The following is a 255,720-nucleotide window of genomic DNA, read 5'->3' on the forward strand; positions in this document are numbered from 1 at the left end:
TGCATGCATGTGTATGCACGCGTTTGATTGGGGGGAGGGGCAGAGAGAGAGGGAGAAAGAGAGAATCCCAAGCAGGCTCCACACTGTCAGCCCAGAGCCCAATACAGGGCTCGAACCCATTAACCGTGAGATCATGACCTGAGCTGAAATCAAGAGTGGAAGGCTTAACTGACCAAGCCACCCAGGCATCTCCTTTCTTCTTCTTTTTCAAGATTGTTTTGGCTATTTGGGGTCCCTGGAGATTCCATATGAATTTTAGGGTGGATTTTTAAATTTCTGCATAAAATGCTCCTGAATTTTGATGGAAATTGCATTAAATCTGTAGATTGCTTTGATGAGTGTTGATACTTTAATAATTTAAAATCTTCTAATCCATCAAAATGGGATGATTTTCCATTCATTTGTGTCTTTAATTCTTTCAACAATGTTTTATAATTTTCACTGTACAAGTCTTTAATCTCTTTGGCTAATTCCTAAGTATTTTATTCTTTCTGATGCTATTGTAAATGGAATTGTTTTCTTAATTTCCTGTTCGTATTGTTCATTAGTAGTGTATAGAAACTCATTGGATTTTGTATGTTGATTTTGTATCCTGAAACTTTGCTGACTTTGTTTATTTTAACAGATTTTTTGTATGTATGGAACCTTGTTTTTTCAAAAATTTTAATGTTTATTTATTTTTGAAAGAGAGAGAGAGAGAGAGAGAGAGAGCAGGGGAGGTGCAGAGAGAGAGGGAGACACAATCCAAAGCAGGCTTCAGGCTCTGAACTGTCAGCACAGAGGCCAACACAGAGCTCAAACTCATGGAATATGAGATCATGACGCGAGCCAAAGTTGGACACTTAACCAACTAAGCCACCCAGGTGCCCCGTGTGTGTGGAATCTTTATGATTTTCTATGTATAAGACCATGCCATCTGTGAACAGAGATGATTTCACTTCTTCCTTTCCTAATTTCTTTAGCTAGGATTCCACTATGTTAAATAGAAGTGACAAAAGTGGGCATCCTTGTGTTGATCCTGATCTTAGAGGGTAAGTTTTCAGTCTCACTATTGAGTATGATGTTATGTTCATTGGTTTTTAAGATAAGAGAAATAGCATGGTTGTATACAGATGGGAATAATTCAGGAGAGAGGGAAAACTTGATGATACAGGAGAAAGAATGGAGTCTTGCTGAAGGAACGTCCTTGAATAAGTAAAAAAAGGACTGGTACCTATTTCACGAGTAGAAGGGTTGGCCTTAGGGTAAGTACACAAACAGTCAACTTCTAGTCCCAGGCTGGGAGGCAGAGTATCTAGACAAAGATGCTCTGGCGGTAACAGGAGACTGTGGAACTTCTATAAAATTGAAGCTGTAATACAGATCTTCCTATGGCAGACACCTCATAGTTCAGGATTGAAGGAGCCCCTCCTGCCTCATCATCCTGATCACAACATCCTGTGTTATTTTCTTCACAGCTTTAACCTCAACTGGAAATCATCTTTATTCATATCTTGTTTGTTTGTTGAGTAGTAGTATGTTGGAAACTCCATGAGAGAAGCAATTGTGTCAGTCTTGTTTATTTCTGAAACTCTAGTCCCTAAAAACAGTGACTGGCACATAGACACTCCATTAATCTTCACTAAAAAGTTGATTAAATGAACAGGAAGAGTGAGCTGAGGGCTTTAATGTTTCCATGAGCTAAGTGAGAAAAAAAAACTGATCAGCGTTTTTCTTCAATAAGGTCAAATAAAAACTTTTGCCTAGGGGCGCCTGGGTGGCGCAGTCGGTTAAGCGTCCGACTTCAGCCAGGTCACGATCTCGCGGTCCATGAGTTCGAGCCCCGCGTCAGGCTCTGGGCTGATGGCTCAGAGCCTGGAGCCTGTTTCCGATTCTGTGTCTCCCTCTCTCTCTGCCCCTCCCCCGTTCATGCTCTGTCTCTCTCTGTCCCAAAAATAAATAAACGTTGAAAAAAAACTTTTGCCTAACTGAGGTTGGAGACCGGAAAATATGTGTCAGAGTTCCAGTCACAAGGCACGTGGTATTTTTTGATCTGATAGTGTACAGCAGCCTAGGAGTAGGATTTAGTTATTCAAAATTGGGGGTGGGTAGAAGTTCTTGTTCAAAATGGTGAGGTGGGTAGATCCTGAATTCATCTTCTCCCACTGATACGCTGAATCTACAGCTGTACATGAAACAGTTTCTTCTGAAAATAAATAAACAACAACTTAAAAACTGGCAGAGAAAAATTTGAAGTGCTTTCGCAGGGCAGCCCAAGTGAGACCCAAGGATTGAGCAAGTTGCATTGATGAGGGTGTGGCTGAAAAATGCGCCCTAGACAGAGAAGGAAGTAACAAGGAGTAAGAGATGGATTATAACAAGCAAGGGATCCACTTCTACATACACGATGAGGTTGGATATCCGGTGTGGTGTGGTGAATTTTTGCTGCAAGAGTAGGACTGAGGTCATAGGACTTCCATTTCTGAGCCAAAATCAGTCTCTCTGTAGCTTCCTCTTTTGTTCCTGTGCCCTTATCTGGAAACAAACAGACATCAATTCTTTTCCTCATACCCTGAGTCAAGAGTTTCCACTCTTTTCCCTGGAGTATTGTTTTCTCTAACACCCGAGAAACGCCTTATTCTCCAAATCAGAAGTGACTCTTTGTGAGCCACATTGATTTACCTACACTGGAAGAAATTGGAATGCTGACCTGGATCTTTGAGGATATAAAAAATCTCTAGTGTTTTTTTAGGAATGGTATTGTGTATGATAAGTATGATATTGTAGTTATGTTTAAGAAAGAGTGCTTGAGGGACACCTGGTTGGCTCAGCAGGTTGAGTGTCCAACTTTGGCTCGGTCATGATCTCGTGATTTGTTAGTTCAAGCCCCATGTTGGGCTCTGTGCTGACAGCTCAGAGACTGGAGCCTGCTTCAGTTTCTGTGTCTCCCTCTCTCTCTGCCCCTCCCACACTTGGGCTCTCTCTCTCTCTCAAAAATAAATAAACATTAAAAAAAAGAAAAAAGAAAGAGTGCTTGACTTGGATCCCCTGGGTAGCTCAGTTGGCTGACCGCCTGACTCTTGATTTCGGCTCAGGTCATATCACACTGGTGAGATCAAGCCCCACATCAGATCCTGTGCTGACAGCGTGGAACCCGCTTGGATTCTCTCTCTCCTCTCTCTCTACCCCTCCTCCCGTTCGTGTGTGCTCTCTCTCTCTCTCTCTCAAAATAAATAAATAAATAAACTTAAAAAAAATTCATATATTTTATGATCATGTATATTAAAAAATCCTGTGGATTCACTAAAATATAATAGAACTAATCAAATTCAGTGAAGTTGTAAGATACAAGATCAATATGTAAAAATCTATTGTAGGGGCAACTGGGTGGCTCAGTCATTAAGCATTTGACTTCAGTTCAGGTCATGATTTCACGGCTGGTGAGTTCAAGCCCCGCATTGGGGTCTGTGCTGACAGCTCAGAATCTGGGGACTGCTTCCTATTCTGTGTCTCCTTCTCTCTTTGCTCCTCCCCTGCTCGTGCTCTCTCTCTCTCTCTCAAAAATAAATATTAAGAAAATAAAAAAATCAGTTGTATATCTATACACTTGCAATGAACATCCTGAAAATGAAATTTTAAAAAATTTCATTTACAATAGCATCAAAAAGAATACAATACTTAGGAGTAAATATAACAAAAGAAGAGCAAACGTATAACTCCTAAAACTACAAAATACTGTTGAAAGAAATTAAAGAAGATACCTTATTCATGAATCTTAATATTGTTAAGATGTCACTTCTCCCTTAATTGACCCACAGATTCAATGAAAGTCTTATAAGAATCCAAGCTGAATTTTTGTAGAAATTGACAAGGTGATTCCAAAGTTCATATGGAATTTCCAAAGATGATGTAGACAAAACAATCTTGTAAGAGAAGAACAAATTTGGAGGGCTCACACTTCCTGATTTCAAAACCCATTGTGAAGCAAAAGTAATGAAGACACTGTGGTACTGGCATAAAAACAAACACAGAGATCAATGGGTGAGAAGTGAGAGTCCAGAAATAAACCCATGTTTCTATGGATAGCTGATTTTGACAAGGATGTCAAGAACATTCAATGAAGAAAGACTAGTCTTTTTTTTTTTATTTTTTAATGTTTATTTATTTTTGAGAGATAAAGACAGAGTGCAAGTGGGGGAGAGGCAGAGAGAGAGGGAGACACAGAATCTGAAGCAGGCTCAAGTCTCTGAGCTGTCAGCACAGAGCCCAACATGGGGCTTGAACCCACGAACCACGAGATCATGACCGAGCCAAAGTTGGACACTCAACCTACTGAGCCATCTGAAACAGGCTCCAGGCACTGAGCTGTCAGCACAGAGCCCCACGTGGGGCTCGAACTCAGGACCAGCGAGATTATGACCTAGGCCAAAGTTGGATGCTCAACCAACTGAGCCACCCAGGTGCCCCGAAAGACTAGTCTTTTAAACAAATGACAATGGGGGGGCGCCTGGGTGGCACAGTCGGTTAAGCGTCCGACTTCAGCCAGGTCACGATCTCGCGGTCCGGGAGTTCGAGCCCCGCGTCAGGCTCTGGGCTGATGGCTCAGAGCCTGGAGCCTGTTTCTGATTCTGTGTCTCCCTCTCTCTCTGCCCCTCTCCCGTTCATGCTCTGTCTCTCTCTGTCCCAAAAATAAATAAACGTTGAAAAAAAATTTTTTTTTAAAAAATAAACAAATGACAATGGGACACCTGGATGTCCAGATACAGATGAATGAATTTGTATCCTTAACTCATACCGCATACAAAAATTAACTCAAAATGGATCAATTACCCAAATGTAAGAACTAAAACTATAAAGCTCTTAGAAGAAAGCACAGAAATTATTCCTCGTGACCTCTGATCTGGCAATGAATTCTTAGATATGATACCAAAAGCAAGAACAACAAAAGAAAATAATAAATTAACTGAATTTAATCAAAATTAAAAACTTTTCTGCATCAAAAAAACATTATCAAAAAGTTGAAAAGACAGCCTACAAAATAGGATAAAATATTTGCAAATTATATATTTGATAATGGTCTAGGATCCAGGATATATATACAGCTCCTATAACTCAGCAACAAAAAGGCAAACAATTCAAGTAAAAAATGGGGAAAGACTTAAATAGCCAGTTCTCCAAAGAAAATATGCACATGCCTGACAAATACATGAAAAGATGTTCAACATCATTATTCATGATGAATTGCAAAAAACCAAACAACAATTAAAACCTGGGCAAAGAATTTAAATAGATATTTCTCTAAAGAAGTATACAAATGGCCAAACAAGCCTGTGAAAAGATTCTCAAAATCATTGGTCTTTAAGGAGATGCAAATCAAAACCATAATGAGGTACCACTTCACACCCACTAGTATGGCTTTAATAAAAAGAAAAAAGAAATACAACGATTGGTGAGAATGTGGATAAATAAGAATGCTTAAATGTTGTTGGTGCAAATGTCATATGGTGCACCCACCGTGCTGAGCATCTTTTCTTGTACTTTTCGGGCATGTGTATATTTTCTTTGGAGAACTGGCTATTTAAATCTTTCCCCATTTTTTACTTGAATTGTTTGCCTTTTTATTGCTGAGTTATAGGAGCTGTATATATATCCTGGATCCTAGACCATTATCAAATATATAATTTGCAAATATTTTATCTTATTTTGTAGGCTGTCTTTTCAACTTTTTGATAATGGTTTTTTGATGCAGAAAAGTTTTTTTTTTTATTTTTTAATGTTTTTATTTATTTTTGACAGAGAGACAGAGACAGAGCACAAGTAGGGGAGGGGCAGAGAGAGAGGGAGACAGGATCTGAGGCAGGCTCCAGGCTCTGAGCTGTCCGCACAGGGCCCGAGCCTGATGCAGGGCTAGAACTCACGAACCACGAGATCATGACCTGAGATGAAGTCTGATGCTTTACCGACTGAGCCATCCAGGCGCCCCAATGCAGAAAAGTTTTTAATTTTGATTAAATTCATTTTTTTCTTTTGTTTTTCTTGCTTTTGGTATCATATCTAAGAATTCATTGCCACATCCACATGATTTTTATTACAGCATATTGTTATAACTGTTCCATTTTGTTATTAGTAGTCGTTAATCTCTTACTGTGCCTAATTTATACATTAAACTTCACCATATTTACGTGTAGGAAAAAACACTATATATAGGGTTCAGAACTATTTATGGTTTCAGGCATCTACTGGGGGTCTTGGACTATATCCTCCATAAATAAGAATGGGGAGACTACTGTATTCATGTTTTTATTGTTCTATCTGTTCCATAAATGCTATACTAAATGTGAATAATCAAACAGGTGTGATCCTTTGCTAGAAGGGATCCTTGGTGAAAAACCATTGAGTGGCTGGTCATATAATAAAGAATATATCCAGTCTTTTCCAGTCTTTTTTTTTTTTTTTTTAAATTTTCCAGTCCTTTTTTTTTTTTTTTTTTTTTTAATGTTTATTCATTTTTGAGAGAGAGAGACAGAACGTGAGCAGGGGAGGGGCAGAAAGAGAGGAAGATACAGAACTCAAAGGCTCCAGCCTCTGCACTGTCAGCACAGAGCCCGCTATGGGGCTCAAACTCAGAAACCATGAGATCATGACCTGAGCTGAAGATGGACCTTAACCAGCTGAGCCACCCAGGCACCTCAGGAGTATAGTGGGTCTTTGTCTCCAGTTGCAGGAGAAGAGCTCCAAAAACCTTTGGAATTTTTTGAAGGATAAGAATCTCTCTGTCATGCTAATGAGGTGACTTCTGGCTGGATTCCTAGATAGCTTCAGGGTGGAGGAAACTGCGCACCAGAAAATTCAGCCATGTAATTGGCTGGAGTTGAGTTCAGTCATATAGCCTATGATTTAATCAAACATGCCTACACAATGAAATCTCAATTAAAAAACCCAAACCAAACCAAACCAAAACAAAACAAACCCTCTGAACAGTGAGGCTCAGGGAGCTTCCTGGTTGGTGAACACACTGATGTGCTGGGAGGGTGGCACACCCTGACTCCACAGGGACAGGAGCTCCTTTGCTCAGAACTCTTCCAGACCTTGCCCTATGTACCTCTTCATCTGATTGTTCATGTGTATCTTTTATAATAAAAAGGTAATCATAAGTAGAGCACTTTGTTGAGTTCTGTGAGCATTCTAGTGAATTACTGAGCCTGAAGGGTGGTCAGTCATCAGAACCCCAAATCTGGGGCACCTAGGTGGCTCAGTCAGTTAAGTGTCCAATGCTTGATTTCAGCTCAGGGCATGATCTTACGGTTCTTGATGAGGACCTTGTATTTTAACTTGTGGGAGCTGCTGCTAATTCCAGGTAGTTAGTGTCAAAATTGGATTGAAATATAGGACCCCAGCTGGTGTCAGAAAATTTGTTGCAGATACAATAAGGATAATGCCTTCCTTAGTTCTATAAGTCATTCCAGCAAAGAATGGAACCTGCAGGAAGAGTGGGAACACCTGAAAATGTAGCTAACTTGTCAGAGGGAAGAAGGACTGGGGACCCCAAGCTTATGACTAGTGTCTGTAGTAAAGGCAATCTTATAGAAATTGTGCTCTTAGTTGTGAAGTTTGGGCAAACTCTGCATATTTGCTGACAGAAGTCATTTCATCTCTGTGTGGAACATCATTCAGTCATAGGAAGGTTAGTAACGATGCATGCTACAGCATGGATGAACCTTGAAAACATTACACTAAGTGAAAGAAGTCAGTCACTAAAAGAACACACACAGTGTGATTCCATTTTTTTATTTTAACATTTTTTAAGATTTTATTTTTTTAATGTTTATTTTGAGAGAGAGAGAGAAAGCATGAGTGCATGTGCGAGCGGGGGTGGGGGGGACAAAGAGAGAGGGAGAGAGAGGATCCCAAGCAGGCTCCTCACTGTGGGCACAGAGCCCACCGCGGAACTCAAACCCACGAATCCGATTTTGGCTCAGGTCATGATTTCACAGTTGGTGAGTTTGAGCCCATGTCGGGCTCTGTGCTGACAGCTCAGAGCCTGGAACCTCCTTCAGATTTTGTGTCTCCCTCTCTCTCTGTCCCTCCCCTGCTCACACTCTGTCTCCCTCTCTCAGAAATAAATAAACATTAAAATGGGGTGTGGTGATAGTTACACATTATCTGCAAACATACTAAGGTATGTTTGAAATAAACACTTTAAATGGGTGAATTGTATGGTATATGAACTATATCTTAACAAAGCTGTCATTTAAAAAAAGGTAGTTATCTCATAAATATATGCTGAAAAAGCTATAGATGAAATAGACGGTGTCTAGGATTTGCTTCAAAAGAATCCATAGGGGATGGGAAGGGGAAAGGAAGAAATAAGACTGGTCATAAGTTGGTAATTGCCGAAGCTGGGTGCTTGGAGGCTCATCATACTTTCTCTCTGCAGGTTTATGTGTTTGATCCTTTTCAAAAGAGGGGAAAAAAAAAAAGAAGAATCCCATGCAACATTCTGATTCACTCAGAAAAGAGGGGACTATCACCTCCTTTGATGAGTTGTTATTTAGAGGCCCTACCCAGAGCCTGCAGATCAGGGAGATGAATTATTGAGGGGAATCTGAGAGGCATAGAAGCCATGGAGTGTGGAGAGGTAGCAAGCGCAGAGGCTGGTTTGGGCCAGGGCAGCTCAGTGCCCCCAGCCCTCATGGACAACCCCCAGGCCAGGCTGACTGTGGTGGTAGAAGTTGAGAGTGGAAGAGAATCAGGTGAGAAGAAGGCCTTACACATTCACTCTTGGAAGTAACGCAGCCTGGGGGACCCTCCTGGGAGAGGGGAAGCCAAGGCCATTTTACAGCCTTAGCTGCTGCAGATGCTTTTTGAGGACACTCCGCCTCTCAGGGGGTCTGATCCTGTGCTCAGTACTCTGGGTTAGGAAACTGAGGCCAAAGTTGAGGGCAGGACTTAGGCACGGGAGTTAATATACAGTCCATCCTTCTCAGGCCCTGAGGACACATGTTGCCCCACACTGCTTCTGGAGGGGCCCCAGAGCATCTGCCTGCTTCAGCCGGAGACTCTAGACACTCAGGTAGAAATGGGACGGGGTGCGGGTGAGGCCCTGGAAGATGGGAGTGACAATGCTGAGCCCAGTCTTCCCCTGCAGGAACAATGCATCACCTTTGACAGAGTCCTGGGCTCTGATGCTGCTCAGGTAGGGGGTGTTGTAGGGAAACGGGAGGAGGATGGGAATCCTCAGGCGTCTGGATCCTGGAGTGCTAAGGGTTTCCCAAGCCCATTGCTCAGGCAGGCTGGGTCAGGGCACCTGTGACTGGGGGATATGCCTGTGTCCCCTGCAGGAGGCTGAGCAGGAGCTGCTAGCACGAGTCCAGTCCACACTAGGCTTGGTGGCCCGAGGGTACAGTGTGTCCCTACTGCTTCGGGGTCGGGAAACAGAGACACCTCGGCTTGTACCTCAGGTGAGTCCTGGAGGAGCTACCAAGCATAGGTCTCATGAGGCTCAGGTGTTGTTTCCTCCAGGAGACCTTTGAGAAACTTCCCTTCCCCTCCCTAGCGGATTGGGCCCATAGGGTAAGGGTCAAGATGGGGTGGTGTGCAAACATGAAATATCCAGCAAGGTCTAATATTCACAGTTTTTCATAATACCGATAATAAACTTGAAAGTTTTGTTTTCAGGGCTTCGTCAAAATGCCCCCAAGTCAAAATAGCTGCCTCAGAACTTCATCATAGGCAGGCCCCTGTTTTAGGAAACAGCAGGTCTCATTGAAAATGTCTACTCATTTGACTGGCTCGCTGTGAACCGTGAGGGCTGGGGCTGTTTCTGTCTTGGACACTGTGTCCCTGTGTCCGAAGCACGTAGCATAGAACCGGGCATAGACTTCACCGTCACGAAACTGTTGAAGGACAGATTTATCCTTTCTCCGTCCCTACTGAACCCCTTTCTCCACTTTAGCTGTTGCAGATGCTGTTTGAGGAAACTCTGCCCCACAGGGGCGCTGTTCCTGGGGTTAGCACCCTTAGCCTGGTGCAGGTGAGACCCTGCATGGAGGGGAGCCCTGGGAACCAATGGTGGTGCTGTGGAAAGGGCCTGAGGCTCGCAGGCAGCCAGAAGAGACTGAGTCTAGCCTCATCTGCACTGACCAGTGTGGGCTTGCCTCTCTGAGGTCTCCTATTTCCTGCCTGAAATGGCTGAATGTTGGTGCCCTCGTTGACTCAAGGAGCCCCAGCGGGAGGATCTTGTGAGACGAGGTCTGGGAAAGGCTGTTTGTAACTGGTGTTGTGCTTGTGTGATTGCAGCTCAGCCCCAGTGGAAGGACTCAGGACCTGCTCTCTCCAGGGAGAGAGAACCTATCGGTGTTAGACGTGTCCCCTTTGGGCTTGTAAGTCTCCAGGGGCCAATGGGATCTGAGGGTGCTTGTCTTAAGGCAGGGCTGAAACCCCCAAACCCAGCCGTGGGAAGTTTCTCCCCACTGCCATGCAGAAGGGAAGCTCTGCACTTGGGGTTGTGCTCATCACACCCGCTCATCATCTTCCCTGCAGCTCGTATCCCCAGCCCTCTCACTCTTCTTACCCTATCCATCTACACCTCTTCCACTCAGTCATTACCATCTGGGTGATGTGAGCATCTCGTTGAGCAGAACTGGGCAGCTGACAGGAGAAAAAAGATGATGAAGATGAGAGGCTTTCAGGGGATATACTGAGCTTGGAACCTTGGGGATGGTTCTTACAGGCTCTTGGGACCCCAATGGACTCCCCATGCAGAGGTTCTGGGGGGCTGGACAGAACCCCAGAACCTCTTAGGAGGTGCTTAGGAGTTGAGCTTGTCTCCCCATCCTCCAGGGTGGTAGAAAATGCCAGTGAGGTGGAGGTGTCCGACTCAAGAGCTGCCTCAGACCTGTACTTACAAGCTGCAGGGGATGAAGGCAGGTGAGGACAGGCGGGCACCTGTCACCCCCAACCCCTATCCCTTAGGCATTTGATCTCATCCTACCCTGTCCTCCACAGGGCCTGCTCTCTGCTCACTGTCACCATGTCCTGCCTAGGGCCTGACCCTCCCGAGGGGCCTGGGACCCGGGGTATGTGGCGAGGGGCCTTGAGGATCCTGCAGCTCCCCAGAGACCTGTAAGTCTGATGGAATCTTCTGACTGCTTTAGGGAACAGGGTGGGGGTATGGCTGAAGTATGGATGCAGAGACCCAGGGCAGCCTCAGAGTCTCATTTCCTCACCTCTGACATGGTGAAGGACTCCCTCCTTTAACATTTCTTTTTTTTTTTTTTAATTTTTTTTTAATGTTTATTTTTGACAGAGAGAGAGAGAGACAGAGCATGAGCTGGGGAGGGGCAGAGAGAGATAGGGAGACACAGAATCTGAAGCAGGCTCCAGGCCTGTGCTGTCAGCACGGAGCCCGACGTGGGGCTCAAACTCACAGACCATGAGATCATGACCTTTGCTGAAGTCGGACGCTCAACCAGCTGAGCCACCCAGGTGCCCCATCCTTTAGCATTTCTTATAAGGCAGGTCTACCAGCAATGAACTCCCTCAGCTTTTACTAATCTGGGAATACCTTAATTTCTCACACGTTCCTGAAGGATAGTTTTGCCAGATATGGAATTCTTAGTTGACACACTTTATTTTCCCAGCATTATTTTTAGAGAGAGAAAGAGAGCAAGCAGGGGAGAGGGGCAGAGTGACAGAGACAGAGATGGAGGTGGGGAGAGAGGGAAGGAGAATCCCAAGCAGCCTCCACACTGATGTGGGGCTCCATCCCACGACCCTGCAATCATGACCTGAGCTGAAAGCAAGAGTTGGATGCTCAGCCGACTGAGCCACCCAGACACCCCTTTCAGCACTTTAAATATGTCATCTCACTGCATTCTGGTCTCCATAATTTCTTTCTTCCTTTTTTTTTTTTTTTTTTAAGATTTTATTTTTAAGTAATCTCTACATACAACATGGGGCTGGAACTCACAACCTGGAGATCAAGAGTTACATGCTGTACTGACTGAGTCAGCCAGGCACTAATGGCTTCCACAATTCCTGATGAGAAACTGGTTTTCATTCTTTTTTTTTTTTTTTTTAATTTTTTTTTCAACGTTTTTTATTTATTTTTGGGACAGAGAGAGACAGAGCATGAACGGGGGAGGGGCAGAGAGAGAGGGAGACACAGAATCGGAAACAGGCTCCAGGCTCTGAGCCATCAGCCCAGAGCCCGACGCGGGGCTCGAACCCACGGACCGCGAGATCGTGACCTGGCTGAAGTTGGACGCTTAACCGACTGCGCCACCCAGGCGCCCCTGGTTTTCATTCTTATGGAGGATCACTCGTACCATCACAAGTTGCTTCTCTTATTCTGTTTTCAAGATTCTCTCTTTGGCTTTTGGTGGTTTGATTATAATGTGTCCTGGCATGAATCTCTTTGAGTTTATCCTTCTTGAAATTTGTTGAGCTTCTTGGATGTATAGATTCATGTCTTTCATAAATTTGGGGAATTTTTGAGCACTATTTCTTCAAATATTCCTTCTGCCCCCTTTTCCCTGTCTTCTCCCTCTGACAGTCCCATTCTGCATGTATTTATACACTTCATGTATCCACTGGCCCCTTGGGCTCATTTTCCTTCATTCTTTTTTCTTTTTGCATAATTTTTTTGACCTATTTTCAACTTTGCTGAGATTCTTTCTTGTGCCCACTCAAATCTGTTCTCTAGGGAATTTATGATTTCAGTTACTATACTTTTCAGCTCCAGAATTTCTACTTGGTTCCTGTTTTTTTTATTTTATTTTATTTTATTTTATTTTATTTTATTTTATTTTATTTTATTATTTTATTTTATTTTATTTTATTTTATTTTATTTTATTTTAATTTATTTTATTTTATTTTATTTTATTTTATTTTTATTTTAAAGTAAGCTCTACACCCAGTGTGGGGCACAAACTCACAACCCCAAGATCAAGAGTCGCATGCTCCACTTACTAAGCCAGCCAGACACCCCTCTTTTTGGTTCCTTTTTATAATTTCTGTGCTTCTATTCGTATTTTTTATTCATTGAGACATCATTTTCTTGATTTCCTTTACTTTTCTGAGCATATTTAAGATAGTTGGATTAAAGTCTTTAGGGAATCCAATGTCTGTGCTTCCTCAAGGACAGTTTCTATTAATTTTTTTTTCCCCTGTGGGTGGGCCATGCATCTTTATTTGCATGCCAGATATTTTTTTGGTTGGAAACTGCCCAATTTGAGAATTTTTATTTTTGTAAAGATTATATTCTTCATTATGTTGGTCTCTTACATCTCCATTTCTTTTCCTTAGGCTCTGACATTTTGGATATGATAATGGGGGAACTCTGAAAAAGAGATTCCCCATCCCCTCTAGGGTTTGCATTGTTGCTTGCTGTGGGCTGCAACTGTTTGCTTAGTTACTTTCCAAACAATTTTTGCAAAGGCTGGATTCTTTGTTGCCACTGAAGTCTCCATTCTGTCATCTCAGTGGTTAGCTAGTGACCTCACATAGAATTCCTTACTCTACTGGGACAAAAACATTTTTTATTAAAGGAATAAAAACAGAAAGAAAAAAAAAATTAAAAAAATCTCCAGCTTTCCATAGATTCGCTCTGTGTTGGGTCAGTCCTTCTATGCTTCTCACCATTCCACTTACATCTCTGCCTTAGCCTTACTTTCTGCTTACAATGAGCTTAAAAAAACAGAGATGAAAACTTGCCATCTTCTCAGGTCTTTTCTAAGCCTGCATCCTGCTCTGGGCATGTGTGTGGCTTTCTAGATTCCTTGGTGCATGGGGGAATTTTCCTTATCCCCCCTCCCCCCACCCCCCCGCAATGCAATCTGACTCCCCAACTTTTCTTCCCAGTCTTTCCATGCATCTGTTGTTTGCCCCAACTGTTATTTTTGCTTGTTCTTTCATCTTTTCAATGTTTTGAGGGACTATCATCTAGGATAGCTGCTCTGCCCTGAGAGAGTTCCAAGGTAAGGGAAACAAAAGGAAGCCCTTTTTGTCAGTCCTCTGGGGGAAACCCTAGACAGTGAAAACAACAAACACAGTTCCTTGGGAACAAAATCTGCTCTGCTCCCTCCAGAGCCAAGCACCCCACCACCAGAAACATGGACTGTTGTCTTCAAGACAACCTCTGTGCTGGGGAGGAGGTTGGGGCTAGGTTAAATTAAAACACCACAAAGATCTCAACATATTTAAGTTGCTTTCTCCTGGGTAAGCATTCACTGGGTTGTAGTAAACCTTTCACTGTCCCCCAGAGTTCCTGTAAGGTTGATCCTGACCATTTTTTCCACATGTTGCTGAAAAAGGACAGATCCCCAGACTTCCATACTCTGCCATTTTTGTGGATGTCACTTTGCTTTGCCATTTTAAATTGGGTGATTAGGGGCACGTGGCTGGCTCAGTTGGCAGGGCATGTGACTCTTAAAGAAAAAAATTTTTTTTAACATTTATTTATTTTTGAGAGACAGAGCAGGAGGAGGAGAGGGAGACACAGAATCTGAAGCAGGCTCCAGGCTCTGAGCTGTCAGCACAAACCCTGACGCGGGGCTCAAACTCACAAACCATGAGATCATGACTTGAGCTGAAGTCGGATGCTTAACCAACTGAGCCACCCTGGTACCCCAGGGCATATGACTCTTGATCTCAGGATCGTGAGTTCAAGCCCCACATTGGATGTGTTGCCTACTTAAAAAAATAAATAAATAAAAAATAAATTGGGTGATTAGTCTTCTATCACTGAGATGTAAGAGCTCTTTAAATATTCTGGATAGGGGCGCCCGGGTGGCTCAGTTGGTTCTCACAGTTCATGAGTTTGAGTCCCTTACCAGGTGAGCTCAAGCCCTGCTTCAGGCTCTGCACAGTGCAGAGCCTGCATGGGATTCTCTCTCTCTCTCCCTCTCTCTGCCCCTCAATCTCATGCCCTCTCTCTCTCTCTAAAAAATAAAAATAAACAAATAAAAATAGCATAAATACATACATACATACATAAGTGTATGTTCTGGATACAAGTCCCTTATCAGATAGACAAATTAAATTTTGCACTATGAGAATATATTATTTGTGTAATTAAATAATAAAATTTTAAAAAGGGTCTATGCAAGGTTGCAAATCTGCCTGGTGGTGCACCAAAGTTCTGGAAATAGTCAGCCTTTCCATCAGATGTAATTTGGGTCAATTTCTTTCCCCATTCACCAGTGGACACCTCTTTTCTTCCTCTCTCCTTCTGGCAGAGATTGCCCCCTGCTGCAGGTGTTGGCTGGTAAGGTTATTGGTGAGGAGGTAGAGGGCTCTCTGCCCTGGATCGTGTCATGGCTCCTGGAAGGAAACAACTACACTGGTCTTCTTCTTCGCCTGGACCCTCAAGGTGGCCTGGGGAAGGGTGTGGGGTTCTTTGGGAAGCTCTGACATCTAACTTATGCCTGACCACCCCTCTCACCAAAACAGCTGCAGCCCCAACCCCAGTCCAGAGATAGCCTCACCTCTGGGAGGGTCAAGATTCAGAAAGGTCCCAGTATGGCTAGGTTGCCAAAGTCTGGAAAGGCAGGGCTGATAGTAAAAGCAACCCCTCGCCCTTCAGAGGCTTTCAACAGTTAACCAAGAATTTTCACACTAATACATTTTATTCTTACCACAACCCCATGAGACACATCTAACTTAGGGAGGGAGGCCTAATTTATAAATGAGGAAAGGGAGGATCAGAGAAGGGAGAGAACTTGTCTATTTTCATACACTCATTAAAAATCAGGCCTCTCTGAAATGATATGATGTCAGAGACTTAGGGGAGGTCAAGTGGAGGGTATAGATCAAACAAGAATGGCTGTGAGTTGACAATTACTGAAGCTGGGTGATAAGTAGATTGAATTTCCTATACTTTGTACATGTTTGAAATTTTCTACAAAAGTGAAAAGAAAGAAAAAGTCTGGCTCTCTGTATCCAAAATTAGTAAGCACACATTAATTTGGCTAACATAGTCCCAGACCACACACTGTGCCAGGCCCTGTGGAGTAAGGAAGAAAAATTAGGCCAGTTCATGCCCTTAAGGATAAAGCAGTGAAGGACAAAAGTATGTTTATCCATAGGCAGTTTGGTATCCTGATTAAAGGCACAGGCTTTAATGTCAGACAGAATTGGGCTTAAGTTTTAGCTCTGCCACTCACCAGGGAGTTGCTTGACCTCTCTAAGCTTCATTTGGTTCATCTGGAAAATGTGGGGGTAGGCAGAAAAAATTAGAGTTGCTGCTTCATTGGAGTGTTGTGTGGATAAAAAGAGGTGATCCACAAAAACTCTTAGCATAGTGCCAAGCCCATGTAAAAGCCTGATAGGTGTTAGCTATTTTTTGTAAGTAGTATTAATAAAAATTACAAGTATTACAGGCAGTGTGCTTTGGAGTCCAGAAGGAGTGATTCACTCCGAGTCTCCCCTTATTAGGTGGCTCCCTGAGCTTACTCAGAGCTGCTCTGTTGGGGGCCTCGGGAAGGAGGATGCAGGTGAAACAGGTGAGGCCCACCCAGTGGGATGCAGTAGAAGAGGCACGTGCCCGCCGGGCAAACCTGAAGAGCCTGCGTTCAGGCCTCCTTGGGGACACCCTCACAGAAAGTGGGCTCAGCCAGCTGGGCAGGGCACTGCGAGAGTTGCGGGTAAGCAAGGTGAGGCCTGGAGGTGCCGAAGAGAGTAGCGGTTGGAGCCTACCTTAAACCCTCTCTCCATAGGTGGTAAAAGCCTGGAGCCAGTGCCCAGGAAGCCAGATGCTCAAAGGGGTCAAAGCTGAGGCTGTGGGGCTCCCAGAACTACAGGTATGTTTTCTGGCTCAACCTCTTAGGAGCCCCATTGATGTCTGCCTTCTCTCCTATTTACAGAGCACTATGAGGAGTCCCTTTCTTTGTTCACTAATTTATTGATTTCCAAACATTTTAGTGACTTCTCAGTGTGTCAGGCATAGTGCCACGTAGGCCCTGGGAAACCCCTGTCCTCATGGAATTTGCAATCTTCTGGAGAGAAGCAATTATAACACCATGATCAGTGCTTTGAAGGCCTTATCAACACAGGGTTCAGTGGGGCATCTAAACACTTCACAGGGGATGTTGATTTCTGAAGGAGGTAGCCAGCAAAGATGAGTGAAGAACAAACATTCCAGGCACAGAAACTAACAGGTCAAGTCTTGGAAGTAAGCAGGGGCTTGATCTCTTTGGGGGACTGCAAGCAGGTCATTTTGCTGTAGGATATTTTGAGGAAGAGTCAAGAGAGAATGATTGAAGAGATAAGTAGGGGCCCGGTCATAAAGGGTTTTGCAAATTTATTGAGATGTTTGGACTTTGTCTTGAAGGTCAAGGAGAAGCCATAAAATTACTTTAAGCAGGGAAAACAGTATTGCTCACATTTTTCAGGTCAGCAAACTGAGGCTCAGAGAAGGGATCTGAGTGTCTCAGGGTCGCTGAGATAATCAAAGACAGCAGAGGTACAAACACCCAAGTCCTTAGGTTCAAGACGGTGCTTTTGCATCCGTTTAGAATGCATGGCCTCTCCTGTGCAGAAGGGGGTGCTGTCTTCCAGGATTTGCCAAAGGGTGGCTGGAATGCTGCTTCTGTCCACCTTCTCCTGGTCCTACCCTTTTCATACTTACAACTTGTTTTTACAGCCCTGAGCTTCGGGACTTAGGCATGTAAGCTCCCATTTATTGAGCAGCATCTGCTACTGCTTAGCGCTTTGGGTGTCTTATTTCATGCTCTCTACAACTTTTTTTTAAAAAGGTTTTATTTATTTTTGAGAAGGGGAGGGAAGGGGCAGAAAGAGAGGGAGACACAAATTCTGAAGCAGGCTCCAAGCTCTGAGCTGTTAGCACAGAACGCAACGCAGGGCTCGAACCCAAGAACCATGAGATCATGACCTGAGCCAAAGTCAGACGCTTAACTGACTGAGCCACCCAGGTGCCCCTCTACACCTTTTTTTTTTTTTTTTTTTTAACGTTTATTTGTTTTTGAGACAGAGAGACAGAGCATCAACGGGGGAGGGTCAGAGAGAGGGAGACACAGAATTTGAAACAAGCTCCAGGCTCTGAGCTGTCAGCACAGAGCCCGACGCGGGGCTTGAACTCACGGACCGTGAGATCATGACCTGAGCCGAAGTCGGCCGCTTAACTGACTGAGCCACCCAGGCGCCCCTCTCTACAACTTTTTAAAAATGTTTTTTTGTTTATTTTATTTGTTTTGAGAAAGAGAGAGAGAGAGAGAGAGAGAGCAAGCAGGGGAGGGACAGAGAAAGAGGGGGAAAGAGGATCTGAAGCAGGCTCTGTGCTGATAGCCGATGCAAGGTTTGAACTCACAAACCGTGAGATCATGACCTGAAATGAAGTTGGATGCTCAACCAACTGAGCCACCCAGGCACCTCTATAACTTTTATTAGCTCCATTTTACAGGTGAGGAAATGGATTCAAAAGATTAGACACCTGCCTGAGGTTATACAGCTGAGGAAAGGAGGGCCTGAGACTCTGATCTGTCTGATTTCAAAGTCCTGAGCTTAACACGTGCTATCCTAGGAGGAAGGGGATGGAATTCCCATTCTTAATATATTCTCAGCAGGTGATAGATTCAACAGCAAGCCACAGCCCAGGCTTCCAGGGAGAGCCCAAAGGTGGGTTTGGAGCTTGGGGTGGAGCTGGGTGCCCTCCACCTTTGTTGGGCTTAATTGCATTTTCCTCCAGTAGTAGGAGTAACAGCATCTCTAGGACCTGGGCTCCACCAAAAGCATCCTCCTAGGGACTCTGAGGAACAGGTAATACCTCATGTACCCCAGAATAGCTGGAAGCTCTTGGGGGCCTGAAGAGTTGCAGAGCACAGCTAACATGTCTACCACTTCTGTGCCCCAACATCAGGGACAAATATGGAGCTTCTGACAAAGAGAGGACCTGACAGGCTATGATTCCTAAGAGAGGGGCATGGGAAGGCTGTTTTCCTACTGGGTCACATTAGGAGTATAGGATCCTTAAGGCCTCCATGGCACCTATAGGCAGAGCCAATACCTTTCTCCCATGGCCCCAAGTCTCTGTCCAGGCTATAGGCTCTTACAGGACAGTTAGGTCCCAGACGTAGTTGTAGGAACAGCCCTGGTGGTGGGGTTCTGTTGGAAAGTTGGGCACCGTATCCCGAGGCTGTGGCACACACAGACTTCTGGCTGAGCCTAGACTAATGCAATGTAGGCCTGGCACGCCCCAGATGTGGCCCTGCAGTTCTTCTTGGCCCAGGCACAGAGGAAGAGACTTCAAGAACAGCACCAGATATGGATCCAAGAGGAACTGAAGCGTTTGGAACAGGAGGAGGAAGAGGTGGAAGGTGACCAAGTCAAAGGCCTGGTGGCCGGAAAGGAGGTGAGGAGGGTCAAGTAGGGGACTTGAGGCTTCTTCTAATTGGTTCAGGCATTGTGTTGGGGGCTGGAATCCAGCCTCAGTCACAACAGACTGGGCCATACCCTCTCTCATGGTCCTTATAGCTTTATGGGGGACAGATGTAGCAGTTTTCAGGGCTAAGTGCAGTGATGCAGGGAGCTAGGGGCTTGTGGGGACAAAGAAGAGTGCCTGACTCAGGCAGGAGAGGAGCAAAGATGGCATCTAGGCTGAGACTTGAAAAACAAATCAGCCAGAGGAATTCACTAGACTGAACTCCATGTGGGAAGTTCATACGCATCACATAGAGGCACTGAATAAATATACTTGTTTGCCCAAATTAGGAAACAAAACTTGTGAGCGTGAGGGGATGGGAGGATACGTTCTGAGGACTATGGTTTATGAGCAAAGGTCCAGAGGGAAGCAATGGCAAAGTACAGTCTGGGTACTGCAAATTGTCCATCTGGGGGGCCCCAGCAGGTACATGGTCAGAGATGAGGCTAAAGAGACCAGTGTGTGCCATGCCTCTGAATTTGGACTTTACCCTAAGAATGATAGTGAACCACTGAAGGGCATGTGTCATCTCAGTTCTGTCCCTCACTAGCCATGCAAATTTGGGCAGGTTAGGTCACTTCTCTGATTCACAGTTTCCAAATCTAACTACCAGATTTGGAAAACTAAAATGGCAACTACTTTCCTCCCCTGGGTTTCATTGGCTAAAATGAATGAACACACATGAAGTGTTTAGGAACAAAGCCTGGCACACAGGTGGCACTGAACAAAGAATATGTATTATCACTGAAGGCCTTCGAGAGGCAGAGATGGCACCGGGAGCAGACACTATGGAGACTCCAGCTGGAGGCCCTTCAGGCAGAGCGGGACACTGCAGAGCAGGACCTCATGGCCCTCTATGACGTGCACGTGCAGGCTGCCCGGGCTCGGACGTGCCATACACTGCAGGTCAGTGGGGACAGAAGGCAGGCCTTGAAATGGTTCCAAGGCTGACTGACAAGCATCTCTGAATCTGGGCACAGGTATTTCGAGCCTGGCGAGAGCTGTGGGAGGAGCAGACCATGACCACAGAGCATCACCACCGCAGCCTGCTGGCTGGTATCCTGCAAGACATGCTCCAACTGGCCACACAGAACCAGGAGCTTCAAGCCCAGAACCAGCAGCTTCAGCAGGATATAGGCTAGGCTGGGGCCAGTCGTGCTGGATGGCTGCCCTGGGAAGAAGTCTGGTGATCAGTAGTCTTTCAGGGGCAGCTTCTTCTCTCTTCATTCTTCACTGTCCCAGAAGGGAGAGGGAGCTGGGATAACTACGCTAACCTTCACTATGGATAATGAACGATACCACTAACCAGGTCTCGTTGTGTCAGTCCCTGCTAGGTACCTAATATCCACCTCTTCATTTTAGCCTTTTTCACTACCCTATGTAGTAGGTGCCACTTGACCCCCATTTCAGAGGTAAGGCAACTAAAGCTAGGAGAGGTTAAGTAACTGCCCAAGGACAAGTCCGCTAAGTCACAGAGCCAGAATTCAAATTCAAGCCTGTTAGAACTATAGTTCTACACTGCACATGTGGTGGTTCACAAACTGAAGTGTGCAGCAGAATCACTTAGCTTATTAAAGAAAAAAGATTCCCAAACCCTACTCTCCCAGATTCTTCAGTAGGTCTGCAGTGTGTGTGTGTGCGTGTGTATGTGCGTAAGCTTACTAGGTATGCTCCCATGGGAGCAGGGCCTGATGTTCCTCTGGCCATGAGAAGAGATGGCAGGAAGCAGTATCAGTGAGGGAACCAGAGGAAGTAAGAATCAAAACCATATTGAATCCATGAGTTCTCTAGCCTAAAACTTGGTTTGTCCTGCCAGGTCCAGCCAGGACCTTCTATTCCCAAGAGTCCCTCCAAATTCTCCAGGGCCCAGGTTTGTGCTTTAGAGAAATTTGAAAAGTTGTGACAGAACAGTCTCCACTCCATGGAGCCCTCAAAGGAAATAATGCTCCTAGCCAGAGATAGAAGTCTTTTCTCCTAGTCTATCAGTTACTCGAGGATTAAGGGCACTAGGACAACAAAATTATGTTACAGAGAATCTACGCAGCAGACACAGGACAATCATAGCCAATTGCAGGAACCACCTGCACCCCAGAATACTTTATTAAGACCTTATTGCTTACAGTTAGAAACACTGATTGAACTACATCAAATTTCCCTGTGCCTGGTTCCAGGTCACTCTGTGTAGAGCTTCCCTAATCTGTGTAGATTACTACACTCTGTGTAGAGCTGGGACAGTGCTAGGCAGGGGCAGGACCCAGAGTGAGAAAAATGGTACCTCCTAGGAGTTGTAGAGGGGACAGTGGGCTTTGAGAGGGCCCTTGGGGTGAGCAGAGAGGTCAGGAGTGTAGCCTTAAGCCAGGGCCCAGGGGCAACATTCCCTGAGATGAGTCAAGCTCCAGCCCTCTCTGGGGTCTCCAGAAAAAGGCTGGGTGGGTGTGGAGAGCAGCACTGTGGAGGGAGCAGGGGGCAATGTCCCCAGGTACCACTGGAGCTAGGGGAGTTTGAAAGAGTAGCCTGGATGACGGGTGTATAATCTGTGGCAATTAGGCTTTCCTGCATTACAGTGGGTGGGGATATCTCTTATGGGGGAGTCATGTACCACAGCTGGGCTGGAGTAGCCAGTACCAGGCCTGGGGGCAATGGGTCTGCTGGGTTGACCACAGGAGGCTAGGAAAGCCAACTGTTGCCCAAACCCACTCAAAGCAACTGTATTCATGCAGGATGAGGTGGAGAGCCTCCTCCACTGGGGATGGGGTCACTTCTAAGGCCTAGGTATTGATGCTCTCCCATTTCCTCATTCTAGAAAAACTTCAGGGCAAACCCAGTCTTCAAGTTTCCTGGGGTAACCCTTCATCCACCCACCTCCAGAGACTAACCTGGCTACTCCCACTTCCCCAGCTTTTGTCACAAGGCACTTGTTACAGGGCTGGCTGGTGAAGAAGGGTAGGGAGGCCTCGGAGGTGGCTCTGATGGTGGCGCCCAATCTATAGAGTCAGGAGTCCGGGTGGAGATGGTCAGTGACTAGCGGCTGCCATAGTACAGACGCACAGCCAGGCCAATGAGCAGCGTGGCCAGGAAGAAGGCAGCTGTGAGCTGCAGCCGCAGCAAGGCTGCTGAGAGCACGGCATTGACCACCAGGGAGCAGGACACAACAAAGAGCCGTGTGATGCTGCTGCCATGCTTCATGACAGCTGACATGAGCAGTCCATTTAGTGCCTGGCTCAGTACCACAAGCGCTGCCCAACCAGAGAAACCCTCCAGGAGGCCTGGGCCAGGGCCACCACCTGCGTGCAGACCTAGGTTCAGGAGCACACCAAAAGTGTAGAGGAAGAGGTTCTGAAGTGCTAGGGGCAGCCGCTGTCGCTTCATGAGCAGCTCTGTGTACACGGACGACAGGCCCGAGATGAGGCAGTACAAGATGAGAAGCAGCAGTCCCAGTGGAGTGATATGCAGGGACATGCGGCCAGCAGCAGCTGCTGGAGGGGGCCCAGGAAGGGTGCTTCCAGGGTCTTGGAGGCCACCAGCTGCATAGCAGGCCCCTGCTGCCATCAGCAGCAGCAGTGCCAAGCCCTGGCGTGCAGAGAGGCGGTGCCGGAGACAGAGGCAGTAGAACAGGGCCGTGCTTCCAATCTTGAGATTGCTCAGCACCTGATAGGTGCTGGGGTCCATGTAACGTTGAAGATAGATCACCAGGTTGTTGTTAGCGCCATAGAGAAGGGCTGATAGCGCAAAGGGGGCAGCCTGGCGCCATGGAGGAGCCCCTTGGGGCCATGCTTGCCAGCCCACCAAGAGGGAGAAGGCGCACAACAGTAGCTTGGTCAGCTCAGTCAGCAGCACAGCTGAGGAGGGCCGGAAGGGCACTCTGCCGTTCACATGGCACAGTGCCAGTAATGGGGCATGGGCACCATACATGGCAGTGGACAGGAGTAGCATCAGGGTCCAGCGGGCCTGCCTGGGACGGCCCAGGCCTGGCATACCCCCGTCCTCTACACTCATGCCCAGCCCAGACCCTGGGTGGCCTGTGTAGCTAGCCAGGGGACAGCGGGAATTATAACAAGTTTGGGAAAAATCAGAATGGAGCCGGCTCGCAGGAGGGAAGAGCCGTGGTACATTGCTAGAGAGAATACTGAAAATCAGAGTCAGCTGCAAACTCCACAGTCAGGGCTGGAATAGGAAGGGGCCGGTGGCCCTAAAAGCCACAGTCTTGGGGCCAGTCTCATGGGGTTAAGGAGGGGCGTCCAGATTATTGGCTGATAAGCCACTGTTCACCTTTTGCAAGAAGGAGAGCAAGGATGAAGACTGTGGAAAAGTTGAAGTCAGCAAAAGGGTGATAGCTGGGGAAGCCAGATATGGTGTCTGTGGTTGAAAGGCCTCTACCTGCAGGTTCAAGATGCTCATCCTTCCTCCCCCATGGGATCCAGAGCTAGTCGGGCCCCTTGCGCAATGACCGAAGATAGTCCCTCAACGTCTTCTCCACATTGGGCACAGCATATGCCTGAGCTGCGTAGATGCCAGTGCAGGTACCCACAGCAAAGCCCAATACTGCTGATGCCCTCAGTTTGGCCACCACATAGCCGGCTAAGAAGCCCTTGAGGAATGGGGAGGACAAGAGCGAGCCATCCTGTGGAGAAAAATGAAGGAAACTCAGCCAGGGTCTCCATTCTCTACCCAAGAGCTACTGGCCTTAGATCATCCCACGACCTCTGCCTTACTCTGGAAAGCTGCAGTATTCTCTCCAAAGATTTTCTCAAGATTCTGGAGGCAGAAAAAGAACCTAGAAGTCCTGATCACACAATCTCAGAATGCTGGGGTTAGAAGGCTCCAACCACAGAACCCTACCACCACAAAGCTAAAGAGGTGTCCCTGAGGAATCTGACCCCTGCCTGCTTCTCCAACCTCACTTCCTAGCATGCTCCCCCATTACTGGAGCCAAATTAAACTACTTTCATCCCCCCTGTTCATCATGCTACTTCCCACCATAAGAGCTTTGTATATGTTATTCCATCTGCCTGAAATGATCTCTCCTCCCCTCTTTACCTAGTTACCTTCTATTTAAGATACCAGTGCAAATATCATTTTCTTACAGAAACTTTCCTTGGGGTCACAGAAAACAGGCCATCAATAACCATTTGCTGAGTAAGTCTCTATCACCCATTCAAAAGCATATTGGGCAATGAAGCCCAAGGCCAGGGGGGAAGAGGGGGAAGGAGTGGTGGGCAGGTGCAGCTTTACCTGGCCCACACCACTGTTGACTTCGTCTTCCACACGCTGCTGCAGGCGTTCCAACTGGTTCTTGAGAAATGCCAGGTCCTTAAGCTTAGGCAGAGAATCCTAGAACAAGAAAGAATCCAACAAGTTAACCCAGCCCAATTCTCTGCTGAGGTCTGTCAGAGGCTGGGTGTTTTTTTTTTTTTTTAAAAAAAAACTTCCTGAGATGATGGTGGTAAAGGAAGAAAGGCACTGACAAGTAAAGAATTCACATGGGGACCGGGGAGGGGGGTGACAGATGGGATATGCATCTATAACAACCCTTACAGAATTTCATAAAGTAAGCAGTGTGTAGGGAGACAAGAGGAACAGCTAGGAGACATTCAATTAGATTTACCAGGCAAGCTCTACTGACTGGGCTATTAATAGCAACATGTCTGTCTTGTCTACCGGGTCCTCAGGCCTCACACAGGGACTGGTAAGTAGTTAATAAATATGAGGATGAATGTCGCTGAACTTCCAGACCAGTGGTGAGTAACAGCCTGAGACAGTTCCCTGGACGTTGTAGGGTAAATCTGATTTCTGCTTGGGCTTCTGTCAAACCGAATGTGTGACTGGATGCGCTGGCTGGAGTTGGGGTGGGTGGCTGTCTGCAGGAGTGGGTGAATACACTGGGTGGCTTAGATCGCATAGAAGTATGAAATTCAATGTATGCCCAAGGGAATCTGAATGAGAATGTGAGTGTCCGTGTGGCTTGGAATCATCATGTCCATAGGAGGGAAATTTCGGGGGCCAGGGAATGCAAGAGAGTGAAAAGTGTGTCAGAGTGAATGTGTTTGAATGTCTGCTGGTAATTATGGATAACGAGGGTCCCGAGAGAGGACACCTGGGAGATGCCCGGCTTTGCTTGCCTCGTGTGGTGCTCCGCTACTCCACTTCCCAATGTTGAGTCAGTCGAAAACAGTAAAAGCTCGCCTAGAGGAAATAAGGGCATCCCCACGCAAGAGAGGCTCCAGTGTCGCCTCTCCCAAGGACTAAAACGGTGTGAAGACCACCCCACACTGAAGATAATCCTTACATTCACTCACCTTGTCATCCGCCATCTTCCCCGCCGAACTTGTTGCGCAGGCGCGGCCCCGCCTCCCTCATGCAAAGTACTACAGCCATCTTTACTGAGGGCGGAGGCACTTCCGGGGCATTTTTGGAAAGGGTGGAGGAGGTGCTTTCCTGGCCGCAGAGCCCTGGAGGTCTCTTGCTCTCAGGTACTGGCACGTGACTCCTCCGTCACGACCCTAACTGCGTGTCCGCGCGCGCACACGACCTGGGCGCAATGATCTCACTCCTTCGCGTGTGCGCGCTGCGCAAGTTCTTGTAACAAGTCGTCCATTCCTCGATGAGCTCATAGTTGCGCGGTGATGTCACTGGGGGCGTTGGCGTCGTGCGCCTTCCCCGGCTCCACGCACGGGAACGCACACTCGGGGATCCAGACGTCTGTTTACACGCGCCACCCCTCGGCGGGCGGCGCTGCTCAGGCCCGTCCTTTCCCGCCCCTGGGACCCGGCTCCAACCCCACCCCGTATCTGTGCGGCGCCTGTTGGCCTGGTCAGCGCAGGGAGGCTGGGCTTGCGCGCGCCGCAGCTTCGGAGGTCGAGCTGGGCTGAGATTGCCGGCCGGCAGAGGCCGGCGGGGACGCGGTCGGGGCTATGCTGGGCAAGGATTACATGCTGGCCATCATTCTGGTCAACTGTGATGGTGTGCACGGGGTCCCGATGGGAGGATCGGGAGCTGAGGGGTAACGAGGGAGTTGACGGGGTATGTTTCGGGGTGAGGACCACGGGACAAATGAATCCTGGATTTTTGTGCTGCAAAAGACCTCCTGTACCTCCAGCCTAAGGATTGCCACCTTTGAGATGGAAGGAGGGTTCTGACCGTGTAATTCTGAATCCACTAATACGCCTTTCCAATCCCGTGTTTCCTCTCCCCGTTTGGTGTCTTGTAGATGACTTGTGGGGGGACCAGAATCTTGAGGGAGAGCCAGGCCTGCCCCCTGGCTGGAGGAAGATACGCGATGCTGCAGGTACTTACTATTGGCACGTACCCAGTGGCAGCACCCAGTGGCAGCGCCCAACCTGGGAGACAGGAGATGCAGAGGACCTAGGCACGGTAGGTGGAGTGTGTTGGAGGGGGTCTGAACCCATGTGCGGATCTAAGCCTGCTGCTATACCGACCTAGCCCCCTCTCTACAGAGGACGGAAGGGATTTGGGGACTTCGGCCCCCCAAGGGGAGATCCTTCTCCAGCCTGGAGAGCTCACTGGACCGGAGGTAACAGGGATAGGCCAGGCAGAATGAAAGGCTTGGGGTTTCATGGCACTCAGAGATGCAACTGGACCCACATTCTGCTTTCAAGCCCAGGTTCTTGGCTCTTTCCCATTTCTTGAGTCTCAATAGTTTGAATTTTGTCCCTAGTTCTGTGCTCTGTATTTTGCTACATGTTTTTCCCTATTCTGGGTACTGACAAATCATGTTCTACATCTTGGCCCTTTCCGGAGGGGGGAGGGTTCCTGACTTGTGTTCTAGAGTCTCTTGTCTCAATTTGGGGTTCTGGTCCACATTTTGTATCCTGTTCCTTAGTTGTAACTTTTGTTCTATGTCCAGTATCCTGAATTTTTGCTCAGATTTTAAGCCACACTCTATGTTACATTTAATTAATATGTACTGGGCCCTCTCCCACTCTGGTTTTATACCTCAAGTATAAAACACACTGTGTTCTGCACACTGTGTTCTGGGTCTTATCCCACATCTCATGCCCATCAAGTAGTTGGAGCCTCACCACTGTCCCTTCTGTAGGAGGTGTGGTCACCTTATGAGCTCTGTTCTGTTCCAGGAACTCTTTGTCCTGGTACGGTGAGGAATCCTACATCCAGAGCATGGAGCCAGGAGCTAAGGTAGTGTCTTGGGGCCTGAGAGCCAGCCCAGGGAATGGTGGTGGCGGTGGTGGATTGTTCCCAGGGAAAGGTCAGGAGTGGTATTGGGCTGAGAAGAGGTGATCAAAGGTGAAGGGAGCAGGTACCAGAAGGTTTATATGTGTGGAACCTGTGATACCTCCCATCCTATTCCACCTTCTATTCCACTTCCACGTCTGCCTCTACTCACTCAGGATCTTCCTGTCCTTTCCCCCAACCCATCAGTGCTTTGCAGTCCGCTCCCTGGGTTGGGTAGAAGTACCCGAAGAGGATCTGGTACCAGGGAAGAGCAGTATTGCAGTCAATAACTGCATCCAGCAACTGGCCCAGACTCATAGCCGTAGCCGCAGCCAGCCCCCAGATGGTGCCTGGGGTGAGGTGAGCTGGCTGGCCCTTCAAGGGATTCAGCCCAGGGCCCAGCAGAGGTAGTTGTCGCCAAATTGCCTGTTCTCCATGGCAACCACCTTCATCTGAGCTCCAGACTGACCTTTCTTTGGCAGGGCCAGAACATGCTGATGATCCTGAAGAAGGATGCCATGAGCCTGGTGAATCCTCTGGACCATAGTCTGATACACTGCCAGCCTCTGGTGCACATCCGTGTGTGGGGTGTGGGCAGCTCCAAGGGCCGGTGAGGACCCCTACATCCCCCCAAGTGAGAGTTGCTCCTCCCTCCCTCCTGCAGGCTGTGATCCCCACTGATGCTGATCCTCTGTACTTGAACCCCTGGACACAGATCCTCTGACATGGACCCAAGCTCTGCCTCCCCTGCCTGGTCCAGCCCTGGTTGGGGAGGGTGGGCCCAGCTCAGCAGGGACGGATAGGGGAGAGCCTGAGAGACTGGGCTGATTCTCTCCTGTGCTCCCACATGCTTCCGGAACAGTGACAGGTGAGCGACAACCTGGTGCTTTGAGCCCCAACCCTGATCTCCCTGTTCCCTCCCCACCGTATCCCTTGCCTGACTTTCCAGTCTGCTGCTGGCACTACAGGCCCCTGTGCCTACCCAGCCTCTACCCTACCCTGGTCACTGCCCCTGCCCCAGCCCCATCTCTGCCCCTGCCAGGGACTTCGCTTTTGTGGCTGGTGACAAAGACAGTTGTATGCTCAAGTGCCATGTGTTTCGCTGTGACGTCCCTGCCAAGGCCATTGCCAGTGCCCTGCATGGGCTCTGTGCCCAGGTAAGGGCCAAGAGTGGGGCAGGAAATGTGGGTAAGGAGCTGGGTCTGAAACTTCCAAGGTGGTTGGGTCAGGGAGGTATTGGCTTCCTTACTTCAGTTCCCCTTTCGCTGTATCTCATGCTAGTTGCATTGTGTTTCAGATCTTGTCAGAGCGAGTAGGTGTCAGTGAGGATTCTCCTTGCTCCCTAGACCCCATCTCCCCTGAGGACCTGCCACGGCAAGGTATGGGGAGGGAGGTGCTGCACTGCAGCAACAGGCTACTTTGGTGAAAGTTGGCGTTGTTTAGTCCTGGTTGTTTAGTACTTCTTGGAGATGTGGGACTTCTGATGTGTGCAGGCATCCTAAGCTCTGAATTGGAAGAGCAAGCTTTATGGTTTTCCTTCTACTAGCTCCAGTTCTCTGAAGGGCGGAGAAAGGGGTCATTGAGAGAATGCCCAGGCCCACTTGCTATGTGTATGTTTCAGTGGAGCTGCTGGATGCGGTGAGCCAGGCTGCTCAGAAGTATGAGGCACTGTACATGGGGACCCTGCCAGTCACCAAAGCCATGGGTGAGGACTGAGCTGGCTGAGGGGGTAGGCCGTATGAGGTGAGGGAGAGGGGGTAGGGAACGATCTACCACCATTTCTCAGAGTACACCCATGGCCCCTGTCTGGCCTAGAATGTGCCACCCTTCCCAACTCAGGATTCTAAGCCCAGCCCCAGCTATTCTAATGCCATCTCTCTGAATCCCAAGTCAGTGAGATGGAGTAGACTCTCCCTGCAGATCCCTTCTTTCTTTATGTCTGGGAGACACCATGGTGAGCATGTCCCCCCAGGCATGGACGTGCTGAATGAGGCCATTGGTACTCTCACCAACCGGGGGGACCAGGATGCCTGGGTCCCTGCCATCCTCAGCGTGTCTGACTCTCTCATGACTGCACATCCCATTCAGGTACCAGAAGAAGGTGAAGTTGGGGGCTGTGGAGGGGTGGGAGGGATGCTGAAGGGTAATTGCTTGCTGTTGGGAAAGGTCAGTGAGTCCAGCCAGTGCCTGGTCCTCTACTGACTAGGCCTGGTGTGGGCAGGCAGAAGCTGGTGCAGAGGAGGAACCACTATGGCAGTGCCCTGTGCGCCTTGTGACCTTTATTGGTGTTGGCCGTGACCCACACACCTTTGGCCTCATCGCTGACCTGGGCCATCAGAGCTTTCAGTGTGCAGCCTTCTGGTGCCAGCCCCATGCAGGGGGGCTTTCCGAAGCTGTGCAGGCTGCTTGCATGGTGAGTCAGGGGCAGAAACGGGTGAGTGGGTTTGCCCTGCAGCTGCTGTACTGGTGATGGGCTCAGGACTGGCAGTTTCTCCAGAAATCACAAACCAGTGATCCCAGGGCTGACCATGGTAAACTACCCTTTTATTTTGCCCACAGGCTGTCTTTAATAAGTTTAAATTAGTTGCCAATAGTTAGAACCAGGACATTTCATGTAATAATTGTTCTGGTACTGGGTCCACACATATAAATTTCAACATTCAGCTCTAATCATGTAGGGGCTGATCCTGGTAGGGTGGGCACTGTTTTTCCTGTTTGTCTCATTTAGGTTATTTCCTGGCATCTGTGGGCATTCAAGTGTGGGATGCCTGCACTTTATGAGTTCAGCTCACTCTTCAATAAATACAAGTGCCTACAGGGTACCAGGAAGCATACTTTGACTTTGACTGATATAGATGAAACAGTCTTTGCCCTCACAGAACACTTAGGTTAGACCAGAGACAGACCAGAAGGGGGTTGTATGCCACAGGATGTTGGGGCTGGCCGCTTAAGGGGCTCAGGAAGGCTACCTGAAAGAGGTGATAGAAAGCTGACAGTTGAAGGTCTTAGGAGGAAGTTAGGCGAAGGGGAGTGGGACAGGTGTGCCAGATACAAGGAACCCCAGCTGTGAAGATGAGAGCAGTAGTTGTGGGTCAGGATATTTCAAAGAATCTAGTATATCTGGAGTGCAAAGGGCAGAGGAGGAAAGAGAGATGGGGGCAGGAAGAACAGTAGACACCATGTCATGGAAGAACTTAGAGAATGTGGTGATGAGTTTATTTTGTCTCCAGTCACTTTGAGCCATCGAAGGGTTTTAAGCAATGAATTCACGCTTGTGGATTAAGACACCACCTAAGGTACATATGGATAAAAGATTCAGAAGACATGAGAAGAAATAGGACCATTTAGCACCCCCATTGAGTTCAAATGAAAGAAGACTGGAGCAGTTGGTGGGAATGAAGTTTGGGTTGTAGACCTTCTCCTTGACTAGGGAATCCACTTTGCCAGGAGGCAGTCTGCTCCCGTGAAAGCTGGAGAGGAGTCAGCATAATGGTAGGTATGGTTAAGAGCACAGGCTGGTCAGTGAGAAATAGGGATATGAATCCGAATTCTATCATTATTTTTGCCTAGCTGACGTTGGCATTCTCTTTGAACTTAAATTTTCTCATTTGCAAAATAGTAATAACACCTGATCAACAACTTTGGATTAAGTTAGAGTATAAAAATATTTAGCATAGTGTCCAGCCTTCCTTAAATGCTCTGTAAATGTGAAGTTTTGTGTTTGTTACTGAACTACCTGGGAATGCTGTAAGGGCTCAAGATGGGGCTGACTACCAGCCTCATACTGGACTGAAGCCTTGGCCAGTTCCCTGTTCTGCAGAGGCTTTCAGGGAGTCCAGGGGCAGAAAGGAGCTGGATCTTCACATTCCCCTTTTCCCTAGGTTCAGTACCAGAAGTGTCTTGTGGCCTCTGCAGCTCGAGGCAAGGCCTGGGGTGCCCAGGCCCGGGCCCGCCTGCGGCTCAAGCGGACCAGCTCCGTGGACTCCCCAGGAGGTCCCCTGCCCCTCCCCCTGCTCAAAGGAGGGGTTGGGGGTGCAGGGGCAGCCCCTCGAAAACGGGGTGTCTTCTCTTTTCTTGATGCCTTCCGTCTGAAACCCTCTCTGCTCCATATGCCCTAAGTGAATCCAGGAGGACTGGGTAAGGAGGCTCTGGGTCCATGCCCAGCTCTATACCCCTTAATTTTCCAGGGGCCTGTAGCCTCTCTTTCCTTGAAACCTTGTCTGCCTGCCCTCTGGCTCTTGCCCACCCTCTGTTTATTGCCCAATTTATTGAATATTTATAGGGATGATTGAGAGGCCCTGCACCACAACCTAGGCCCCTGGCTGTCCTTTCCTTGGGTCCCTGTGTTCCTTGCCCCTGTCCAGCCCTGGACAGTTGGCTCTACCTCAGCAACACTTTATAGCAAAATCAATACAAATAAAAATCCCTCAGTGACCTCACTGGGTGTGAGTATATTGGGCCTGGGACAGGGTTGGGGGTTAACCCGTATGAGGTGAGTGTCTGTGTCTGCTTGGTGTTGGTGGTTGCCTGTAATCACATGAGGGCATGGGTGTGACGGAAATCTGATTTCATTCATTCAACAAATGTATTTTCTAAGGTATTCTGTGTGCTAGGCACTAAGTGAGTCAGTGGGATATAATAAAATACGGGTTCCACCTTCTGAGACTCAGAAAGGGAGACGAACAAGAGTTAAATAAGATAGAAGATAATATGTGGTACACCTAGGAAATCTCAGGGTTGTGGGAGCACCGCTGGGTTAATCTGGCATTACTAGGCTTCCTGAAGAGTTGACGTCTGTGTCCTGAAGGAAAATGAATACCTTTACCGAGCCTACAAAGTAGAAATGTGCAGGGCAGTGGACAAAGGTGAGGTGCTAGAATGCCACCTAGCTAGATCACACAGGGACATTTGTGGGGCAGGAGCTTCTGGTGGTTTAAATTTGCTCCTGAGAGCAACTGTGACACAGAGATTGAACCTATGGGGGAATAGGGCTCCTAGAGACGCCTCTCGGAAAACAGCCCCCTTTGGTGCCTTGCGATCAGGGCCCCGATGCCTTATTAGCTGGAGATTTCGAGTTCCTTAGGGAGCTGGCGCAGTGTTCCCACACGGGCTCCCGGCATTTCTGAACTACAGTTCAACCTGGAGTGCTCCTGGCAACCCGCTGGCCCGGGGGACGCCCCACTCCGGCCCGGTGTGCGGCCGCCCCGGAAGTGACGCGCTGCGCTGCTGACCTTGCGGAAGTGGAGATGGCGGAGCTGTACGTGAAGCCGGGTGAGCGCGGCCGGCGGGCTAGGGGCGCTGGGTTGTCCCCCCCTGCCCAGGACTGGGGCAGCTACTGCACGGGGGGCGGGCCCTCCATCTCCCCCGGGCTCGCGTCATACGTCCCCTCATCTCCGCAGGCAACAAGGAGCGCGGCTGGAACGACCCGCCGCAGTTCTCCTACGGGCTGCAGACCCTGGCTGGTGGTCTCAAGCGCACGCCGCTCACCAAGAGGGTCGCCGCCTCCCAGGATGGCTCCCCCAGAGGTGCGTGGGGGCCCTTTGCGCGCAGACCAGCCGAGAATGGGCGGAACCAGGGATAAGCTTGGCCCGAGGGCCCATTTTGCTCTTCTGAGGTCTCCCTGAGAGCTTGAGCTCGGTGATGAGGCACAGGGCAGGCCCTTTTCCGAGTCCGTTCTTTACTGCCTAGGTCAATAAATAGTAAGTTTCAAAAAAAAAAAAATCTCTTTGCTTTCACCCTAGGGGGATCTCATCCGGACCTACAGCTTTTAATATAGTTTTTATGGTTTTCAAATTTCCAACCTGTAGCTCTTCATGGAATACCATAGTGGTATAACCATTTGTCTTGTTCTGCATCGTCACTTGGTTATATAAGCATCCAGACTTAACGTGTTATTCATTCATTTAATCAGTGTTATCTACTGAGCATCTATGAGCCAAGCACTGCCTGAGGGCGAACAAGACAAAAAAAGGTTTCAGTTTTCATGGAGGCTACGCTTTGGCTTTGGAGATAGACAGATTTCACACACTGGAAACAGCTAGTGCAAAGGCTTTGAGAACAAGTTTGGCAAATTCAGAGACTGAAGGAATACCTAGTGGGTAGAGCACAATGGGCTAGATAAATTAAAATCTGAGAAGTAATTAAAATCTGAGTAGACACCAGACAGTGGGTTTTGTAAACCAGAAAAAGGAGTTTGTATTTTAATCTGTGTAAAGCTGGAAGCCGTTGAAAAGTTTAAATCCGAGGGGGGCCGCCTTTACTTCTGAGCATTTCCCATGCCAACAGGTGGGGCTATGGCCCTGAGATGTAGCTCTTTCAGTACCCCTATGTTATTCACACTCATAGCACTGCAGAGGAAGGACACAAACCAGGGTTTCTTCAACCTTGGCACGACTGACATTTTGGGTCAGATAATTCTTTGTGGTGAGGGACCACCCTGTACTTTCTAGGATGTTTTGTAGCATCCCTGGTTTCTACCCATTAGATGCCAGTAGCACTCACCCTGTGGTGACAGCCAAAAATGCCTCCAGACACTTGCCCTGAGGACAAAATCTCCCCAGGTTAAGAAACACTGACTGATGTACATCTTAAAAAAAAAAAAAAAAAAAAAAAAGGAAAGAAAGAAAAAAGAAAAAGACCACTCTGCTGTGTGGAAAACTGGTTTTAGGGAAGAAGTGGAAAGAAAAGTGGCTATTATGGAAACATGGGCAAGATTTAATTTGGACAAAAGTGGGAGTATAGAGAAGGTAGGAATTGGATGGATATGGCATATGTTACTGAGGAAATCAGTAACATATAGGATATATGGATATAGGTGAGAGAAAGAGGAATCAATATAACTTAAGTTTTTTGCTTGAGGAACTGGCTGGTATTGTTCATAGATATGGGAAGGTGTAGGGTGGGGGGAATAGGGATTTTGGGGGAAGAGGGAAAGAAAGCTTTGTCTTAGTCATGTTAAATTTGGGCTGCTACTGTGAGGAGAGGTCTAGGCCAGAATTACAGAAATGAAACACAATCATATGGATGGTGTTTGATTTCATGGGCTTGAATAAGGTCACTTAAAAAGAATGTGTGGATAGAGGCCTAAAGAGGATCCAACACAGCCCCAAAGCTCTCTAGCATTTCAGGGTTGAGTAGAGAAGAAATTACTAAAGGGGCTTGAAAAATAGCCAGAGAAAAGAAGTAGGAAGACAACTGAAATTTAATCTGGGAGATAGAGTAAAATTTTGACTCAACCATGATGGATGACGATGAGAGGTCAGGTAGGATAGAGAAAAGGGACCACAGGATTTGTCAAACTAGATTGGACACTGGTGACCTGATAGAAGCAGTCTTTGGAATGATGAAAGTAGAAACCCAGCTGGAACAGGCTGAGGAGGGAATGTGGGAAAAAAAGCAGACAGAACAACTATAGACTAGAGCTCATTCAAGAAATTCTGCTGTGAGGCAGAGAGAAATGAGACTGTGTCCAAGGACAGAATGAGAGGTAAGGGAGGATTGTTGTTTCTAAGATGGTGAACACTAGAGCATGTCTGTATGCCAATGGGCTGATTCTGTAGTGGGAGGAGTGGTGGTGCAGGAAAACAGAATAACTGCAGGAGGGAAGCCTAGAGAAGGCACGATGCCGGCATCAATACAGCTGGAAAGATGGCCTCTGAGAGGAGCAGGAAACCTTCAAACGTTCATCTTTCAGAGGAGGAAGGAAAGTGGCCACAGGTACAGGTTAGTAGAACTGGTGGTGAGAAGATGAGAGTTGCTGTTTAACGACCTCTCTTTTCTCAGGGAAGTATGAGGCAGTGTTGGAAGTAGACTGCAGGGAAAGGAAAGGGGGAGAAGGTAGACAAATTGAGAGGGAAAATGTGAAAATGGTTGTGGTGAAGAATGGAAAAACAAGGCAAAGGATAGGAATTCCAGTGTTGGGTACCTTTTGAAATCTGTACCCATGGATTTCAAGTGTAACTCTCAAAAGCTCGGTTCTGTTTTTCCTTCCAGCAAGTGCAGGCAAGTTGGCTTTACCAGGAAAGTGGGACAATGGGAGGGGATAAGTGAGGGGAGAGTGTTTATAAGGGAGTGATTTTAATGTACCATGAAATCTAATTGATGGGGCTGGAAGGATAGGGGAGGTGGTCAGATTTTGGAGATGGCAGTGTTGTGAACAAGACAGAGAGGTGTGAGACGCTAAGGAAGGGGTGGGGAAAATCATCATTGGAGGTGAGGAGCTCAAGAAACCAAGAGGTCAAATATTAGATGAGTTAATCATCCACATAGATGTTGATGCCTAGAATTGATTTTTCTCTTCTAATTTTCTTTTTCCACAGTGCTTTCCACCATCCAATTACTAAAGGCAGAAACCAAGAGTCATCCTTGATGCCTCTCCCTCTCACTCCCAATCCATAAAGTCCTGTCGCTGCCTCCTAAATTAATCTAAAGCCACTTCATTTCCCCTCATCTGCTCTTTCCCTCTGGTCCATGGCAGCCTTCTCTTTACTGGTCTACTCCGTTAACCTCTCAACCATTGTACATGCCTCCATTCTTGACCTATTCTCATCCATCTTTCTTGGACCATACAGAGTGATTGTCTTAAGAAACAAGACTAGTCACATCACCCCCTGTGATTTATAAACCTGCAGTGGCTTCCCATTACCATTAGCCCTCAAGACCAAACTCCTCCAAAGCCCTGTAGGGTCTGGACCCTTGCTTGCTTTTCCAGAGATTGCACATACTACTTTCTTCAGTGTTACTAATTTCCAGGCATCCAGGGCTGGTTTGTGTAACTTGAACAAATCAGGACTTTTCCTGCCTGTTAGACACTGCCCTTATCTCTGCCTGGTTCACTGTTCCTTCAACTCTTCCTGGATGCATGTACCTCATCCATTAGTTCTTAACTTTGTGAGGACTTTGTTACACAGAAATCTAGCACCTGCACCTATATTATGTACACTGCAACCCTGTAAAGTAAATGCTACTACCAGGATATCCCCATTTTACAGAAGAGGAATACAAGCTTAGGGGTTAAAGGTAACTTGCTAAATGCCACATAGTGGATGAGCAAGGACAAATTTAGAAGGCACCTCACAAGGCCTTCCTTGAACACTCAGTCTAAGTAGTTCCCTCTAGTATTCTTCTTTTATTACATCATGTTTTCTTTGTAGCATGCAGATTAGGAATTTGTGTGTGTGTGTGTGTGCGTGCATGCGTGTGCTTTCCTTTCTCTAGAATTTCTGCTCTGAGGTTAGGAACCTAATCTGTCTGGTTTAGTACTCTGCCTCTCGTGCTTTGCACATTGCCTCATGGTAGACTTCATAAATACACATTTTTGAATGAATGAGTTGTCCCAGAGAGTAGCCTTCTAGAAGAGATGAAGTTATAGTTGAGCTTCTTACCTGTTTTAGCTATGTTTGCTTGATTCCACTTTCCCTTTTCAGTCCCCACCTCACAGACTTCTACGGGGCTCCCCCCAATGGGGCCTACACCTCCTGTGAGTAAGGCTCCCAGGCCCCCACCTGTGGGGAGTTGTCCTGCCTCCAGTGTGGAGCCAGCAAATTTCTCAGTCACCGAATCTGAAACTCTACTGGAAGACGTGCTCAAACCTTTGGAAGAGGCATTGGAGGATTGCCGCGGTCACACAAAGGTAATAAGCCTTGACACACTAGTGGGTGATAGAAGGACTGCCATCGACAGCCAGATGCAGTGTGGCTCCCAAGGGTAGACCCTCTAATCGTATCAGCATTGGCTTTTACCCAGTTCTGAGTTATGGACTCCTTTCAGAATCTGCTAAGGACTTACCAGAAAAATGAACACAGAATTTCAGGTGGGTTCACAGGATTTCCAAAGAACAGTTAGTAGAAGAGGCTGATAGGAACAAGAATTAAATTCATCTCCCATTAGTGATGATAACTTGATTTTCCTACCTCTAGGCCATTCAGAGGAGACCCTGCTGATTCTGTGCTCAGGGAGGGAGAGGGAAACCCTCTTTTTGGATCTATGGTATTTTCTTTGTTCTCTGGAGGCAAGGGATCTGAGGAGTCTAAAAGGAAAGTAACATAGTAAGTTTTACTTCTTTGGTGCTTAGTTTTCTTATTTGTAAAGTTGTACTACAGAATGAGTTTCTGAGGATCTGAGAAACTCCGGAAATTTAAAAATTCTAGCCATACATGCATTTCTCTTGGGAGGAGATCCCTAAGTTTTATGAGAATCTCAATGGGGCTTCTAACCAGATTAAGTGTGAAGTTCCCCGGGGCCTGAGAAAGCAGGTGCTTCCTATCTGGTGTTGCCTTTCCCCTGCCCCTGTTGGGCTGGCAGCACCGACTTGGAGGGGGCTTCTGTCTCTCAGAAGCAGGTATGTGATGACATCAGCCGACGCCTGGCTCTACTGCAGGAACAGTGGGCTGGAGGGAAGCTGTCAGTACCTGTGAAGAAGAGGATGGCTCTGCTGGTGCAAGGTATGGGTAGGTCACTTGGTATGGCCTAGAGAACCCCCAATTTGTTGTGGATGGCTGAGCTGGAATAGATGCTGAGGTTCTGACTAATTGGGAGGAGAGGAGTGGGAGCTAGTTCTTTTGCCCCAAGCTGCTTGTTTAGCCCTTTTCTTTCCTCAGAGCTTTCAGGTCACCAGTGGGAAGCAGCAGATGACATCCACCGCTCACTCATGGTTGACCATGTGACTGAGGTCAGTCAGTGGATGGTGGGAGTTAAAAGATTAATTGCGGAAAAGAGGAATCTGTCTTCAGAAGAAGAGGCCAATGAAGAAAAATCTACAGACACAGCTGAGGAGAACCACATGGTACCAGGTGTCTAAGAGGTTCCATAATCTTATGGGATCCCTAGACTCACATCATTTCCTATGCCTTGGCAGAGAGGCCTGCTCTCTCTTGGCTCCCTTTTAACCACTTGGGAGACTGCCCCCTTGGGATCCGTGGCCTGATGCACCCACCTCTAGGGGAAGAGGTGCCACCTGGGCCACAGGGAAGTCACTTGTTACCCATAACATACATTTCAATAAAAACATCTCCGTAGTGGGCCAGGGTAGGAGAGATGAGCCCTTTTTGTGCCAAACTGGTCCCCTATGGTGTCCTTGACTGCCCTGCTCCTTGTATACGCTGCGGACCTCTGTTCTTCCTTCTTTCATCATGAATGGCCCTGCTAGGCATGATCACTTGCTGCCTGCCATTTCCCCCCAAAATAGACTGAAACACACATTCCTTGCTGGGCTGAGTATCCCTTTTTGGATGACTTCATTTCAGTATGAGAACAGAGGCTCCATAGCAGGGGAGATTTTTCCCTCAAGGAAAGGAGACTGCCTTATTTGTACTCTGTCACCCTTGAGATAGACAGTGCTGCAGAGATTAGAACGTAGCTGCATACAATGAAGGAGAAAAAGAGCAGATTGCTGAGGTAGGGGATCATGGACTGTGACTTTTGGGGCCTCAATTTGGGCTTGAAAGTATCTTCTAACCCTCTGAGGACAATAGAGCCATGTGAAGGGGCTACAGAGGTTCAAATCATGCTGGGAAGGGAAGATAGAGGTTTTCAGTGTTGTAATAGGGGGCTGATCTTCAGAGGTGGGAGGCAGAAAAGTCATGGGGAGTGACTGGAGAAGGTGAAACCCTGGGGTAGTGCCTCTTTTTTCCCCGCTTTGGAATAGATAGGGAGAGACTGCTGGAGAGGCCCAATTACAGGAAGGCTGCTTCCTGGAAAGGCTGGAACAGCCCTTGGCTGGGGTCAGGCAATTGCTGTTGGGCGGCTCCTGTAGCCTGCCCCCATTGCCTGTGTCAGGCTCTGGAAGTGGGCCCAGTGACAGCTGGGAAGGGGCTGCTGATACTAACCAGGTCTGCTGGGGCGCTCAGCTGTGTGGCTGACATGGCAAGGACAGTGATGAGGAGAACACTGGAGTCAAGGCATTTCTTTGAATGTTTACTAAGCAGTCAGACAGTGACATACTCCATCCCTCAGTCCCAGCCTCAGTCCCTGATGACGGAGGGCTGGGAGGAGTACCTACAGACCAAAGGGAAAGTAGAGCTAAGGGCTTGGCAAGTTGCCCACTCCTATCCCTGGTCTAGCTGCTTCAGAATTAAGGGAGGCCTGAAACCAACAAGTCACTCCCTTCCAAATTAGATGAGGCCAACTGATGTTTGGAATACCCCAGGAAGAGGTGATGGCAGCAGCGGCATGAGGGATTCCTCTAACTCCACACGGGATCGTCTGCACTGGATCAGATGTCCATTTCAAATTGTGCATCATCTGGAGAAAGAGAAGACAGTCGGAATGGTTGCTGGGCTACAAGCTCAGCATCAGTCCAGAAGCCCCTCTCAGCATTAACCTCCCACTCTACTTCACAGGGGCATCTGGACCCCAGGCATTTCTTAATTTTAGGCCCTGCTTTCCTTACCGGGTATCTCTTCCTCTGTCTCCTTCTGCTCCTTCAGCTCCTCCAGCTTGGAGGGTGGGGCTATTGGAGGAGTTGTGACCCCGGGAATCTGAGGGAGGCAGCAGGGGGGTGTCCGGGCAATGGGTGAGTTCTTGCACTCCAGCAGGAACTTTCGGTCGTAGATGATCCTGGTGCCTGTTGAGGGGTAGGGACTAGATAAGAGGCCAGAGCTTGGGTATGGAGCTATTTGGGGTGCCACACACAAGCCTTTTAGGAAACTGGGAGTCATATTACCCCATGTATTAAAGGGCTAGTACTCTGCAGCCTAGCCAGGATCTTAGCTGACTAGCCTTCACAGCACTTTAAGACTTCCAGGCCTAACCAAGATGTGGTTAAGTGCCATAAGGCAAGTGGGATGCCCAGGGGCTTTTGGTTTAGGATAGGTTCAGGTCACAGTTCTAAGAGAAGCACAAAACCTGGGAGACTTCAGGTGGTTCAGGCTGTTCCTGTCTGGCTCTGCTGGCTCTGGAAATTCTGGGCTTCGGTGGGGGTGGGGGCCTCATCCCTTCACGCAGTTGGATCAGGAAGCCAAATAACAATGTAAAAAGGCGTTTCACCCCTGCTACCACCTGGGTTCTGATACGTGCAGGGAAAGGCTGTGTTCCTCTGGACAGCTGCTTTCCCCATGAGACACAGGGACATACTGTTCTTATCCTGACCCCTCCCAAGTCCTATCAGGCCCTGTCCCAGCCTAGAGGAACTTGGCCCCAATTCAGTCCTCAAAGGGCCTTACCCTGTTCTTGCCCCTCCCACCCCTCAGCCTCCACGTGGCAGGAAACCCTGGGTCGGGAGCCCAGCAGCTCAAGATCCCAGGCAGCCAGCCCGAAGATCCTGGCCCCAACTGCCTGAGCCCAGTTGAGCCCGGCTGTAGCTGCTTTGCAAGACCTGGTGCTTCCTGCTGAGGCCACGCTCAGCTGGGGCTTCGGCTCCTACTCCCCGGCGGCAAAGTTGGGAGGGGCGGGTGAGCAAGGCACAGAGTCACCCGGAAGCTAGGCTCAAGGCCCTGTTGCATCACTTTGAGGTTTCAGGGTACTGGGCTTCAGTTTCAAACATCTCTCAGCCCCTGCGGAAGCTACAACCTGCAGAGGGGCCTGCGAATGGAGTCCAAGACCTGCACCTCCGGCCCTCCCTCGAGTCGCACGCACGCGCTGGCCTGCCCAAAGCCCCCGGACCCCCCAGCCCGGCCCGCTGACCTCCTGGGGTAGTGGCGTATAGCGTGCCCCCAGGCGTGATGCTGTAGCAGTCGGGCAGCCGGTCCCTGCCCCCGGGAATCGGGCAGCTCGTGGATGTGGACATAGCGAACGGGACAAGCAGGTAGGCAATCGGCTCGTGCAGAGGACGCGGAGTGCAGCTAAGTCTGAAGCGGACTCAGCGGACCACGTGCGGCCTCAGCAACAACACTAGGACGACGTCACGCCCGGGGCGGGCCACCAGCCGTCACTCAATCCGAGGGTCCCGCCCCAACCGGGAAAGCGCAAACCCGACGCGGAGAAAGCTGGAGAGCCTCAAACCCCAGGCACAAACCTTCATTTCCTCCCAGCGCATCATTGGCGGGCCTGACGCTGCTGTAGCCACTCAGCTGTTTACTATTTACAGTTTGAGCTGGGCGCCGGGACCAGTGAGGTATGGCACACATTACTGCCACGTGTTAATTCATCCATTCCTCTCAACAGTTTTAGACAGCAAATCACTATTATTAGCCACATTTTACAGGTGAGGAAACTAAAGCCCAGAGTGGTTAAGTCCCTGGTTCCGAGTCCTATCTTGTGGGAGGGGGAGCTGGGTTTCAGACCTGAGCGTATCTGATTCCAGAGCCTGTGTCCTTCACAGCTGGTCACTGCCTCCCATCAGTCAACTACGGTATATAGGGTCAAAAGTGGCCCCATGGCCTGGTGCACAGCAAGAAGGGAAAGGTCAGGGAGGGAGAGTGGGCTTTTTGGAAGAAGTGATACCTGGACTGATTAAAGGATGAGTAACTGTCGGGCGACAGGAGAGGCCTGTCCTTTCATCTCGCTGCCACAGCTAACCTCAGGAAACTAAAAAAGGGCGGGGGGCTGGTGAGAAGAGCTTTGTCTTTAGCCCTCTGGAAAGGAAGATCAGAGAGGCTGGCCTTAGAAGATTTTTTGATGTAGGCACAGTGATATGAAAGGAGGCAGGAGAGAGGTGGTGGAAGAGTAAGTACTAAGCCTAGTACCTGCATATACTAAAAATCTTGATTTGGGGCACCTTAGTTGGTTGAGCGTCTGACTTTCGCTCAGGTCATGATCTCATGGTTAGTGAGTTGCAGCCCCACATTGGGCTCTGTGCTAATAATGTGGAGCCTGCTTTGAATTCTGTCTGCCCCTCCCCTGCTAGCACACACTCTCTCAAAATTAAATAAACACCACAGAAAATCTTGATTTGATCCACTTCTCTTCTGACTTCCTCAAAATCAGCATTACCACCTACCCCATTAAGTATGGACCACAGGACTTCCTGCATATGTCAGTATTAATGTTACTTCAGTTCTGGCTTCATCTGATTTTCCCTTAGCTCTGATTTTTACACTCATTAAAAAAAAGTTGTATTTCAGGGGTGGCTGCTGGCTGGGTGGCACAGTCAGTTAAGCATCGGACTTCAGCTCAGGTCATGATCTCAAGGTTCCTGAGTTTGAGGCCCTCGTTGGGCTCTGTGCTAACAGCTTAGAGCCTGGAGCCTGCTTCAGGTTCTGTCTCCCTCTCTCTCTGCCTCTCCCCTGCTTGTGCTCTGTCTCTGTCTCTCTCAAATATAAATAAACATTAAACATTTTTTAAGTTGTATTTTAATAACTCAGTGCTTCTCAAATTTTAATGTGCACCTAAGATTCTGGGTTTTTAATAAGATTCCAGGTGATGCGGTCCCTTAGGTCTGTAGGTCCTTAGAGTAACACTTCAGGTAGCAAGGATATGTATATTTTATTGTTTCCAAAATGTTTTCGAGTTTCTTACAAAGTGGTGTATGCCTAAAAGAAGTGTCTTGACAGTGCCGGAGGGTAAGGCTTGGGAGCAGATTGTGGGAAGCCGTCTATCAAAACTCACCTTCTAAGTTGAGTGAGGTAAGTCTGGTTGGGGGAGAGAGGGATGGGCTGGAGGACAGTGAGACTGAAGGTGAAGATTCTAGCCTAGTGAAATGGAGTGGGCAGAAGAGCAGTGGCTGTAAGGATGGAGAGAAATGGACAGGAGGGGGGAAGATAAGATGATTGATTAAGGATGGAGTGAGGGTGAGGGAGCTAAGCTAGGATAATTACCAATCTTCTGACTTGAGAGCCTTGGTAGTATAACAGGGAAAACATGAGATGCCTATCTTACATTGGGGAATGCATATTCTGTGTGGAATGCTGAGCTGGAACAGCACAGTAAGGAGCTAGATATATGGGTCTGAAGCTCAGGGGGAGAAATCTGGGCTAGTGATTCACATCTGGGTGGAGTGAAATCCAAGAGTGTGGGATAAGATCACCTGGACAGAAGATACAGCCTACAAAGAGGCCTGATCTCATCAACAACATTTATTTAAGGGGTAGTAGAGGAAGGGGATTCACCAAAAGAGACTGACAAAGACCAGTGCAAGGAGGAGACCTAGAAGAGAAGTGTAAAATGTTTTCAAGAAGGATCAGTGTGGAAGTGAGGTCACCGTTCTGTTAATTTCTACTACAAAGCAATAGCAACAGCTAATACTACTGTAATACTACTGCTAGGAGCTTAATTTTGAGGTGCTGTGTGCTTTAAGGGCTGGGGAACTAGAGACAGGTTGTTGGCTTGAAAAAGAAAGTCAGATATATCATGCATGCAGAGTCTCAACACTGACTTCCCATTAGAATATGGGAGTTTAAAACTAACAAGCAGGGGCGCCTGGGTGGCTCAGTCAGTTGGGCATCTGACTTCAGCTCAGGTCATGATCTCACAGTTCGTGGGTTTGAGCCCCGCGTCGGGCTCTGTGCTGACAGCTCAGAGCCTGGAGCCTGTTTCGGATTCTGTGTCTCCCTCTTTCTCTGCCCCTCCCCTGTTCATGCTCTGTCTGTCTCAAGAATAAATAAACATTAAAAAAACAAAAAAACAACAAAAAACCCAAAACAAAACAAAAAAATAAAACTAACAAGCAAAAAAGCCCTGCGCCCAGGCTCCAAGATGTGATTAAGCCTATAAGGGAGTATCAGGTCCCTGCTACCAGACAAAGTACTTTGGACTTATACCAATACCATGAGGATAAAACAGGAGGTAAAACATAATCACAAAATAGGTTGGCAATCTGATGGTAAGACTCATGATCCTGTTTTTCAAATCTGGTCTTGGAGCCCAGCCTTCTGTTCTTTATTGGAAGTGGTCTTAATACATATAAGTCTGGGTACTTAAAACCATCTTTCTCTCATTTATTTGCTACAGGAGAAAGTAAAGGTGAAGAATCTGCCCGATGGCAAATGGTGACAAATGTTTAAGGATGAACAGAAAACAGTGTTATTAGAGCCCCTCACCCCAGGACAGGGTCCACTGGGAAGACGTCACAACCAGCAACACTTCTTGGTAGAAGAGATCTAGGACTAGTTAGAGAACAACATGTTCAGAAGCTGTTTTCCTACAGGCTTATTTGCCACTTCCTGGGTTTATAGTGTGGTCCAAAGGTCTTAAACAGTGGGACAGAACCAGGTTTACTAACTCTTCCTTTTGGTTTGGCTTGAAACTATAATATGACTAGCCTTTCCCCTTCTAGAAGCTTTGAGGATGAGAGGAGGATTTGGCCAGAACCTACAAGAACAGATGAAAATTGTAGTTCTGAGTCCTGAGATTTCTTACCTCTGGTTGGGAGAGGCCACCATTGGCTGTCCAACTCTCTTCTTCGTTCTGGTTAGCTGAGGTGATAGGATTTCCCCTTTGAGAGCAGGGACTGAAGGAAGCAGACTGGCCTATAAAAGGGCAAGTCAGCACACTGTAGCCACAATAGGTTTAAAGGGTCTTAAAACATCAATGATTTTATTGGTGGTCGAATTTTATTACATTAAATACTACTTGCAATAAGTGGGTCCAGAAACCTTGATGATATAGTTTTATTCCTTGAAAGAGCTGTTATTCTCATTCTGATGGGGTTTGATCTATGCCTCAGCAGGACATTTCTTAATGATTTGAAGTCTCACTATGAATGTGCAAGGTTTTCTTCTGCCTCTGTTAAAATCTCAAAATCAGTACTGTTCCCCACAATAGCAGGCTTCTGATTCCATGTGAGAACCAGTGGTAGTGGCTCTCAAACCTCAGTAATGTAAACATTCTATTCGTTTCCAGTATTCCCATACCATATATCCATTTCACAAGAAAAAGAAGTGTTAGCACTGAGAGACATTTTTGAGTTCATTTACGTTCAATTTTATTTTTAGATGAGGAAAGTGAAGCCCAGAAATGAAAAAGGACTTGCCTAAGGTCATAGAGCTTCAAGCGGCAGAAATGAAAACAGAATTTAGGCCTCTCTTATTCCACTGCACCCATGCTGCCTCCCCCCAAATCCCTTGTATATTTTGAAAGTAATTAAATTCTTACCTGAGCTAGGTTTAATCCAAGGTTCAGGTTGGTAAAATAGCAGTAAAGTAATGCCAGGAAGAGGCAAGACAGAGGAAGAAGAGATTATAGCAGGCAAAATGGGTTGGGGAGGAGGGATCCAAATAGAAAAGAACGCAGTGCTGGTAGGAGGGCAGGGAGGAGGGTATCCTGAGTAACTACTACCAACTGCACAGCTCCTGTTTCTTCCTAATCCTCCTAGGGGTTTCTCATAATTGTCCCCTCTACTCATGGATTATAGTTCCTGACCTGAGATAAAATTTCTTATCCTGTTATACTCAAGGTGCAGAAGACAGGGTTAAGGGCTCTCCCAGATAATTCAAATGTATTGTAGATTGTTAAGATAGGAAAAACATTTTTGTCCCACTGAATAATTTACTTAATATTATCTGTCACTAGTATATGTTTCACGAAGAGTAGTTTCATTCATTTTACTATTAGGTGATTTTTGTTGTTGTTGTTAGTGGTAAACACAAATAGCAAGGTGTACAGGTGACCCAAGGGGTCTTTTGTCACCCTCAAGGTAAAGGCATCTCTTGAAAATACTTGATTTGGTTATCAAGCACTAAAAAAGCAGTAACTTCAACATGTGTGATACTTTTCAAATCCATTCAAAATAGAAAATAAGAAATGAGCTTAAAGACTCATATGTAAGATGATATGGAAAACGAAAGAATCAGGTATGTCTAACACAGAACTTGGTGTGTCCCATTTAGTGGTGGCTTTAGGAGCCAGGGAGGTAAGATTAAGAACTCCTGTTGGTATGAAAGTTGAAAAGTGCTGCTTGTATGGTTCTGCTGCTAGTTATTTTAATTTAATTTTTTACATATTCTTCTTTGCCTTGACACATGTTTTGACTTCTCTATTGGCCTTACATTTTTTTGTTTTGTTTTGTTTTCTGGATTGCCTATCCATAAGACCAGGACACTCTACTATATTAAAACATGAATAAGTTGATGACTGTTCTTTTCAGAGGCTTGTTTTTCCTTCTCTATTGCATCAGATTCTTGGCATAGCCTATAGTTTGGCCAAAGCAATCCATTCTAGTGTTCCTGTGTTTAGCTTGTTAAACATATTGGCTCTTCATACTTGGGGCTGTGGAACTAAGTCCAGAATTAGTTACATATTTATAAACATTACTCTGCTGATTCAACAATACAAAATTACAGGAGGTATTCCTACCCACTCCTATGTCCCAACCCAAATAAAACATAAAACACTATAACAAAATAATCTTTAGATAAAAATCAGGAAGCACAAAAGGAACCTGAAGTTGATGATTTGGGTGTCCCTACGTTTGTTCAGTGTCACCTGATTGCAATCCTATTGTTCTTATTGACACTTGTGATCCATAAAGAGCTAAACTTCGCAAAGGCCTATCTGCTAAAGTCAGGTAAGACACACTGCAGGGGCTTAAAACTTTCCCACTTACAAAATGATAGGGAAGAGAACGAGAAAACAAGGAATGTTTAACACAGAACAGGTAACTAATCTTCAAAATGCTTTTTCAAGGCAGTCTAAAAATGATCTCCAAGCATAAAATGTGAGATGCCTGTTAGAAATAGAGTATTAACAACTTGGTTCAATAGGATTGTGGATTGGGTAATACCTGCATGACCACTGAAAGGATCACACCCCACTTCTAAACACTGTTCATCTTTTTATTGAATATTCTGGTAAATATTTCACATTAATACAGGCTACATTAAGTAGAGCCACTATATGACAAGAAATTTACTCAACTTTTTCCTTTTAAGTATGTAAACAATTGTACATGTATTTACCACCCTAAAAGGTTGAAACATGTAATCATCTAATTCTCTTCTGCATACAAGTAGCATTCAGTATGTTTAGCCAAAGCACTAAGTTCAAAATGGCTAAACTAACCAGAGAACATAATCAGGTGGATAGGAAATCACTTTGTTCTTATACAATGGGCAATCAAATTTCCATTGCTAAGCCTCAGAGAGAATTTCTTAGTTAGGCACATTAAAAAAAAAAAAAAAAAATCCCCAGGGTTCTTCCAAGGTCATAGGTTTCTCAAACAAGGCTAAAGAGTAAGACCTTCTAACTTAGTTGACATATTTGAGATGCATGTTTCCAATATGAGGAGCCCACGTGCCAGGCCAAATCTGAAAAGGGGGAGGAAAAATTGGAATTTCTAATTAGGAATCTTTAGACATTTACAAAATGAATATATAAATGCAATGGCAATTCACTGTTTGTGCCTAGGAAGAATACACATACATGAGATAAAATGTTTAGTAGCATCATATAGATATCAAAAATCTTAATTCAGATGAAGGTGGTTGGATGTCATTTTGATATTTAGAATTTGTAATACCCAAAGAATTAAAAGAATGACATGTCAAAATAAAAGAGCTTTAAGTCCATTTTACCTGCTGGGCATCAGTGCATTCAGTTGAATTTTGAATAACTTTTATCATAGGGTTCCAAGCAGGATCTGGGTTGTGAAGTCCATTAAACAAGGGTCCTCCGGGAACATCAGCAAGCTGAGGATGAGAGGGTATTATGGTGCCTCCATACATGGAAATTGGCAGACCCTATGATAGCAGAAAGAAAGGTTTAATCCTGAAGTGATTATAAAGGATGATTCCATAATACCAGCTTAGTTCTTTCTAATTTCCCTTCCTCCACAGAACTACAGAGGATCCTTTAAATACAGCATCATATGGTATTGAGAAATCAAAAGTGATAACCTGAAACAGCAACACTTTTCAACAATAAGAAAAAAACCCAACCGATGAAATCCAATAGCAAATCATCAGGAAATTTCCCAACTTTGATGAACACAGATAATACCCTCAACTTTTCTGTATTTTAGTTTCACCAATGAGCTTGTGCTAAGAAGACGAGGGAAACCCTACTTGGTTGCCTACAGCCACAGTCTGGCTTTAGGGCAGTCAGAAAGTTCTGATAGCAGACAACAGGGCATTGGGGAGCTCACAGCCAACTTTGTAGAGGGGCAGAGGCCTCTCTCAAAGCTGTGGCAGCAAAACCCAAAGCTGAGAAGTCTAAATGTCTCAGGTTTTTTGAGAGGAGGGAAGCATCCTCAGCATAGTTTGAGGACAAACTACTGTAGCCAACATAACTTACTTTTGAAATTGGGCAAAAGATCTGGCTAAGTCATGGAAACAAACTCATTACACCCAAAGGGAGAATTATTTCAGTATAAACTATTCCTTAACATTGGCTGGCAAAGTGTTAAACACGTTACAATGATGTTTGTTGACTCACTTTAGAAAAATCCAGAAAACTGCTTGCCATAGGTTGATGAAAAATGTTAGAGGGGGCTACCATTCCAGAATCATCTCTCTCCATTGGTTGATGCTGGGAGAATGTGCTTGGGTCTGACAACTGTTGATGCATTGGATGGTTTCCTATCACAGACTGTGACCAACCTGATAAGCCTTCTGGAAAGAAGAATTGAGGACAGGGTTTGATATTTATTTAGGTAAAATGACAAAATATTACTACTTAATCTTTTTTTCACACTAAATTTTATCGAACTCATTCCTATGAGAAGCTCAGTGCATGTTCATGACAATCTTCGCAAGCCAAAAAAACCAGTTCCTGGAAAACTGGGTGAAGTCCTTTGAATACCCCAAATACTCTACCTAGTCCTTCAAAAGAGTAAATACTCTCCAAAAGAACTCAAATTATTATCCCATTCTATATTGGAAAGCTTAAGAGGGAAAGGAAATATGCATTGAATCTTTTATGTCTAATCTATACTTATTATTATTATACATATTATATTATTATGTATAAAGGAAACTAACATTCCAAACTCTGAAACTGAATTCTTCAAAGGTATATACACCCCTACTGATCATTAAGTGTAGGAACTAAGCTGTTTTGTTTTAAGGAACTAAGTTATCAGGGCAAAATCCCACAACTTACTTGAGCTATCCCTCCAGACAGAGGGCAAGGTAACTATACCTGACATAGCGTTGACACCAAATGACCAGATTCCACTGTGTCCAACAGGAGCGACAAAACTGGTCCCCACAGGGGCTTGTGCGACAGACCCTCCTTGCCGAATCCGGGCTAGTCTCTCTGTTCCAATGGGGGGTGGTATCTTTCGATCTTGACTGGCACTGCCTCCTTTTGGTTGGCCCAATGTAGGTGGGGCAGAGGTGGCTGAAAGAGGTGAAGATGATCCCGAAGAAACAGATGGAATAGGAGAGTCACCTGGTGGCAAAATATTTCTCTATTGTTTTATTACATTAAAAACTAATTATAAGAATATGAGAAACCTTGTTGGAAAGATCACAACACGGGTTCTGTAAAGAAAAATTTCATTTTAGAAGATCATTCAAATGAAAATATGTAAGTTGTATGAATATTTTGTTACTTCTGTGTATAATGAGTATAAACAAATAGTCTAAAATTTTTTTTCCAGATTGATGAAAAAGCTAGAAGGAAGGCCTAGAATAGGAATAGGAGTAATTCTTATTGTAGTTCTAAATAATCTTCTCAAAACATATATTGTACAATTATGTAAAACATAATTTTAAACGAACTCAAATGTGGCAATGTTTGTATAGTAACTAGCATATTGTCTGGAAAAAAGCTGGTGGCCCTCTATACTTGGCTGTTTTCTTTTGTGTCTTTCCACAACCCTTTTTACTCCATAAGGAAGAAAGGTTAATGTTAGCAAATGTCTTGGATTCAATTCATGACTTGGTTTCTTACTGGGATTCTCAGGTCATGGTGGTAATTTTCCTTGTCAAAAGGGCCAATACTCATTGACTATGTCATGATGCTCATTAAAAAATTGAATCCTGTTCAAGTACCGTTAGAACTTCATCTGTTCTGAATGTTGCAATAACTAAGAATAAAGGAATACTGTCCTTTATAAATGGCACTATCATATGGTTTCTAAAATATAAAAATAAACTAAGAAATCATACCAAACTGAATAGATACATGAATTGACTTCTTTGCAGACTTAAGAAATTATTTTGCAATACTATCCTCAAAGGGTCCTTCCTTTTATAAAACTACTTGTACTTCTTCTCTTGATTCTTGACTCTTCTCAAGTTTTTATCCCACAAATGACTGATAATTTTTGACATGACTGCAGTACAAACCTTTGGTATCTGCATACCATCATACCATTGACTTTAGTTTACTAAACTTTAGTTTACTGAAGTTACTATGCAGAGTTCCCTGAGACAAATGGTTAATAACTTATTCAAGACTCTTTGGGAAGAGTTTCTCCAGGATTCCTACATGAGTTTGAGGCGCTTGTCCAAGGATGGGGAGAAAAATGTTGTCTGTTGAAACTTGGAGTCCCAACAGGAGCAGGCCCTTGCAGGAAAACCCGAGTTCCTGGTATGCCGGAAAAACTCGTCAGGGGAGCAGAAGAGGAAGATGGGGAGCTGCCGGATGGGTCAATGGATGGTAAGCCTGAAATAAAACAGGTCCAGACATCAAATCAGCCAAGGCTTTAACATGGAAAGCCCTAACTTTACTTAATTCCTTTTTAAAAAAGAAGAAAGCATACAGTTTACTTTTGTAGATCACAGCAAAATAATCCATTTATGTGACACTGTATTATGGCCCAAACCCATTTTTTTCTTGCAGTCCAGAAGAATATCACTAAACAGCACTAAATATAGAAGAGTGCAATGTTTTTGTTGTTGTTTTGAGAGTGCACAGGAGCAGCAGGGGGTGGGGAGGAGGCACACAGAGAGAGAGAGCGAGAGAGCGAGAGCGAACCCTCTGGGGATTCTCTTTCCCTCTCTCTCTGCCTCTCCCCTGCTTGAGCGCTCTCACTCAAAATAAATAAATAAACATTGGGGGGCGCCTGGGTGGCGCAGTCGGTTAAGCGTCCGACTTCAGCCAGGTCACGATCTCGCGGTCCGTGAGTTCGAGCCCCGCGTCAGGCTCTGGGCTGATGGCTCAAAGCCTGGAGCCTGTTTCCGATTCTGTGTCTCCCTCTCTCTCTGCCCCTCCCCCGTTCATGCTCTGTCTCTCTCTGTCCCAAAAATAAATAAACGTTGAAAAAAAAATTTAAAAAAAAAATAAATAAATAAACATTGGAAAAAAAAAAAATAATGGCAATCACCTGGGGGCTCCTGGGTGGCTCAGTTGGTTAAGTGTTGGGCTCTTGATTTCTGCTCAAGTCATGATCTCAAAGTTGTGAGATTGAGCCCTTGTGTTGGACTCTGCGCTGTCAGCGCAGAGCCTGCTTGGGATTTTCTCTCTCCCTCCCTCTCTGCCCCTCCCCTGCTCATTCACTCTCTCAAAATAAATAAACATTAAAAAAAAAAAAGCAATCACCTGGAATAATGTTCTGGATAAATCTCAAAGCTTTCACTAGAGGGGACATGCAACGAGAGCATGCTGTGACTAAGTGGTGCCCATCAGTAACTTCTGCTTTTCCTTTTGTCGAAAATCTAAAAGTACAGCTGTTCATCTACATAAATACAGTTGTCTCCTATGGAAGATGAATAACACAATCTACCAATGTTTCCTTCCTAATGAGGAAAAGCATACTATTAAAGATAAGTATTCCATCTGATACAAAAAATCAACAGTTGCAAACTATATCAAAGTTTCTATCTAGTTTGTGTAAATCTGAATTCAGCAGTCTTCTCAAATGCCACTGCTGTTTCTAGAGAATGCATCGGGGAAAGGGAACAGGTGTGTGCAAAAGGATTATACGTACTCATTTCAGGAAAAAATAGTTAAAATCAACATGAAAAACTGTCAAACTTCTCTCAAGCAGTTCTTCATCCATTTAAAGTATATGGTTCAAAGGCTTTTAGCAGATTCACAGAGTTGTACAACCATCACCGCAATCAATTTTAGAACAGTTTTGTCTTCCCTAAAAGAAACTCTGCACCCATTACCTGTAACTCCCCATTGTCCTTTACTCCATATCCCCACCTCTAAGCAACCACAGTAGATTTACCTATTCTGGAAATTTCATATAAATAGAATTATACAGTATGTGATCTTTTTGTGACTGCCTTTCTTTCACTTAGCATCAGGTATTCAATGTTCATCAATGCTGTAGCATCCATCAGTACTTCATTTCTCTTTACTGCTGACTAATAATCCCATTATATCAATACACTACATTTTGTTTCATATTTATCAGTTGATGGACTGTGGGCAATTTCCACTTTTGGGTTATTATGCTGCTATGAACATTTGTGTACCAGTTTTTTTGTGTAGATATAGGTTTTCTGTTGGGGAGACCTAAGAGTGGAATTACTGGATCGTATGGTACCCTTGTGTAACTTTATGAGGAATTGTCAAAAACTGTTTTTTTCAAGTTGCTATGTTACTTTGAATTTCCACTGGCAATATTTGAGGTTTCCAATTTCTCCACATCCTTCTCTATTTTCTCCAGTATTACTATTTCTTACCTGTGAAACAACCAGGAGAGTAAACTATATCCATGAAAGAAGAGAAACAAAAGAAGCCATACAGGCAGTTAAGATATAAGGCCAAGCTGGGGCGCCTGGGTGGTTCAGTCGGTTAAGCGTCCGACCTCTGATCAGGTCATGATCTCACAGTTCGTGGGTTCCAGCCCTGCACTCGGCTCTGTGCTGACAGCTCTGAGCCTGGAGCCTGCTTCGGATTCTGTGTCTCCCTCTCTCTGCCCCTCCCTGCTCATGCTCTGTCTCTCTCAGTCTCTCAGAAATAAATAAAAAAAAGTAAATACATAATATATGTATATGTATATGTACATATATATAGCCAGGCTTACCAATCCTGGACCCCAGAGGGAAGGTCCAGGATTAATGCTTGCTTTCTAAAAAAATGATTATTTTTTTATTAGCAATAAATAATTTTGATGTTTTAGATCTAAATAATTAAGGTTCCCAAACCTTGTTTTCTACCAAACTAGATAGCAGATATCCTTGATTTTTTTCTTTTTTCTAGAATTTCATAATCTGTACATCTTCTGGGAGGCAGCATGTGGAATGCAAAGAGCTCAAACATGAGAATATGAGAGTTCTGAAGTCAAACTGGCTAAGGCATTCAGAATTCACATGTCAGTGCCAGTCAAGTCAAAGATAAATGCTTTCTACACTGATTGCCTGAGCACTGGCAATGAGTTCTTTCACCCTGTGTGTGGCCTTTGAAAATCTTTTAGTTTCCTCCAAACAAAAAGTGAAAACAAATATCTATTTATAGAAAAAAATAAAAAATTAAGAAAAAAAATCCTAGAGAACATTTGGACCACAGTCGATCTTATGTAGGCTTATATATTTACTTGAAAGATGATATAGGGGCGCTTGGGTGGTTCAGTCAGTTAAGCGTCCGGCTTCAGCTCAGGTCATGATCCCACGGTTTGTGGGTTTGAGCCCTGCATCAGGCTCTGTACTGACAGCTCAGAGCCTGGAGCCTGCTTTGGATTTTGTCTCTGTCTCTTTCTCAAAAGTGAATAACATAGAAAGAAAGGAAGGAAGGAAGGAAGGAAGGAAGGAAGGAAGGAAGGAAGGGAGAAAGAAAGGAAGAAAGAAAGGAAGAAAGAAAGAAAGAAAGAAAGAAAGAAAGAAAGAAAAGAAAAGAAAGAAAGAAAGAAAGAAAGAAAGAAAGAAAGAAAGAAAGAAAGAAAGAAAGAAAGAAAAAGGAAGGAAGGAAGAGAGGGAGGGAGGGAAGGAAGGAAAGAAGGAAGGATGATATAACAGCTGTTTTCCTGAAAAGACAAGTAAATAAAAGCATACCTGAAATGAAAATTAAGGTCACACCATATCCATAAACTTCCATATTTAAACACCATAGGTCAGTTTGTAATAAACAAAAAGGAAGGCTGGGTTATGAAAGACGGTTTTCTCACTGGAAGGAAAATGCTACGAGGCAACAGAGCCTCTTACACCATTCTATGTCAGTTACAATTTCTAATTTGTTTTTCAGAATAGTGCACATTAGACTCAAATTTGGCTCTTTGACTCTGGAAAAAAGACTGGTTTTCTAAATATATCCAAGTCAATACTAGACTCATATCTATATCTTTCTTATAACGCCTCAGCAGCTAATTTGTAATTTCAAAAAACCAAAGAGCTGAATCTAAGTTGGTCTTTTTACATTAAGAGCCCACAAATGACTGGATCTCTAATAATAATATTAACATTGAGCCTGAGCACCCAAGACTGAAATATTGTAGAATATTTCAAAGAATAATGTAGGTTATGGACTGGTACCTAAACGCTTCTGTAACACAAACTTTTTAAATCTGAGAAATGCAAACATTCATGATGATTTTAAAAACGTCTATAAATTTGAAATCCTTGAAGTATCCTGAGTCCCTTTTTATTAATATCATTATACCAATTCTTAGAAAATGGACTGACACAAGGTATAACCTCCTTGCTATGAGGGACAGAAACATCAGATAGACCATATAAGGCAGCTCATTGTATGTGAGTGATTATCTACAGCTATGTTGCTGCCCCCTCAAACAGCAATCATTAAAGGGTCTTTAGTATTTATGACATAGTCTTTTTTCTTTCTTTCTTTTTTAATTTTTTAAATGTATTTTTGAGAGAGAGAGAGAGAGAGACAGCGTGAGAAGGGGAGGCACAGGGGCAGAGAGAGAAGAGACACAGAACTGGAAGGAGGCTCCAGGCTCCATGCTATCAGCACAAAGCCCAACACAGGGCTCAAACTCACAAACTGGGAGATCACAACCCGAGCGGAAGTCGGAGGCTTAACCAAATGAGCCACCCAGGCGCCCCGACACAGACTCATTTCTTTAAGATCATGTGATACGATGTACAAAATAAGTGCTTTATTATCTTGAAGGATTCAATTACACTTAAGAGCCCCATACTGAACTGCAGTAATAGTTATAATAACTTACCAACTGGACTAGTAGAAACTCGCTGGGAAGGTGGTCTGAAGCCAGGTGCCTTGGAGTTGTCAGGGTGCACGTTTTCCAAGTGTCCAAGTACAGAGTTACCCAGGAATGCTGACTGAACAGTGAAAGAGGCATCTGCAGCAACTCGTGAGGACAGCGGACCATCTCCCCAACCCTGGTTAGCAGGCACCTGACTGCTATCAAAAAGACTACTGAAATGATTGAAAAGTGTGGCCGGGCCGAATGTAGGTGGCAAAGATTTATTTGCTGGGTTAATGTGCATCTGAGAGCCATTCATAATGTTCATGGCTGAAGAAAGCTGCACTGCAGCCGGTGGGCCTTGAGGTGGTGTCAAAGGAACTGGATTTGTAACAAAAATAGACTGGGGATCCTGGTGTATAGTTGCATTTGGTACCACTGAGTAAAAAGAACCTCTGGGCTGCATTCGATGAGAAACTCGAGGTGCTGGTACAGCTAACTGAGGTAAGTTATTGGTGTCCTGATTATCAGCAGCAACCAATCTGGGTGATGCCAAAGTCAATGGAGCAGGTTCTGAGTTGGATGCGAAAGGCATGGACATAGGACTTAAGTCAGATCCACTGGGTGGCTGTGCCTCCTCCTGTGTGTTAGTGGAGGGAGGAGCGGGGCTACTGGATGGGTGAGTTTCTGGAGCTCCTGGGGTGTTGCTGGCAGAGCTACTGCAACTATTTGCAGTTGAAGATGGGGTGCACAGGTTGGCCATGGGCTGCTCCTGTGTGGACGCTTTCTCTTTGGGGGGTGGCATGGCAGGGAAAGACTCCATCTTTTGTGAAGAAAGCTGTGTTTGAGGAGTACTTGCAGGCAGAAAGGTGGTGGGAACCTGCCCGCTGGGGATAGGTGCAGAGGAAACAGAAGGCAGGGAACTACAAGTGCTCGTCACAGAAGAGATCACTGTTGCCGGAGGGCTCGTTTTAGGCACACAGGCAAACAACTGCTTTCTGACCGATGAAGGAGTCCGGGTATTAGTCACACACAGCTGCTGGCTGGCAGCAACTACGGAAGAGACAGTGATAGGACAACTGGCAGTAGCTAGCCCCGCAGACTCTGAGGGTAAGACAGTCCCGTTCTGGTTCGGTAGACGGCCTGAATTATTATGCTTTGGAGAGCTGTTTGTGTTGCCAGGATTCACAGGTCTCACTGGGAATGGTCCCCAAGTGTTGGGAGAGGGTGAAAAGGTTCCTCCAAATTGGGCCATGGGTAAGCGAGGATGCCGAATCTGTTGCATAGTCTGAGCAGCCAGCAGGGCAAAATGAGGGTGGGGATAAGCCAAGGGTAGAGAAACTGGGAAAGAAGAACGTACGTTTGTTGGAACGTTCTTGTTAAGTTTATTAGTGGGCTGGAAAGTAGATAATGTTGTCGCCTGTGACGTAACAAGAGCTGGAGCACCCAAAGGAAATGCGTTTTTACTGGAAGCTGATGTGGTGCCTACTCCAGATGAGAAGTTTGCATGGATGGACTTGGTGCTGGCAGGTGTTCTGATATGATTTTTAGGAATCAAGTCTTCCAGTTCCTTAGCAGGATCTTGAATAAGTGCATTGATAAGCTGAACCGCATACCTTGTTGATTCCGTACCACCCCTGGGGAGAAAACCAACAAAACATAAAAACAGGATCAAAGAGATAAAAACAGAGGTACTTTTAACCTTAAAATTCTTGATTGTGCCATGCGTAACACAAGTATGCTTCTAAAAACATTTAATTTCCATACAGAACTACTAATATACATTTTCCACAATTACCTTATTGTGATCATTCTCTCGCCATTCTTATCTTTTTGTTTATCCACATCAATATGGGCTCCAGTAACATCTTGTATTGCAGTGATGTTGCATCCTCCTCTTCCCATTATCCTGGAAACCACGGAAGCTGGAACAGACAATTTCTTTGACCTATAAAATGAAGACTTATGAGCTTATGAAACAAAATATGAGCTTATGAAAACAAACGTCTTTACTTAAAAAGATGTCTCAGCTAGTATGTTCATGTAGAATAATATGTCTCAAACCTTAAAGGGGAAATTACTATAAATTTTCGTTTTAGAAACTGACTCCCTCTCATATTGAATTTAACTTAGTGAAAGTAAATATTACTTTGTCATTTAAAACAAAATTATATTTTAAATAACTCATGATCTAAGCATTCCAATCCGCTGAAAACATCACACATCAACTAAACGGCAATGACCATATGGACTGACTTTTTCTAAACGAAAACAATGCATAACATACTATTAAACTTCATACCAAGTAAGAGAGACCAGCTTATCAATATCAGTAATTTATACTTAGCAATAACAAGTATAAATGCAGTTCAGGTTTGAACTACATAAAAAGCAACCCACAAGTGGAGCCTGGGACTTGACTTCCACTTACATGTGAGCTGAGCGAGCCGAGAGATGACCAGAGGCTGATCTTGGGATCTAATAAGATGGCCTGGCCTGGCTGTCCCTAAGGACTATCAAAGAAACCCAGTGTTTGCTGGCAGAAGCACTTTTTAAGTAAAGCAGAACCAGATGAGAGCGACACCCATTATTTTCAAGTGCTCAGTGCTGGACCCCAGGATTCCCCTTTTCAAGGAGGGACCTTCAAACTTGAATTATTCCATCTAGAAGAGTATCAGAGGCAGCCCTTAAAATACTCTTCATGCTCAAAATTTATTATCTTAATGCTGGGAAGAATATATTTGGGTATTTTGAAAGCTAGAGCATAGACTAGGCTACATGCTGTAACATTTAAATCGATCTGATCATCAGGTATCACTTCTCCTATTTTGCCAAGACTTCTTTCTGTTTGCATTTAATGGACACAAACTTCAAAAGCAATACAGAATAAAAGCCCAGACATTTCAGTCCTTTGGTGACTTAATATGATTTGATATACATTAGCATTTCTGTATCTTGTCCTGATTCCCTGTTGTAAAGTATGAACAGAGGCTAAAAGTATCATCTGGATTGTATAAAACATTTGAAAGCTGTGGCCTGTCTGCTTTTATTCATTTCTCCCATCCTAGCTTAAATATAAACACTGTGACTGAAGGTGCAGTAAAACCTTGGATTGTGAGTAACTTGTTCTGCAAGTGTTCTACAAGATGAGCAAACATTTCTTTCTTTCTTTCTTTCTTTCTTTCTTTCTTTCTTTCTTTCTTTCTTTTCTTTCTTTTTTAATGTTTATTTATTTTTGAGAGAGACAGAGACAGAATGCGAGTGGGAGTGGGTTAGGGGCAGAGAGAGAGGGAGACACAGAATCTGAAGCAGGCTCCAGGCTCTGAGCTGTGAGCACAGAGCCCGATGAGGGGCTCAAACTCATGAGCTGTGAGATCATGACCTGAGCTGAAGTCAGACGCTCAACCAACTGAGTCATGCAGGTGCCCCTAGATGAGCGAAGATTTCTAATAAATTTTAACTTGATAAACAAGCCATGTCCTGCAATATGAGTAGTATGTGATACCAAATATCACATGATCACAACTGAGCCAATGGTTCTTGAAATTCGCTTTGATATACACAGGCTTTAGATGACAAGCATGTTTCTGGGATGAATTATGCTCTCAAACCAAGGTTTTACTGTACTTTTCTTTCTTCTTTTCTTTTTCTTTTTTGAGGGTGAAGGTAGTTTTATTTTAATTTTATGGGCTCTTTTTCCCCCTTATCGGGATAGCAACTGCACTAGTTAATAGCAGCTAGCCAGTTCTTTAGGATATGTGGTTCTCTAGTGAAGTCTAACTTTATTTAAACACTGTATACCGATAAATTTGATTGTTTGAACCAAAATGGGATAATTAAACAAACCTTGTAGTCCTCACTAATAACATTGTGATTTTCCTGTCAAATGTAGAATCTTCCCTGTAAGAAGCTTGTGACCATTTTGTATGGTATATCTGGAAACATCTGTAGATATTATGTTTTAATAAAACATAACATCTGTAGATGTTATGTTTTAATAAAACATTTTTTGTTATTGTAAAGCCAACATTTTTTTGTGTCATATAAAATATATATGCAAAATTTACATATGGCTTCTCATTTTACTTTAGCCTACTCTGGATTTAGTGTGGCACAAATAATAACCACATTCAAATGATTCACTAATTAACTGGGTAACTACCTCATTAGATAGAACTTACATGGTCTATGAAAGTTAAAAAGATAAGACTAATTCTACTTACCTTCGTACAACTTCTTTCCACCCTTCTTCTCTTTTCTGTCCCCTTTTGGGGCTAGTCAGATTCAGCTTTATGTTAGGAGAACTTAATGGCAATGGCACTGACTTATAGCTTGTTGATAAGGAATTAGTATTTGTTTCACTTTCAAGTCTGAGAAGAAAGAATTATCAAGTCCAATAAAACACATTTTAAGATAGAAACTCAAGAGACTATTCATTTATACACAAAGTTACATTGAAATATTTGAATTAAAATTTGGCACATCAAATTATCAACAATTTGGAAAGGCAGAAATAGGACAAAGAGTTCATCATCTACTTTAGTATTTAAATGGACTCAGAAGCTCAAAGTTGGACTACAATCAATAAAAATGACACAGTTAAAATAAAATCAAGGTATGCTAACTTTTTCAGCTTCAAAATTGAATCATAAACATCTCTAAAAATCTCACTTCATAACGTGCACATGATTAGGATATTAGTGAATTTCAGGTTTGAATACTGCAGTCAGGCAATGTGGTAGCCTTACGTTGTGTAATGTAATTTGTGCTAAAAAATGTACTTTAAATTCTTGCGCCAGGCACGAGAAAGGAAAGGTGGATGGAGAGTGAACAAATCAGAAAAATTTACCGTGTTTGAGTTTTGGAAGTGGCATTACTTGTCTTTTCTTCTTGGGAATGGAGAAGAAGTGATGGGTATCTCCTATCACTGGAGGAATTCACATCCATGGTGAAATTGAACTCTTGGCTTTTACCGCCGCTGCTACTCTCACTGTTGCAGTCTGTGCTGTCCAAGTTGTCGGAGTCACTATTCCCACCTGTACCACCACCTCTGGGTTCTCCGTTTATTTTATTTTTATCAGCTTTCTGCTGTGCCAAGGGTATGTGTTGTTCTGGTAATATTAAATGTGCAGTGGGAGGGGTCTCCTTCGTTTTGTTCTTCTTATTTTTCCGATTGGTGCTGGGGGTCGTCACCACATTGGCCCTTTTTTTCCCAAACACGTTTGTAAATGTTGCAGATGTTGCAGAGATTCCAATGGTGGTGGTGGTGGTTGCACTAGGAGGGTCTATGGGAACTTCTTGCTCCACTGAAATTAGCAAAAGGATAAAAATCACACTGAGAGCACAGAACTCAGAACAAGTTGTGACAAGATATACATAATAATTCAGAGTAATTCGCTTCCTTAAGTCCTATTTTCCTTTCATGAGTATTCACTAGTAAATAAAGAAATCTTTATTGTTGTTAGAACAAAAATACTATATCATATTTTGATGTGTAACTTGGTATAAAACATTCACACTATAACATTCTTTTTTTTTTTTTAAGTTTTTATTTATTTATTTAAGTAATCTCTACACACAACGTGGGGCTCGAAGTGATAGCCCTGAGATCAAGAGTTGCATGCTCTTCCGACTGAGTGAGCCAGGTGCCTCTTATACCATAACATTCTTTTTTTTTAAATATGAAATTTATTGTCAAATTGGTTTCCATGCAACACCCAGTGCTCATCCCAACAGGTGCCCTCCTCAATGCCCATCACCCACCCTCCCCGCCCTCCCACCCCCCCATCAACCCTCAGTTTGTTCTCAGTTTTTAAGAGTCTCTTATGTTTTGGCCCCCTCCTTCTCTAACCTCTTTGTTTTTTTTCCTTCCCCTCCCCCATGTGTTCCTGTTAAGTTTCTCAGGATCCACATAAGAGTGAACACATATGGTATCTGTCTTTCTCTGTAGGACTTATTTCACTTAGCATAACGCTCTCCAGTTCCATACATGTACCATAACATTCTTAGGATCTGAGGTGTTAGTCTCATGAGTTAACCAAAACTCACAATACAGTTTGAATTCAGGGAAATTTTTAGTCTGACTACTGTAGATAATGCTGCTGTAAACACTGGGGTGCATGGATCTCTTTGAATTAGTAGCTAGAGAGTATTATGCTAAGTCACGGAAACACGAATACCATATGATTTCACTTATATGTGGAGTTTAAGAAACAAAACAAATGAGCATAGGGAAAAAAAGAGAGGCAAACCAAGAAACAGACTCTTAACTATAGAGAACAAACTGATGGTTACCAGAGGGGAGGTCGATGAGGGGAGGTGGTGGGGGGATGTGTTAAATGGGTGATGGGGATTAAAAAGTGCACTTGTTGTGATGAGCCCCAGGTAATGTGTGGACGTGTTCAATCACTAAATTGTATATCTGGAACTAATATTACATTGTATATTAACAAACGGGAATTTAATTAAAAATTTTAAATTCAGGGAAATTTTCACATAGTATTTTAGAATTAGAATTCAAATAGAGAACAATTATTTGCATATTACAAACACTACTAGAATGTACAAAAAACAACTCTGAGAATAATGAACCTGTATAGCTTTGGGCCCAAGTCTTAGCTCAAAATTTATTGAGGAACTGGATCTCTCCCCAGTTTCCAAATGGAGGAGGAAAGGGTAGGGAAGAACCTGAACAGAAGCTGGCAAATCTCTTTACTGTATTACATGTAGGACATACATGATGTTTTACAAAGGGACTTAAATTATAACTGAAACTTCAAATTACATGCTTGCCTTTACCCTTTCTGTGTCTATCACTTTACAATGTAAATTATTTAGAAATATTTACTATGAAAGCCAGTTGTCAATTCCAGATTAAAATAATGAATATCTAACTAGAATTAATTAGAGTAAAAAGTACTCAAAATGAAGTTGATGAACAGAATTTTATCATTAATTTGAAAAAGTCGTTTCTTACCATCTTCATCATTCTCCTCTTCATCTTCATCCTCTGGTAGTTCTGAATTCTCCTTAGGTTTGTTTTCCTCATCTTCTTCCTGTTTCCTTTTCTGCTCCTCTTTTTTCTTTTTTCTCTTTTCTTTCCTTTTTTCTCTTTTAGCTGCAAGAGCCTGCTTTCTGCTCTCCTCTCTTGACTGAAAATTAAGTGCAGGTGTATCATTTCACCAATAATACAAATATTTAAAATAAGGAATGGGTGGGGAACCCGGGTGGCTCCAACTGTTGATTTCAGCTCAGGTCATGATCTCATAGTTTGTGGTTTGAGCCCCTGTGTCTGGGCTCATGCTGAAAGCACAGGGCCTGCTTGGGATTCTCTGTCTCCCCCTCTCTCTGCCCCTCCCTGGTTCATGCTCTTTCTCTCTCTCTCTCTCTCAAAATAAAGAAATGAACAGTAAAAAAATAAAATAAAATAAAGAATGGGTATTTTTGCTTATGACACGAGGCTTCCCATGGATACCAGTGTTAAAACACATTTATAAAAGCACCAAAAGAAAAATATAGATAAGCTAGACGTCATCAAAGTTAAAAGTTTTTGTGCTTCAAAGGACCCATCAACAGAGTAGAAATACAACCCATAAAATGGGAAAATTTTTTTTTTGCAAATCATACATCTGGTAAGGGATTTGTATCAAGAATAAAGAACTCTTATGACACAGTAATAAAAAGACAAATATAACTCAATTCAAAAATACACAAAGGACCTGAACATTTTCCTAAAGAACATATGAGTAGCCAAAGCATATGAAGACAGTTGCTCAATATCTACTAGACATCAAGGAAAAGCAAATCAAAATCACAATAAGATACCCACTCCATACCCACTAGATGGCTATACTCAAAAAGACAGATAATACCAAATAGCGGTGAGGGTATGGAGACATTAAAACCTTCAAACACTTGCTGGTAGGAACATAAAATGGTGCAGCTGCTTTGGAAGACAATCTGGCAGCTCCTCAAATAGAATTACCACATGCTCTAGCAATGCCATTCCTAGATATACATATATACCCAAGAGAAATGAAAACACATTAATACAGAAACTTGAACACTGTGCTTGCTTTGGTAGCACATACACTAAAAACCCTCTAACAATACAAAGATGAGCATGGCCCCTGCGCAAGGATAGCATGCAAACTCATGAAGTGATCCATATTTAAAAAACAGAAAGAAAGAAAGAAAGAAAGAAAGAAAGAAAGAGAAAAACTTACATACCTATGTAGTAGAAACAACCTGAATATCCATCACCTAATGAATGGATGTATGGGTGTGTATGTGTGCACGTGTGTGTGTGAGAGAGAGACAGACAGAGAGGGAGAGAGTGGGAGGGAATGAGAGAGAGTGTGCTAGAGAGAGACAGAGAGATGGGATATTATTTAGGAATAAAAAGAAATTAAGTATTGATATATGTGACAACATGGTTGAACCTTGAAAACATTATGAAGTGAAAGAAGCCAGTCTCAGAGGAACAGATACTGCATGATTCCATTTGTGAATAATGTCCAGAATAGGCAAATCCATAAAGACAAAAAGCAGATTAGTGGTTACCTAGGATGGAGATTGAATAAAGTGAGTGACACTTAAAGGGTGTAGGGTTTCTTTCCAGGACAGTAAAAATATTCTAAAACTGGCTGTGGTGAAGAATGCACAACTCTGAATATGCTAAAAGCCACTGAATTATATACTTTATTTATTTTAAAATATTTTTTCTATTTTAGTTTTTGAAGTAATCTTTGCACCCAACAGGGGGCGTGAATTTACGACCTCAAGATCTAGAGTTGTATGCCTACTGACTGAGCTAGCCAGGCACATTTCAATCGTACACTTTGTTTATTTATTTACTTATTTATTTATATATTAATGTTTATTTATTTGTTTTTGAGAGACAGAGAGAGAGAGAGAGAGAGAGAGAGAGGGAAAGAGAGAGAGAGAGCAGAGGAGGCGCAGGAAAAGAGGGACACAGAGAATCCCAAGCAGCCTCTGCGCTGTCAGCACAGAGCCGGATGCGGGGCTCAAACTCACGAGCTGTGAGATCATGACCTGAGCCGAAAACCGAGTTGGGACACTTAACTGATTGAGCCACCCAGGCACCCCTCAATTGTATACTTTAAATGGGTGAATTGTATGATAGATGAATTGAATGTACATGTATGCAGTATCTGTTTATTTGACTAAAATTCCGCTATCATGATCTTTATAAAATTCTAAAACATTTCCCTTTAAAAATATTAACCAGAATCTATTGTAAAAATTATTTTTCTACCTTATAGAATTTTTTAAGCCACATACAGAATTCTGATCACTTTTAGATTTTGCTGTGATTAGTACTATAAAATGTCTTTTTTTTCGGAAAGGAAAACATGGTAGTAAGTTGCCTAGCATCATGATGAGAGTTTGAAACACATCAAGTTATTCGTTCTTCTATGGTAATCAGGTAAAGCATTTTCCTCAAAATATAATTTATCATTTTGAGGCATAAATTGATTGCTCTTTGATTTACCTAAATGAGAGGTTGGCAAACTATGGCCTCAATACCAAATCCAGTCTGCTATGTTTGATGGCCTAAAATCTAAGACTGACTTTGATATTTTAAACGGTTGAAACAAATAAAAAGACTATTTCATGACACTTGAAAATTATACAAAATTCAAATTCCAGTGTTCATAAATAAAGTTCTATTGGAACAAAGCCATGCTTGTTCATTTACCTATTGCCTATGGCTGCTTTTGTGCTCTGATGGCAGAGATGAGGACGTATGACAGACACCATATGGCCTGCAAAACCTAAAATATTTACTATTCGACATTTTATAGAAAAAGTTTGCCAATCCCCTACGTAAATGAGAAACGAGTGAAAGAAGACATTGCACATTTAGCTAAATATGGAATTTTATCACTCTGTTGGCATAAGAATAAACTGGCTACCTATTGAGGGAACTGCTGACCATATCCCTGAGAAGTTACACAAAAATCAAAATTATAGACATGAAAACTACCTTAGTAATTAATCATCTAACTATGAACTTCACTTTATTTTAAAATGAATATAACTTTTTTTCCCTTCTGATCTTACCTGTAATCAACTTTATCATGGAGGTGCTAAATTTTAATTTTCTAATGACAAGACTTTAAGGTTTACACGTTTCCCCCTATTATCAGCAATGAATGTCCTTGTAAGTTCACATCTTCGAGCATTTGTCTAATTATTTACCTGAGGCTAAATTTCTGCAAGTGGAATAGCTGAATAAGGGTAACCACCCTTTTATTTGTGAAAGCATTTCCATTAATAGTCATAGCAATTTATACCATACAACAAAAATCATTCGCTAGAGTGCTAATCTATCCACACCTTTGCCATCAGTAGCTATTACCAAATCTTTTAAGTTTTTTTTTAAGGTGTATTCATTTTTCAGAGACAGACAGAGGCAAAGCGTGAGGGGGGGGGGGGCGCAGAGAGAGAGGGAGACATAGAATCTGAAACAGGCTCCAGGCTCGAGCTGTCAGCACAGAGCCCGACGCGGGGCTCGAACTCACAAACCACGAGATCATGACCTGAGCTGAAGTCAGACGCTTAAACGACTGAGCCACCCAGGCGTCCCTCAACAATTTCTTTTTTTTTTTTTCTTTTTAAAAATTTACATCCAAATTAGTTAGCATATAGTGCAACAATGATTTCAGGAGTAGATTCCTTAGTGCTCCTCACACATTTAGCCCATCCTCCCTCCCACACCCCCTCAACAATTTCTAATAAGAAAAATTATTTTTCTTACTCACCTTTTCCAGATCAAGCTCTTTCAAAAGAATACTTGCATTCTTATTTGCTTCTGCAGCCTGTTGGTCTTTAGCCTTCACAATTGTCTCAACACACTGGTGACATTTTTTTAAGAGTTCCTACAGTGGAAAATGGAATAATATAAATATAGGAACACAGAAACAGGCCAAATAAAACTTAAGTTGATAAGCACACTGAAGTCCAGGGCATAAAGCCCAAACAACTGAAATTCATTGAGCCAAATATAAGCAATCCTTTGAGTGTAGTCGTGTATCAATCTTTCATGAAAAAAAAAAAAAAAAAGCACTATTTCTTAAAGTTTGTATTCTTAGAGAACTTTCTAATCAAGGTAACAGTCTAGTTATAAATTTTAGCTGCATTCACTGTAATTATAGTCCATAACAGGAAGGAATCCTCAAAATAATTTATCAAAATTATTATATCCATTCTTCATTTGCAAATAGAGAAACTAAAGCACAGACAGATGAGGTGATCGGTGTCACAGAGGACAAAACAAAGGTTGCTAATTGCACACTTTGGCATCTAATTCCACAAAGAACACAAATGTGTTTCAATGATCTAGTGAACCTACCTTATCTGTAATTGTTGCTATGTATCGCATGCATTCAATATCAGAAGGGAACTGATTGACTTCCTTCACCAAATACTGAACAACTTTCACATGACCCTGTGAGAAGTACAACAAAAAATGCACAGAAGAATTCCTTGAAAATTTGCTCATATGCTTAAAAACCTAAGAGTAAAAGGTATAAAGATACTTCCAGATCATTTACTAAACTTAAAAATGAAATTATGAAAATAAAAACAACATGCCCAGGTATTTCTCCTAAATTTAACCTAGCATCTCCCATTGAAAATAGAAAAACTTTTGTAGAAAACAAGTGTTTCCTAGAATAAATGTATTAATAAAAATTGGCAGTGTGAAATGAACCTTTATTTAAAAAGGAAATAGGTTCGGGGCACCTGGGTGGCGCAGTCGGTTAAGCGTCCGACTTCAGCCAGGTCACGATCTCGCGGTCCGTGAGTTCGAGCCCCGCGTCAGGCTCTGGGCTGATGGCTCAGAGCCTGGAGCCTGTTTCCGATTCTGTGTCTCCCTCTCTCTCTGCCCCTCCCCCATTCATGCTCTGTCTCTCTCTGTCCCAAAAATAAATAAACGTTGAAAAAAAAAAAATTTAAAAAGGAAATAGGTCCTAAAACAGAGAGATGTTCTACTTTGCAAAATATTATTTTGGGTCCATCTTAGTTAAACAAGGTAGATTCTCACAATTATCTGAGACCCAGGACTTGAATCTAGAGAAAATGTTTTCTAAATGCTATGATCAGAGGTGAATGATCTATAATTAATTCTAAGTATCATCTACCTCAATATAACCAAACTTGCATAGTTTTCCTTCCTACCAAGTTCTAAAACATCTTCCAGAATTAGTCTGATGGCGACAAAAATCAGAAAAGTCGTTGTCTCTAGGGCAGGAAATTCACTGAGAATGGGCATGATGGAACTTTCTAGGATTACAGAAGTATTTTATGAATTTATGGGGTGTGGGTTACCCAGATGTATACAGTTATCAAAACTCATTAAACTATGCACCTTTGGTGTGCATATTTCACTATATGTAAATGATGCCTCAATTAAAAGGAAAGGGCAAAAACTTAAAGAATTAAGTCTAGAAAATATTTTAATATTAAAAAAATATATAATTTATTATCAATTTGGTTTCCATACAACACCCAGTGCTCATCCCAACAAGTGCCCTCCCCAGTGCCCATTACCCACTTTCCCCTCTCCCCCACCCTTAAGATTTTTTTTAGAAGATTTTATTTTTTAAGTAATCTCTACACCAAACATGGAGCTCAAACATATAATCCTAGATTCAAGAGTCGCATGTTCCACTGACAGAACCAGCCAGGCGCCTCTAAGATTTTTTTTGTAAGGCCTAAAACTTACACCATTCTCATTCAATAGCTATTTAGTGACTGCCTAATATGTGTTGGGCACTATGCTAAACAATGTGCATAAAGAGTGATATTCATAAAGCTTGGTCTTCCTGGATCTTCCAGTCTAACTGGTGAGATAAGCTTTAAAAAAGTAAATACATATTTGAATGCATAATTACAAATTGGTATAAGGAAAATAATAGCGTACTATAAAAAAGAGCAAGAGGACCTTTTCAGACTGAGTGCTAGAGTAGGACTCTCTAAGTAGTGACATATAAAATGGGAGCTGGGGCACCTGGGTGGCTCAGTCAGTTAAGCTTCCAACCCTTGATTTGGTGGCTCAGGTCATGATCTCACGGTTTGTGAGATTGAGCCCCTCAGTGGGCTCTGCACTGACACCACGGAGTCTGCTCGGGATTCATTCTCTCTCTCTCTCTCTCTCTCTCTGCCCTTCCCCCATTTGCACTCATGCACATGTACTCTCTCTCTCTCTCAAAATAAATGAATCAGCTTTAAAAAGTAAAATAAAATAAAATAATAAAATAAAATAAAATAAAATAAAATAAAATAAAATAGGAGCTAAAAGATGAGCAGAAGTGAGCCAGTGAAGAGCAAGGGAGAGAAAACTCATAGCAAAGGCCCTCTGGCAGTTAAAAATATAGTGCATTCTAGGCCAGCAGCTAAAGTGTAGTGAGCAAAGGTGAAGGGTAGCATAAATGACTGGTATGGGGATGTGGGCATGAACCACATCCTGCAGGGCTTTGTAAGCCATGGTAAGTGGTTTATACTTTATCATAATTGTAGTGGGAAAGCTTTTAAAAATATAGCAGACAAGCAAGCTTTAACATACATACGAGACACGGTAAGTTTTTATGAAAGAGACCATTCCTTTTTGTTCCTTTTTAGGTAGAGAAGACATTCACCCGCATACTTAAATCTCGTGTTTTGCGTACAACACGACAAAACTAGTCAAGATGCCAAGTGCTTTACAAACAAAGTTGCTTATGGTGAGCTACCACGTAGCTCTTAGATTTGGCCACAAAGAGAGTGGAAAGATAGCAGTGATTTATGTATGGAAATGCAGTCTATTCTCCAAGAGCAATTCATTTTTCTCACATGGTTTCAACTTAGAATTAGTTAAAAATGATTGCATTTAGCTTTCTTCCCCCACATTAAATTACCTTGCGAAACGCTGACATAAGAGGTGTGATCTTCCGGTTATCTGCTGCATCCACATCGGCACCTGCTTGCACTAGCAATTGCACCACATCAAAGTGACCACCATTGGAGGCCAGCCAAAGTGGTGTGTTTCCCTTCTTGTTTCGAACATCAATATGGGCTCCCCTATAAAGTCAAAGAATGTTAGTATAGTTTGTATCCTATGAGAAGAGGGTGACTTTCTATTTCCTCTATTTGTCTTTTATCTTCTATAAAATAGCATACAAATAATCCATTCTTTAAAATGCCAATAAAATAAAAACAATCTGATTAATTGTAAAGGTGCTGAAAAGTAAAAAGGATCACAAAAACTTCTATATGTAAATATAAAATTTACCCACCTATTAATCAGGAGCTCACAAAATTTGTAGTGACCTTTGTCTGCGGCTATTGTGAGAGCAGTATCTCTTGAGGAAGGCACAGGGGGGGCATTGACATCTGCTCCTTTATCAAGGAGAACTCTTCCAACCTCTGCATATCCTCCAGAAGCAGCTTCCATCAAGGGGGTAAGACCAGTCTGTTTAAACCAAAAATTTATGCAAGCAAATGAATACAATTATCTTAACAGACTAAAACAACTGACTTATAAGTGGATTCTATTTCTGATTTTCTCTCATAAAAGAACTAAGCAGTATTCAGCCTTCAATTTCACTAAACAACAAGTGAAAATTGTTGAATTGAGTTAGACATGCTGGAATGAACTCACTCATCCCAACTCATAAAAAAACAATTTCGCAACTTCTATACTGTTATAAATTTATACATGAGACAGTAACTTCTCTGCACAATGAATACAGATAATGAAAAATGAATAAAAAGAAAATTAAATAAGGCACATCACTGTTCAATGGGAAAATTCTGTTTAATGTTTTTTTTAATTTTTTTATTTTTGAGAAAGACAGAATGTGAGTGGGGGAGGGGCAGAGAGAGAGAGGGAGACACAGAATTTGAACCAGGCTCCAGACTCTGAGCTGTCGGCACAGGGCCTGACGCAGGGTTCTAACTCATGAACTGTGAGATCATGACCTAAGCCAAAGTCGGACACTTAACTGTCTGAGCCACCCAGGCACCCTGGGAAAATTTTGTTTAAAATATCTAACTGAGAATGTTAGTTTGCTAAATAACTCTGGATAAATTCCTTTAATCCTATTCAAACTTGGGAAAAGTAGATTAAAATAGCACTGCTTAAATTTTATGCATAGGTGTCTTTTGCTCATTAGTTTTCAAAATATTTGCCAAGAGACATTTCCTACTGGTATCATTTCCAAAGTAATACGGGTTTCTCTAGGACATCTAATAGATAATTGGGCCACACTAAGTATGCATAATACAAAAAGATAAACTGGATAGCAGGAAAGGCTCATTTTTCTTTGTGCTATGAAAAATTTAAGGAAAACTACACTCCCTAATTTCATAGATTAAAAAAATGTAAATGTTGCATTAAATTTTAAGAAACATAACTAATGCAGTTCAGAGAGAAAATATGAGAATTTCATTCAGATCTTTCAAATATGAAATGACTAAAAATTTGGCCATTCATTGTGTGATTATAATGAATTCTATATAAGCTACGCTTTTCTAGGGTTGTAAGTTCCTAATAATTCCAAGCATAACAATTAAAAACGCCAAGATACTAACTCCTTTCTAAATGCCAAACACTCATGAAATTGTCAGAATCTGTCACGATCAGATTAGATTTTAGCTGTCTTAATTTTATAATCCACGCAGTTCTTTAAAAATCTACATTAAAGGACTCTATATGGGACACCTGGCTGGCTTAGTTGATAGAAAATACAACTCTTGATCTCAGGGTCGTGGGTTCAAGCCTAATGTTGGGAGTAGAACTTACTTAAGAAATTAAAAAAAAAGCACTCTACAAAATAATCTTAACACAAAATCTTATTACAGTCAAAAGTGCAAACTCGAAGATTCATAGAGAGCTACTCAAGTTTGAGGTTGGAAAATGTGCCGATTCTACTTTCTTCATTGTTCTTAACAAAAGTCACAAATGATGATATTGTGTCACTGACCACTGTATATAGCACAGTTCCCTGGTCCTGCTTTGGGCTGTCAGTTTTAACTTACAACAATTTAAAATAGCACATTCAATTTGAGTTGAAAAGCGATGTGTTTTTTTTAAGACTTTATTTTTAAGTAATCTCTACGCCCAATGTGGGGCTTGAACTCAGAGCTCCAAAATCAAGAGTCCCACACTACACCAACTGAGCCAGTCCAGTGCCCCAAAATGCCACACTTTTTACACTAGAAATACACTAGAAGTAGTTGACAAGTTATAAAGTTCTTACCTTTGCCCTATGTTCAACATTGGCTTTTCGGTCCAGAAGCAAACTCACGACTTCTGCCCGGCCTTGAAAACAGGCCAAAGTAAGAGCCGTGTTCCGATTGGTCTCTATTTGGGCATTAATGTCTGAACCCATATCAAGCAGCAGTTTCACTGCAGGAACATGTCCATTCATGGCAGCCAACATCAGGGGAGAAATACCCAGTTTACTCCCAGTCCTAAAGGGAGAAATGTGCTTAGAAAATTAGGTAATATGTTGCCTATTGCGTTTTAAAAAGCATAGAGAATATAAAAGATGAAAATGATTCAGTAAAAAGAAAGGTTTCTAACACCAGTGTAAATTTTATTTGTGTAGACTACTAATTAGGAATAGGAAAATCTAACTATTTATTTATTTATAGATTAATATTATTTATTGTTTATTTATTTTGAGAGAGTGACAGCATGGGGGGAGGGCAGAGAGAGAGAGAGAGAGAGAGAGAGAGGGAGAGAGAGAGAGTGTGTGTGAGAGAGAAGGAGAGAGAGAATCCCAAGCAGGATCCATGCTATCAGCATAGAACCCAATGCAGGGCTCAAACTCATGAACCATGATATCATGACCTGAGCTGAGATCAAGAGTCAGATGCTTTAACTGACTGAACCACCCAGGCACCCCGGAAAATTACACAATGTAAAAGATAATCCCTATTTAGAGGTTATAAATTTCCAACTACACATAATGAAGTACTTTCCGAGATGACACCTCTCTAAAAATAGCCATGTTAGCATTTTGAAGTAAGCTGTGATTACTTATAAGCACATTACAGGAATAATTGTTGGTCTTGTAACTTTAATACAATCTTTAAAAAAAATTTTCACTTTTAGTTAAAGTATACTTGATTTTAATACTATCTTAATTAAAAGTGGTATCTGTCCAGATATATAGAGGAAGACATTTAACCCCAATGTAGTAATGTACTAATCATGAATAATAAAATGAAGATACATACCTTGAATTAATCTCCGCCCCAGCATTAAGTAGAATCTTAATGATATTAACATATCCTCCAGATGCAGCTAGACTCAATGGTGTATAATCAGACACGTTCCTGTGTTCTTTATTTGCACCTCGAGCCAGCAGCAAGTCTACCACCTACAAAGTAAAATATAAAAAAACAAGTGTTCAACTTATAATGAAGGAAGCACAGAGAAATGGAACCTGTAACTTCCTTGCCTGAATATCTGGCATTTTAATTATGCCCTAGCTATTCAAGTATCAGCAACTGGAGAAATGGATTAAACTTCGTATCAGGAATTTGGAGCTTTGAAATCCCAATTATATTACAATAACAAGATATTACTCTCTCTTTTTTTGTTTTTAAAATGTTACTCTTCCTACTCGTCAATTGTTGAGTGACGAATTTGCATTTCATATGTGTTAGGGTTATGGTTCATTCAGCCCCCAATAAATGTAAGGATAAACAGAAATTTTTTTGCCTAAATGGCAAGAAACAGATTCTATGAAAGGTGATTCACTACTCCCATTAAACTTAGTATATGGAACATGTCAAAACACAGGCAAGTTTTATTCATGTAGCTAAATTACTTAGTATATGCATATTTAAAATATGAGCATAATGGTTACAAAGCGAAAATTAACATTAACACACCTCCTGACGTCCACCAGAACATGCTAATGAAAGTGGAGTATCCTTAGTTCGTTCAGATTGTGCTTCTATATCGCCACCTTTATCCAAAAGGATTTCAACAACTCCAACATGCCCTGCTGTTGCTGCCAGAATCAGTGGTGTGAAACCTAAAGGAGAAATAAAAATGTCAAATTTGTGTTTTTTGCTTATTGAACCACTGTTTTCAATTTTCTATTAAAATTTTTTTTAAGTTTATTTATTTATTTGAGAGAGAGAGAGAGTGAGTAGGGGAGGGGCAGAGAGAGAGGGAAAGAGAGAAAATCCCAAGCAGGCTCCTGGCTGTTAGTGCAGAGCCCAATGCAGGGTTTGAACTCATGAACAGTGAGATCACGACATGAGCCAAAACCAAGAGTCGGACACTTAACCAACTGAGCCACCCAGGGGCCCCTCAGTTTTCTATTATTTTAATAGAATAAGGTCATTAAGGTAGATAATTATAGCCATTTAACAAACTGCTCTAAGCTCTCATTTGTTAGTGACAAAAATCCCAAAATACCTGATAAAAACGAAATGCTAAGTCAAACAAAACTACTAAAGTTTATACTCATAATGAGCTCTGGATGTTATACTTTTGGATTAAGAAGAAAGGCAACCATGGGGTGCCTGGGTGGCTCAGTCGGTTGAGCGTCCGACTTCGGCTCAGGTCATGATCTCACGGTTTGTGAGTTTGAGCCCCGCGTCGGGCTCTGTGCTGACAGCTCAGAGCCGGGAGCTGCTTCAGATTCTGTGTCTCCCCCTCCCTCTACCCCTCCCCCGCTTGTGCTCTGTCTCTCTCTCTCAAAAATAAATAAACATTAAAAAAAAAATTACAAAAAAAAAAAAAGGCAACCACAACTTGCTGTATTTCACTCATGATATATAGTCTTAATTTAAAAAAATTTTTGAGAATAATTTGGCTCTGTAAATGAACAAATCTGGATATTCCTAATTGAAATATGCATATCCACCTTTTAAAAATTTATTTATTTTCAGAGAGAGTGAGTGCACGCACGTGCACGCGCACACACACACACGTGCAAGAGCAGGAGAGGCAGAGAGAAAGACGGAGAGAGAGACAATCCCAAGCAGGCTTCACACTGTCAGACCAGAGTCCGATGCAGGACTCGAACCCACAAACCATGAGATCATGACCTAAGCTGAAATCAAGAGTCAGACACTTAACAGACTGAGCTGCTGCCCAGGTACCCCTGCTTCTCCATCTTTTCACTGAGATAGTTTCGGAACTACTTATTGATAATAAAAAAGTAATTGTTTTTGGGGCACCTGGGTGGCTCAGTCACCTAAACGTCCAACTTTGGCTCAGGTCATGTTCTCAAGGTTTGTGAGTCTGGGACCCATATCAGGCTCGCTAATATCAGCCATGAGGCCTGCTTCAGATCTTCTTTCCCTCTCTCTCTCTCTCTGCCCCTCCCCTGCTCGCTCCCATTCTCTCTCTCAAAAATAAATATTAAAAAAATAACAATTATCTTCTAAACAGGCAGACACACACAAAAACACACACGAAAAAACTCTTAGGCTTTACTTCTGACTGACATGTCTTACCTTTTTTGTCTCTGTGCTCAATTTTAGCATCTCGTGCAATGAGTACAGACACAAGTTCTTCGTGGCCACCTGCACAAGCTAATGTCAATGCTGTGTCATGATTGCTCTCAGTCTAAAAGGAAAAAAGGTTGGTTTTTGTTTACAATGGGATTATCAATTGAAGAGCAAATAATTCTTATTTGTACAATGAATGTACAATAATTTTCTTTTCCAAAGAAAATCAGAATTTGCAAAATAAGTTTAAATAAAGCAATCTACTCACATGTGCATCAATGTCAACTGAAGGATACACAGGGGGCATAGACTGGGAAGCCACATTGCTTGGAGACTGTGAACAGGGTTCAGGTGTAAGACATTCTGTGGTCTGAGAGGAACTGTTTGAACCAGTGGGCACTCTGCTACTCACAGCTGAAAAACAATATTCACATTGCTGAATGCTACTTGAAAGAATGAAGTCATTTGTATACAGAAAAACACAAAAAACAGAAAATTTTATAGCAGGAATATAATGTAGTAGTCAAATCACAAGCTTTGGAGTCAAACGGACCTATACTTAAATCCTAGTTCCACCACTTTCTGATTTCGGGCAAGTAATTTAACCTCGGAGAGTCTCAATTTTCCTGATATGTAAAATGAGGATGATAATAATAGTACCTGCCTTGAAATATTGTCGGAAACACCACTTGAGATGATGCAGGTAAAGTACTTATTAGCATGGTGCCCATTATTTAGTGAATATACAACAAATGATAGCCTTTTATGCTGTCAATAGGGAAAAAGTAGTTTCCAATAAATAATAAATTTTGTATCTTAGTTTGTAAAAGGTAATTAGATAAAAACATCCTAAAGACAATACAAAAAAAGGGGGGGGGGGGGAGAATACATTAAAATATTTCTCACATAAATAGCAGAGAATATGTTTTAAAATTCAATATTTACTTTGAAAATTTGCTAAAATGCATCAATGTCTGAAAATAAAACTATTCTTAAAATGAACATTGGAACTTTTATTAGAGATATCAGTCTGGTGTTTGAAAACTGAGTTAACTTACATTCTATCTTTATGTCTCTGCATATTGCTTATGTTTCTTAAGAGAGTGTTAACCCCACAGAGGGAGAAATGGGACCTATTCAGAGGGATGTTATGAGTTGTCTGCTAGGTAAGGAACAAAAAACATTTAAAACACACAGTGTTTGGCACATGTTAAGTGCTCAATAAATGTAACTATCAGATATTTTATAGGACTTTCAGTACTATTGTTCACTGTATTGAAAAATATAAACATTACTACTCACTTAAGAAAATACTCAGAAAAAAACATATAACCATTAATAATATGAAAAAAAACAAAACAAAAAACAAAGCTTCAGTGATAACAATAACCTTCTCTTACCTAGACCAAAAATCAAAAACACAGGTCTCCACAGAAAATGTAATCATTTCACATGCTGGAGAATGTTTACTCTCTAGAATTTTGATATGACTGGATCCTAATCAAGGATACCATTCACAACAAAAAATGACTTAGTATACTACTTCTTAAATAACTTGCAAACTTAAGATGTTCAGATATATTTCTACAAGAGCTGTCCCGCTCTTCTCCCCACCAATATATATATAAAATTGTCTTGGCCATATGAATTTCTATAGCTTCTATCATGGTTACGAATAGGAATAATTATTATGTATTTTTGTTTCACATATAAGAATGTGCACAATGGAAACAAAGTTTAATAAAAAAAATTTTTGTCATCAATGAATTAAAAGCAGATAGTATTTTGCTATACCTCCTCAAAACAGCAGATACGTTTGGAAAACAGCTCTAGAAAATAAGACACTAAAGAGTAATATGTAGCTTCTCTGTAATAATAAGCTTTTAACAGTAGTCTCATAATTATCCACATATACCTTACTAACATAACTACTTTTTTTTATCATTATTAATGTTGTCTATCCATGTTATCTCCTTTTGTTATTATGAAAAACAGATACTTAAATTTTTTAAATAACTGATTAGAGCACTATGTCAGATGTGATACAAAAAAGACTTCTTCACAGAGATGGTTTTTAAAAAATACTTTTGTGCATTTAACAGCTCTATTACCAAAAATGTGTTGTTGTATCAACTATCATACATTTTTGTACAATATTATCCTAGAAACATTTTTTCCTCTTTGCAATAATGACAATCAGAAACATTCCACAAAAGTGACTTTAATAGGATTAATTACATACGAAAAGTAATGAAAACTAGAAAGTAGCAAGATTTAAAAAGGTACATGTGGAATAAAGGTTTTATTAACATAAAATTACACCAGGACTATTACATTTTCATAAACCCTAAAACGTTTCCTACCTCTGAATGAAATGTCTCTGAAAATGACTAATACAGATTGCTGCCACAAAAGTCACTATACAATTCAAATTAAACTTATGCACTATCCTAAAATGGGGTGATAGAAGAACTAACTGCAATATTCTACTTAATTCTTTATGAAATTTAACATGGTTTTTTAGGCAATATGGAAGATAATAATAAACTTTACTATATAAAAATCTCAGATACTACGGGTACATAAACTATGCTGTGAGAGTTTAGAAAATTAAATTACCATAATCTGTTTTATATAATAGTAACTTTAGTAAATATATACAAATAAATAAAAGCCTATAAGTAAAATATTAACATTAGAAGAAATTATTTAAAGATATTTTATTGCAAATTCTCTCAAAAATAAGAGGATTTCCTAAGTACCTTTTTATTCTTAAGATTATACTATAAGATTACTTAAAGCAATATACTTTTGAACGAGAATTTGTTTTAAGAGAACCTATTAAGGTGCCAACAACACTAACAATGCGCTAGCCACAAAACTATATAAAACTTACATATATATAAAATCTTTATATAAAAATAAGGGAAACTGTTCATTTTTTTAGAAGTCCAAGGGAATAACAAATATCTTTAAGATAAATCCAGAACTTCAAGATGAATCAGATGCATGCATATTACACTTAAGGTTTTTAAACATGGCTGAACTGAGTTTAAATCTTGGCACCTAGTAGTAACTTAATATCCATATGTCTTAGTTTTTCAACAGAAAAACAGATGTGGGAAAAGGACCTATTTTATAAGATTATTATAAATAGCCATGAGATAATGTATATAAAGCATTGAGCACAGAGCTTAGTACATGGTAAGTGCTCAATAAATGTGAATAAATTGATATTACTTGATTTTTAATTGATCTTTATAAATTAATGATAAAATTTTTACTAGATGTCTCTAGAAATGCTCAATTGTCAAAGCTATTTTGAATTTTAGATTTCTAAATCTTAGTTCTATACGTTTGAACTGAGAATCACTTGTCATTATGATAACTTCTAAAAGCCCAACACTTATTTTTACAAGGAAAGGACCTGAAGAACCATGCTCCCAATCAAGAGTTTACATACATTCTGTCTGGGACTATATCAAGTATGACACATATAAGACTATACACTAAAATACTAAGTCAATCAAGTCACCGTCTTACTAAATTACTTATCTAACCAACTCATTTACATGAAAATATTTTGCCATACAAGCAATAAAGAAAAAAATACTCCTATATTTAAAGAGCAAAATTTATTGCTATTATTTAATGGATATTCTCTAAAGTAAAACTGTAAGATATACAGTATTCTCTCCTTTATTAAATACAAGGGATGAGAACTAGATTTAATTTGGGTAAAAATAATTACATCTTTGGCCTGATCTATAATTATTATTAATATATTAATATAGCATGCAATCGTAGAATTAGGTATTCACCTAATCCACCCTTGTCTGATTTCTTTCACCTTCAATAAAGAAAATTAAAAGAAACCGGGACTTAATAACTTTTTTTAACTTTAAGTGAGAAAGTTTGTCATATTGAAAAAGGAAATTTAATTGTTGCTATATATTTTAAAACAGATAACCTTCATAAAAATGGAAAATTTTTATATGAAGATAACTTTTGTATTTATTGGTTGATTTATATGTGAAAGCTTGTTAATAAAAGAATATCGTACAAAATGATAGGCTAACTATCACTAGACTAATGTCTAACAGAAATTAAATTTTCATAGTTTATATTAACATGTATAAATAAAAGGTGTTTCTAAACAAATATTTTGAACTTTATAAAAGACCATTTCAATTTAACAAATAGTTGAATGAAATAAAATTTCACCTCCCATACAAGAACCACCCATAAATACTACCATAAAGTTAATATCTTCAAGTTCCTTTTAGAGCTGTTTCTACATTATTAAAAAAAAAAAAAAAAAGACAGGTTCTAAGTTACAACAAAGCTAGATTGAGCAGTAATGTGGGTTTCATAACTGCAAACTGAGTATGTAATTACAAACATTATAATGCTACTTATAGAATCCTAAGTCTTAAAAATTTTATTCCCATATGATTGGTTTCATTATTATTATTCATATTTGTACTTGACACTCAAATATCTGCTTATATTAGATTAGAAATTAGAACTATAAATGAACTCTTAAGAGTTTATTCATAATTTATAACAATTCTCAATACTAACGACATAAAGTTCATTTGAGTTAAGCGACTGTTGGCTGCAGGTATAAAAAACCCAAATTAAAGAATAAAGAATCCAACTTCTTAAAACCTTTCCCAGCATTTTTATTCTCTTTCTAGGAAACTTCTTCTGCACAGTGATACTAATTACGTATCAGAGGAAACTCATAGGCAGTATCACAGTTCTATAACCATTACAAGTCATATACAAGCCCAATATAATTCCTGATTTAAGTAAGCTTATTCCACATTTTTAAAGATTCAGCAAAGATTAGGAAGGCTAAAAGCTCACAAAAGAAGAAAGGAAACTGGGATAGCATAATTGGGATGGGAAGAGGGGAGGAGAATATGACAAGAGGAAACAGACAACAGTAAGGAAAAAAATGTTGCAATCAAGAGACAGAGGACTGGCCTGCCTTTGAATATCACTCCAGCTACATCTTAGTTCTTGGTCTTCATCCACTGTCAACAGCCATTCTGGCTGCATTTCTGAACTGGGCTCTCATGGAGGTGATACATTCACCAGCCATCTTTAGGAAGGTAAATGATTAATTGCACTGTTTTCCCACTGCTGCAAGGACAATGAAAGGGAAAGTAAACTTGTGCACCTCATTTCAAATCTAGTTGTAATTTTCCACACAACAATAAACAGAAACATATACTTTAAGGTTATCAGGCCTTTCTTTTTCTCTTTTCCTGTGTGTATGTGTGGTGTCTTTGTCTGTGTGCTTTCATCAGGATAGTAAATATGAAAATCCCAATCTCCAAATCATCATCCAGTTGATGATAACTTCAGGGTAATTTGAATCTTCTGACCACAGATACAAGAACATGGAATGCGTAGTTTTCTCTGAACATCCCTTTTAATTACAAATATTAAAGTGATCTAATATAATTATAAATAAAGAGAAAGCCATGTAATTTAGAATTACGATTTCCACATATGAAAATCAATAGCAGGAAAATTTAACGTATAATCTTACGTGAATATCTCTAAGGTCTACAAAGAAATTCTATTTAGAGGTCTCCTACCCAAGATACAACAAAGGGTATGTTTTTGCTTATTTGTTTAAAGCAGTCTCTACACCCATCATGGGGCTTAAACTCACAATCTGGAAAGCAAGCGTTGCATGCTCTACCAACTGAGTCACCCAGGTGCCCCCACAGGGTGGTTTCTTTCTTTCTTTTTTTTTTTTTTTTTAAATTTCATTTAATTTTTTAATGATTTTTTCCCCTCACAGGGTGGTTTTGATACCAAAGTTCTAAAATAAAAGATCATGTCAATTTTATTTCTGTGCCTTTGCAAATAACGAAAAAGAAGAGGGGAAAACACACTTTTGTGCATTAGTGCTGTCTGGCTTAGTTAAATTCACTTCCAAAACACCTCTAGGAATAAGTAATTTTGCAAAGATAGGTCTAAAATGGAAAAGTACCAGGTTGGTGTCTTTGAAGGGTCGTGTAAAGAAGTTGAGCACACAGATTAAAGAGAAATTATTACAGATATATTTCTTAACCCACCTGCTATCAGGTCATCAAGAGTGTCGGTAAGCGTCTGGGCTGGAGTTGCAACCATTAGTCCATCTGGTTCTTGAACTAACAGCCCCTGATCATGTCCAGTAATAGCAATCTGAGGCTGTCCTATAAGCTGATGATTACCTGATACTTTCTGAAGTTCAAGAGAACTTGTCCCATTAGAACCTAAGTCACCGGAAAAGTTACACTGTGGAGATGATAAAGGCTGGACTGGGACAAAATCAATTTGTGCTGCCGATGGTGGAGACTGGTGCTCATCATCAACATCGTTATCTTTAAATAAGAGTGTGTCAACCTGAGGTAACTCTGCAAAGTGATCCTCTGGGAGACTACCATCTCCTTCCCCTTCTGGGAAGACTCCGCTATGAGAGCACTGCTGCTGTGGAGATACTGTGTCTTTCTGACCTTTGGTTTCCAAGTATTCTTTGGTAAATTGCTGCTGTGTTTTCATCTGCAACTGCCTTTCCACTTTCTGCAGTTCCTTCAGTATTTTCTTCTTCTTCTGGACTTGCTCTTCTCTGTTCTTTTTAAGTTCTTCTATCTTATCTTTGTTCAGAGGTTCACCTTGAATTAACTCCAGTGACTTAAGCTGTGCTTTTTCAATAGCACTAATTCTTTGTCCCAGTTCATTCAGCTTGCCTTCAGTCTCCTCTACTATGCACTCCAAAGGCTGGTATGGGTGAAAAGGTGGCAGTACGTCCTGATCTGCTACCTGCAGGGAACTGGACTTCTGCTTGGATGTACCTAAGCACATGAAAAATGTTTGAAAAAGTGCCATGCTAAAAAAAAAAAAAAATCAGCTCCCCCTCCCACACACACGGACCTCCCTCCCAAAACCCTTTTAACTAAGGCTGTAAAATGAATGTTCAAAGACTCACACCGGTGGGAGGCAGATTAAAGACTAGACTCCTCTATTTCACATAGCACATGCTGGGATGTTGCCAATTCAAAAAATGGGAATTTTTTAATTAAAAAATCGAATCTTTAGGATAGGAGGATTCTGGAAATTAAAACAGGTCCGGGAAAAAGGAAATCAAAGAGGAAAAATCTTGAAATTTTGCTTAGTAGATTGGACTTTTAAAGAATGTCAAATCTAAAATAGTGTCAAAAGAGCGTTGAGGATATCATCAGTATTAGCTTAACTTTTCAATTGTTTCTTCACAATATTAACTGTGCAAGTAAAGGTTACTACAGGAAACTGTAACTTATAAATCAAAGTAGTGAAAAGTATTTTTCAAGTGGCCAAAACCTTTGTCTTGTTACATTAAAATACAGCATGAAATCAGTTTTTTCAGGACCTATCCTAAAATTTTCCACTAATAAGTCTTTAGCATTTCTTTACCTGAAAACTATATTAAACTTAAGTCACAAAGGACAATTATTCTGAGTTTAAATAAACTCTTCATGTAAAAGTCTACGAGAGAAACTGAGTATTACCTAGGAGAAACCAGGCTTCTCATATAGGATTTCTCATACTGACAGTATATGTTAAAAATGAAGTAAATGTGTGTTATTTTAAGATTTTGAATTGCACTTAAGTTACTCCCCTCATTACAAAATAATTATCAATATTAACAATCCTAACATTGGGACATAAAATGGAAAAAAATATATACAGTAACTACTCTGAGGCATACTCAAGGCTTAATTCTCCTGTTTAGGAAGAATTGGGACTATTCAGCAATAGAAAGGAACAAACTACTGATACATTCCATAAGGGGGATGAACCTTGAAAACATTACACTAAGTGAAAGGAGACAGTCACAAAAGATCACATATTATGCAATTCCATTTATATCAAATCTATAAAGAAAAAGGCAAATCTATAGAGACAGAAAGAAAAGTAGTGGTTGCTTGGGGTTATAGTAGTGAGAAGGAAGATTGATTACAAACTGGCATGAAAGGTCTCAGAATGATAGAGATTAAAACTAGATGGTGGTGATGGTTACAAAATTCTATAAATTTACTAAAACTCGCTGCACTGTACACTTAAAACGAAGGACCTTTAACGTATGTAAATTAAACAACAATAGAGCCGCTTTTAAAAAAGATCTGGGTAAAAAATAGTTTACTGTTTTGAATTGCAGTCAACATATGAATAATATAAGTAACTTAAGGTTTTTAAAAATAAGATCATCCAATGTATTCACAATGATTCTTAAGTCCAAAGGAAAAAGTCATCACCCATTTGATGTTAAAATACTCTGAATTACAAGAGGGTAATGAAACCACTAGGGAAAAAAATTAGAGCGTCAACTGTTTTTTGGTTTTTTTCTTCTAGAGTCGGAGATCTCAAAACTGCATATACCTCAAGCATCTTCAACATGTTATTAATGAAAAAGTCTAACAGTTTTCCCCCTAGATATTGACTTTAACAGGGTCAGGATACCACAGTTTTGAAATTATGGCAATCATTTTAAGAGAATTATTCTTTGAAAGCAACCCTCATCAAAATGTATTGCCCATATTTAATTTTATCTGAACTAAGAGATGGGTAAAGACTTTAATCTTCCTGAGCAAAAGCTGTTATATTTGTGAGATAATTTAATAACTACTATAAGATCTTACAGGAATTCATGGTTTGGTTTATCTGTTCCAAGTACCTAATAACAATCAACAGGTAAGAAAAAGGAGATTTACTGCCACAAACAGCAATGTAGACATCTGCTAGTCCAGCAAAGAAATTTTCAATCGTGTAATAAATGCAATAACATCAGCAATTTAGTAGCTCTGCAAAGAATGAATATTCCTTTAAATGCTCATTAATTTTATTTACAACACGCTAGTATACTTACTAACAGGAATACGCCCTATCTTTTTTTTTTTTCAAGTTTATTCATTTATTACTGAGACAGAGACAGTTCAAATGGGGGAGGGGCAGAGAGAGAGAGAGAGAGAGTCCCAAGCAGGCTCTGTGCTGTCGGCACAGAGCCCAACGCTGGGCTTGAATTCATGAAACTATGAAATCATGACCTGAGCCAAAACTGAGAGTCAGACACTTAACGGACTGAGCCACCCAGGCACCCCAAGCCCTATCTTGTTAACAAATAAAATCCAAGAAGTTTAGAGTACAAGATTACTAAAAGTAACTTATGTAACTGAATATAAAGACTATAAGCTGAGGACATATGTAGCAGGAAGAACACGATGGTAGAAAATAATGGACAAAAAACAGTTCTTCCAAAAATAGCCAATGGCTGAGTATCTGTAATCATGGAGTTAGTGGGATTGCATAGCTACACATTAGAGCACTAATTCAAGCTATAAATCAAGAATAAAACAAGGTGGTGAAGCACAAATAATGTCACCTAATTATTCCTAGAAGTTAAAGCAACACCTTCTGTGTTTGGGAAAAGAAGAGAATGTGACAAGCATCCTTCTAGCAACAAAAATTTTAGTAGGTAGGAAGGCAGTTGTGTAAGATGCCAGAAAATAAGAGTTCCACCTCTTTAAAACATCTCCCACTGTCACGTACAAATAAATTAAATCTATTCACTGGCAGCAGTGAGAGACATCATAAAGTACTATTTAGGAATATAGGTAAACCAACATCTAACTCTTTGGTCTGGTGTTTATCCTACTTCCTCAGCTTTCCCTTTTGTACCATCAATAAAACTAAGAGTCTGTAATAAGAAACCATAACACAGAGACGGTTTCAAACATAGCCTTTCTTTTATGCGCAGTAAGGGAATGAGGTAGACATATATTTGACAAAAATTTAGTTTACTACTGAAATGAGCTTAATTCCATCAGTTATTTTCATGTATAAAATAGTATAGTGTGCAATAAAAAATAATGGCCAAAGGGAAAATTATAGGACATACAGATGGGTCTGGATTTGGTTTCATATTTCCTTACTTGATTTTGTCTAAGGACATTTAAGCGCTGTTCCACAATTCCCTTGCTTTCTTACATTACTACACAGCATCTTACTAGAATGAAATAGCACTCCCAACTGGGTCTTAAATGGAAAAAAAGGTTGATGAAATACAGTTGAAAATAACACAATACATCAAGTGTAGTAGAGTATATATTATCTAATGGAATTTATATTTGGGTAAACAGATGTATATTGTGTTCTGAGTTTCAATATAAAATATTTCCTGTTATGGTCACAGTCAAAATGTGTCAAAAATGAAAGCCACTGGCCTAGAAAAGACTTATTTTGCCTTTATGCCTAAATTTCTATCTCAGAATTTCCCAAAGTAACAGGGCATGCTATACAGCTTTAATACAGTAAGGATAACCAAGCATGTCCAAAGACAGAGCATCTGTGTAACATCCTAAAAGATTAGTTCAACTTTCTGCCTTTTACTGTAAACAGCTATATGTTAAAAGATTAAATTCAGGCATATGTAAATCCATATAAGCATGATTACATGGAAATCTGCTAAACTAGAGAACATTAGGAGTAAAATTTCCAGAGGAACACTCAATTTCATTCACTGTACATATAATTTCTATATGATTTTACTGATTTGATATAAAAATAAGAACTTCTCATGTTACCTACTCTAATAAACAATTCTGGGATATAAAGCAGCATGTTAATTTCTTAGTTTATGTTCAAATTTTTTTCGATCTTGTCTGAACCACTCTAGTATACTACTTCTTAATTTTTTACACATCCTCTTTAATTACAATGTCTCTCTTCTTAAAAAAATTCTTAATTTTCTTTTGTCTTCAGAATAATCTAAATTCTTAGCCTGGCACCATTAATTTATTCAACAAATATATGAGCATCTAGTATAAGCAAGGCATAGTGAGCCATACAAAGATGAGCAACATAAACCCTGCCCTTGAGGAGCTTACAGTCTAAAAGGGGAGATAAAGATGTACAAATCCAAATGTAAGAATTAAGTCAAGGGTTGGAAGGCATGGAAATGGGAAGGAGAGTGTATAATATGGGAACCCTTATGCATTACTAGTGGGAGTGTAAACTTCTATAGCCATCCCGGAGAGCAAATTTGTGGCACTTTGTCAGATAAACATTATGCATTCCTCAGACAGGTAATTCTGCTCCTGATTATATCCCAAAGAAATTCTCACACAGACCCACAAGGGGACTGTACCATGACTTTCATCACAGCATTGTCTGTGGTGGTGGGGAATGAGAGGCTATTTGGTATACCCATCACTGGAAAAGGAGAAGTAAAACAAGAAAAATATACAGGGTGAAGCACTGTGTTGCCAGTAGAAATAATCTAGAGGTGGATACACATCGATAGATCTTTAAAACAGTGCTGAGTGAGAAAAGTAAAAAACAAAACACGACCTATAGCACAATACCAGTCATGTAAATCAAAAATACACACAAAGTAGTAAACATTTTATAAGAACAAAAGAACTCACATCAAACACAGTAGAGTCATTGCCTACAAGGGAAGTAAGGGAATGGGAAGACGGAGAAAAGAGAATAAATAAAACAAAAGAGGATCCATGACAATAAAGCAGCAGGAATGGAGTATGATTAACTCAACCTTCTTTCTATACTTTGAAGTCCAAGGGGAGGGGAAGAGGCAGGAGTGACCAGAGTCTGAAGGAAGATCCCATGAAGTGTTGTTGGACTCCAGAGAAAAGCAATTACTCCTCAAGAGGCCCTGAGGTACACACAAAGATGTGTTTTGTTTATCCTAACATCATTTTAGTGTTTTGCAACAAATCAGTTCTAAGATGTACAACCTGCAGAAGATAACTATGAGTCCTACCTTTTAGAATTCCTGGAGAACCAGTTACAACAAATAAGTTGGATGCAAGAGTGGCTTTAAGTAACAAATTTATTTACAAAACTGATTTGGAAGGGCAAAAGGTTGATATTATTTACATATCCTTTCCCAACTGAACGTTCAAAACTATAGTTAGTAAAGCTAAATAATGCTAGAAAACGGAGCATACCACTATCACCTGGTTTCACATTTTGTTTATAGAGGTGATCTTGAGGCCTCTGTCAGATACCACCTAGAATGCTGATTCCTTTGAAAACCGACCATGGATAAGTGAGATTAGTTGCCTAAAAAAGGAGAATATGGGTCAAGATGGATGGAGCCTAGGCAAACGAAGCACATGGATCATGAAAGAAAAGAATATCTGAATAGGATATATAAAAATACCTGGGTAAGTCTTTTTTTTTTTTTTTAATGTTTATTTTGAGAGACAGAGAAAGAGAGAGACAGAGACAGAGCATGAGGGAGGAAGGAACAGAGAGAGGGGGAAGCACAGAATCCTAAGCAGGCTCCAGGTTCTGAGCTGTCAGCACAGAGCCTGACGCGGGGCTCAAACTCATGAACTGTGAGATCTTGACCTGAGCAGAAGTTGGACACTTGACTCACTGAGTCACCCAGGTGCCCCAAAATACCTGGTTAAGTTTTAAGGGCATGATATGTTCTAGAAGGATACAGATATGAATAATAAAAAGACATGAAATGTTCTAAGAACTTAAAAAATGATTGCTAGGAAAGGAAGAGAGTCCTAAAGAGTAAGAACTCTTCCTCCATCCCTAATCAAGCATGCAACACAGAGATAGTCTAAGGACTTAGAAGAAACAAAAACACGAGCAGTGAACAGAGATTTCACCACTCAAAGAAATTTCTTTAGAGAAATAACAGAGTTTTGAGGAGAAAAAGACACTTTGAGGAGAAAAGTAATAATATTTCTTCCATAACTTAAGATAACGTTTTCCTATCTATCTGGATACTTCAGTATGTACGTTTACAACACCAACTAATTTTTCCTAATTCATAGTGATATAATACTCTACGATGCACATGATTTATATTAAAATAACATCTTAATACAGTGGATTATCACAGTTGGCTCTACGTAAAGAACTACTAGGTTGGCAATGCCACTGGCAGTTGACAACATCAAGTACCCAAGGGTCTAAATACAAGTGTTAATTTTTTCCTTCTCTAATAATTTAGTAAAATGAAAGATCATTAAAAAATTAGTTCATTTTTATGCTATTCAGTAAGTAATAAAACATCAGAGTGAAGAAAATAAGTAGATACTCAGTAAAGAAGGTCTTTCAGTAATTAAAAAATATGATTACTCACTTGAGCATCAACTTAAAGAAACCTTACCCAAACGTTTCTGTTGCCTTACATATTAAACCTGAATTTAAAATGTTTTACTTCTTCTCTGTTGACACTTTATGTCCTTCTTAGCTTATTTCTTGATTCTTTTGTTCTTCTGTGTTATTAATGTATTTTTTAATCATTTCTTATTTAGTACTGAATTTCTTTAGCCAAAGTTACTATAGTCTTCTACAATGTATAGCCAAACAAAAAATTATAAAAACAGAGACATTTAGGTTTAAGTATTTTACTAAAGGCTGTCAGTCAGGATACTCAGATTCCTTAACAAGTACATGCTTAATTTGTTTTTTATTTGTTAAGATTAAAAAAAGCAGTCTTAAAAAAAAATAGCAGTCTTATTTTTTGAAGAGTTTGAATAGCTAAGTGTCCAATAGAAAACTCCACAACTACCTTAAGTCAGAGAGATTGCAGATATTTGCTCTCTGAAATTAATAGTTTAGAAATGAACTAATCCTTGATCATGGCCCTCAATACTCTAAATTACTAAAATTGACATAATTTAAAAGTAGCTTCTGTTTGCTGCTATAATAGTCACCTCTAACCAACTTTTCTCAAATCATAGTATTAGAGGTACTAACATATACTTACACACTTCACTGTAATTTCAAAAATCTAAAGATTGGTTATTATATATTGAATGAAATACGCTCATAAATTTGTTTTTACATAGTTTTTAATACCTTACATATTACCTACTTTATTTCAGAGATATGACAACTACACGATTATCAAGTGAAGGTACTTTCTATCTACAAGTGAAGACAGCAGGAAAATATGAGAGCTCATAAACTTAAGTCCATTAAATAATATATGCTCCTTCTTAATATTCACTTGGATATCATTTATATACTTTTTGATAGTTATTTGTCCAGGTTCACATGACAGATGTAAGCCCACCATATTCAGCATTACATGAAAGAAACTACATATAATTCTTAAACTTCTAACTCCCAGAGTTGAAAAGTGCTACTAAGACTTAACTAGACAGCAAACATACATTTTCATTCCTCATATTTTACTGTTGTTCAACAAAAGAATTGTCAAATGCAAAATGAATGCCTGATAAATTTTTGCTACTGTAATATAATCAACAGCCTGATATGCTTTTAAAGTATTTTCACCTGTGCAAGATGAAAACTCCAACTAGCAGTAGGTTAGCAAGAAAATTAGAAATCATTTTTCTTAGTATTTATGTTCTTTCATTTATAAATAATCTGTAAGACTACTAGCATTTGTCAGAAATCCCTAATTCAATTAATCCTGGGTACAGAGTTACGGTGTACCATTAAAGTACTTTTGTGAATTCATTAATTAGGTGATGAAATACCCATTTTAAGGAAAATAATTCAATAACTAACCTTTTTGTACTCCTAAAAGGGCAGGAGAGTTCTCCTGTGACGTTCTATCAGGTTCCTGGGGAGGTACAACCATGGCAAGTGTATGCATTGGTACACGTGGAACCTAAAAAATTAACTCAGAAAAAATACCATCTCAGACCAAAGAATAAAAAGGAGGCCCTTAAATGAAATGGAAATTTAGATTTTATTTATATGCCACCAAGCAAGCCTCACCAAAGAATAATTTCGAGAATAGTGAATAGTGAATTGGACAAGCTCCGGCAATCTATAAGCCGTGAATGATTTAAGCTAAAGAGAATTAGTATTACTCTCTTGTTAGAGAGAAAGCCTTATTGGGGCCTTGTTGGTTCTGATTATAGTTAAGAGTACAAGTCACATATTAACTGGCCAATTTACCCTTGTTCAAATTCTGTATGGGTCAAAAAAAAGAAAAGCCAACATAGTTGCCAAATTGTGGTATTTTAGCAGTTCTCAGGGTAACATTGTGGAAAAAAACTTAAGATTTCACTGAACTTTGTATACTTAGTACACTCTACAGTCTCTCCATATTTTTAGGTAGGCTTATAAATTACTTTAATGAATTTCTGATGCATATATCCTAGTTAACTATACCCTGGTTGACAAAAGTAGCTATCTCTACAATAATTAATACTGTATTGGGAGGTACTCAGGAAGAAGTTATCTCTTGGTTCAAGATTATGCTTAAGGTATTTATTAAAAACAACCCTACAGTATGATGACAACTTGGAAAATTTGTATTTATATTTGGTATTAAGTGTTTTGTAAAAAGGATTTTTTTTTCAGTAAGATAATAAGAAATTTTCATGTACTTTTGAAGAAAATAAACCTTAAAGATTTGGGATCATGTTTATCTCAATAAGTAATAGAAAAGAGAAACAAATCCATTTTGCTTAAAACTAATTTTATTTTGGGGTGCCTGGGTGACTCAATCAGTTGAGTGTCCACCTCTTGATTTTGGCTCAGGTCATGTTACCAGGGTTATGTGATCAAGCCTCACATCAGGTTCCTTACTGGCATGAAACCTGCCTAAGATTCTCTCTCTCCCTCTGTCCCTCTCCCCAGCTCACATTCTTTTTCTAAAATTAAAAAAAAAAAAAAAATTGTTTTAAACCTAATTTTATTTATTTATTTATTTAATTTTTAAGTTTATTTATTTAAGTAATCTCTATACCCAACGTGGGGCTTGAACTAACCACCCTGAGATCAAGAGTTGTGTGCTCTTCTGACTAAGCCAGCCAGGCACCCCTAAAAGTAATTTTAAACAAAAACTCCCAATCGATTTAAAGACCCTATATTTATAAATCAACTCTGTTCTACTTTACCTGAGATTGATCTTGAGAAGGTGAGGTGAGCTGAGACACATCTGTAGTAGGAACTGACAGAACATTGTTCGGATAATCCAACAGATAAGAAACAACATTTGTATGGCCACCTTTTGCAGCTTCAATGAGCATTGTAGAGCCATCCTGAGAAAAATTGATGCTATTAGTTAATTATCTGCAAATTTCTGCTTATGACTGCTATAGACATTTAGTTTCTTGGCAACCTGCCTACAACCAACATTCATTTATAAACAGTAATGAATATTAAGCACCGAGATGAGGCAAGCATAGTTTCATTATCTTTTAATAAAAACTATTTATTTACTTATTTTTAAGTAGAATACCTTGAGTCGATGAGTAGGGTCAGCTCCATGAGCCAACAGTAGCTCAACAACTGCCAGATGACCTCCTGCACAAGCCAGTGACACTACCGTATGGTCATTATTGGCTGTAGCCCTATTCACATTGGCACCTTCAAAGAAAATCAACAGCAAAATTAGAGAAAGCTGGAATCAAGTCAAGTTTGCAGATAATAATATCACTTTAGAGTTTTTTTGAAGTATGACATAAATTAAAAAAAAAGCAAACAAATCCTAAGTGTACAGTTGAAAAATTTTTACAAAGTGAACACACCTGTGTAACCAGCACCCAGATAAAGAAACAGAACGCTATCCACATACCAGAAGTCCCACACCTTGTGCCCTCTTTCAGTCACTACCCACCCCTCCAATGGTACTACTATCCTGACTGCCAAACTGGTATTAGTTTTTGAACTTTATATGAATGAAATCATACAGTGTACTCTTTTGTGTCTGGCTTCTTTTGCCCAATTTAATTAATTTTCTTTTTTTTTTTAACATTTATTTATTTTTGAGACAGAGAGAGACAGAGCATGAACGGGGGAGGGGCAGAGAGAGAGGGAGACACAGAATCGGAAGCAGGCTCCAGGCTCCGAGCCATCAGCCCAGAGCCCGACACGGGGCTCGAACTCACGGACCGTGAGATCGTGACCTGAGCTGAAGTCGGATGCTCAACCGACTGAGCCACCCAGGCGCCCCTGCCCAATTTAATATTTGTGAGATTCATCCACAATGTTGCACGTAGCTGTAGTTGGTTTATTCAATATCACTTTTAAAATGGAAAATCTAGAAGACTAAGATTAATAAATATATACAGGTTAATGAAAGCCTCAAATATTATGTCACTCTCAAAATGTTTCAAAGACACTTTTTACGTACTTGTAGAACGTGGCAATATAGCCAGGTCTCAAAGTAGAGAAAACAGATTATTTAAAAATAATATTTAAGAGACATATAATTCTTCATATTGTATAATTTAATAGTCAGAAGGACCTGGATATGGAGAGAAGACAATATCCAAAAATGTTATCTGAAAGGCTATTTAGTAAGTTGTTCAGAAGCGTTGTTCAACATGACCTGAAGAAAGTCTAAATGCAAAATCTTTTCTTAGACACAGAATCTGAAGCGGGCTCCAGGCTCTGAGCTGTCAGCACAGAGCCTGACACAGGGCTCGGACTCACGAACTGTGAGATCATGACCTGAGCCAAAGTTGGACACTTAACCGACTGAGCCACTCAGGTGCCCCACTGCTAGAATTAATTTATTTAATTTTCAGAAATATCCAGTTGAACCTAATCCTAACTCACATAAAAGTACCTTTTGGGAAGGGCAAGACACACCAATAAACATTCTTACATTAGCAATGTGAAATTAGTTTTAAGGTTGTTAATAATAATAAATTTAGATGGTAGGATTGGTTAGCAGCTACTATAACCTAGAAAGGCTATAATCAATGTGTTCTTCCTCCTGACAAGCCTAATTACATGCTTAGCAGAGTTGTCACAGGGTATGATTAGATAACTTCCTCAGTAAAGGCGCATGCGAGAATTCCAAAGGTTACCCATTTGTTTATTATTACTTCAGTATGTTTGAGGTAAATTGCTTTTACAGACTATGTTATAACATTGCGTAAAGATATGCTTTATTTGATAACAAAAATGTGACATTAAGAAAATAAACCTAGGGGAGCCTGGGTGGCTCAGTCAGTTAAGCAACTGACTTCAGCTCAGGTCATGCTCTTGAAGTTCACGAGTTCCAGCCCCACATTGGGCTCTGTGCTGACAGCTCAGACCGTGAAGCCTGCTTCGGATTCTGTGTCTCCCTTTCTGCCCCTCCCCAGCTCGTGCTCTATCTCTCTTTCTCTCTTTCTCAGAAATAAATAAACCTTAAAAACATTTTTTTTAAATAAAAAGAAAAGATGGGGCGCCTGGGTGGCTCAGTCAGTTAAGCATCTGACTTTGGCTCAGGTCATGATCTCACGGTTTATGGGTTCGAGCCCTGCATCGGGCTGTGTGCTGACAGCTCAGAGACTGAAGCCTGCTTCGGATTCTGTGTCTCCCTCTCTCTCTGCCCATCTCCCGCTTGTGCTCTGTCTCTTTGTCTCTCAAAAATAAATAAATGTAAAAAAAATTTTTTTTAATAAATAAAAAGAAAACAAACCTAGTTGTATCCAATTAAAGAAGAAAAGTATATTTAAAATGATAAAATTTTATACTGCTTTCTAAATAACACAAAATGTCCCAAGTTTTGCTGGAATGTAGATATCAAATTTTTATTTTTATCTAAAATTTTTATTTCACAAAATATAACATCACCTGAGCAGACCTTCCTTGAATTTTAGCATCCTACCCCAGGATCTTTCATCAGATGCCAGAGTACCTCTAACACTATACACAGAGTTAGGCTGAACCAAATGAAATGGCTGATATTACCATTTTTGATATATAAAACGACAGTTTTATATGGTTCAACCTAACATGGCTTTAGCAGTGTTTCACTTTTTCATAATAAACAGTCTTGAACTACCTTTTCACTCATCATTTGAACTTCTTTGCTTGAATATATTTTAATAATATAATCTCTAGAGGAATATAAAATTAATAAATAACAGCCTTGCATACTTGGTTAATTCAAGTGTATGGTAAACAATAGTAGTGGCCTTTCTTCCACCCCTCCCCACCCAACCTTCCAGCAAAACTTCCTTATCATTAAGTGTTGAACAATACTCTACTAAATATAGCTAGATATTTTATATTTGGCTTTTCCAACTTTTGGGAGCAATAATATGCTACTTGGTTGATGAACTTCAAACTCAAATTTAATAAAGAAAAATCCCAATAAGTACCTCATGAACTCTACACTTACTAAATAAAAAACAGCAAGAAAAGGTGATAATACGAGGTTCCTGCTTGGCTCAGTCGGTTAAGCGTCCGGCTCTTGATTTCGGCTCAGCTCATGATCTCACAGTTGTGGGTTCAAGCCCCGCACCAGGCTCTGCACTGACAGCGCGGAGCTTGCTTGGGTTTTTCTCTTTCTCCCTCTCTCTCTCTGCCCCTCCCCACTTGTGCATTCTCTCTCTCAAAAAATAAACTTAAAAAAGTATTTTCTAAAAAGACTAGAATACAATGCTTGTACTGTAGGAAAAGTCGCTTTCACATAAATAAAAATAAATAAATAAACAAACAAACAGTTAAGGATTTTTTTCCCCAGAAATCACAGCTTCTTACAAATGATGACTTATATTTTCCTTACCTTTGCTAATAAGAAACTGCACAGTGCACAAATGACCAGCTCTTGCAGCTTTCATCAAAGGTGTTCTTCCACCTTCAGATTCATGTTCCTATTAAAGAAACAAAAAATAACCCATCAGTGCCAATTCATTAACCATCTATTTTAAACACTTAGTACAAATGACATGATAAATAAGAGATTTAATACTTACTCAATGTAGCCACTTATACTACCCATTTCAATTCCTACAAAATGTAGGATTAATTTCAGTCCACACTAGATGGTGTAACTTTTTTAAGGGCAAGTTCAGTTTTGCATACCGAACAGCATTTAAAGATAATACTTATGTTCAGTTTGATCCTCAAAGAGAAATAGCTGCATTTTTCTAAGCATAAGGCTAAAAAGATGTTTTCCTAACTATTCATATGAATTATGAAAAAGCAACCTTAGTCATTACAGGTGAGCAGGAAGATTGTGATCCTAAGAGATTAGAAACCAATAAGAACTCTATCAAAGGGCAGAAACCAGTCCCTAAAGTAAAACACTATGGTATTTCAAGAAAAAAGGGAAAAGAAAAATATACCAATGAGCAGACATTTTTTTAGAAATTAAATATGTAAGTAGTGAAAGGCAAAAACAACAGTTTTATAATAGCAGAAAGATTGCTGTTCCTTTTAGGAAGTTTGCCAGCAAGAGAAGTGAACGATAAAACAGCTTCCAACCATCCAAATATCAAATGCCACCAAAAGGAGCTTGCTTATATTATGTAGTAAGTAGTCCTGTTGGAAGAACTGTAAACTCTTACTATATTCATCTCAGTATGAAAATGTAGCTGATAAACTGCTTCCATGAAAAGTTCACTCACCTATCCCCTCTTTCATTATCTATGCAAGCATTAACTTCTGTTGTTCTGGTCCTCTTTTGCTACTAAGAAAAACTTGATAAAGAACAGTAATTATCTCAAGCTTTACTTCAGCTCTATTCTAGTTAACTCAGAATCCTTTAGCTACCACACAGTCAACTTAAAAATAGTGTGCTCTGGAGCGCCTTAGGTGGTTCATTCGGTTAAACATCCAATCCAATTCTTGATTTCAGTGCAGGTCATGATCTCACACTTGTGAGATGAAGCCCCTCTTCGGGCGCTGTGCTGAGCATGGAGCCAGCTTGGGATTCTCTCTACCTCTGTCTCTGCCCCTCCCCTACTCGCATGTGCACACATGCTCTCTCTCTCAAAATAAATGAACCAAAAAACTTAGTGTGCTTTGCCAATAGGATGCAATTTAGTCAGTTTATATAACTATACCTAATCTACAACATGGGCAAACTAACAACGAGAAATAAGTAGATTGTCAACCTAATGGAAACTTCAAACTGGTCTGCAGTGATGGAAATTACAGTCTAAAAGAGATTTTAATATTTTTATCTTGATAGTGTAGAATCTCTCAGCCTCTTATAAAAATTAATGTTTCGACTTCTTGATTGTTATGTACAGATAAACCCATTTTAAGTTGAAAATATCTTAAATTGAAAATGCACTTAGGGGTTCCTGGGTGGCTCAGTTGGTTAAGCATCTGACTTCGGCTCAGTTCATGATCTCACAGTTTGTGAGTTCGAGTCCTGCATCGGATGAGCACGAGCCCTGTATCGGGTGAGCACGAGTCCCACTTTGGGTGAGCCCTGCTTCTCTCTCTCTCTCTCTGCCCCTCGTGAGATTCTCTCTGCCACTCACTCACTTGCGTCCTCTAAATAAATAAATAAATAAACAAATAAATAAATAAATAAATAAGAAAATGCATTTAACACACCTAACCTATTAAACATTATAGCTTAGCTAAGCCTACCTTAAACATGCTCAGAACATTTGTGTTAGCCCACAGTTGGAAAAAATCACCAAGAACAAAGCCTTCTTCATCATAAAGTACTTAATATCTCATGCAACTTATTGAATACTGTACTGAAAGTGAAAATGGTTCTATGCATAGAACAGAATGGTTGTGAGTGCATTGGTTGTTTATCCCTGAGATCCTTGACACCACGTGGCTCACTGGAGCTGCTGCTCACTGCTGCTTCCCAGCATTTTAAGAGTATCTTACCAAATAATGCCAGCCCAGAAATAGGTCAAAATTCAAAATTCGAATGCTTTCTACTGAATGCATACTGCTTATTGCATATTGCAATATTGCAATTGCATATTGCTTTTGCATCATTGTAAAGTCGAAAAATCCTAGGTGAACCATTATAAATCGGGGACCATCTGTATGGACGTAGCTATATGAACCGCTCCTTCATCTTTCAATCATATATTAGTTTGTATAACTATTTGGCTAACATGTCTCTGCCACTAAATTGTAAGCTCCATGAGCATAGTAATCACATCCATTTTTGCTTACCATTATATACCTAATGTCTAAAACAATGACGTGTTTCAATAAGGTTTACCGAGAAGGAACCTAAGTGTAACTGACCTCTCAAATCTTCCCTTTCATAGTACTGAGGTTTGAAGTTTTAATTTTCTACTAGGTAAATAAGAGAAAGAAAAGTTAATTTGACAAGAAATTAAGAGTAGTAGCTAAACTCAGAGTAAGACATTCATTATCTGCATTTGATAATACATTGTTACTAGAACATGGGTGGGCAATAATAACATCACTTTTCCTTTTTTTTTTTCTTTCTTTCTTATCTCTTAAGCCTAGCAATGACACCCATCAGCATAACAAGGTCCTGTGAATAATGGCAAAGACAAAAGATTTTGAAAGCCCTCCTTTAAAATAAACTTTTAAAATAACTGTTAGGTCTGCATATATCAAACATTACTACAGCTGTTAAAGGATAAGAAATCACAAAAGTACAGTCCCAAGATCCTCACCCCAAGTCAAATTCCAAAATTCAACATACTAACCAAATTTCTGAAATGAAAGGTGTGAAAAGATGCCTGTTTTATTTTCCTCCCTATAAATATATATACATGCACTTTTTGGTTTTGAGAAACATTATTATGTTTGAGAAAATGGTTGATAAAACAATGCCCCAACTTTATAAGGCATTATAATATTTCACATCTAAAATCAATACTGTAAATCCCACAACATATATCATTTGCCCCAAAACATCTGACCGTTAAATCTTTCTTTTAAAATAGGAATGGGGCAGGGAGCACCTCAGTGGTTCAATCGGTTAAGCATCCGATTCTTGATTTCAGCTTAGGTCATGATCTCAGAGTTTGAGAGTTCTAGCCCCCCATTGGGCTGTGTGCTGACAGTGGGGAGCCTGCCTTGGGTTCTCTCTCTCTGTCACTACCCTACTCATGCCCTCTCTCAAAAGATAAACTTTATTTTAAGATAAACTTAAAATAATAATAATAATAAAAATAGAATAGGAATCGGGGTATCTGGGTAGCTCAGCCGGTTAAGCATCCTACTCTTGATTTTGGCTCAAGTCATGTTCTCCGTTTCCTGTGTGGGCTCTGTGCTGACAGCATGGAGCCTACTTGAAATTCTCCCTCTTTCTCTGCCCCTCCCCCACTCACACTCTGCTTCTCTCAAAATAAATAAACTTAAAAAAAAGTCTTTGTCCCCCTCCAAAATAGGAATCAAAGTAATATATACTACTTACTTATGAATGTTGGGTTTGTTAGCACAGCCAATATTTGTTCAAGATCAATCAAACTTTAACATATAAATTATGATTATTTTTCCTTCATAAACACAGAAAATTATTTTCCAAGGTTATAAACTTAATATTGACATTGTAATATTGCTTCTTTCTCTGTTTTGGGGAATAGCTAGAATAATAGAGTTCATTTGTTCCTTGAACATTTGGTAAAACTCACCTATAAATCCATCTGGTTTCTTACCTTCATTGGATTAGATTTTAAACTACTGAATTCAATGTGTAACACTTACTGTTCTATTGAGGTTTCCTGTTCGTGAGTCAATTTTGATAATTTACATACTCACAGAAAAAAATCAGTACTTATCTCATGTCAGCATTCAAACTTATTCACTGTTCATATGACTGACTGCCTTATACATTTTAAAGATCTCTAATGTATCATATAGTTATAACTACCTTTAAATTTCTATCATTTACCTGTGCCTTTCCCCCTTAAAAAAAAATAGTCTGCCTTATTTTATCTATTTCAGTAGTTGTGTTTTGTTGTTAAATCAGCTTTTAATTTTGCTTTTTTTCCCCTATTTTTCCTTTTTTATCCCTATTTTTTGTTGTTTTCTATTCTATAAATTTTGCTTTTATCTTTATTCCTTTCTTGTTTATCCTGTTGTTTTTTTATTAGCCTCATTTACTTTCATTTTATATAATATAAAAAATTTCCTTCTAAGGACCACTTTAGCTGTATCCTCTTACCTAAGTTTTGATGTGTAGTTTTTGTGATAACTTCTTTGTAATTTTTACTATGATTATAACTGTGATTGTCTCCTACCCATGCACTATGTAAAAGTATCTTTCTTCATTTTACAGGTGTATGGGATTTTAAAAAAGTTTTTATTGTTGATTTGTAATTTTAAAGCAATAGAGACCAAAGAAATGTAGCCCATATGACTAGTAAGTTTGTTTTAAAGACTTTTTGTGGCATATAACATGGACAATTTTTATACGTGTTCCATGTGTTGTTAAAGAATATATATAGCATATATAGTGGAAACAATGTTAGCTCTTTATTTACAAGACCAAATTTGGGGCACCTGGGTGGCTCAGTCAGTTGAGTGTTTGAATCTTAGTTTGGCTCAGGTTATGATCCCAGGGTCATGAGATCAAGCCCCATGTCAGGCTCTACACTGAGTGTGGAGCCTACTTAAAACTCTCTCTCTCTCCCTCTCTCTCAATCTCTCTCTCTCTCCAGCTGCTCCTCTTCCACCCTCTCACTCTAATTAAAAAAAAAAAAAAAAACTTAAAAAAAAGAAAACTTGAGTTTTCTATTCTTAACAATTGTTTTGTCTATTTGATCAGTTTCATGCAGAAGTGTATGGAAAAAATCCTATCACCACAAATGTAGACTTATTTTTCTTGTAACTTTGTAATTTTCTCTTTTACTTAGAGAGAAGATCGTTAATTACTGATTAGTAACTGATTGTTATGATCAGTTGGGAGCATTTATCTCTAAAAATGCTTTTTACTTAAAATTCTACTTCATCTGGTATTAATACTGCCTTACATACTTTTTCCATCACTTTGTCTACCTTTCTCTATCACTGTCTTCAGATTTATCCCCCGAAAACAGAATTTGCTAGATTTTGGTATTATTCATCTAATTCAAAATCTCTGCCTTTAACAGCTGTGTCCAATAGGTTTACGTTTGTTCTGATTACTGATATGTTTTTAAAAAAAAAAAAAAAGTCAAGTTTTTCAGTACCTGATCCTCTTCTCTTGAACACAGGGGCTCTAGTGTGGCCTTTCCACCTTCTAACACATCCTTCTGAATTTCATGCTATTGCTGCCTAGAATTTTAGTATTACTTTGGTTTTAAGCATAAAAATTTGGGTTTTGTATTTATAAATTTTTATTTATAATATGTTTCACTAATTTCTTTGCTTACCGTAGCTTCTTGCATCCCACGCCTTCCTCCAGGATATATTTCTCTCCTTATTGATGTACATATCTTTTAGTAGTTCTTTTGGCAAGGATCTGAGGTGATAAGCTCTTTTATTCTTTGTAGATCTTAAAATAAGCTTATTTTTCCTTCTCTGGAATAGTGGCTGAATACAGAACTCTATTTTTTTTTCTTGGTATGTGGAGGATATTACTTCCCATTGTCTTCTGTGATTATTACTGTTGATGAGAGTCTGCTGTCAAAGTTTGATCGTTGTTCCTTTGAAGTAACGCATTTTTTTTTCCTCTAGTAGCTTTTAAGATACTGTTCTTTATCTTTCAAATTCTACAGCTTCATTTGTTCTGCTTAGTGATTAATTTTTCAACCAAGGATTCATGTCTAACTTCAATTCCAGAAGATTCTCTACCATTAGCTCTTCAAACATTGCCTCTGCTTTGTTTGCATCTCTATCCTCTCATTCAGGAACTTCAAAGAGATGTGTGGTAGAGCGTCTCAATCTACCCTTGCTCTCAGTTTCTCTTTCATATTTCCCATTTCTTTATCTTTATGCTATATCTTGTTATTTCTTGTTTTGTCATCTGATTCACTCATTTTTTTTATTCAGCATGTCCAATATACTACTTAACATATGTTGAATTTTTATTTCCACAACTTTCTCCCCAAAGTTTAAATTTTTTATTTCATACCTGTTAATTCATAATTACTGGCTTTCATTTCATTTTCTCACATTGTTTTATGGCTATTGGTTATAGCTTAAAATAAGCATGTTCAAAGTCTTTTCTTTCAATTGCCTGGGCTTGTATTCTGCTGCTTTGCTAACTTTTTGTTTGTTTGCATTTTGACTATCTCTTGATGTAGATTTGGTCTTGAACGCCGTAATTTTTTTGTTTGTAAAGCTCATTTTGCGTGGGAGTTGTTTCTTTTATGTCCATCCATAGGTTTATCCCTTCTCATCAGATGGTTTGAAACTTGCCTGAATCTGGTCCTTAAAGTCCATCTCAAAAGTAGATCTTTCATTGGCAACTTAAATTTCCAGTCTTATGGAGTAATTTCAGTTCTGCTCACTAAATCAAAAACCAGTGGCCTCCCAGTTCTTATTTAGAGTGTTATGTTTGCATCTTCATTCTACCAAGAACAAGTAGATAATTTCTAATCGCAACCAATGGCAGTTGCTTGGAGGGTTTATTTTTTTTTCCATCTTTGTTCATAGGTAGGGCAATAAGGTCCAGTTCCTTGCTTCAATCTAGCAGAGTAGATCTGCTGGCCTCTCTGTCTATTATGCATTCGGTCCCTGTGTCCCTACAGAAACTGAAATGCCAGTCCCCAACCCCTCCCACCCCGTTTTGTTTTGGTTTTTTTACTCTTAATTCTCCTCGGGCCTACAGCTTCAGCTGTGGGGCCATGATCCATTTCTAGTCCAGACTCCAGACTTTTAAAATCTTGTTTCTAATATAGCTACATATTTTTAGTCTAATATAGCTCCCATATTTTACTTGTATCTATGGACTTGAAAACGACAGAGAGCAGAGAGGTTTCAAAACAGACCAACACTGACTTTACCTTCTTGACTGGAAGTCATTTGTACCTATATTTAAACAAGCTTGAAATAGCTGAAAAGGACTCATTAAACACACAATAACCTAGACAGAGAGAACTTGGCCTTTAAAAAAATGTATTAGGAGTTTTGTGTATTTCACAAATAGTTTTAGACCAAGAAAAAAATAGGTAAAAGTTTTCCAGCTTTCAACAGTTAAACTAAAAAAATATGTATACGTTATTCTTTAATAAAAAGTTAATAGTTAAAAAGTGGGAGGTCATATTTAAAGTTAATTAAGGTAGCTAATCACTCATGGTTGAAATATACTGATAAATGAATAATTAGAACTGATAAGTCCCCTAAAATCTTATCCGTGAAAAATACACTGCAAAGTTCTGGTTCTGATGAATAAGCACTAGGAGAAAAAAGGCGTAGTTTTTTTTTGTTTTTTGTTTTTTTTTTTTCCCATTTGGGCTTAGATAACAAAATTTAATTGAAAATAAACTTTATTATTTTTGTAAATAAGTGATTTCCTTTAAACTCACAGCCATGGATATCCAAGGTATACATCTAAGGATTGTAATTATATCACAGAGGCAGCACTTCTTGGAGTTGGAGGAGGACATTGTGAAGGGAAGGACCAGAATCACAGGGAAGTGAGGGAGACTGTTTTATACCATATATGTACTAGAGGATTCTGATGGACTTCCCTGGGGGGTATGTTCTTTCAATCCACCACTGTTATTTTAATTATTACCTGAGTGATGTGCTGTTACTTATCTTATTCATATCCCTCAGGAGAACATGAAATGCAAAAAAGATTGAGGCACTAGTCTAGGGCTTGTGTTTAGCTCAGTTTCTAAAAATCACAAATAACAAAGAGAAAAACCAAACTTCTCAGTTTGGATGGAGGAAGAAGGATGGATTATAAAGCCAAGATGGAAAAGGAACAGAACTCAGCAGTGATACAGAATAATCTATGGACTCTAGCAATGTCTCAAAGTGTGGAATATGGAAAACTTGTCATCAGAATCTCCTGGGATATCATTTATAATGTAGATTCCCCATTTCGGATCTGCTAACTTTCAACTTCTAAAAGGGGGGCCACAAACCTCATTTTAAAAAAAGCATCTCAAGTTTTGAGACTTACAGCCAGAGAGAGAGACTTATAATCAGATTTCCTATAATAAATCTAGGGAGAAAGAAATACTTCATCTGAAATAACACTTAGCTTTACATTCTTGATCGGAGCCTAAGATAGTATACAACTAAAATTCGTATTTTCACATAATATTCTGTGAAATATATTTACTTTTTTCAAAATAGAATGAATATAACAACTTCGTACTCAATAAGCCAATAATGAAGATGTTTAATAAACATTGTGACTAAGAGCAGCTTGATACTAGGAAGTTTATTTTAGAAGGTCTAAGCTAATTGTGATACAATCACAATTTATTCTGAATTTTAAAATTAAGCACTGCTCCTTAGTTTAAACAAATCTCTCTGCATTAAAATGGATACTAAATTTGCTTAAAATCATCAGTACAAATTTAACACATTTTCTCAAAAGAAAAGTTTGCTTACACATTCACCTTCTTAAAAACCAATTTCAGAATGATATTACAGGGGACAATTTTATGAAAATAATTTTAACTTTATAGAAATTAACGGCACGAATAATAGAGTCAATGTTTCACTAAACTAATTTTTTTGTTTGTTTGAGGATTATATAAAAAACAGTCTAACATATCTCCCTGCATCTATCTGAGTTTTGAATTTTTGATGAAAAAAGTTGAAAGCAAAGGATTTGGTAACTGAGACTTTCTCTCTGGAGTATGTTAAATGTCCCAGTAAGGAAGAATGCAAAAGAAGTATCTGAATAAGAAAATCTATTTTCACCTAAGATTTCTTAGGAATACCACATAAAAAGAATACTAAGGAAGCAAACTACTAGTAACATAAAACTCTTTTTATTGGAACTTCATAATCTTTTTCAATTGAAGAGGATTTCTTTTGTCACCCAGCAAGGTCCTGGAACTTCTTGGCTGGAATTCAGATATCCAGAGTTCTGGTTACCTATAACATCTATTCTTTATGTAGTAGCTTACAAGCATCAAAGGCCTCCCTCACCTGATGCTTGGCCGGATCTATGCCCTCCAAAATAGTCTTCATGTCCTCCTGCTTGTCCTGTGAAAGGAAAAAGAAGAACTCACGGATCTTATTCCAAAAATGAAAATCACATTTGGCCATGAAGACCTTGTGACTGGTATTGCAGGTGCTGGGTTTTGTAAACTCAGGATCTTCAACTAAAAGGAGTCTCATCTATAGAGACCATAATCTCAGAAGCCGACTATGATTTTATTTTAAGGGTATGATGTGGTTCTCTACAAAATAACTTTAATATAAACTTTAACACATGTAGATATAATTCTGCTGAATTTCTTGAACTCGTGCCTTTGTCCTCAAATACAACTAGAGCCACAGAATCAACAGCAGTGTCTTAGTATCTAACCAAGGAGAATAATTAAATCAAATGATTTGGGAATATCAAAAGTTGGGAGAAAAAGTAAGGAAAATACTAGAAGATCATTAAATAGTTATATAGCTTTCTCTCCAATGATAAATGCACTTGGTGCTCACACTTTTCAACTAAAACAGGAACCTCCAAAGGACTTGAGAGATGGAACAGACCTATTTTCTCTCGATCTAGACTCATGACAGAGAGAAAGTACTTGAAGGTAAGACAGGGATACAATAGAAGAAAGTGTAATAAGCCTTGCAGTCAACAACCAGGGTTAACTAAGTCTCCAAATAAAAGAAACATGGCCTAAAGAAAGCTTTACTTCTTAAGTCACCTCTGCCTCTTACTTGGGTGGTAGGCTTACCTAAGGGGATGTATGCTCCTATGGTAGAGATGTGGTGAGAAAGTATGCTGAGACAACTACAGGACTTGAAGAAGCTGACTCTTAAGGCTCACTTTCTCTCCCTCCCCCACTGTCATATGATTTCCAACAAATAGCAAGCCTCACTCAAATATAAATAATAAGTACAAAGTATCCAACAGAGAACCTATTGAGAAATTCTCACAAAAATGCAAACAATAAAATTTTAGCCAAATAATCCCTATACTTCCAAATAAAGAGAACCTGAACTCTTAAAAAACTTGAACAAAATGATACAGCAGCAAGAGATTTAAAAGTAATAATGAAATAATGAAACCATGAAAACCACATAAAAGCACAAGAAAAAAAGTGACCCGGAGGATGGGCTTAAGAAAGAAACAACGCAAAAGAAAAGAAGAAAGAAATGAATTGGCCACAAAGATAATAAGAACAAGAAAGATCCATTATACAAATAATAAATATCCCAGAAGAAAACAGAATAGAAAAAGGAGCATAGAAGGATATAACAGAAGAAAACTGAAGGAGGGGGAAGAGGGGAAGACCTGAGGGAATGACCCAAAATCTTCAGACAGAAAGCACTCACTAATTTCCAGGAAAAAACTACTATAAAATAATAAACACCAAGACATATTCTGATGAAGTCACAGAGGTTTAAAAGTATAATGAAAGACTCTTATGATAATCCAGGCAGAAGAAAGTTTACTTACATATAATAGGGAATATTCTAGCAAGCTTTGGCAATATTCAGTACCAGAAGAGAGAATAGAGGGCTTAAAATTTTGAGGAGAAAAAAGAAGCAATTCAATAATTTGCTATATGGCTATATTCATTTATAAATACAACATACAGTAGTCTTAAAAATGCAAGTACCTGTAAACTCCTTTTTTGAGGGGGAAGAGAGTAATTTCAAATCAAAGTACCAGTATCAGCTAGCCAAAAGGTGAGTCAAGATTAGGAACTCAGGAATTAAGAAGCTACATGCTATGAAAAAGTAGTAAGGCAAACACTAAATCCTCTAAACATACAGTTAAAGTTAAACAACTATGAGAAACTGGGTCATAAAATGGATTGTAAATATAAATGTTATAAAACTATGACAATGCAAAAATAAAATAACTCATGCAAATCCTATGGTAGAAGATACATTATTTTCCTCTTTTAGAATGGAGTCAAGTGGTGCCTGGGTGGCTCAGTCAGTTAAGCATCCGACTCTTGATTTCAGCTCAGGTCATGATTTCACAGCTCACGAGTTCAAGCCCCAAGTCAGGCTCCATGCTGATAGCATGGGATTCTTTCTCCCTCTCTCTCTGCACCTGCCCCGATCTCTCTCTCTCTCTCTCTCTTTTTCTCAAAATAAATACATAAACTTAAAAAAAAAAAAAAGAGGGGCGCCTGGGTGGCGCAGTCGGTTAAGCGTCCGACTTCAGCCAGGTCACGATCTTGCGGTCCGTGAGTTCGAGCCCCGCGTCAGGCTCTGGGCTGATGGCTCAGAGCCTGGAGCCTGTTTCCGATTCTGTGTCTCCCTCTCTCTCTGCCCCTCGCCCGTTCATGCTCTGTCTCTCTCTGTCCCAAAAATAAATAAACGTTGAAAAAAAAAATTAAAAAAAAAAAAAAAAAAAGAAAAATGGAGTCAATATTGTCTGAATATTTGAGTTTTTAAAAAAATCATTTTGTTAAAGAAATTAACAAACTATTTCAAAACTTGCATTTGTAAATGATGTCTGAATAGTTTTTCAGAAAGTAACTTTATACCAGGCTTCAACAGTTCACAAAAGCTTTGGGAGCAATTAATGAGCAGCTCATAGGGCTACTTGGAACACAAAAAGATTTTTTTAGATAAAATAAACATGGGGGTTATGATCAGAGATTAGAAAATTAAACCATCAAGCAAGCAAGCAAGCAAGAAAGAAAGAAAAGAAAAGGGAAGAAGAAAAGAAAGGGGAAGGGAAGAAAGGGGAAGGGAAGAAAGGGAGGAAAGGAAGGAAGGAAAGAAGGAAGGAAGAAACAACTCGAATTCATGTTTATAAGAACGTGGAGAATCAGATTTCAACTGTTAATAGAAATATAGACTGGTTCAGCATTTTTTAACAATTTGGCAGCAGCTATCAAAATCTTAGATGTGGACGCTCTGATAACCAGTAATTTCATTTCTAGGGATTTATCCCTATATATACATTCACAAAAGCAGCAAAGATACGTAAATATGTTTAACAGTATTTAGTGTAGCACTACTTACAATAATTAAAAAACTGTAATAACCCAGAAGTTTATGAATAAATACATGGTTGATAAATTATATAGAACACTGGGTATCTGTGAAAAAGAATGAGAAATCTGTAGGAACCACCAGAGAAAAATATTTTAAGAAAAAAGTTACAGAACAGTCTATGTGATAACAAATCTGTTCATATAAAAAAAGACCTATAGCTCACATACGTGGACTCTATATATGCTTGGAGGGTATAGAAATGTCTAGAAGGACACACAACATATTGCTTAAATAAAAAAAAATTATGAAAGAGGAACTGGTTCACATTTCTATTCAATATTTAATATAGGTAACAAATTAATCCTTCAAAACTTTTTCTTTTGACGAACTCCATATCAAATCTCATTTCACAGAGATTGAGAACTGGAGAGTGTTAACATATCTATGTTCAAAACACTCAGTTTCAACTATTCTAAAAAAAATGCTTGAAAAAGATTCTTTGGCTGGTAAAATACAATCCAAGGAAAGCAAAAAGAGTCAGACAGCCTACTTCATGGTTAGGGATGAAAATTAGTGATAGACCATTATGACATATTCAAAGTGCCGAATTTCCTCATCAGTGCAAAAGGGCTTCAATTTTTATTAATATATTAAAAACCCTTAAAAGCTATGGTCAAAACTACAGAGAAAATCAATGTAATAAAAAACAAGGGTGCACGGGTGGCTCAGTCAGTTAAGCATCGAACTTTGGCTCAGGTCATGATCTCACAGTTCATGACTTGAAGTCCCACATCAGGCTCTGTCCTGAAAGTTCAGAGCCTGGAGTCCGCTTCTGATTCTGTGTCTTTCTCTCTCTCTGCCTCTCCCCTACTCATGCTCTGTCTTCTCTCTCTCTCTCTCAAAAATAAACATTAAAAAAATTTTTTTTAATTTATAAAAAAACCAAAATTCTATCTCAATAAGGAATTTATACAAAGCATTGAACAGTGATGACTATTTCCGTCAACATATGTGACTTTTCATCATACACATATAAAATATCTCTGGAAGGATACAGGAAATGAACAGTATTGATTGTCAATGGAAACTAAGTGCCTACGGGACACTTTTATATTTTGTGAATTTTGAACCCTATAAAGAAATCACCTATTTAAAACTAAGAAACAAATTTTTCAATCAATTATAAACTTTAGTTATACAATAATTTAGCCACAATAATGAGGAAAATAACTGATTGGCCCAGGACCAACTACTCCTCAGTACAGCAGAGATATCATAATTAGCAAGGCTGTGTACCTACCACACTTCTTTAGGTTGGTTCTATTTATTTATTTCTTCTAAAACAGATTCATTGTGAGCATAACAAAAAAAACATGTTCTATCTCATGTCCTTGGTATCCTTTCCTTCCATCCCTTATCTTCAAGGTGGCAAATATCTTAAAGTAAAATGGCATTCTAAATCCTTTGTCTCTCATTGAACAATGTTTATATATACTTGAAAGCCAAAGCTGTAAAAAAGAATCCTATGCAGAGGACATTTTGAAAAGTTTTAAGGTATATAAGATGAGAAGATGTAACACAAGTTTATCTTGCTATTTGAAATAAACGTCAACTGTAAGAAAAAAAGAAAGTATTTATAATTGAATAATTCCAAAGATAACTGGAAAGACTTCTATTCTTGAGCAGATAGCTTACTTAAAACAAAAATCCACGTCAAGGAAACTCTTCCTATTTCTTTAACAGTTTTTAGGATAAAATATTGATAAAAGACTTAGGGTCAAAGAAATAATGATTTATCATTATAATGCCAGATTTTGCTTTATTGGCATAGTTTAAGTTAATTGTGTATTTTAGGGATTAATAGCTTTTATCTAGTAAGATAATCTATACAATATGTTATGACAAGTTAAATCTGCTATTAAAATTAACAACAAAAATAATGTTGAAGGTGGGGCGCCTGGGTGGCGCAGTCAGTTAAGCGTCCAACTTCAGCCAGGTCACGATCTCGCGGTCCGTGAGTTCAAGCCCCGCGTCAGGCTCTGGGCTGATGGCTCGGAGCCTGGAGCCTGTTTCCGATTCTGTGTCTCCCTCTCTCTCTGCCCCTCCCCCGTTCATGCTCTGTCTCTGTCCCAAAAATAAAAACAAAAACAAAAAACAAAACAAAACAAAAAAAACAACGTTGAAAAAAAAGAAAAAAAAATAATGTTGAAGGTAATTCAAGATACATCTAATATATATAAATATTTTTAGAGAGAGAATAATTTATATAACACTTATCACCATTACCAGTGATGGTTTATAATCTTGAAAATTCATTTTCTTTGGGGCATCTGAGTGGCTCAGTTGGTTAAGCTTCAACTTTGGCTTAGGTCATGACCTCACGGTTTGTGGGTTCGAGCTCCACATCAGGCTCCGCACTGATAATGCAGAGACTGTGGAGAATTCTCTCCCTCTCTCTCTCTCTGCTCCTCCTCGGCTTACATGCACGTGCACATGCGCCCTCTCTCTTTTACTCTCAAAATAAATAAACTTAAAAAAATTCATTTTCTTTAAGGATTTCATAGCACTTTATACATTCTTGGACTAACAAACCACTGAAGATCATCTAGTCCATCTAATTCCTCCAAATAGGTAGTTCACTTGCTCTTCAGAAATCACAAAATTAATGTTTATTTATTTTTGAGGGAGAGTGAGTGCAGGGAAAGGGAAGAGAGAGAGGGAGACAGAGGATCTGAAGCAGGCTCTGTGCTAACAGCAGAGGGCCCAATGCAGGGCTCAAACTCACAACTGTGAGATCACGACCTGAGCCCAAGTCAGCTGCTTACCCAACTGACCCACCTAGGTGCCCCAGAAAATTAGATTTCTAAAGCCAGGTTGTTAAAGATCATCTGGTCTACAACCCTCATAAAAAAAGGAAGAGGAAGAATAGGAGGAGGAGGAGGAGGAAGAGGAAGAGAAACAAAGAAACCTAGAGAATTTAAGTGATTTGCCCAAGGACACCCAGCAGAGCCAAAGAAAGAATATTTACATGCCTTGGTACAAGAGTCCAGAAAATAATACTAAATTTCATTTTACAAACAAGAAGATTGAGGCAAGTGTTTGCTTATTGTATCAGTGACATGATGGCTATAATGAAAACTTACGTGCACTCTCTAATGTTCCATAGCATAGTTCTTTTTAAACAACTAAGAGTAGCCTTTGTTACTCATTAGACCTCCAGTCAGATACAGGATTATAGGATGCCTTCCATAGGTACTTCTTCCTAGAGTAAGTTCTACTTTTGAATAGCAATGCTGGCCTATAAAATGCTAAGTTGGGTCACTAAATCTCTTTATATGAACATAACTAGAATGTACTTACAGTTCCTATTATCTGTATTAGTTGTTTATTATAGGAAGTACTCCTTGAGTTCAGAACTTACTGATCAGTTATACTATGATATAACTCTTCTAGAAATGAAAGGCCAAGGAGCTGGAGACAAGAAAGAAATACTTATTTACCTGATTTATATATCACTCTTTTTCCCATTCCAAAGTTGGCCTTGGTGGCAAATACACGGGAAGGAAATTCTACAGATGACAATTACAACTTATATCTTACAAATGTGTCAAAGTTTTAATACTGAAATGAACGTGTCATGATGAAAAGAAAAAGATTCTATCATCTTCACAAACGGTTTGAAAAACATAAACACCAAATCAAAACACCTCTGACATATTAGCTAACACAAAGTCAAAATTAAAAGCAAGCCAAGAGGAATAAAAAGCAGGGTTTTATAATCAAATTATACTATTGCATAGTTAACAGCGCAAATTCTCCACCTTAAACATGAAAAGTAATAGTAATGGGAAGACTGTGGTAAAACAAATAAAGCCATAAGTGCTTTAGCGCAAATTCTCCACCTTAAACATGAAAAGTAATAGTAATGGGAAGACTGTGGTAAAACAAATAAAGCCATAAGTGCTTTAGCGCAAATTCTCCACCTTAAACATGAAAAGTAATAGTAATGGGAAGACTGTGGTAAAACAAATAAAGCCATAAGTGCTTTAGCTATTCATCTCTGGATAGCTACAGAGATGAGAACAAGTATGAAATACTAAAACTCTGCCTTCTGGTCTAACGACCAGTAGTCGGGGAGAATGGCCTAGAGTAATAATGTAGGATACCAGAGCAGTGTCAAAAAGACTAGAGGAGTTAGTCAATTTCAGTTATTAAATGGTGTTATTAGTAATTTCTGATCAAAGAGTTAGGTAATGAATATGCCAGGACATGAATAATATAAAAATTTCTTTACAGAGAAACAAGATTAAGTAGTTTCTAAGGGCAGTTTTTAAAAAAATATTTCTTTTAAATTTTAAGTAATGCTAATGTGTTTTAATATAAACTTTCTTACAATGGGTTTACATCATATACCTGTAATCACATCAAATACTAAACACAAACACGGGCCCAATAAACAAAGATGGTATGCAGAAAAAGAAAACATTGTATATTTCAATATACAATTATTCCCATTACTGTGGTAATAAGAAACGCAAACACCAGGAAGATATGGATTAGATGATCTGCTCAGAGATCTCTCTACTTCTAGGGTAGTTAAAATGATTCTCCTTGTTAAACAGGAAGAATTTCCAAAAAATTCTGGAATCAATGGATGATTTTTAATTTAATTTTTGATTTTCAAAAAGAATATTTTAAGTGGCCTATTTAAGGATAATAAAAAGTCTAGGTTTTAAATAGATTATTCAAACGTATTCAATTATGAAAAAGCTAGACAAGCTACATACCAATCCACAAAGTGATATGGATGAAAATGATGAAATATTAAATGTCCTTTTTATTAGAAATACCCATAAATATTTTTAATTTAAAATATTTTTTTAAACTAGGAAAAGTGATATTTCAAATAACTAAGTTTCTTTTTTTTTTTTAATTTTTTTTTTCAACGTTTATTTATTTTGGGGACAGAGAGAGACAGAGCATGAACGGGGGAGGGGCAGAGAGAGAGGGAGACACAGAATCGGAAACAGGCTCCAGGCTCTGAGCCATCAGCCCAGAGCCCGACGCGGGGCTCGAACTCACGGACCGCGAGATCGTGACCTGGCTGAAGTCGGACGCTTAACCGACTGCGCCACCCAGGCGCCCCATCAAATAACTAAGTTTCAAATTAGAACATGCACATATTTTGGAGGATCTACCTGAAAATGCTCAAGTATGCCATCAGCTCTGGCTGAGAATGTTTTTAAAGCAGTAAATAAGAAAATTTCTAGATTTCCTTTAACATTAAGCCCTCAATTATATCTACTATACATTTAGAATAAAAAGCCCTAAAACTTTTCAGTTTCATCTCAGGCTACAATAAGAAAACCAAATTGTTGCATTAAATTTTTATAAAACCAAAATTAATATGCTAACTGATTCTGGTACAAGATATTTTAATGAACGGGAAACAGTAGCTTTTAAGCTCTTCTTTAAAAACTGTAATATCAAACCCTTAAACTGTGGCAAAAGTTAGGCTCCAAAATCTAACAAAGCATAGGGGTTTGTTCAAACTGTGTTCCAAAGGTTGACTTGTATATCTTTATTTAAAACTGAAGGTAAAAATAGTTGCCCCCAAATGAAGGTTCTCAGCCAGCCCCCACACACCAAAATATTCATTTAACTTAAACAACTAGCAAATCTAGGTATCAGGAACACAATTATGGGATGCCAGGATAGAAGGGGAGTGCAAAGTCTTCCGTCTGCAAGCCAATGGAGGAAATCAGTACAGTCCAAAACACATGCTAGGAGGTGGCAGCAAAGAAGGGAGGACAAGAGAGAAACTACTGCCTTGCAAGGTTCAGCTAGTAAAAATCATCAGTCACTTTTCCTCAGGATTTGCACTGATCTGCCTGCTTTACTCACTTCTTATTTTTGATTATGTCCTGTTTCCCCCACTCTGGCTTATATAGTAAGGCCTGAAATCACAATTTACTTATAGGTTTTAATTAGCAAATTTACTATACTTTCCCATACTTGCCGTATTTTATATAAAGAACAAGTACTGCTTCTTATTAACCAAGAAAAGAACTGGTATTAACATTAAAATGTCTTTCCACAGACAGCAAAACCATGGAATGGGCAATGTATTTTTAAAGTTAAAATCAATATATGAAATTATTCAAAAGAAAAAAAGTTATGCACATGTAGGTATTAAATCTTAACAGTATTTATAATAGTGAAAAATGAAAAGCAAGTCAAAAGTTCAATTTAATAAGTGAATATTATGGGTCATTAACTTAACAGAAGAGTTATAAATATAGAGACTATGTAGCAATATGGAAAAGATTATGATAGAATGCACAGCGGAAAAAATAGAGAACTATATTACACTATGGTTATAATTACACATAAATATAAATGCAAAGACAGATTGCAAAATAGAAAAATAAAGTTGTATTAGAATAACAGTATTACCTTTCTATTTAATTAAGATATATATATATGTTTATCTGAGCTACTTCTTATTCTTACAGTTTGAATGTACAGGTATGATAAATTCAAATCTATCTGCTCACTTAATGTAATTGTCCTGAGGAATTCTAATCACACCCTATTTATGTAATTACAGAAGATTATAAAAGTAAAACATTTAAAAATATTTCATACCAGATTTTTAACTCAGTTAAAATCCCGTAAATTTTGCTATATATTAGATTCTATTTAACAGACATTACCTCTTTTTACTGTTTAACATTTCCATAATAATTCTCAATAAACAGATTAAGAAAATGACTGCTATAGAAAAATGGAAGGAAGAGAGAATTCAGAGGATAAAAGTATTAAACTTTGCATATAGCTTTTATACTGTATCCTATTTCTTTATTTCAAATGATGAAATACTTCAATTTCTAATTTTTATGGATGACCCAAAGCAAGTGTAAAAAAGGAAAAAGATATAGAAAGAGGGCAGAATATTAAGATCTACTTAACATATCATTCTGCATAATTTTCAAGCAAAAAAGGTACACCTCTCAGAAATTCTAACTGATGGGGCAGATACTGATTACTGAGAATGAATACTAGTGTTATCAGTATAATATTTAGTATTAGTAGAAATGATAATAAATAGGACAATCATACTATGCATTTATGTTAACCCATAATTATTTTCCAACAATGTTCTCAGGTATCTATGTGGGAATGTCTATTATTAGAAATGGTTTAAAAGGCAATATTTGCATAGTTTTTCCAAAATAACTTTAATATATAAATTCTCTAAACACTCATAGCTGTGCATATCACACATAGATTTTTAAGAAATATATAAGGAAATCCAGGGAGGGGTGTCTGGGTGACACAGTTGGTTAAGCATCTGACTCTTGATTTCAGCTCACATCATGATCCCATGATTGGATTCGGAAGATCAAGGCCCACAGTCAAGCTCTGCGCAAATAGCGCACAGCCTATTCGGAATTCTCTCTCTCCCTCTCTCTCTGCCTCTCCCCAATTGATGCAGACGCATGTGCACACTCGCTCTCAAAATAAATAAACTTAAAAAAAAAAAAGGTAATTCAGGGAGAAACTCTAGAAAGCAGTTTAAAGTACCCTCACAAAATGAAAATTAGTCAAAGCATACATTTCAGGAAGAAGCAGTCATCTTTAAAGTGAAAAATTATGTATAATTTTCCATATTTGCAACAATTATTGCACAAATGAAGTTGCCATCTAATTTGAAATTTTGAAAAACCAAAATAGAAAATACTAAAAGAACAAAAAAGAATAGAATACTATACTAATGTTGTTAGGAAGAGGATAGTAGCTTTGTTTTTATATGTCAAACTAATTAAAGAAACAAAAGAAATCACTCAAAGTGATTTGATAGGTTATTCTATTCTGTAAACATATCGCTGAATTTATGATATGTCTAATAAAGAGCCGTTTAAAAAGTTCGGGAATGACAAATGAGATTGGAGTAAGTGGAAGAAACCAACTAATAGTTTTACCCAGGAAACAAAATGACCTATTAAAAACTAAGTACTTTCAAATATATTTAATAAATGCAACAAATAGCAAAACTTTTTTAAAAGTTATTTTCTACAAAGTATGCAAACTATTGATTTCTTTTACTCGTGTTTTCTAAATGTTAAAAATAGATGTAGCATCAACAGTCACAAAAGAAATTTAAAAATTGTATCTTACTAAGTCAGCGCCTGCTTGAAGTAAAACATCTGCAACATCCGTATGTCCATTTTCACAAGCATAGGTTAAGGCTGTGTCTCCTGTTGCTGTTGTAGCATGAACATTAGCACCTAGCAAGCAAAAAAACCAAAAGTTTACTTCATAAACTGTAAAATTATATTAAATGGTTAAGTTTTATAATTTCGTGAAATTGATGAATTCAAACTATGAAAATATTAGGAAGTATTTTAAGTATCCTAATTTTCTTTTTTTTAACGTATTTTTTAATGTTTATTTTTGAGAGAGAGAGAGAGAGAGAGAGAACACAAGTGTGAGAGTGCGGGAGAGGGGCAGAATCTGAAACAGGCTCCAGGCTCAAAGCTGTCAGCACAGAACCCCACGCAGGTCTCAAACTCACAAGCTGTGAGATCATGACATGAGCCAAATTCAGAAGCTTAACTGAGCCACCCAGGCGCACCTTAATTTTCTTTTCAATCTGCTTTGTAAAAATGCCTTTAAGCATACAGAAAGGGACTAAATCAAATTATTTTAATATTAGTTTATGTGCTGCTGAAGCACATAAAGCAAATTATTTTAAAACACAGTAATTCCCCTATATGTCCCCAGTAAGATACACTCCAAGTGGAGGGGAGAGGAGAGAAGAGCTGGAAAACCAAAAAATATCAGTTTTCAGAAATCATATTGGTGGTAGTGTTGGTTTGTACTCTGAAATAGTTCTGTGGATATTACGGTAAAATCAAATGAGCAATCCTTTGGTGAGGAGTAAAATTTTGGCACGGTTGAAAGAAAACAAAGATCGAAGATTGTTGAGGTTAAGTAAAAACTCTATGGTTCTGAACTGCAAGCACTGACATGAACTGTTTAAGAGTTCAATTTATCCGTAAGAAAAATAAATATTTCCTAACTCTGACAAACCACAAAGTCCTAGAGACAATGACAGACCAAACAGAAACAGTCTCTAGCTTACAGTGTGGTCTCTGCTACCTACTATTTCCTACAAAATGGAATTAGGGCTTTTTAGAAAAATGATTGGTACCAAGACTAGGGCAGAATCTGTACTGAGATGTGTCTGAAATACCTCGCCATAGCAGAAAGCAAGGAAACTATCAGAGACTATATAGCGAGGTCACATCAAAAGGATTTAGGACCTAACCTTACTGACCAAAATTTATCAAATGGTCTCACCTTTCCACAGTTTTTGCTTCTAAAAGAATAAGGACCGTGATGCAGTATAATCCATCATATATGTTTAAACTCGAAAGTTCAAATGATGTTCAAATAAAAAACAAAAAACCACTTCATTGGTCACCAATGAAGGATGCTAGGGGATCACCTCATTATTTTGGAAACTGGTAAATAAAAGGGGAAAAGATTAAACTGCTGTTTTCATATGATTTATACCTAAGGGTAACCAGATAGGTGATGAAGGGAAGTTTCTGTTTATGGACATATTCCAGCTATTAAACAAGTAAGGAATAAAAGAAGTGAGAACATCACCACTTTGTAACTCCTAACGAATTAATGGATATAAGCAGTGATCATTTATGGCTAACAATATCACAAAAAGAGATAATCACACATTTACTACCGTCTGAAGAAAGTATACAAATACTACCTATGAAGTAGTCTAGTAAAACAAACAAACATGTCATACCCAAATTTTTTCTAGATATAACTACTACTTTGAAGGAAACCCAAGAGACAGAAAAACAAGTAAAATAAAATCATGGAGATACAATTAGCAAAACCCATACTGTGGGAAGCCTAAAGGATTAACATTCCATTTCTTCAATCAAAACTTGCAAGGAAATAGAAAGATGGAAGAGAAGCCTGGAAGGGGAGCCCATAGACAAAAGAAACTTAAGAGACATACTGATCAACAGTTGTATAAATTTTACTTGAATCTTAATTCAAAAAAGCCATTAAACATACACACTCACATTTGTAAGAAAAATGTGAAACTGCTTAGACATTTAATGATACTAAGGAATTATTATTTAAAAATTTTAGGTAGGGGGTGCCTGGGTGGGGCTCAGTTGGTTAAGCTCAGGTCATGATCTCACCATCCTGGGAGGGAGCCAAGCTGGTGTCAGAGTCTGCATTGACAGCATAGAGGATACTTAGGATTCTTTCTCTCCCTTTCTCTCTGGCCCTCTGCTGCTTGTGTACATATTCTGTCTCTCTCTTAAAATAAATAAACTTAAAATAAAAATGAAAATAAAAATGTTTCTGTAAGTATATATGGTGACAGATGTTAACTAGACTTAGTGTGGTAATCGTTTCACAATATATACAAATATCAACTCATTCGGTTGTATACTTGAAACTAATGTTATATATCAGTTATAGCTCAATAAAAACCAATATTATAAAAATAAATGGGAGATATGGAGAAAGTATAGATGAAATGAGACGGGCCATAAATTAAAAATTGGTAAAGCTGGGTGATAGGCTCTAAGGGTTCATTATACTATTTTCTGTGTTTGAAAAAATGCCATAACAAAAAAGTTCTTAAAAAAAAAAAGGTTCTTGAATTTTTTAAAATGGTATAGGCAATGTATTAAAATATCTGTTGGGTGTTTTTTTAGTGCTACACTCTAAAAAGAACTTCATGTAAGTTAAGCACACTCTAATATGGAAAAATAATTTTTTTAAATAGTGATCATATAAAAAATTGATTCTCAAACCCTGAGATAGTTCTGGAAACTACATACTTCAAATTACCATAAGTAGCTAAATATGAGACTCCATGGTGGTACAATAGAAAAAACAATGTCAGGAGTTCTAAGTTTAAATATTGTCTGTCACTTATTAGGTTAGTTACCTTAGGGTAACATGATTGAGCACTGTTTCCATATCCATAAGAATGTGTTTAATATTTCTTACTATACCAGGACCAATGGTAATTAATAGAGATCACATGAGAACTGAGCAGAATGTCTGGTGTTCAATAACTTCTTAGTAAACATTTATGCCTTCTTTTTTTTTTTTTTTTTTTTTAATTTTTTTTTTTTTCAATGTTTATTTATTTTTGGGATAGAGAGAGACAGAGCATGAACGGGGGAGGGGCAGAGAGAGAGGGAGACACAGAATCGGAAACAGGCTCCAGGCTCTGAGCCATCAGCCCAGAGCCTGACGCGGGGCTCGAACTCACGGATCGCGAGATCGTGACCTGGCTGAAGTCGGACGCTCAACCGACTGCGCCACCCAGGCGCCCCTATGCCTTCTTTTAAAAGCCTCTCAAAACAGCAAGACTTTACTTAGAGGGACATGGGAAGACCATAGAAAGGTAACCACTGGTAAGGACTCCTACAGGGGACACAGACAGTTACTGAAACTGGTGGAGGTATAATGACTGATTAATGCATACAATAACTTCAGTGATTAATAACATTTGAGTGCAAGAAGAGTTCAGCTTTTAGGTATGATTGGTTTGTACTTTTGGTCAAAATCTAAACAATCATCTGACCCATTAACAACGCTAAGAAATTATTTCAGTAATAATTAAAAAAAAATTGCAGCTGAGCTGTAATGAAATTAATGTTAACAGTGAAAGGATGAATAAAGTAATAAGGATGAATAAAATTTTGCTATATATTTTATTTTCCTTTACATATTAATTTCTTTAATATATCAAGTTTTAAAGAATATATCAGACATGGATAAAAAAGAAAAATTTTCTAAAGAATATATAAAGGTATATATCTATCTGTATCAATTTTTTTTCTGGTATATTCTTATTTTGCTCTATAAACTACAAATATTTTGTTCAAAACTACTTATCTCTTACTAATGCTCAACAATGTATAAAACACAAAATTTTTTTATTTTTTATTAAAAAATTTATTTAAAGTTTATTCATTTTTGAGAGAGAGAGAGAGAGAGAGAGAGAAAGAGGCAGACACAGAACTTGAAGGAGGCTCCAGGCTTCACGTTGTCAGCACAGAGCCCAAGGCGGGGCAAGAACCCATGGACCCCGAGATTGTGACCTGAGCCAAAGTCAGATGCTCAACTGACTGAGCTACCCAGGCACCCCTAACCACAAATTATTTTAAAACTAAGTACTTCTGCCAAAAATTAAATTCCCACTAGTTCTTTTTTTTTTTTTTTTCTTTTAAGAAGACTTAGAAATGTCAAGAAATCAATAGGCTTAAAAGTATCAAATTATAGGGGTGCCTGGGTAGTAGCTCAGTCGGTTCCCGACTTCAGCTCAGGTCATGATCTCGAGGTCTGTGAATGTGGGCTCTGTGCTGACAGCCTGGAGCCTGCTTCAGATTCTCTATCTCCCTCTCTCTCTGCCCCTCCCCCACTCATACTCTGTCTCTGTCTCTCAAAAATAAATAAAAACATTAAAAAAAACTTTTTTTTAAGTAGCAAATTATAGTCAGTCACTTAAACATCTCACTTTAGCTCAGGTCATGATCTCAGGGTTCATGAGTTTGAGCCCAGCATCATGCTCTCTGCTATCAGCCCAGAGCCTGCTTCGGATCCTCTGTCCTCCTCTCTCTGCCCCACCCCTACTTGGGCGCATGTGCACACGCTCTCTGTGTCTTTCAAAAATAAACATATTTTTAAAAAAGTATCAAATTATAACCTCTTATAATGTCATCTCCACCTCCATCTCTCCAACAGAGACTCGGAGAAGCTAACTTTTCCCTTGCAGAAAGAAGCCTCAAACCATTCAATGGAAAGAGAAGGTCAATGAGAAGCCTATGGTCACTAAACAAACATTAATAACAATAAAAAAACGTTTTTAAAATGACATTTTGGGGGCACCTGGGTGGCTTAGTCGGTTAAGCATCTGACTTCAGCTCAGGTCATGATCTTGCAGTTCCTGAGGTTGAGCTCTATGTTAGGCTCTATGCTGACAGTTCAGAGCCTGGAGCTTGCTTCAGATTCTGTGTCTCCCTCTCTCTGCTCCTCCCTTCCCCCTCTCAAAAATAAATAAACATTGGGGCGCCTGGGTGGCTCAGTCGGTTAAGCGTCCGACTTCAGCTCAGGTCACGATCTCGTGGTCCGTGAGTTCAAGCCCCGCGTTGGGCTCTGGGCTGACAGCTCAGAGCCTGGAGCCTGCTTTGGATTCTGTGTCTCCCTCTCTCTCTGCCCCTCCCCTGTTCATGCTGTCTCTCTCTGTCTCAAAAATAAATAAACATTTAAAAAAATAAAATAAAATAAAATAAATAAACAAACAAACAAACATTAAAAATGCCTTTTTTCAGGGCACCTAGGTGGCTCAGTCAGTTATGCGTCTGACTACTGGTTTCGGCTCAGGTCATGATCTCTCAGTTCTTGAGAATGAGCCCGGTGTCGGGCTCTGTGCTGACAGTGCAAAGCCTCCTTGGGATTCCTTCTCTCCTCTCTCTGCCCCTCCTCCCATTTGTGCTCACGTTCTCTCTCTCTCTCTCTCTCTCTTTCTCAAGATAAACAAACTTTAAAAATAATAATAATAATAAAAATGGCATTTCAGAGGTTTAGGAGCCCAAGAAGAGCAATTCAATTGTGGAGCTGGCTTTCACCTTTTATAGATATAAAACAGTAAGTTTCATTGATAAAGTTACAAAAGCTATATAAAAAGCCTTTTTTTAAAAGGCACTTTTAAAGCCACATACCGGCAGCCAGTAAATATTTAACCAACTCAAGGTGTCCCTCCTGTGAAGCTTCCATTAGAGGTGTGGAGCAGCCAAGTTCTATATCAGCCCCGGCCTTAATCAAGAAGTCTGCAACTTCAGAAAATCCTCCACAGCAAGCCAAAGTCAGAGCAGTTTCTTGGGTTTCTTCCGTCTGGGCATTTATATTTGCTCCTGAGAAAAGCATAAAGGTTTGTAAAACTAGCGGCAAAAGACTTACAATAAAGATATTGCTCTAAACAGCATTAATGATCTCTCCCAGCTTCTGGGATTCCTTCCAGGGCATGGAAAATTTACTTTATCATCAATGCAAAAAAATATGTTAGTAGTAGTAACCTTGACTGATGACACAAAACATCCAAACGAAATAGATCTTTTAATTAAAGAAATAAAACTACTTTACCTTGTGCTAAGAGTAGTGCCACCATCTCTTCGTGTCCTTCCCGAGCAGCTTCCATCAAGGGAGTGTATCCTTCATCATTAACCTCTTCAAGATTTGCTCCCCTTTCAATAAGTAGAGCTGCCAATTCAACGTGTCCTCCACAGGCAGCTAGCGTCAACGGAGACTCGAATGAATCTGCAGGCATGTTCACTTGAGCACCACTATCCAAAAGCAAACGTGCTACCTCAACATGTCCATCCTGCAGATTTTCAGAAGTAAAACAAGAAGAAACGTTTTTTGTTTGGTTGTTATTTTGAGTTTTTAACATTGGAAGAACAGAAGAGATTGAGAAAAGTCAGAAAGGAAGAAAAGGAGATGCACCTTAGATACATATATACTATTATGCCCAGCTGAGAAGTGAGCTGACTTTATCAAAAACTCCATTAAAATTACTTTCCCTTAGTTTTGAGCAAGCCCAAATAATGAAAATAATCAGACTTATGACATATTTACAATTCTAAATAATTTCAAATTTCCACATTCATTGAAGTTCAAAAAACTGTTAAATCCATAGTCAAGAGTAACAGTACCTCAAACAATTATTGTTTATACAACTGCCAGGTAAAATATACCTATACCCTCAAACCTAGGTGTCATGGTGAAGCATAGAAACTTTGTTAGATCTGTTTAAAAAACAAAGACTTGGCAAAAAAATAACAATAAATTCTATGAAGTCATTACCACTAGGGATTATGTCACCAAGGAAAACCCCTGTGGTCTGATAGCAACCTATAATTTGCCTCAGCACTAGCTTGTTACAATGAGGCAAAGAATTTTACAAAGATAAAAACAAATCTGTATCGGGGCGCCTGGGTGGCTCAGTCGGTTAAGCGTCTGACTTCAGCTCAGGTCACGATCTCGCGGTCCATGAGTTCAAGCCCCGCTTCGGGCTCTGTGCTGACTGCTCAGAGCCTGGAGCCTGTTTCGGATTCTGTGTCTCCCACTCTCTCTGACCCTCCCCTGTTCATGCTCTGTCTCTCTCTGTCTCAAAAATAAACGTTAAAAAAAAAAAAATTAAAAAAAAATCAGTATCAATTCACTTGTAAGTAATATTACCATGGGTCCATCTGCACAGACAGTAACGCAATTAATAAGTCACTCTCATGGAGGGTATTCATTCTACCCCTCTATCACCATAAATATCCTTGTTTAGTTTCAAATTCTTTACTTCAAAATTTTATGTAGGCCTTAATTCTTATTGTGCCATATAAAGTCAAATGCTGTGTTGTTCTGTATTTCAAAAATGACCAAAATATTGCTAATGAAAGGCAAAGACTGAGTATAAAAACAAGGTTTTATAAGGTTAGGCAATTCTTTTATTAAAGAATTAATTAAAGAAACCTTAATTAGGTGTGCCTGAGTGGCTCAGTCGGTTAAGCATCCGACTTCGGTTCAGGTCATGATCACACGGTTCGGGAGTTCGAGCCCCATGTCAGGCTCTGGGCTGACAGCTCAGAGCCTGGAGCCTACTTCGGATTCTGTGTCTCCCTCTGTCTGCCCCTCCACTGCTTGCACTCTGGCTCTCTCATTGTCTCAAAAATAAATAAACATTAAAAAATTTTTTTTAAATAATAAAAAATAAAGAAACCTTATTAAATGTTAGATTTCAGTATCCAACAAAAATTTCATTATATTTAACTAAATGACTAGCCCAGCTTTAATCACTGTTGACATGATGTCAAAAACAAATAACTTGGCATTAAAATTTCAGTTCTACTAAAACAAAAATAAAACTAAAATTCTATCTTTACTATTAAACACTAACCCTTCAAATATATGTAAAATCATGCACGTGCACACACACGCACACATATTTTTTTAAATATGAAATTTATTGTCAAATTGGTTTCTGTACAACACCCAGTGCTCATCCCAACAGGTGCCCTCCTCAGTGCCCACCACCCACTATATATATATATATATTTTTAAGGTAGGCTCCATGTCCTGCACAGAGCCCAACCAATGCTGGGATAAAATTCACTACTTTGATATCATAATCTGAGCTGAGATCAAGAGTCAGACACTTAACTGACTAGGCCAACCAGGTGCCCCTAAAATAAAATGTATTTTAACCAAATTACTGCATTAAGTTATTTGGCATTTGAAATACATTTCTAATTTAAAAGAAAAAAGAATTTATGAGTATTCACAGATCAGGGAACTACTGTTGTGCATAGCTCCTCTAGCTCCCAATAGTTTTGTGTGAATTTACTTCAATTTCTTCATTGACTCTTCTACTCTGCTGCCATATCTTGAGTACATATATTAAGAGAAAAATTACACTAAGCACTTTTTGCTTTAATAAACAATATTTATTTTGCCAAAGGAAAATATAAGAAGTAAAAACAGAATAATCCAATCTCAAAGGTCTAATATCATTATTAGAATTTTTTTAAATTATAAGACTTTAGGGGCGCCTGGGTGGCTCAGTCGGTTGAATGGCCAACTTCAGCTCAGGTCATGATCTCGCAGTCCGTGAGTTCGAGCCCCGCGTCAGGCTCTGTGCTGACAGCTCGGAGCCTGGAGCCTGCTTTGGATTCTGTGTCTCCCTCTCTCTAGCCCTCCCCCGTTTGTGCTCTGTCTTTCAAAAATGAATAAATGTTTAAAAAATTAACAAAACGTATAAGACTTATAGTCTTAACCATAGATCTGTAGCTGGTAATGCACTCACTCTCCTATAATAAACAACTGTAAAAATTGGGCAAAAGAGATAAAGCAACTGGAGGCATGAACCACACCCAGCCTAAGGCTAGGCACTAATAAAAGGCAGCGCATAAGTTGAACCCTACATTCACTACAGCTTTCTCTCTTTAGGCATCTCCCAAACCATGGTCTAAGGAAACTGAAAGCTAAACAAAGAGTGAAGATCTCTTTCAGCAAAGAAAACAAAGATGAGAATACAAGGCAGCCAAAACAGTTAGGACCTGGGGAGATGGGCAGGATACCTGAGGAAAAACAATACAGAGAAGAAGTCTCAAAAATCTATACAAAATTATCTTCTTCAGAAACTTGGGCAACTCCTGAGTTGAACACACTGAGGATGATACTCCAGGATGCCTAGTAGAGATTGGGTGCTGAAAGGTTGGAGCTTTGGGAGTTCAGACTCAGGCAGAATAGAAAGATCATGGTGAATATACAGGATGTCATTTGAGATGGTATAGATCCATACTAAGGAATACCCAAAGATCAAGGAGGAAGGAACCAGGAAGTTAAGAGAAAAGATGAATTAGGGGCACCTGGGTGGCTCAGTTGGTTAAGTGTCCGACTTCAGCCAGGTCATGATCTCGCAGTTCACTAGTTCAAAGCCCCACATTGGGCTCTCTGATGTCAGCACAGAACTTGCTTTCGGTCCTCTGTCCCCCTCTCTCTGCCCCTCCCCTGCTTGCATGTCCCCCCTCCCCCTCTCTCAAAGATAAACGTTAAAAAAAAAAAAGAGTAAAGATGAATTTAAGCCTCAATATGATTAGAGTGATCCATTGGTAATTTAACTGCCTGCTAGAACAAAATTTAACAGTTTAAAAAGAATGACAGGATAGGGGTACTTGGGTGTCTCAGTCGGTTGAGCATCGAACTCATGGTTTCGGCTCAGGTCGTGATCTCATGGGTTTGTGAGACTGAGACCCATATCAGTCTCCATGCTAAGTGCAGAACGTGCTTGAGATTTTCTCTCTCTCTCTTTCTGCCCCTCCCCAGCTTGCATGTGCACATGTGCAGTCTCTCAACATAAATTAACTCAAAAATATTGTTTTTTTTGTTAAAAGACAGGATAATCAAGATCCGTGAAAAGGAATAATCCACAGCATATGACTTACAGCTAAAAATACTAGACATATTAAAAGGCAAGAAAATATAAGTGTCAAGATATAAAATATACAATAAAAATAGACCTAGAAGCAAATCAAATATAGATGATTTTTAAAAAGGGGCAATTAATGATATATTAAAGAAAGGGGAGAAAACGAATAAAAAATAAATTGCAGGGGTGCCTGGATGACTCAGTCGGTTAAGTGTCTGGCTCTTGGTTTCAGCTCAGGTCATGATCTCACGCTTTTGTGAGTTTGAGCCCCACGTCGGGATCTGTGTTGGCAGCAGAAGCCTGCTTGGGATTCTCTCTCTCTTGCTCTCTCTCTGCCCCTTCCCCACTTGTGCTGTTTCTCTCAAAATAAACTTTAAAAAAATAATAAATTTCAACAAAGAATCAGAATATAAGAACACCACATCAATAATAATTATTATATATTTTTTTTTAATTTTTTTTTCAACGTTTATTTATTTTTGGGACAGAGAGAGACAGAGCATGAACGGGGGAGGGGCAGAGAGAGAGGGAGACACAGAATCGGAAACAGGCTCCAGGCTCTGAGCCATCAGCCCAGAGCCCGACGCGGGGCTCGAACTCCCGGACCGCGAGATCGTGACCTGGCTGAAGTCGGACGCTTAACCGACTGCGCCACCCAGGCGCCCCAATAATTATTATATTTTTAAGTAAGCTTCATATCCAGCACGGAGCTCAACGGCTTGCACTCATGACCTTGAGATCAAGACCTGAGCTGAGATCATGAGTCTGACACTTAACCAACTGAGCCACCCAGGTGCCCCTCATTAAATGTAAATGGTCTAAACAAACCAATTAAAATACTAAGACTGACAGAGTGGATTACAAAACATGACCTAAAAATACACTGTCTGCAAAAAAAATCACTTCAGCATAACAATATAGGCATATCAAACATATCAAAGATTGAAAGGAAAGGGCAAAAACATTTATCAATGGAAAATAAGAGTAGCTATAATAATATCAGGAGCCATATTAACAAATTAGACCTCAGAACAAAGATTACCAGAGAAAAACTTCACATAATGATCAAAGTGCAATCATGAAAAAGACAAACAGCAATTCTGAAAATGTGTATGTACCAAACAACAGAGCTCCAGCATGTGAAAAAAAAGAACCAATGAAATGAAACACACAAATCCATAAGTACAAGTACAGATGAAGATTATAACACACCTCTCTCAACAATTGTTAGAAAAACTAGACACACACACACAAAAAATGTGGAATTCTACCATCAATCAATAGGATCTAATTGATATTTATACAACACTCCACCCCAACCAGCAAAATATACATTGTCCTCAAATGCACAGGGAATATATGTCCACATCTTCGCTATGAAGCAAACTTCAAACATTTTTAAAAACTAAAATAATATAGAATGTACTTTCTGATCACAATGGAACCAAACTAGAAATCAGTAACAGAAAGATAACAGGAAAATCTTCAGATGTTTGGAAACTAAATACACATCAAAATAACCTATGAGTCACAGAGTAAGTCTCAAGTGGAATAAAAAAAAAATACATGGAACTGAATGAAAACAAAATACAACATATTAAAATTTATAAGACACAGCTAAAGTAGTGCTGAGAGGGAAACTTATACCTCAAAGTGCATAAAATTAGAAGAGCAGAAAAAAAAAAAACATAACCTAAGCTCACATTTTATTTATTTTTATATTTATTTTTTTTAATATATGAAATTTATTGTCAAATTGGTTTCCATACAACACCCAGTGCTCATCCCAAAAGGTGCCCTCTTCAATGCCCACCACCTACCCATCCCTCCCTCCCACCTCCCCATCAACCTTCAGTTTGTTCTCAGTTTTTAAGAGTCTCTTATGCTTTGGCTCTCTCCCACTCTAACCTCATTTTTTTTTCCCCTTCCCCTCCCCCATGGGTTTCTGTTAAGTTTCTCAGGATCCACATAAGAGTGAAAACATATGGTATCTTTCTCTGTATGGCTTATTTCACTTAGCATTACACTCTCCAGTTCCATCCACGTTGCTACAAAGGGCCATATTTCATTCTTTCTCATTGCCACGTAGTACTCCATTGCGTATATAAACCACAATTTCTGTATCCATTCGTCAGTTGATGGACATTTAGGCTTTTCCCACAATTTGGCTATTGTTGACAGTGCTGCTATAAACATTGGGGTACAAGTGCCCCTATGCATCAGTACTCCTGTATCCCTCGGGTAAATGTCTAGCAGCGCTACTGCTGGGTCATAGGGTAGGTCTATTTTTAATTTTTTGAGGCACCTCCACACTGTTTTCCAGAGTGGCTGCACCAGTTTGCATTCCCACCGACAGTGCAAGAGGGTTCCCGTTTCTCCACATCCTCTCCAGCATCTATAGTCTCCTGATTTGTTCATTTTGGCCACTCTGACTGGGGTGAGGTGATATCTGAGTGTGGTTTTGATTTGTATTTCCCTGATGAGGAGCCACGTTGAGCATCTTTTCATGTGCCTGTTGGCCATCCGGATATCTTCTTTAGAGAAGTGTCTATTCATGTTTTCTGCCAATTTCTTCACTGGATTATTTGTTTTTTGGGTGTGGAGTTTGGTGAGCTCTTTATAGATTTTGGATACTAGCCCTTCGTCCGATATGTCATTGGCAAATATCTTTTCCCATTCCGTTGGTTGCCTTTTAATTTTGTTGATTGTTTCCTTTGCTGTGCAGAAGCTTTTTATCTTCATGAGGCCCCAATAGTTCATTTTTGCTTTTAACTCCCTTGCTTTTGGGGATGTGTCAAGTAAGAAATTGCTGTGGCTGAGGTCAGAGAGGTCTTTTCCTGCTTTCTCCTCTAGTGTTTTGATGGTTTCCTGTCTCACATTCAGGTCCTTTATCCATTTTGAGTTTATTTTTGTGAATGGTATAAGAAAGTGGTCTAGTTTCATTCTTCTGCATGTTTAAGCACACATTTTAAAAGCCTACAGGGTGCCTGGGTGGCTCAGTCGGTTAAGCATCTGACTTCAGCTCAGGTCATGATCTCACAGTTTCTAGGTTTGAGCCCCGTGTTGGGCTCTGTGCTGACAGCTCAGAGCCTGGAGCCTGCTTCAGATTCTGTGTCTCCCTCTCTCTCTCTGCCCCTCCCTGGCTCACACTGTCTCTCTCTCTCTCAAAAATAAATAAACATTTAAAAAAAATTCAAAAGCCTAGAAAAAGAAGAGCAAAATGTATCTAGAGCAAGCAGATGGAAGGAAATTCTAGAGAATAGATTGGAATTATACTCAATGATGAAAAACTGAAAGCTTTCCCCCTAAGATCAGGAATAAGACAAGGATGTCCACTCTCACCAATTTTATTCAACATAGTACTAAAGGTCCTACCCACAGCAATCAGACAACAATAAGGAAATACAATTTTGTATCCAAATTGGTAAAGAAGAAGTAAAACTTTCACTGTTTGCAGATGTCATGATACTACATATAGAAAACCCTAAAGACTCCACCAAAAAACTACTGGAACTGATAAAATGAATTCAGTAAGGTCACAGGATACAAAATCAATGTACAGAAATCCATTGCATTTTTATACACTAATAATGAAGCAACAGAAAGAGAAATTAAGAAAGCAAACCTATTAATAATTGTACCCAAAATAATAAAATACCTAGGAATAAATCTAATCAAGGGGATGAAAGACCTATCCTCTGAAAACTATAAAACACTAACTGATGACAGAAATTTAAGACAACACAAATAAATGGAAAGACGTTCCAGGCTCATGGACTTGAAGAACAATTATTGTTAAAAAGCCCATATGACCCAAAGCAATCTACAGATTTAATGCAATCCCTATCAAAATACCAATGGCATTTTTTTCACAGAACTTGAATAAATAATCCTAAAATTTGTATGGAACTACAAAGGACCCCAAATAGCCAAACAATCTTGAAAAAGAAATACAAAGCTGGAGGTGTCACAAAGTTATACTACAAAGTTATACTACAAAGCTGTATTAATGAAAACAGTATGGTATGGGAACAAAAATAGACACAAAGATCAATGGCAAACCTGCAATTATACAATCAATTGATCTTCTGCAAAAGAGGCAAGAATATGCCATGGGAAAAAGACAGTTTAAAAAAATTTTTTTTTAATTTAATTTATTTTTTATTTTCTAAAATTCACATCCAAATTAGTTAGCATATAGTGAAACAATGAGTTCAGGAGTAGATTCCTCAATGCCCCTTACCCATTTAGCCCATCACCCCTCCCACAACCCCTCCAGTAACCCTCAGTTTGTTCTCCATTATTTATGAGTCTCTTCTGTTTTGTCCCCCTCCCTGTTTTTATATTGTTTTTGCTTCCCTTCCCTTATGTTCATCTGTTTTGTCTCTTAAAGTCCTCATATGAGTGAAGTCATATGATTTTTGTCTTTCTCTGACTAATTTCACTTAGTATAAACCCTCCAGTTCCATCCACGTAGTTACAAAGGGCAAGATTTCATTCTTTTTGATTGCTGAGTAATACTCTATTATATAGATATACCACATCTTCTTTATCCATTCGTCCATCGATGGACATCTGGGCTCTTTCCATGCTTTGGCTATTGTTGATAGTGCTGCTATAAACATGGGGGTGCATGTATCCCTTTGAAACAGCACACCTGTATCCCTTGGATAAATGCCTAGTAGTGCAATTGCTGGGTCATGGGATAGTTTTATTTTAGTTTTTTGAGGAACCTCCATACTGTTTTCCAGAGTGGCTGCACCAGCTTGCATTCCCACCAACAATGCAAAAGAGATCCTCTTTCTGTGCATCCTCACCAACATCTGTTGTTGCCTGAGTTGTTAATGTTAGTCATTATGACAGGTGTAAGGTGGTATCTCATTGTGGTTTTGATTTGTATTTCTCTGATGGTGAGTGACGTTGAGCATTTTTTCATGTGTCGGTTGGCCATCTGAATGTCTTCTTTGGAGAAGGGTCTATTAATGTCTTTTGCCCATTTCTTCAGTGGATTATTTGTTTTTTGGGTGTTGAGTTTGATATGTTCTTTATAGATTTTGGATACTAACTCTATCTGATGTCATTTGCAAATATCTTCTCCCATTCTGTTGGTTGCCTTTTAGTTTTGTTTTTTTTTTTTTAACGTTTATTTATTTTTGAGACAGGGAGAGACAGAGCATGAACAGGGGAGGGTCAGAGAGAGGGAGACACAGAATCTGAAGCAGGCTCCAGGCTCTGAGCTTTCAGCACAGAGCCCGACGCAGGGCTAGAACTCACGGACCGCGAGATCATGACCTGAGCCAAAGTCGGACGCTTAACCGACTGAGCCACCCAGTCGCCCCATTGCCTTTTAGTTTTGCTGATTGTTTCCTTTGCTGTACAGAAGCTTTTTATTTTGATGAGGTCTCAGTAGTTCATTTTTGCTTTTGTTTCCCTTGCCTCCAGAGACGTGGTAAGAAGTTGCTGTGGCCAAGATCAAAGAGGTTTTTGCCTACTTTCTCCTCGAGGATTTTGATGGTCTTACAGTGAGGTCTTTCATCCATTTTGAGTTTATTTTTGTGTATGGTGTAAGAAAGTGGTCCAGCTTCATTATTCTGCATGTCACTATCCAGTTTTCTCAGCACCACTTGCTGAAGAGACTGTTTTTATTCCATTGGATATTCTTTCCTGCTTTGTCAAAGATTAGTTGGTCATATGTTTGTGGGTCCATTTCTGGGTTCTCCATTCTGTTCCATTGATCTGAGTGTCTGTTCTTGTGCCAGTACCATACTGTCTTGATGATTACAGCTTTGTAGTATAGCTTGAAGTCTGGGATTGTGATGCCTCCTGGTTTGGTTTTCTTTTTCAAGATTGCTTTGGCTATTCGGGGTCTTTTCTGGTTCCATACAAATTTTAGGATTATTTGTTCTAGCTCTGTGAAGAATGCTGGTGCTGTTTTGATAGAATTGCATTGAATATGTAGATTGCTTTGGGTAGTATCGACATTTTAACAATATTTGTTCTTCCTATCCAGGAACATGGAATCTTTTTCCATTTTTTTTGTGTCTTCTTGAATTTCTTTCATAAGCTTTCTATAGTTTTCAGCACATAGATTTTTCACCTCTTTGGTTAGATTTATTCCTAGGTATTTTATGGTTTTTTGTGCAACTGTAAATGGGATTGATTCCTTGACTTCTCCTTCTGTCGCTTCATTGTTGGTGTATAAGAATACAACCGATTTCTGTGGGTTGATTTTATATCCTGCAACTTTGCTGAATTCATGAATCAATTCTAGCAGTTTTCTGGTGGAATCTTTTGGGTTTTCCATATAGAGTATCATGTCATCTGCGAAGAGTGAAAGTTTGACCTCCTCCTGGCCGATTTGGATGCCTTTTTGTTTCTTTGTGTTGTCTGATTGCAGAGGCTAAGATTTCCAATACTATGTTGAAGAAAAAAGACAGGTTCTTAACAAATGGTGTTAGGGAAGGGGCACCTGAGTGGCTCGGTTGGTTGAGCGTCTGACTTCGGCTTAGGTCATGATCTCGCGTTTTGTGGGTTTGAATCCCGCATCAGGCTCTGTGCTGACAGCTCAGAGCCTGGAGCCTGCTTCAGATTCTGCGTCTCCCTCTCCCTCTGCACCCCGCCCCCCACTCTGTCTCTCTCTCCTTCAAAAATAAATAAACATTAAAAAAAATTTTTTTAATCATGTTAGGAAAACTGGACAGTTACATGCAAAAGAATGAAATGGGACTACTTTCTCACACAATACATAAAAATAAATTTAAAGTGAATAAAAGACAAAAGACCTAAATGTGAGACATGAAATCATAAAAATCCTAGAAAAGAGAACAGGCAGTAGTTTCTGTGACATTGGCTATAGCAACATTTTTCTAGATATGTCTCTTGAGCCAACGGAAATAAAAGCAAAAATAAACTAATTGGGACTATCTCAAAATAAAAAGCATCTGTACAACAAAGGAAACAATCAAGACAACTAAAAGACAACCTACTGAATGGGAGAGAATATTTGCAAATTTCATATGCAATAAAGTGTTAGTATCAAAATATATAAAGAACGTTTACAATTGAACACCCAAAAAAACAAATAACCAAACTAAAAATGAGCAGAAGACAAATAGATATTTCTCCAAAGATATACTGATTGCCAACAGACTCATGAAAAGGTGCTCAACATTACTGAAATGCAAATCAAAGCTACAAAGAGATACCACCTCACACCCATCAGAATGGCTAACATCAACAACACAATAAACAGCAAGTGTTGGCAAGGATGTAGAGAAAAAGGACCCCTCATGCACTATTTGGAGGGAAAGCAAACTGGTGTAGCCACTGTGGCAAAGAGTATGTAGGTTCCTCAAAAAATTAAAAATAGAACTACCCCACGATTTGTACTACTGGATATTTATCCAAAGCATACAAAAACATTAATTCAAAAAGATATATGCACTCCTGTTTTTATTGCAGCATTATTTACACTAACCAAATTATGGAAGTGGTCTAAGTGTCCATCAATAGATGAATGGACAAATAAATGGTACATATATACGATGGAATATTATTCAACCATAAAAAAGAATGAAATCTTGACATTTGCAACAACATAGATGGAGCTAGAGAATCCACTCATGTGAGGAATTTAAGAAACAAAACAAATGAACAAAGGGGAAAAAAAAGAGAGAGACAAACCAAGAAATAGACTCTTAACTGCAAAGAACAAACTGATGGTTACCAGAGGGGAAGAGGAGTGGGGAGAGCATGGGTGAAAAGGTGATGGGGATTAAAGAGTACACTCACCATGATACACACTAGTACACAACTGCTGAATTACTTTATTGTACACCCAAAACTAATCTAACGCTGTATGTTAAATATACTGGAATTAAAATAAAAATAAAAACTTAAAAAATTTTTTTAAAAATTACACAAACTAGAAATGAATTAAAGTAACTGAAAAAAGACTAAACTCAAAACTGGCAGAAGGAAGGAAATAATAAAGGTTAGAGCAGAATAAATGAGAAAGAGAATAGAAAAAGAGAGAAAAGTCAAAGGGGGCACCTGGGTGGCTCAGTAGGTTGAATGTCTGACTTCAGTGCAGGTAATGATCTCACGGATTGTGAGTTTGAGCCCTGTGTTTGGCTCTGTGCTAACAGCTCAGAGCCTGGAGCCTGCTTCAGATTTTGTATCTCCCTCTCTCTCTGCCCCTCCCCTGCTTGTACTCAGTCTCTCTCTTTAATAAACATTAAAAAAAAAAAACAACAACAATTTAAAGGAACCCTGAAAACAATCTTGAAAAAGAAGAATAAAGCAGGAGGAGGATTCACACTTCCTGATTTCAAAACATGTACACACCTATAATAAATACAACATTTGGTATGGGAATAAAGACAGACACCTAGACAAAAGGAAGAAAGTTAAGATTCCAGAAATAAACCCTTGCATATATGGCTAAATGATTTTTGACAAGGATGTTAAAACCATTCAATTAGGAAAGGTCAGGTTTTTTTCAAATAAATGATGCTGGGAAAACTATACATCCACATGCAAAAGAATGAAGCTGGACCATTACCTGACACCATACACAAAAATTAACTCAAAAGGGATAAAAAACCTACAACTATAAAACTCTTCGAAGAAAACATAGGACAAAACTTCATGACATGGGATTTGGCAATGATTTTTTGGATATAATACCAAAGGCACAGGCAGCAAAAAAAAAAAAAACAAACAAATTGGATTTCATTAAACTAAAAACTTTTACATACAGGGGCGCCTGGGTGGCTCAGTCATTTAAGTGTCTGACTCTTCATTTCAGCTCAGGTCAGGATCTCACAGTTCCTAGGATTGAGCCCTGCATCGGGCTCTGCACTGTCAGCAGAGTGTGATTGGGGTTCTCTCTCCCCCTCTCTGCCCCTTCCCCACTGTCTCTCTCTCAAAATAAATAAATAAACTTTAAAATAAATAAATAATAAAAACTTTTATATAAAAGGGCACTATTCAACAGAGTAAAAAGGCAACCAACAGAATAGGAGAAAATACTTGGGTATATTTATAATGGGTTTAAGAGATTAATATCCAAAATATATAAGGAAATTCTAAAACTCAAAAACAAAAAACCAACCTAATTCAAGAACAGTAAAAGGATCTGAATAGACATTTCAACAAAGAAGATACTCAAATGGCCAATAAGCACATGAAAAGATGATCTACATCACGATCATTAGAGAAATGCACATTAAAACCACAATGGGATACCACCACACAACCACACAACCATTAGGATGGCTGCTATCAAAAAAAATCCCCAGAAAATAACAAGTGTTAGTGAGAATATGGAGAAATTGGAACCTCTGTACACTGTAGAAATATAAAACTGGTAAAACCGCTGTGGAAAAACAGTAAGTGGTAATTCCTCAAAAAATTAAAAACAGAAATACCATATGATCAAGCAATACCACTCCTACGTATATACCCAAAAGAACTGAAAGCAGGGACTTGATCAGATACTTACTTGTACAGGTATGTTCAAAGCAGTATTATACACAGTAACTAAAGCACGGAAGCAACCCAAGTGTCCACCACAGGATGAATGAATAAGCAAAATATGTTATATACATAAAATGAAACATTATGCAACCTTAAAAAAAAGTAAGGAAATTCTGACACATGCTACAATTTGGATAAATCTTGAGAAAAATATGACAAGTGAAATAAGGCAGTCAAAAAAAGACAAATCCTGTAAGATTCCTCTTTTTTTAATTAATTACAGTAAAACCTTGGATTTTGAGTAACTTGTTCTGCGAGTTGGTTCCACAAGAGAAGCAAACATTTCTAATCAATTTTAACTTGATAAACGAGCGATGTCTTGCAATACGAGTGGTACGTAATGCTGAACATCACATGATCAAACTGAGTCAATGGTTCTCCCTCTCCCTTTCTCACTTGCTTGCTGCTGGACTGTGGGTGATCATCTCTCATGCTCAGATGCTTGGGCTCAAGCCACGGTATTTGGCAGAAAACAGTGATTTTTCAGAGCACAAGAAAGTGCCCACAACTGGCACAAGTGTATTTTTTGTCACTTCAAAGCACCTATGGACAGTCCTTTGCTTTTCCATTCAAGAGGAAGTTTAGGAATGCTTTGCTTCATTCCAGGTCAGGCTGCCTGCAGATAGATATAGACCCTTTCCTGTGCTGTCTTATTGCCAGTTACATTAAATACAGCATACGACAAGAGTTTATTAATACTGTACTATAGTCAACAGCCATGGGAGCATATAAAATGGACCCCATGCAGAAATAGGTTGAAAAGAAAGGTGTTAAGAATAAAGAGGTGATTACAGTGGAAGTTAAGAAGGAAATCATCAAGAAGTACAAATGAGGTATGTGAGTGGCCGAGAATGCAAGATTTTATAAGTCTACATTTGCATCTCGTCTGCAGAGGAGGAGAAAAAGCAGAGGAATCCCTCACTTGAAATGAGATTAGGGAGCTGTATAAAATGTGGGAAACTGCAAAATTTTGTAGAAAAGTACCACCCATACAAGGCTGTAGCAGTGTGAGCGATGAATCTGTTTAATGACAATGCAAAGTCACATTTCCAGGAAATCCTCAAAATGAGGCAAAACTAAGTGTCATTGAGTAGGTTACTTGTTAAAGTTGCATGAAAAGAAAAAGATTCCACTGAGCAAATAGACAGCAGTGATTCCATTAGTGATAGTGAAAGTCGTCCTACACAATAACCCTCCTCTCTCATCTCCCTCACACCAGCCATGAATGTTTTCAAAGGGAAGTGCAGGTTAATTTGTTTATCTTTCTTTATATTTTGTATTTTATTTAATGTTTTTTATTATATTACTGTATTGCAATTATTTTTATGTGAATATTTTTCGGTTGTGGAACGAATCATCTGAGTTTCCCTTATTTCTTACAGGGAAATTTGCTTCGATATACAAGTGCTGTGGATTATAAGCATGATTCTGGAATGAATTATACTCACAAACCAAGGTTTTACTATAATTACGTTTATGATTACTCTTTCATTTTTTATTGTAGAGAGAGAGAAAGAGCAGGAGAGGGGCAGAGAGAGGGAGAGAGAATCTTAAGTAGGCTCCGTGCTCAATGCAGAGCCTGATGCAGGGCTAAATCTCACAACCCTGAGATCATGACGTGAGCCAAAATCAAGGGTCAGACACTTTAACCAATTGAGCCACCCAGGTGCCCTGTATGATTAGTCTTCAGCAAGATAATTAGAGTAGCCAAAATCATAGACAAAAAATAGAATGGTGATTGCCAGGGGCTAGGGAAAGCAGGGAATGGGAAATTGTTATTGAATGAGTACAGGATTTCAGGTTTTTTTTTTAAACTTTTTTTTTTAACATTTATTTATTTTTGAGACAGACAGAGAGCATGAACAGGTGAGGGTCAGAGAAAGAGGGAGACACAGAATCCGAAACAGGCTCCAGGCTCCAAGCTGTCAGCACAGAGCCCAAGGCGGGGCTCGAACCCAAGGACCACGAGATCATGACCTAAGCCGAAGTCGGACGCCCAACCGACTGAGCCACCCAGGCGCCCCAGGATTTCAGTTTTACAAGATGAAAAGAGTTATGAAGATGGACAATGGTGATGGTTACATAACATTATTAATGTATTTAATACCACTGAACTGTACACTTAACAAAAAGGCTACGATGGGGGAGGCAGCTGGCTGGCTCAGTTGTTAGAAATGCAATTCTTGATTTTGGGGTTGTGAGTTTGAGCCCCATGTTGGGTGTAGTGATTACTTAAAAATAAAATATTTATTTATTTTAATAAAATCTTTTAAAAATGGCTAAGATGGTAAATTTTATGTTATGTGTCTTTTTAATTTTTTTAACGTTTATTCATTTTTGAGAGACAGAAAGAGACAGAGCACAAGCAGGGGAGGAGCAGAGAGAGAAGGAGACACAGAATCTGAAGCAGGCTCCAGGCTCTGAGCTGTCAGCTCAGAGCCCAATGCAGGGCTCGAACTCACTGACTGCAAGATCATGACCTGAGCTGAAGTCGGTCGCCCAACCGACTGAGCCACCCAGGTGCCCCTGTTATGTGTCTTTTAACACAAAAACAAAAAAAAAAAGGGGGGGGGGGGAATAAGTCTATCGGTGTGTTGGAAATGACAGAGCCAAGCCTGCCTTTTGTAGTGCTTCCTACATTGACAGATTTCCGATTAAAGTTAAACAAGTCTCCTCCAGCCATCCAAGATGCCAAAAGGAAACAAGGTTACAGGGAGGAAGGTGGCTCTGGCTCCTGCTGCAATGAAGAAGCAGGAGGCCAAAAAGGTGGTCAATTCCACCTGAGAAAAGGTCCAAGAATTTTGGCATCAGACAGGATATCCAGCCCAAAAGGAACCTTACCTGCTTTGTCAAATGGCCCCACTACATCCACCTATAGTGGCAAAGGGCTATAAACTCTATGAACATGTAAAAGTGCCTCCCGAGGGCACCTGAATGGCTCATTTGGTTGCGCATCCAACTCTTGGTTTCGGCTCAGGTAATGATCTCAGAGTTTGTGGGTTCAAGCCTGGCGTCAGGCTCCATACTGTGAGCATGGAGCCTGCTTGGGATTCTGCCTCTCTCTCTGCTAATCCCCTGCTCATGCACGCACACTCTCTCAAAATAAATAATAAATAAACTTTAAAAGTGCCTTCCGCACAAAAAATAAAAATAAAATAAAAGTGCCTCCTGCAATTAACCAGTTCACCCAGGCTCTATACCACCAAACAGCTACTCAACTGCTTAAGCTGGCCCATAAATACAGAACAGAGACACAGCAAGAGAAGAAGGAGAGACTGTTGACCTGGTCTGAGAAGAAAGCTGCAGGGAAAGAGGATGTCCCCAGTAAGAGGCCACCTGTCCTTCAAGCTGGGGTTAATACTATCACCACCTCAATAGAAAATAAGAAGGTTCACTTGGTAGTAACTGCACATGATGTGGATCCCACTGAGCTGATTGACTTCCTACATGTCCTGTGTCTTAAGATGGGGGTTCCCTACTGCTTTATCAAGGGGAAGGCCCAGATTGGGGTTTCTGGCCCACGGAAAGACCGGTACCACTGTTGACTTCACACAGCTTAACTTGGAAGACAAAGAAGCTCTGCCTAAGCTGGTGGAAGCTATCAGAACCAATTACAACGACAGATATGATGAGATCCACTATCACTGGGGAAGCAACATACAGGGTCCAAAGTCAGTGGTTTGCATTGCCAAGTTGGAAAAAGGAAAGGCTAAATAACTGTCCACCAAACTGGGCTAAGTGTATGCTGTTGAATTTTCTGTACATAAAAGTAATAAAAAGTTCTCTTCTGGGGTACCTGGGTGGCTCAGTCGGTTAAGCATCCTACTTCAGCTCAGATCCTGATCTCACAGTTCCTGAGTTTGAGCCCCACATCGGGCTCTCTGCTGTTGGAGTCAAGCCCGCTTCAGATCCTCCGTCTGCCTTGCTCTCTGCCCCTCACCCACTCACACTCTATCTCTCTCTCAAAAATAAATAAACATTAAAAAAAGTTCTCTTCCAAAACAAACAAAACAAAAACAAAAACATTGTTAAACAAAACATTGTTTTTCAATAATGTTGTTTCAAGTGAGTGCAATTTAAAATTACCATGCAAGCCTCCATTAAGGCAGTGTGCATCTCATCTGTTTTGTGCTCTTGATCTGCACCAGCGTCAAGTAGAAAGCGAACCATATCCAGATGGCCTTAAAGAAAAGAACACAAATTTTAAAATTGTATTTCTAAAGAACTGAGTATTAATTTAATATGTAAGAATTAAAATGAGGAATCATTTTCTTTCAGGTATCTATACAAAAGTTTATAAGAGAATTAATTTTTCATTCAATAAAGCAATGACACTTTTACAAAGCCAATCCAAACTAATAAGCAGGCTCTCGTCAAGGTATCTAGGTTTTAAAGATTGAATTAGTTCAAAGCACATAATTCAAGTTAAATAAAACAATAATACTATTATATATTCTATTATAAACTACTTATCAAACTATCAAATCAAAACACCGAAATCAAATCAAATGCCAGGTAAAGTATGTTTGCATCATATTTTTCATAAAAACAGCATTAACATAATGACCATAAACTCACTGTGGAAATGAACAGGCATAGAATAATCCTTTCAAAATAATTTCAACCCTCTGGATACATTTAATATATAAAAAGCCTTAATAGTCAGCAAGAAAAAGACAAACACTCCAGTAGAAAAATGGATGAAGGACATGAAATGGTTATTAAAAAAGAAAAGCAAATGATTACTAAACTGAAAAAAAAAAATTAAACCTTCCTATTAAACAAATGCAAATTAAAATGAGACACCATTTTCTATTATCAAAATGGCAAATATTAAAAAGAATGATAATACCCAGTGTTGGTGAGGGTGTAGGGTGGGATAAAGGGCACTCTCAAACACTGCTGGTGGGAGTGTAAATTGGTTCAACCTTTCTAGAAGGCAATTTGGCAATATGTATCAAAAGCCTTAAAAATGTCCATACCCTTTGACCCAGCAATTCCACTTCCAGGAATTTATCCTAAGGAAATAATCAGAGATTAGGCAAAGATGTCTACACAAGGATGTTATTACAGTGTTTTTAATAATAGTGAAAAACTGGGAACAATTCAAGTGTCCAACAATAGGCATTATGGTGCATCCATCTGAAGTATTTGCAAAGACTACGAGTTCCCTACCCAATACCCACTCTTTCAGTCTTCCTTAATAGAACTCTGATTTTATCTGAGTGGCAACATGCCTGACTAAAAGACTACATTTCCCTGCCTCCCTTGTTATGTGTAGCCAGTGAGATATAAGTGGTAGCTATAAGGCAGAACTTCTATGAAGATTCCTTAAAGGTAGCTTACTAAATTGAAGGACACTCCCCATTTTGCCCTTACCCTTTCATCCTTCCTAGAATATGGATTGCTGGGGCTCTAGCTACCATTTTGGAGTGTAGGTAACTTTGAGGATAGAAACCACATACTAGAAAGGTAGAGCAGAAAAAAGAGAATTCTGAGATCTTGATAGCAGTGGAACTGCTGCTAAATTAGCTCTAGACAGCCTACCCTTGGACTTGATTTATGTAAAAAAAAAAAAAAGCTTCTCTTTTGTTCAAATAATTCTTAATTTAGGTTTCATGACATGTGCAGCCTAACCCACTCCTGAAATAGTGAAGTACTACGTGACCACCAAAAGCTGTGTTAGAAAAATATTTCTTGAGATGGGAAATGTTCATGACATATAGCTAAATAAAATAAGCACACTACAAAACAGTTAAGTTTGGTTGTTTAGTTTAAAAATTATACATATGTTTATATATATATGCTTAAAAAACACACTGGAAGTAAATATACTAAAATACTGTTTACATGCCTTCATCTTTAGGGGGTAACATTACATGTCATTGTAAAATTTCTTTTCCTTACCCTATTCTGTGTTTTTCAAGTTTTCTATATCAACTGTGATTATTATTTTTACTGTTGTCTGAGTGTGCTTTATTTTTGAAGTAATAGTTGGAAAAATCATATAAAACAAAAGTTATTAAATAACAGAAACCTTCAAGTTTTATGCTACAAGTTTTTGTTGACTTCATAGCTACCTGAATAAATAGAAATTAAAATAATAAACACACTGTTAAATTATACTTTATGAGATACAGACTAAAATGGACTTTCCATATAATCTCTTAGAAGCTAGATAATTTGATAGCACAAGGAAAACCTAAGTAATACAAAATTAATTCAAATATTTAATCCTCGGGGTGCTTATGTGGCTCAGACAGTTGAGTGTCCAACTCTTGATTTCGTCTTAGGTCATGATCTCATGGTTCGTGACATCGAGCCCTACATTGGGCTCTGTACTGACAGTATGGAGCCTGCTTGGGATTTTCTCTCTCTCTCTCTCTCTCTCTCTCTGCTCCTTCCCCAGCTTGTGCACATGCACATGCACGTGCTCTCTGTTCTCTGTCTCTTGCTCAAAATATATACACACTAAAAAAGAACGCTCAAAATTCAAATATTCAAAGTTGATATGAAAAATATATATAAATATTCATATATAGAGAGAGTACCTTTGTAGCATGCAAGGGTAAGAGCACTTTCTTTGAATTCATTTGAATGAGTGTTGATGCCTGCCCCATGATCCAGAAGAACTCTTGCAACTTCCACATGACCTGCACTGGCTGCTTCCATCAAGGGGGTATGTCCGTTTTCATTATGATCTTCTATATTTGCACCTTCATTAAGTAGCACTTTCACAATGTCAACAAATCCTCCAGCACAGGCATAAGTTAGTGCAGTATTTCCTAACAGAAGCCAAAAAGAAATATAGAATTATGATAAAATGGAGACAATTATAATTATGCCATGCTCGAGCTCTACCTCTTCAATTCCTTTACATAAACCACTAAAACTATCATCTCAAGTTTTTTTGTTCTATTGGTTAGAAGTAGCAATCTTAATTTTCTTACTAATTAAAAGATTTATTATAAACAGGTCAATTTACTTCTCTTCCTGCTAAAGATATGTGTCAGATGGGAAATGTACCTAAAACAATGAATTGTCTTACGAATAAAATGTATAAAGGAAAGGTAAAAGAAAATCAAGACATGAATATACATAGAAAGAAAATGTTAAATATTCCTAAATTGTACTGTACTGAAAAAAAAGAATCATTTTGAATGATACGTAGACTATTTTAGATAAAAATATGCCAAAAGGGGATTTTTTTGGGGCGCCTGGGTGGCGCAGTCGGTTGAGCGTCCGACTTCAGCCAGGTCACGATCTCGCGGTCCGTGAGTTCGAGCCCCGCGTCGGGCTCTGGGCTGATGGCTCAGAGCCTGGAGCCTGTTTCCGATTCTGTGTCTCCCTCTCCCTCTCTCTCTGCCCCTCCCCCATTCATGCTCTGTCTCTCTCTGTCTCAAAAATAAATAAATGTTGAAAAAAAATTTAAAAAAAAAAGGGGGATTTTTTTTAAAATTTTTTTTCAACATATTTCAACATATTTTTCAACATTTTTCAACATATTTCAAAAATAAATAAATGTTGAAAAAAAAATTTAAAAAAAAAAGGGGGATTTTTTTTTTTAATTTTTTTTTCAACATTTATTTATTTTTGAGACAGAGAGAGACAGAGCATGAATGGGGGAGGGGCAGAGAGAGAGGGAGAGGGAGACACAGAATCGGAAACAGGCTCCAGGCTCTGAGCCATCAGCCCAGAGCCCGACGCGGGGCTCGAACTCACGGACTGCGAGATCGTGACCTGGCTGAAGTCGGACACTCAACCGACTGCGCCACCCAGGCGCCCCAAGGGGGATTTTTTTTAAATGACACTTAATCTCACTTGACAAGCTAATGAAGTAGGAAGATATAAACCCCCCTCAGCATAATTCCTTCAAAAGAAAAATCTCTTTACAAGGTCATTATCCCTTGGTTTGCCACTTCTTTCTTTCCTGATTTTATTTTGAGGATTTTTATTTATTAGAGGGGGTAAGAGAAGTGGTTTAACTATCCAACAGTATGAGACTAAAGAAGACTGTTTTAAAGATTCAGCAAGAAGAGTAACATTAAAGAATCCAATGTGTTCAGAATTCAACTGTTCAACCATGTTACACATTAAGCATATTACTATTATTACAACTAAGACAAAGTGGTCAGCAAAATGGTCTACAAATCCTTCTGGGAAGTCTTGCTTATTTTATTATTTTTTTTGAAGTTTGTTTATTTAGAGAGCGCATGCACGCAAAAGCGAACATGAGCAGAGGAGGAGCAGAGAGAGAGGGAGAGAGAGAATCCCAAGCAGGCTCCATACTGTCAGCACAGAGCCGGGGATGGGGCTCAAGCTCATGAACCATGAGATTATGACCTGAGCCAAAACCAAGAGTCAGAAGCTTGACTCACCGAGCCACCCAGGCATCTCACCTAATTTATTTTTAAATTTTTTTTTTTTTCAACGTTTATTTATTTTTGGGACAGAGAGAGACAGAGCATGAACGGGGGAGGGTCAGAGAGAGAGGGAGACACAGAATCAGAAACAGGCTCCAGGCTCTGAGCCATCAGCCCAGAGCCCGATGCGGGGCTCGAACTCACGGACTGCGAGATCGTGACCTGGCTGAAGTCGGACGCTTAACCGACTGCGCCACCCAGGCGCCCCTCACCTAATTTATTTTTAAAATGAGCAAGACTTCCTAGGGGCTTCCTCCTCACTGTTAGTGCAGGGCCTGCTTGGGATTCTCTCTCTCCCTCTCTCTCTGCTCTTCCCCTCTTGCATGTACCCTCACGCTCACTCAAAATAAATAAATTCACTTTAGAAAATCATTAAAAAAAATAAGGCTACATTTAATATTCACTTAATGGTATGAAACACTGATATGCTTTCATTATGCAAATTTTTAAAAATTATGTTGTTGCCTCACTAAATCCAAGGAATCCTACCACTAAAACTATACTTATAACTCAAGACACATGACCAAGGCTCCTCCAGTCTGTGTGTCTGGGAAACACAAATAACTAAACGAACAGCCCTTACTATAATAACTTTCATTCTGCCACAAGAATATCTTAATAGTAAACGCATTCGGTATGCCTGACATGAAAATTATTTACCACAGGGTAAATAACCTCAGGTTAATTTATAATCTAAAGACAAGAGAGTTGGATTTAAATGAGATAAAGAATTATAAGAGATACAGTTCATAATTTTGCCTCTTTATATGTTACATATCATTATGGCAAAAAAGAAAGTGTCCCCAAAAGGAAAACTGTCACTCTTAGGCAAACACAATCTCAGTCTTTTGATATCAAATTAATTTATATTTTACTCAGAGATCCTGAACAATGGCTAAGATTTTTCTGTAGGTTCACTACTGTTGCGCAGATGTAAAAATCAAATTTTTATCTCTCAGGTTACAATTAAATATATCAATTTCCTTTCCTCAAATTTACACATCACTTTCTACTTACCTGTTGCTGACTGGGAGTTGACATCTGCATCATGAAGAAGTAATAATTTCACGATATCTAAGTAACCTCCACTGGATGCTGCCATCAGGGGAGTTATATCTCCTTTATTCCCTCGATCTTCAACATTAGCATGCATAGCAAGCAATACCTTTAAAACACATACACACAGAGGGAATGTCAATTCTTACTACTAATAGTACTTCTAGAGAATATACTGAATCTGGAAAGATATTCTTTTAGAGTGGGGGTGAAGAAAAATAAAAAAATAACCACCTTTTGGGAAAATATGCCAGTGCTCACCACTTAAAACACTAAGTTAGACGTTATTTTTTACAATTCCATTACATATTAATCTTTAGGTAATGTAGGTAATCACATTAGCCAACCCATGATAAAATGTTAACTGCTCTTTTGAAAGAATTTGTGTTATGCTTGGGATTATCTAGCAAGAGAACAGCAAAACTATACTCCCCAAACAGAAACTATCTGGTAAACACATGGGTATTTCCCAATACTGGTAAAACAGACAGAAAAAACAGTAAGAATTGAGGTAATCTGGATGAAATGAAAATAAATCACTACTTTCCATTATAGCTGTGTATTATTTCTAAGGATGTTTTAAAATATTACTATTATTTCTATGTGCTTCTTATTCATTAGGAAGAGTTCTGAGTAAAAAAATTTTTGAGCAGAAAAATGGACCATGCCCAATTGCGTGTGTAGGCAACAAAATTAATTATGTACAGTTTCTATTTTACCCACTGCCTGAAAGGAAAGAACTTGCCCTCTAATTACAATTTCTTTTATTAGTGATAACAAAAATCAAAATCCTTCCACAATTTCAATCACTCAAGATAATTTCTGCTTACTTGTGCTAATTCATAATACCCTGCTGAACAAGCCAAACACAGCAGACTTTCTCCTTCTTCTGTATGTTCATTTACACTTCTGCCTTCATCTAGCAATTTACGAACAGCATTCACATCCCCATCTGAACAAGCTTCTGCCAGACTACGACTGAAAACAAAACCATCAACAATTAGCCAACACAGAAAGACTCAGAACCCTCTCAAAATAAATTACATTAAATACAAAGAGTCATACATAGAAAAATGTTGATATGGTAAGGAAAAAAATTGCATGAACATTTTGTGTGCTGAGCATCTTGTTTGCAATACTAATTATTCATGTAGGCCAACCAAGCCAGAAAGGCAATAAGTGAATATGAAAACAGCTGTCATTTTTATTTTGTGAAATGTTCTAACATATTGTCATATTAAATTTTAAATAAAGTACATGTACAAGTTTTTAAACTCTACCAATGCAACAATCCCCAAAGACATTTGGGATATAATTCCATGGTTTAAAATTTTATTTGGTAACAGAAGTTTCAATCTATGTAAAAATTTTACTACAGAATGTTTAACAAAATCAGGGAGCCTGGCTAGCTCAGTCAGTAGAGCATGCAACTCTTAATCTCAGGATTGTGAGTTCAAGCCCCATGTTGGGTGTAGAGGTTACTTAAAACAACAACAACAAAAAAACCCCAAAACTTAAAAAAAAAAAGGGGGGGTGCCTGGGTGGCTCGGTTGGTTAAGTGTCCAACTTTGGCTCAGGTCATGGTCTCGTGGTTTGTGGGTTTGAGCCCCGCATTAAGCTCTGTGCTGACAGCTCAGAGCCTGGAGCCTGCTTCCGATTCTGTGTCTCCCGCCGCACCCCCCCCGCCCCGCCCCTCTCCTGCTCACACTGTCTGTCTATCTGTCTCTCAAAAATGAATAACCATTAAAAAAAAATTGATAAATCTCAAACTTTAATATGCACATGAATCACCCATTTTTCTTGTTAAAATACAGATTCTGATTGAGTAGCTCTGAGGTGAGGTCTGGAATTCTGCATTTCTAATGAGATCTAAGGCGCTGCTTGCTGCTACTGCTACTTACGAATCATATTTGAGTAGCAAGCACTTGGATTAGAGCAACCTATTTCATTTATTATTACTTAAGCAGTCAGTTTAGAGTGTACTAGGATAATCATTAGAGTAAGTAACGGCCTTAGAAATAGAAATCAGATCTTTATTCACTTTGGATTTCTCACTTGTGGTATTTTCATTCCACAAGAATGCTCAATGAATATGAGTAGAATGCAAGAATAAAAATATAATATCTATTTTTTTTTTTTAATTTTTTTTTCAACGTTTTTATTTTTGGGACAGAGAGAGACAGAGCATGAACGGGGGAGGGGCAGAGAGAGAGGGAGACACAGAATCGGAAACAGGCTCCAGGCTCTGAGCCATCAGCCCAGAGCCCGACGCGGGGCTCGAACTCACGGACCGCGAGATCGTGACCTGGCTGAAGTCGGACGCCCAACCGACTGCGCCACCCAGGCGCCCCTAATATCTATTTTTATATACATATATATATAACGCCATATATATATATACTTAAAACATTAATAGCCATTCTAATAGCCACTTAGCTAAAGTTTATAATTCCCTCCAAAAGATATACTTGACCAAAATTTGTTACTTCCCCAAAGTCCACTCCAGAAAATGTCTAATATCCAGAAGAATTCATTATATACACATACGTGTCTACTTGTCCTGCATTGTGGCTGTTTTCTGCTCTCATTCGGGTCAGTGCAGCAGCAGCTTCATCTAGTGCACAACTTACTGAGGATGTCAGTCTCCGGAGTACCTCAGGGTCTGCAAAAGCTTTACCATCAGCAGTTGACAATTTGCCAATTCCTTCAGCATGCGTCAATGAATCAGGCAGCACAGGGGAAGAAAAAACATAAAGTGCAAATTGTAATTACATTTCTAAACACTACTATATAGGGCAAAACCGGCAGAGTCTCCATAGATAAGGCTGACATTCAGAACATAAGGCTGATATCAATTTTGCCACATTTAATGTCAAAAGCCATCACATAACCACCTGTTTTAGTCTTTCCATCTTTACAATGCACATCATATTAATTCGTTCCCTACCTAATTCCAAATGTAACTTAACGTGAGGCTCATTGAGGAAAATGAAAATTCTTTCAAAATATATAGTCATACTGTAAGATCTCTAGTATAAGATCATATTTATCTATACTCTTTTCAGTAGTAATAAAGGGAATATTCTGTACTATTATAACAAACAATCCAACAGTTTTTCCCTTTGGTTGAATAGCCACCTAGAACCATCTTCTAGGATAACAGTATAAATTGAAATAAGTTCATTCTTATATTTATTACGTGCTTGTGATTTGCCAGACATTGGGAAGACAAAAAGGGATAAGGCATAGTTCCCGTCGTTACAGAACTCACAGACTAGTGGGGCTATTAGGTGTCTAACTTGCCAATAAATCTTTTTGTCTAGATTCAGTGAGGAATCAGATACTGCTGTAATAGAAAATTTTGATGATAATATCATTGCCTGATCACTGCTGCAAACGAGAGAAAAATAGTTAATGAAGTTTTGAAGAACAACAACAAGGAAAGAAAGAAGGGAAAATTTTCCCGATAAGATATAAAATGTATTAGGATGCCATGAAAATTATAACAGCATGAGGGGCACCTGGGTGGCTCAGTCGGTTGAGCGTCCGACTTCACCTAAGGTCATGATCTCGCAGTTTGTGAGCTCGAGTCCCGCATCAGGCTCTATGGTAACAGCTCAGAGCCCGGAGCCTGTTTCAGATTCTGTGTCTCCTCCTCTCTCTGCCCCTCCCATTCTCATGCTCTGTCTCTCAATAATGAATAAACGTTAAAAAATTTTTTTTAAAAAAAGAAAGAAAATTATAACAGTATGTTATCTGCACAGAAACAGATAATTATATCAAGGATATACAAGAGATGAGGTGTCTACGTGGCTCAGTCAGTTGAGTGTTTGACTCTTAATTTCAGCTCAGGTCATGATCTCAGTTTGTGAGTTTGAGCCCCACGTTGGGTTCTGTGCTGACAGTGTGGGAGCCTGCTTGGGATTCTCTCTCATTCCCTCTCTCTGCCCCTTCTGCATGCATGTGCATGCTCTCTCTCTCTCTCAAAATAAATAAACTTAAAAAAGAAAAAAGCCCTAGATCATTTGTAAATTGACATTTCAAATCAAAGGAGATGGGAGGGCTTATTTCAGAAACACTGTTCAGGAAGTGATTATCATTTGAAAATTAAGATGGATCTCTAATTCACCCCATTCACAAAAATAAATACCAAGTAGACTGAAGATCTAAATGTATAAAATAAAGCCCAGGGGCGCTGGGGTGGCTCAGTCGGTTAAGCGTCCGACTTCAGCTCAGGTCACGATCTCGCGGTCCGTGAGTTCGAGCCCCGCGTCGGGCTCTGTGCTGACGGCTCAGAGCCTGGAGCCCGTCTCAGATTCTGTGTCTCCCTCTCTCTCTGCCCCTCCCCCGTTCATGCTCTGTCTCTCTCTGTCTCAAAAATAAATAAAACGTTAAAAAAAAATTTAAAATAAAGACTGAAAGGCACTATTTTTTTTTTTATTTTTTTTCAACGTTTTTTATTTATTTTTGGGACAGAGAGAAACAGAGCATGAACGGGGGAGGGGCAGAGAGACAGGGAGACACAGCATCGGAAACAGGCTCCAGGCTCCGAGCCATCAGCCCAGAGCCTGACGTGGGGCTCGAACTCACGGACCGCGAGATCATGACCTGGCTGAAGTCGGAGGCTTAACCGACTGCGCCACCCAGGCGCCCCTGAAAGGCACTATTATACTATGTGGTATTTTCTAATGCTGATGTAGAGGAGGCTTTTCTATGCATGAGACCAAATCCCCAAAACCATGAAATAAAAGATTAATACATGTGATATTAAACATTTTTAATTTCAGTAAAAATTTCTATATAATTAAGCACACCATAAAGTTAAGGCAAAATAAAAACTGAAAAAATTAGCATCCAGTAAACTTATATCATCATTTATAAAGAGCTACCAAGCAACTTACTGATATTAAATGAACATAAATTATGAAATTGACAATAAAAATGACTGAAGTGTAAGGCCCTCTAAAACTTAATAGGAATGTATACTGGTACAAGTTGGCAGGGTGGGAGCATATTTGACAAGTTATCAAAATTCAAAAAAAATTTTAATGTTTATTTATTCATCTTGAGAGAGAGAAAGAGAAAGCATAAGCAGGGGAGGGGCACAGAGAAGGAGAGACAGAATCCTAAGCAGGCTGTATACCTTCAGAGCAGGGGACTGATGTGGTGCTCAAATTCACAAACTGTGATATCAAGTGTCAAGAGTCGGACGTTTAACTAACTATGCCACCAAAGTGCCCCTTTCTTTTTATATACATATAATTTTTTAAATGCAAAACTTTAAGTGTATACATTCTTTGACACAGTGATACCACTTTCTAATAATTTGTCCTATAAAGATACCTGCACAAATAAGAAAAATTATAAATGAATATCAACTACATCATTATTTGTAATATGGGAAAAGAGGAAATAACCTAAATATCCCTCGATAAGGAACTGTAAAATAAATCATGATACATCTAAGCAAGAGAATATTATCTTACCCTTTAAAAGAAGGAGAAAGTGGGGCACCTGGGTAGCTTCGTCGGTTAAGCATCTGACTCTTGATTTGGGCTCAGGTCATGATCTCCCAATTCAAGAGATCGAGCCCTGCGATGGGCTCTGCACTGACACCCTACTTAGGATTCTCTCTCTCTCTCCCTCTCCCTCTCTCCCACTCTTTCCCAAAATGATTAAAAACAAAACAAAACAAAACAAAACAAAACAAAACAAAACAAGGAGAAAGAGACATACCATGTTATACAAGGATGCCCACAATAAATTAAGTGAAAAAAGGGAGTTACATTTTGTGTAATGTGACACTTACTTCATTGTTTTAAAAATTATGTGTGTTTAAATATATACATACATTTATAAAGCTACACAGGAAAAAGCCTGGAAGTATATGTAAACCTTAACAATAGGAAGGTTTTATTATCTACTTAATACATTTCATATTGCTTTACCTACCTTTGATCGTATTATATTTATAATTTAGAAGAACATAATTTTTAAAAATTATTCTTGTGGGGCACCTGACTGGCTGAGTCAGGAGAGCATGTGACTCGGTATCAGCATTGTGAGTTTGAGCCCCAAATTGCATGTGGAGATTACTCAAAAATAAAATCTTTAAAAAAATTAAAAACAGAGGTGCCTGGGTGGCTCAGTCGGTTAAGCATCCAAGTCTTGATTTCGGCTCAGGTTATGATCTCACGGTTCCTGAGTTTGAGACCCGTGTCAGGCTCTGCTCTGACAGTGTGGAACCTGTTTGGGATTCTCTATCTCCTTCTCTTTCCCTCCCTCTGCACCTCCCCTGCTCATGCTCTTTCCCTCTCAAAAAATTAAAAATAACAACAAAAATAAATACATAAAATTCTTGAAATAGCTTTAAGATTCTTCATTTTCTCTAATAATATCAAAGAAACTTAAAGAAAAAATATTTTCCATTTCATTTTTGCAGTTAAAATAGTGTCAAAAATTCTATTTTCCTTAATAAGCCTAGTAATGCCTAATATATTCTCACAATTAGAAACACAGAATCTAGGAGCACCTGGCTGGCTTAGTTGGTGGAGCATGTGACTCTTCATCTTAGGGTCATGAGTTTGAGCCCTACATTGGGTGTAGAGACTACTTAAAAGCAAAAACAAAAAACCACAGAGTCTAAAAATTCCTGAAAACAATGTCCAAAAAGCAAATGAAAATGCTCTAGGACAAAAAGAAAATATTCATTAAACAGATGACTTGCACAGTTCTTAGAAAGAAGCACATCATTTTAAAATACATTTGACAACTTCTTTGGACCACCAAAGACATATCTAACTGTGTATGGAGTTTAAATTGTCAAAATATGCAAAATTTTTAAATTCAATAGTTTTTAACACCTCCTTAAAGGCAGATAATCATTACTTTCAAGGTTTATGTTCTTTCTATCAATATATGTATGAAAAACAGGCAGTTCTAAGGTACCTCGCTGCTTTTTCTAGACTTCTATGAATTAAGAGAAAACAGGGAAAGACAAGTGCTTAATGTACCAGAAAACAGCCCTGAATAAGAATCATGAGGTGCCAGAAAAAAGGAGAAATTAGTTTAAAGCCCTTAGTTAGGAATTAAGGAATAGTACGCTCAACATGAGTGAAGTGTCAGCCTAAACCAGAGAGTAAAGATATGCTACCACCAGAAAACAAAGCCTAAACCTTTTCTAAGAAAAGGAAAACAGAGAAGACTTTTCTCCAAGTTTCTCTCTGCTCTAAGCAAAAGAATGTAAGATTCCAAAGCAAAGCAAAGCAAACAAACAAACAAACAAACAAATTAGAGGGTGGTCATGTCACTCCCATTTCAGGAATCTTCTACAGTATATCCCTAAATCACAACTAGGAGATTTACAGGAAATCCAGACTAGAAGGGAAGGACATTCAATGTCATTATCAATGTGATGTGATCTTTATACCTTTTTTTTTTATTACTAGTTCTGCCCTAATTTAAACAGTCTTATTTTGTTCAATTTAATTTTAAGTTTCTATCAGTTCCAAAAAGATACAGTAGATAGACTAAAAGTCAATGGGCTACAAATTGTACCTGTGCTTTTCCATAACAGGACAGAATTAAAGGAATAACAAGATGATATCAAGTAAGCTCACTTTTAACATAACATCTGTCTTTCCAGGAATAATAGAAAAATGCTCAATTTGGGGTACCTGGGTGGCTCAGGTAGTGATCTCACAGTCATGAGATTGAGCCCAGCATCATACTCCACACTGAGCATGTAGTCTGCTTCGGATTCTCTCTCTCTTCTTCTCCCTCGGCTCCCCCCCACTCTCTCCCACTCCCTCTCTCAAAATAAATAAGTGTGAGATAGAGAGACAGAGCGTGTGCAGGAGACGGGCAGAGAGAGAGGGAGACACAGAATCTGAAGCAGGTTCCAGGCTCTGAGCTGTCAGCACAGAGCCCGACGCGGGGCTCAAACCCACGAACTGTGGGATCATGACCTGAGCTGAAGTCAGACACTTAACTGAGCCACCAAGGTGCCCCTCAGAATAAATGAATAAACTTTACCAAAAGTTGTTCAATTTATTTTAGCTCTTGTCCTTGTCCTTATTTGATCAAATTGATGCTGTACTGTTCAGTCAATATGAAATGTACTAAAAAGCTGCTGTGATTTTTCTGAATCTTTAATATTATGCTTATTAGAGTACTCAGTAACGGAATCAAATTTCTATACTTTAAAACTTTTTTATTTTGAATTTTCTGGAGTTTAATAGCTTTAACATGGTTTAAAGTATATATGGCACTCTAACAAGTTTTTAGGCACTATTTTTTTATTTATTAGGCACTATTTTATTTTTTTTTTATAAATTTTTTTTTTCAACGTTTATTTATTTTTGGGACAGAGAGAGACAGAGCATGAACAGGGTAGGGGCAGAGAGAATCGGAAACAGGCTCCAGGCTCTGAGCCCCAGAGCCCGACGCGGGGCTCGAACTCACGGAGCGCGAGATCGTGACCTGGCTGAAGTCGGACGCTTAACCGACTGCGCCACCCAGGCGCCCCTTTAGGCACTATTTTAAAAAATAACCTATGCATTCCTCTAGATTAAATTCTTATATGTATTTAACATACACATATATTTATGCTAAATAAGTAACTAAAAAGAGTGTCACACAAAGTGAACATATCTCAAAAGCAATATAAAAAAAACAACACAGAAGATTTAAAAAAGTTAACTTTCTTCTTAAAACAATTTTAGCTGATAAAAAGTCTTTCTTTATAGTGGAATGGAGACTTGGTACAGAAAATAATAAACAGGGTGTTCAATATAAACAACAGTAATAAAATAATAAATAAAATAAAATAATACAATAAAAAATAGCAACTTATGAGGCACCTGGGTGGCTCAGTTAGGTGTCAAACTCTCGATTTCAGCTCAGGTCATGATCTCACAGTTTGTATGATTGAGTCCTGCATCAGGCTCTGCACTCACAGCTCTACCTCTCTCCCTGCCTCTCTCCTGCTCACATGCATGCATACCCTCTCTCTTTCTTTCTCTCAAAATAAATAAACATCTTTTTTTAAACAATAGCCACTCATAGGGGCACCTGGCTAAGTCAGTTGGTTAAGCATCTGACTTTGGCTTAGGTCATGATCTCACGGTCTGGTCCGTGAGTTCAAGTCCTGCACTGGGCTATCTGCTGTCAGTGCAGAACAGAACCTGCTTCAGATCCTGTCTCCCTCTCTCTCTGCCCCTCCTGCACACAAGCGCATGTGCAAGAGCGTTCTCTCTCTCAAAAATAAATAAACATTAAAAAACTAGCAACTTATAATAATTAAGTTATCCCTAGACTAAAATGAGTAACAAATCACATGCAGAATACCCTTAAATCAGTTCAGATCAAAGATTCATAACTTAAGGAACCAAATTTATCTCACACATTTATAATGTAATTGGAAATAGATAAGTTTTCATTGGTAAGTATCTGATTATCTAAGACCTTTAAAAATAGTGTTGAGCCCAGAAATCATTCTCTAAAAACTTTCAACCAAGAATTTTTTAAATATAAAACGTGAACAATAAAAAACGTAACACATACTAAGAGTTCAAATCTCATAGAATGTTATATAATTTGGGGGCAATCTTGCACAGCTTTGTACAGAGATCTAGACTTTTAAAGAGATGAAAATAACAAAACAAGAAATAAATTACCTGCTGCTTCCAGCAATGCTTCTAATCGTGCCTGTGTCTCTGGATCCACAGTGCGTAAGTCTGCTCCTTCTGCAGTACTTGATAAGAATATCTCTGATGTTGTTTTAAGTACTGGGTTATCCAGATCTTCTTGGTCCAAAATAAACGATTCAACCTGTTTATGAGTTAAAAATGCAGTATCTATGAAACTAATCTCCATATTGTCAGAATAACTATAATTTAAAGTAATATGATTTGATTTAAAATTTAAGTATAAGCAGATAAATTACCGTAGAAACATGAGGCTGTGGGAAGGGTCTTTGAGGGAGCGTCCTGCCTATCCGCTTATCTTCAGACATGACTATAGTCTAATTCAGATACACCAGATTCAAGTTTCCTGAAGAGCATTTCATCTTCTGTGCCTAGCACAGAGCTTGGTTTCTTTTTGTTTAAAAAAAATTTTTTTTAATGTTTATTTTTGAGAGAGAGAGAGAGAGACAGCAAGTGAGCAGGGGAGGGGCAAATAGAGAGGGAGACACAGAATCCGAAGCAGGCTCTAGGCTCCGAGCTGCCAGCACAGAGCCCGACGCGGGGCTCAAACCCATAGACCACAAGATCATGACCTGAGCCGAAGTCAGGCACTTAAACCGACTGAGCCACCCAGGCACCCCCGTTTTCTGTTTTTAAATGAAACAAGTACATGAACGTAGCCCCTGGGAAGATGAAAATTGGACTAGATAGTAAAAAAGACTAGATAGCATGGATAGGTCATTAAGGCACATTTTTTCCTCTCTTCTAATCAATTTATTAAATTCTGATTCTTAAAAGAAAATGGTATTTAAAACACTGCCAAATATCTAGAGCCCTACAGACAAGAAAGTTAAATGAGGTTAGGAAACATACCTGTTTGTTCACTGCTGTATCCTCTGGCCTAAGAATGCATCATATAAAGTAGGTATTGAATACATAATCGTTGAAATGAACGAATGGTATAAGCAAAAGCAACTGATGAAAATAAACATGTAACGCTCTAATTTCAAAACAAGTTAATTCTAAATTAATTTTCTCAACAAGTAACATATGTACAATCTTTCTGGGAAGCAATTTGGAAATGTGTACCAAAATGCTTTAAAAGGCTCATGCCCTTTGATTCAGTAATTCCATTTTAAGGAATCTATCCTTTAAAAAGTATCTGAAAACCACAGGGCACCTGGCAGACTCAGTTGGAAGAGCATGTGGCTCTTGATCTGGGGGTCGTGAATTAGAGCCCCACATTGGGTGTAGAGATTACTTAAATAAGTAAAACTTTTAAAAAAATGTTTTTTTAAGTATCTGAAAGCCAGACAAAAATATGCAGGGGTAGTCACTGCACATTAATTCAAATTCCAAAAATGAGAGGAAAAAAAACTACAACGGGGAATTTGGTAAATACATTTTGTACATTCACAGCATAGACTACCATGCAGTCATTAAAAACAATGTTTTTAAAGCATAATTTAGTTACATGAGAAAGCATTTATAAAGTTACATGAAAATCACAAAATTCAAAACAGTACGATCTTTACTTTGCTAAAAATATACGTATATGATTGTAAACATGAACATGACTACTCATGTATATAATGAATATATACTTATATACCTAGATACACCTGCAATATGTAAATATGTATAACCAGGGAGGTTAACATATTTGTAGACAGATAGAAAAATAGGAACAGAAAGGTTAAGTACTTCTCCACTGTCACACAGCTAATAAATAACAAAGACAAGGACAGGTTTCAAACCCAAGCCACATAGCTACACAATCTGTGCTCTTAACTACTAGACAAGGCCACCATACAGGACCACAGTACTTGGACTACATTATTTGGCATATTTGGCTGTTGTCATCAGTTTCATAATGGACACCAAAAAACATCCTAAGAAAGACTGTAAAGTGAAAACGATTTGGTTACATTTTATTACCTGGTGAAGTACTAAAATTTTACAAAATAAACTTCAGATCTAATAACATGGAGCCACATGACTATCCTGTAACACAGCTTCTTTAATATGTAATTACAGACAAAGATGCCATTCTAAATCCATGCCAAAAGATAAATGCAGCCTACCAGTTCTTAAATTATATTAAAAGATAACTGTGTGTACAATAAAAATCTTCTCACGGGCCCAAGAAATTATTAGGTATTATTAGGAACTTACCAGTGATGAGAACAGAAAAACCATCATTCCAAATTCTAGAATTTTTTATTACAAATCATACTGAGAAGTTAACGTTTCTATTTTATAAAAAGTATTGGTCTAATGTGGTATTACACATATTATGAAGACAAACAAGAGATTATAGGTACCATGGAACATTTTAAAAATCCAAGTTAAGGATTTTCTATTCTCTCCCATTCATTTCCCCAATGAGTAAACGGTATTTACTCAAGTCCTGTTTTATATGAAGCACCCTGACAGTACAAAAATATGGTAGAAGATAGAAGTTAAAGGCATCATGACTATCACAAAAGGCCCCAAAGAGAAACAAATGGTACAACTACATGCATTAAACAGTGAGAAATCACTTCCAGCCCCAGTAATCCAAGACTTTGCACAAGCAGCAGCATTTAACTTAGGCTTTGAAGGATGAATAGAAATTCACTAGGTAGTCAGACATGGGGGTAGAGGTAGAAGGGAATGAAATAAAAAATGGGCTTGAAGATGCATTTGGAAAGCAATGAGTGGTCCACACTAAAAAAACACAAGGTCCTTCATATACTGCTCGTGGGAATCTAAATGACACGACCCCTGTGGGGAACAGTTTTGCAGCTTTCCAAAAATTAAACATAGAATAACCATATGACCCAGAAATTTCACTTCTATGTATATACCTAAGAGGATTTTATGTTTATTTATTTTTGAGAGAGAGAGAGAGACAGAGACAGAGAGACAGAGGATGAGTGGGGGAGGAGCAGAGAGAAAGGGAGACACAGGATCTGAAGCAGGCTCCAGGCTCTGAGCTGTCAGCACAGAGCCTGACACATGGCTTGAACCCACGAACCACAAGATCATGTCCTGAGCCAAAGTTGGATGTTTAACCAACTAAGTCACCCAGGCACCCCTACCTAAGAGGATTTAAAACATACAAAAATATGTATACAGAAGGCCATACCTGTATTATGCACAATAGACAAAAATTAGGAAAAAAAAGTCTATCAACTGGTAAATGGATAAACAAAATGTGGTATATCCATATAATGTAATATTATTCGGCCATTAAAAGGAGTAAGTAATGAGGGGCGCCTGGGTGGCTCAGTTGGTTGAGTATCCAACTTCAGCTAAGGTCAAGAGCTCACAGTCTGTGGGTTCCAGCCCACGTCACGCTCTGTGCTGACAGCTTGGAGGCTGGAGCCTGGTTCAGATTCTGTGTCTCCTTCTCTCTCTGCCCTTCCCCTGCTTATGCTCTGTCTCTCTCTGTCTCAAAAATAAATAAAAACATTAAAAAAAATAAATTAAAAACACAGGAGTAAGTAATGACACATGCTATAGAATGCAAGGCGAACCTTGCAAATACTATGCTTAATGAAAGAAGAAACAAGAAGTCACATATTGTATGGTTCCACCTATATGCAATGGCCAACAGAAACAGATTTATAGAGATAGAAAGTAATTTAGTGGTTAACTGAAGAGTCAGTCAGAGAGGGAGGAATGAGAGTGAGTACTAATAGGTCTCAAGTTTCTTTCTGGAATAATGAAAATGTCTGGTATTAGATACTGGTGAAGGTTGCTGTACAACCTTGTAAATATACTAAAAAACTACTGAATTGTACACTTTAAAATGCTAAATTTTATGGTAAGGTAAACTTTAGATCAATTTTTTAAAAAACTATAAAGTACCTAAAGTACAACTACAGCTTTAGGCTACACAGAACGACCGGGGAGAGATTTGAATAACAACATGCAAAAGTTGATTTGCTCATGGTCTATCTGGTCACCACCAGGAGAAGGAGAGAACATCAGTAGCAATGTCATCCTGGATGTCAGTAATGTTAGTATCACATACACAAGACAGTACATGCTTAAGTGCTTGGGAAGAATCAAGTTTGGAAGAAAAACACAAAATAGAGATGTGTCCCATGCCTTCAAAAGGCTTACAACCTCTCTCCAAAAATTAAAATTCATAAAACAACTTACTCAGTTTAATTCTCCTACATCTTAAAATGCATGTAAATTCAAGTTTCAATCAGGCAACATGACATAATGGAAAGAATATTGTACTAGAGATCAGGAGACTTAGGGTGAAGTATCAGTTTCATCAGGCACTATGTGTGATGTTAAGCTGTCACTTTCTGCGTTTCTGACGTTCCATTTCTTCCTCAATCAACAAAGGTAATACCTGCCCTACCTATCTTACAATGCTACTGAAATGATGAAATAAGGTAAAATAACTTGAAATAATAAAACACTATATAAATGTAATTTTTAAAATTTTATGTAATTATAACTCTTTTGTCCTGTCACTCACCAGTGTCTATATTCTATGCCTTTTCAAACTGGAAGAGTGATATTCATGAAGAATCTCACATGATACATTTTCATCAGCACTCACTTGAATTCCTTTTTTTCATTTTATTAACTTTTTCAGTTTCATTAAGATATAATTAACATACAAGACTTTATGAGCTTAAGGTGTCCAACATAATGATTTCATGTACGTACATACTAAATGATTACCACAGCAAGTTCCATCACTTCGCATAGCTATAATTTTTCCTGCGATGATCACTTGAATTTTCAAGTGTAGTTTTAGGCATTTTATATTTAAATGCTGGCCCAAAAGATCAAATTCTAAATATCTACAACACTTGTGAGAAAAGTGTTAAGTTTCTCAGAATGAGTTAATAATTATACATAACTATATACACAAATGATCTGAATACATTTATGTCAATCAGAGGTACCAAAATGCACTCAACTCTAATATATCCTTTGTCCTGTCTTCTCCAAAATTTTATTTATTTTTTTGTTAAAAAAATTTTTTTTAATGTTTATTTACTTTTGAGAGAGACAGAATGTGAGTGGGTTGGGGCAGAGAGAGAGGGAGACACTGATCTGAAGCAGGCTCCAGGCTCTGAGCTGTCAGCACAGAGCCCAACGTGGGGCTCGAACTCACAAGCTGTGAGATCATGACCTGAGCTGAAGTCGGCCACTCAACCGACTGAGCCAGCCAGGCACCCCCTTCTTCAAAACTTTAAAAGCCTGTCTCAATGTGCACTCAATAAAAGTAAAAAAATATCCAGTTATGTCTATTACTTTGGGAATATTTGGTGGCTTGCTTTTGGCAGTTCATAAATATCTCACCTGATAAACCTGTTGAAATACATACACTTATAATTCAGATTGCAATAGCATTATCTCAAAATATATCTGGTCAGCCAACATGAAAACCATCTATAGCTCTATGGAAATACTAAATTAGACAAATTCTGTATATTTAACATAAAAGGCTTGGTGAGATAGTCCCCAAAAACAGGTCTATAAAATGGATAAGTCCAAACTAATGTTAGATCTAGTTAAATTAGTCTTTATCATGTATAAATACAGAAGGCTCATAGTTTTTTATCTTATATACAGCTAAAGGATCACAGAAATGTCTCTACTGCCCAGTGACAGTTACATAGCTCATCTCTATCCAGCAACTACACTGAGCAACAAAACATGAAACTTCCACTTATAATGGTACTGTTTTTGCCAATGACAATAAAGTTTATTTCAAGCCTTTTTAAAATTAATTTTTAATGATTATTTATTTTTGAGAGAGAGAGAGAGGCAGAATGCAAGTGGAGGAAGGGCAGAGAGAGAGGGAGACAGAATCTGAAGCAGTCTCCAGGGTCTGAGCTGTCTGCCCAGAGCCTGACACAGGGCTTGAACTCACAAACAGTGAAATCATGAACAGAGCCAAAGTCGGATGTTCAACCAACTGAGCTACCCAGGCACCCATAAAGTTTATTTCAAGTCTTAAAGATTGCAAACTTTTTTTTTCTATCTTTGATTAGGTACAAAAATAAACGGTTGAAGTAAAAAGATGAGAGGAATTCTGGTTCACAAAAACTGTTGTTTTTTTAAAGTAATCTTTTATAAATGCTAAAGGCAAAAATACTTTAAGTCTTCCTTCCCAAAAGTTTTTTCTCTCCCTTCCTTCTTTTTTTTTTTTTTTTAAACGTAACCATTTCAATAAGTCACAGGGATGAAAATTAATAAAATGGAGCCCTTCCTGCAACTATTTGAATTAGAAGCCCATGAATTTTTTTTTTTTTAATTTTTTTTTTCAACATTTTTTATTTTATTTTTGGGACAGAGAGAGACAGAGCATGAACGGGGGAGGGGCAGAGAGAGAGGGAGACACAGAATCGGAAACAGGCTCCAGGCTCCGAGCCATCAGCCCAGAGCCCGACGCGGGGCTCGAACTCACGGACCGCGAGATCGTGACCTGGCTGAAGTCGGACACCCAACCGACTGCGCCACCCAGGCGCCCCTCCCTTCCTTCTTTTTAAAAAACGTAACTATAGTCTCTTCAACTAGAATTTATGCAAAGGAGGGCAAGAAGGAAAACAGAAACAAGCATTTTCTCCTATGTTTTACCTCATTTGACATTTCAGAAATGAACAACCGGACGGCAACAGTTACCAGGAAAATTAACCACAGACTCAACTATTATATTATCACCTGAAAAAAATGATGTCAGTTACATCACCAAAATCTAGTTAGAAAAACCATTAACCCAGCTATGCTTTGGCCAAAACTCAATTCCACAAAAAATAAATAGGGGCGCCTCAGTGGCTCGGTCAGCTAAGTGTCCAACTTCAGCTCAGGTCGTGATCTTGCGGTCTGTGAATTCAAGCCCTACCTTGGGCTCTGTGCTGACAGCTCAGAGCCTGGAGCCTGCTTCAGATTCTGTGTCTCCCTCTCTCTCTATCCCTCCCCTGCTCACACTCTGTCTCTCTCTCTCTTGCTCTCCCTCTCTCAAAAATAAACATAAAAAAATAATAAATAAGATTTAAAAAGTTAACAAGTTTAAGTAAGCAGTGTTATAATTAAAACTTTTATGATATTAGTGTTTTAAAAAAGACTTATAAAAGCAAGATAATAAAACCTCACCTATATATTCGTCAAGAACCAACTGCTACTTTCTCTAAGGTATATTTCTGGAAAGAGCAACTGCTAGTTAAGAGGTAAAAAGTTAGTGAAAAAAGAAACATTCGATCATAAAAAATGCACATATATATGTTTGTTTATATATTCTCCAGTCACGTGGTTATATCAAATAAAGACTATCAAGCTCTCAAATATAAGTTGAAAACACATTGTTTTGCATAGAACACCTGTTAATGTAACAATAAATTATGAAGCTTTTCTCTTAAACATGTTAAATAAATTTGTATTTTGAGTTAGAGACTAAAATATTAGTAGCCACAAATTTTGTTCCTGCTAACTTTAAGAGTAATCATCACTCCCATGAATTCCAACTGGAGCTATGAGAAAGCTCAAGGGAAGGCTAAAATTTTTATACTACTTTTCCTCACAAACTTTCAAAAATAGAGCTCCCTTAAGAGGTTCAGATTTGATCATTTAAAATGTAATTCTAAGGGACACCTGGGTAGCTCCGTCGGTTAAGTGTCCGGCTTTGGCTCAGGTCATGATCTCACAGTTGGTGGGTTCAAGCCCCGCATTGGGCTGCACACTGGCAGTGTGGAGCCTACTTGGGATTCTTGCTCTCTCCTTTTTCTCTACCCCTCCACTGCTTGCGCTTTCTCCCTCAAAACAAACAAATAAATAAATAAACAAATAAATAAATAAATAAATAAATAAAATGGAAAGCTAAATAAAACATTTTAAATTTTTTTTTCAACGTTTTTATTTATTTTTGGGACAGAGAGAGACAGAGCATGAACGGGGGAAGGGCAGAGAGAGAGGGAGACACAGAATCGGAAACAGGCTCCAGGCTCTGAGCCATCAGCCCAGAGCCCGACGCGGGGCTCGAACTCACGGACCGCGAGATCATGACCTGGCTGAAGTCGGACGCTTAACCGACTGCGCCACCCAGGCGCCCCTAAATAAAACATTTTAAACATCTGAAAATTTTTTAAAAATGTATTTGCTATTTCTCTTCACTTTTGTACAATTTATATTTAGATAGACCAAAATGTCTTACTTTTCCCCACTCAAAGTAAGCCTTCTACTTGAAGCCAGAATCAGCATTTACATCAATTTTAGAATGTAGGTGGCTTACTATTGATTTCTACTTGGAAGGGCAAAAAAGGATGGATCAGTGTTCCAAGAGATAATTACTGAAGGACATAGCAATTTCTTTTTGCAAAAAACACAGTATTCAAAAGTTTCAACCACAAATATGCCCCAAGATGTATTCAAAGGGAGAAAGTAATACAGTTGCAATTTAGGACCAAATAATGATAAATGTAGGAATGAGTTTTGCTGATACTGTAAGGCCCAATAAAATCAGCAAAAACATCTTGGAATACTGGAACAAAAAAGGCTGTATTCTTTAACATATATGCTTTTCAAGTTTCTTTCTACAAGAAAAACTGTATTGCCAATTTCAGACCCACATCTTTTTCTCAAAAAAAGGCAATGGGAGGGCACTTAGGTGACTCAGTCAGTTAAGTGCCCACTCTTGGTTTCAGCTCAGGTCATGATCTCATGGTTCATGAGTTCAAGCCCCGCATCGGACTCCGCAATGACTATGGAGCCTGCTTAGGATTCTCTGTCTCCCTCTCTCTCTGCCCCTCCCCTGCTTGCTCTCTATTTTTCTCTCTCAAAATAAATAAATAAACATTAAAAAAAAAAAAGGCAACAGTATCTTCGGATTTCTGAAGTTGATTAGTTTCACACAGCACAAGAGAGAACCATTGTGCTTTTCCTAATTCTAAGTTAAAGCTGGAGAAAATTAACTCCACTTTGTTCAGTTACAAAAACTTAACTTCTAAACTACACTTTTAATACAGAATCTACTTTTTTTTAAGTTTCTAATGAAAGATGGCAGAAAGGAAGGTCTTAAAAATAATAGCTACTTGAGGGGGCTGGCTGGCTCAGCTGATAGAGCATGTGACTCTTAATCTCAGGGTAGTGAGTTCAAGCCCCACATTGGGCATGGAGTCTACTTTAAAATTAATAATAATAATAATAATAATAATAATAATAAATCTGCTATTTAAAAAAAATAGGGGCGCCTGGATGCCTTAATCAGTTAAGCATCTGACTCTTGATTTTGGCTCAGGTCATGATCTCATGGTTGTGAGACTGAGCCCAACATCAGCTTAGCACTGGGCATGGAGCTTGCTCTCTCTCTGCCCCTCCCCTGCTTGCATGCACCTCTCACTCATTCTCTCAAAAAAATAAAACAAAAGCTCCCATGAATCAAGTGCTTTTAAAAAAATAGGCTACCATTAATAAAATGCCTCATATCTATCAGCATTTTCCATATGTTATTCCATTCAATCATCTTACCTACTCGATGAAGTAGACTAACTGATCGTCATTTTAAGGAACTGAAACTCAGAAAAATTAAGGGACTAGCCCAAGATCACATAACCATACAGGTATCTGAAGCCACGTATTTTGGACCCCAAAACTCATACCCTTTTTTACTACACCAAACTGTATTAAGCGAATCTTCTAAACAATGGAGTATAATGGGGTGCCTGGGTGGTTTAGTTGGTTGAGCATTTGACTTCAGCTCAGTTCATGATCTCATGGTTGGTGGGTTTGAGCCCTGCATCAGGCTTTGTGTTGACAAAGAGGAGCCTGCTTTGAATTCTCTGTCTCCCTTTCTCTCTCTACCCCTCTCTTGCTCATTCTCTCTTGAAAATAAATAAACATTTAAAAAATTATAATAAACAAACAATGGAGTATAACTAAAACAAATACTAACCAGTTAAGTAAATAAAAAAAAAAAAACTACAAGTATGGTAATACCTCAATTTAGCAATAACAGTAATGTCAGGAAAAAACTTGTCTAAATAAAATAAATGTAATCAAGATTATCAAACCCACTAACACTTCTCTGCCAGAGTCTTAAGACAAATTATGCTTTCATTTAGTAATTTGTGACACCCAAAACTGCATTATTTCTAATGCATACATACAACACGTATACAACAAAATGTTGTGCCACAACAGGTTTTTTAAAAAGAAGACTGCTCACAAAGTCATTAGAAAAGTCACAAGGAATGAAGTATATGGCAGTTAAAGCCAAGAAAATCTTACTGTTGAAAGGAAAAACTTCCTGTTTTCCCCACAGTTAGATGAAGTCCTGGCTTCTACTCATTATCCCAATAGAAAATAAGCATTCAACGCGTGAAAGAAATAATTGATTTTAATAAATTAAAAGGAGCCTCAAACACCCATAAACCTCCAATTAATACTAGTAAGGGGAAGAAAGAATAATGACTAAGAGTAAGGACTCTTAGAATACCACTTCATCTCTCATAGTGTGATCTTAGCAAACTTGTTCTCCTTCTCTTAAACTCATTTTCCTCAACTATAAAATAAGGAGAGCAGTAACTGCATCACAGGGTTATTGATGAGTAAGCAAGATACTGTATCTAAAATTTCACAACAGGGCTTAACACATGGTAATTGCTCAACAAATATTAGTCGCTATTATTCTTATTAATATTACCACTACTACTATCATTAAGGTCAGTTTCCTTCCTATACTCATACTCTCTACTCCACAAAAATAATATAGAATCCATTATATTCATCTTAGGCTAACAAGTAACCTGAGCATATTAAGCACTACAGACACATTCATTCAACATTTATCAGGCATCTACTATGTGCCAAACATTCTACTGTATACTGGCAGCACAAAAACAAATAAGACAAAAACAAATAAGACATGATTCTTGCTCATTAAGACAATCAAGTAAATGCAATAAAGTATTATGTATGCTGTAATAGTTATATACGGACAACATGGGAACACAGAAGAAGGAATGGTCAATTCCACCTAGGGTAGTAACGAAGGAAAGGAGTTAGAGATGACAACTCTGGAACAAGAAGGTATCCAACAGGATGGGGAAGAGGGACATCAATGACAGCAGCATCAGTGTATAGCAGTAGTTACAAACATGGGCTTTAAGTTCCAAGATAGCTGAATTCAAATCCCGGCTCCATCATCAACTAGATATATGACTTTTGTGTATGTTACACAATGTCTCTAAGCTTCAGTTTCCTCATCTGTAAACTGTAAATATCTATAAATATTGCTATCTTCAAATGGTACTGGTTAAGTTTATTTGATAATATATAGGTTAAGTACTTAACCCAGTGGACAATAAGCACTCAGCATATAGTAGCTATTGTTATAATTCTAGAAGCCAAAGCAGTAGAAGCAAATTAAAGCAAGGCCTATAATAGCTTGATATGTTCAGAGAACTACAACAATTTGGTATGGATAGAATACAAAAAGCAAATAAAGTAGGGCACAAAAAGGATAGAGTTGGGGTGGGCTTAGTTGGTAAAGCATCCAACTCTTGACTTCGGCTCTGGTCATGATCCCAGAGTCCTGAGATCGAGCCCCATGTTCGGCTCCACAATGGGCCTGGAGCCTGCTTAAGATTTTCTCTCTCTCCCACTACCACTCGTGCTTGCTCTCTTTCTCTTTCACTCTAAAAAAAAAAGGACAGAGTTGAAAAACTAGACAGAAGCCAAATCCTAAATAACACTGTATGCCACATCAAAGAATTTGATTTATCCTTTCTCTAAGAAATGAGAAGGCTTTTTGTCAAGAGTCACATGACTGAACTGCCATTACAGAATTTACTCTGATAGCAGTGTAGAGGAAGAATTAGAAAGGTATACTCTTGGAGGTAGACAGAGTCAGGGATTACTGAAATAACTGCCAGTGAAAGATGATGTTTTTATTTATGGCAGAGCATTAAGGATTCAGAAATAGGGACAAATAAACAAGATGTTAGGAAAGAACCTTCAGGACTCAGTGTCTGCTTAAATGTGTATAATGAGAAGAAAGAGCAGATGTGAGCTCTGAGGTTTGACTACAGTAACTAACTTTAGGGCAATGTAATTTACAAAGGGGCAGGGGGACATAGGGGTGGAGGGGGAAATGATAGGTTCAGAATTAAAATTGGTGACCCTGAGATGTTTATGGAGCATACGTATAGTAGGCAGTTAGAAGGCATCTTGGCAGACTGCTAAAAGAAGTAAGAGATAGATGCCACATGGACAACTAAGAGAAGAAAGTTTCTGAGAAAACAACCTGCAAATGCCAAATGCTCTGAAGCAGGACATGCTTAGAGAGTTTATAGAACATAATGAAGCAGTTGTGGTTTTGCTTAAATATGAGCACAAAATAATCTTATGTTGATGGACTTTGTATCCTTTCATTTTTAATCATGGCCCCTTTAAACTTGCCACTTGAAACTCATCAAACTCCTGAAATAAGACATCCAAACATCAACCTTCATAATGATCATCCAACTTACAGAGGATAGTGTCCCATACATTTGTGTTTAAGATCCTGGACTGTCACAAAACCATGAAAATATTAAAAGAGTTAATGTAATTAAAGTACACAATGCCTTGACACACTTAAATATAATTTGTTAATATGTGAAAGGATTTTGGAACGTCAAATATAATTTGAATAAATAATTTACCTTGTTTTAATAAGTTCCCTGAAATGTTCATGCTTGTGAAAATGCTGATGTTGTTAAGGGCAGAGACCAAAGTTTTTAATCTTTGTAATTCCAAACCCCAGCACAAAGCTTATCAAATAGTAGCCTCTATATAAATTATTGTTAAATGAACAACTCTACTCTACAATACTAACCAGAATTAAACAGACTGCCAAGGACTCTAACTTCTAAAAGACATAATTTTATTATGCATGATGTGAGTTCAAGAAGAGGTCCTACCCTAAACTAAACTCTGACTTTCTTTTCTAGAGAATGAGTCAACGATTGTTACAGATTAGCAACAAGGGAATAATACACAATGGTGCACTTGGGTGGCTCAGTCAGTTATGTATCCAACTCATCATCTCAGCTCAGGTCTTGATCTCAGGGTACTGAGTTCAAGCCCCACGGTGAGCTCCATGCTAGGTGCGAAACATACTTACAAAAAGGGCAGGGGGCAGGGGAGATAATACACAACAGAAAGTACCTTTAAAACTCTACCATCACATTATTCTAAATAATAGGAGGATAAGAGGTCAAATCCATGCACCTGAGTTAACTATAGCCTTAAATAATGCCCTCTTCAAACTAAAAGAAAATAAACTTTTCTTTATCAAATCCTTAGTAAAATAGGTACTAAAATGTAGTACAAACTCTCCCTGTTCATAGAGTCAAAATAACTAATAATTTAATATAATTGCAGCCATTTGAGCAGTGACATCTAAGATTTGTTTTTGCAATTTAATCACATAGGTGATAACGCTGGCTTAGGTGTCAAGCAAATTGTATGTTACTTAAATATTGGAATCACACCTCTTAAGTAGTTGTTAGAAGATACCAGATGCAAAAACTCTAATTACTATGGTTTATATTTTATTCCACTTATTCATTTATCTCTATTATCCTGAAAAAAGAAATTCTGTCCATATTTTTCACACAGACTATAGTCTATTTCAGGTGCATTCACATTACAACTACCGAAACCAACCATCTCCTCCCACTTCAGTTTTCTTCCTCTCAAATATATATCCATGGTTTGTCAAGGACACATGAAAAAAATCAAACACTAATATTATGACAACTTGCTCTTGTCATAGCCTAGCAAACACAGGTTTAAATCACATGAGTTGTTCCTCCAGTTTGAAAAAAAGTATGTATAAAAGGGGTAGAAATTTCAAGAGCTAGAATATTATTAATGGAAGAAGTGGGGAGCTTTTGTGTGTGACCACAAATTCTACAGCATATTAAATACTCCCTATTAAACTCTTCTGAGGACCAGATCAAGAGAACGAGACCATATCCGGTAACTCAGAATAGCAAAAGCAATCTTGAAAAAGAACAAAGTTGGAGGACTTACACTTTCCAATTTCAAAGCTTACTGCAAAAAGCTACAATATGCAACCAGCATAAGACATCCACAAATGGAATTTAACAGAAACAAACCCTCATATCCACAGTCAACTGATTTTTGACAAGGGTGTCAAGACAATTCAATGGAGAAAAAAACAGTCTTTTCAACAAATGGTGCTGGGACAAATTGGTTATGCACATTCAAATAAATGAGGTTGGGGCACCTGGGTGGCTCATCAGCTAAGCATCCTTCAGGTCATGATCTCACAGTTTGTATAGGTCTCCCTCTCTTTCTGCCCCTACCCCTCCTTCCCTCCCTCTCTCAAAATAACCCTCTCTCTCCCTCTCTCTCTCTCTCTCTCTCAAACATAAGTAAGTAAACATTAAAAAAAAAAAAAAAAGAATGAGGCTGGGCCTCTACCTCAGGCCTTATATAAAAGTTAATTCAAAATGGATCAAAGACCTAAATGTAAGAGCTAGAACTATAAAACTCTTAGAAGGAAGCAGACATAAATCTTCATGACCTTGGATTACACAATAGTTTCTGAGACATGACACCAAAGGCACATGCAACAAAAGAAAAAAAATAGATAAATATAAAAATTGAGCTTCTCCAAAACTTAAAATTGTTAAGTACACAAACAAGTGAAATGACAACCTATAGAATGAGAGAAAACATTTGCAAATCATGCACCTGATATGGGACTAGTACCCAGAATATATAAAAAACACTTACAATTCAACAATATGGCAAATAACCCAAACAAGAAATGGGGAAAAGATAGGCATTTTTCCAAAGATACACAAATAAGCACATGAAAAGATACTCAACTTCACTAGTTACTGAGGAAATGCAAATCAAAACCACAATGAGATACCACTCCACACCCACTAGGATGGCTATTTTTTTTTTTTTTAAAGGGAGGGGGAAAACCCCTGGGTGGCTCAGTGGATTGGACTTCCCTGCTCTTGATTTTGGCTCAGGTCATGATCTCAAGGTTGATGGGACCAGGCTGTGTGTTGGGCTCTGTGCTGACAGCTCAGGAGCCTGCTTGAGATTTTCTCTCTGCCCCTCCCCTGCTCTCTCCCTCTCTCAAAATGAATAAATAAAAAACAAACAAAAAAAGTGACCAAGGATGTAGAGAAGTTGAACCCTCATGGGAATGTACAATGGTGCAGCAGTATAAAAAGCAGCTTGGCAGTTCTTCAGAAAGTTAAACACAGAGTTATATGACCTAGCAATTCTACTCCTTAGGTATACACCCAAGAGAAGTGAAAAGAAATGTTCATGCAAAACTTGTACAAAAATGTACACAGCATCCTTATTTATAGTGGCCAAAATGTAGAAATAATTGATGAACAAAAGTGTAGAAATAATTGATGAACAAAATGTGGTATATCCACAAGATGGAATATTTTTCCAATGAAATACTGATACATTATACAACATGTAGAAATCTTGGCAACAATATCTTAGGTGAAAGAAGTGAGGAACAACTGTACCATTCCATTTATATGAAATACCCACACTGTCTCTGGCAAATCCAGACACAAAATCATATTAGTGATTATCAAGGAAAGCGGGGTGGGAGTAGGAAGATGGACACAAAAATGACTGCTAATAGAGACGTTTGGGGGGGTGATGAAAATTCTTTCAAATAGATAGTGATCATAGTTGTACAACTTTGTGAATATATTAAAAACCACTGCGTTGTACATAAAGAGTGATCCTATGATATTGGATTATATTTCAATTTTTAAAACTTTAGGAATTAGAATTTGAAAAGTACTTCAGAAACTTATTATTCCTTATTTTGATAAACGCACTGTGGTTAGGTAAGAGAATATTTAGGGAATGTACACTGAAGAATTTAAGGGTAAAGAAGCATGATGCGTGCAACCTATTTTCAAATGATTCAGAAAATAAATTATTTGCTTATTTGTTTACATAGAGAGAGAGAATAGGACAATATGGACACAACTGGTGAGTCTGGGTAAAGAATATATGGGAGGAGTTCTCCGTACTATTGTTGCAACTTCCTAGTAAATTTGAAATTATATCAAAATAAAAAGTAACAAAGATAATGTATCCAATATAATTGGATTATTTCCCCTTTTGGGATTGCTCTTTAATAATGATATTTTGTTTCACATATGTTGCTGAATTTAGTGACTGTACAATTTTTAAAAGGCAAAAATAAAAATGTACAGATGTAGCAGAAGAAAAATAAACAGAAAAAAATTAATTAGAAACTGATAAGAGCTGAAAGCCCTTCCAAAGTGTACCTCTCGAAGTATCAACTGATGTGGCCAAACCTTTATTTTCTGACTCAGATATCATAAAAAGCACATGTGAAATTTTTTTCAATTCCACATCATTAAAGAAAATACTACAGGTTCATTTATCTAGCTTTAATACCATATTGAGATAAGTGTTACAAAACTGAACTCATCTCTAATGATATAAAGGATAAAATGTATTCTTCCTAGCATTTAATCAATATATGAAGCATTGTGATCAATCACAAATTAGTCAATATGAGGACAAATCAGGGAAAAAAAAGGATTATACTACAGAAACATCTACTCAGAACATTACCATGTTAACTGGGTTCAAGGCTTTAGGGAAGCCATCACTTAGTGCTCACACAGTCTCTCCCTATTATACATGATTTTTATTATTTTGTCAAACTCAAACCTTTTGATTTGCTATATCTAATCTGATAAAAAAAATTACATAAGATTTGCATCAAAACTTGTTCTCACTCAAGGGTCCCTGGGTGGCTCAGTCAGTTAGGCCTCCGATTTCGGTTCAGGTCATGATCTTGCAGTTTGTGAGGCAGAGCCCCAAGTCAGGCTCTGTGTTGACAGCTCAGAGCCTGGAGCCGGCTTCGGATTCTGTGTCTCTCTCTCTCTCTCTCTGCCCCTCCCTTGCTTGTGTTCTTTCTCTCTCCGTCTCAAAAATAAATAAATGTTAAAAAATTAAAACAAACAAACAAAAAAACCTAAAACTTGTTCCCACTCAAAAAGTGATCTACAGACTCAAAGCAATCCCTATCAAAAGCCCAAGGGCAATTTTTGCAGAAATACAAAGGCTCATCCTAAAATTCTTGTAGAATCTCAAGGGACCCTGAATAGCCAGAACAATCTTGAAAAAGCACTAATTTGGAGGACCAACATTGCCTGATTTCAAAACTTACTACAAAAGTTACAATAATCAAAAGACTGTGATACTGGCATAAAACAGACCAATGTAACAGGCCAGGCCAGAAATAAACCCTCCAATATATGGCCAATTGATTTTCAACAGGATGCCAAGACCATTCAATGGGGGAGACGTCTTTTATTTTATTTATTTATTTTTTTTTTATTGACCAATTTATTTTTCAGAAATGAACTGGAAATTTCATTTTATAGCAGGCCGGGCAAAAAACAAAACCCAAAAAACCTCTGTACCAATCCAGTGACTTGACCAATGACCCAAGTATGTCCTGAGAGATGGTGTGGAAAAAACGCAGCATCTCTGAAGGCAGTAAGCAAGGGAGACGTCTTTTAAATAATGGTGCTGAAAAAAATGGATACCCACATGCAAAAAAGAATGGAGTAGGGCCCTGACCTTACATTGTAAACAAAAATTAATTCAAGATACATCTAAGACCTAAATGTAAAAGCTAAAACTATAAAATTCTTATAAGAAAACATTGGAAAAAATCTTCATGACACTGGATTTGGCAACAACTTCATGGATATGACACCAAACACACAAACAAAAGAAAAAAATAAGTAAATTGGACTTCATCAAAATTCAAAATGTTTAGGCACAAAAGGACACTACCAGCAGAGTAAAAATGCAACTCATGGGATGGAAAAAAATAGGTGCAAATTAGATAAATGATAAAGGATTAATACACAAAGAACATCTACAATTAAACAATGAAAAAACAACCCAATTAAAAATGGGGAAAAGATTTGAAAAGACACTTCTCCAAAGATATACGAATGGCCAAAGGTGCATAAAGATGCTTAACATCAGGAATCACTAGAGAAATGCAAATTAAAACCACAATGAGATACCACTTCACACCCATTAGGATGGCCATTATCAAAAACAAAATAGAAAGTATGGGCTAGAATGTGTGAAAAGTGGAACCCTTGTGCAATTCTGATGGGAATGTGAAATGGTATAGCTGTTTTGGAAAACAGTATGGTGATTCCTCAAAAAATTAAAAATAGAATTACTAAATAAATGATCCTGCAATCCCACTACCAGGTATATACCCAGAAGAAGTGAAAGCAGGGACTTGAACAGGTATTTGTAAACCATGTTCACAGCAGCATATTCTTCTTTTTTATTTTTTAAAAAATGTTTAATGTTTGTTTATATTTGAGAGAGAGAAACAGCATGAGTGGGGAAGGGGCAGAGAGAGACGGAGACACAGATTCCGAAGCAGGCTCCAGGCTCTGAGCTGTCAGCAGAGCCCAACCTGGGGCTCAAACTCACAAACCGTGAGATCATGGCCTGAGCCAAAGTCAGACACTTAAACTGACTGAGCCACCCAGGCACCCCTCTTTTTTTTTCAAGTTTATTTATTGAGAGAGAGAGAGAAAGAGAGCAAGTGTGTGTGCACACATATGTGCAAAGTTGGGAGAGGGGCAGAGAGAGAGGGAGAGAGAGAATCCTAAGCAGGCTCCATGCTGTCAGTGCAGAGCCCGATGTGAGGTTTGGTCCTATGAACTGTGGGATCATGACGTGATCCGAGATCAGGAGTCAGATGCTTAGCCAACTGAGTCATTCAGGCACCCCTCACAGCAGCATATTCTTAACAGCCAAAAGGTAAAAGCAATCCAAGTGTCCATCAACAGATGAATGGATAAAAAAAGGTGGTATATACATACAATGGTATGGTTTTCAGCCTTTAAAAGGAATGAAATTCTGACATGTGCTACAACATGGATGAAACTTGAATGCATAATGCTCAGTGAAATAAGCCAGTCACAAAAGTAGAAATACTGTGGGGTGCCTGAGTGACATGGTCAGCTGAGCGACTGACTCTTGGTTTCAGCTCAGGTCATGATCCTAGGGTCGTGAGATTGAGCCCCACATCGGGCTCCCCACTGAGCATGGGGCCTGCTTAAGATTCTCATTTTCTTTCTCTCTCTCTCTCTCTCTCTCTCTCTCTCTCCCCTCCCCTCTGTCCCTCTCCCCAGCATGCATTAAAAAAAAAAAAAAAGTAGAAATACTGTATGATTCCACTTACTTCACGTACCTAGGGTAGTTAAATTTATACAGAAAGTAGAACTGTGGTTGGTAGGGGCTGAGGAAGGGCAGATGGGGATGAATACAGAATCTCAGTTTGGGAAGATGAAAACATTCTGGAGATGGCTGCTGTTGATGGTTTCACAACACGAATGTACTTAATGCCACTAAAATGTACACTTTAAAATGGCTAAAATGGTAAATTTTGTGTTAGGTACATTGCAACACAACTAAAACAAAAAAAAAACAAAAAAATGGTTAAAATGGTAAATGTTGTCTATTTATATTCTACCACACACAAAACAAAAACAAAAACAAAAAAAAAGTGTTCTCGATCTAACTGTCCTCATACAAACAGTTAAATCAAATTTACCTTGACAACTTAATAAACTGCTCTCCTGTACAATTCTTTGGTTCTTAGAGCTAATCCCTGGGGGGTATACTTGCCTTTGTCTTTTCAAAACTGCACACCATTGCAGGTGAATCAAATAGCCAGGACACGCTGGGTATCTACTTTAAACAAAACAAAATAAAAGAATACAAAACAAAAACACTCTACTACCGCAAATATCCACTAAGGGAAAAATTTCTAGGAGAACAGAAATATATGTAAAGGATTAAGATCAGGGATGCCTGGGTGGCTCAGTCAGTTAAGCATCCAACAGCGACTCAAGTCATGATCTCGCTGTGAGTTTGAGCCCCGCATCAGGCTCTCTGCTGTTAGCACAGAGCCTGCTTCAGATCCTCTGTCTCACTCTCTCTCTGCCTCTCCCCTGCTCGCACTCTCTCTTTCTCAAAAATAAAATAAACATTAAAAAAAAAAAGGATAAAGATGAAATGTGTTCTTTGACAAACAGTTGCTAAATTTCAGTCTAGCAAATAAAATACAGCCATATATTATATACATATACATATATATATATATGTATATGTATATATATATAACTTTACTTTCTTTCTGGTTTAGGTAAAGTTGGCCAGAAGAAAGGTAAACCAGTCAATCATCATAAGACAAATGATCTTCATTCACAGGAACTACACACTGTCATTAACTACCAATAGAATAGCATACCGGTTTTAATTTCTACAAATTAATTAGAGTGTAACAATATACAAAAACAATGTTTCCCAAATTGACAAAGGTGCAAAGTTGGGTATATGCCTTTCCATATCAGTAGTTTTAATATTTATTTAATTATTTTAAGATGAATAATGACAAGGTCTGAACTTTTCAAATAAATTCAATTACAAAACTACCTTAGAATAGTGCTCCTCCTATACTCAAGTGGTGTATTTAAAATTTTTTTTTTTAATGTTTATTTTTGAGAGAGAGAGAGCATGAGCAGAGGAGGGACAGAGAGAGACAGGGAGACACACAGAATATGAAACAGGCTCCAGGCTCTGAGCTGTCAGCACAGCTGACAGGGCTCAAAATCAGGAACAGCAAGATCATGACCTAGGCTGAAGTCAGACACTTAACCAACTGAGCCACCCAGGCACCACAGTGGTGTACTTTTAATAGCCTTTTTTAATATAATGATCTATACGGCAGTCACCAATTTCATTAAATAATATAAAACTTTTCCAACAAGGCCAACTATGGTTTATGTGCTAGTTTGAGATAGGCATGTCTTAAGCAACTAATTAAATTCACTGGTACAATCCATTAGAAAAGAAAGAGCAGGACAAGTCAGATAACTAGAACGGGAGTCATATAACCTATTTCAACTATGAATTAGCTGTGTGATCCTGGACAAGTCACTAACTCAACTGTTTCCAGACTTGTGAGGCTTTACCCAGAGTCCCAACACGAAGTTTCTAATGTGATAGTTGGTCAAATATGGATATTTTAAAAATTCATTTTGTAACAGTAAGAAGTGCATTTTCTCAAAATATAAAAAAAGTAGGAAAAAGTACCGTTACAAGAAACTCACTACGCTATCCTTACTTTTCTCATTTCACTTTAGATAAACAATAACTTCTATAGGGACTAAGTAAGCATTTATTGGAGAAAGAGCATGTTGTAACCCAAAACTGCCTATTTCTTAATCTGAAGAAGCAAAATAATAGCATGAGTTCTAGATTTAAATCTTAGCTGGGGCGCATGGGTAGCTCAGTTGGTTAAGCATCCAACTATGGCTCAGGTCATGAACTCACAGTCCGTGAGTTCAAGCCCCGTGTCAGGCTCTGTGCTGACAGCTCAGAGCCTGGAGCCTGCTTCGGATTCTGTGTCTCCCTCCCTCTCTGCCCCACCCCTGCTCATGCTGTGTCTCTCTCTGTCTCAAAAATAAATAAAAACATTAAAAAAATAAATCCTAGCTTTACCATTTACTAGCTATGAAACATTTTAACCATTTTTTTGTTTGTTTGTTTTATGGATTCATCATTTCTCTGAGCCTACATTTATTCATCTATAAAAATGCAGACACCTACCTCAAAGGGGTGTTGAAATGATTACATAAAATAACGTAAGTATCTAGTATGGTACTGGCATATAATATGCATTCAATAAATGGTAGCAGTTACCTAAAAATGAGATGAGACAGGATTATCACCAAGATTCTATGACTTCACAGACAAGCAACAAGAGAGAAAAACTGAAAACAATAAGGTTCAAAAAAATAGATATACTGAAATTGTTAATTTATAATTGGTAAAAAAAAAAAAAAAGAATTTCTTATACCTTTGGTTCTCTAGGAAGGTAAATTAGGCAAAAAGCAAAAACAAAAACAAAAAATGGTAGACTTCTCACTTTTTTTCTTTTACTTGCCAATTCAAGACTAATACTTTTTAAAAAACTGCTTTGCTTTCTTTAAAGCAAAATATTTTATTTTTCTTATCTATCACTAAATCAGAAGACCAGAAGTGATTTTCAGAGGTCATCTAGTACATTATCAGATCACTACCAGACAGACTCAAAAAGGAATGTGCTTAAACTCATTTCCAACGCTTCATTCTTAAAATATTTTATCACTCTGATTAGATTAAAAAGTCTAGGGGCACCTGGGTAGTTCAGTCGGTTAAGTAACTTTGGTTCAGGCCCTGATCTCACGGTTCATGAGTTCGAGCCCCATGTCAGGCTCTGTGCTGACAGCTCAGAGCCTGGAGCCTGTTTCGGATTCTGTCTCTGCCCCTCCCCTGCTGTGCTCTCTTTCTGTCTCTCAAAAAATGAAGGTTAAAAAAAAATTTTTTTTAAGTCTAAATTGCTTCTCAAATTTACCACTTACAAATCTCACATGAAGAGTATGTTACCTTTTGTATCACAATAGGGAAAATAAAAATACATGTTTGTATTTCCATAAAGAAATTCTGAAAGGAAAAAAAAAAGACATTCAAAGTGTAGAGGGCAGGATACTTGGGAGCAGGAGTTAGATCAAGACTTTTCACTGTATTTTCCTTTATGTCACTGTGACTCATAAACTGTATGCATGTTATCACCCAATGTAATGTACTAAATAACAACCAAAAGAAAACCCCTACATCCTTCACACTTCACAATAAGGTTTTACTCTGCCCAAATCCAATCAACTCTGGTTTGGCCCACCATTCATATAATCATATTTATCAACACATCATTTTGTATGTAAAGCCTTAAGGCTTTATAGAATGAAACTTGTGCAAGGTTGATACTCATGCAATGTAACAAATTGTTACAGTGATAACATATAACTTTGCCCTATGTAAACATTTCCTATGTCTCCAAAATTTGCTCACTAGAATACAAAGTTATATTTCCTAGGGGCACCTGGGTGGCTCAGCTGGTTGAGCATCTGACTTCTGCTCAGGTCATGATCTCACAGTTTGTGAATTCGAGCCCCACGTTGGGCTCTGTGCTGACAGCTCAGAGCCTGGAGCCTGTTTCAGATTCTGTGTCTCCCTCTCTCTCTGTCCCCCACTTAAGATCTGTCTCCCTCTCTCTCAAAATAAATAAACATTAAAAATATTTTTAAGTTATATTTCATATGTTATCACTAATATTAATAATTTATGGAATAAAGCCCCTCCTACCTTGAATAAAGTCCCCATAAAGATTGTTTAGAAATTAATTTTTAAGAATTTTTAAACAATAATATAGTATTTTAAGTGAAATTTCCCCCAAATGATAAATTTACTACAGAAAATTGACAGCATTAAACCTTTCACTACTTTTCAATTTCTCTCTTGTCCAGATTATGAGCATAAGCCTTGAGATGCTATTAAAAGTACTGACTCACCTTGTTTACCTAAAGTTTGAATACAGAGTATTCATGACAAAATTGCCATCCCTGTCGATAAGAGTGGCCCCTAGACCAGTGGTTCTCAACCAGGGGTGATTTTGTCCCCAGGAGACATTTAGCAATGTCTGCAGACATTTATGGCTGTCACAACTGGATGGGTTCTACTGGCATCTAGTGGGTAAAGGTATGTTGTTAATACCCAGGATGGCCCCCCACAATAAGAATTATCTGGACTAAAATATCAATAGGTTACTGTTGAGAAATCTTGCTCTAGATTATAAATGACAAGAAACTCCAAAGGAAATGACACATCTCTTCTCCAACTAGAGAAAATCAAAATGGAAATTCCGTATGCCTATACTTTTGCCTCTAAAAATAATTTTCAGGAAAAAAATTCCCTACAAAGCTTTTGCTATAAATTGCTGTATACAGTTTTAGTGTGCTTTTGCATAACTGTAAATATGGCACCTGCTTCAAGAGAAGAAAAAAGCCTCAATATGATATCAAGCTATGCTTTCTAACTGGATATTTGTTTCTACAGTGTGTGTATATGAAGAAACACACACACATACATAGGCTTATATAGGCTTAGAAAATTTCTGAAAGAAAAATTTTAATACTGGTTGTCACTGAAAAATGAAATTTGAAGGGTCAGTGGGGATGAGAATGACTTTTACTTTGCATGTTGTATCTTCTACCTATACTGCTGAATTTTTCACCAGGAGACTATATGATTTTTATAACTTAAAAATATATACAGTATATGCACACATCCTTATGAGAGAAAATTAAAAGTCATAAATCTTACAAGAGTCTTTTCTTTAGGAATTTTCTTCTTTTTACTTAAAAAAAATCAAAACACTATAGAGGCTCCTGGGTGGCTCAATCAGTTAAGCATCTGACTCTTAATTTCAGTTCAGGTCATGATCTCACAGTTTATGGGTTCGAGCCCTGAGTTGGCCTCTGCGCTGACAATTTGGAGCCTGCTTGGGATTCTCTCTCCCTCTCTCTCTGCCCCTCCCCTGCTTGTACTCTTTCTCTCAAAATACATAAATATTAAATTTGTTTTTTCCAACCTGACCTCTATTCTGAACAATGGGTACATTTAATAGCATCCAACGCAAGTTCCAATTTCTATTCAAGGCCTTGGACAGCTAAGGAACATGCTTGCTATGCCTGAAGAAATACAAAACAGGTATTTACCAATGTTTAAATTTTTTAAAAATTTTATTTATTTATTTTGAAAGAGAGAGCAAGCAGGGTAGGGACAGAGAGAGAGATAGAGAGACAAGAGAGAGAGAATCCCAAGCAGGCTCCACATTGCCAGCACAGAGCCCTCTGTGGGGCTCAAACTCACGAACTTTGAGATCATGACCCGAGCCGAAATCAAGAGTTGGATGTTTAAGTGACTGAGCCACTCAGATGCCCCTAAAAAATTTTTTTTAACATTTATTCACTTTTGAGAGACAGAGAGAGATGGAGAATTGATGGGGGGTGGGTACTGGGCAGAGAGAGAGGGAGACAAAGAATCTGAAGCAGGCTCCAGGCTCTGAACTGTCAGCACAGTGCTGCACACAGGGCTCGAACTCACGAACCTGCGAGATCATGACCTGAGTCAAAGTCAGACGCTTAACCAATTGAGCTACAGGCACTCCACGAGTGTTTAAAACAAGAACCAAAGATCCCAAATGGTGGTATTCTGTAAGGTGGTACCATTCTAATAAAAATTTTACAAAAATACTCAAGCTCCTTCTGGAAACTAGGTTTTTTGACTTAGCCAGCAAGGAAAAACAGCCTGTTTTTTCAAAACTATTGGCTCTAATAATGAATTAAAAAAAAAAGGTCCTTGGAGTATCTATGCCTCTGTACACAAAATGTATAGAACTTCGACTTATTCTCAAGCAAATACACTAAGCCTCCACATTTCTTACTTATTTCTCACCAAGTCCTGCCCTATTGGGGGAACACGACAAAGTTTACTCTCAAACTGTAAAATAACTTGTTATTTCTCTGGATGTCTAGATTCTAAATACTTGGTTCTAAAACATCTAGGGAAGGTAAAAAAAAAAGATTTTAGGATTATTCATAAAATGCCAATTGGGTGAGTGTTTTTTGAAGAACGTTATGGTCTCTTCATACCAGGAATTTAAAGGCAATAATATGGGAGAAGATATTTCATTTCACTCCCACAGAGATTGTAGTCTACCACACACACTGTACAGGAGAGACTAGATACTCCAGGAATTTCTTCTTTATATGGTATGAGAGAAAAAAGACGTAGAAACGAAATTTCCTTTCCCCACAGGTTAAGAAAGATATACACACTGACCATCATCTTAGACCTTAGTAAAGTCTCTGGGTATCCTAGACACAAAATGAGACTCACCCATATACACTTAAATACCTAAATTTTTCTTAGGCACAGAACAGTTAAGTAACAGGAAAATAAGTTCTTCTACCATTAGCCTAAATGGGTAAAAGAATCATGAATATATAACTTCCATAATAAACATCAAAAAACCAAAGAGCTGTGGATTCTGCCCACAGCTTTAATCGCATGGTAGGGAGACTCCAAATGAAATACAGTAAGGTAGAGACAGAAAGAGAGACTGAGAGTGGGTGTGTGTGTGTGTGTGTGTGTGTGTACAAGCCTTACAGAAATGGTTACTACAAAAGCTCATTTCCCAGATATATTTATGTAAAAAATACTATTTATGTAAAAATATTATTTATGTGAATTAGTGATCTTTTATCTCACTTATGATGATTATGTGAAAATGGTCCAGAAAATCAAGGACATCACATTTAGACCAAAGCAAACCTTTTCAGTCTAACAAGTTAAACAAACAAACAAACAAAAAAAACCTCTAATGTTTAGAGTCTAAAGAAATTCCCACTTATTTCCTAGGTAAAAAGTACATGTGTTTTAGGTTCCTAGTCATCAATTTCCATTGAAAGGATAAAAGAAAGCCTTCCATAAGTACAAGAGTGGAGGTACTCCAGAGACTCTCCCCATAATTGTGTACTCAAATAAAATTCTGTCCCACTTTGGCTTAGAAGTTACTTATAGTGAAATTCAAAGATATGGACATTCAAGGGATTAGCTCCCTTACATCCCACACGCTTTTTTCCAAAGCAAAATGTTGGAATGAAAATGTACTAAGGTTTTAAATCTAAATGAACCCCTGTTCAGGCATGGTAAGACAATGGTAGAATGGTAAGACAATGCACTAACTGTATTCAGCAACTCACAAATAGTTTCTTATTCCTCTCAAATACAACAGCCAGGATAGTTGTACACAGAGAAATCTCTGTACTTTAACACCAAGATCAGAGGTTAAAATAATTGGTCATAGGGGAATGAACCAGGCACCTTAGAACCAAAACAGAATACTCTTGAGCACTTAGAACAATAGCCATAAAGGAACAGTACCATATCCAAGTCATGGTCAAGAGAAAAAAGTACATACATAAAATATCTCCTTTTTCCCTAAAGCCCAAAAGATAATGATGCCTTGCATCCCATGTTGCTCAGACCTAAAAACACACAGTTAAGAGTTAAAGAGTTAAAAGAAATTAAGGATCTAATCATTAATCTCTGCAAAAGGTGTCCAGGGTTTCACCTTCCCCAAGACTAAAAACCTACAGACTTCATCTACCCAACTATTCCGAAGCTCAAAGATGCACTGGAATTTCCTTTTCCTGCATAACTTCACAAAAGGTCCCAGGTGAAAGGCTCACGTGCTTTTTCAGAGTAAAAGCAGAGAGCTTCTTCATACTAACCAGTTTCAAAGTAAAAAAGGAAATGAAGAAGTCTTCTTACATACACAGGTAAGGCACAAGCAAATAAATGTCAGACAACTCAACTTTGGGCACGGGCATATAGTGGAAATGGTCTTGCAGCTAGCAAACTCGGTTTCTCGGTCTGTCTCTCCCTCTGTCTCGCTCTCGCTCTCTCTCTCGCTCTCTCTCTCTCTCGCTCTCTCTCTCTCTCTCTCTCTCTCTCTCAGTACCAAGGGCAGGGACTCAGGCAAGACCCCGCCCCCCCCATCTCCAAAGCGGGGTGGGCGGGAGGTAGCCAGAGGAGTCCTTGTTCCCGCGCGAAGCTTGGAGACCAAAGGACTCCCCATTGTGGGTCTACGGATGGTGACGGGAACCGGTCCGGCTCGAGCCGCCGGCTGAAGAGTAAGCTGAGGGCGCACTAGGCCCGCACCGCTGCCACTGCCGCCATGGAGCCGCTCGCTGTCAAAGAACGCCGGGGGAGCGAGAAGGTGGCCCCGACTCTATGCTGGCCCAAAGAGAATTCATGCCTCACACTGTATGGGAGACGGGGGTCCTGGAAGCGTACCTCGGACACCTCGTCCTCGTCGCTGCCAGAGGCACCACCTCCACCCCCGGTCCTCAGCACCGCCGCCGCCAACTTGAAATCCAGCGCCGCGTCCCCTCCGGCCGCACCGCTGCCGCCGCCACCGACTCCAGGCGCGGGCCCGGCCTCCCCAAAGAGTCTCACGGTGCGAATCCCCAGCCCGACCCCTCCCGGCGGAGGCGGCTCCGAGGCCCCGGCTGGGGCGGATCGCGGAGCCACCGAGTCCAGGTCCTCCTCAAAGGAGGTGCCGCCGCCTCCGCCATCGGTCAGCATGGTTCGCACGCGGAGCCGGAGACGCTGCCGAGTCACCCGCAGCCACCGCCGCCGCCGATCCCGGGAACGAGAGGAACAGCAGGAGGAAGAAGCTTCTCCTTCCCCCCGTCCCAGCAGCGCCACTAACTTCTCACTGCCTAACCTGCTGCCTCCCGCCCCTCACACTCGCCACTGGCTGCAGTTCCCCAGCGGCTGCAGATCATTGGGCAAGGTGACCCGTCGCTCAGGCTCTTCGTCACGCGCCGCTTGCTGGCTCGCGGCCCCCAAGCTGCTTTGACCCGCGCAGGCCTAGGCGGTTGCGAACACCCGCCTCCTAGTCCCCATGCGCCGACTTCCGGTCTTTTTCTACATCTATTGGTCAACCTCTGTAACCATCGCGTCACGACCTTAAAGTGGATTAGTTGGCCTTGTGGTCAGTCATAGTGACCCCTGACAAGGGGAGGCTTCATTGGCGCCATAAAGTGTCGATCACTTTGTCACAGGACGTCGCGTGGTACAATTGGCAGGCAATAGTACCATTCATCCCGCCCCCGTCTGAGGTGACGGGAAAGGGTTGGGGAATTTCCACTTCTGATTAAAATGACGGCTGAGGTGACGACCCGCCAGAATTAGTGAGATTTGGAGTAGAATTCACCCTGAGCTTGGTGAGGCTTATACGTTAAGGATGCAAGAGGCACAGAGGTTACCAAGCTCCCACCTGTCGCTCTCCGCCAGACGCCGAGACTGCGGCCGGAGAGTTGCTGCACGGGGATTGGAGGAATGAAGCAATCAGTCTCGTCTAGTCCCCACCTTCCTCGCAGTCTCTGGTTGGAGGAGCGGAGCGTCAGTCACTAGAGCGGTCGCCACCTCTGGGACAGGTGAGATTGTGTAACCTATCTGCCGCCTGCTCTTTGGGAGGGGGTAGGGGGCTGGGACAGGCGAGGGGGCAGGGCGGTTCCTGCTTGGCGCCTCCAGCCTTTCCGAGTGGAGGAGCCCAGCGCCTGGAGCTGAGGGCACCAGGGGGGGCTGCTTGGGATGGCCGCCCCGGGGCGACTCGGCCCGCCCGCGTGCCGGGACGTGGCTGGGCGCGGCGGTTCTGCAACCTACCGGCGGGATGGCCCCGCGGGGCCGCGTTCTCTTGCTGGAGGAAGGCGGAGGGCCTGAGGGCTGGACAGCGCCATGCCTCAGTACTGGGAACTGTCCCACGAAGGACGGTGGGAAGGCCGCTAACACCTCGGGGGAATCAGACCACAGGGCTGAAAGCGGTGGTTAAGAGTGTATGCTCTGGAGCAGTTTCCAGTACTGGTGCCGCCACTTATTTGCTGTGTGACCTACGAGCGTTTGGTGTTTAATCTGTGTGCCTTTCAGTTCGTTCGTTCATCTGTGAAATGGGGCTAATATGAGTACGTCCCTCCTCGCATTATTGTTATGAATACATTAGCTAGCTAACTAACAGAAAGCGCTTAGCAAAGTGCTAAACTTAAAGCCCCATTTTAGTTACTCTTCCTTGAGGAGTCTTCCACCTGCCCCTGGGTCCCGCCAACTAAACTAATTCTTGTCAGTTCTTGGTGATGCAAAACAAGCTAAGTAAGGCGGGGCTGGGTGGGGGTGGCAGAGGTATCCCCCCACCCCCACCCCACCCTAAGGATCTGTCTCTACTTCTGTTATCTCTATCCGTCTATCTCCTTTGTCAATGAAGAGGGGTTTTAAAATACTCAAGCTTCAAGTAATCCTATGATCAAAGATCACCAGAAGAAAGGCATTTGGTGAAGTTTGTATGGCAAATGCCCCTTGACCCAGAGAAAGTCTATATGACTTAGGTTGGCTCAAAGCAAAAGATCTGGCACGTCTCCTCTCATACAGCTCTAACAAAGGGCTGTGTGTATCTTGATTGTGCAATTTTTAATATTTCACCTCCCTTGAAATTGGAATCTGATAATTCTATAAAGAATATAACAATTTAAAAAAAATGGATTCTGCCAAACATTTATTTAAAGAACATTTTGAAGATTGTGAACATTTCATTGGCTTGGTAATTGCTAATTTTGGCATTTCACATGCAAAAGGGGGGGGTGTTTTCTATAAGCAGAATATATTAGGTGAATGATCTTTCTAGATAATAATTTGTAGGAAATGGAAAGAACTCTTGTAGCTTTTCTACAAAACTATTTTGATATAAATGCCATGTGTCCTGTCTTTAGTTAGAATTTGTGGAACTTAATTAATTAACCTGTTTCCTTGGTGCTGTTTAAATTTTCAAGGTATGTGTGACTAGGTCACAACACAAACTAATAGCACCAACGAAAGAAACCCAGCTCTGCCCAACCCACTTCAAAGCTGGATTATCCAGAATTGGTATGGATACATCCTTAGGCAAAAACAGGTATTGACTGGTACAACATTACAAAGGAACTGCTTGTCATTCCTACCATTAATACAAAAATAATTTCTGATGCAACTCCCTGAACTCATTAAATTCTTTGAAGAAATGTAATGAAACTCAAGAACAGAGAGAAAGGAAATCTATGCATTTCCCCCAATATATTTGAGAGAGAAACATACAATCTCTACTCACTGCCTAACAATCAACCCTGTATATAGCCAGGAAAATATGAGTAAGCAATAATCTTTGTTTCACCTGGATCTTTACCTGAGACACTTGTTGTCAGGAGTTTGACAACAACTGAGTAGTCAGTTTAGGGTTTAGGAATACCATTCTCCTGGATTTTGGTGACTGCTATTATCGAGACTGTGTTAATTATGGATTTAATATTACTATATATACAGCATCGTCTGGTGTTTCAAAAGTGAAAAATAATTGAGAAATCATCACTATATCAAGTGATACATTAGGTGAATATATCAAATCACACTCAAAGTATTCAATGTAAAATATCAGTAAGTTTAATATGAATTGTGGGTAACATTGGTTTTGATATATTGTTTCTTAAGATGATATTTACTACTAAACGAAAAAATACACTGATTTTTCAAGTGATAAATAAACAGCAAAATTCCTCTTTAAACCATATATATTTGGGGACGCCTGGATGCCTCAGTCAGTTGAGCATCCGACTTCGGCTCAGGTGATGACCTTGCAGGCCATGAGTTCAAGCCCCGTGTCAGGCTCTGTGCTGATAGCTCAGAGCCTGGAGCCTGCTTCAGATTCTGTGTCTCCCTCTCTCTCTGCCCCTCCCCCACTCACACTCCTCTGTCTCTCAAAAAATGAATAAATGTTTTTTAAAAATTTTAAGTATACATATTTGTTAGAAATGAGCATTAGAATAAAATGTTTTCCTCCAAAAAGCCAGTGGGAGTATTTATTAGATTGTAGCTGTAGTGTGTTTCAAAGCATTCTTATCAACTTTTGACCATCTTTTAGACAGATGAGGAAAAGGCAAAAGGAGAAACTGTATATCCCAAGGATTTTTAAAACATCTGAGGTAATAAAAGTCTTCATTTCTTGTAAGAAATACGAGATTGACAAATGAAATTATAGATACAGGGACTTAACCTACTTTAGCTATAGTTCTTTCACATGCAACTTGCATTCTCTCAAGACATTTATTTAATTTCTGTATGTCAGTGCATCTCAGTTCAGCCCATCTATAGAAGGAAAGAAGTAAACCAACACATTTGTTGTGCTTGGATGTTATGTCACTTAACCTTTATAATAAATTTATCAAGATTTCACCCATTTTATAGATAAGGAAGTTGAAACTCCAAAAATGTTAAGTAACTTACCCAAGCTTATGAGACCAATATATGGAAAGGCTAGGGTTTGAATTTATTTCTGCCTGATCTCAAAACCCATGCTCTTCCCACTATATCACATTGATCCCTTGGTACCCTCAAAGGCAGAGGAACTTCATCAATGTGATAAACTGATGTAATAATCCAACCATTATATCTGTCTTATAGACATGCTAATTAGCACCTTAAGTGGATTTATCCCTGACTGCCACCAAATTTAGTATCTTTCTCTTTTTAAATGGAAACATTTCATTTAAAACACCTTCTGTTTTTTCCAACTACATTGTTAATTTCTGAGACCATATAATTTTACATTAAGAAATCTGAATAGTTAATATATTCACATGGTTCAAATCTCAAAAAGAATTTTAAAAATACAATGAAAGGAGTCATTTTACTTTGCCCATTAAACACCAAGATCCTCTCTCATAAGCAAACCATTTTATTAGCTTTTAAATATGCTTCCAGAAATACAAATCAAAACCACACTCAGATATCACCTCACGCCAGTCAGAGTGGCCAAAATGAACAAATCAGGAGACTATAGATGCTGGAGAGGATATGGAGAAATGGGAACCCTCTTGTACTGTCGGTGGGAATGCAAACTGGTGCAGCCACTCTGGAAAACAGTGTAGAGGTTCCTCAAAAAATTAAAAATAGACCTACCCTATGACCCAGCAGTAGCACTGCTAGGAATTTACCCAAGGGATACAGGAGTACTGATGCATAGGGGCACTTGCACCCCAATGTTTATAGCAGCACTCTCAACAATAGCCAAATTGTGGAAAGAGCCTAAATGTCCATCAACTGATGAATGGATAAAGAAATTGTGGGGGCGCCTGGGTGGCGCAGTCGGTTAAGCGTCCGGCTTCAGCCAGGTCACGATCTCGCGGTCCGTGAGTTCGAGCCCCGCGTCAGGCTCTGGGCTGATGGCTCAGAGCCTGGAGCCTGTTTCCGATTCTATGTCTCCCTCTCTCTGCCCCTCCCCTGTTCATGCTCTGTCTCTCTCTGTCCCAAAAATAAATAAACGTTGAAAAAAAAATAAAAAAAAAAAGAAATTGTGGTTTATGTACACAATGGAATACTATGTAGCAATGAGAAAGAACGAAATATGGCCCTTTGTAGCAACATGGATGGAACTGGAGAGTGTGATGCTAAGTGAAATGCCATACAGAGAAAGACAGATACCATATGGTTTCACTCTTATGTGGATCCTGAGAAACTTAACAGAAACCCATGGGGGAGGGGAAGGAAAAAAAAAAAAAGGAGGTTAGAGAGGGAGAGAGCCAAAGCATAAGAGACTCTTAAAAACTGAGAACAGGGGCGCCTGGGTGGCGCAGTCGGTTGAGCATCCACTTCAGCCAGGTCACGATCTCGCGGTCGGTGAGTTCGAGCCCCGCGTCAGGCTCTGGGCTGATGGCTCAGAGCCTGGAGCCTGTTTCCGATTCTGTGTCTCCCTCTCTCTCTGCCCCTCCCCCGTTCATGCTCTGTCTCTCTCTGTCCCAAAAATAAATAAATGTTGAAAAAAAAATTAAAAAAAAAAAAAACTGAGAACAAACTGAGGGTTGATGGGGATTGGGAGGGTGATGGGTAGGTGATGGGTATTGAAGAGGGCATCTTTTGGGATGAGCACTGGGTGTTGTATGGAAACCAATTTGACAATAAATTTCATATATTAAAATTAAAAAATAAAATCAGAAGGGAATAAAAATAAATAAATAAATAAATAAATAAATAAATATTCTTCCAGAAGTGTTTACATATATAAGTAATTTCATATATATATCAATTTATTTTTTCCCTTTTAAACACAAATGGCAGATTATTACTATACATGCTTCTATATTTTGCTTTTCTCACCTGATTTATTCCAGAGATATTTCACATTAGTCTATAAAGAGCTCTGTCATTTTTGTTTACTACTTCATAGTATTCTGTTTACATGATAATGTTGAGTATTTAGATTGTTTACTTTTTTCCCCTTAACAGTGCTACAGATGTGTAACTTTCTAATCTGTCTGGCCTCCAGTAAGTGGTGGGCACAAATTAATTTAATTGAAAAGTTGTAAAATTGCAACTAGAGGGGTTCCTGGGGGGCTCAGTCTGACTCTTGATTTCTGCTCAGACCATGATCCCAGGGTCGTGGGATTGAGCCCCCACAAAGAGCATGGAGCCTGCTTGGGATTCTCTCTCTCCCTTGGCCTCTCTCCCCTGTTTGCGCGCGCTCTCTCTCTCTTTCTCAAAAATGAAATAAAATCAATAAACATAAAAATAAATTGCAATTGGACCGAAGGCAACTACTTATTTGAGCTATAGTTGAATACACCTGCAAGAGGGATGTCTAGCGACATCCAGGAAGTGGGCATATTTTTTTTTAATTTTAATGTTTATTTTTGAGAGAGAGAGAGAGACGGAACGTGATCAGGGGAGGGGCAAAGAGAGAGGGAGACACAGAATCCGAAGCAGGCTTCAGGCTCTGAGCTGTCAGCACAGAGCCAGATGCAAGGCCCAAACCCACAAACTGTGAGATCATGACCTGAGCCGAAGTCAGACGTTCAACTGACTGAGCCACCCAGGCATCCCAAAACTAGGCATATTTTAAAAAATGAAGAGTTATGCCTGCATGCAGCTGGACTAACACACCACACAGCCTAAGAAAATTTACCAAATTATTCAGAAAGTTGCCTAGAATTTATTCTGTTACTTAGCCTACCCTTCCTAAAAAGGGACAATATAATATATATTCACACAAAAAGGCCTGCTTACCTCCTAAAAGTTCTGTCCTTACTGCCTGCCCAACAAGAATGAAGGCAGTAAATGATGTTGCTCCATTTGATTATACACCTTTCATGCCAGGGATTTTTTTTTTCAAACTTCTAAAACTAATGAGTATATAAATACCTCTTGTGGTGGAATCATTCAGGTTCTCAACAAAGGAGAGATGATGGAACAATTAATATCCACCTTCTTCCTTGGGGCTCTGCTAGAACTCCTTAATCCTTGAATTGTTGGATAAAGGACAGCATGTCAAGGAGAATATGCTTTAAGGTTATGGAGAAGAATTAGGTTTTGGTGGGAAGATCTCTGAGCCAGGAATCAGAAATACAAGTCTACTTCAATTGACTGGTATAGTGCTCTTAGACCTAGATAGTTTGTCCACTTGACCTTTGAAGGTATACTTTAAAGGTACATAACTTAAGAAGCATTTCATTACAAAATGTAGTCATCATTTCAAATCAAATACCATGCACGCATAGAAAAAATATGGTCATTTACATGTAAAACCAAGGTTAATAGTAATTATCTCTGGGTAATGGAATTATACAAAGATTTATAATTCTTTTTCTTTTTGGAATGTTTGCATTTTACAGGCTTTTTTTTTTTTTAGTTTTTTCCATAGTTAACATGTTTTTTGTGTAATAAAAAATTAAATATTTAAATTAAATAAACCTATATCACATTGTGCAATGTTCTCATCTGTTCATTCAACCAACATTTATTCAACTCCTGCTATTTGCAGGGCACTGTGCCAAGTGCTTTAGAGAAAACGTAAAAGAAAAAGAAGATTTAATGTACTTCCTTTCAACTGTGCTGATGCATATATACTTATTGACTGATGGTTAAGTAGATAAAATGCACATGGAATAATAGAGAACAGAAAGACATTCAAGACAGTATAACAAACTATTTTATAGTGTTGAGTAGATAGGAAGTAAAAGAGAAATTAACATGGAGTAAGTTTATTTAGGAAAAAGCTTGATTATGACCATTTTGAGCTAGGATAATGACAGGGAAATAAAGGAGGTAGAGCATCCCAAATGGAAAGAAATGATGGGAATGATCACAAAGAAGTAAAAGTCTTCAAATTGTATGTCAGGATGGTAAAACGACTAACTTGCACCATACAGAGAACTCAAAATGGGGATTAAAGAGAAATTCGGTTAAAGAAATCTTAAATACTGGACTCAATGCTTTAAATTTGGTTCAATAGGCCACATACCATTGTTCTTGAAAAGCAGAGTTATCAAGATAAAAGTTAAGGGACGATTACAATTTTGTTTTATTTTGGCTGCATTGCATGGGTTTTGTCAGAACAAGGAAATGCTGGAGTCTGGGAAATGAGCAGTCTTGCTGTTGTGCTTAGTCCAGGTGTGAGATCATGAAGGCCTGGATCAGGGTAGTGACTGTCAGGTTAAGTAAAATGTACTATCAGCAATCATAAAAAATCAGCATGACTTGGTGCCTGATAAATGTGGGGAACAGTAGTATAAAAACAAAGTTACTCCAGAAAAATTGATACAAACATTCTGAAGAGAAGTGTGGCATTAGGTATCAAGATCCTTTCTTTACAGACACCTGGCTCAGTTGGTAGAGCATGCAACTCTCATAGGTATCTCACTGATACCAACTCATATTGGTATCAGTGAGTTCCAGGTGTATTCTGGACAGAGTTCACTAAACAAAATTTTTTAAAAGATCCTTTCTTTAAGTTTTCATTTCCATCTATTAGAATGGCTAAAATCCAAATAACTGACAATACCAATTGTTGGTGAGGATGCAAAGCTAAAAGAACTCATTCACTGCTAGTAAGAATGAAAATGGTACAACCACTTTCAAAGAAAGTTTGGAAGTTTCTTACAAAGCTAAATGTAGTCTTGCCGTGTAATCCATAGTTGCAATCCTGGGTATTTACCCACTGAGTGGAAAACCTATCCACATAAAATTCTGCATGTGAATGTTTATAGCAGTTTTATTCACAATCACCAAGATGTGGAAGCAACCAAGGTATCCTTTGATAAGTGAATGAATAAACAAACTGTGTTATCACCATACAATGGAAGATTGTTGAGTAATAAAAACAAATGAACTATCAAACTATGCAAAGACATAGATGAATTTTAAATACATATTGCTAGGCAAAAGAAGCCAGTCTAAAAAGTCTGCATACTGAATGAATCTATATGACATTCTGGAAAAGGCAAAACTGTGGAGATGGTAAACAGATCAATGACTGCCAGGGATTGGAGTGGCGGAAGGGTTGAACAGGTGAAGAACAGGGACTTTCAGATTGGTAACATTCTGTATGATACTGTATTTTGTACGGAATTATAATAGTGGATACGTGACACTATGCATTTGTCAAAACTCATAGACTTCATAGTACAAAGAGTGAACTTTTTAATTTTTTTACTTTTATTTTAAATAGTCTCCATACCCAATGTGGGGCTTGAACTCATGGCCCTGAGATCAAGAATCTTATGCTCTACCAACTGAGTCAGCCATGCACCCCAAGAGTGAACTTTAACGTATGAAAAAATGTTTTCATTTGTTTAGTAGGTCAGGATATGTTAGAATGGAATGCAGATGATGACAAAAATATATATAATTGTATTACAAATGTGTGAAACAACTTCAGTGAAGGGAGTGAAAGAAAAAGCAACTGACCTATGTAAGTTTGGAAAGCAGTTGTCACTCTAAAGGCAAAAGGAACAGCACATAAGCAATGTACAATAGTTGATTAAGTTATTTTCCCCTGGGGATGTGCGTTAACAAACATTTCTAAAACCATATATGTGTATTGGAATTGAACAATTATGTAAATGGCTGGCAGTTTCTGTTTCTCACCGTGGAGTGGGTGATTACAGATAAGCAAGGGGAGGAAGCTAGTATGATCTATGTGGTAATGGATTAGAGTTGGAGACATCAGAACTTCTAGTTAGTTTAATATAATTACAAGTGGATACATGTAGGAATATGTATGGGTATGTGCATATACACAAGTTAGTATACACACATATTTTTTCTTGGTCTGTCAGCAGAGAGGACCTAGAAATGATATTCCAGTAGCAACATGTACACCTTGCACCCACATCTTGGCTTTTTTTTTTTTTTTTATTTAAATTTTTTTTTTTTTCAACATTTATTTATTTTGGGGACAGAGAGAGACAGAGCATGAATGGGGGAGGGGCAGAGAGAGAGGGAGACACAGAATTGGAAACAGGCTCCAGGCTCTGAGCCATCAGCCCAGAGCCCGACGCGGGGCTCGAACTCACGGAGCGCGAGATCGTGACCTGGCTGAAGTCGGACGCTTAACCGACTGCGCCACCCAGGCGCCCCACATCTTGGCTTTTAATAACATTCTCCAATGAGAGGAACCAGACTCCTTGGAGAAATCTAGGACTGGGACTGAATCTGGGACTGGGACAGGAAATATACATGATGAACCCGGAACATAGAGTGCCAGAAAGTAAGACATTACTAAACATGCACGCGCACATGTGGGCGCACGCATGAGCGCGCACACACACACACACACACACACACACACACACACACAATAATGAAGGTATTTCAAAGAGATAATAGGAGCTAACTGAAACAATTCCCAATGGCCAAAGCTGGAATAATTTGAGCAAATAAATAATATTGAATTATAGCCCAAAGTATAAAATAAATGTCCTTGAGTCCATATGGGTAAATAAATGTTTGAATGAATACATAAATAAATGGGACAATAGGTAAGTTTTCCATGCAGAAGAAATCCAAATTGATGTAGAAACTCTACCCTTGAGGAGGTGAAGCATTAGCTCCCCTCTCCTTAAGTTTGGGCTGTGCATAGTGATATCCTTCCAAAGAGTAAAATATGGAAATGGGAGAGGGACAAGTGACTTGATAGTGGAGAAACCTGACAAACACTACCTCAGCCAGGTCGTCAAGATTAACATCATCAGTGATAACTCCTGTTGATAGTATATACCCTTGATACTACATGCAAAAGTCTGAGAAACTGTCATGGTCAAGGGGAGCCTAAGGAGACGTGATAACTAAATGTAATGTAGTATCCTGGATGGAATACTGGAACGGGAAAAGGACATGAGATAAACACAAAATAAACTTGAATAAATAAATTATGGATCTTAGTAACTATGTATTAATTAGCTAATATTATATCAATGTTGGTTTATTAATTGCAACACATGTACCATACTAATATAAGATACTAAGATATTAGTATAGAGGAGATTGGAGATGGGCTATGTGGCAACTATACTGTCTTCCCAACTTTTCTATAAATCTAACACTATTCTAAAATTTAATTGTTTTATTTTTATTTTTTCCAGTTTTGCTGAGATATAATTGATCTATAACATTGTATTAATTTAAGGTATGCAATATAATGATTCGATATACATATATATTGCAAAATGATTACCACAATAAATTTAGTTAACGTACATTACCTCACATAGTTACAATTTTTTCTTCTTGTGTTGAGAACTTTAAGATCTGCTCTCTTGTGAGCATTTAAAAATTTTTTTTTATAATTTTTTTAATGTTTATTTATTTTTGAGAGAGAGAGACAGAGCATGAGCAGGGGAGGAGAAGAGAGAGAGGGAGACACAGAATCCGAAGCAGGCTCCAGGCTCTGAGCTGCCAGCACAGAGCCCAACATGGGACTCAAACCCCTGAACCGTGAGATCATGACCTGAGCCGAAGTTGGACGCTTAACCAACTGAGCCACCCAGATGCCCCTTTTTCAGTTTTTTAAAATGGTTATTTTTGAGAGAGAGAGAGAGACAGAGTGGGGGTTGGTACAGAGAGAGAGGGAGACACAGAATCCGAAGCAGGCTCTGGCCTCTGAGCTGTTGGCACAGAGCCCGACATGGGTCTTGAACTCACAAACTGCAAGATCACGACCTGAGTCAAAGTCAGCCGCTTAACTGACTGAGCCACCCAGGGGCCCCTCTTGTGAGCATTTTTAACATGCTTATTCCTTTGGACTTCTAGGAATTTATGTTTATGAGTCTAGGAATTTATGTTTATGAGTTGGGTCACTTGTGTGGCTCAGTCAATAGATGGTATGACTCTCGATCTTGGGGTTGTGAGATCAAGCCCCACGTTGGATGTAGAGATCACTTGAAAATAAAATCTTTTTTTGAATCTTTTTTAAAAAATGCTTATTGGGGCGCCTGGGTGGCGCAGTCGGTTAAGCGTCCGACTTCAGCCAGGTCACGATCTCGCGGTCCGGGAGTTCGAGCCCCGCGTCAGGCTCTGGGCTGATGGCTCGGAGCCTGGAGCCTGTTTCCGATTCTGTGTCTCCCTCTCTCTCTGCCCCTCCCCCGTTCATGCTCTGTCTCTCTCTGTCCAAAATAAATAAATGTTGAAAAAAAAAATTTAAAAAAAAAAATAAAAAATGCTTATTGGGGCACCTGGGTGGCTCAGTCGGTTGGGCATCTTCTTCGGCTCAGGTCATGATCTCACGGTTGCTGGGTTCGGCCCCACGTCGGGCTCTGTGCTGATGACTCGGAGCCTGGAGCCTGCTTCCGATTCTATATCTCCCTCTCTCTCTCTCTCTCTCTGCCCCTCCCCAACTCGTGCTCTGTTTCTGTCTCCAAAATAAATAAATCTAAAAAAAAATTTTTTTTAATGCTTATTTATTTTTGAGAGAGAATGCACACACATGCGAGGAGGGGAAGAGCAGAGAAGGGGACAAAGGATCCAAAGCCGGCTCCATACTGACAACAGAGAGCCCAATATGGGGCTCGAAATCACAAATTGTGAGATCATGACCTGAGCCGAAGTGGGACGCTTAACTGACTGAACCACCCAGGCGCCCCTGATCTTTTTTTTTTTAAGTAGGCATCTCACCCATTGTGGAGCCCAGTGTGGGGCTTGAACTCACGACACTGAGATCAAGACCTGCTCTGAGATCAAGAGTCAGATGCTTAACTGACTGAACCACCCAGATGCCCCCAAAAATCAAAATCTTAAAAAAAAAAAAAAGGTTTAATCAGACCTAGGAACAAAAATATTGTATAGAAAAAAATGAAGTTCACAGGGGTGTCTGGGTGGCTCAGTCAGTTGAATGTCAGACTTTGGCTCAGGTCATGATCTCAGGTTACTAGGTTTGAGTCCCGCATCTGGCTATATGCTGTCAGTGCAGAGCCTGATTCAGATCCTCTGTACCCCTCTCTCAATGCCCCTCCCCCACTCATGCTCTCTCAAAAATAAATAAACTTCAAAAAAAAAATGAAGTTCATATTATGTTAAATAAAAAATAAGGTTATAAGACAAGATGTATATATATTCTCAATACACTACAGTGAATAGAAAATGACATACCTCAAAATGACAAACATCAGGGGCACCTGACTGGCTTAGTTGGAAGAGTATGTGACTTTTGATCTCAGGGTCATGAGTTTGAGCCCCATGTTGGGTACAGAGATTAAATTTAAAAAATTAAAATAAAAAAAAATAACAAATATCAGACAGAGATTATCTGTGGATGGTGGAATAGTGGGTTATTTTTATTTATTTATGTTTCCAATTTTTCTATAAGTAATGTATTACTCTGGTGATCAGAAAAAAATAAAGGTTGTAAGAAAAAATCACTATAGGTGTAAAATCAGAAGATTCATCAAATTGGGATACTTATTGGCAATAAGGAACTGGGAACGAATTTTTAAAAGATGTTGAGTTGTAGCTTTGGTTTTCATTAAAAAAACATCACTCTGCAGAAAGGTCATGTTAGCAATGAAGATTAAGTCACTTTTCCACCAGGTGAATCCTTGGTGAATATATTTTGGGTACTGCCTCCACAGAAAGATGCATACTTAAAATCTGAATACTAGCAGCAATTCTGTGTGTTTTCCTCCACCCCTCAGGAGTAATTAAAAGGGAAGCCCAAGAATCACACTGATGAATAGGTATCAGCAAGTGTGTAGGCCTTCATCCCAGATACCTTGATCCGCAGTTGTACAAGCTCATTTGACAAGAACAGGCTACTAACAACCTGCAATCACAGATCCTTTGAAGAAACCCAGAACCTTACCAAGTGCATTACAGTGAAGCCCCTACCTCTGCAATTCCACACATGTGGGAAACCCGAGGCTGACTACTCCAAACACCTTGTTTCATATGTCCTCTTCTACACTGCAACTTGGGCAGCCACACCTACCTTCTCTAGAAGCTCTCCTTGGCAGGTACCGTGGCATTCTGCCACAGACTCTAGAAGGTTCCAGGACTGGTGAAAATTTAGAATCTCATTGTCTGAGCACTTTCCTGATAAGATAATAGTTATTTAGAAACCCCCACATCAAGACTCAGCTTATCTTCCAGGTCATGGTGGTCTGCCTCATAGTGAGTCAGTACTTTTGAATCAGAAGGGCCCTTGAGGAGTCCTCTAGGCTTCATACTACCTGTTTAATAAAGAAGAAACTGGAGAACTGTGTATTAGAGTCAATACCTCCTGGAAAAATCTCTAAGGGGACGTTTCCATCCATCACCTTCTGATGTTTCCTGTCAGAATCAGAAGTACATCATTGCATTGCTTACCAAAGTGAGAAGAGAGCAAGCCTGGGGTTCCTGCTCGGAGAGCAATTTTGGCTTATAAGTGAGAACTGAGTCACTCTGAAGGCTGATCTTAGAGACTCTTTTGGAGTGTTTGAACTCACCTTCGTTAACCACACCCCCTTGCTCATCAAGGCAGGCCTATAAAGCAAGAGACGCAGCATGGCGTTCACCTGCAGGGCAGGTAACAGTGCCACCTCCCATATGTTCTTCCCCAAGGAAGTGGCATGGTGTTTGCTGTGGCCCCAAGAGGACTATAGACAGTCTAGCTGAAACATGAGCCTAGTACAAGCTCACAGAAGCGATAAGAAAAATTGTGGTCAAGACTCTACCCTGAAACTTTTCGCCTAGAAGGACCTCTTTAACCCTGGCATTGGCACCACTGGTGACAAAAAAGAAAAAAACAGCCAGGGTTGGACTGTTCCAGCTTAGATTTACTAGATGAAAAATGTTTGTCATTTGAAGAGGATTGCTTCACCCTTACAAGAGTTATGTAGGGCAAATGTCTGAGAAATGGGCAAGCCTGTCAATGGCCTCTGGGATTTGGTTAAAGCCCTAAACTGTCCTAGTGCCTCTGCCCTTAAGCTGGAAGGATTTTTAACCAAGATTGAGCCATAATAGTGTCCAAAGGAAGCAGCAATACTGTTCTGTGTACTAGGGATTTCATAAGGATATTAGAATTCCTAGAGAATAACTGAAGGACTGTGAAATATATTTTTTAATTTTTTTTAGTTTATTTTGGGAGAGAGAGAGAACACATGATCAGGGGAGGAGCAGAGAGAGAGAGAGAGAGAGAGAGAGAGAGAGAGGGAATCTCAAGCAGGCTCCACACTGTCAGCAGGTAGCCGGACACGGGGCTCAAACCCATGAACTTTGAGATCATGACCTGAACCGAAATCAAGAGTCAGACGCTTGGGAATGCAAGCTGGTGCAGCCACTCTGGAAAACAGTATGGAGGTTCCTCAAAAAACTAAAATAGAACTACCCCACGACCCAGCAATTGCACTACTAGGCATTTATCCAAGGGATACAGGTGTGCTATTTCAAAGGGACACATGCACCCCCATGTTTATAGCAGCACTATCAACAATAGCCAAAGTATGGAAAGAGCTCAAATGTCCATCAATGGATGAATGGATAAAGAAGATGTGGTATATCTATATAATGGAGTATTACTCGGCAATCAAAAAGAATGAAATCTTGCCATTTGCAACTACATGGATAGAACTGGAGGGTATTATACTAAGTGAAATTAGAGAAAGACAAAAATCATATGACTTCACTCATATGAGGACTTTAAGAGACAAAACAGATGAACATAGGGAAGGGAAACAAAAACCATATAAAAATAGGAAGGGGGACAAAACAGAAGAGACTCATAAACATGGAGAACAAACTGAGGGTTACTGGAGGGGTTGTGGGAGGGGAGATGGACTAAATGGGCAAGGGGCACTAAGGAATCTACTCCTGAAATCATTGTTGCACTATATGCTAACTAATTTGGATGTAAATTTTAAAAAATAAAAAACAAAATTAAAAAAAAAAAAAGAATCAGATGCTTAACCGACTGAGCCACCCAGGCGCCCCAGGACTCAAATATTTTAAAACCCTCAAGAGCACTGGTGAGACCACTTAGCAGAGCCTGATCATCTCATGCCCAACAATTATTCTCACAAGTTCCCTGTTGTCCTCTCATATGCCATTAGCAGGATTATAAATTGATAACATCTTTAGGAAATCAGTTTGGAGTTGCCTTCAAATTTTTAAATGCACATACCCTTTAATCTAGCAAAATCCACTTCCAATTCTGGGAGAATTGGCATAGAGACACTCACACATGAGCTCAGAAATATGTGTGTGAAGATGTTCACAGAAACTTTACATTTGTCCATCAATAAATGGTTAAATAAGTAGAGGAACAGCTATAAAATGCTAACCATCATCTGAGCTTTTAGCAGGTCATCTTTTTTTTTTCATGGTAGAGGGTCTTGCCTTGATGCTGATGGCTCCTACTGATCAACATGGTGGTTGCTGAAGGTTCAGGCGGTTGTGGCCATTTCTTAAAACAAGACAACAGGGGCGCCTGGGTGGCGCAGTCGGTTAAGCATCCGACTTCAGCCAGGTCACGATCTCGCGGTCCGTGAGTTCAAGCCCCGCGTCAGGCTCTGGGCTGATGGCTCAGAACCTGGAGCCTGTTTCCGATTCTGTGTCTCCGTCTCTCTCTGCCCCTCCCCCATTCATGCTCTGTCTCTCTCTGTCCCCAAAAAAATAAATAAAAAGTTGAAAAAAAAATTAAAAAAAAAAAAACAAAAAACAAGACAACAATGAAGTTTGCCTCACTGAAGGACTTTCCTTTCTGTGAACGATTTCTCTGTAGTGTGCGATGTTGCTTGACAGCATTTTACTCACAGTAGAGCCTTTTTTCAAAATTGGAGTTAGTCCTGGGTGTCTGCCTGGCTCAGTTGATAGAGCATGCGACTCTGGATCTCAAGGTTGCGAGTTCGAGCCCCATGCTGGGTGCAGAGATTACTAAAAATTAAAGTCTTTTTGGGGGGCACCTGGGTGGCTCAGTTAAGCATTTGACTTCGGCTCAGGTCATGATCTCGTGGTTCATGGGTTCAAGCCCCATGTCGGGGTCTGTGCTGACAGCTCAGATCCTGGAGCCTGCTTTGGATTCTGTCTCCCTCTTCGTCTGCCCCTTCCCTACTGATGCGCTGTCTCTCTGTGTCTCTCTCGCTCTCAAAAACAAACATAGAAATTTTTAAAAATAAAATAAAATAAAATCTTTTTAAAATGCTTATTTATTTATTATGAGAGAGCACCTGAGCCAGGGAGAGAGATGGAGAGAGAGGAAAGAGAATCCCAAGCAGGCTTCGCGCTGTCAGCACCGAGCCCAGTGAGGGACTTGATCCCATGATCTGCAAGATCGTGACTTGAGCTGAAATCGAGTCGGATCCGATGTTGACCCAACCAACTGAGCCACCCACGTGCCCCAAAAATTATATCTTAAAAAAAAAAATTGGAGTCAATGCTTTCAAGCCCTGCTGCTGCTTTATCAACTAAGTTTATGTAATATTCTAAATCCTTTATTGTCATTTCAACAATCTTCACAGCATCTTTACTGGGAGTAGATTGCATTTTAAGAACTTATTTTCTTTGTTCATCCAGAGGAAGCAAGTTCTCATCCATTAAGGTTTTACCAAGAAATTGTGGCAGTTCAGTCATATCTTCAGGCTTCACTTCTAACTCTATTTTTCTTGCTATTGCCATCACATCTGCAATTACATCCTCCATTGAAGTCTGGAATCCCTCAAGGTTGTCTATGAGGGTTAGAATCAACTTCTTCCAAATTCCTGTTAATGTTGGCGGTTTGAATCCCGAATGTTCTTTTTTTTTTTTAAGTTTATTTATTTATTTTGAGAGAGAGAAAAAGAGCACTGATGCACATGGGGGATGGGCAGAGAGAGAGGAGAGAGAGAATCCCAAGCAGGCTGTCAGCGCAGAGTCTGACCCAAGGCTCAATCTCACAAACTGTGAGATCATGACCTGAGCTGAAATGAAGAGTTGGACCCTTGACTGAGCCATCCAAGTGCCCTTGAATCCCAAATGTTCTTAATGGCATCTAGAATGTGAATCCTTTACAGAAGGTTTTCAATTTACTTTGCCTATTTTCAACATGCCTTCCTCACTAAGCTTAATTGTTTCTAGCTTTTGATTTAAAGTGAGAGACGTGCAGGGACACCTGGGTGGTTCAGTCAGTTAAGCATGTCCAACTTCGGCTCAGGTCATGATCTCGCTGTTCATGGGTTCGAGCCCTGCCTCGGGCTCCGTGCTGACAGCTCAGAGCCTGGAGCCTGCTTCAGATTCTGTGTCTCCCTCTCTCTCTGCCCTTCCCCTGTTCGCGTTCTGTTTCTCTCTCTCTCCCAAAAATAAATAAACATTTAAAAAAATTTAAAGTAAGAGACATGCAAGGGAACCTAGGTGGCTCAGTCAGTTGAGCATCTGACTCCTGATTTCAGCTCAGGTCATGATCTCATGGTTTGTGAGATTGAGCCTGGCGTTGGGCTCTGTGCTGAGTGAGGAGCCTGCTTGGGATTCTCTCTTGCTGCCTCTCCCCTGCTTGCACACGTGCTCTCTCTCTCAAAATAAATATTTAAACATTTTTAAAAAGTCCTTAATGAAGAAGTAAAAATTAATTTTATTAATTAAATCTCAGCCTTTCATTACATGTATTTTAATATTCTATTTGAGGAAATGAGAAGTATACATAGAACACTTCTGCTGAACATTGGTTGTCTCCAGGGAAAACACTCATGCAACTATTTTTGTTGTAAGTTGAACTAACCATTTTTTCATGGAACATCATTTTTACTTTAAAGTATGACTGACATAAATTTTGGTAATTCAGACTGGTGTATTTGGCAGACATTTTCTGGAGCCTGCCATTTGAAGGAAAACAGCTGACAGTATATTGTTTCCAAATATAAAATTCAAGTTTTGGGGCATAAATGCGGATTTTGGAAAGTTGCATCCACTGTCATTGGTTGACAGTTTCCCAAAACTTAAAGACTTTTTTGGTGAGATAGGAGATGATATTGCAAAATGTATTTTCTGATATTATTTTGACATTATATAATAAAATGTGTCAGTATTTGCAAGAGCTGCATAACTCAGTGAACTGTATTTCCCAAATGACCAATACATGATGTTATAAAACCATGAATGAATAAAACAACACTCAAAGCTAGGCTAGTGGATTTTAATGTAACAGAGTATGAAAATTTTATAGTTATGATTTCAACCTTTAGAAAACTAACAGTTGTTGAATTTTCATGTGGTATTAAAGATAATAACTGCAATTATCTGAAAAAAAAAACATTAAAATATCCCTCCCTTTCCAACTACATATCCATGTGAATCCAGATTTTCTTCATATTCTTCAACCAAAATACTAATTGCAGTTGACTGAATTTTGAAGTTGATAGGATGGACAATCCATCTGTCTTTTATTAAGTCACACATTAAAAATTAACTCTTACTAAATTTTGCGTCAAAAAATAGATTTTTTTCATAAAAATATGTTACTTATGTTCACATTTATGAATTAAACTTACAGAGTTTTGTAAATTCCTGTTTTAATTTCCAATATACTAAACACTAATAGAAAAAACCCACATATATAAACAAGAGCTCAGGATGCTCTATAAACAAGGGTTCAGTCGGTTGAGCATCCAACTCTTGATTTCAGCTCAGGTCATGATCCCAGGGTCATGGGATCGAGACCTGGGTGGGGCTCCACGCTGAATGTGGAGCCTGCTTAAGATTCTCTTTCTCCCTCTCTCTCTGCCCCCTCCCCTGCTCACACACTCTCTCTTTCTCTTAAAAAAAAAAGTACAATCAATATTATAAACATTAAAAAAATAAAGAAACAAGAGCTCTTTGGGTCTTTAATAATAAATAAAAGAACTGTAGGTCTTTAGTAATTTTTAAGAGTGTACAGGGGTTATGAAACCAGAAAGTTTCAGGACTGCTGCAGTACTATATAGCAGTTGCAGTGGAGGCAGAAGGATGGAGGAGATGATCTATGAAGTCTCTGCTGGGTTTTCAGTCTTTCCTTACTCAGCCAACTCTCGTCTTTAACTCAGCAGTCAAAGCTTGGGAGCAAGAGCTCTGAATGTGCTCTGGGCATCTCTGATGTGAATCTACGAAAGGGAAAAGATACTCCTTTCCCTGCTTCTCTCTCTTTCTAAGTCTCCAGATAAAACTTTGTCTGCATAGGGTGAAGAGAGAGACTAGATAGGGCAGACAACAGGGACCTTCCCAGCCATGAGGAGTTTATTTAGAAAACCTGAAGTTAAATGGTAGGGACAAGCTGTAAGGGGCCACAACTGGCCCACTTGGGCTCAATAGCAGGAACTGGGAGGAGCCAGGGACATCTCTTAGAACAGTGATACTTGTATTTCCTTCCTCCTGTGCTGGCCCATTTCTTAAAATGACCTAAGCCCTTCAATGAGTTTTAAGAACCAACAATTCTTCCAGGCCACAGCCCCATATGGTTAATTAGAATAGACAAATACGGACGGGGCGCCTGGGTGGCTCAGTCGGTTAAACATCCGACTTCAGCTTAGGTCACGATCTCGCGGTCCGTGAGTTCGAGCCTCGCGTCAGGCTCTGGGCTGACAGCTCAGAGCCTGGAGCCTGCTTCCGATTCTGTGTCTCCCTCTCTCTGTGCCCCTCCCCCATTCATGCTCTGTCTCTCTCTGTCTCAAAAATAAATAAACGTTAAAAAAATTTTTTTAAAAAGATAGACAAATATGGAAAGAAATCAAAGAGAAAAAAAACGTAAAGCAGCATAATAACAACTACTTTGCCACATATGTCACTTTCCATCTCCACATCCACCCGCACCTCTCCCTTGCTCTCCTACCATCCATCCCTTCCCCTTGGCCTGACAGCTGTCCTTCCTTAGGCTATTACTGATTCATTAGGGATTTAGTCACTAGGATGGGGAATTTAGGGGTAAGGTGTTTCACCGTAATTTGGGTCCCCTCTATGCTGTTTACTGGCTGTGTGATCAAGCAGGTAACTCTCCTCTGAACCCTCAGTTCTGCATCTTTAAGAGGAGATGATCTTCCAGCTCTATGATCCTGTGGTTATTAATAAAGAGAAGATAGGTCAGGCTGGAGCTAAGGACTCTGACATTAATATATTATCATTGAGAAGAGCAGAGGATCTAGAGAGAGAGCACAGCTCTAGTTTGCATCATTATACATTTTCCCCTTTGGACACGGATATATTCGCAGGAGATGAACAAACACAGGTCTCTAAAAACAACCTGGAGAAATCTCCCAAGACTGTGGTTCTTCCCTTGGGTTCACTTAACTGTTAGGTTCCTGGAGTCAGTATTGGAGAATTCCCCCAGTTCTTGCCCAGCAGTGGTAATTCCTTTGGTCTTGGAGGCCCTAGAGGTTTTCAGCCTCCCTGTTGTGACCCTGCTAATTAGATACCAGGCTCTGGCCCCTACCATTCTTTTTATTATTTTTTTTTATTTTTAATGTTTATTTATTTTTGAGAGAGACACAGAGCGTGAGCAGGGGAGGGGTAGAGGGTGAGAGAGACACAAAATCCAAAGCAGGCTCCAGGCTCTGAGCTGTCAGCCCAGAGCCCTACGTAGGGCTCGAACTCATGAACCACGAGATCATGACCTCAGCCAAAGTCAGATGCTTAACCAGTTGAGGCACCCAGGCGCCCTTCTTTTTATTTTTTTAAATAGATTTATTGAAATATAATTTACAGACCACATAATTTTGTGGCTCTTATTGTATTCACAGAGTTGTACAACCATCACATCTATTCTGGAACATTTTCATCAGCCCTAAAAATAAGTCCTATACTCCTTAGCCATTACCTTTAACCTCCCCACCCCTTCCCTCCCAGGTGCCAAACCTTTGGCAACCAATAGTCTAATTTCTATCTTTATGGATTTGTCTATTCTGGATAGTTAACATAAATGGAATCATACAATATGTAGTCCTTTGTGACTAGTTTCTTTCACTTAGAATGATGTTTTCAAAGTTCATCAATGTTGTAGCATGTATCAGTGTTTCATTACATTTTATTGCTGAATTATATTCCACTGTATGGATATAACACATTTTGTTTATTCATCACTTTGCGTTGTTGAGTCATCAGAGTTGTTTTCACCTTTTGACTATTGTGAATAATGCTGCTATGAACATTGGTACAAAGTATCTGTTTGCGTCCCTGCTTTTAAATCTTTTGGGTATATATCTAGGAGTGGGATTGCTAGATCATATGATGATTCTATAGTTAACTTTTAGAAGGACACAAACTATTTTCAGGGCTGCTGCATCATTTTACATTCCCACCAGTGATGTGTGAGGGTTCCAACTTCTCTGCATCCTCACCAATACTTGTTATTTATAGCCATCCTAATGTGTGTGAACAGTATCTCATTGTGATTTTGATTTACATTTTCCTAATGGCTAATGATGTTGAGCATCTTTTCATGTGCTTATTGTCCATTTGTATATCTTCTTTATTTTTTAAGTTTATTTACTTATTTATTTTTATATATGTTTATTCATTTTGAGAGAGAACGCAAGCAGAGGAGGGACAGAGAGACATGGGGACAGAGGATCTGAAGCAGGATCTGTGCTGACAGCCGCCAGCCCAATGTGGGGCTTGAACTCAGGAACTATGAGATCATTACCTGAGGCGAAGTCAGACACTCAACTGGCTGAGTCACCCAGGCACCCCTAGTTTGTTTGTTTGTTTGTTTGTTTGTTTGTTTGTTTTAAAGTAATCTCTAGGGGCGCCTGGGTGGCGCAGTCGGTTAAGCGTCTGACTTCAGCCAGGTCACGATCTCGCGGTCCGTGGGTTCGAGCCCCGCGTTGGGCTCTGGGCTGATGGTTCAGAGCCTGGAGCCTGTTTCCGATTCTGTGTCTCCCTCTCTCTCTGCCCCTCCCCCATTCATGCTCTGTCTCTCTCTGTCCCAAAAATAAATAAACGTTGAAAAAAAAAAAAGTAATCTCTATACCCAACATGGGGTCAAACTCATGACCACAAGGTCAAGTGATCCCACTCCTCTGACTAAGCCAGCCAGGTCCTCCCATTATTATATATTCTTTAGATAAATGTTTATTTGGAGGCCTTGTCTATTTTTTTTTTTTTTTTTTTAGTAAGTGCTTCACCTAATGTGGGGCTAAAACTCACCACCCTAAGATCAAAAGTCACATGATCCACTGATTAAGCCAGCCAGATGCCCCTTCCTTTGTTTTTGTTTTTGCTTTGTTTTGTTTTGGGGTTTTTTTTTTGTTTTTTTTTTAGAGAGAGAGCATGCGCCAGTGAAGGAGAGAAAGAGAATCCTAAGCAGGCTCCATGCTCAGTATGGAACCTTACACAGGGCTCAATCCCATGACCCTGGGATCATGACCTGAGCCGAAATCAAGAGTCTGACACTCAACCACCGAGCCTCCCCAGGTGCCCCTTCCCTTGCCTATTTTTAAATTGAGTTATTTGTCTTCTTGTTATTGAGTTGTAAGAGTTCTTAATATATTCTAGATACAAGTCCCTTATCAGATGTATAATTACATGTATTTTCTCCCATTCTGCTGGTTGTTTTCACTTTCTAGATAGTGCCATTTGGAGGATAGAAGTTTTAAAATTTTTATGAGGTCTAATTTATTTTTTTATTTTGTTCCTTGTGTTTTGGTATCATTCTAAGAAACCATTGCCAAGTCCAAGGTCATGAGGATTAAGGCTTATTTTCTTCTAAGAAGAGATGGTTTTAGCTCTTATATTTAAGTTTTTGATGCATTTTGAGTTAATTATTGCATATGATATGAGGCAGGCGTCCAACTTCTTTCTTTTGCATGGAGATATCCAGTTTTCCCAGAACCATTTGTTGAAAAGACTATTTTTTTCACCATTGAGTTGTCTTGGCAGTCTCATCAAAAATCAATTGACCGTAAGTGTGAGTATGTGTTCCTAGACTGTCAATCCTGTATGTATTTCCTTATGCAAGTACCACACTGTCTTGATTATAGGAGCTTTAAAGTAATTTTGAAAATCAGAGGTTGTGAGTCCTATAACTTGGTTCTTCATTTTCAAGATTGTTTTGGCTGTTCTAGGTTGGCCTCTACTATTCTTACCCAAAGGGACAAGGCCTCATCCATATTGCCTCTTTCAAAGTATTCATTATGTAGCCTACCACACTGATCCTCATCTTTTCCAACCTCACCTTCCCCTGTTCTCTCCCTCACTCCTCCACTCTAGCTCTGTGGGCCTTCTCAAACATTCTGAAGCTCTTCCTGCCTGAGGGCCTTTACACTGATATTACCTTGGCCAAAAAATGCTTTCTTTCCCTCCACTCCCTCTCCCCTATTCCCAAGGCCGACTTCTTGTCATTCAGGTCTCTGCTCAAATGTTATCTTCTCAGAGAGGCCCTTACTAACCCCCAATCTAAGACAGTCACTTGCCAAACTCTCCCTCTTTATTATGTTATCTTGTATTATTGTACTTACCACTGTCTGAAATAGTCTTACATATATATCATTGTATTTATTTATTTGCTGCCTCCCCCTACTAGAATGGAAGCTCCAGGAAAGCAGAGATCTTATTTCACATTGAATTCCTACACCTAGTAATACAATAGACTACATTGCCTGGCATATAATAGACATTTAATATATATGTATTTGTTGAAGGAATTTGTTGTCAACTCCTGGACAGCTCCTATAGTGGAATTCAGCACCAGGAAAAGAGGTAAGAAGCAGTGAACTGGCCTCACACCAGGATTATTTTCCTTGTACTCACCTTCTTTTCTCATTTTCGACCAGTCGGCAATTCCTCCCTTCTTATTCAAAGGTTTCTCCTAATCCTCCTCCTAATATCGGTCTACATTTGAGAAGTAGATACAGACACATTCCTGCCTTCCCCAATGTCTCCTCTTGATTGCTCTTAGGAAAAATGACCTAAGATGTCTCTGACCACAGTATATATGGACAAGTACATACTCTGGTCCATTTGCAAAGACAGAAATCTAGAGTGTTGGGAAACATGAGGTCCTGGACAAGGGGACAGAAGGACACAGAACCTCAGGGAAAATCAGAACCTCAGGCCAAGAGCCCAAGGAATTCACATTATAACAACCTAATACCCACAAAAGTGTGAAAGTCATTGTCCCACAGCTACAGACTAGAGAAGAGAGGACCTATGTTACTGATATGGAGAGATTTTCCCTGGGGCTAGGGAGGCTCTAATAACCCTCCATACAGCCCTGAGTTTTTCATCTAAACATCTTAAAAATGTTATAGGCATCAATTAACCCTTATAGAACCCTAGAATCAGGACTGTGGCCCAATTTTACTGACAGAAAATTGAAGACTGTGGGTTAGAGCCAGGAAAGGAATGTTTCAGGCTCACATGGCCTGGACTGAGCAAGCTAAGGGCTACATCTGAAGCCAGAGCTCACCTCATAGTCTTCCCCTTATGACAGTGGTTCCCAATCTGGGGACTGTAGGACACTTAAATTCATGTCTCTGTTTACCATGTCTTGGCTGCAGGCAGATGATAATTTAGTTGGTTCCTTGTCATGCAGGTGCCAGCTTAAAGATCACCTGCTCAGAGAGGCCTCCCTTGAGCATCCATCTCTAGTGAACTTCTCCCAGTCCCTATCATATTACTGATTTTCTTCAGTGTACTTGTCATTATCCCAGATAATGTTATTTTTTGTTTGTTATTTCTGTCTTTCAGTATAAACTCCATGATGTTAGAAATTTTATCTGACAAGACATTGCTGATGTTCAATAAGTATTTGTTGAATGTTTAAATAAGTCTAAATAAAGATGTTTTCAACATTATGTAGATGCTGCTGAAATGAGTAAAATACATAACTATCTAAGTTTAAATTATACTTTTGGTATATATTTCTCTCAATCAATAGGTACTCAGGCTGTAATGTTAGGAGCCTTTTTAAAAAAACATTTAGAAGAGCCGGGCACCTGTGTGGTTCAGTCATTATACATCTCACTTTGACTCAGGTCATGATCTCACCGTTAGTGAGTTCAAGTCCCACATGGGTGAACTCAAGCCCCACCAGGTGAGACCCACTTCTCTCTCTCTCTCTCTCTCTCTCTCTCTCTCTCTCTCTCTCCCTCCCTCCCTCCCTCTCTCTCTCTCTCTCTCTCTCTCCCCCTCACTCACTTGGGTACTCTTGCTCTCTCAAAAATAAAAAAATAAAAAAACAACATCTTTAAAAAAAAAAGGCACTAAAAAGAGCCTTCAAAATTTCCACTTCCGGGGCACCTGGCTGGTTCATGGTGGAATGTGCAACTCTTGATCTTGGGGTTGTGAGTTTGAGCCCCAAATTGGGGGGAGAATTTACTTAAAAATAAAACATTATAGAAAAAAGAATTTCCACTTCTGGCCTTGTATAGATTAAACTTTTTGAATAGCCTTCCTGACTAAAACAACTAAAATGCTAGATGCTAGATTAAATATAATTTTTAACTTTAAAATTCACAGATGAACTGACATACACAAGTGCTCTATCATTACTCTTTAATTTCACTCCTAGGTATATACTCTGAAGAAATTCTTGTACTTGCGTATATGATACCTTGTGTATATGATACCTTTTTCAGATTATAAGGTTATTCATTCTATGCAGATTACAAAAAGAATGAGGTAGATAAAGAATGTATGTACCAACAGGGGAACATATTCAACTCACATTAAGTGACAAACATGTAGAACTCAAGAGTATAATCCCATTTTAATAAAAATATTAACGTGTCCCTTGAAATAAATCTGAACAATATACACTAAAATGTGAACACTGGTTATCACTGGCATGGTTTTCATTTCAAAATTATATGTGTCTTTGATGTTTTGATATTTTCAATAACCTCATTTACTTTTGTGGTCAAAAATCAGTGAAGTTTTTTTTTTTTTTATGTATAGAAAACTGTTTTAAATAGAGAAATAATTTTTCTGGAAAGTTTTCTTTCCCCTTTTGCAAACTGAAGAAAGTTTGCTGAAGACCCCCAATTCTGTAAAGAAGAATTTGTAAGGGCAGAAAGTTTAAAATAGTAAGGGCTTCCAGGTCCCTTTAATGGGATAGAGAGTGAATGGGGCCTAGTCAGTCATCAGGGCTTACCAGCAGACCTGCTTGTTCCCTGCCACTCTCTACCTCCTGCTCAAGAGGGCAATACAAGTCTTGGCCAGCTGCCCTCCAGTCCTGCCCCATTGTTCCCAGACGACTGAACATCTGGCTGTTAAGCCAAAAACCAACAATGTCCTAACTTCCTGAGTAAACACCTGTGAACGAAGAGAAGACATAGTTGAGTCAGAGCAAGTGCTCAGGGGCACAGTAGGGCAAAGAACAAGGCAAAGGAGTTGGTAGGGGATAAGGAAAAATTGGATCTTATTCTGGGCTTGCCACTGAATTGCCCTTTCTCCCTCTGGCCTCTAGAATTTTCCATTGCAAATGGTGGGGCTTCTTGCACTCTAGAGCTTGGAAAAGCATGGAGAGAAGGGGGTTCTATGACCCCAGAAATTCAGCTTATCACAGGGGAAAAACACCAGGCTTTTGCACATGCCTCACCCTCGGCCTAGAACATGTCCCTCCATCTTATCCTGCACAGTGTTTATTCATTCTTCAAATTTCAAGTTATGCACCCCTTCCTTTTCTCCAACTCCCACCACCCCACCTTCGCCACCCTCCAAGAAGGGCTGAGAGGCCTCTCTGCTCCCACAGCTGGTGCTTCCCTTAGCCACCTCTATCCCACTCCAACAATTGCCTGTTGGTCTTTCCCAGTGGAATTTAAACTGATGAAGTTAGGGACCATGATTATCTTACCCCTGTCTCTCTAGTATCTAAATACTCCTTAAGTACAGTATTCATAAAATGTTTTCATAAGTGGAGGAATAAAAATTGAAGGAATGGCAAAGTGGGCAAGTGACAGAATCCCTCCACTTGTCTGGAGTGTGGTTCTCAGCAGCCTAAGGAAGTGGCCTCCAGGGCGAAGGAAAGCAGCAGGGACATTTATCTTCCTTTCATCTCCTCCCCAGTTCCCTACATTCTTTCATCATCTTACCCCTTCCTCCCACCAACCCCCCCCCCCATCTCTACATCTAATTTGGTGTGAGCTTCAGCTCCCTCTACTGGCCAGACTTCAGTGCCGCAGGGAGCCAAGCCCAGGTACCCTGGCTTATTTCATTCTTCCCTCTGGGGAGACCGTTCTATTCCCTCCTCTACTTTGGGGTTCATGAAGGACTGGAACATGAAGGCAAAACAGGCTAGTCAGCACACTGGAAGTTTCCAAGGTCTGAGCGCACACTTCCCCATCCCTGACTCCAGGGGCACTTCCCTCACATCCTCACCTCATGCTCAGTTTCCTGGAGTCTCTACTCCCAAATTCCTCCTACTCCAGCTAATTCACAGAGATGTTGATTTCTGGAGCCCTTGGCTGATACATCAGCTCTGACTGTGGAAGAAAGATCCCAAGATGAGTTGGGAATAGGCAGAGACAGAGCAGAGAGAAAGGGACCCAGAAAGTGAAAGGATATAAACCCACACTGAGACAAAGATCAAGGTTGAAAAAGCCCACCAAATTGTCATCAGACCTTTCCAATCCCATGGGTTGATAAACTAGGGCCCTTGGCCCTATAAAGAAAGATTTCCTTCACCCCTTTGGTGTACCTGTGTCAGTGAGGAGCTAAGGGGAGTGATTGTGTTCAGGCTTAATAGAAATATTAGACTTTAGGGATAATTCCTGGTCAAGAAGGTCTTCCCCACTCCTGCCCCCTTCTCCTGAGAGGGCCCATCCTGCAGCTTACATCTTCAGTGTCACCACTAAGTGAGTACTCTGGCTCCAGTCCCTTCTCAGGGATGTTCCTTTCCTTCTCTGGCATCAGCTCGTCCAGCCAAAGGAGTTCCTGTGGTGAGAAGACCCACTCCAGTGCCTTTCGGACCCCCACCAGGCCCAGCAACTGCAGGGATGCAAACAAAACCCAGAGCTGTCAGCAATAGCAGCAGAAACATGAACTACAGTAACATTCGTTGAGCACTTCCTATGTACTAGACACTGTGTATTGTTTCACTTAATGCTAACACATTCCTACGAGGTAGATATAATTGTTCCCATTGTATAGAGAAAGAAACTGAGGCCTTGAGAGTTTAGAAACTTCTCAGAAGTCACATAGCTGGGATGTGGTTGGTCCTACTACAAAGCCTATGGCTCTTAACTTCCTCAGAGCGTAAGAATAAGGCCAGAAACCACCTGTGTTATCACCTCACTGAGTAATAAAAGTGCCTGTATTGCCTCTCCCAGGACCTCAGTTTTCTTTTGGACTTTATATTCCTGCTTGTGGTTGATCAGCCCAAAGAGGTTAGAAAAATGGAGTTGAATCAGGTATCCCAAGACTAACCTATCCGTAGGCATCTCTCGGCCATCTTTCTTTGTCCTAAAACTCCCAACCAGAGCTAGGGCAAGTGAGAGGGGAATGTCTTCCTCCTGTGTAGGCTTTGGCCACCCTCCCAGGCTCAGAGTCTCCCAGGACCCCCAGGACATTACCCAACCTTGCCCCAAGTTACCATGAGGGGGAAGATGATGGCTGCAGGAGTAGATTTGATTATCCAAAGCAGACCCAGGCAGGCAAGCTGGATAGCTGTGAAGAGGTGGACCCTGCTCAGAGGCACATGTCTCAAGAGGAGGAGGTCTGGCTGGTGTTTTGCTGGCATCAATAATAGCTGTACCCTCTTTGTGAACTAGGGGAATAAGAGGAGGAGGAGAGCAGGGTGTTCAGCCTGGAGGGTGTCACTGTTAGCTGTCCAAGTCCAGCGTGAGCGGGAAGTCAGAAGGCTCCCTTGGCGCCCTCCCCATTCAGAGCCTGGCATCAGAGTTCCTGAGCCCAGGAGAGACAGGAAGAGGAGAGGAGAGGACTTGGCAAGTATAAGCAGAAGGCACCAGCAGGGAAGAAGAGGAGGAGTGAGACTGCTTGGTGATTCTAATGGGCCCACCTGGATGCTGCTAATCGCTGCCACTCCCATGTACAGGAAGATTCCATAGAGCACAGGCATCGGGATGAACTGGTAGAAAAAAAGTAGAGAGCTGGCAAAGGAGTTCACTTCTGCTAGCTGCCCAGACCCACACTCCCTCACCTCCACCCCCACCCCAGCCTTAGGCTCCAACCCCAGCCTCCAGCATCCACACCTAAGTTGACCCAAGTCTTTCTCTTCCTTTCCCACTTTGCATGCCTGATACTGAAGCTTCAAGATGGTCAGATGAGGTAAATTTTATAATTTCCATTTCACAAAAGGGGGAAATGTGTTTCAGAGAGATTAAGTTAACTTGTCCACTACCTGGCCTACTTCTCCTATCTTATCTATCACTTTCTTCTTCGCTCCCTCTGTTCCTGCTATATGGCTTCCTTTCCTTCTCTCAATATGCCGAGGTTTATTTCTATCCTTTGCAAGGCCTTTGCTTTGCTTTGCTATTTCCCTCTACCTAAAATGTTCTTCCTTGACTTCCTTCTCGCTACTCAGGCTTCTCACTGCTCATCTCTTGATACCCCAGAAGTGGTGGGGTGTCTTGACACCTTTCAATCTAAAGTAGACCCCTGGCACTCTTAATCACCTTATGCTCTTATATTTTTCATTAGAAGTATTCACTATTTGAAATTTTCCTGTTTTATTTTAATTTTTTTTTTCTGTCTCTTTTCACCAGACTTCAAGCAGTGGATGGTCTCTTTTGATCACCACTATATCCTCAGTCTTTGGAACAGTGCCTAGCATATGGTTTATGCTCAGTAAATATCTGCTGAATGAGAGTCACCTAGTTAGCAAGCAGCCAATCCAGTCTATCTGGCTCTTTCAACTACTCTACTCTCACCCAGCCTCCATGACCTTTCCCTCCCCAAACCTTTCCTCCCTGGTGACTCTTGTATGCCATTCTCTGTGTCCTTGCCTTAGCTTGTTGAACCTTTCTACGATTACTTATTACTTAATTTTTGTTCATGTGCGTATGTTGCTGATAGGGGCTTGGCTCCATATCTCTTTTCAATACTCCTGTCTCCCCTTCCTCCCTGCCACTTCTCCCAAGTGCCTAGCAGAGCCTTGCACATGGCAGGTGTTCTATAAACATCTGGTAAGGGAGAAGTGAAGGGGTTTTGTCTCAAGGTTTTCCTGGGATGTGATGATCACACTGTTAGTCTAAGGTTTGTTGGCAGGCTGGAGCAAGACTGCCATACCTCTTGGCCCATAGGGGATGGTAGCGTGCCCATACCTGGCTCCACTGGGTAGAAAACCCACCAGGTAAGAGTTTGGATTCTCAGATAGATCTGAGAAACTAGCTCTTTTGGTGGCCTTTTGTAAGCTACTTAATCTCTTTAAACTTCAGTTTCCTTGGGGCACCTGGGTGGCTTAGTTGGTTAAGCGTCCAACTCTTGATTTCCACCCAGGTTGTGATCTCACGCTTGTCAGATCCAGCATCCAGCCCTGCGTTGCACTCTGAGCTGGGCGTGGAGCCTGCTTAAGATTCTCTCTCTCTCTCTCTCTCTCTCTCTCTCTCTCTCTCTCAAAACAAACAAGCTTCAGTTTGCTCATTGGTGAAGTATGAATGTCTCTCAGGGTTCACGTGAGGATCAAATGAGACCAAGTGTGGAGAAAACTTAACACGGTGTCTAGTGCACAGTAAGTATTTAGCCAGTGTCAGTTCTTGCTGTATTTGTTATTATTACTGCCCTGCCCCTGATGCCAGCCTAACAAAGGTACCTTCAGTACAGGTGCCAGGAAGATGGAGGCTCCTGTGAGGATGAACACCACCAGGCCTGTCAGCCTCTGCTCCCTGTGGGGTGAGGGAAGAGTTAGCTAGGGGCTGGGAGAGCCCCCAGGGTGCGTGGCTTGGAGATGCTGACCAGACGCCACTATAGGCACTGGCAGGAGGGAAGTGGAGAGAGCCCTTTCCCCCCCCACCCTCCCAATAGTAGCCTGGCAGGGAGGGGGCCTTAGCATCATGTGCAAAATTGGTGGAAAGGAAGGGGCAGGGCACTTGAGCTGGGATGTTCCAGGCCTCTCCATCAGCTCAAGCTCATAGTTGCTCTTTGTTTTTATTTTTTATTTTGGTGCAACGTTAGCGATTTTTACACTGCCATAAAAACTTTCATTTCACAGTTTCAAAGTTGATTTCACAAACTTTCCACGGATTTATTTCCAACAGGTTAGAAAATTGTTTTTGTCACAGTAACTTTGTAACATCAGTGAGGCACTCCTACCTTGCGGGGGGGGGGGGGGGGGGGGCGGGGACGGGGGAGGGGGTTGTTAGGTGGCACCTCACCCTCCCTTGGCGCTGGCCGCCTCGGCCTTTGTGTCCATGAGGCTCCTCCCACGGGCCCTCCCACACCCATGGCCAAGAAGAAGAGGGAAGACCTGACACGCCCATCTCAGCCCGGAACCCACCCATTCACCCCACTGCAGTGCTTATGGAGTAGTGAGAGAGCCCTCTGGAGGCTTGGAATTTAAGCTGTCCAAATCACTCTGCCTTGTACTCCCCTACACCACCTTACGGATGGATCTCTCACTCTGGCCTCCTCAATATTGGCCTCACCTGATGCCCAGGAAGCTGCGGGGTTCCCCCAGGACACAAGCTGTGCTCTCTCTCCGAAGACTGTCCATATGGGCCAGGGAGATGACTGTGGCTGAGACATACCAGGGCAGCCCAAGCACTGAAGTGAGCAGCAGCAGCACAGCCACACAGAAGAGGTCCAGGTGGAAGCCAGCTCCCTTCTGCAGGTAGTGGTGGAGCATCGAGGATGAAACTAAGCCAGATCTGGGCTCTCTGTCCTCTGGAGTGGGAGAGGGAGGGCCTGGACCCCACCCTGGAGTTTCTGTACCTTGGTCTAGGGGCCTCTGGTCCTACCCAGCAGGTCTTACCCGCAGTTTATATTCGGCACGGTTGAGGATGACCGCTGTGATCTGCTGGTCCATGAAGATGAGGATAGACAGCAGCAGAGCAGGGAGGGCGGCTGCCACACTCAGCCACCAGGGGTTGGCTCCAAAAGGTGACACCAGCCATCCACGCCCAGGGAGTGTGGGCTGGGAGAGGGCATTCCGTGGACAAGTTAGAGAAGGCCTCCCAAGAGCACCTCACCTGCACACCCCGGCTTTGGCATTCCTCCATAACCCCCAACCCCCTTACCCCAGTTCCAAGACCCTGGGTGGTAGGTGGGAGCAGTACGTGTGCATGTACAACTGGTTGAAAGCATTCCAGTGCCTTAAAAGAGGGCAGAAGAAGGGGAACCAGCCTGGGAGTTGGGCTGGAGCCAGGGGCTCTGGATTTTGGTTCTCAGGTGCCCTCCCTCCCTGCAAGAGGAGGAGATGGTGGGTGAGGCCTGCCCACATTTCTTGATGTACAGAGCCCTCCTCCCTAGGCACCCCCCCCCCCCCCCGCCCCCTACAACCAGGGTGGGGCGACTCAGGCTCAAACCTGCCTTGATCTGGGGCCAGGGCAGGGCTAGGTGTGTCTGCGTCCGCTCTGATTATAAGCGTCTGTGTGGGGGAGGGGACCCCAGTTGCCATCTCAGATTCTGAGCCCCTGAGGCTACCCCAGGTGGAGTCTCCCTGCTCTCCTGTCCTGGGGGAAGCTGGAGAGGAGGTCTCCAAATGCACAGGCAAAGTCTAGGTGCTAAGTCTGTGCCAAGCCTTGTCCTGTGCACTGCCGTGCCCTTGGGAGGGAGCTCCAGCTTTAGCAGATCAGAGCCGGCAAACAGGGGTGCAAAGAAGACAGTGCGGAGTAGTAGGGTGGGTAGGGCCAACCTATGACAACAATAAGTAACATTTTTTGAGATCTTGGTATGTGCCAGATGAGTGACTTACACTCATCTTCTGTGAACCTTAGAACAACTTATAGAGTAGCAGCTATTGTTATTTATTATTTCCATTTTACTGGTAAATAAATTGAGGCTCATTGATGAGAAATGTGGGTTGGCTTGCCTAAGGTCACACAGCTAGGAAGTGGCAGAACTGGATCTCGAGCCCAGGGCTGGCTGACTAGAACCCAACCTCTTAACCCCTAATTTATAATAATAACTCCCATGTTTTCTGTACCCACTGTGTTGGCAGCAACACCTCATTAATCCTCACAACAACTCCGTGAGGTCATTATTATTACTATTTGTATTTTATGAGCAAGGAAATGGAAGCTCAGAGGAAGAAAAGCATGGTATCCATTCATCTTCCTCCTCCAAAGTCCTGTCTGCTGGCCCTGCTCTCCCCTCTGTTCTACACTCCCAGCTCTCACCTTGAACTCGCTGGGCACCATGAGCTTTGGTGTGGCTAGACCCAGGAAGGAATCGAGGCCACAGCCCAGCAGCATGGCCAGGACTGAGGAGAAGTCACCGAGCACTTTGCGCACCTGGCCACACAGTGGACACTTGGTCAGGTTCAGGCCTGCCAGCCCCCTCCCTCTTTACCCTTTCCCATTCACAGACAGGGCCCAAGGCCAAGAGGCAGTACTCTCCCACAGACAGAGGTAACACTCACCACAGAGGGGAAGAAGCGGCTTGTCTTTACATGCTTGAGGGCCGTGGCTATGAGGAAAGAAGTAAGGAAGAGGAGGACAGAGAAGAAGGCGATGTCTGGGACTATATGACAGCCGGGACCACGAGGGTGGCCTCCCCGTCGGGCACACTCAGGTGGGGGCAGCAAGGAGGCATTGACCAGGCCTAGGTCCTGTATGGAGGGGTGTTCAGGTATGGGGTTATGGGTGGCAGAATAAACATTGACTGACACTCACTGAGACACCAAGGGCCCAGGATAGGAGGTCTCCAGCCACAGCAAATGTCTGGGCCTCTGTGAACTGTAATGGTTTCCCTAGCCTGTGGGGAGGGAAAAGCCAGGAACCACTGACTTCTTTGGCTTCCACCATGTCTTTCCCAGGACTTTCCCAGGAACTGGCCCTCACCATGCTTGAGATGTCATCTCTGTCTTTTGGTTCTGTCTCCTTCCACTGAGACTCATTTCCTGGGAAGCAGAGAACAATTTGGGTATACGTGCCTCCTCTGGAAAGCTTCTCCAGCCCCTCAGGAGCCTGATCTCATGGATCCAACTGAGCCAGAAAGTTCTTAGTTCTGACTCATCTGTCTTCTGACCCTAAATGCTGTGCTCCTCCGGACATCTCCCAGTCCCTACCAATTCCTTACGTCTCTGTATCCCTGGTGCCCGGCATAGGACCAGCCAGAGCAGATGCCTAGCAAATGTTTGCTTAAAAGATGAGCACACCAATCTGTGGGTTTCTATCAGGCCCAGAACTGGTTTTGCTCATGCCTAACACAGAGTCTGGTGCTCTTGAGAGGATATCTCTTCCCCATTCCTGCTGCTTCCTTGTGCAGGGGTATGTGCAAGTGTAAAACTCTGAGCTGCTCTCCCCCTCAGTCAGTCACTCAGACTAGGGAAGAGCAGCAATTTGTTCGATTGGTGAATTTGAGAGAAGGAATGGAGCATGCCTCTCCCTGTCCCTTCCTCTCCCCACTCTTGGGAATAAGCTGCCTGCCCTGTGCATGCAACTTAGCTCTGCCCTTCTGTGGCAAGACAGTCCCTGTCCAGGGCAGCCATGACTGGGCGGGTAAATCTATTTAATTTTGGTTTCATTGTTAGGAAGCCCGTTTCCCCATAGATATAAGCATGTTTTTCTATCAGCACTGTCAGAAATAAAGATGATATTGGGGCACCTGGGTGGCTCAGTCGGTTAAGTGTCTGACTTCGGCTCAGGTCATGATCTCGTGGTTCGTGACTTTGAGACCATCTTGGGCTCTGCGCTGACAGTGAAGATCCTGCTTGGGATCCTCTCCCTCTCTCTCTGCCCTTCCCTGCTTGCTCTATTTCTCAAAATAAATAAATAAACTTAAAAAATAAAAGATAATACTGGGCCTGCTCTGTTAACTTCTCAATGGATTCAAAACAAAAGTGGGGAAGAGTGCTGCTGGTCATCGGGAAAGTATTCAGGATTTTGTTGAACTTAACAAGGGGGACAGCAAGGGGACATCCCCTCCCCCTCCCACATCCTCCCCCATCTCTTCCAGCTCCGTATTCCCCTCACCCACCTCCCAGGTCTGGGTACTGGCAAAAGCAGCCGTAGGCAGGAGAGCCAGGGCTCTGGATGGGATAGGCACTGGTCAAGCTCAGCATTTTGCCCACAGCATCGTAGATGAAGATGAGGCTGATGAGGGCACAGAAGCCTTCTTCGGTGAAGCGGGTAAAGTAGCGTACCAGCACGCTGGCCTCTGTGGCCACTAGTGCCAGACAAAAGGTGGCCACCCAGATGCCCACCCATAGGCGGAAAGGCAGGTAGTCCAAGCTGTAATCTCTGGGGGAGTGAGACAGGCAGGGATTGCCAGGGCTGTTCTGCTCCCCACTTACCCCAGGCTAGGTACCCCTGGAGCCAAACAGACAGTTCCCTCCCTATTGACCCAGCCAGGATCAGGCCAAGAGTGCAGCTAGTGAGGGTCTGGTGAGGGTGGGGGCGTTCTCCTACCTGCTGAAGGAGAAGAGCAGGCGTTCAAAGACCAGCACTGGCCCCGTGCTGCTGAGGATGGTGAGGGGCTGGCCAGCCAACAGGCAGAAAGCAGCTCCAGCCACTGCAGTGCCCAGAAAACTTTCCAGCACCCCCTAGAAGCCGGCGGAGGACCCTGTCAGCACAGGACACCGGAGTCCTCAGTGCAGCCACCCAAGCTTCCAGGGAGCCTCCACGGCCCACCCATTGCTCCAGGGGTAGCTAGCAGAATACTGAAACTTGTGCCTGCCCCCCCTCACATCTCCCGATTCACCTGAGCACCATCGGTGGCTTCCCCCAGCAGACCCCCAAAAGTGATGGCGTTAGTGATGGTGGCCAGGTAGATGTAGAGCACAGCCGAGAAGCACTGGGGATGCAGCGCGTCCAGGAAGTCACTGGTGTACCACAAGGCCTTCCGACGCACATCCTGGACAAGGCCCCCAAACAGCCTCCCACCCATGGTTTGTCAGTGACCCAAGTGCCCACACCCCACGCCCCTATCCCTGCTACCTTCCCTGTGACTGGCTGAGCCCCTCCATCGTGAGCATACACCTCTGTGCCCCTGTGACCCCTCTCCCCTCCCGGGACCCTTACCCCTGCTCTCACCCAGCTCACCTCACCTGCCTGTCCGCTGTAACTCTGGGCTGGGCACATGTGGCCAGTGACCATGTCTGTCCTCAGCCAGGGCCCCATGCTGGGCAGATGGGCCCTTGACCTCCCTCAGTTGTGAGAGGAGCCTGAAGAGAAGGGGAACCCAGGTTGCCTGAGGATCTCCAACCGAAACGTGACTGGGCCTGCTGCCTCCTGGTGGCTGCTCTTATCTCTGCCAGCAGACCCTGAATCCAAAGAAAAGTATCCCTTTCCTGGGATCCCCTCCCCTCCTCAACAGTGGAACTGGACCCAAGGTCTGTGGAGGAGACCCCCATATACCTTTTGTGCTGGGAAGGCAGACATTTGGGTGGGGCGATCCGGGCTGTCGGGTCCCACCGACCTGGAGGAAGCACTGTCACCTCCTCTAGGAAGGCATCCAAGGCTGCCAGAAGGTCCTGAAGGCTGCTGGCCCGACGAACTGACCACTGGAATTGCTAGGGATAGGGGCAGAAAGGGGCAGTAAATGCCGATCTGGACCTTTACATGAATCTTTACAATCTCAAAGCTAGACACAAGTCATTCAAGCATTCCTTCATTAATACATGCATGCAGTGAGTATTGGGGGCCTACCGTGTGCCAGCAGTGTCCTAGTTAAGGGGGCTACATTGGTAGCCAAGAAAACTTAAGTCCTCACGTGCACAGACACAAAGCCACACTCTGCCTCATTGCTGTATTCAGTCACATCTAGAGGCCACAGTGTGCACTCTCACTGGCAAAAGTGCGCGTGCGTGCACACACTCACACACGCACGCGCTTGCCTGCCCAGCTCACCCGGTCACTGAGGAGGACGGCCATGGCCCGGCCCATCTCATGATAGCCCCTTCCCAGTGTGGAGGGACCAAGGAGGAGACAGAAAAACCTGAGGGAGGAACCAGGCCCCAGAGAAAATAAGCGACTGCTATCCCACAAGGCAGCTCTGACCTCTGACCTTCCTACCAGCCCCCATTCATACACTCATCATGTTCACACCTACTTTGCAGCCCTGACCACCACCCCCTCCCCAGACCCCTGAGCACCATCCCCACTCACGCCCCCTCAGAGAACTGAACCAGAGACTTCTCAACCCCCTCCCCAGTAGAGATCCTTCTGGGCTCCAGGACCCCCGACTCCCCACAGCCTCACCTGCTGGGAAGGGGCACCTCAGTGAGGGGCCCCAACACCACTGGATCCCGCAGTCGTACAAAGGCCCCCAGGGGCCGTACCAGGAAGCCCAACTCTCCTGCCAGCACAGCCCCTGCCTCAGCCCCTGGAGGCAGCTTCCGTCTCAGAGGGTTCTGACGCTGGATGGGGGGTTCAAAGAGACACATGGATGAGTGGTTACGTGGGAAGGCAGATTTTGGTAGGGTACTGATTAATAATGAGGCCTGACTCCTCTCCCAGCCCTGCCCAAGGAAGGACCACAAACCTGTTCCTTCAGCGGGGCTTCCTCACTGTGAGAAGCCTCTCTTGGATGAGCAGACCCTTCGAAACACGATCAGGCAGAGAGTAAGTACAGGCTTTGGAGGTGGACACACCAGGGCTCCCTGACCAGGTTTACCTGTGATAAACTATGAAAACTAGAGTTCCCCTCATTGAGCTTCAGTTTTCTCATCACTAAAATGGGGCTAATTGTGGTACTGCCTCACCGGATGGTTGTGAAGATGAAATGAGAATATACTGCATGTAAAGCTCCTGGCACGGTGCCTGTCAAGAGCGTCCCTTCACAAAACTCTGGCCCCTCCATTCTTCTCCCCTCACCGTTACCTCCACTTCTCACCCACGAGGCCTGGGTTGAGGCCCCGGGGTGAGAGGTCTGAGCCAAGGTTAGGCTGCTCTTAGTCCAAGAAGCGCAGGGGGGATCTGGGACCCTCCCACCCAGGGCTTTTGGTCCTGGGCCCAGGGAGGGGCCTCTCACCCTGGCAGGGCCTGGTGCCTGTGGGCTGGATGAGATGCTGGGGTCTCTGCAGCAGCAAGGCCTGCAGCTGCCCTCTCAGCTCTGGGCTCAGCGACTCCACTCTTGTCACCTGTTCTAAAGAATAGAGATGGGCCTTCAACCCTCTCCTGAGAGCTCCCTGTCCCCACACTCTTCCCCTTTCCCCTCTGCCTGGCTCCCTTTCCCTTCTGGGAATCTCAGGAAAGTTGCTCCTCCATTCTGCTTTTCCATCTCCTCCCTGTGACAGGGACGGATAATCCCTAGGGTGCAGTGGGGTGAGCTCTGGAAAGTTCCAAGGCTTTGGGGGGAAGTCTTAGGGAAATGGCATAGCTACTCAGGCCCTCCCTGTACAGGCTCCCAGCATACCCACGAGCTCCAGGAAGCTCTGAGCTGGACAGTCCAGGAGCACAAGGCCCTCGGCCAGTAGGCTGCGGAGCTTCTGAAGGCTGGGCAGTGCCAGGGTGGGCACGTGAGGGACACTCCACCGGCCTGCATCCACCTCCAGCTTCTCCTCAAACAGCACCCACCTGTGGTGGAGAGGAATAGACTGTGTTATTGGGGCCATCTCTCCCAGGTCCAGGTTGTGGGAACACAGGAGAGCCAGGGAAAGTAGAGCAATGGTGGGGGGGGGGGGGGAGGCTGGGCCCAGTGGTGCATAGCATGCCCCTTCCTGGACATTCACCCCTCATCTGGGGTCTTGGGGAACTCAAAAGTAGACTGCAGAGAAAACTGAGCATCATGGAGAGTGAGGGCCTGAATTGGAGAGCACAGAGAGGAACTCTTAATTGGGTCAGAGCATCTCCCCAAACAGGAGGAGTCACCATATGGGGAAGGGGCAAGACCCCATAAAATTGCCCTGGGTCCCACTCACCTGCCTGTCTCTCTCCACTCCAGTGCCTGGGGCCAGCCCAGAAGTTCATTCAGCTGAATGAAGAGCAGAGGGTCCGTGGGTACCCCCCGATCCCCTCTGTCTGTGTCTGAGGTGCCGTCAGGGCTGGGGCAAGAGCCAGGGCCATTCTCCAGCTCTCCTGTGGGCACATTTTCACAAGCACTGGAGACTTCAAACTCTTCCTGGCCTGGCAGCTTCATCTTGGGGAGGCTTGCACAGACTCCCAGGGATGGTGCAGTCCTAGGTTTTGAGTCCTAGGTTTTGAGCCAGGGGCCCTCTGGCTGGCTGCATTTATAATGCACCCCCACCCTCCATGCAGCGCAACACAAACAGAGCAGGGCCTGCTGGCTCCAGAGCCAACTGGGTAATCCCCTTTCTTGCTTGCTTTCCCCAGCCCTTGCTGCCCGAAAATGTTTGTAAGGCTAGCCTGATCTTTCCCAGGCTCTAAAGAAATGCCCAGCCTGGGGCAAAAATGTTGTGTGCATTTTCTGTGGGATCAGGTCTGACCCCACTGTGTTTTGTGTAAATTAACATAAGTAAGTCACTGGCCTGGGTCTGAAGACTGAGATCATCAGATGATCCTGCCCCCTACTCTGTATCAGATACAAACACCACCACCCCCAGGACTGTTTTGGGTGTCACCAATACACCCTAAGGGCCCCTATTTGGATAAACAAATGTCTTAATGAGTAACTAGGGGTATAGAAGCCAGGCTAGATCGAGTAAGGGAGACAACAGGCAGAGTACCCTCCCATTAAATGGGCTAATAATGGAAAGTGGAGACAGTTCATGGAGAACACAACGCCTGAGTCTTAAGTTCCTTTGTTTGATCCTGGAAACTTTGCAATTTAGCTGGGTCCCTGGGGTCTGCCTCTGTAACCCAGACCCCCAGTGAGGATAGAGGAGCCAACTAGAGTGTGTGTATGGAGTTCCCAGGGCCAAAGGAGCAGAAGAAAATGTGGTCTATTGGCAAGTCCTCTTGGCTCTTCCTTCAAAGTAAACCCAGCATCCAACCACATCTCCCACATCCTCCATTTCTGCCCTGTTCCAAGCCACCACCATGTGTCACCTGAATTATCTCTATAGCTTTTAATCTCTTGCAATAATCCCCCTGCCTCCACTCTTCCTTGGCCGAAGTTCATTCTCTGCACAGCAGCCATAGGAATTGTTTTAAAAGGTAATCAAGCTATGTTACTCTTCTCAAACCTCACCCAATACATTCCTATTACTTCTAGAAGAAAAATCAAACTCCGTCATGACCTATAAAATCTGTAGTCTGGCCCTAGCCTACCTCCATGACCACATCTCGTACCATTCTCTCTTGCTGATTCCTTTCTAGCTGTCCTGGTCTTTGTCTATTATGTAAAGCCTGTTCCTGCCTGGGGGTCTTCTAGTTCTCATCTCTGCAAGGGAAGTTTTCCTTCCAGATGGTTATATGACTGGATCCCTGTCACCTAAGTGTCATCTTAGACGTTACCCATTCAAGGAGACCTTTTTCTTTTTTTCCATCCAGCCCTGTTTTTCCATCACATTTCTCAGTTTCATTTTCTTTCTAACAGTTATCACTACTAGTATCTGCCTCGTGTATTTGTCGTATATTGCCTGCACCTCCCCCCCCCCCCCCAACACACACACCTACACACACACTGGAATGTACCGTTCACAGAGCAGGTATTTTACCTATCTTCTTCCCCGGGGCCCCCAGAGCAGGTACCTAACGGCACTCAATAAATTCTTGTTCAATGAGAGCATAGAAAGGGGCTGGGGTGGGGAGGGGGGTTGGGGGGGAGGGTGCTGGGAAATAAACGCGTTTCTCCTGGAGGCCACACGAGGGCGCTGCTCCCCGCGGACAGGATCGCTTGGTCCACTAGGCTGCAGGGTTTGCTTCCCCAGTGGACTTGCCAGGGCGATGAGGTGACAAGAGGAAAGGGAGGGGTCCTTAATGCTCCAACATTCCCTGGATTGGCCCGGCGGGATGGGATGTGGGAGCCGCGCAACAAGGATGGAGAAAGAGGGCCAATCGTGCTCTTTTGAACGTGAGTCAAACCCTCCACTAGCTACATGGGACACCCCTCCTCCCTGGGAAATGGGACTTGGGCTGATGACCCTTCCCACCAACCCCAGGTCTGGACTTGGAGCGATTTGCCCCAAGTCCAAGGAGGTCCCAAGATAGGAATGGAGTGAGTCATCATATTACCATGTGGAAACCGGGTGCTGAGTCTGAGGTGGGAGTTGGTTTCAGCCCCAGGAAGAATAGAAACTGGCCTAGGGCCTGAGAGGGCCTGGAATCCCTGTGACCATCCCCTTCAAGAATGTGCCCCAACCTCAGAGCAAGTGACTCAGGAGAGCCTGAGGGGGGACAGGAACAAGGACCTCTTGCACATAGCCTCCTTTCCCACCCCCATTCCTGCCAAAGTTCAGAGGGTCTGCCCTTGCCTTCTCTGTGACCCTAACTACCCTACTTCTCAAGGCTGCCTGCAGTAGAGGGTCACCATGCCTCCACTCTCCCAGGGCCCCACTCCTACCTTTGGGTCCTGAGTGGCCTGAGCTGTGCGGGTGGGTGAGGGATGTGAGAACCCGCAGGTCTATCTGTGGGCACCAGTTGTCTCCAAGGCAGGGTTCAGAGGAAGTATGCTATATGGGTGAGCAGCCTTGCCTGTGGGCACTGGAAAATACCCTGATCCAGGAATCCAAACACTGGGTTCTCATCCTGGCTCAGTCACAGATTTATTAGGTGTTCTTGACCAAAGCCCTTCCCCTTTCTAGCGTGTTTTCTTTGTATAAACTGAGACAGTTGGGGTAGATGATTTCCAAGGTTCAAAGCATACCTTTATGCAATACTCTGAGCTGAACCTGGAGGGGATGGAGTGGTGTCATGAACAGACTGCCTTGGTGTAAATCCAGGCTTGGTCACTTTCTAACAAGTGGAGAAGAGATTTGTCACTGCAGAACCTTAGTTTTCCTATGAGCAAATGGGGAATAAATATAAGGACCCATGCCTTTTAGGTTTTATTAAGTGAAACAATGCATGGAAATTAAGCCTAGCACATAGAACACACTATATGGAGGCCATTATTACTATATCTGTGAAAATAGTCACTCCCAGAGTGGGGAAGAAAGAAAATATATATATACATATATATATATATATTTTTTTTTTTTAATTTTTTTTTCAACGTTTATTTATTTTTGGGACAGAGAGAGACAGAGCATGAACGGGCGAGGGGCAGAGAGAGAGGGAGACACAGAATCGGAAACAGGCTCCAGGCTCTGAGCCATCAGCCCAGAGCCCGACGCGGGGCTCGAACTCACGGACCGCGAGATCGTGACCTGGCTGAAGTCGGATGCTTAACCGACTGCGCCACCCAGGCGCCCCTATATATATATTTTTTTAACGTTTATTTATTTTTGAGACAGAGAGAGACAGAGCATGAACGGGGGAGGGTCAGAGAGAGGGAGACACACAGAATCTGAAACAGGCTCCGGGCTCTGAGCTGTCAGCACAGGGGCCCGATGCGGGGCTCGAACTCACGGACCGCGAGATCGTGACCTGAGCCAAAGTCAGCGCTCAACCGACTGAGCCACCCAGGCGCCCCAAAAATATATATTGAAATGTCAATTGAATCCAACCCTGTGTTCTAGGCACATTATCTCATGTAATCCTTACAATAAGCTTTAAAAAAAACTTTTAGTTTTTAAGAACTTTTTAAATTTTTGACTATATATTTATCAGAGTCTATAGAATAAGAAATGAAGAAGTTGCAGGAAAAAAAAAAAGCTACAGAGAGGTCTCCAGCTGGACCTCACCCAGCTTTCCCCAATGGTAATATCTTACATAAAGATAGCACAATATCAAAATCAGGAAAATAACATAGGTACAATACTGTTAGCTAGACTGCAGGCCTTATTCAGATTCCAATTGTTTCTACATGCATTCATTTGTCTATGTGTATATCCATGTGTATGTATACATCCATGTATGTATGTATCCATTATAGTTTTATGAAAGTGTATCACATGTATAGATTCACTCACAACAAGCGGGGCAAGTTGCTCAACTTCCTTACACATTGGTTTTCTTGAACTACTGGGACCTCATCAAAATAAAAAACTTCTTCACAGCGAAGGAAACAATCAGCAAAACTAAAAGGCAACGAACAGAATGGGAGAAGATATTTGCAAATGACATATCAGATAAAGGGTTAGTATCCAAAATCTATAAAGAACTTCTCAAACTCAACACCCAAAAAACAAATAATCCAGTGAAGAAATGGGCAAAAGACATGAATAGACACTTCTCCAAAGAAGACATCCAGATGGCCAGCCGACACATGAAAAAATGCTCAACATCACTCATCATCAGAGAAATACAAATCAAAACCACAATGAGATACCACCTTACATCTGTCAGAATGTCTAACATTAACAACTCAGGCAACAAGAGATGTTGGCGAGGATGCGGAGAAAGACAATCTCTTTTGCACTGTTGGTGGGAGTGCAAGCTGGTGCAGCCACTCTGGAGAACAGTATGGAGGTTACCCCCAAAATTAAAAATAGAACTACCCTACAACTCAGCAAATTGCACTACTGGGTATTTATCTAAGGGATACAGGTGTGCTATTTCGAAGGGACATATACACCCCAATGTTTATAGCAGCACTATCAACAATAGCCAACGTATGGAGAGAGCCCAAATGTTCATCAATGGATGAATGGATGAAGAAGAAGTGGTATATCTATACAATGGAGTATTACTCGGCAATCAAAAAGAGTGAAATCTTGCCATTTGCAACTATGTGGATGGAACTGGAAGGTATAATGCTAAGTGAAATTAGTCAAAGAAAGACAAAAATCATATGGCTTCACTCATATGAGGACTTTAAGAGACAAAACAGATGAACCTAAGGTAAGGGAAACAAAAATAATATAAAAACAGGGAGGGGGACAAAGCATAAGAGACTCTTCAATATGGAGAACAAACAGAAGGTTACTGGAGGCGTTGTGGGAGAGGGGATGGGCTAAATGGGTAAGGGGCATTGAGAAATCTACTCCTGAAATCATTGTTGCACTATATGCTACCTAATTTGGATGTAAATTAAAAAAAAATAAAGTAAAATAAAAAAAACCACATTGGTTTTCTTGTCTCTAAACTGGGGATGAACATACTATCTTCCTCAGAGGACTGTTGTGAGAACTAAATTTTTTTTTTAAGTTTAATTTTGAGAGAGACAGAGTGCGAGTGCAGGGGGGGCCAAGAGAGAGGGAGACACAGAATCTGAAACAGGCTCCAGGCTCTGAGCTGTCAGCACAGAGCCTGACGCAGGGCTCAAATTCAGGAACAGCAAGATCATGACCTAAGCTGAAGTCAGACGCTTAACAGACTGAGCCACCCAGGTGCCTCAACTGTTGGGAGAATTAAATGAGATAATGTATATAAAGGGCTCAGAGCAGGGGCACCTGGGTGGCTCGGTTGGATAAGCATCTGACTCTTGGTTTAGGCTCGGGTCATGAACTCACCGTCACTTTGGGATCTGTGCTGACAGCTCAGAGCCTGCTTGGGATTCTCTCTCTCTCCCTCTCTCTCAAAATAAACAAACAAACAAACAAACAAACATTAAAAAATAAATATCAAAAAATAAAGTGCTCAGAACAATGCCAAAAATGTAGTGAGCACTCAGTAAATTTAAGTTTTTTTTTTTTTAGAAAAGGCATGTTTTGAAATGACTTACAATAGATAAATAATTCATGTTTTTTAAATTCCTATTTGTTGTAGAAAAAACAGCAAAAGCCCATATGCATAAAACATAACACATTTTCACAATGCCCTTACCCCAAAATAACCACTGTTAATAATTTTACTCACACCGCCAATATGAGGCACATTTCATTATTCCCACTTTATTATAAGAACAGTGAGGCTCAGAAAGGTTAAGCCATTTGCCATAGCTACTGAGTGAGGAGCTGATATTTAACGCAAACTCTTGCCTCCAGCTGGGGGTGGCAGACTGGTGCAAGAGTAACACTGACCCAGGGCTGCAGGGCTGCCCCCCTTCCCCCTGGGGAGCAGTATCCACTGGCTTCTGACTGCTTCCAGCACTGCCTTAGCACCTCTCAGGTCACCTCTATGAGTTTTCACCATGGCCCCTGGAGGTAGGTATCCATCTGAATAAGGAAACTGAGCCTCAGAGGTACCTTGGCCAAAGTCATAGCTGAGGGCTAGTGGGCCAGGGTTCAGGAAGGGGTCAGTTGCATGCCTCAGCCTGAGTTCCAAAGCCTATGCTCTGAGGGATTCAGACAAGATGCTAGCAGAACGTGTGTGGTGGGAGAGTCTCTCCTGTTGGAGGTCTGGGCTTCTCTGACCCTGGAGCTGGTGCCCTTCCCTGATACGCAACTTGACCCCAGACCACCCAGATCCAGCCAGCACTTGGAGTGAGCCCTGACAGTTGGATCCTGCTTCTACTCCTCATAATGCCCACACTCCATCTGGAGTAGAGGGGTGAGGGCGTTTGAAGGAGAGGAGGAAGAGGTATCAGAGAGACTGAGTCTGCAGCACAAAAGCACCTGCACCTGCCCTAAATTGCTCTGCCTCAGGCTTTCCAGGCCCCCCGAGATTTCCAGACTCAGGAAGTGTTGGGAAGACAACTGCAGGTATGTGATTTTTGAGCTTCACATTAATTATTTATGCTCCCCTTACTTCCAGAAAAGATTTAAAGACAATAAAAGACACAGATACAAGTAAATATTTAAAACACGATCCCTCATAATGAAACCAAATTGGAGAAGAAAGAAATAGTTGTCTTCAAAATTCTAGGCTAGAGATAATCATTGCAGCTGAGAATCAAAACTTAATTGTGAGCTTCCTGGAGGTGGAGGCAAAAAGGGAACACATGAATTCCACATTTGTCATTATCTAATAAAAGGAAGGAGCTATGCCAGATGGTCATGAGAGTCAAAATTTCTAACATTCAACTACAAGAGGAATTTATTACACCTTATTCAGGCAATGGCCAGGGACCTTATATGTAATAGTATCTAGAACAGCAGTTTTACAAAGGATACATAGAAGCTTCTCATGTGACTACCTCTGGTTTTAGTGGTCCTCAATCCTTTCGGAATCAATTTTTTTAGAGCCAATACAGTAACATTCCTTTACTATCCTGAAATAAAGTTCACAGAGAATATGGCATCTACACATTTACTTTTTTCTCTTTTGTAGAAATCTGTCCATGTTAACATTTTGATGTATTTTTCCAGGTTTTTTTCCTATACATAGGTTTTCAAGAGTATTTTTATTTTTTTTGAGAAAGCAAGAGAGAGTGTGAGCAGGGGAGGGTCAGAGAGAGAGGGTGACACAGAATCCGAAGCAGGCTCCAGGCTCTGAGCTGTCAGCACAGAGCCTGACACGGGACTCGAACTCACAAGCTGTGAGATCATGACCTGAGCCGAAGTCAGATGCTTAACCAACTGAGCCACCCAGGTGCCCCCGGTTTTCAAAAGTATTTTAAAATAATTATAGAGGGGCGCCTGCGTGGCTCAGTCCATTAAGGGCCTGACCCTTGGTTTGGGTTCACGTCATGATCTCATGGTTTTGTGGATTCAGACCCCACATGGGGCTCTGTGCTGTCAACACAGAACCTGCTTGTGATTCTCTCTCTCTCCATCTCTCTCTGCCCCTCTCCCACTCATGCTGTCTCTGTCTCTCTCAAATAAATAAATAAATAAATAAACTCAAAAAAAAATAATTATAGAGAGGGGCACCTGGCTGGCTCAGTTGGAAGAGCATGTGACTCTTGATCTTGTGGTTGTGAGTTTGAGACCCATACTGGGCGTAGAGATTACTTAAACAAATAAATAAATAAACTTTAAAAAAATGTGAAGTTTAAAAAACTGAAATAATTATAGAGATACAATTCTGCATGCTTTATTTGTACTCTTTACAAAGCATGTGGAATGTAGGACAGTGTGGTGGGGGGTGGGGCACGTTTTAATTGAGCCTGACATCTTTTCCTCCAAATGCCTGAGGACTCCCCGCAGATTTGTAGAATGACCCTTAGGGGGCAGTATCTCTTCCTTTGTGAATCATTGTCTTAGATCCACCCTCAGTTTAAAAAAAAAAAAAAGCAAATAGATAAGGTTAAATTGCTAAATTGCAGCTCTCTGATCGCATTTCTTTTGTTGTTGTTGTTGTTGTTTATTTTTATTTTATTTTTTAGAGAGAGAGATTGAGTGCAGAGGAGATGGGCAGAGGGAGAGAGAAAATCTCAAGCAGCGTCCACATTCAACGTGGAGCCCAGCACAGGGCTTGATCTCAAGACCGCAAGGATCATGACCTGAACGGAAATCAAGAATCAGACGCTCAACTGACTGAGCCACCCAGGAGCCCCTGTGATCGCATTTCTAAGGGGAACCAAACTTACACAATTCTGGTACAGGATGTGATGTGACCTCATTCCAAGGCTGAACCCTGGAGAAGTTAGTAATAATGGTACTGACCTATTTATTTAGGGCTTTCCATTTTGCCAAGCACTTTCAGAGGTGCTACGTCCCTAGTCACAAGGACCCCCTAAGTAGACTGTTATTCTCCACATTGAGAGACGAAGAAGCTGAGGCACCGAGAGAAACGTTATCATGCCTCATAGATCAAGCACTGTTCGTTGCCATAGAATTGTCTCAGCAGGCCTTTGGATAGCAGCATGCCTGCGAACAATTCATGATGGAACTTACCGGCCGGTGCCTGAATACAGAACAGTTGTTTCAACCTCTCGTTTTCCGTGTGAGGAACCTGAGGCTTAAAGAGGAGAGTGGGTTGTGTGTTGGACAAGAAGAATCACTTGCCCTCTCTTTGATGACAGACAGCCATCTGTGCTATGGGACGGCCAAAGTGACAACATCCTGAGACTGGAGACGTTAATCCCTCAAAGTCCCAGAAATGGGCCCAGAAATGGAGGAGGATGGCTTGAAATCCAGGCCTGAGCCAAGCACCTTATAAATATTCCTTCCTCAACATCTGGCAATGACAGGGACTCCTCATGCCCCTGTACCCTCTCCCCAAATCATCAGTTCCTAGTCTTCATCCTATGCAAATAGATCCTGACCCCAGGCAATCAGACAGGAGATCCCGTTCACTCCTGGGTGTGCACGAAGTATGTTATCTGGCACTATCTCCAGGAACCTCCAGTCAGCAGAGGAGGTACAAGCGGGCTCCAAAGGGTGGATCTGAGTACAGATCCAGCTGTACCCCCAAAACTGCCTGATCAACTGGCTCAGATGGGGATGCAGAGGAGGGAACTGAGGCAGACTGAGGCAGGGAACAATGACCCCTTAAGTATGAACTTTCAAGTTTAGGTAACTCTGGGCTCATGGCCCCTGGTGATAGTAGTACCCTCAGTGGAGGTGCCCTTTCCCTGGCCGCCAGAGCTCTGGGTCTGATTAGGACTCACTCCTCCTGGTCAGAGTGGAAGGGGAAGGTGGCTGAGTCCCCTCCCCCAGGGGACACATGCTATTCTCTGAGAACTGAACCAGGGTTGCTATCTTGGGTAAACGTTTTCAAAACTCTAGGAGGCCTTGGAGTCTACCCTCTCATCATAAGCATGGCCATCTCTGAGCAGAGAGAGACCACTTCAGCTCTGAGGGAGGATGGTTGCCCCATGACCAAGCAGCACCTTTTTAAAGTTCCTGCTTAGGGGCGCCTGGGTGGCTCAGTTGGTTGGGCGGCCGACTTCAGCTCAGGTCATGATCTCGCGGTCTGTGAGTTCGAGCCCCGCGTCGGGCTCTGTGCTGACAGCTCGGAGCCTGGAGCCTGTTTCAGATTCTGTGTCTCCCTCTCTCTGACCCTCCCCCATTCATGCTCTGTCTCTCTCTGTCTCGAAAATAAATAAACGTTAAAAAAAATTAAAAAAAAAATAAAGTTCCTGCTTAAAGGAAGGAAGGGAGGGAGGGAGGGAAAGAAAGAGAGAGGTGGGAAAGAGAGAAAAAAAGAAAGAAAGAAAGAAAAGAAAGAAAGGAAGAAAGAAAGAAAGGAAGAAAGAAAGAAAAAGAAAGAAAGAAAGAAAGAAAGAAAGAAAGAAAGAAAGAAAGAAAGAAAGAAAAGAAAGAAAGAAAGAAAGAAAGAGAACACTTGGGGATTTGGGGGTGGGGGGTGAGGTTTGAAGCAGTTGTTAATAGCAGCTGTCACCAAGTAAGCACCTACCATGTGCCACCCATCATATTCTGCTTTATACACATGATCTGACTTAACCATCACAAAGCCCTATAATAATAGGGCTTTATTATTACTATTATTATTCCCATCTTGCAGATGAACAAACTGTAGGTCAGAGAAGTTGAATAACAAGTCCTAAGTTAGAAAGCTAAAAAATAGCATGTTCAAAATTTGAACCCTTGAATGTCTGGCTCCCAAGGGTATACTCATTTCACTAGCTGCTCTGCTGTCCTACCTGGTCCTTTTTTCCAGCCTGTGAGGCAGACCCTTATCACCGTCCCCCTGCAGGACAGGTGGAGCCCTGAGCCTCGGTAAAGCTGATGATGTTACTGTCTGTGGAAGCAGAGATAGGGCAGCCATTGTCTCACCCATTTGTTAAGGGCAGTGTTGAGCTTAAGAACACAGGCCCAGGAAAAAAGGAAGGAATTCAAATTGAGGCCTAGATTCTCACTAGCTGGGTGACCTTGGACTGTTACCTGTTTTAGCTTTAGCCCCTTAGAGGATGGAGGAATATCTAGTCTGAGGGCAATTATGAGGCTCATGCAAGAAAATGTGTGTGAGGTGTTGAGCACAGAAGTATCCTTACCAAAAGTGCCTCTGCCTCTGCCTCAGAGGTTCAGATTTTGTTCAGATGCTCGGTATGTTACCCCAGTGAATCATACAGACCGGTGCTTCTGAACCTGGCTGATGTCAGGATTACCGACAAAAGTATAAATACCTGGGCCCCACCCCAGGAGGTTTTTGAATTAGGAGGACTGGGAGGAGCTTGGACCTTTTTATCTTTAATACATTCCCAGGTAATGCTGCTGCACAGCCAGGTTTGCAGGAACCAATCTACTAACATAGACATCTCAGCCACACTGGACAAGGGTTTCAGGCTGGTTCCCGCTCCAAGTCCCTTTCTCCCCTTTCTTCTCACCGCCAGTACACCTTGCTCCCACCTCCTCCCCCTCGGTTTGTGAGTCCTCTCCCCAAATCAAGGTCTGTATGGCTTAGCAGTGAGTCAGTGTCCCATGGAGCCTGTCTTTCCAGAGACCAGGGAACCTAGCACGGGGCTGGAGATTAGGATGCCAGGATTTCTGCTTTGGATTTGCCTCCTTGTGACTCACTGGTGGCCCAGAGCCAGTCTCCAAGCCTCAGTTTGTTCATGTTCCATAGACACTTGGGGAAATGGAGTGGCCTGTTTGGACTCTGCTTCCTTAGGAGTTTATCCACGGCACTTGACAGCTGGAGAGCAAGTGAAGGAGGAGGACATGAAAAATCCTGCATAGTTGTGCTTTCCCATCAACATCTATTTGATGCTCACAGGGATAGAGAATAAAACCCAGCATCTACCTCAGCCTGTTATGTCTTCTGTTATCTGTCCCTAGCCTTTGCTTCAGTGTCACCTCATATCCATCCTTCCTTTCTGGCCTTCTTGCTGTTCCCTGAATGCTCCAATTTGTTCCCACTTTAGTTTTTGCACGATTTGCATGACTTGGAATGCTTTTGCAATGGATGACCACAAGTCTGTTTCCTTCTTTTTACTCGGGCCTCAGCCTACATGTCACCTGCTCAGAGAGGACTTTGCTGATCAGTCACCAAATCTCAAGTGTCATCTCAGGCACTGGGACACATCATCCTACAGGATATCATTGTATTTTAACTTTCCTTATAACATTTGTAACTGTATCTGCTTTTCCTTTTTTATTTACTTAATACGTTGCCTGTCTCCCTTTCTGTAGAACATAAGCTCCCTGAGAACATATTCTTAGTCGTCTTGTTTACTGCTGTGTCCCTAGTGCCTGAAAAGCATTCAGTGTATGTTTGTGGAATAAAGATGACAATGAGGCTGCCCCAGCGTGAATCGTGATTCTTTTTTTTTTTTGGTCAGAGGACACTCAAGGTTCTCAGAGGGGAAGTGACTGTCCCAAAATTATTCCAGGCCTTTTGTCTTCTTTTTCCATGCCCTTCCCGTAAGACCTGCCTGACACGCAAACCAAGGTGGGGTAAGTCTCCTAGGTGTGATGAAAGCTTGGAGTTGCCCCATGAATGGGGCTAAGGCTGATGTGGAGGTGAGAAGGCGGAAGGACAGAGCATGCAAAGGGAGAGGCAGGCTGGGACAGGAGAGCGGGGTGTGAACCTGGCAGCAGGGGGGGGGGGGAAGGGGGTGACTTGGCTGTGTGTCAGGAAGTGTTTCCCTCCGCCCTCCCCTGGGGAGAGCCCTGACCCTAACGTGGCTTGGTTTGGGGGAAGGAGGTGGTCAGGCAGCTGCTGAGAACTAAGGTGTGGCCTGGGTGGTGATCATCCAGAGAGGTACTAATGATCACCCAGAAGAATAATCCCAAAGTGGCACTTGGCCAAATAGGTGATAGGTGAGCTTCCGCCTGATACCAGCCCAACATATAGCCTCAGACCTGGGGAGAAGGGAGAGAAAAGAGACTTCTAAGGGAATGGAGTAGTCAGGATAGAATGCCTAGTGATAATAAGATAACAGGTCACATTTACTGAGGGCTTATAATAAGACTGGCAGTGTACTTACTGCTTTATATATGTTTCTTTGTAAAGTCTTTATTTTTTTAAGTTTATTTATTTGCTTTTGAGAGAGAGAGAGAGAGAGAGAGAGAGAGAGAGAGAGCAAGCATGAGCAGGGGAGGAGCCGAGAGAGGGGGAGACAGAGAATCCCAAGCAGGCTCCTTGATTTCAGCACAGAGCCTGATTCGAGGCTCGAACTCACAAACCATGAGATCATGACCTGAGCGAAAACCCAGAGTTGGATGCTTAACCAACTGGAACACCCAGGTGTCCCTCTTCATTCAATCTTTAAAAAGTTCTCTATAAAATACACATTATTATCATTCCCATTTGAGAGATTTGGAAATTGAGGCACAGTGAGATTAAATATCTTGTTCACACTCACTCAATAAGTGGCAAGGTCAATATTCCAACTTAGATCTGTAGTGATTCCAGATAGTGATTTCCATAGTGTTTCCTATGGAAACCTAAGCCTGGGAGTGGTTGCTAGGGGCAAGTCAAGAGGGCAGATCCCCTGCAAAAGTGGAGACGGAGAGAGACAGTGGGATAGCCTGTGTATAAATAGGAGGCCTGTTTTTATCCCTACACATGGGCTGAATCAGGCAAGCAGCTCTATCTGGCACAAACTGAGGGCTCTGAATGCCAACCCAGCCCTATGTCATACAACTCCCTCCCCAGTACGTCCCTGGGAGCTGAAATATCTACTGGGAGAGTAATTTCTTTGGGTCAGGACACTGACTGCCGAAGACCCCTGTAAAAACACATAGGTTGGAAGAGAAACGCATCAATCTCCTGGCACCTGTTGAAAATAGCAACTTAGGCTAACCAGCTGGGTCCTGTGGAAGAAGGTCTCAGTTTTTACGTTGGAGAAGAAGGTGCTGTTCCAAGTCAAAAAAAAAAAAAAAAAAAAAAGTATGAGGCTTGCTGCACAACCGTTGTCTTTCCAATCCCAGAAGCCTGGGAACTATAATCCATAGTTCAAAAATCTTAATGAAGACTTTATCCCCCTGCGAGAAACATGGAGGGAAGCCACTCTAGCTGCTGGAGGAATACTAACTTCCTTTGTTTTTGCTGCAACTGCAACTCTGATTACTTGTAGCTCATGAGACCTGCTGCCATTCGTGTGTCTAATTTTTTTCATGCGTCTAATTTTTAAACGATAAAATAAATTATCATTTACTATTTGCTGTATTGCTAGGCAAAAAAGGAAGTGTCTTCTTTCAGAAGGTGACATGGGTGCAGATGCCTGGTTTGGAGCAGGGATGGCTGGAGGGACCAGCCTGGAACCAGCGCAGAAAGAGAGGTGTCCAAGGGCAGAGCGTAGCAGTCACAAGGCTGCAGCGCGACAAGCGTCTGGGGAAAGGTAGGAACTAGTCCCCGCCACCTGCCGGTCAGTAGCACTACCCACAGCCTGGCGACGGCTGCCCTGGCCTTGTCCCAAAATATGTGAGCGCCGCCCCCTACTCCCGCCCCTTCCCCCGCCGCGCCCGCTGAGTGGGGGGCTGCGGGGGTTGCGCGGCCGGCGCCGGGAGCCGGGCGAGCGGCCCAGCGCGGGAGGGGGGGAGAGGGCGGGGCGGAGCTTCGGCGCCTCCCAGAGCCTTATTCCCAGCCGCGCGCCGGGAATCGTTCAGTCGACCGAGGGACCTGCGGGTGGCGCGTGGCTGGCCAACCTAACCGAGACGCAAGGGCTTGGGCGGGCGGACTGACTGAGCAATCAGACAGACGCCCGGCGGCCGCTAGCTCCACGCAGGTCCCAGCCAGGCTTGCACCCAGAGGCCCGCAGCAGACCGTACCGGGCGCAATCTCCTGCGCTCCGCCCGCCCGGGCTCCCGTGCCAGCGCCCCGTGGCCGCCGCCTCCAAAGTGATTGCTGCCTCGCCGCCTCCGCCGGGTCCAGGACCATGAAGCTGCTGCCGTCGGTGGTACTGAAGGTCTTTCTGGCTGCAGGTGAGAGGGCTGCCAACGCCCCCGGAGGTCGGGGGGTTGGGGACACTGTGCTGGGGGCACGGGGGAAGGTCGCTGCGGCGACCCCAGCGCAGGCCACTTGGTGGGGCCCGTGCTCCCTGGCGGACGGGCGCCAGCATTGGTGCGTGGTGACCGCGGGGTCTAATGCGGCCTTGCCCCTCACCCGCAGTGCTCTCGGCATTGGTAACTGGCGAGAGCCTGGAGCGGCTTCGAAGAGGACTGGCAGCTGGAACCAGCAACCTGGACTCTCCCACTGAATCAACAGACCAGCTGCTGCCCTCGGGAGGCAGCCGGGGCAGGGAAGTCCTGGACTTGGAAGAGACAGACCTGGACCTTTTCAGAGGTGGGTGTGAGGGCTCCCCATCCTCGGACCCCAGTGGGCAATTGAAAAATAAGTGGATACAGGATTCATGCTGTTTGGGCACACTTGTGGGTGGAGGTATTCATGGAGGACTTCAAGGAAAAGCTGCGGGGCCTGACAAGCATACTGGGGGATTCTGAAATGTGGGTCCCAAGGTCTTTCTTGCTGTTGAATTTCACATGCCGAGTTGCTGCCCTTCTGGGCACATTGAGAAGGCAGGGGTCTGGGGTCTTGTACATTCCTCTGGGGTAAGCTGGAGTAAGGGACAAGTCATGATTGAGATGCTTTCCCTAGAGTTTCTATACAAAAATGGGTGCAAGTCTTGATTCCTATATCCAATGACTATAATGTGTAAAATGACAGAGGTGGAGGTCCTAGGAATATAGTAGGTGTGTAGTCTTCTCCATCTACCTGTCTCCAGGTTGGAGAAACAGAGGGGAATGAGGAACACTTGGCCCCCCAGGTGAGGCCAGCACCTGCTGGGGAGGCTATGAATGGTGGGCACTAAGTCCTTAGGGAGATATACAGAAATGCTATGTGTCCACAAATCCTACACAAAGCCTGGAGACCTCCTGACCATCCTGAGTCCTTGAGAGAGACTCCAAGGGAGGAAGGGCCAGGTGGGATCCTCCAACCAGCAGATGTGGCTGTGGTTGAGTACTGGCACAGGGCAGAGTCCAGAGTCTCCAGCATTGCCCACTGCCCTGCCCCAGGCCACCTGCAGTGATTCTTGAGGGTGGAGCAGGGATCGAGCCTTGGGGCCCCAGAGTTACTGTATTTGTTTGGAAAGATACCCACCTGTTCTAGCCCGGCTGCTAGGCCGGCTCCTCAGCCACCGTTCCCTCTCCTTACCCAGAACTTCCCTCAGGTGCTGTCTCTGCTTGTATAAATCAAGGGTCAGCTCTAAAGCTGAGCCTGGGCTGCCACCCTTCGTCTCCTCATAGTAGCCTTCTTGGGCCACCCTGGCCGGAACAACCTGGATTCTCCTAGCCCTCTCCTCCTAGTCAGGGCAGAGCTGGGCTGTGACTCACCCTCCACCCACACGCCTGCTCCTCATACCTCTGCAAACCTGACTCACTGCTCCCTGTCCCTGGCAAAAGCCTGGCTGTCACCCTGTCACTCTCTTCCTCCCCTCTCTGATTGACTTGGCCCTCCTGCCACAATTTCACCACGGCTCTGGTCACTCGATTCCTCTGAGCATCTGCCTCACCTTCTGAGCTCTGAAGGTGCTTGGGTCTGCACCAGAGGAAACTGAGGACTACTGCACCTGCCTGCTTTCCCTTCTCTTGGCTTTGCTAGGTGAGGTCTGAGGATCCTATCATCTAAAATGAATAGCCATTACCATTTATTAAGTACCTACTGTGTTCTAGGCACTCATTATGCTATTGTGGGTTAATTAATCCTGTAGCAACCCTCTCAGATTGAACTCCTGCTATCCACTACTCACTAAGAACCCCAAGGTTCAGAGAGAGTAAGCCATTTGCCCAAGATCGCAGGAATGAAATTAGAGCACAGATCTGCTGACTTCAGAGCCCATTCATTGTTTCATTCCTGGTTCAACATCCCAGGTGCTCTAGACTTGTCCAGGGGAAGGGACAAGGGTGTATGAGGCACCTTGGTATATTGGGAAAGAATACAGGACATGGATGGAGTCCAGAGACCACATTTCTGATCTCAACCCTGCATGACTTTTACCAAGTCATGCCTTTGGGGACCTCAGGTTTTTTATCCGAAAGTGGAAAGCCATGGTATCCTTTCTTTTTTGTATATATTAATTTTTTTTTTAACATGTATTTCTTTTCAAGAGAGAGAGAAAGTGCAAGTGGGGGAGGAGCATAGAGAGGGAGACAGAGGATCCAATGCAAGCTGTGCGCTATGAGCACAGAGCCCAACGTAGGGCTCAGACTCACAAACCGTGAGATCATAACCTGGGCCTAAATCAAGAGTCAGCTGCTCATCTGACTGAGCCACCCAGGCGCCCCCATGATATTCTTTCAAGTCACTTCCAGCTTGAGGATCCTGAGTCTCTAATCTAATATGTGATGTTCACCCTTCTGCCAGACACATGGCTACAGCCATGGAGAGTGGGCACATTTTTTTCTGCTGGGAGCAGGGGATGGGGGGACTGGCATCAGACCCCCGATGGGCTGATGGGTGTAGCCCATAGTCAGTCCCAGCTGGATGTGTGAGGCTATTTTTCCCCCTTTGAAGTGTGGAAAGAATGGGGGGGGGGGGGAGTCATCATTGTTCCAGTTCCTTCTGGATAGTTCCTTACTTTCCATATTTCTCCCCCTTGTATACACCATACTCCCCATCCTGGAAAACTATAAATGGGACATTAGGGGATAAATGTATATAGACATTTGAGAGAAGTGGTGAGCTGCAAAGGGCACAGAGCAGGGTAAATATTCTGCTTGAAGTCAAAAAAGCAAGGCCCTGACCAGGCATGGCCTGCTTGTGGTCCCCAAGCCTGGCTCTGGCCTGAGCTCATGGTACCCTGGTGCTAATAGGTGCCTCAGAGGGGGCCACCTGGACATGTACACTGTTGTTATTTTAGGAGCCCCCCCCCAAAAAAAAAAACCCCTTCCAAGTACCTTCTCCAGAAGCAATTTTTATCTCTGACACTGTCTTCCTGCAAGTGGGTCACTGAGTGCAGCATCAGGAAATGAGGCTGATTTAAGGCCAAAATAGAACCAAGTGGGTGTGGAGGAGTAGATGGGGACGGACGGTGGAGTGAGGTTGGTAGAAATGCCCCGTCAGCTGCAGTTACTCAATAGAAGCTAACATTGTTAGAATGAAGTTCTTAAACTGAGTTTGCGAAATGTGTTCCTTGGGACCCCTGTAGCCTCTACTTCCTCCTTTGCTTTCTGGTTGTTCTGCCCAGTCCTCCTTTAGCCCCTGGGAGGCACTGAGCCAAGGGGTCTACCCAAGTCTTCTCACTTCAGGTGGGGTCACAGAGTATGTTTTCCGTCCAGACATGGATGGAATTCTTAACCCCAGGAAAGTCGAAAACTTAACAGGGTACTTTTCTCCTGCAGCTGCTTTCTCCTCCAAGCCACAGCCTCTGGTGACACCCAGCAAGGAGGAGCGTGGGAAAAAAAAGAAGAAAGGCAAGGGGTTAGGGAGGAAGAGAGACCCATGTCTTCGGAAATACAAGGACTTCTGCATCCACGGAGAGTGCAAATACGTGAAGGAGCTCCGGGCTCCATCCTGCATGTAAGTGTCCCTTTCCGGGCTGACTCTCCTCAGCACACTCTTTGTCAGTCACGTGGCTGTTCCTCGTTGTCACTGTTCCTTGAATTCATAATTCTACTCAGTTTCTTCTCAATCTTTAGGCGGAAGTTGGGAGGAGGGGAAATATTTTTAGTCAGCGGAAGGGGCTCTCCCCCGCATAGGATGTAATTTCCTGTGGTGTAGGTTTGTGACGCTCTTTCATCCTTGGGGACATTTCCTGCTTGCTCAGACACGAGCGTGTGGCTAGGAGAGCTTATACCTGCAGGCAGGTCCTTCATTCCTACCTTATGCCCTACTCCAGATGGGAGAAGCCAGTAGGACACATGGCAGAGTAGGCTTCCTGAGGGGGAGTGGAGCTCCTGTGGCCTCCTTTCCCAAGCCCTGCAGGCAGTTATGAGGTGCAGTCAGACTCACACTGTGCAGATGTGTGTGCTTGGACATATGTCCACTCATATGAGTGAGCACGTATGGATTGATTTGAAGGAACGGCGGGACTCTACAGGAAGTGATCATCATGAGAGCAGGGAGAAGCCCCTCCTCTCTTCTTCCTCATCCCAGCAAGGGCCAGGAGGTGGGGGACATGGTAGGTGTTGGCCTTTGGCCATGGGAGTGGGAGAACACTTCCTTTGTGCCAGATTAACAGGAAATGGAACCCAACCCAGTAGGCATCAGCCCCCGGTCAGGCAGCACCACCCCTTCCCTGGGTGGAAGGGCCATGGGTTCCGCAGCTATTCTGCTAGGCCAAACCCAGCAAACGGCAGCCTTGGCGACCCCTCGGGGGTGACGGCACAGCCATGCTTTCTGGCAGACATAATGTCGCCACTGTGCCTGAGGCCAACACCCACATCAGACTACAAACATCCACTCTTCCTCTGGACACAAGGTCCCTACAAAGGACAGTCTTTGTGACCTGGGAGACTGTGGACAGGGCCAGGAGATGATTAGGTGCACACCACGTCTCAACCTGTCAAAAAGGCTGACTGCCTGGCATGTCTTCTGTTGTGACTGGTAAAGATCCCTTGTTTTTTTAAAGTTTCCTTGTCCTGTCTGATCTTACATAGCAAAGCTGCCCTATATTTGGCATTTGGCAAGACATCACTCTACCCTGTCCATGATCACTTGTGTGTCCTCTCCTATAACGCCCTTGTCAGGAGCTTGGTATTGGAGGGAGTTGCTTTAGAGTAACATAGACAGTCCTTATAGGGTGTTGGGATAGGGTAGGGAATATTTGTCTTAAATTTGTAAAATGCTGTCATTAGCACAGGGTGGAGGCAGTGACTCTGAGGGTAGTCAAGATGGATTGAGGCCAGGAATCTGTCTGGGCCAAAATGATCCAGAGCTTTGGTGGGTGGTCTTCTACTGCTCAGCTGAGAACCTTTGTAAGGCTGCTGTCCTAGAGGGCTGGGCATGACCCACCAGCTAAGGCCAGTAGATAAGGGTGCCCAGAGCCAAGGTGGCCCTAGGGATAGTGATGATATTCATGATGATGCCTTCTCTCCTTTGCCCCGTAACTTCACTATTAACATTTAATATGAGCTGAGCCCTGCAGGTATGTGTTGAGTGCCTACTTGGTGCCAACTATTCTAGGGGATAGGGAATTACAGTCATGTCCTAGGATTCTCAAAAGCCCTAGGGAAGTTGGCAAGGGCTTGCTATCTCTAGTTGAAAGGTAAGGAAACTAGAGCCAGGAAGTAGGAAGTGATTTGCCTGAGATCAACAGCTAAATAAGTGGATGGAAACAGGACAGGGATTCAGGTGCCTGACTTCCAGTCCAGCGTGCTTTTCATGCCCCCAGGCTGTATTGGATGTTGGCCTGTGTCCTTCTTCCCTATCTGTCCTTACAGAGTTTGAATAGGATTTTATAGAGGGCAGCTGTTATGTTAGAGGTATCTTAAGGCTTTTACTAGCCTAAGGGCATGCCAACCTGATTTGAAGACCTTGTCTCTGCTTCCTAAGCAGATTTTCAAGGGGCTGGATTCAGTGTCTGATTTGGCTGCCCCCCTCACTCCGGCCTTTGGTACTCTGGGCAGAATGCAGCAAGAAGACACATAGTTCCTGGTTTGGGCAAATGTGATATCTGGTCACCTACCTTTGGGGCCCTTTGTTGCTCCTCCTTCCCTCTAGACCCAGGAACCACCAGCTAGGGTGTGTTCAGGCTGCCCTTGTGAGCTTGAGGCTAGCTGGCTTCCTAAGCCGGTCCTCCACAGCCACAATTCACAGCAAAGCCCTTTTGTGTCACCAGCCAAACGCTGCCCTCAAAGAGCAGTTTCCTGGGGCTCCTAACTAGCTGCTGACCCAGCAGCTGGCTGTGAAATTTCCTGTGGCTGGAGGAAACCTTGGGGCAGTCAGGCTGAGGAGAACTCAGTTGGAAGAGAAATGGGTCTGGAGCCTCCCCTTGGCCTCATTGGCCAGATCCTGAAAAGGGATGGTGAGCCCCCTTCTCTTTGGCTCCATCTGACTTTGGCCGCCCATACCTCAGGGCAGTACCCTCTGGCATCTAATAATACAATAAGTCACAGTTTGGTGAGACTTGGTCTTTTGCTAAGTGATTTTACCTGTATATTCTCATTTGATCTCAAAATACGCTAGCGAGGCGGGTGTTTATTATTCTTGTGTTTCACATGAGGAAACCAAAGCTTACAAAGGTAAAAGTAACTTGTTCAAGATCACTTGGCTAGAAATAGCAGTGGGACTGATCTGGAACTCATGTATTCTGACATCCAAACTGGAGAAACCCAGTTTGGAAGATGTCTTTAGACCCTAGAGGGTTTTAACTTCTATTGTAACACAAATTCTGAAATGGGTCACCAACATTGGTAGGAGGAACATGTTCCAGTTTGGTGGGTTGCTGGCTCTGGGTAAGACACATGATCTTGCCCCCACCCAGGATGCTTGGAACGTTCTCATCCCCCCTCCTTCCCAGGGGAAGCCAGGAGTCATCTGCAAAGGGAGGGGGAGGTGGGTAATATTAGGATGTTTACATTATTATCCTTTTGACTCAGGGTGGGGGTGGAGGGATTATGTAACTGAATTGCGGGACTCTGAGGCCAAGCTTTATTTCTATCATCTGAGTAACTACCTGTGGGGTTTGAGTGATGGCTGAAAGTGAAAAACAGACTGAGCTTCGGCTTCCCTTCCCCCGAGGGAGCACAGTCTCTGAAGTCATCTAGACTGCTGGGTTGAATCCTGGCTTTACACTCACTAGCTGTGTAACCTTGGGCAAATTAGCTAAACAACTTAAGCCTCAGTCTCTCCATCTTTAAAATGGGGGTAGTAACTCCTACTTCAGAGAGATGTTTTTAAGATTAAATGAAATGATTCTTTTTTTTTAAGTTTATTTATTTATTTTGAGAGAAAGAGAGAGAGAGAGGCAGAGAGAGGAGAGAGAGAATCCCAAGCATGCTCTGCACTGTCAGCTTGGAGCCCGACATGGGGCTCAAACCTATGAACCATGAGCCTAAGTTAAGTGTCAGATGCTTAATTGACTGAGCCACCCAGGAGCCCCTGAAGTGATTCTTATAAAGCAATTAGCACAGAGTACTTGGCTCACATAAGCCTTTAATGTTTGGTATTTATTATTCAAGTTAATAATAATAATAGTAAAATAGTAAGTCAAAGAGCAGGGTCAGACTGCCCCAGGAACCCATCACCTCATCAGATATGTGTTTCCTTGGGGTAGCCTGCATTGTTCAGAGTAGAAAGAATCATGAATTGGAATCTGCTATGACTACTTTCTAGTCTTAGCCTTGTTGCTTTTTAGTTGTGTTACTTTTGGCAAATCACAATCCCTCTGACCCTTAATCTTACTCTTTCAATCTGTAAAATGGGTCTGTACCTGTCTACCAGATGTTGAGTCTCAGCTGAGCTAGCAGGTAAGGCTGGTGTCTTATCAACTGTAAACTGTTATGCAGATGTGATTTCCCAAGGGCACTCCTAAGAGTGTCTTCCATAAGAGCAGGGGGAGGGTTATTGTTTTGCCCACCTTGGCTGATAGAACAGATTAGATTCATGGAGAGGCTGGGTAAAGAGCTGTGTGCCCTGCTATGTGTATATGGGCCTGACCCACATTTTGTCCTTCAGTGAGGTGGTTCCCCAAAACACCCAGGAGGATCCAGGGCAGGGAGAGGTGCTTGGCACCCCACAAGCACAGCCTGGCCTGTCTGTTGCTGCCAGGTCTGGAGAGATCTGTTTCCCAGGTGCCTCTCGGCAGAAGGAAGGAATTCCTTGCTCTGAGGCACCATATGCATAATGTACTTCCCAGAGGAGGTGCAGCTCAGGATAGAGGCCCACCAGGTTCTCAGTGCTTCCTTCAGCAAGCTAGTGGCCTAAAGTCCCCAGGCAGACAGTGCCAGTGCAGTTGTGGGTGCAGTTGGGGAGCAAACTGAGCTCAGAGTCAGACAAACGAAGACCACACCTCTGCTCTGCTGAGTGACCACTGGGAAGATAGCTCGGCCTTTCTCTCTAGCACGGGGCTTCCATCTACATCAAAGGGCCTCTCGGGTGCTCAGATAAAGAAAGGAACATGAATGTGCTTGTTCAACTGAACGCACTTCTGAGTCTTCCTAAGAGCTTCCAGGAAGTGCTTTATGTTGGAAGAGGTGGCTGTCATCTGATTTATTTCTCGAGTGTGAAAAGCCAGGGGGTTGTTTCTGACATTCCTCCACACTCTGGCAAGACAGCTGGGCAAGAAGTTACCTTGGTTTGTTTGCTTTGTCCTGTGATGAAGGAGGCCAGATAGCCCAGGGTTCAGAGGCCAAAAGTTGATGTTAAGCTCTCAAGTTGGGCTCTGCACCCAGGGGGAGCTGGGAGTTAAATGGAGGGAACTTGAGAAAAATGACTCCTGGCAAATGAACAGGACCTATTAATAGGCTGGGCCGTGGCTGAGAGGGACTGAGTGCTGGAAGCAGTGGTGGAGAAGCCTGGGTTTATTTCTAGGTCAGAGTTGAGGGGCCTCACTAGAGGGAGTGATACTCAGTCCCCTCAGCTCAACCCACCAGCTCATGGGCCTAAGTCTTCTGAAGGCCTTAAACAAAACCTCTTAACACACATGTAATAAATCATCCACACATGGAACGTATCTAGCTAAGACCTTCAAGTCCTCCCTCACTTTTTCCCTGCCTGGAGTGGGAATCTCCAGCCAGACAGCCAGAGGAAATGGAGTAGGGGGTGAGGAATTGGGAAGGAAGGCCACAGAACCTTCAGAAGGGCTCCTCAAAAGTCTTCTACTGAATTCCTACTAGAAGGATAGAGGAAGGGCAGGAATCGGGATAGGAATCGGGTCAGGGGTTGATAGACTGAGGCTGTGAGGACTGGGGTTTGGCTTAGGTAGATGGGCCATTGCCTATAGAGAGAGGCCAAACCACTAACCTCCTCTCTGCTTTGTTCTGTCTTAAACCAGCTGCCACCCAGGTTACCACGGAGAGAGGTGCCATGGGCTGAGCCTCCCGGTGGAAAACCGCTTATATACTTATGACCATACGACCGTCCTGGCTGTGGTGGCTGTGGTGCTGTCGTCTGTCTGTCTGCTTGTCATCGTGGGGCTTCTCATGTTTCGGTGAGTATTGGGCCCCTGCAGGCTGTTTCTGCGTATCACTTCCATCCCTCCTCCTGGGTCTTCTGCCTGTGATCACATGAGCCCTCCAACCTCCCAAACTCGGTGCTAGGCATTTGACCGACATTCTGGAGTACAGGTTCTCTGGGAACCTGGCTTCTCTGGCATGACATGAATCCGGTGTCCAGAGCACAGGGCAAAAATTGTGAGGCCATAGCAGCTCCTGCTTCTCATAGCAGGCACAGTAACCCATCCATGGATCCACCTCTTCACACAGTTCTTTCTCTTTGCCCTGTTCTTTGGTGGCATTAGTATGTGGTTTGATAGAGCATGGGTGGTATGTGGTTATTGGTATAGTCTTCTAATTCTGAGGCATCTTGACCCCAGGCCATGTTTCTAGTCCAGGTTATGTTCTAGACTGGGGGAAACCTGCCAAGCACTCTGTGCCTGTTTTCAAGCAGTGTAAATTATCTGTCGTGAGACCTGGACCAAGTTGCCTGTCTTTCTGAGGGTTATAATCTTACAGTGATTGTAATCTCTGTCTACCTACCTCATCAGGATGTTGTGATGAGGATCCTGTAAATGAGGTGAAAGTTCTCAGCAAATTATAGCTTTTGCTGTTAGAGACAGGCATTCCCTGGGGCAAGTTGGGCGTTTGACCAGAGGTCTGTTGGGCTGCCATACCCTCTTGGCTTTTCCAAGTAACGGACAGAACCACCATGGCAGTGTTCTTTAGAAGGACCTTCTCTGGACCCACACCCTATCAAAGCAGGCAAATCTTGCTCACAAAACTTGTCTCCTTCAGGTACCATAGGAGAGGTGGTTATGATGTGGAAAATGAAGAGAAAGTGAAGTTGGGCATGACTACTTCCCACTGAGAGAGACCTGTGCTCAAGGTAATGGTCCATCCTTTGCCCCCTGGCACCATCACCACCTTTCCTAGATCTGTTTCAAGGCATGCTGAATTCTTTTTTTTTTTTTAATTTTTTTTAATGTTTATTTATTTTTGAGACAGAGAGAGACAGAGCATGAATGGGGGAGGGGCAGAGAGAGAGGGAGACACAGAATCGGAAGCAGGCTCCAGGTTCTGAGCCATCAGCCCACAGCCTGACGCGGGGCTCGAACTCATGAACCGCGAGATCGTGACCTGAGCTGAAGTCAGACGCTCAACCGACTGAGCCACCCAGGCGCCCCAAGGCATGCTGAATTCTTCTCTTGACCCATGGGTTGGAGGATAGGCTACTGTGGAGTTAGGGTCTCCTTGCAGAATGGTTTGCAAAAAGGTTTTTGGTAGGGGCACCTGGGTGGCTCAGTTGGTTAAGCATCTGACTCTTGATTTTGGCTCAAGTCATGATCTTGCAGTTAGTGAGATCAAGTCCCGAGTTGAGCTCTGCTCTGTCAGCATGGAGCCTGCTTGGATTTCTCTCTCTCTCTCTCTCTCTCTCTCTCTCTCTCCCCCCCCCTGTCTCTTTGCCCTTCCCCTGTTCACATGTACTCTTTTTCCCTCTCAAAATAAATAAATAAACAACAAAAAAGTTTATTTATTTATTTTGGGGTGGGGGAGAGTGCACAAGTGGGGAGGGCAGAGATAGAGGGAGAGATAGAGAGAATCCCAAGCAGGCCCCACACTGCCGTTGTGGAGCCCAATGCAGGGCTCGTACCGACAAACCACGAGATCATGACCTGAGCTGAAGTCAGACGCTTAACCAAGTAAACCACACAGCTGCCCCCGGCCAAAAAGGTTTTCAGTGGGTCATCTCCACTTGGGGTGACAGTTGCCACAGAAATATCCAAGAGAGATACCTGAGACAATAGCATCTTCCATCTTTGTCCCTTCTTCTGCCCCTTCACAGATGATCTTCCTACTTCCTGAGACTGGACCTAGGAAACTCTTAAGACCTATTAACTGGATCCAGCATTAAATGCCTTCCTCTTATGCTTTAGGAATCTTCTGGGGACTGCTACCTCTGAGAAGACACAGCTGATCGTAGACTCTGCAGAGGGAAAGAACGTCACAGCTAGTCAGGAAGATTCCTTCGTCCCCAGTTGCTATCTAGATTGGGCCTCCCATAATTGCTTTGCCAAAATACCAGAGCCTTCAAGTGCCAAGCTGAATGTGTCAAAATGGGATCTTGATCAGAAGAAAGCAAAAGTGAGAGACCTTCATGCCCTTCGGATTCTCTCCACCAAACCCCACTTATTCCCATAAGTTTGTTTAAACACTTAACTTCTGGATTAAGATGCCAGTTAAATTCCATATGCTCCAGGATCTTTGACTGATAAAAAAAGAAGGAGAGGAAGAAGGAAAGATTTGTGGATTGGAAGAGAGTAATAAAGATTGAGAAGCCATGTACTCAAGTAGCCACCAAGGGATCTGCCATTTGGACCCTCTAGCGCTGGATTTGATGAGCTAACTGTGAAATACCACAAGCCTGAGAACTCTGAATTTTGGGACTTCTACCCAGATGGAAAAATAACAACTATTTTTTGTTTGTTTGTTTGTAAGATGCCTCTTAAATTATATATTTATTTTATTCTATGTATGTTAATTTATTTAGTTTTTAACAATCTAACAATAATATTTCAAGTGCCTAGCCTGTTACTTTGGCAATTTCCTGGCCCTCCACCTTATATGCCCCACCATCTGGCTCAGCATCGCACCCCTCTGCCACAAATCTGAGATGGTTCTGTGACCCATCTGTAGTCATCTATTATCTGTCCACGTTTCCGAAGACCTTCCGCAATCACAGTGCCAAAGGGGGAGGTCTGTAGGTCAGGATATAGGAGTTAACTTTGTCAGATCCACTCTATGAGTTGGACTGCAGTCTTGCCTAGGCGATTTTGTCTACTGTTTGTGTTTTGAAAGCCCAAGGTGCTGATGTCAAAGTGTAACAGATACCGGTGTTTCCCTATGTCCTTTCCCTGCCAAATCTCAGAAGAGGTTGGGCTTCTAGCCTACAGCTTTCCTGGCTCCTCACCCCCCCTGGCCCCAGGCCCGCAGAGTGGGCACTCCCTCTTCCCTGTGTCAAGACATTTCTCTTACTCCTGCCATTCTTCTGGTGCTACTCCATGCAGCGGTCAGTGCAGCAGGGGATGATCTAGAGAAGGTATTAGCAAAGAAAAAGGCTGAGGAGGAACAGGAAACATTGGAGCTGTTGTTGTTAATTGATAACCTACCAATTGCTACAGAGTTTGGAGGTGAGGAGGGTTTTTGTGTAAACCCACCCACCTCACCTAAACTAAAAAGGCATGCTGTCATGGCCCCTTCTGGAAGTTTCTGGTGCCATTTCTGAACTGTTACAACTTGTATTTCCAAACCTGGTTCATATTTATATTTTGCAATTCAAATAAAGATAACCCTTACTCCATAGATTTCTGTCTTCTTGTTTTAACTGGGAACTGGTCTAACAGATATTTCCTAAGCCCTGACTCAACATTAGGCTCTATGCCAGGCCTTTTTATGTACACTATCTCAGTATCCCTGACAACATTGTGATGGAGGTACTATCATTGTCCCATTTTTCCAAAAGAGAAAACTGAAGCTCTTGGTCAGAAGAAAGCAAAAGTGGGAGCTCAGAGAAGTTATATAACTCGCCTGAAGATACACAGTTGGTAAGTGACAGAGCTGGGACTGGCAGTCTGACTCCAATTATTTGTCTTAATGCTTATATTTACTACCTCCGAGACAACAGAGAATAAACCTTTCACATAGAAAGTTTGGCTGGCTGTAACCAGGAAAGACGTCCACCCATTCAGCCAACAGACTCTGGACTCAGAGCCTTGTCCTATGGTGTATATGCAAAGAGGCCTTGCCCCTGGTGGAAACAAGGTACCTTTGACTTCGTCTCATGCTGTACAGCCATCTATCAGCAAACCTTTATCTATCACTCCTACCTTTAGAACATATGCTGAATGCAGCCACTTCTCATCACTGCTCCTACCATCACCCTGGTCCAATTCACCATCATCTCTTGCTTGAAATCTTGCAATGGCCTCCTGTGTCCTTTCTTCCTCCTGCTCCCATATAGCCCTTTCCAACATAAAAGCCAGAGTGATCATGTAAAACATAATCTAGATCTCGTCTGCATTGCAGGCTTTCCCTGATGGACTATGAGACAATAGCACATCCCTTGGCCACGCTGCTCTTCTTATTCTTACATTGCTTTCTTTTCCACCAGAGCCCTTATCACCACTAACATATTCTTATTTGTTTATTGTCTATCTCTTCCTGCTACAATACTAGCTTCATGAAGGTAGGGGTGTGTACGTTGCTCTGATCCCAGATTCTAAAACAATGCAATTGAGTTGTCGGCATTCAATATCTGTCACTTGGATGAGTGAATAGAAGAAATGACTAAAATCCCAGTCAAAGGCCAGCAAGTGCACAGGTGTGTGATCCAATGCTGGCCTGGAAGTGTGGTTGGGCCTCTGTCGGGGAGGGTGGATGGGGATGACAGGATAAAAGTGGAATTTGGAGCAGGTCATCTTGCCATGATGTCCTAGGTAGACTGGAGGCAGAGGGATCCATGGGAAGGTCATTAGACAAGCACCGCCGGACTGCCCTTTCCTCATTCTCTTCTCTTAGAGAGTTGTGGTACTCTAAAATTTCTCCAGGAGCCCACACAGAGATCTTGCTTTTAAAACTTTGTGCGGTAGCAACTACCAGAGCTGAACCTATGTACATCCTACAACCCAGCAATTCCACTCCTAGGGGTATACAAAAGAGAAATGAATACATGTATGTACCAAAAAACGTATATAGGAGTGATCTTAGCTTTACTTACAATAATTAAAAACTGGAAATTACCCTCAAACCCATCAATATTTGACAATGATGAATAAATAAATTGTCATGTATCTATGCAATGAACTACTAAATAGCAATATCATTGAATCTTACAACATAACACTGAGTGAAGAAAGCCAGACACAAAATAGTATATTCTTAGTGATCGTATTTGTTTAAAATTTTAAAATAGGTAAAACTAATCTATGGTGAAACAAATCAGGAAAGAGATTCCTGTTGGGCTCTGTAGTGACAGGAAGGGGGCAAGACAGGGCAACTTCTGGAGCTCTGATTAACGTTATGTTCCACAATCTGGGTGCTGGCTACTGGGAGTATTCACGATGAGAAAAATTCATCGAATATGGCTTGTGCCTTTCTTCTCTATATGTATTAAACTGCAATAAAAAGATTTTTCAAAATTTGGGTAGGGGACTCTTTTGCTATTTGCATCATATAAAGCTCCATAACGTACCAGTATATTAATTTGGTAATCAGAGACAATAGTACAGATATCAGAAAAAACTGTGGAGCAGTGACTTACTTTGAACTCTTCACGGGGCTCTCTCTCCTGCTCCAGTTTTCAAGCCTCCAGCCCTTAATCCAGGCTTGGCTTTTCAAACCCATTTTGTTTCTCCAGCTCATGTTTCCTGCGGCCTCGAGGCTTCCTGCCTTTCAGGGGCTCTCTCCTGCCTCTGCTGCGGCTGCTGGGAACTCCTTTACCTTCTGCGGAGCCTTCCTGGGCCTCTGTTTGGTTGATATCAGGCCCTGGGAGCCTCTGAACTTGCAGTTCGTTCTCCAAATTGGCTAGCAGAAGTTATCTGGCCCCCCTGTGCTCTGAAAAACATCCGCCTCTTCTCTTATGGTCCTCCCTTTTGGCCGCCTTTGCAATACTTTTTTTTATAGCGTTCATCACAATCATGATTAGGCTAATAAATATTTGATGGTCATGGAGTGCTCACTGAGCACAGCCCACTGGGCCACACACTGCACAGGCTTTGTCTCAGGTGCATCTCATCACAACCTAGGATGAAGGTGCCCTGACTACCCATGTTGTTGATGCCTAAGAAGTTTAACTCAGAACTTTAACTTCCAAGCCTTCACTCTAACCACTAAATTACGTTCCCGAATGAGTTCTTAGGGCCAGCCTTGTTTTCTCTTCTTCCCATATTCATCCTGAAATAACACTATAGTGAGGACATCATATGAAAGGGATCTTAGAAAGCAACTCCTCAGATCCCAAGAGTTTCCTTCCCTGCCCCCAGTTTACACGTTCACAGGAGATGTGGGGTGCCTCATCAGGGGACAGGGGGAGGAACAGGAGAGCAGGCTGACACAAACTTGGGTCTGAGTCCTGTCCCCGGTGTTTATTAGGGAGTGCCCTCATGCATGACACCTGACTTCTCTGAACCTGTTTCCCTGTCTATAAAAGAGATACTAGGTACACCCACCTCAAGGAATTGCAAAAATGTTATGTGTGAACAAAGCCAGGGCCAGGCACATACTAGATATTCACTAAATGTTGGTAATCATTAGCTACTTGTCCAAGGAACTGATTAGTGGCACATGGGGGATTGAAACCCAGTCTTCTGATTCCTAATCCACAATTTTTTCCTTAGATGCAAACAGTGCTTCTCAACCACTGTTTTACATTTTAATGTCAACTTTGGTTTCAAAGGAGCATTAAAGGGTCTTAATAAATTTTTGTGGGTTTAAGAAGCCATGGAACAGCAAGCATCTCTATCCAAATATATCACTCAACTTGGCTGGCCTGAAATTCTTCCCTTTGTCAACAATGCCTGAAATTCAAGCTTCCTGCTTAAGAATGCTAATACTTCTGGGAATAGCTAAGCATCCAGAGGCTGGCATTCTTTGTTGATGTAATTCATTTTAGCTTCATTCATTCAGCAAATATTTGTGGAGGCCTCCCTATCACCTTCCAAATGAAATCTGAAATGAAATCTCTGAAGAAGAGTACATTTTGATGGGATGAGGGTGAGGGAAGAAAAGAAGGAGAAATACTTCTAGAGAAAAGGCACTCATTCATTCATACAAAATGTTGAGTGGGCACTTATAACGTGCCAAGTGCTATTCTTGTCACCGGAGAACAGTGGACAAGACTGATACATGGACCAACAATATATGTATAAATAAAGAAATAGAATAACTTCAAAAATAAGTCACACACACACACATAAGAATGATATGCTGAAGAGTCACTGGGAATTAATTTATATAGGCAGCTCAAGGAAGATCAATCTGAGGAAGTAATATCTGGACTGGGACAAGATCAGATGAGGCATAAGTGAAAGTCTTGAGACAATAATAAACATAGTTTGTATGATGGACAGAAAAAGACCCCCAGGGTGCAGCATAGTTATTGAAGGTTGAAGAGGGAGGCAAGGATCAGATCATGTAAGGCCTTGTAGACCATGGTGAACCATTTGGAAGCCAATGGAGTGTTTGGAGTGGGAGAGTGATATGATTTGACTTATGCTTTACAAATATGACTCTGCTATATACAGAAGAGGTTCTAGGGGACAAAAGTGGAAGGAGTAAGACCAGTTGGGAGACCTATGCATTCATCCAGCATGCAAGACATGCTGGTGGCCAGAATTATGGCAGTAGCAGAGGCAGTGGTGAAAAATGATCCGGTTCAGGATATGTTTTGGAGGAATTACCTGTAAGATGTGCTGTTGGACTGAATGTGGTTGTTGCGGGTAAAGAGGAATCAAGGATGACTTCTTGGATTTTAATCTGAGAAACTGGGTAAATGATGGTTCTATTCATCAAGATGGGAAGGAATGAGGGAGGAGTTCACAGGGGCCATAGAAATAAAAAATTCTGGGGTACCTGGGTGGCTCAATTGGTTAAGGGTCTGACTCTTGGTTTCAGCTCAGATCATGATGTCATGGTTCGTGGGATTGAGCCTGGCATCAGGCTCTACACTGACAGCGTGGAGCCTGCTGGGGATTCCCTCACTCTCTCTGCCCTTCCCCTGCCTCTCTCTCTTTCAAAATAAATAAACTTTAAACAAAATTTTTAAAAAATGAAAATAGTTTTCTGGACATATTAAATCCATATGGGGCTAAAGAGGGCACTACAGAGAAGGCAATGAAAGGATGGGAGATGCAAGGAGGAAAAAAAAAAGAGGCAAAAATGTAAATAAGAAGGACCTGAGGGGCGCCTGGGTGGCTGAGTCAGTTGAGCATCAGACTCTTGATTTTGGCTCAGGTCATGATCTCGTGGTTTGTGATTTTGAGCCCCACGTGCACTGATAGTGCAGAACCTGCTTGGGATTCTCTGTCTCTCCCTGTCTCTGTTCCTCCCTCCCTCCCTCCCTCCCTTATTTAATCCTCATGATGCCCTAGGGATGTGGTGGTATTATTAACCCCAGTTTCATGAATGAGGGCCCCTAGGCTCAGAGGAGTAAAGTACATTGCTCAGGACTCCTGCTACCTAATGTAATTTTGCTTCTCATCCTTCCCAGGAGGCCCCAGGCTCTTCACTGACCATCAACGCCTATTTTAGCCACCATTCTCTGAAAAGAGAAGAGAGGAGAAGGCGGTGTGTTTTCCTCCTTGCTGTGATAAGGTGCCCAGGCCATGCCTCCAGGGAACAGAACACCAGCTGGTGGAAATCTCTGAAAACCAATACTGGAGAAACTAAAAAAGGCTAACCTCAACCAAGAGCAGGAGGAAGAAGCTAGAATTGCCCTTCCATGATTGGTTTCCGGAGTGTGAGGCCACCACCAAATTAATATAATTTGGAGGTTGTTGTGGTTTGGATTTTCTTTTTGAACTTTGAAAATTGCACATTTTTTCTTGATTGCCCCTTGATTGATGGAAGAGATCAGGGACCTCTTAGCTCACTGCCACCCACACAGCTGCGAAGGAAGCCAGCTGCCCTCTTGCTCTTCGGAGAACATCCCTCCCTTCCTCCCTCCATTCTTCCCTCCCAGCATCTTGGCCATTACTAAGCAACAGGGCATCTAAGGAAAAGGCCTCCTTTCAGGGCTGGAGTGCTGTAGTTAATGGATCATAGCCTGTGTGGGAGGCTTCCCCAAAGACATATGATGTGGGTGTAGGAACCAGACAGACGGGAGGAATTAAGTCACCCTTTTCCCCAACCCTTATTTTCTTGCCTAACCTAGAAGTCACTGGGTTGGCTTCCTTTTAATGAGGGACTACTTTTGTTTCTGCTGACCCTGGCTTTAAACAGCAGGCAGGCTTCATAGGGACTATGAAAGAAAGAAGAAACTACCAGCTTGTTCTTCATTTATGCTCCTAGTGTCTGAGTTAAGGCTATGTAAACCATGACCTCAATCCAAGTCCCTCTATGAAGGTCTGACTTCTTCTTTGGGGGGGATACTGAGTGAGTTTGGTGGCCCTGGGAAGCCCTGTGCCTGGGAAGGAGGGCCTGATCAGGTTCATTTGGGAGTAAGTATTCTCTCCTGCCCCGTGGATGTGACTCTGGACCCCGAAACTCCAGGCCTGAGAAGCCTGACCCAAGTTCAACACTGCAGGTACAAACATCCTCTTGCAGGTGTGTGTTTGGGCACCTTCTGGAGAAAGTCTGCCACCCACACTCGGTCCCAGTGTGTTAGTCACCTCCTCCTCCATACTTCCATAGCACTGAGCCTTGGACAATGTAAGGAAAATTAGTCCTTTCCATGGCAGCTTTGGTGTTCCTCTCCCTGGCTTTCATCACACCATGTATTGTCATTGTTTGCTCATCTGTTTCTCCCACTGTGAACTCTTGGAGTCATGGAGCATGTCCTTTTGCACCTCTGTGTACCTGCACCAAGAACAGCTCCTAGCATATCAGAAGTTCTCACTAAATGTTTGGTGCAAGCATGAATGAGAGGACAATGGAACAAATGAATGATGCATGAGTAAATGAATGAGTGAAGACAGAGTGGAAGTGAAGGGTTTAGACTCTGGATTAGACAAAGCTGGGTTCAAATCCTAACTATGCCACTTTCTGGTTGTTTAATGATCTTTTATAAAAAAAAATTTTTTTTAATGTTTATTTATTTCTGAGACAGAGACAGAGCATGAGTGGGGAAGGGGCAGAGAGAGGGAGACACAGAATCCGAAGCAGGCCTCAGGCTCTGAGCTGTCAGCACAGAGTCCAACGCGGGGCTTGAACTCACAAACCATGAGATCATGACCTGAGCTGAAGTCGGTCGCTCAACCGACTGAGCCACCCAGGCACCCCTGGTTGTTTAATAATCTTGAACAAATTATTTAACCTCTCAAAGCCTCCATTTTCTTAGGGTTTTTGTGAGTATTGTAATGCATATAAAGCACTTCTCACAGGGCCTGGTGTAGAGTAAGTATTCAACCCATGATAGCTATTAACAAGCTCTGACTTCTAGCCCTCTGCTCTTTTTATGCTCGTGGGTCTTGTGAGGACCTCCTTTTCCAGATTCTTGGTCCAGCCTGCAGGATTGTCCCAGTGGGTGCAAGTTGGAGCCGGGGTGTGTAAGTGGTTGCAGCACTGGGCTTTGCCGAGAAGGGGAAACTGTGACAGGGGCCTGCCTAAAGCCAGCAAACAGGTCAGCTGCCACCCCCCATTGTCTCAGGGCTTCTTTTCTGGTGGGTGTCCTCAGGAAAACAGGAACAGTGCTGCCTTTAAGGTGCCCGGATGACAGCCACATCAAATATGTGACCTTTTCCTAGGAAGCCCAGTTTCCATGGTGAGTGGGGCCTCACACTCTTTCTCAAGCCACGTTCTGTGGTGCTTGGCCTGCTCTGGAATGTGATGGCAGTGGCCCCAACAGCTGGGTGGGACATCTTCCCAGGGGCTGCCCCTCCGATATGTCCAGGGTGGGTGAGAGGCTTGAGGTAGCCCTTGGGCTCTCTGATGCCCTCGCCAGCTCTCCAACCTGGAAAGATTTTGCACTGAGGCCCTGACGCTATTCCCCCACCCCCATCCTGTACACACACACTTAATGATGGCTCATGGCCAACTGGCTTCCAGGCTGGGCAG

At 41.3% G+C, this 255,720-nt stretch overlaps 9 protein-coding genes, 1 long non-coding RNA gene, 1 other non-coding gene and 1 pseudogene across 24 annotated transcripts; 6 read left to right on the forward strand and 6 right to left on the reverse strand.

Annotated features, from left to right (window-relative positions):
* Positions 1-8,602: 8,602 nt before the first annotated feature.
* On the forward strand, positions 8,603-24,822 carry LOC112860651 (uncharacterized). The gene is made up of 16 exons (XM_086716516.1): positions 8,603-8,732; positions 8,967-9,052; positions 9,128-9,175; positions 9,321-9,440; positions 9,935-10,012; positions 10,279-10,361; positions 10,822-10,908; positions 10,987-11,103; positions 15,220-15,353; positions 16,418-16,626; positions 16,699-16,782; positions 18,565-18,616; positions 18,690-18,757; positions 19,182-19,349; positions 20,169-20,324; positions 20,399-24,822. Exons 1-16 carry the CDS (start codon positions 8,603-8,605, stop codon positions 20,558-20,560), a joined length of 1,782 nt encoding a protein of 593 aa, XP_086572642.1. The 3' UTR covers positions 20,561-24,822.
* Positions 21,482-23,414, reverse strand: SLC35A4 (solute carrier family 35 member A4). Its single transcript, XM_025923419.2, has one exon. The coding sequence runs from the start codon at positions 23,412-23,414 to the stop codon at positions 22,440-22,442; it is 975 nt and encodes a 324-aa protein (XP_025779204.2). The 3' UTR covers positions 21,482-22,439.
* Positions 23,493-26,000, reverse strand: LOC112860198 (SLC35A4 upstream open reading frame protein). Its single transcript, XM_025923420.2, has 3 exons — positions 25,715-26,000; positions 24,651-24,749; positions 23,493-24,039 (listed from the first exon to the last, which is right to left on the reverse strand). The coding sequence occupies exons 1-3, from the start codon at positions 25,727-25,729 to the stop codon at positions 23,842-23,844; spliced, it is 312 nt and encodes a 103-aa protein (XP_025779205.1). The 5' UTR covers positions 25,730-26,000; the 3' UTR covers positions 23,493-23,841.
* APBB3 (amyloid beta precursor protein binding family B member 3) lies at positions 25,759-32,846 on the forward strand. 3 transcript variants are annotated; one of them, XM_086702649.1, is made up of 12 exons: positions 25,759-25,888; positions 26,626-26,789; positions 26,873-26,949; positions 27,512-27,572; positions 27,816-27,968; positions 28,091-28,218; positions 28,651-28,765; positions 28,906-28,987; positions 29,230-29,313; positions 29,581-29,696; positions 29,830-30,021; positions 32,742-32,846. In XM_086702649.1, exons 1-12 carry the CDS (start codon positions 25,774-25,776, stop codon positions 32,820-32,822), a joined length of 1,368 nt encoding a protein of 455 aa, XP_086558775.1. In that variant the 5' UTR covers positions 25,759-25,773; the 3' UTR covers positions 32,823-32,846. The 3 variants fall into 3 exon arrangements, with proteins under 3 accessions (XP_086558775.1, XP_086558766.1, XP_025779884.1); XM_086702640.1 differs by lacking the exon at positions 32,742-32,846 and adding an exon at positions 31,490-32,047; XM_025924099.2 differs by lacking the exons at positions 25,759-25,888; positions 32,742-32,846 and adding exons at positions 26,052-26,378; positions 31,490-32,047.
* On the forward strand, positions 32,749-38,631 carry SRA1 (steroid receptor RNA activator 1). Its single transcript, XM_025924203.2, has 5 exons — positions 32,749-32,879; positions 33,008-33,133; positions 37,034-37,239; positions 37,942-38,050; positions 38,207-38,631. Exons 1-5 carry the CDS (start codon positions 32,855-32,857, stop codon positions 38,404-38,406), a joined length of 666 nt encoding a protein of 221 aa, XP_025779988.1. The 5' UTR covers positions 32,749-32,854; the 3' UTR covers positions 38,407-38,631.
* An 869-nt stretch (positions 38,632-39,500) lies between these two features.
* EIF4EBP3 (eukaryotic translation initiation factor 4E binding protein 3) lies at positions 39,501-41,574 on the reverse strand. Its single transcript, XM_025923739.2, has 3 exons — positions 41,229-41,574; positions 39,997-40,170; positions 39,501-39,848 (listed from the first exon to the last, which is right to left on the reverse strand). The coding sequence occupies exons 1-3, from the start codon at positions 41,329-41,331 to the stop codon at positions 39,820-39,822; spliced, it is 306 nt and encodes a 101-aa protein (XP_025779524.1). The 5' UTR covers positions 41,332-41,574; the 3' UTR covers positions 39,501-39,819.
* Positions 41,575-47,240: 5,666 nt separating this feature from the next.
* ANKHD1 (ankyrin repeat and KH domain containing 1) lies at positions 47,241-181,659 on the reverse strand. 6 transcript variants are annotated; one of them, XM_086702556.1, is made up of 35 exons: positions 181,221-181,659; positions 153,363-153,516; positions 146,233-146,389; positions 144,516-144,663; positions 143,647-143,794; positions 140,758-140,991; positions 138,293-138,387; positions 120,832-121,069; positions 120,411-120,602; positions 114,802-114,911; positions 103,639-103,695; positions 94,424-94,511; positions 91,157-91,284; positions 90,813-90,956; positions 89,470-89,572; positions 81,003-81,761; positions 75,173-75,318; positions 74,911-75,022; positions 73,330-73,475; positions 72,670-72,812; positions 71,685-71,898; positions 69,720-69,895; positions 69,342-69,504; positions 66,797-66,892; positions 66,207-66,323; positions 62,396-62,570; positions 60,269-60,725; positions 59,643-59,789; positions 57,218-57,367; positions 55,444-57,056; positions 50,853-51,029; positions 49,557-49,808; positions 48,852-49,027; positions 47,993-48,106; positions 47,241-47,725 (listed from the first exon to the last, which is right to left on the reverse strand). In XM_086702556.1, the coding sequence occupies exons 1-35, from the start codon at positions 181,509-181,511 to the stop codon at positions 47,666-47,668; spliced, it is 7,680 nt and encodes a 2,559-aa protein (XP_086558682.1). In that variant the 5' UTR covers positions 181,512-181,659; the 3' UTR covers positions 47,241-47,665. The 6 variants fall into 6 exon arrangements, with proteins under 6 accessions (XP_086558682.1, XP_086558673.1, XP_086558678.1 ...); XM_086702547.1 differs by having other exon boundaries at positions 47,993-48,157; XM_086702552.1 differs by having other exon boundaries at positions 47,993-48,157; positions 49,557-49,757; positions 181,221-181,658.
* Positions 63,487-63,593, forward strand: LOC112861830 (U6 spliceosomal RNA). Its single transcript, XR_003223718.1, has one exon. It is a non-coding gene; the product is annotated as a U6 spliceosomal RNA (small nuclear RNA).
* On the forward strand, positions 136,889-137,944 carry LOC112860410 (large ribosomal subunit protein eL8-like; annotated as a pseudogene).
* LOC147584424 (uncharacterized) lies at positions 142,377-143,639 on the reverse strand. The gene is made up of 2 exons (XR_015249601.1): positions 142,842-143,639; positions 142,377-142,605 (listed from the first exon to the last, which is right to left on the reverse strand). It is a non-coding gene; the product is annotated as an uncharacterized LOC147584424 (long non-coding RNA).
* Positions 181,660-204,137: 22,478 nt separating the features above from the next.
* On the reverse strand, positions 204,138-221,487 carry SLC4A9 (solute carrier family 4 member 9). 6 transcript variants are annotated; one of them, XM_086702598.1, is made up of 23 exons: positions 221,101-221,487; positions 220,596-220,756; positions 220,212-220,325; positions 219,723-219,778; positions 219,440-219,597; positions 219,089-219,176; positions 218,597-218,751; positions 218,287-218,403; positions 217,941-218,115; positions 217,649-217,782; positions 217,218-217,480; positions 216,080-216,138; positions 215,659-215,847; positions 215,417-215,530; positions 214,316-214,390; positions 214,051-214,212; positions 213,725-213,903; positions 212,893-212,965; positions 211,141-211,209; positions 210,715-210,888; positions 209,958-210,056; positions 209,502-209,605; positions 204,138-208,436 (listed from the first exon to the last, which is right to left on the reverse strand). In XM_086702598.1, exons 1-22 carry the CDS (start codon positions 221,316-221,318, stop codon positions 209,552-209,554), a joined length of 2,886 nt encoding a protein of 961 aa, XP_086558724.1. In that variant the 5' UTR covers positions 221,319-221,487; the 3' UTR covers positions 204,138-208,436; positions 209,502-209,551. The 6 variants fall into 6 exon arrangements, with proteins under 6 accessions (XP_086558724.1, XP_086558719.1, XP_086558739.1 ...); XM_086702593.1 differs by having other exon boundaries at positions 209,958-210,110; positions 221,101-221,484; XM_086702613.1 differs by having other exon boundaries at positions 209,958-210,110; positions 220,212-220,320; positions 221,101-221,285.
* Positions 221,488-235,428: 13,941 nt separating this feature from the next.
* Positions 235,429-248,313, forward strand: HBEGF (heparin binding EGF like growth factor). 2 transcript variants are annotated; one of them, XM_025924122.2, is made up of 6 exons: positions 235,429-235,779; positions 235,967-236,140; positions 239,197-239,374; positions 244,791-244,946; positions 245,749-245,839; positions 246,888-248,313. In XM_025924122.2, the coding sequence occupies exons 1-5, from the start codon at positions 235,734-235,736 to the stop codon at positions 245,819-245,821; spliced, it is 627 nt and encodes a 208-aa protein (XP_025779907.1). In that variant the 5' UTR covers positions 235,429-235,733; the 3' UTR covers positions 245,822-245,839; positions 246,888-248,313. The 2 variants fall into 2 exon arrangements, with proteins under 2 accessions (XP_025779907.1, XP_025779906.1); XM_025924121.2 differs by having other exon boundaries at positions 235,529-235,779; positions 246,797-248,313.
* The last annotated feature ends 7,407 nt before the right edge of the window (positions 248,314-255,720 follow it).

Source organism: Puma concolor, chromosome A1 (assembly GCF_028749965.1).
Source record: "Puma concolor isolate L17-30 chromosome A1, mPumCon1.1.hap2, whole genome shotgun sequence".
NCBI classification, from domain to species: Eukaryota; Metazoa; Chordata; class Mammalia; order Carnivora; family Felidae; genus Puma; species Puma concolor.

Coding starts and splice junctions, on each gene's coding strand:
- SLC4A9 (XM_086702593.1), bottom strand. CDS start 221,318: ATGAAGCTGCCAGGCCAGGAAGAGTTTGAAGTCTCCAGTGCTTGTGAA. Junction 220,326..220,595: donor GAGCTTCCTGGAGCTCGTGG/GTATGCTGGGAG, acceptor TCTATTCTTTAG/AACAGGTGACAAGAGTGGAG. Junction 214,391..215,416: donor TGGTGCCCAGCGAGTTCAAG/GTGAGAGCTGGG, acceptor CCCTCTTTTAAG/GCACTGGAATGCTTTCAACC.
- HBEGF (XM_025924122.2), top strand. CDS start 235,734: ATGAAGCTGCTGCCGTCGGTGGTACTGAAGGTCTTTCTGGCTGCAG. Junction 236,141..239,196: donor AGACCTGGACCTTTTCAGAG/GTGGGTGTGAGG, acceptor TTTCTCCTGCAG/CTGCTTTCTCCTCCAAGCCA. Junction 239,375..244,790: donor CTCCGGGCTCCATCCTGCAT/GTAAGTGTCCCT, acceptor GTCTTAAACCAG/CTGCCACCCAGGTTACCACG.
- SRA1 (XM_025924203.2), top strand. CDS start 32,855: ATGGCGGAGCTGTACGTGAAGCCGG. Junction 37,240..37,941: donor ATTGCCGCGGTCACACAAAG/GTAATAAGCCTT, acceptor TCTGTCTCTCAG/AAGCAGGTATGTGATGACAT. Junction 38,051..38,206: donor GATGGCTCTGCTGGTGCAAG/GTATGGGTAGGT, acceptor TTCTTTCCTCAG/AGCTTTCAGGTCACCAGTGG.
- ANKHD1 (XM_086702547.1), bottom strand. CDS start 181,511: ATGCTGACCGATGGCGGAGGCGGCGGCACCTCCTTTGAGGAGGACCTG. Junction 75,319..81,002: donor TCTTGATGACCTGATAGCAG/GTGGGTTAAGAA, acceptor ATTGTTTTTCAG/CTGTGAGTAGCAGAGTGCCC. Junction 72,813..73,329: donor GTTCTGGTGGACGTCAGGAG/GTGTGTTAATGT, acceptor TTTACTTTGTAG/GTGGTAGACTTGCTGCTGGC.
- LOC112860651 (XM_086716516.1), top strand. CDS start 8,603: ATGGAGTGTGGAGAGGTAGCAAGCGCAGAGGCTGGTTTGGGCCAGGGC. Junction 8,733..8,966: donor TGAGAGTGGAAGAGAATCAG/GTGAGAAGAAGG, acceptor CATCCTTCTCAG/GCCCTGAGGACACATGTTGC. Junction 10,013..10,278: donor GCACCCTTAGCCTGGTGCAG/GTGAGACCCTGC, acceptor GTGTGATTGCAG/CTCAGCCCCAGTGGAAGGAC.
- SLC35A4 (XM_025923419.2), bottom strand. CDS start 23,414: ATGAGTGTAGAGGACGGGGGTATGCCAGGCCTGGGCCGTCCCAGGCAG.
- APBB3 (XM_086702640.1), top strand. CDS start 25,774: ATGCAAAGTACTACAGCCATCTTTACTGAGGGCGGAGGCACTTCCGGG. Junction 28,219..28,650: donor GTGGGCAGCTCCAAGGGCCG/GTGAGGACCCCT, acceptor TGCCCCTGCCAG/GGACTTCGCTTTTGTGGCTG. Junction 28,988..29,229: donor TGAGGACCTGCCACGGCAAG/GTATGGGGAGGG, acceptor TGTATGTTTCAG/TGGAGCTGCTGGATGCGGTG.
- EIF4EBP3 (XM_025923739.2), bottom strand. CDS start 41,331: ATGTCCACATCCACGAGCTGCCCGATTCCCGGGGGCAGGGACCGGCTG. Junction 40,171..41,228: donor ATACGCCACTACCCCAGGAG/GTCAGCGGGCCG, acceptor ACCCCTCAACAG/GCACCAGGATCATCTACGAC. Junction 39,849..39,996: donor GACAGAGGAAGAGATACCCG/GTAAGGAAAGCA, acceptor CTCTTTCTCCAG/ATGATGCACAATTTGAAATG.
- LOC112860198 (XM_025923420.2), bottom strand. Junction 24,040..24,650: donor TCAACAGTGGTGTGGGCCAG/GTAAAGCTGCAC, acceptor TTTTCTCCACAG/GATGGCTCGCTCTTGTCCTC.